This window comes from Mobula hypostoma, chromosome 9, assembly GCF_963921235.1.
Source record: "Mobula hypostoma chromosome 9, sMobHyp1.1, whole genome shotgun sequence".
Classification (NCBI taxonomy): Eukaryota; Metazoa; Chordata; class Chondrichthyes; order Myliobatiformes; family Myliobatidae; genus Mobula; species Mobula hypostoma.
This window is the reverse complement of record NC_086105.1, coordinates 126,412,460-126,700,817: the sequence shown is the minus strand read 5'-3', so window position 1 is coordinate 126,700,817 and position 288,358 is coordinate 126,412,460. Positions and strand designations below refer to the sequence as shown.

Below are 288,358 nucleotides of genomic sequence, written 5' to 3'. Positions count from 1 at the left end.
AATCTGAAGTAAAACAGAAAATACCGGTCAGGCAGGAAGAACTAAGTTAACATTTTTGGTCAATAATCTTACACAATCTCACAGCTGACTCTTCTGTGCCCTTTCTGCATTATGGATTATTTGAAATGAAATGACATTCCTACCCTTTCTAAAGCAGTTTAATACAATTGTAGCTTAGTTTTCAAATTTGAGTATATAGTCCCAAATGATTCCTTGCAACTGCAGGTCATTCAGCATGGTGCACATGCTCCTGTCTACATCAACACTATTGAGGTTGAGAGCTTTGACAAATTCAGTTTCCTAGGTTATGTTTCAAGAATACAATTGAACATTGATAATAGTCTTTCTTGGTCCAACAATGTTGATGCCATGGCCGTAACAGTTCACCAACACCTCTACTTCCTCAGGAGGCTAAAGGAATTTGTCATGTCCCCATCAACACTTAAAAATTTTTATCGATGCACCATAGAAAGCATTCTGTCTGGATGAATCAATCTATTATAATGCTATCAATGACTATTGTCCAGTAGCACTTACACCCACCGTGAAGAAGTGCTTTGAGAGGCTGGTCATGAAGCACATCAACTCCTGCCTGAGGAATCACCTGGATCTGCACCAATGTGCCTACTGTCACAACAGATCAATAGCGGATTCCATTTCAATGCTCTTCACTCAGCTCTGGAACACCTGGGTGCATCCATCAGGATGCTCTTCATTGACTACTGCTCAGCATTCAACATTGTCATCCCCTAGCTCCAGGTCCTCTATACCTCCCTGTGCAACTGGATCCTCAATTTCCTCACTTACATACCCTCGTCATTACAGATTGGCAACATCTTTTCCACAATCGCCATCACAGGTACACCACAATACTCTGTGATTAGCTCACTTTATACTTATGATTGTTTGGCTAAGTGCAATTCCATTGCCATATACCAGTTTGTTGATGATACCACCGTTGTTAGCCAAATCAAAGGTGGTGATGAATTGGCTTATAGAAGGGAGATTGAAAAATCTGGTTGAATGGTGCCAAAACAACAACTTCTCACTCAACATCAGCAAAACCAAAGAGCTGATTACAAACAAGAGAAAATCTGCAGATGCTGGAAATCCAAGCAACACACACAAAATGCTGGAGGAACTCAACAGGCCAGGCAGCATCTATGGAAAAGAGTACAGACAACGTTTCAGGCCGAGACCCTTCATCAGGACTGAGCTAATTATTGACTAAGGAAAGAAGAAGCCAGAAATCCATGAACCAGTCCTCATTAGGGGATCAGAGGTGCAGAATTTTAAATTCCTTGGCATCATCATATCAAGAGGATCTGTCCTGGGAACAGCACATCAATGCCATCACAAAGAAAGCATGATAGCACCTCTACTCTCTTCAAAGTTTGGATATATCACCAAAAACTTTGACAAACTTCCATAGATGCATAATGGATTGTATCCCAATTGGTTGCATCATGGCCTGGTATGGAAACACCAATGCCCAGGACTGGAACGGGCTGCAGAAAACAGTGGATACAGCCCAGTCCATCACAGCTAAAGTCCTTCCCACCAATGAGCACATATACATGGATCACTGCCACAAAAAAGCAGAACCCCTGCTTTTCGTCAAGAACCCCTACCATCCAAGCCATGCTCTTCTCTCACTATTACCTCCTAAGGGGTAGGATGTACAGAAGTCTTGGGTCTCACACCACCTGATTCAAAAACAACTGTTACCCTACAATCATCAGGTTCTTGAACCAGTGTGGATAACTTCATTCTTAGCACAACTCTGATTTGATTCTGCAACCTACAGACTCACTTTCAAAGACACTACAACTCATGTTCTGAGTATTATTATTATTGTTTTATTTGCACAATTTATCTTCTTTTGCACATTGCTTGTCAGTCTTTTTTATGTGCAGCGTTTCGTAGATTCTATTCTATTTCTTTTTTGTGTGTAAATGTCTGCAAGAAAATGAATGCCAAGGTAGTATGTAGTAACATATACATACTTTGAAAATAAGTTTTACTTTGACCACCTTGACTTTGGCAGAATGATTTAGTAAAGGAATGCTCTGCGTGTGATTGCAAGAAACTGCGGAGAGTTGTGGACACAGCTCAGCACATCACGGAAACCAGGCTCCCTCTCTATGGACTGTGTATGTATTGCACTTCCTTCAGCTACATTTGCTATTCCCTCTCCCATTGGGCATTAGATACAGAAGCCTGAAGGCACGTAACACGAGGCTCAATGACAGTTTCCATCCCTCTGTTAGCAGACTCTTGAATTAACTTCTTGTATGATAAGAAGGACTCTTGATTTCACAAGCTACCATGTTATGATCTTGCATTTTATTGTTTATCTGCACTGCACTTTCTCTTATAGCTTTTACACATTATTCTGCATTGTTATTGTTTTAACTTGTTCTACCTCAATGTACTGTGTGTGAACACTTTGTAAGACTGAATTTTTCAATGTATTTTGGTATGTGTGACAGTAGTAAACTGACACCAATACATCATGCAAACATCCCAAAGTCCCAAAGTCCAAAATTTGACTCTCCAGCAAAGATTGTTCTTTTTTTGTTTTTGCAGCTTTCACCAGATTCAAGGAAAATTCACTATATTTTCAAGAACATAGTGGAAGTTATATATGTTTCCATTTTGAACAAAAAGTACTAATTCTGCAAGTTCAAAGTGCATTTATTATCAAAGTATGTATACTATATACAACTTTGAGATTTGTCTCCAGACAAGCAGCCACAAAACAAAGAAACCCGATAGAACCCAATAAAAAAAGACCATTAAACACCCAATGTGCAGAAAAACAAAACAAATCATGCAAACAATAAAAGTAAGCAAATAACATTCAGAAATGAAGTTCACGAAAGTGAGTGACAGCCATGAGCCAGTCGTCACTGCAGCTGATTCAGGATCCTGTTAGTTGCAGGCCACAGCCTCAGCTCATCACAGAAACGAGTAAACCTCGCGGAACAGCGAGCTGAACTAGCCCGTCCCTCACCTCCAGCCCCAGCCCCAACCCCAACACCCCGACATTTCCAATTCAGCCCGGTGCTTAAGACGATCAAACCTTGGGTCTTTCATCACTCTTGGGTTGAGGCCCCTCCAACTATAGTCTGCCTCGCCGCAGTTTTGTCAGATCAATTCACCCCCAAGTCTGCTCCAGCAATGGCCACACATTGACTCATTCCCTGCTCTCAGGCCTGGGGCCCGCTGCCTCCATTCAGCCCGTACACTGCACACTGCAAATGTCCTTCAGCTTCAAGGCTTCAGTTTTGAAAATGCCAGGTCATACGGGTGGTTCCAAAAGGGAAATTAGAGGCTATTGATTGCAGTAATCATATCTGAGTAAAAGTGTGATTAATACAGTAAATTATAGTTTTGCTTGATTTGTTTGCTACTGTTATGTACCCCTAGGGGTCATATTTTTTATGAACTGTGCTTTTAAAAAGATAGAGAGAGAGGTGTCCAACACAGACACCTTGTTATTAAGAGAGAGAGAGGCGAAGACTGCTTTGAGATGGTGTTATGGTTTCTCTGCAGCATGTTTACACTTCTGCAAGGACACTGGCAGCTCCTAAGTTCTTACAGAGAGAGAAGGGAGGAGCTACTTGATGGATACCTGGTGTTCAGCATGGTGAGATAAATAGAAGGTCAGATGATAGACAGACACATGGTTTTGGACACTGGACGAGCTTTGTTGTGCCCACAGAAAGGTGGATCAGGAGAATCAATCAGTGGCTCTCGCAGTGTAGAAAAGGTGTGACCGGTGGGGAGTTATTAGTGTGTCCAACCTTCGCCTGGGTTGATAACTCCAGCACAGAAGACGATTGCCCTTTGTTGTGGTCACATTTGGTGACTTTAAAGGAAGAGAAGAGGGGAGAGGAAGGTTTGAAACAGAAGAAACCGAATGACAAAGAGGTTACTGTTTGGACTCTCTCTCTCTCAGTATCCCATAAGGGTGAGTTTGAGTTCCATTTGAATACGATGGTGTGACTGTCACGTAGTTAATCCACAAGAGTGGGTTCTCTGGTGGGGGGAAAACCTATGGCCACCACTTTGGAATGAACCGTAGCTGAATTCAGGTGTGGTACCACTTGTGTTGAAAGGATATTCATTGAAGATCACTGTCGGTGATACTTCGTGTGTGGAGTGGAACAACTTCAGAGATAAAACCTACTACTATAGTTATTTTGTATTGCTGTCGTGGAATCTGTGGAATATCAATGTAATTGCCTTCTCTCGACGTTTACCCTAGATTACAAATATCTCTCTCTCCATCACTACTCAACTCAATACCATGAACTGAACTGAACTTTACTCATCACCGTAAGACTGTATCCATTCACCCCTAGGCTTGAAGAAACTTGGTTTCTATGTTTCCACACTTATATACATGTTATCATTGCTAACCTGTTCGATATATCTGCATTTATATTACTGTATTGCGTAGTTACTAATAAATAATATTAGTGAATAGCAATACCTGACTCCAAACTGTTTTCCATTTCTGTAGGTTCTTTAACCCATCACGGGTACGTGACACTACCAGCAAGTCATCATTATTCTTCAACAGCACCCTTAAACCAGAATATACTTCTATTTTAGATGTTTTTACCTTTATTGTCATCTCCACCAGGATCCCACCACCAAGCGCATCTTTCCCTCCCCCCCACCACTTTCTGTTTTCTGCAGGGATCCCCTTGTCCATTCGTCCCTCCCCACTGATTTCCCTCCTGGCAATTACCCTTGCAAATGTAATAAGTGTAACACCTGCCCCTACACCTCCTCCCTCACTACTATTCAGAGCCCTAAAAAGTCTGTCCAGGTGAGGCAACACTTCACCTGAGGGTCTGTTGGGGTTATCTACTGTATCCGATGCTCCCAGTGTGGCCTCTTGTATATTGGTGAGACCCAACGTAGATTGAGAGACCGCTTTGCTAAGCACCTATGCTCCGTCTGCCAGAAAAAGTCCGGATCTCCCAGTGGCTACCCATTTTAATTTCACTTCCCATTCCTATTCTGACATGACTGTCCATGGCCTCCTCTACTGTCGCGATGAGCCACATTCAGGTTGGAGGAGCAACAACCTTATATTCCGTTTGGATAGACTCCAACCTGATGGCATTGACATCAATTTCTCAAACTTCTGGTAATGCTCCCTCCCCCTCACCATTCCCCATCCCCTTTTCCCTCTTTCACCTTATCTCCTTACCTGTCCATCACCTCCTGCTGGTGCTCCTCCCTCTTTTCTTTCTTCCATGGTCTTCAGTTCTCTCCTATTAGATCCCCCTTCTCCAGCCCTGTATCTCTTTCACCTATCAACATCCCAACCCTTTACTTCATCCGTCCCCCCTCCCAGTTTCACACACCATCTTGTGTTTCTCCCCTCCCCACCTTCTAACTCTGACTCCTCATCTTTTTTTCTCCAGTCCTGATGAAGGGTCTCGGCCTGAAACGTCAACTGTTTACTCTTTTCCATTGATGCTGCCTGACCTGCTGAGTTCCTCCTGTATTTTGTGTGTGTTGCTTGGATTTCCAGCATCTGCAGATTTTCTCCTGTTTGAGATTTTTTTTCTTGCTTGCCCTTTTGGGACTATTTTGTGATTAACTGTTCAGTCAACTTAATTATGTCATGTTGTCTACATGTCATGGTTACTAGATATCATGGGTCCACTGAGATCAGAGATGGAGAAGTTCCTGGCATAGAGATTTTTGTGGGCAGAGAGTGACAGTGCAGAACACAAATTCTGGAAATAATATATCTTATTTCAAAGAGTCTTACTTTGGAGGGCATACAGTAAACCTTCACAGTAAATATGTTAAATAGATTTGGAAAGTTACTAATGCTCAATATTACATGCAATTTTCAAGTTATTGAACACTGTGAATACAAGCCTCAGATAACTGTATATGTGTGAAACTGCACATATTAGCTGGTTGATACTTAGGTTACCATACAGCTCTGTACAAGTTTGCAAATGCTGTTCAGTGGGTATGACCTCATGCTGATTTCTGCCAAAGACTTTGCTGGAGATCTGTTAATTTTAATCAAATATCAGGTAAGAAGCTTTTTGTAACAAATGCTATTTGTCACAGGCCAAGCAACTACTCACCAATGTGGTTTCCTCGGTGAAAGAGAACTAGTTATGGATCCTTCTTATTAAAAGAATTACTGTATCTTTGGATACCTCAGAATGCATATATCTTTCATAAGAACTTTCCATTGTCTTTTGGCAATGGAAGGTTCCTACAAATGATACTTACATCCCTTACATTTTGGCAATTTTGCAAAATTATGTCAATTTGTGTTTAATTATGCATTGGTTTGGGCCTCTAATCTTCAAATTGAACAAGACACTACTGGCGGGAGTGGAGTTACGTCTCCAACAAAGGAGGTGTAAGGCGCTCCTTTCCTCCGCTAGCCCTCAAGTCAACCTTGGGCAAGGTGTAGCACCTGCTTAGCCACTGCCTCCACCCATCAGGGACACATGAAGCCATAGGATCAGCATGTGGATGGTCATCTGAGCAGCTGGTGCATATCACAAGTCTCAGTTATGCGACCACTGCTGCCAGGCAGAGAATCTCTGAAGAGTATTGATAATGGCTGGGGTCACCTGTCTTGTAAAGATACTGCAAAAAAAGGTGGCAATGGCAAACCACTTCTGTAGAAAAATTTGCCAAGGACAATTCCAGTCATTGACCATGATCGCCCACATCTAATGACATGGCACATGATGATGACAGCTAGCTGAATAGTTGCTCACACTCATTTGTCTTTAATAGTTATTCCCCTGCCATTAATGGAAATCAACCTGCATGAAGTAATGATAGAACAGCTTTGCACATTGTTTTTCATGCCCAGAATATTAGATTTTTCATGCAGATATTTCACTACACAGTTAACTATCTCTTGCAACAATAAGGCTGTTCAAACAAGCACTGAATTAAGAAGAATAAGCAATTGCCTGTTGGAACCTTGCAGCATTTTTGCTGATTATAATTTTATCCCCAGAATGTCATGTTTTTAATTCCCTACAATGATGCCTTGTTGTCATGTATTGTTATGCAAAAAAAAAGTAAAGTTAGACCAGAGATTGTGTAGTAATGCCCCCCCCCCCCACTTTACATCAGCAGGCACAGCTTCAAACTCCTGGGAGTGCACATCACACACAACCTCTCATGGTCCCAGAACACATCCTACACAATCAAGAAAGCTCACCAACTCCTCAACTTTATGAGGAGGTTGAAGAGAGCTGGACTTTGCCCATCCATACTCACATCATTCTGCAGATGCACAATAGAGAACATCCTAACATGCTGCATCACTGCAGGGTATGGGAACTGCACTGCGGTGGACAGGAAGGCTCGACAATACGTCGTCAAAATTGGCCAATGCATCACTGGCACCAGCCTACCCAGCTGGTAAAGGTGTACAAGATGATAAGAGGCATAGACAAAGTCAGAGACTCCTTAAGCAATGTGGAAATGAATAATACAAGGCAGCATAATTTTAAGGTGATTTGAGGAAAGTATAGGGGGAATGTCAAAGTTGTTTACACAAAAGAGGGCTATGTAGGAGGGAAGATTTAGATTGATCTTAGAGTAGATTAAAAGGTCAGCACAACATTGCGGGCCAAAGAGCTTGTACTGTGCTGTATGTTCTATGCTATATGAATATATATATACCATCATTCCAAATAAACTGATTCCTAAGCTCCGGAACCTGGGCCTTAGCACTCAGATCTGCAGCTGGATCTTCAACTTTCTCACAGACAGGACCCAGGCTGTAAAACTAGGGGACAAGCTCTCCTCTACAATCACTCTGAGCACCGGTGCCCCACAAGGCTGTGTACTCAGCCCCCTGCTGTACTCATCGTACACCCATGATTGTGTAGCAAAGTTTCCATCAAACTCAATATATAAGTTTGCTGATTACACAACAATTGTAGGCCGTATCTCGGGTAATGATGAGTTTGAGTACAGAGAGGAAATTAAGAACCTGGTGGCATGGTGCAAAGACAATAACCTATCCCTCAACGTCAGCAAGATGAAGGAATTGGTTGTTGACTTCAGAAGGAGTAGCGGACTGCACGACTCAATTTAGATCGGTGGTGCGCAAGTGAAACAGGTCAAAAGCTTTAAGTTCCTCAGGGTCAGTATCACAAATGACCTGACTTGGTCCAACCAAGCAGAGTTCACTGCCAAGAAGGCCCACCAGTGCCTTTACTTCCTGAGAAAACTAAAGAAATTTGGCCTGTCCCCTAAAACCCTCACTAATTTTTATGGATGCACCGTAGAAAGCATTCTTCTAGGGTGCATCACAACCTGGTATGGAAGTTGTTCTGTCCAAGACCAAAAGAAGCTGCAGAAGATCGTGAACACGACGCAGCACATCACACAAACCAATCTTCCATCCGTGGACTCACTTTACACCGCACGCTGTCGGAGCAGTGCTGCCAGGATAATGAAGGACACGACCCACCCAGCCAACACACTTTTCGTCCCTCTTCCCTCCGGGAGAAGGCTCAGGAGCTTGAAGACTCGTACGGCCAGATTTGGGAACAGCTTCTTTCCAACTGTGATAACTGTGACTAATTTTTTACTATTTTTAATATTTAATATTTGTAATCCAGGGAGTGGGAAGCGCAGAATCAAATATCGCTGTGATGATTGTATGTTCTAGTACCAATTGTTTGGCGACAATAAAGTATGTATAAAGTATATGCTGATTTCAAAAAGAATTTTCTCAGTTATAGCTTCATGCAGTAAGTACTGATAGTGCAATTTAAATTAGTAAAAGAACTAATCAAAAAGCTCCAAAACCTGGGCCTCTGTACCTCCCTCTGAAACTGGATCCTTGACTTCCTCACCAGGAGAACACAGACTGTGCAGATCAGAAAAAACAACTCCTCCTTAGTATTTCAGGATTGTTTCTCAGTGGTTTTCTTTGTGGTACTAAGTATGCACTGATAAATTATTGTTTTCAGAAACTGTTTCATAATGAGTATCATGAAAGTAATCTCACAAGTTTTCCTCATGATTCCAAGAAGGAGCCTTTTACTACTTAGATACCATGGGGAAGGGAATAACTTGGGATATTTTTCACAAATCCTTTAGTTTGTGACAGAAGTGATACATACATCTATAGTTTTTACATTAACAAAATAATTCTATACAGAATATGATACAGTAAAAACATGGATTCAGACAGATATCTGATTTAAACAGATTTGCACAAACTTATCAAGAAGATTACTAAATTAATTAATCTATAGGCACTCACTTTCTCTTCTTTGTAAGAAATTCACACCGGATCTCCACTTGGCCTTGGATCACCTGGACAATAGTACTACCTACGTCAAGCTGCTGTTTTATTGACTACAGTTCAGTGTTCAGTACAATCATATCCTCAGTTCTAATCAAAAAACTCCAAAACCTGGGGGTCTGTAGCTCCCTCTAAAACTAGATCCTTGACTTTCTCACCAGGAGAGCACAGTCTGTATGGATCGGAAATAACATCTCCTCCTTGCTGACAATCAACACTGGTGCGCCTCAAGGACACGTGCGTAGCCCACTGCTATACTCTCTCTGCATCTATGACTGTGTGGCTAGGCACAGCTTAAACACCATCTATAAATTTGCCAACAACACAACTATTGTTGGCGGAACTTCAGATGGTGACAAGGAGGCATACAGAAGCAAGATAGATCAGTTGGATGAGTGCTTTCACAGCCACAACCTTTTTCTTGTACTCAACGTCAGTGAGACCAAGGAATTGATTGTGGACTTCAGCTAGGGTAAGTCAAGGGAACACACACCAGTTCTCATCAACGGATCAGAAGTGGAAAGGGTGAGCAGTTCAAGTTCCTGGCTGTCAACGCCGCTAAAGATCTATCCTGGGCCAAGCATATTGATGCAATGACAAAGAAGGCACAACAACAGCTATATTTCATGAGGAGTTTGACGGTAATTGGTAAGTCACCTAAGACATTTTCAAATTTCTACAGTTGTACCGTGGAGAGAATTCTAAGTGGTTGCATCACCGTCTGGTTCAAAGTTCAAAGTAAATTTATTATCAAAGCATATATATGTCACCATACACAACTCTGAAATTTGTTTTCTTGTGGGTATTCATAGTAAGTCCAAGAAACACAATAGAATCAATGAAAGGCCACACCCAACAGGATAGACAAACAACCAATCTTCAAAAGACAACAAACTGCAAATAAAAATAAGAAAACTTAATAAACAAACAATACATCTCAAGAACATGAGATTAAGTGTCCTTGAAAGTGAGTCCATAGGTTGTGGAAACAGTTCAGTGATGGGGCTAATGAAGTTATCTCCACTGGTTCAGGAAACTGATGGCTGAGGGGTAATAACTGTTCTGGAACATGGTGGTGTGAGTGCTGAGGCTCCTATACCTTCTTCCTGATGGCAGCAGCAAGAAGACAGCATGACCTGGGTGGTGGGAGTCCCTGATGATGGATGCTGCTTTCCTGCCACAGCACTCCATGCAGATGTGCTCAATAGTAGGGAAGGCTTTACCTGTGATAGACTGGGCCATATCCACTACTTTTTGTAGGACTTTTCATTCACGGGCCTTACTGTTTCTATATCAGCCAATGATGCAGCCAGTCAATATACTCCCCACCACACATCTATAGAGGCTTGTCAACATTTTAGGTATCATGCCAAATGAAATGATAACACTGATGAATTTAGTTTCTCCACCTCATAGGTCATGTACCTCTGATTTCCTCCTGCTGAAGTTAATAATCAGCTCCACGGTAACAGAGGGGCCACTGCATGGGACCAGAAAAAGCTGTAGAAAGTTGTAAACTCAGCCAGCTCATTGTGAGCACTAGCCTCTCCAACATCAAAGACACCTTCAAAATGCAATGTTCAAAAAAGTGGCATCCATCTTTTAGGACCCCCCCCCCCATCATCCAGGACATGCTCTCTTCTCATTGCCACCATCAAGGAAGCAGTACAGATCTTGAAGACACATACTCAATGTTTCAGGAACAGCTTCTTCCCCATAAGCCATCAGATATCTGAATGGACAATGGCGCCTCCATGAACATTTCCTCAGTATTTTTTGCATTTTTTCTTGCATTACTTATTTAATTGATTTTTAACATATTCTTCTTATTGTATTTATTATGTATTTTATTGTACTGCTGCCACAAAACCACAGATTTCATAACAACACACATCAAAGTTGCTGGTGAACACAGCAGGCCAAGCAGCATCTATAGGAAGAGGCGCAGTCGACGTTTCAGGCCGAGACCCTTCGTCAGGACTAACTGAAGGAAGAGTGAGTAAGGGATTTGAAAGCTGGAGGGGGAGGGATAGAGCCAAGAGCTGGACAGGTGATAGGCAAAAGGGGATACGAGAGGATCATGTCACCCCCCCCCCGTCTTTCTTCCCGGACCTCCTGTCCCATGATCCTCTCGTATCCCCTTTTGCCTATCACCTGTCCAGCTCTCGGCTCTATCCCTCCCCCTCCTGTCTTCTCCTATCATTTTGCATCTCCCCCTCCCCCTCCCCCTCCAGCTTTCAAATCCCTTACTCACTCTTCCTTCAGTTAGTCCTGACGAAGGGTCTCGGCCTGAAACGTCGACTGCGCCTCTTCCTATAGATGCTGCTTGGCCTGCTGCGTTCACCAGCAAATTTGATGTGTGTTGCTTGAATTTCCAGCATCTGCAGAATTCCTGTTGTTTGATTTCATAACATATGCCGGTGACATTAAACCTGCTTCTGATTTCTTGGTTGCCTTATTTTATACTTCAGAAAAATAATACCCTCCTAAAAATCATTGGTAATGAAGCTTTTTGGGACACTCTGAAAATTCTTCACTAATACAGGTCCTTTTTGTTCTGAAATATAGCAGTCTGCAATTAATATATCATTCTGTTAGTTTATTTTTAGATAAATGGCAACACCTATCTCATTCTGTGAAACAAAATATGAAACATTCATAATCAAAAGACATTGAACAATATTAAATTTGTTTCTTCAAGGGGGTGGAATTTTTTCACTTGTTCATTTGGGAAACTAGTGGGAAGTTTTGCACACCTGTCAATTGGGAAAGAATGGTGACCTGGACCCATTCATTCACCAGTAACACTCTGAGGCAACTAACACAATTTTAAAAACAATGTTACTTTACTTCTGTGAAAAGTACATTACAGTTAGGTTGAAATATTAAAAGCAACATTCAGAACTTAGAATAATTTCTGAAATTACATTTTCATCTAAAAATAGATCTCAATTACAATTTTCTTCAGTTGAGCCAGTTTCCTTTGTTGAAGGAGTTGGCTCCTTGAAAGTGTTCTATGGGGAACCACTTTACAGCATAACTTCTGCAATTTATTATTCACATACAAATTTATAAATCATTGCAATAAATTTATTCACGGAAAGGTATCATGTCTAAGCATGAAACTGTTCCCACACAAGTACTTCCCTCATGAAAGATGGATGTCAGCAATTAGTTCAAACTCTTCCAATTCTTTCATAGATCTCTAAGAAATGATTTTGTCCATAATTTTAGACTTCCTTTTGTATTTTAGGTGAGATAGTAACCTCTCTACAGAATGGAGTATATTTCTCTTAATTTGACTGCAATTTAGTTTATTTTTTCTAAATAGTTTGCTTGCTATGGAATGGGAAAATGGGGTGCAAGCCTATACCATTGACTAAATAGGATAGGGCACAATGGGTCCAATTATCTTTTGTGATGCTACTTTTCATTCTCCCACTCATAATGGATCTTTTTCCTGTTATCCTTTTCTCTCAGGGCTAGATAGTTTCATGTTCAACAGAAGCATAGGTTTTTCATCTTCACACACCTGCATGGTCCCATCTCTGACTTCGTTCTACATTTCAAAAGTTGAAATCTCAAAAGTTTAAAGTGATTTTATTATCAGAGTACATATATGTCACTATATACCACCCTAAGATTCGATTTCTTATGGGCATACTCTATAAATCCAATAATCATCATAAACTAAATGAAAAACCACACCCAACAGGGTGGACAACAATTTGTGCAAATACAAAAGAATTCATAATAATAATAATAAAATATCCAGACAAGTCTGTAAGCAGATTGGGCGATGCTCCGGCCAGTGTCTGTTCTCCACGTTAGGGGCAGCTGAACCTAAAACCTGGCTGTAGGTATTAAAAGCAATACCTTTTCACTTTAGAAATGGAGAGAAGTCTTTGGAATAGTGATACAGCCGCTGCCTGGAGCTAGCGCTGGGCATAACAGTAAGTGATCTGCAAGTGGTGCACTGCTGAATGGGCAGGCAGGCACTGGGAAGCACGAAAAAAGATACTGCCAGCACTCATAGTAGCCCCCAATCCCACAGGCTACAACTGCTGCAAGAGTTTCTCAGGGGAGAAGTGCACTTACAACTGAGACCACTCAAGCAGTTAAGAGAAAAATGACATGCATGGAGTGGTTATTAGAAGTAAACACATTCACAATGCAGGTATACTACAGAGTAATGGAACCTGAGACTGACATGACATGATACAGGGACAAACTTCATCAACAGTTACATAGTGATATCAATGCAATTCTTCACCATACTAAACACCACTAGAATAGTCTGAAAGTTCTTGGCAATTGACAAATGAGTGTGCTTGGCTATGCTTATACCTCAAGTTTTACCAGTTTGAGCTGAGAAAATAAATAAATAAATAATAATAAAATCAATAAACAATAATTATTGAGAACATGTAGGTGAACAATCCTTGAAAGTGAGTTCATAGGTTGTGGGAACAGTTTAGATATGGGGCAAGTGAAATTGAGTGAAGTTATGAAGTTATCCACTCTGATTGAAGAGATTGATGGTTGAAGGGTAATAACTGTTCCTGAATCTGGTGGTGTGAAGGTTGAGGCTGCTGTACCTTTTTCCTGATGGCAGCACCGAGAAGAGAGCTTGACTTGGTTGGTGGTGGTTCCAGATGATAGATGCCGCTTTCCTGCAATAACGCTCTGTGTAGATGTGCTCAATGGTGCGGAGAACTTTACCACTGATGGACTGGGCAGAATCCACTACTTTTTGTAGGATTTTCCGTTCAAGGGCATTAATGTTTCCATAATAGGCTGTAACACGGCCAGTCAATATACTCTCCACTACATATCTATAAAATTTTTTCGAAGTTTTAGATGTCATGCCGAATTTTCTTACTGTGGAAGTAGAAGCGCTGCCATGCTTTCTTTGTAATTGCCCAGGACAGGTCCTCTGAAATAATAACACTGAGGAATTTAATGTTGTTGACCCTCTCCACCTCTGATCCTCTGATGAAGATTGGCTGAAGGACCTCTGGTTTCCTCGTCTCAAATAACCAGCTCCTTTGTCTTGCTGACAGAGTGAGAGGTTGTTGTCGTGGCACCACTCAGCTAGATTTTCAATCTCCCTCTTATATACTGATTCGTCACCACCTTTGATTCGGTCAATGATAGTGTTGTCATCAGCAAATATATATGGCATTGGAGCTGTGCTTAGCCACACAGTCATAAGTGTAAAACAAGTAGAGCAGGGCACTCAGTACACAGCCTTGTGGTGCAGCTGTGCTGATGGAGCCCATGGGGGAGATGTTGTTACGAATCCAAACTGACTGGGGTCTGCAAGTGAGGAAATCAAAGATCCAGTTGCACAAGGAGGTACTTGGGCCAAGGACTTGAAGCTCATTGATTAGTTTTGAGGGGATGATAGTATTGAATGCAAAGCTGTGGTCATTAAAGAGCATCCTGATTGTAGACTTCAGGAAAGAGAAACCAGAGGACCATGAGTCAGTCCTCATCGGAGGATCAGGGGTGGAGAGGGTCAACAACTTTAAATTCCTCAGTGTCATCAGCTGTCCTGGGCCCAGCATTTACGTGCAATTGCTTAGAAAACACAGCAATGCCTCTACTTCCTTAGGAGTCTGCAGAGGTTCGGCATAACATCTAAAACTTTGACAAACTTCTATAGATTTGTAGTAGAGAGTGTATTGACTGGCTACATCACATTCTGGTATGGAAACACCAATGCCCCTGAATAGAAAATCCTACAAAAGGTGGTGGATTTGGTCCAGTACATCACAGGCAAAATTTTAGCTCAAATGAGAACTATTATAGAATATCTTCTCACTTCTTGGCCCACATGATCCCTTGAGCTTACTTGTCCACAATTTCCATTTGCACATGGCCCCACTTCCAAATTTCTTATTTTCACACTTAGAAAACAGTTGAGATAAATCACAATAAGAACTAAAGACATAGCTGTTACCATGATCATCTCATCCAAGCGTACGAGGAGTTTCATGAAAGATTCAAGTGGCAATGCTTTATTTGTGTTAAAGAAAATGAATTTTAGTTTTCACAGACAAAACTCGTTAAAACTGTAGGTTATAAGAAATATATTTACAAAATTCTGTCAATGGTGTTGCATATCCAACCAGTGAACATTACATCAAATACTTAGTTTTCTAACAGTTTAAGAGGGCCGACAGAAAAACCAGGAAGCCTAACAATGAGGAGCAGCCCACCGATGCCACTTGTCTTCCCTATATTTCCACAGTTTCTGGAAGGATTGCCAGGATCCTGAATTCAGATTAATACCACCTGCAAACCTGTAAGGAACCTCAAATCTCAGATTATGTGGGTGAAAGATGAACTGGGATTCAGGACGGCTAGCATTTACAGGATTACTTGTGAATGCAGAGCAACGTATATCAGCCACGTAAGAAAACTGCATCAAGGAGCATAGGAGGTGTATCCGTTTGGGATACCCAGATAAATCGGTGTTAGAGGAACACTGCATATGCAATAACCACAGGATTGACTTCAACGGCACAAAACTACAGTGCCACATCAATGGCTTTTGGGAGAGCCTAGTGAAGGAGGCCACTGAAATAAGATGAGAGAATAAGAATTTTAAGAAAGACAAAGATCCCGTTCTAAGAAAGAACCGGAATACAATTTTTAGCAAGGTGGGATAGTGGAAACCTGATTGGTTGAGGACTAATCTATCAGGAGGGATGGATGATGGGAGTTGAGTATATACACCACTGGGCGAGACGTGCCTAGGCATCATCCCTGATGAAGATGGTTGAATTTGTCATCAAAACATCGGTTAAGATCAACACCTGTACCCAGCCGGAACCCGAGAACAGTTTATGCATCGTATATGCCAGGAAAGAACTAAATCCTTTCTCTAATAGCTAGTTTGAAATTAAATCTGCTGTCCCTTGATGAATCATCACTGGAATCATTTCCTATGTGAATATGAAGCTAATATAAAAAGTCAAAAATTGCTTCAATTTGTAATTTACAAATTATCTTTCAATGAAGTTAGCGGTTAAACCAATCCCCAGAGAATACCTTGATCTGAATTATACCTGTTTCTTTGTAACCTTGGCTTAACTGTAGTCCAACTCAAACACGAGGAATTCTGCAGATGCTAGAAATTCAAGCAACACACATCAAAGTTGCTGGTGAACGCAGCAGGCCAGGCAGCATCTCTAGGAAGAGGTACAGTCGACGTTTCAGGGTGAGACCCTTCATCAGGACTAACTGAAGGAAGAACTAGTAAGAGATTTTAAAGTGGGAGGGGGAGGGGGAGATCCAAAATGATAGGAAAAGACAGGAGGGGGAGGGATGGCTCCAACCTGATGGCATGAACATTGACTTCTCCAACTTCCGCTAATGCCCCACCTCCCCCTTGTACCCCATCCGTTATTTATATACACACTTTCTTTCTCTCACTCTCCTTTTTCTCCCTCTGTCCCTCTGACTATACCCCTTGCCCATCCTCTGGGTTTACCCCCCCCCTTTTCCTTCTCCCTGGGCCTCCTGTCCCATGATCCTCTCATATCCCTTTTGCCAATCACCTGTCCAGCTCTTGCCTCCATCCCTCCCCCTCCTGTCTTTTCCTATCATTTTGGATCTCCCCCTCCCCCTCCCACTTTCAAATCTCTTATTAGTTCTTCCTTCAGTTAGTCCTGACGAAGGGTCTCGGCCTGAAACGTTGACTGTACCTCTTCCTAGAGATGCTGCCTGGCCTGCTGCGTTCACCAGCAACTTTGATGTGTGTTGCTTGTAGTCCAACTTTTGCCTTGGTTGAAATTATAGCTTGGATATTGGTGACACCCAGGTTTAGTTCACATCTTCAACCCTGAACTACCTCTAAATTGTTAGATTGTTTGCTAGAATATAGCACTGGATGGCTTACAGTTTTCTCCAACATAACTTTAGAAAGAGCATCACCTTCAATTCCCATCACAATCTCCGATCCCTAGCCTCTGATTCTATCATTCACCCTCATGTATGACTGAAACTAAACCAGACAAAACGATACTTGACTCTAAGATGAGCTCCAGACCACATATCCATATTGTCACGAAAATCACCTATTCTACTTCCAAACTCCGCCCTATCCTTATTTCACCTCATTCTGAAACTCCCATGCTGCCTTTATTCCCTCTTGATTCTGACTGTTTCAAAGTCTTCCTGCCAACCTTCCTCATTCCACCCACTAATCAAAACTTTGTGTGCCTATCTGAATGTCTTGTTCATGTGTCACTCCTGTGCTTGCTGACTTAAACTGGGATACCATTTAAATATTACCTCAATTTTGATAAGGGACCATTGACTATGTTCTCTGCTGGCTGGAATCCAAATTCAACATAAGTACACTCTCCACTATAACTTCGGATTTAGTTGGCAAAACAACATTAATATGACACACATTAGTGAAATATACTTTTACATGCTCATTCTGAAAATATGACCATTCACCTCAAATATAAGGTTTCTGTTTGGCATTTGATCAAAATAAATTAGTTCTAAATTGAAATGCATATTATATTATTAATAAATGAGAAAGTAAAACAGCCTGCATTTAACAGATAATGGTCTGGAGTAACTAAGAGAACTGAAACATGGATCAATGCCGCTTTTTTGAGGCTACTGAGTAACAAAATAGATTAGTACACTATCTATTCCCCTCTCAAAATTGGAATTTAATACAGCGCCTAAGATTTTGTTTTCCTAATTTTGAAGGACCTAAATTAAATAAAGTTGTAATATGCAAGTTGAATTTCCCATAAATATATATCCATTAATTTCAAGTTTAACATATTTTAGCCTAAAAGCAGTAGCTTTCTTAGTTACAACAATAATTTAATGCACATAATTTTAGATATATTTATGTGTAATCATAAATGGTATTGTTCATCTGTTTACCATAACTATTACATTACAGAGAGAACTGAAAAAGTGCTTTGCCTGACTATTCAAATACTATAACCAAATTTAGTGAAACACTGCATAAAATACAATTATATCTAAATACTTCAGAATTTTGAAAATCAAGACATTTATGTTAATCATGCCTAGAAAAAAAAAACCTGTACTGATTTGGCAGTTTAAACTATGTGAAATATTCCAAGGCAATGAAATGAGGTTAAAGAAAATATTAGAATTGCTGATTAAAAGCTTAGACAAAGAGGATCTTTGAAGAAGAGAAGAACATTTATACTCACCAAGGGTAGCATAATTTGAAACAGTAACGTAGATAAGGAAAAACTGAGCTGTGTAATACATTCTCTGAAAAAATGTGATCTTATTTTCCCCATTGACTACAGCCATGTTAGCTTATGTAATTCATCAACTCGTTGTGAGTGAGGCAATATATCTACCCCACATAGGACAAGGGGATTACTCAAGACACATTGTTGCACCCATCAGTAGCAAACACAACTGATGTATTATTTAAAAATATTGTATCTTTAAATCTATTTGGATAGTGTAAGTCAAGTAATGTAATGACATTTTATCATAGCTACATTAAAAGTACTATATACATTACCTGCAAGTACCGCAGTGCTTCACCACTATCTCGGAGACAATTAAGCATTGGGTCAGCCTGTGAAACCACATCACTCGAATGAATAATAACAAATAATAAAAGAAATTATAATTTTGAATAATCTTGAAAGAAATTCAAGGCAGGTCACACAGACTATGAATAAGTTAATCTTAACATAGCAAGTTCTTACTTAAGAGCAAAATGCAAACGATCTGCTTCAGTGATGTTGATCTTGAGACCTTTGGCCCATATTTGTCTGTGCTGACCATGACGTATATTCAAGCTAATCCACTTACTCACTTGGCCCACCTCCCTCTGAACTCTTGTCATTGATACACTTGCCAACGTACTTCTTCAATAATCTATTGTACCTGGCGTAACAACTCTCTCTAGCAGTTGGTTCCATATACAGTAACAAAATTGCCCCTCAGGCTTCTGTTAACCCTGCCACCTCCAGCCTAAAAACCATGTCTTTCAAATCTCTTACTATCTCTTCTTTCAGTTAGTCCTGACGAAGGGTCTCGGCCCAAAACATCGACTGTACCTCTTCCTAGAGATGCTGCGTAGCCTGCTGCATTCACCGGCAATTTTTATGTGTGTTCCTATTTATTTTGATTCCCCAATCTTGGAAAATCTGCCCCTCATGATTTTATATATCTCCATGAGATCATTGCTTTGACTTCTGAACTCTAATGAACGAAGAGCCAGCCTGTCTAACCTCTCCCTATAACCCAGTCACCTAAATCCTGCTAACATCCTTGTAAATCTTTACTCTAAATACTTGTTAGGATTCTGGAGATAACCATTCTGCTCATCAGCAAAACAGTATTAAGATATTTTAATATCCACTTGTAAGGGATTCAGGACTTCAGTTTGACATCTCACCCAAACATTAGTTGTACTGTCAGCTTTGATTCAACTTTCAGCATCTGCAGTCTTTTGGTTTTCAATTACTGAAGCTGAATATCTGTGGTAGTGTTTTCTTGGCAGCTTGGCATGAAATTTAACAGTCTAGTACTTCTTGAAATGAAAAAGGTAACTTCAAGATATATGGCTGCTTGCACAGTAATTAATTCCAGTAAGGGAATAGAGCTGATCGGGTTGTTAAGAAAGCATATGGTATGTTGGCCTTCATTAATCAAAGGATTGAGTTCAACATCTACAAGCGAATGTTGCAGCTCTGTAGAACCTCAGTTAGACCACATTGAAATATTGTGTTCAGTTCTGGTCACCTTATAGGAATTATGTACAAGAATTAGACAGGGTGCAAAGGAAATTTACCAGGATACTGCCTTGATTAGAGAGCATGTCTTAGGTTAAGCGAGCTCGGGCCTTTCCCTTTGGAGCAAAGAAGGATGAGAGGCGACTTGATAGAAGTGCACAAGATAATAAGAGGCATAGATCAAGTGGATAGCCAGAGACTTTTTCCCAGACAGTAATGGATAATATGAGGGGACATAAATTTAAGTCGATTGGAGGAAAGTAAAGGGTCAGAGGTAAGTTTTGTTTTACACAAAGAGTGCTGGGTGCCAGGGTGTGGTGGAGACAGATACATTAGGGACATTTAGGAGACTCTTACATAGACACATGGAAGATAGAAAAATGGAAGGCTACATAGGTGGGAAGGGTTAGATTGAGCTTTGAATATGCTAAAAGGTTGGCACAACATAAGGGCCTGTACTGTGCTGTATATTTCTATGTTATTTGTTCTAAATGATCTCTGCAGGGATGGAAAAGAGGAATGGCAGCTTTGAGAGAAAGCATAATGAAGTCATTTTAATTTCAATATTTATTCAATTTAAAGAGAAATGCGAAGGATAAAAGCTGCATACAGAACTAATAGCCTACTTTCAAGTTGTCTTTGAGCCTAAGAATAGAATCAGAGGCAGTATAAAGCTATTTAAATAGTCTGAGGCAAATCTGTAATATGCAAAAGTTCAAAATATTTTGAATTAGATTTGGCTATGAGCTCCTCCTAATGGAATGTTATATAAGCTAAAACACTTAAATGGCATTTCTTAAGGTGCATTTAATTTGTTACATGTTGAGTCTTATGAATATTAAACAGTTGTAACACATGAACATATAGAGACCATAATTCTTTTCTGCTATTTTATCTAACATAAAGTGTAATTTAAACTTGTAAGGCTGCTTTTCCAATATCAAAAATTGGATGAAATAAAATTTTTTCCAGCCTAATAAACTTGAGATCATCCAAATTTCTGATGATTTTCTAACTTATTCCGCTCGCTTATCACTCCCATGCTTTCTGACCTACACAAAGGCTTTTGGTTAAATAATGCCACAATCTTAAAATTCCTGTCTTTACAAACTCTGTCACCCCTACATTCTTTAACAATCACCAGCCAATAACTGCCCATACATTTAGATATCAAAACCAGAATTTCTGAAATACCTTTTTCAAAATTTCTCTTTCTGCAAATATTAAAATCTATCATTTTTAACCAAACTTCTTGTTGGAATATCTACTTAGGAGGCTTGTCCACTTTCTAATGGAAAAACCCTCCCAAGTATTTTGGAGCAATATTTATCATAGCAAAGGCCTTTATAAATACAAGTTATTGATGTAATATCTCAGTAAGTGGATGAAGTACAGTAATTTCTATGTGAAATATCCACTGGATTCTTTATTAAAAGACACTGCATCAGGAAACAGAAAGTAACAGTCAACAGCAATTTATCAAAGAGACATCATTTCTGGCAATGAGAATGTATTAAGTACAGTGGATGAATGGGAATGAGTGCATGTGCTTTATATGGAATTTCAGAAGACTTTCAATCAAGCCTTATCTGAAAGCCTTATGAACAAAGTTAGAACATGTGGAATTGGGAAAATATGTTGGTGTGAATTTAGTGTTGGAAAACAAAGATTAGGATTAAATGTGTCCTTGTTAAATTGAAAGGCTGTGACTAGTGTGGGCTAAATGCAATATTTCCAGGCTTGTTGCTAATATGAAATGAAATGAGAATGTGACACATGATGAGGATATACTGACTTCAAGATGATGTAGAAAAGCTAATGGGCAACAACGTGGCAGGAGTACAAAGTGAAAAAGCACCAAGTTATCTATCCACTTGAATAGAAAAAAAAGTACAGGAACACTGAGTATTTTTAAATGGTGAGAAATTGTAAGATAGCTTGGTGTTCTTGCACAAAACTCATTGGAAGCCAGTGCATAGTTGTAGCAGGCAATTAGGAAGGTCTCTATTGCAAAAGGATTTCATTACGAGTGTAAAGGTATCTTACTATTAACCTTAAGCAATGCCAAGACTACTCTTGGAAAATATGTAAAATTTTTATCTCCTTACTTAGAAGATACTTCTTATAGGAGTGCAGCAAAGAGTCCCAAGACTAGTTCTGGGAATTACATCTGTCACACTAGAAGATGTCTAACGAGGTAATGTTGCTATGCTTTAGATCTCAGTAGAACGAGAAGTGACCTCCTGGAAACATGCAAACTTGACAAATTAGATGCAGAAAGAATACTTCCCCAGGCTAACAAGTCTTAAACTTAGGTCACGGTTACCAAGGGGTAGATCAACGAGAAATTTCTTTACCCAAAAGAGATCTTTGAACTCTTTTTTCCCTGAAGAATTGTGGAGATTGTGCATAAAACTGATATCAATAGATTTCTAGATATTAAATAAATCAAGAGAACCGGCGAGAGGGCAGAAAATGGTGTTTGAAGTCAAAGGTCATCCACGGTCCTATTGACTAGCAGAGTATGGTCAAAGAGGCGAATAGTTCCGATATTCTATTGTTTTAATGGGATATAACATTTTGTATTCCAATTCGTTTACCCGGTAACTCCTATAAGGCCGAAGAACTAGTGTTGAGAGTTTACGTGATTTACCCTTCAATTTTAGTAAATTGTTTCCTGTCTGAAGGACTGCAGTGTGTATAAAATGACATACTGTACATAAAACTCGCACTGAAACTGGGGAAGGTCCAGGCTTGCGCACACTTCTGCACACCGAGCCCTGAAACTCCAGCGGAAAAAAAAACTTAAGCTTTTAGATTGCGCCCGTAAGAGGCCAGATGCCCACGAAACAATAAAGTGACCACTAAAACCTCACTCCGTTTTAATTCTCTTCCATTTCTTGCACCCCCGCGACAATACCGCTGATTCTTCAAAATCTATCTAACGGGATAGGCACTCAACAGTTTTAGCGGCGAGGTCACGCATCCAGGGTGTTACCGCGGGCCTCTCTGGTTAATGTAGTTCCGAGTGCCGGAAGGGCGCGCAGAGTCGGTGATCGGTGAAACTACAGTTCCCACGGTGCTGTGCCTGCCGATCGCACAGGCGCAGAAGCCGCCGTTTATCTCCAGTCTATCACGTAAGCGTACGTCAGCCCTTTCGGGATACACACGAGGACCGAGCTGAGTTGAGGCGGCTCTCGGCTTGTTACCGGCGGAGCCATATCCCTGGTCTGAGGCCTCCTTCAGACGCGCGTCAACGGTGTCGGAGGGGGGAGAGAGAGTTGAAGGGAAGAGGGGAAAAGACACGTTATTTTTAAATCTAGCAACATTTCTCAGTACAGCCATGGATTCGAAAGACGTGGCGGATTACGCCCCTGATTCCTGGGAGCTGGCGGCCGACACGGATGTCGAGGCCCAGATGAACTCCTCTTTTTCTAAGCTCAACGTGAACGCCAAACCTTTCGTTCCCAATGTCCACGCAGCAGAATTCGTTCCCTCGTTCCTGAGGGGCTCGGATGAGGCCGCCGAGTCGCCAGAAGGTAATAAATTTTATTTTTTATCCGGGGGAGTGGGGGGGGGGAGAGAAGGGAGAGCACTGGGAGAAAAGTGAGTGCGGCAGCGGTAGGGCAACTTGGGGCCTTTGTTCATTTGTCCATAACAGCAGGGTTATGGCGGTAGGGTGGGTAAAGGTGGCTCCGAGGCGGAAAGAGGCTGATCGCTTGAGTTCCATCGTTTGTCCAAAATACCGCTGCATTTATCTTCGGCTAATCGTCTCGACCAAGAAAAGGTAAAAAGCTGTTTTGCAACCCATGTCAACTTTAGGCCTCATTACTTTAAACGTAGTTGGCTTTCAACGCCAGTTTTTTAAGCATAATTCTCTCAAGGTGTGTGTGTATATATTTTTTTATATTCTTGCGAAACGTTCCATATGTTGGTCGGGGAACTTGTTACAGAAAGGCTCGAGGCCCATATGTGGAAACCGACGTCAATCTGAATATGTCGTCAGTTTGCACTTCATCTAGATGTGAAGCTTCTGTTCTTTTTTTGAGATAATGACGGAATGATATATTTCTTCATAGAAAGGAGAGCTAAAGTACTGAATTACAGAATAAAACTTATGAATTTTCCTTTATTTTCTTATGTAAGTTCTTTACTCTTTGAAGATTCAAATCAGAATAAACTTTGTTCAGCTTTTGTCGAGTAATGGCTTAACTTCGTGGGTGCACATTTCAGAAACCTTTAGTTCAAATTCGCATGGGGTGAAATTATTAGCTGTTGAATCAGCACTTTAATATGCAACCACAGCTAAGATGCATGCTGGTATGCTGTTTAGGAGTACTGTACGGTAATTGTCATGTTGGCTACTTTCAGCACATTTTGAAGACATCATGCTACAAACAGCTTGCATTTAATGCACATGGATTTATTAGACGGTATGTATTTGTGCTACAGTTAATGACGATTCTAGTGGTTAGTCTGTTATAGTAATTAAAGTAGCAATGTAATAGCCAAAACTGAATCTAAAGGTTGGATTTTATTTCGCCAGAAACAATACTCCAACAGTATCCTGTGTTCGTATAGTAATACTCAGAAACTTGTTCACACAAATGAACTGCTAGTGAGTTTCAAAATGCTAAGGTAGTTAATAAAAAATGGTCAAAAGAGATGATTATAAGGAGGGACAGGCACAGAACAGTTTTAGAAAGGATTCCAGGACTTTGGCAGTTGAAGACATGCCACCAATACTGGAATGACATTTCATGATTACATGAAATTTCAGTGTCAGGGAAGTTTTAGAGCCAGGGAGCGGGGGGGGGGGGGGAGGCCAAGTGTGGATTTCATGATCATGGAATTTGAAATTGAGTAATTGATTAACCAGGAGTCAGTTTGTCAGCCAGTAGGGATCACGATGGTAAATGTAAGTTGATGCATTTTGAGAAATGGGTAGTAGTTTTAGATGAGTTGGGATTAAATAAGGGATCAAGAAAAATCAACCAGTGGAGTGCTGTGTTTCAGGACCAAATGTGCAAAAAAAAAAGAACATTTCTAGAATAGGAAATGGGTGTTCTTTATCGAGGCATAGATCTGAGACTCTACAGCGTGATTGCATATGGTCTGGGGGAGGGAGGCAGCACCTTGCTTGAGGTGGAGTTAAATAGAATTATTTGATCTACTGAATGTGGGCCAGTTAGATCATGTTCAGTGAAGTAGCAAATAGTGGGTATTGTCAGTGAACATTTAGAATGAAAGCTTAGTGATTGTTTTTGGACTAAGGCAAAACCTTGGACTCATGATCTGGATATCAGCGTTGAAATCTCACCATGACAACATGATTTAAAGCTAATTAAGGAAAATAGAAGAGGAAAAAAAAACATTGGTGATCATTAGACTGCCATATTAATTAAAAGGAATTCATTGGATCTTGGAGGTTCTTAACCTGGGGTCTGTAGATAGATTCCAGGAAGTCTGTGAACTTGGATGGGAAAATATTGACTTGAGGTTACGTTACCAACCTCTATCTGATATTTAGGATTTCCTTCAATTATGGACGTAGGCAACAAACCACAGTAATATTAGCAGTACCTTTGACTTTGTCACCAATAGAATTCCCAGATATTTTCATATCACATTACAGCTGTTACAAATATCTCAATGTTGTTTACAGCAGTCATCACTACTTGTTATTTAATGCGTTAATAAAGAGGCACATACATTACTACATCACAAATTTGTTTTTAAAATATTTTGAACTGTTATGTCAATGTAATTAGTTTCTTTTGTAACCCAATGTATTTTATTTTGTGTATTTAAATACATTATTCTGAGAAAAGGTCCATAAGCTTCACTGGACTGCCAAAGTGGTCCATGGCATTAAAAAAATTAAGGGCCCCTGTCTTAAAGGATGAATTCTTTGCCTAACCTGTCTTCAAGAGCTTAGTCCCACATCAACATAGTTAACTTGTAACAATTGCTGAAAGTGTCATTTGTTTGTTTCAAGACAACTATGACAATATATAGGAACTAGTAGACCATGTGACTGAGCTCTTGGCATCAAATTTAGACGTGTATGTGCCCTTAAATGATGTGAAGCCCTGCTTTTGGGTTTCCAGTGGTTTACATCTGATGGAGGTGTCCAACAAAGTTGTCTGGGAATTATTTGACAGATTTACAGAAACTTTTCTGTCACCTTGAATCCCAGACTACGTGATCAATGAACTGCACACACGCACACCCCGCGGGGGAACTTAGCAAATCAGGCAGCATCCATGGAGGGAAGCAAACAGTCAGTGTTTCAAACAAGAGAAAATCTGCAGATGTTGGAAACCCAGGGAACGTACACAAAATACTGGAGGAGCTCAGCAGGCCAGGCACCACCTATGGAAAAAGAGTACAGTTGATGTTTCAGGCCGAGACCCTTCATCGGGACATTTCATACTGAGGCCCTTCATCAGGACTGAAAAGGAAGGGACAGGGGCCAAAATGAGAGGTGGAAGGGAGGGGGAGGATTACAAGCTGGCAGGTGGTAGGTAAGATCAGCTGAGAGGGGAAGATGGGGGGAGAGTGAATGATATGAGAAGCTGACAGGACAGATGAGTGGAAATAGTAGTGAGCTAATGGAGGAGGAATCCAGTAATAGAGGACAGTGGAATAAAGGATATGCTTACCAACAAGGTGAATAAGAGAAATAGCAGCACAGTTCTTGAAATTTGCTAGATCACTTTGGATCTTGTACTGACTGATAATGTCTGGTCAGATACAGCATTGATATCTCCTGATTACCATCTTCTGAATTATTATTGTTCTATGTAAATGCCTTTTGAAGTAATGCTGGGAGATGCAAGCAACAAATGAGAATTCGTTGTCTATCAGGAGTTGGTGATGCAGTTCCCAAATGTTGTCAGGTGGATCTGCTGTAGAATTTGGAAGGGAGAACACTTCTCCCAAGCTCACTTCAATATTACCTTTTAAGTTGTATGTTTCAGTCTCTGGCACATTGGGCAAGAGCAATGCTAGCATAGTCCCTGCTGTGACAAAGTTATGAGCACATCTCATTGTGTTGTCTCAAGCTGTATTAATTCATGAAATCTTAAATAGCTTTAAACTGAAAAGCACATTTGTGGACAACCAGAACTATAAACCATGATGGATATATTTACCTGGTGAAGCTACAATGCAGAAACCCAAGGATCAAAACTTTTCTGTGACATATTGTCATGGGTACTCATTTTAAACAACCCTTGGGAGTAGGATGCTCATGAAGAATATTGCTGTCCTCTGTGGTGCTGGTATCCAGCATTAAGTGTAAAGCTAGTCTGGAGCATTTATTGTCTTCAGAGACATGTCCCCCGCTACTACAGAGGTAAGCATTTGGGTGCTTTGTCTTGAATTACCAAGAAATTGCCATCTCCAACTGGATAGTCTTGACTGTCTAACTTCAGAGCTCTTTGACGTACTGGAAAGGTTCATCTACATGGAAGAAGTCACAAATATAGTGAAATACTCTTCTCTTTAGAGTGATTGCATTTCCCACTACGGATGAATGTCATAACAATATTCAGTGTGATAGTTACTCAATCCTCTGGCTCTATATTCACTCTCTCTGCCGTATACCAAACTTTGGCAAGTTTGTTTGTGTGTGCATGTGCGCTCCCTTAACTCCTGGTGGAGATGTCGGGCGCTGTCGTGACAAGCTTTTTGCACCGATCTTTTTGGTATGCTTGTCATATGGCGTGTCTTGGCCATCTGAAACCTGGCGGAGGCTGTCCCTCTCCAGGTTTTTTTTTACGAGGTCAAGTTGTCAGCTTGACACTCAACCCAGGCATGGATGGAGAGTGCAAGGGAATTGGCCAGATTCGAACTCGGGACCTCTCGCCCCGAAGTCCAGCGCTGATGCCACTACGCCACCAGCCATAAAGTTTAGCATTTCACAATTGGACAACTCCCAACTCTTCACCACCATCGATAGAAAAAGATGGTGGAAGGAAGCACTTGCAAAATTTCAAGCATGTTAACACCTACATTTTCATAATTTCCTTCATTAACACAAGATCAAAGTTCAACACAAAGTTAAATATTCAAAGGTCCAAATTAATGTCAGAGAAATGTGTACAATATACATCCTGAAATGCTTTTTCTTCACAAACATCCATGAAAACAGAAGTGCCCCAAAGAATGAATGACAGTTAAATGTAAGAACCCCAAAGTCCTCCCAGCTCCCCTCCCTCCTGCACATAAGTGTCAGCAAGCAACAATCCCTCCTCCCTCCACTGACCAAAAAGAAGCAAGCATCGTTACCGCCACCGAGCACTCAAGCGTGAGCAAAGCAGTAGCAAAGACGCAGACTTACAGTTATCCCAAAGACTTCGCATTTCACCCAACATTTGACATACCACAGGTTCTTTCTCTCCCACGTAAAGGAGAAGGAGGTGTCCCTCTTTTCCCAGGGAGTGGGGAGACATAACAAACAACTCGCTGGTTTACGATGTTAAAATTTTTGTCATTACGTCGCTTTTTTTCGAGTTCTGTTCCCAAAGATTGCAAAGATCCCGGGTCTTTGGGCATATGGCAGTAGATTTTCTGACTCCCCTGACGACACACGGGTCTCCTGCCTTTACACCGATCCTCCCCAGAGCCCCGAGATCTTAGGCTTCCAGTTCCGAGCTGAGTTCTCAGGCTGAACAGTGGCCAGTCCTGAAACCCCGAGAATGGGTCCCGTTCCCGCAAAGAACCAAAGTCAGCGTGTAAATCCAGGTCAGGGTCTTCAAAAGAACCCTGAAAGGGGAAAATAAAGATATTAAAGATGGAAATAGAGCTGTTTCTGAAGATGCAAGCAAAGGAGGTGCTGTTAACTGCCATCTTAACTTCACTCCACCTCCACCTGTCATACCTTAAAATATTCTTGGGCAGAGGATTTCTGCATTGAACTTCGGTTATGATTCTTGGTAATTATACCAGAAAACATGGTATAAGGTAGCTTTATACTGGGAATAGCTTTATAGAACTCCTAGCCAACAAATACTTGTAAAACATTAATTGTCTTTTTCAACCTTAAAAGGTTGAATTAGAAAGGTAAGGGATCAACTAGCCCACTTTTGCCATTTAGTTTCACTATTCCCTTCACATCTCATATAAAATCTTTATAGGTGAAATGTGTATTGTGCAAATAATGTATCAAGCACAGAGACATGGGTATTTGCCAGACTTTTGTACCTCTGTTTGCTAAAATGCTAACTTTTGAGAACCACATCTGGAGTGTCAGTTCCCTGTCTACTTCAGCAATTGAAAGCTGCACTGGATGGTAGCAATCTTTCAAAAGTGATCTCCCTCTTCAAATAAGTGAACATATTGTAGTCAACCTATTTTACAATTTCGCTGTGATTCCATGTAAGTTCATGGTGAAAGCTAAATAATACAATAGTTTGTAAAGTTATTCAGTGATCTGAAGCCCAAATTGTTTAACTTCAGCTACCTTGTAACAAGTCTAAGAAGTGAGGTCACTTTAAACAGTTCTTCAAATTTGCATTTACAAAGGTTTTTGAACTTCTGAAGAGATGGTGAATTGAAATGAGGCTATCAGATTTCAGTGGAGATATTGCTGGTAGTGCAAATAATATGGTTACAATAGTCGCCATAAAGGTGAAACAGAAATTTGAAAATAGCCTGGCATAAGTAATAGGATTCCACCCCACACCCCCACTATCACCACTTTTATAGTTGTATTTCACTGGACATCACAGAATCCATTTATCTATTACATACTGCAAAATGTGCATTCCTGCCATGTTGTGTCGATCTGTGCTTGTTTATAGACAGATATGATAAACCCCATTTGAGATCAGTTCCTGGAAGGTGGCGCAAGCTCACAGTTGAGTTGTGCATGGTAAAGGGTAAATCACTGGTTTTTAGATGTTAAGTTGTGTGGTCTAACATACCCACTGCTTAGGGGGGTGCTCACTGCAAGCCCAGATTGGCATGTTTTTAAATAGGGATGTGAAATTGAGATGGAGGTAGGAAGCAGTTAAATTCTTGAGTTTATATCTTGGCTTCAAATAGTTTAAATAAAGGTAACATTGAAAGCTAATGGTGCCAACTTTATGATGGAAATGGCTGTTCCATTGTGGGGGGGGTGGGGATATCTGGCTCATTTATCGCAATGTCTTGGGCACAGCTAGAATAACAGTGGTCACCTCGCTTGAATTTTAGCCGTTGACACGGAATTTGTTGGTACGGAGTTTAAAACTATTTTGATTTTCAAACATGCTTAACATCAGGAAGGAGACTGGTTACTGATATCTTCCAGTATTAGCCTTGGCAGCCTTATTATCAAAAGACATACTGGAATGGAAGCAAAATTATATTTAAATCCCATTTAAATGTGTGGTCCCAGCCATGTTTGAAGCATTTTTTTTTTGGACAAGCTAAATTCAGGTTATGAGTAAAAATGTCTTTATTCCCTGGAATGATTTTTGCAATTTTGAGTGAGATATTTCTGATTTGAAGTTGTGGGTTGGAAGTGTAGGTAGCGCAAGATATAACTTCAATGAATTATGTGAAAATGGAATTTTTATAAAATAAGTTTGTTCTTTAAGGTTGTCATTGCCAGGGGAGGGGCTGTAGTGGGGATAAGCTCTCACTACTTATCAAATGCTCCCGATGGTGTGTGTCTCAAATAGCCTCTAACAGCCAAGTTCTGCTCTTGGCATTCATGTGTGCCTTAGCTGCTAAGTCCAGTAGAACTGTTTCGACTGACAGGAGAAGGGGCAAAGCCAGGTTACTGGCACCTGTAAAACCAGTCCCTTAGGGCAGATGGGGTTCATCAGCTGTGGTTGACAGCTCATCCAGAAGGAAAACTCTGATCTTAAACCTCGGCTGCCTTTCAACTGCACCCACTCAAGGGGAAGGCTTCTGGAGTAAACCCTGAGGAAAAATCCGGAGCTTGAGTCTCTGAGGCAGTCATATGTTGAGTTCATTGCTGACTGGCAACTCCTGTGACACCGCTGGTGCTAAACTGTATCAGTCTCTGTCATTCCTTTGGATTCATCAGCTGTGTAGAGAGGCGGAGCCTGCTGCATGGGCAACAGCTTGCTCTCCATATTGTAAGTGTCCTAGCTTGAGTATCGACTTCGACAGTTAGGATGCCATATCCGGGTCAGATCCATTTCCTGACCAACAAGAGGCCATCATTATGTGAAAGTGTTCTCAGAGTATCAACCGGTCTTTTCTATGACAGTGATGTCATGTTATCATATATGATGAGTCAGAAAATATAGTACAATAGTGTGGTGTCAGTAACACTATAGTGTAGTTAAATGTCTCTCAGTGCATCACAGGGAAGTTAGTGCAAATTTTTCCATCTCTTTAGATATAACTTGTGTTTTTCTTAGCAAAACTGATTTTTATTTTGAATACATTTAAGAGTTGAAGTGCATTACAAACATGTGCATGAATATTGGGACTTTGAAGAACAAGCTTGGAAAACAAGTTGAAGCACGTGTGCTTGTGCAACATTGAAATATGCCTGGGCTAGCATTGAGTCTCTTTTATACCATTGTCACTGGTCTTGATTATATGGTTTCAAGTCATATACATCCAGCTTGTAAGCTCTGGCACTTTTAATTTACTTTCAAAATGGGGTTACTGCCATGAATTTAGGCATTTTATTTGGCTGTTAATATATAATGTACTGGTGCTAAATCTTTTGATTTTAGCTTTAAATATCGGATTGGAAGCTAAACATTGATTTGCTGTATTTGTAGTTCTTGGAGTTGCTGTTGTTTGTTTTTGATCCATTACCTGCATAGTGAAGCTATTTTAGTTTCAGGATAGACTTCTAAGCTTAGCCAACTCTGTTCGTAAATTAAAAGCACAAAAATGCATTCAGCCCATTATGTCCTGTGGGAGACAAAAACGAAACTATCAGTGTTACTCCCACTTCACAGCTCTTTGCAGCCTTGTAGGTTAAGTCTCAAGTGTTCACTGGGTAGCTTTTAAATTTCAAGAGGGCTTTGCCTCCACTTGAGGCTTATTATGTACCAAGCCTGATGAGATCTGATTAGGTTGCTGATTCAGATCTTCAGTGATAAATTTAAATCAAACTGTCTTCCCATCTGGTCAGATTGTGCTGGGAAGGGTCCGTACATGTATGTAGAGCTGTGATGGTGGTCACATGGAGTTTTGTAAGACATCTGACAAGGTCCCACATAAGGGTCTTGTCCAAAAGCTTTATATGTATGGGATGCAAGGTGAGTTGGCTATTCAGATTTGGAATTGGCTTTCCATGGAAAGTGGTCGAAGGGACCTATTCTTGTTTGAGGTCTATGACTAGTGATATTCCACATGAATCCTTACTGGAACCTCTGCTCTTTGTAATGTATATAAATGACCTAGATCCTAGATGAAAACATAGATGGGTGGTTTAGTAAGTTTGCAGCTGAAATATGGATTGGTGGCGTTGTGGATAACGTAGAAGACTGGCAGGGGATACAGTAGGCTATATTGTAGATAAGTTACAGATGGCAGGGGGCGGGGTAGAGCTTAACCCAGCTAAGTGTATAGTGTTGCAATTCAAGACTTCAAATGTAAAGAGACAGAATACTGTTAATGGCAAGAACCTTAATAGTGATGAGCAGAGGGATCTTGAGGTCTCAACTCACAGCTCCCTGAAAAATGGTTACACGTGCTTGTTGAGAAATTGAATTCAAGATTCTGGAAGTTATGTTGTAGCTTTATGAAACTCTAGTTGGGTCACATCTGTAGTATTGCATTGAATTGAATTCTGGTGTACCCATTATAGGAATGACGATGAGGCTTTGGAGTGGATGCAAAGAGCTTTGCCAGGATGCTCCCTGGGTTGGAGGGCATGTTCTTTGAGGAGAGATTGGACAAACCAGAGTAGGTTTTTCTGAAGTGGCAGTGGTTATGGGGAGATGTGATGGAGTTTTATAATATGAGAGGTATTGGTAGAGTAAACAGCAAGTATATTTTACCCCAAGGTTGAAATATATAATCTCAGATGGCATGCACTTGAAGTGAGAGAGGGTAAGTTTAAAGAAGATGTGTGGGCAAGTTTTTTTTTAAAAGAGTTGTGGGTGCCTGGAGTGTGCTGCCTGGGGTGGTGCTAAAAGCAAATATGATAGAGGCATTTAAGAAGCTGTTAGTTGGGTTTATGAATGCACAGGTCTAAGGTCTATAGGCAAAAGGGATTAGCTGGGCATTTGTTTGCTAATTAGTTCAGCCCAACATTGTGTGCCAAATTGCCTGTGCTGTACAATTCTATGTTCTATAACAATAAAAGAAAACAAAAATTACGGCATTTGTCATCTTTTGCTGGATGGTGGTGTGTGTGTTGTACCCTGGCTTGGGAGTTCTGTTCATTGGCGAGTCAGGAAGGAACACAAAGGAACCGTGGTTAGTAGGTGGCTGCAAGTTGGGGGACACCATGATAAAATGTGTTGGGGTCACCTGTCCCAAGATAGTAGTGGCAGCCCAGAGAGAGCTGCTGAACTGGCAAGGTCACGAAGAGGACTGTAAAATGAAGGTCCCAAGGTTTTCTTGTGTTTGTAAAATTATAATACTTGGATCAATTTTAATTTTAATCTGGCCATATTTGGGTTTTGTTTTGAAATTTAGTTGGACTTCTAGTCTCCAACATATCAGTCAATGAATTTAGGCCCCAATTATTTGATGGAACAAAATTTTCATTCAGCTTTTTCCTTTTACCAATTTTAATCATTCTCTCTTAATCAACTTTTCTACCAAAGCAGCAATGTCCTTTTATAATTTTGTGTACACAGCCTCACTCATCTCAATATTTTATTTCTTCTGTCTTGGCAACATCCTTTATAAATCTCTTCTATGTCCTCTGATGCTACACTGCCTTCTTGTATTGTTCAAATAAAATTGTACATAGTTCTTTGGATGTGATTTTTACCATTTTTGTATAATTTTAGCATGATCCCCTGGCAAGAAAACCAAGTTTCATAAAGATCATCTTAGCCACTTTATCCACTTATCTTGCTGTATTCATTGATCTGTGGATATTAACTCCAAAAACTATTTTTTCTGCCATTCAAATAACATTGCACCTATGTGCTGCCTTTTCCACAATTCATGTGTTCAATTAAATATGACTTTAGTGCTTGGAAAAGGTGAGTGCTCAATGCAGATAGATTTATTTCATCAATAAATGCCAAGTTATGCATTAAAAATTGTTAATAGCATCAGCTTCTCTACTTTGCTGTTCCACAGATAACGTGCCCAAAATCATTTTAGGTAAAGTTATTTCCTCCCATTGAACTTAGAGTTTGGGTCCACCTCAGCAAACTTTGCACTTGCTGGCAAATACATTTCTTTTCGGAGGTTGCTGCTTCAGAATTCAATTCAGCTCTGAGCTGAGTTTATATTCTCTCCATGTTGTACTTTGTCAGTTGAATACATTTCCTGGTTGTTGGCTGAACATCTGCCCTCTGCATAGTTCTGCACATTAAATGTTTTATTCTATCCCACATTAAGATCTATTCAGCCCTGTTTTTGGTGAAGTACAATGGTTTCTGTTCTATGGTTGCTCATTTTAAAAACAAAATCATCCATTTGATTGTCTTGACAGCTCCTACATAAACTCTTTTAGTCCTTTAAACTATTGGCTCAATTCTGTCTTTATGTTCTACTCTGTTATACCCTTTGGTCTGCTATTAGATTCCATGTGTTAAACTGCCAAGGCCTGATTGTTTGACATTATCTCCCAAAACTGCATCTCCATTTTGAAGATTCATTTTGATCATGCTTTCTTAATCCCATCTTCTCCAGCTTTTTCTCCGCTTGGTGTGCACTCCGAATACCTCAAAGAACTTCACCAAATTTCTTCGGGAGATTTGTAAATTCATGTCATTTGTAGGATTGTACAGATGAATCAATTTTCATAACATTTTTCCTTTCACCTTTGTTACACTGATCTTGGTGGAATTAGCTCTGAATTTATCTCTAATGAAGGCATTAATTCTTTCTCTGTTTTAATCTCTTAGTATTATATTCCTAGTTTTTAGCTACATCTGCATTTATTACCTGTCAGATAATTGCTGGGTGGTCTTTCCCTTTAATTAGTCAGTTCAATACTACACAAGAATCGTAAACTGGTGTTTTCCACCTTCCTTTCCAGTCCTGAAGAAGGATCTTCTTTTACATTATGGAGCTAACTTCAAATCTAAATTTGAAGCAGGTTCTTCAGTGTTAATAGTTTAAAATGTTCCAATATCAGCAGTTCAAGCAATGAGTGGTTTTGATTATTGATTCATGGATGAACAAATGGAGTAGAAAGGAAAAGTTATTTTGGGATTAGTAAGGATATATAGACTGGAAGTGACACCAAATGAATTGAGAAGGTCATGCTGTTTCTTGTGGATTATGTTAGACATTGGACTGGAAGAGCTATAAAATTTAAGAAGCATGCAAAGCATACATCAGTGCGGCAGTGAAAATGGCAGGATTGGCTTCAGTGAGTATAGTGAATAGACCCATAAATGCTTAATAAATATAACTGGTCATACATGTCTATTTGTCAATGGGGAAAACTGAATAAAGAAAAATGACAGTCAAAGTTAAAATGCCATTTGGAGAAAGTTACAAAGCATATCTTTCCCTCCCGCTGCCCCCACACCTTCTGCTTTGCGCAGGGATCGCTCTCTACGTGACTCCCTTGTCCATTCATCGCTCCCCACTGATCTCCCTCCTGGCACTTATCCTTGCAAGTGGAACAAGTGCTACACCTGCATCTACAGCACCTCCCTCGCCACTATTCAGGGTCCAAACAGTTCTTCCAGGTGAGGTGACACTTCACCTGTGAGTCTGTGGGTCATCTATTGTATCGAGTGCTCCCAGTGTGGCCTCTTGTATATCGATAAGACCCGATGTAGGTTGGGAGACCGTTTTCCCCAAGCACCTACACTCCACCCACCAGAAAAAGAGGGATCTCCCAGTGGCCACCCATTTTAATTCCTCTTCCCATTCCCATTCTGATATGTCCATCCATGGCTTCCTCTACTCAGTGGAGTCTACTGTAACAATGAGGCCACACTCGGGTTGGAGGAACAACACCTTGTATTCCGTTTGGGTAGCCTCCAACCTGATGGCATGAACATCAATTTCTTGAACTTCTGGTATGGACCCTCCCCTACCCCCCCCCCACTCTATACTCCTCATTCCCCTTCCCTCTGTCAGCTACTGTCCTTGCCTGCCCATCGCTTCCCTCTGGTGCTTCTTCCCCTTTTTCTTTCTTCCATGGCCCTCTGTCCTCTCCTATTAGACTTCCTCTTCTCCAGCCCTGTATCTCTTTCACCTATCACCCTGTGTTTCTCTGTCCCCTCCCCCCACCTTCTGACTCCTCATCATTTTTTTTTTCTCCGGCTCTGCTGTGTTTCTCCAGCATTTTCTTGTGTGTTATTTGGATTTCCAGCATCTGTGGATTTTCTCTTGTTTGTAAATGTAATATTACTTTCAAGTAAAGACAAAGTAATAGATGGACAAATCTCAAGGAGCTAATGTTTTCTACCCATATCAAGCAATAGGTAAGAAGAGTGCAGGTAACTTTCCATTGTGTTCCAAATTCAGGAATTGCACTTTTATGGATGAGAAAATGTGAATTATTTCATTACTAGTTGGAAAGAATTGGTGTTTTCTATGATGAACTGTAAAAATTGGTTTTCCCTGGAAAACAACATCAGATTATGAGGACACTCAGTCCTCGTTTATTGTCATTTAGAAATGCATGCATTAAAAAATGATACAATGGTCCTCCAGAATGATATCACAAGAAACACAGGACAAACCTAAACTAAAACTGACAAAACCACATAATTATATCATACAACAGTGCAAAGCAATACCGTAATTTGATAAAGAGCAGACCATGGGCACGGTAAAAAATAGTCTCAAAGTCCCGATAGCCCCATCATCTCACGCAGACGGTAAAAGGGAGAAACTCTCCCTGCCACCAACCTCCAAGCGCCGCGAACTTGCCAATGCAGCACCATTGGAAGCACCCGACCGCAGCGGACTCTGAGTCCGTCTGAAAACTTCGAGCCTCTGACCAGCCCTTCGACAACAAGCACCATCCTCTGCCGAGCGCTTCGATCCCGCCCTGGCTGCTGAGCAACAAATAAAGCCAAGGACTCGGTGCCTTCTCCTCCGGAGATTTCGGACCACACAGTAGCAGCAGCAGTGAAGCAGGCATTTCAGAAGTTTCACCAGATGTTCCTCTGTACTCTCACATCCATCTCCATCAAATCAGGATTGTGCACAGCACCCTGCTTGACAAATAACAGACATCACCACCGGAGTGGCCGCTGCGAGCTGCATCGCGTCGCCATCTTCTCCTCTTTATGCTCAAGTTCTTCACAAATACTTAACTTGTATAAGGGAATAGCATTAAGTGACACTGTAATTTTTATGGTCATTTACAGAACAGCCTTTGAGGGCTTAGTGGACATCTTTTTTCTGTTCAGTTTGGCTTAAACTTTGACCCATATTTACCTCTTGTGTTTGGGTTTTCTTGAGTATTTGATTAAGCTAATTAGGGTTTGGGTTGAGCATTTCACATAATATCTTTATGTTCTTAAAATCTGCATTAGTGCTGTATTTCATTCTGTAAAAGTGTTATCTTTTGGGATGAGACAAGAAAATGCTGGAAATGGCAGATCAGGAGCGTGATGAGTTAATGTTTTAATCCACAACTTTTCAAGCTCAGAACTTCACTTCTGGTCATGAGGTTGAAAGATCAGCTGTTTCTCTTGACACAGTTGCTTACCTGAGTATTCCTGAGTATTTTCTATTTTGTTTTTATTTTCAGCATGCGGGGTATTTTTACATTTTTAAGGGGTCATTTAATGTTCTCGAAGTTATAAGTATATTGTCTCTCAAAAGGTAATGAGTCTCTGGAATTCTTTGTCCCTGGGGGTGATGGAGGCCAGATCATCAGATACATTTATCTCAACCTTAAATATTCAAAATATCGAGGAATTAAGGCATGTGGGGATCTGGCACAGAAGAGGAGTAGAGGCCATTGTAAATTGGCTGCCATACTGAATACTAGTGCAGGAATGAGGGACCAATAGTCTATTCCTGCTCCCAGATTATTGTTTTCTTGTGCAGGTTTGTATGGTGAAATCTGCTTTTAAAATCTGTCTTAATGGTCATTTGCATCTTAAAGGTGGTTTTCAAGTTGTAGAAGAATCACTGTTGTGTTATATTTCGAGGGAAATTTAAGCAGCATTGTGATTCAAATGGAAAGTATCTATCCAGGCGAGATCAGCTGACATGTAAGTGAGAGGAATAGGATTGAAGGTTGTAATCATTCATCTGAAAGACATTTGTAGAGTACCCTTTGGCTTCAAGTCTTTTCCAGCCAGTTAGTGCTTTGGAAATCACATTCAATTAAACTCTGTTGGGACTTTGTCAGGTTGCAGATTTTCCGGACTATTAGATGTCATTCTATTGATATTCCAACACAATCTTAATTCACTTTTTGTTTTAAGATTTGGAGTGGAATGAATGTTCCAATGTACTTGAAGTGTGCATAGGAAGCAAGAGCCCATGATTTCAGGAAAGCATGGCCAACAGAACTGGTTGCACTTCAAATGAATGCAGGAGTTGTGGCTCGACAATAGATGGGGAATGAAGGAGCCAAGGCTCCAGGGTGTTGATGGGGAGCTCAGCAAATATTTCCTGTTGAGCTCCTTGGCAAGCCATTTGGGATTTTTGAGCAATCAGATAACATTTCCTTTACTGTATTTATGCACATGCCTATTAAATTAGGCTATTAAGATTCTATAATTATATTAAACTTGCCCTTCAGTGAAAAGGTGGGCAATTTTTTTTAGGTTAGTACAGCAAAAATGTGATTGAGATAACATCTAAAATAATTGGAGTATTTCTGTGCCAAATTGCAGTTAGTTCATCTCAATGGGTTTTAGTTGCACATGGGTCAAGTGAAGAAACTTCACCTGACCAAAGGGGCATGCTTTCCTGGTTTTTGGCTGCAGCCAGAAAAGTATCTACAAAATGACTTCAGTTTGAGGAAATACTTAGATTGCTGGCATGTCTGCCAGAGTGAATTTTACTTCCATGCTTCATTGTACGTTATTGTCAAGAAAGGTTAACTTTGAGGCTGCACTAGATCAGCATCATATTAAACCAAAATCTTGAAACGTTGCTGCATGGATTTCTCCAGCATTCCTAAATCTATAGATTAGTAGAATAATTGGTCACATGGGTGTAATTGAGTAGTATGGGCTCATTGGGCTGAAAGGGCCTATTGCTGTGCTGTAAATTTATAAGACTTAAAACATCTAACAAGTTGAACAACAGTAGCCATGCAGATGAAATATTTTTGACTGTTGCACAAGCTATTGTACTGAGCATAATAGAGTTGTGCAGGTAGTTAGTATAGTATCAACATCCACCTGTGTTTGTATATAACAATCCATTAGAAATACATGAAGCTGAGACCTTTGGAAATGTAAATGTCAAATCCATCATTGGTTGCACATCTTGAAATATGCTTGCCTAGTACTCATCTCAGATCTTGTTAACTTTTATGAGGAAGAAAAAAACTCAAGCTGCTGACAAGAGAAATCAAGCAGACAATAGTAAAGAGGCCTGTGTGAAATGAAAAATTGATCACAAGTCAAAAACTCGGGGGTCAGACTTTGTGGTCAACCTCTTGTTTGTGAATGGAAGAGAGTGGAGAGCTAAAAATGGGATTTGGAAAGGAAGTACGCTTGGCTCATCATGTGAACAGTTGTCAGATCCAGTCTACTGCAGGAGTCGATGAACGATCACCTCAAACGATGCAAGTGAGATTGTTATCATAATTTAAAGTTAACTATAGGTATAAGTTATAGACTTTCTGTCATGGGGGTTTATAAGAATTTGGAATCAAAGGGAGAAATTAACTTGTCAAAGCAAGTAACAGCTGATTTTAACAATTTTCCCACAGTCATTGAATATCAAATTGACATTGATTAAGCTGAGGGGAATTGGCACCAAATAAATTTTAGTAAAGCAAAAGGATCTGCTGCTTTATACCTTTAGAGTCATGCATGTTGTACAGGCTACATTTGATGTGCTATTCCACTCGCATGGACAAATAGCTGTTTCCTATTCATCAGTCAGTAATAAATCAGAATATAGCAACCAGAGGTAGGACTGAAATTACTGAAGGTTATGAAGGGTGTCTGAAGCTGATGGCTTAGCAATACCGATAACAAAGCAAAAAAGATAAGGGCAAACAATAGAGTCAACAAATTTTTGGTCAATTCAATTTTCTTGTGGTAGTGATAGACTCTGTTTAAATTGTCCAAGGATATAAAAATGTCAGACATTCTCAGATGTATTCTCCATGACCCAGTACCTAAATTTTTCATTTCTCCCAGAGCTTTGCCAACTTTGAAGGACAAGTTATTGTATGTACAAAGACAGGTGCATTGTACCATGTGACATCATCATAGCTTGTCACACCAAACAGCCAGCCACTCGTGTTATTTGGTTGATGTTGAGCAGGTCAGTGTCAACTAAACCATGTGACGAACAATATTCTGTGCTGCGAGACAGCTGTGGATAAAGTGCTATTAAATACAAACTTTTCACTGCACTCTTTCTAACTTGTACTTTCAACTGGGTGATGTCTTGATTCTCTACTGGTTAATATTAAAAGTACCATGATTTTGTTGCTGTATACTCGGCTTCCATTTCTGCTATATGGTAGCCAGATATTTGCTCCTGATTTTATTACTTCAGAAGACTCTTACTTCTGGAGTTTGGCTTCATGCTCTCTTAAAGCAGAATCTGAATATTATGTGTTTTGAATATTGAACAATAGTTCAGGTCAGATTTGAAAGAATGCTAACAATGGTTAGGTTAGTTTAGTCATAGGAACCCAAGAAGCTTAATGTCATCCACACAAGAACAGTTTGCTTTGCCCTGTCTCCGTACTACAAAACTTGCTGTCATTTCTCGTATTAACCCAAAAATGGACAGAAGGAAGGGAGTGTCCTGATCAGGATACTGTGAATCTGCTATAGGGTATAGATTGGGTAAGTAGGCAAAAGACTAGCAGATGGAGTTTAATGTAGCAAAGTGTGAGGTCATTCACTTCAGTAAGAGGTATTAAAAAGCAGATTATAATCTAAATGGAGAGAGAGATATCAATTGAGTACAAAAAGCTAGCGGGCAGGTTTAACATTCTTGGCCCTTGTTGCAGAGATTGGGGTTTAAATATAAGGTGTTAGGCTTATCCTGAAATGTGTACAATATTGTTCCCCTTACAAAAGAAAATAATTTAGTAACATTAGAACCGGTTGAAAGAAGATTTACCAGGATAAATCCTTGGATGAGAGGATTTCCTACCAAGAGTTTGGTTTGTATTTCTTTAAGTTTAGAAGAAGGATAACCTTATTCAAACATACAAGATCATTAAGGAATTTGACAAGGAAGATGTTGGAAAGTTTTCACTAGTGGTAGACTCTAGTACAAGGAAACCTAACTATAAGTAAGAGGTCAGTTATTTAAAACTGAGATATATAGAAATTCTTCTCACGGAAAGTGAACCTCTGGAATTTTCTGCCTTGGCTGAAGGTGGGGCTGAATCAATAAAAATATTTAAATAAGACAAATGTTTGATTAGTACTCGGGTATGGAGAACTGTACAAAAGATATGTTGAGCCCAATTTAAATTGTATCATATTAAATGCTGGGGCAGGCTTGAAGAGCTTGATGGTCTGCTCTTATTTTCATATGTTGTTCTTTAGATGGCAGTATGTTAATAACATGGTGATCTATACGTTAAAGTCGAATCTGAATAAAACTCGGGAGACCAGCTTCTTATCATCACCACAGTTTATTGTGCACTCTTCTGCAGGAGTTTGAGACCCAGTTGTCAAAAAGGGAAGGCACGTAAGTACTGCCACCATCTGACAAGTGGACTCACTTAGTCAGGTTACAGCCGTATATTTATACATAGTAAGTCCCATACATTACTGTTGCAAGATGTCATTTGAACTGGTATGCCCACCAAGTCTGTTGGTGCAAGACTTAGTTACAGATAAGAGAGTCCACTAGATCAAGGTTTAATTACAGATGGATATTCATTTCTGTCCTTATTGGTGTGTCCCCATCTCCCCCCCCCACTTAAACGAGGGTACAATGTACAATTTATCAAATTCTCAATGTCTCTCTGCAAATTAAGTGAGAACTGATATAAGCTGGGGTTTTTTTTGCTAACTGCTGAAGACAGTTTACTTCAGTTCAAAAATTCCTGTTCAGTCCCAATTATTCTTTTAGCCAGAGGTTACATAGGTTCAAAATGATTTTTTTATATCCTCAATTGCTCATATATAATCTAAAGAGTTAATTACAAGTGTCTCCCTTCCCTGATATTCCAGTGGGTAAAATGGTGAACATCAGCTTTAGCATGTCCTCAGTTTATCATTGCAGCCACAAGAGACTGCAGATGTTGGAGTATGAAGCAACCAACAATCTGTAAAAAGAACTTGGTGGGTTGAGCAGCTTCTGTGGGGAAGGAGAAAGAATTCTAAATATCTGTTGCAGTCCTGCATCAACACTCAGTGGAGAAGCAGATGACTGGTGTCAAGTGGTGATGTGGGAAGTGGAGGGGGGGGGCGTGGAAATGGGTTGTTGATGGGAGAATATTGTTAAGGTTAGTCAGCAGGTGATTTTTGGTGGAGTAAGGACAGGATAAAGATGAAAAGTAGGTGGAGCAAGTAGGGGAGAGGCAGACTGGACTTGGGACACTTCCAAATTGGGGGAGTATTCCAAGTCTTTCCCCTCATCATTCATACACGTGCTCACAGACACCTGCCTGCCATCAGTCACCCTACCGTCTCATCTCAGTCCTTTCTTTCATTCTTTTACTGACCATCTTCCCTCTCCGTGCTCACACCTAATGCAAGGTTTTGGCCTGAAAAGCGTTATTTCCTTTCACCCCAATAGATGCTGCTCAACCTGTTGAATTGTTACAGCCAGTTGTTTTTTCTATCACTTTATTGGTGTTGAGTCAGATTGCAGCAGGTCCTGATTTCAAGAAGTCATCATATCATTATACATCAGGCATTGAACTACAGCAGATCAGGGAGACTGATCACCTCTCCTGTGAAGTTAAGGTTCAACAATAAACTTGGATTTTTCTCTTTTCTTCCAATACACTAGATGCTGCATCTGAAGTGACTATTTAAGAAGTCCCTAAAACTTGAGATTGATTGCTACACTTGCAGGTCTTAATACTTTTGTTTGTGAAGATGGGTATGAGGCCCACAAGATTTTATAGATCTGTTGAGCACCTACAGGAGTTGGAGCCAACCCTTCCTCCAATCTGCAATCAAAGGTGAAACCTCCATTAATATCCTGAACTTTTTGCAAAGGGTAGTACAGACGAATATTCTTTATCCAACATGTTTGCTATCATCTGGAAAACTGAATATTCACTGGTAACCATCACGATTTATTTGATAAATTAGTGATACTGGCATAGAGCAATGCTCACTCTGCAGGCAAGCTGGTAAATTGCATATATAAGATTTTTCTTTCCATCACTCGAGGGCATTATAAAAACCGATCCTGAAAGATTCCTTAGTTTTGATACTAATGTTGTAGCATTCACTCTGCAAAAGTGGCAGGTTAATATAGCTGATGTTTCTAGTCCACAAAATTGGCAGTAAACTCGTGAAACGTAAGTATAAGGTGGGGTTGCTCTTGTTGGGATTTCAGCTGGTCCCATCTGTGTTGTGTTTTTATTTGGCATTTGGTAGTATAAATGCACATATTCTCTGTATCTCCATGCATGTGATTCTGAGCTCTTTTGTCAAACTAAAAACAAAGTCAATTTTGCTGCAAAGCAAGCAGGACATGGAGCTTCCGTTTGTAAGTAATTTTAATTCTCTGCTCCTGGGTCCTTGGACTTCAGTTTCTTGCAGTATAGGGTGGGGCTCTATATCAGCTTCAATAGTGCCTCACTTTTTTAAGGTACATGGCAGCTTTGCAATCTCAACAAAGTCTAAATTTTCAGTTAATTCGGCTATTTCCATTTATGTGTGCTAGACCCATTATTACTTATCCATTTAGCACTCCCTTAGTGTTTTGCACAATTTCCCAAATGTCACTAGCTCCTTGCATTTCACGACTGGCACCTTCTTTTTGCTCTTTCTACCCTGTTTGCTTCTCTTTTTCCTCTTACCTCTCACCCACCTTCATTACTTCTGCCACTTTGAACTCATTTAAACTAATCAAAACTCAAAGTTCTTCAATAGGAAATGTCAGCACTTCCTCCTCTATCACTCTCTACTGAAGCTTTCTAACCCTAAATGCAATTTCCAATCTTATTGCATCATGGCTGTCTGTCTGAAAATTTGTGAGTGTGTGCATAACCTTGATGTTTATAAGCAGTGGACGAAGACTAGAAATTAATTGGTCTATTTGCAGATTTTAAAGGATCAGAAATGGTGGAGAGGTCTGAAGCACTGTTGGGCCTGTATATGCTACACAATTCAGAGAAATAATTGAACACATCATTAATAAGTTCGATGGGGCAAGGCAGATATTATGAGGTAGAGTCCAGGGTTGTCCAGAACCAGTTGTCATAGTTTCAACATAAGACATTTAGAACTCAAATGAGGAGAAATTTCTTTATGGAGTAATGAGCTGGTGGAATTTGGCACAACAGAAGGCAGAAGGGACAAAGTTTAATGTGATTTTAGAGAGATTTCTAAATGTACCACGAAGGGATACGAGGAGAAAGTGTGAATATGGTATTGCAATAGTGGCTGATATCAAATGGGAGAATGGCCTTGAAGCATGTTTCTTTTTTCAATATTTCTACATGGATTCTAATGTCTTGGCTGAATATCAATAGTTTCACATTGGGAAGTAGTGCATTAAAGCTCATGTTTTATTTTTAATTCTGAAACTGCCAGTTTGTGGTAATAAATTAAGCTTCAAATGAAGTAAATTTGGATATTTTTTGTCTTTATAAAACTTAAGAATATATAGTGAATTTCATATTTGTGCCAAGATTCAATGAGGCCTTGAATTTGAGCTATATATTGAGATATTGTTACACTATATCTGGATCTATGTGAGCAGTCTTGGGTATTGTGCTTTGTACATTTCTTGTGCTTGGATTAGAGTAGGTTGCTAACTCTGCCTCAGATTTAACTTATTCAGTAAGATTATACAAACTGCCTTTGTATTTCTGCGGTATTACGAGAAAGCCTTGGGAATAAAACCCTGAAAGGTCTGAAGGTAGATATGTCACTGGACCAGATGGAATACACTTCAGGGTTCTGAAAGAGGTAGATGACAAGATTGCAGAGGCATTAGTAATGATTTTTCAAGAAGCAATAGATGTGATTACTCCAGTATGGTTCTGGAGACTGGAAAATTGCAAATGTCTCTCCACTCTTCGAGAAGGGATGGGGGATGGAGGAAGGAAGAAAGGAAATTGCAGCCAGTTAGCCTGGCCTCAGTGGTTGGAAAGATGTTGGAGTCAATTGTTAAGAATGAAGTTTTGGAGTACTTGGAGGCACATGATAAAATAGGCCATAGTCAGCATAGCTTTCTGAAGGGAAGATCTTGCCTCACAAATCTGTTGCAGGAAATAGCAAGCAGGATGGACAAAGGTAAAATGGGTGCATGTTGTGTAGTTGGATTTTCAGAAGGCCTTTGACGAGTTGTGGCACATGAGGCTGCTGAACAAGCTAAGAGCCCATGGTATTACAGGGAAGATACTAGCATTGATTGGCAGAAAGCAAAGAGTGGGAATAAGGAGGCCTTTTTCTGATTGGCTGCCGGTGACCAGTGGTGTTTTATACAAGTCAGTGTTGGGACCGCTTCTTTTTACTTTGTACGTCAATGATTTGGGTGATGGAATTGATGGCTTTGTGGCCAAGTGTGCAGACTGTACAAAAATAGGTTGAGGGGCAGGTGATGTTGAGGAAGAAAGAAGGCTGCAGAAGGACTGAGACATTAGGAAAATGGGCAAAGAAGTAGCAGATGGGAAAGTGTGTGGTCATGTATTTTGTTAGAAGGAATAGAAGCATAGACCATTTGCTAAACGGGGGGGGGGATTCAAAAATCAGATTCCCTCAAGGTTAACTTTCAGATTGAGTCAGTAGTGCAGCAGGCAATTGCAATGTTTACATTTCTTTTTTTGAAGGACTAGATTATAAAAACAAGGATGTAATGCTGAGGCTTTATAGGGCATTGGTGAGGCCTCATTTGGAGTATTGTGAGCAGTTTTGGGTCCGTTATCGAAGAAAAGAAGTGCTGACATTGGAGAGAGTTCAAAGAAGGTTCAAGAAAATGATTCAGATAATGAAAGGCTTATCATATGAAGAATATTTGATGACTCTGGGCCTGTACTCATTGGAACTTAGAAGAATGGGAGAGCGATCTCTTAAACCTCATAAAAATATTGAAAGGCCTAGATAGAGTGGATGTGCAGAGGATGTTTTCTTTCGTGGGGGAATGTAGAACCAGAGAGCATGGCCTCAGAATAGAGGTGATGAGAAGGGATTTCTTTAGCCAGAGGTGAATCTGTGTGGGATTTGTTGCAACAGGTGACTGTGGAGGCCAGGTCATTGGGTGTATTTAAGATGGAGATTGATAGTTTCTTGATTAGTTAGTCCGATGGGAAGTCAGGAGAATGGGTTTGAGTAGGGAAACAGATCAGCCATGATCAAATGGTGGAGCAGACTCGATGGGCCAAATGGCCCAATTCTGTTCCAATGTCCCATGGTATGTTTTTGGACTGTTGGGGGGAATCTGGAGCACCTGGAGGAAACACATGCAGTCACGGGGAGAACATACTCCGTATGGGCAGCAGAGGGAATTGAACTCGAGTTGCTGGTACAGTAGAGTGTTGTGCTAACCACTACGCTACTGTACCACCCTAAATTATAGTCAAAGGTATTTGAGACTTAAGAGGAAAAGTCTAGGTCAGTTGCTTTCTCACAAATGCAGGCTGCAATATGAAGTGGTTCCTTTCCTCGATTGCCAAGTTCGTAAGTACAGGGAAGAAGTATTGATCTATGAATAATTTGAGAACTGGTAACGTTTTTCCTGGTTTTGCCCACTGACATATTTAACTTTTAAAAGAATATAATTTTGCTAAGAGTGCAAAATATTTAGTAGAATCTGCAGCTCAACTACCTGCTTTGAAATCACCGGGATATCAGATTGTGCCAGGTGTAGATTGAAATATGACCTGAGATGTGATTACTCCAGCTGTAAATGCTGATCAGCAAGTTGAGTTGCCCCCTGGACAACGTGTAAAGAGTGGTGAATTAATCTGTCAGTGTGTAAATCTGTCACTAAGTCTGGAATTCAAATGTTAGACTGATTTGGATTAACTTCTTCCCTACAGATTTGTCAGCAAAGCTGGTAGAGCGGCTGCCTTACAGCTCCAGCAAACTGGGTTTGGTCCCAATTTCTAGTGTTATATGTATGGAGATTTCACTTCTTCGTTGTCATTACATGGCATTACGCGTGCTCTGTTTTCTTCCACTTCCTAAAGGTGTGGGTTAGTAGATTATTTGAAGCAGAGGTTCAATCTGGGGAATGTTTATATTTATGTGAGGAAAAAGGTAATGAGATTAATCTTTGATTCACACAAATGGGTATTTGATAGTCAATAATATCTTGATGGATTGAAGGGCCCCTTTCCCATTATATATAACACTGACTGTATCTATGACTTGAAATGGACTGTTTACTATGATTTAAGTATAAAGAAGCTTCAGAAATGTCTGATGAATGCTTCATCAGATTTTGAGAATGTAACTTTAAATTATTTAGATCAGCAAAGTTCCCTCCAAGTTGAGTTTTTCTGTTGGATTTTGATATTCATTTATGAATCCGGTAAAACTCATTGCCCAAATAAATTAGCCAAGGTGCCATTGTGCGCCAAGAACTGTTGATTCTTAACAATTCTGCCCACGCCATGTGTGTAAAAATATTTTTTCAACAAAGACTAGAACCAAATACTTCAGGTGTTGGAGTTTTTTTTTAACCCTTTCTCAACTATATTTGCACAGTTGAAGAGCACAAGTAGCCACTTTAGCAAACGTTGAAAATAGTTCACTTTGGATTAAATTCAACTTGAAGGCTTAACTGTCAAGTGTTTTTCATTTTATTAAACTGACTTCTAATTTTTTAAAGAAGTTTCCTTGTGCCTTGTTTGAGATAATGTATTTCTCCTGCTCTTTTGGCAACTTTGCAACAATTAATTCTCCCATGGACCTTTGGACAGAATATTGTTTCATGATCTCCGATTTTCCATTTGTTAATGTCACAGGTACTATGGCACTGTAAACACAATTGGGTTATGTTTTTTCTTTTACTGTAATAATAAACTGGTGCATTAATTTGCTGAAAATTTGAGGCTATTACTTCACTATCATTTGAGTATTTTGTTAGTACTTCACCGGTAATGAAAGTAAGACGTGCAAAACTCCAGATTTTCCTTTAATATTCAAGTCATTATTTTGATGTATATTGTATAAGAATTTCATTAAATCAATGGTTTAGTTTACAGTACAAAGAATACTCCACTTTTGGAATCTGTGTTGGCTGTTTCAATGTACGTATTTTTAAATCTAACTAAAGCAGGCTGCTTCACTTTGTCTTATCCACACTCTTTAAAAGATTAATTATTTCAGCCTCAGCCAGATTGCAGAGGAGCTCAGTTAAATATACTTTGTCAAAATGCTTTTAAATCTTCCTCGAAATACTCTTTCCTACATTTCCCTATCATTCTTGAAGAATCCATTTTTAAAAAAAATTTTGAATCAGCTTCAGTGATTGGCAAATTTTGTTTTTTTTAACTTCCAAGTATGCTTCCAAAGTCTGCCATTTTGAACTTGTACCTTGTTAGAATGGCATCTGGAGATATGGTCCTCATTATCTTAACCATAGAATTAATACAGCATGGAAGTAGGCCCATTGTGCCCATGGTTACAAGACTATTGAACAATTCTTAGAACGCTAAGGGTGGATTCTTGTCCTTACAATCTACCTTGTCATGGTTTTCATCTTATTGTTTTCCCTATACTATCTCAATGCATGGCATCCATACGTATTTTCATTGTAGCTCTGTACCTATGACAAATATAAACACACACACATATCCCATCCTGCTAGTCATGAGGGTGTGGGTGAAAATGGGAGTGCCTAGAGGAATCTGGGAGAATGTGTGAATTCCACGCTTGACATTGTTGAAACAATGAGGCAGCAGCCTTTCTGCCTCTGCTAGTTAGCTACCTGCAGGTCTGTTTGGTCAACCCCCAACCTTAACATCAATATTCAGTCTCAAGTTCTCAGGTCTACTTTGATGATTTTAATTTTGTTTAAACTACCGTGTTTCATGATTTTTTAAAATACTTCTCTCCTGAAATAATTTCTTCAGAACTGCAAATTATCCTCCAAGTGCAAGCCCAATGTTTTGCAAGACTTCATCAGTGTATCAGTACCTCTTCAGTATTCTGTGTTGAGGCTCATATTTACCTTATTTAATGGTTTTAGATGCATGTCCAGCCTTCTAATGATGTATGGTGTAATTACAGTGCTTCTCCTCAACAGTATGTCATAAATGTTACCAGTAAGATTAATTTCTTTTCCAGTGTAACCTTCCAACAGTTGTATCGTCAGTATTCCAAGGCAGTTCAATAACTTTAGTTGCTATTTCAACCAAATAATTCTTTTGTCTTGCAGGGTCCGATGCTATTGACCCCAGCATGGAAGTTTCAGAACCTGCTGGTAAGAAACCTTTGGCTAGATTTTAGCCTTAAAAAGTTATGATTTGGCATAATTAACCAGGACTTAAATGGAAAATAAATCTTACAATTTTTATCTATTGTATCTTTCAAAAATTGAGCTTTCTCCATTTTCATTTCTGTTCTTGATTTGGATAAATATAGTGACCAATAGATGCTCACTCAAGTAACAGAATTTTATTATTTCTAAATTGAATGACTGCCATGACCTGACCATTTTGAATTTTGCAGCATTAGTAGAAAATGGAGATACAGAGGCAGGACCTGAAGAATCATGGGAACAGAAAGCAGAACCAAGTGAAGCAGAACCAGGAGGTGGTCCTGCTGGTGATGGAGGTCCACCTTTGGCTACTTCAGTGGAAATGGAAGAGGAGGAGGAGGTACCTTCACCAAAGGTTGCAGTGGTGGAGCCAGGTGCTCCAAGGAAGGAGCATGTGAATGTTGTATTTATAGGTCATGTAGGTAAGTTCATAAATAAAATACCATGATAGTATAATGCCAAATTTAAAAATTGATTTGGTAAACTAGTTTTCTCACAAAAAATAGTTGAGGGGGTTGTTAAGGCATATTGTATGTTGGCTTTCATTAATCGGGGGCCAAGTTCGAGGCGTGAGGTGCAACTCCACAAAACCCTGGTTAGACCATACTTGAAATATTGTGTGAGTTCTGGTAGCGTCATTATAGGAAGTTTGTGGAAGCTTTAGGGAGGGTGCAGAGGAGATTTATCCAGGATGCTGCCTGGACTAGAGACCATGTCTGTGAGGATAGGTTGAGCGAGCTGGGGCTTTTCCTCATGGAGTGAAGGAGGGTGAGAAGTGTACAAAATGATAAAAGCATAGACCCAAGTGGATAGCCAGAGAATTTTTTTCCCGGGATGTAAGTGGGTAACACATGGGGTATAATTTTAAGGTGATTGGAAGAAAGTAGAGGAATAATGTCAGATTTTTTTTTACACCGAGTGGTCGGTCCATGCAATACCCTGCTGGAGACTATGGTAGAGGCAGACAATTAGGGACATTTAAGGAACTCTTAGATCGGCATATGGATGATAGAAAAATGGAGGGCTATATAGGAGGAAAGGGTTAGATAGATCTGAGAGTAGGTTTTAAAAAGTTGGCACATGGGCTGAAAAGCCTGTACTATGCTGTACTGTTCTATGCTCTATGTAAAATGCTGTATTGACATTCAGTCATTGTTGCAGCCAGAAATTCATTGTTTATATATCAACAGATCTTTTGTTAATGGAAAATTCTTCTCTTGCCAATACACACAATATGAAATTTGTTCAGCCTTCTCTGCAATAACTGTTTTTATTTTTTCACAGATGCTGGAAAATCCACTATTGGTGGGCAAATAATGTAAGTTACTGTTTGTGTTCTAAAAAGTATAGACGTGGAGTAAGAAATCCTCTAATTGAACTTCTCCATTGATTGTCTTGTTACCAAATAGAATACAATATTAGGCTATTATTTCTTGTAACTTCTGTATGAAAGGGAGACTTTCACTCTGGTGATGTCCATTTTTCTTCAGTGTAATACAGTGTGTGGAATTTAGACTTGTATGTAGATTTGTATTGAAAACTTTTGATTTGACTATAGTTTGTAAAATGCAGAATTTTCTACTTGCTAAAAATGATTAGAGAAAGCCATCATATTCTCGTGTCCTGTGGAGAATTCTACTATCAACTGGCACTGCTTGAAAGCAAAAAGAAAATCAGCTGATTACTTATCCCATAGGACATCTGCTTTTTTTTTTAATGTCTGTGTAAGAATTGTTAGTTTGCATTGAGAGGGTATCTTGATGTAAATAACATACCTTAAAATTTTTTTCTCCCTCTGTCCCTCTGACTATACCCCTTGCCCATCCTCTGGTTCCCCCCCCCCTTGTCTTTTTCCCCGGACCTCCTGTCCCATGATCCTCTCATATCCCCTTTGCCAATCACCTGTCCAGCTCTTGGCTCCATCCCTCCCTCTCCTGTCTTCTCCTATCATTTTGGATCTCCCCTTCCCCCTCCCACTTTCAAATCTCTTACTAACTCTTCCTTCAGTTAGTCCTGACGAAGGGTCTCGGCCTGAAACGTCGACTGTACCTCTTCCTAGAGATGCTGCCTGGCCTGCTGCGTTCACCAGCAACTTTGATGTGTGTTGCTTGAATTTCCAGCATCTGCAGAATTCCTGTTGTTTACCTTAAAATCTAGAAGCTTTGTATTTCTTGCAGTTCATTCTATCATGGATACTAAGAAATTGTAACTAATTTTGAGTCTTGGAAGTCATTTCAGACTTGGAATAAAATAACATTTGAATTACACTCAAACCAGATGAAGCTCAAGTCTTTCAGCTTTTTAAACTGCTTGAGAGTTGTCTCTTCATCTGAATGAAAGTTGGTATCTCAGATCAGCCATTTTGTCAGTCTTGTGCAAGTTATGTTGGTGTGAGAGTTTTATATTTAAAGTCCTGTGCGCAAAAGTCTTGGATAGGGTGCCTAAGACTTTTGTACAGTACTGTATTTGTCAACATGGAATGGAGAGCAAGTTTGTAAATCTGGAATGAGGGGTGTGGGGCATGTGGCAGAGGAGGAGTGCCAGGGTTTGGTGGGGGGGTGGGGGCAAACACACCCAGCCCTGAAACAGCAGACAAGGTAATTTGTTTCCAAACAGTTGGATTATTGATCATTACAGAACATTTCTCTGGTGCTTCCCACTCCATCCCCTCTCACTGCCGCCTTCCCTCTCTCAGTCCACAACAGAGATCCATATTTGAATCAGGTTAATCATGAATTTCGTGGGTTTTTTGTGGTAGCAGTACAGTGCATTAAGTGAAATTACTACAGTACTATGCAAAAATCTTGGGCAGCCTAGCTATATATATGTGCCTAAGGCTCTTGCATAGTAGTACTGGCAACTTATCTCTTGGGTAAACTTATTCAAATAGAAATCCCAGTCATCATTTTTATAATTGAAAATGTGTTTAGGATGCCACTATTTTCTGGAATATTGATGTTTACAATACCTGAATTTATGTAGGAATATAAAAAAGCCAAGTAAAGAATAATTATGCATATCTTTTGTCATTTGACTTTACCTGCTTTTTATTGTGATTAACAATATAGAAATTGATGTAGAAAATGAAGTAAAATTGAAAGAGTGAAGAGGTGTTCAGTTTTCATGGGCAGTTTTTTTTATATATATATAAAGGTATCTTACTGGTATGGTGGACAAGCGAACACTGGAAAAGTATGAAAGGGAAGCCAAGGAGAAAAATAGAGAAACATGGTAAGATTATTTAGCAGTTTCAACCTGCAAGATGATTCCTGAATTGGAGTTTGGCATCCATTCCTATATTTATGTAATTGCTTTGTTTTGTTTTAAGTCTGTATTTGGACACTCCAGCTGTCAACACAATTCATCCATTGAGAATTAAGTAAATAAATAGGCCACCATTACGGTATCCACTTTCTATTTGATGTTACAGTTCATATGGTTGGCTTAAGCATGTCAGGAAAAGCTGTATTGGCATTGTCTGCTGAATGATCCTTGTTAGAGAGGTGTACTTATGCAATGTCTTCCTGTTGTCATAATGGTTTAAGTATTTTTTTGAAAATTATGCCTGCCTGCTCCAATGAAGTTGCAGATGGCAGCTGGGAACTTTGGATTATGTCCCCTGCACGATGGCGCTGGCAATTTACAGCAACATTTTCTGGACAGCTCACAAGCCGATTAGATATACATCTTCTGGGCTGCTATCACTGCAATCTGCAGCCCTGTAATTTACCTTTAAGAAATATACTTTCAACCCAGTCATATTTACTTTTAATTATGGCAAAATTAAAAATAAGGCTACTAGATGGAGGTTTAACTCTACCCTTCTAAAAAAAAAACGAATTTCTATCACAACTGAGAACAAAACGGACAGAATTTATAAATTTAAATAAAAATAGTGTCTTCAATGTGAAAGTGATTTGGGCCTCCATCAAGGGTTTCTTACAAAATAACGCTATATGGTTCAGTTCCCATCTACATAGAAGCCAGCTTCAAAAGATTTCCACCCTAGAAGAATGTAAGGTTTTGGAGAAATGATCTCAAAAGGAGATGCACCATAACAAAAGAAAACGAGCTCAAAACAAAACAAGCAGAATTAAATGATTTATTAAGAAGCAGGGCAGAATATATGATCCATATAACCAAACATAAGTAATTACGCAGAAGGCAGCAGACCGAGCCATCTTTTAGCTCTAACGCTCAAACAACAGGAAGCTGAAAGGTCTATACCACCGATTAGATGTGCTAAACATGGAGTAGTATCTTCAACAGAGGAAATAAACAAGACAATGAAGAATTACTTTAAAGAGCTGTATACAAGTGGTTCAGTTCCTTCTGAGAATGCTTCACAGATTATTTTAGTAGATTAGTCCTCTTTACGTTGTCATTAGAGGACACCAAACTCTAGACTCTCCTATTACACTGGATGAGCTACTTAAAGCAGTCAAAGCTACAAATAAGGGCAGTACGCCAGGTATAGATGGCATACCTGCAGAACTTTACCGAGCACTTTGGGATATTCTTGGACCAGTATGGTTGGAAACATTAAATTACGCTTTTGGAAATGGTGCTTTCATAGAGATCTAAACACAGACAGCCCTGATCACAGTTATACCTAAGCCCGGTAAGGACCCTTTGGAGTGTGCCAATTACCATCCAATCTCCTTGATCAATGCCGACCTGGAGATATTTTCCGAAGTCTTAGCCAGTAGACTTGAGACAGTAATTGGGAAAATAATTAGCCCAGATCAAACAGGCTTTATCAGGGGGCATCTGGCATCTGATAATATTCACCAGCTCTTACACATACTGAGTGCAACACATAAAATTCCGCCTGCCTGTGGCCTGCTATTTCTAGATGCTGAAAAAGCGTTCGATCGCCTTGAATGGCCATATTTTTGGAGGGTTCTAAAAGAATCTAAGTCCAGCGATAAATTTATCAATATTATTCAAACACTGTATGCTAATCCTTCAGCCCGGGTATGTGTGGGAGGAGGTTTCTCAGAGTTATTTGACATAGTACGGGGCACACGACAAGGGGTGTCTCCTTTAATCTCCTTTGTCTCCTTTAATTTTTACTATTTCTATTGAACCATCTTGCACATTTAATTAGAAACTCTCCTCAGATCTCCCCTATTACAATAGGTACAACATCACATTCAATATCACTTTACGCGGACGACACGCTAGTTTATATGGCAAATGTTCAACAAACTCTCCCCTATATTTTAAAAGCACTGGAGCAATTTGGATTTCTTTCAGGATACAAAGTTAATTTGTCAAAATCAGCACTGATGCTGGTTAATACGGATAAAAGTAAGGTGTCTCTTCCTCCCCAGATTAAAGTTACAAATGAGGTCCTCTACTTGGGTATTAAAGTTAATACTTCCCTATCATCTGTGGCTAAAACAAATTACTCTTTAATTCTTAAAAAAAAAATAGAGGAAGATATTAATAGATGGAGACACCTGCCAGCATCAGTCCCGGCCCATATTTTGGTCTTTAAAATGAACATCTTACGCCGCATTAATTTTATCAGCTCAGTGATCCCACTTGCACCTCCAGCAGGATATTGGCAAAAACTGGACTCCTTACTACGATGCTATGTTTGGAATGGTAAATGACCCAATATAAAATGGTCAGTTCTACAATTCAAAAAGTCGAATGGAGGATTGGCATGTCCAAATTTTAAATTATATCACTGGGCATTTGTATTAAAAAGTCTTAGCTATTGGATGGAAGAGGATAAAGTTTCGTCACGGAAAAATATAGAACAAGAGCTAATAGCACCAATAAGGTTGAAGGACTTTCTCCTTATAGGTACGTCTACCAAAAAATGTGATTTGTATTATGGTCCAGTTTTAACCCATATGCTACGTGTTTAGAGCAGCAAAAAATTCCTAAAATTTAAAAGCGTGTGGTGCAAATCATCTCCATGATGGAACAATAATCGTTTTCTATCTGGGGGGAAGCCATTCACTAACAGAACTTGGGAGGATAAAGGTATTACTACTCTTCAAGATATTAATGGGGCAAGTACTATCCTTAGCTTTCAAGAACTGGTATCTCAATATAATGATAAAAACAATCTTCTATTTTCGAGTAAGTTCAGCTTGTAAAGCCTATGGCGTTCCCTGGGGTTCAGATTTAAAGGACATTTTAAGTTGGATACAGAGTGCTCCAGGACAGATAGTGTCATATATCTATGATAAATTAAACTCCCAGAAATATATGCCCACATCGGAATGAAAGCCTGGAATAGGGACATATCTGAATTGGGACAAGACTTAGACTGGGATGCGATTTGGGATAATGCTGCCAGTGCTTCGAAAAACCCAAATCATCGTTAGATACACTTGAAATTTTGTCATAGAGCATATTTAACACTGAGAATTAGACATCAAATGGGACTGGTTCCTGACCCTTATTGCTCATTTTGTCCCCATGGAGCCATTGCTTCGTTTATACATGTTGTATGGGAATGTCCAGGGGTTTTTGGTTTGTGGGGGAAGGTATCAGTACTCTTACAGAACTAACAGGGGTACAATTACCAATGGACCCCGCTGTACATCTTCTAAATAATGACTCCCACCTTTCCCTTACGGAAAAAACACGCAAAATCTGGCAGGCAGGCCTGACTGCAGCTAAGAAGATTGTAGTCCAGCGTTGGAAACCTCCCCATATTTCAAATACTCACTGGCTCCGGAGCTTTTTGGACATTTCTTACCTGGAACTTTCATCAGCAAGAGTAAATGATGCACAACCAAACACAATCTTAGTGTGGACAAATTTGATATCTGACTTAAAAGATCTTTTGTTAAAATAGGAATGCTTTGTCTGTGTATGTACTACTATTCAGTTGATTGGTGGAGGGGAGAAGGATGGGGGGAGAGAGGGGTGGAGGGGGGATGGTGATGAAGGTTGGGGGGTGGCTGGGTTAAACAGTCAAAATGTAATTGGCAACTGGTTGTATCGAATGTAATTTGTTGGTGTTGCAATAAAAAATTAATAATAAATATTCCTTGAACCATTTAAATGCAAGGGGTGACTGTATTTCCAGAGAATAAAGTGAGGGAATTAAAGTTTCCAATATGCAGCCACAAGATTTAATTGTCAAGAACTAAAATCCATTATATAAAAAAAAACACAAATCATTCTAGTTTCTTCCCTTTTCATGTTGCTTGATTACATTGTTACGACTTGGAAATTTATTCGTATTGAGAGTACATAACCATTCAGTGTATGTGTTTAATGTTGAATAAAGCATTTTTGATTATAGTTGTACTTATCCTATCAGTTATGCGAAATTGTAGGCTTGATTTATCTTTGTACTTCTTTTAATGAAATGTCATTATATTTAGGTATTTGTCCTGGGCCTTGGACACAAACCAAGAGGAGAGGGACAAGGGGAAAACAGTTGAAGTAGGTCGTGCATATTTTGAGACTGAGAAAAAGCACTTCACCATTTTAGATGCACCAGGACACAAAAGCTTTGTACCAAATATGATTGGTGGAGCATCTCAAGCTGATCTTGCTGTCTTGGTAAGCTATAAAGTCTCTACTTGTTCTTTAGTGACAGATGATGCATTCAGTGATTTGACATAGGAAGAGTTGGAAACCATTTGTTCCACTTTTTTTGTAAATTCAATTTTTGTAAATAAGTTAAGAGCTAGGAAACCGGAGCAAAAATTTAATGTGCCAGATTTTAAAAAAAAATTAACAAATATTTCTATGAAGTGTGGTAGATCTTAATTGTTGGGAGTTCACAAGAAGGAATGAGTATTTGTTCTGTGGTAGAGAAGTTAATTTCAGTACAAGACTCAAGTCTGAGTCTCACTCATTTTATAATCTGATTTGGCCATTATCAATAATTGTGAATTTTCCTGTTTTGAGGTGGTGACGCGAGCCAGTTTAGATTTCTTGTGTTCAATTGTACCTGTTGGTAATTGAACAAATCCCTATTCTTAAAGAAATTTGTTTTTGTATTTAAAAGCAAATACATCACTGTCTTTTTCTTTAGGTTATCTCAGCCAGGAAAGGTGAATTTGAAACTGGCTTTGAGAAAGGAGGGCAAACACGCGAACATGCTATGTTAGCAAAAACAGCAGGAGTAAAACATCTGATAGTTCTCATCAATAAAATGGATGACCCAACAGTAAGCTGGAGCCAAGATAGGTATGACTGGTGCATTGTTTGTTCTTAGGTGTTTATTTTAACAGTACACAATTAATTACTTGTAATGCTTTGCAACATTGTAGATTTTGACAAAATGGTTGTCTGGCACAGGTATGCAATTGCATGCTGAATAATTGGTTGCTTGAAAATTATATTGAGGGGAACATTTTTCCAGGTGTATAAGCATTATTCGGTGTCGTTCCTTACATATTGTTACATTCTTTTCTGTTCTTTACAGTCCATTTATCTAAATTAAATGTTTGGAATTAGGTTGTCCATTTCTTTGGTACCTCTAAATCTGATTTGCATTTGATTAGTTTTCTACTGTCATTGCTTTTCTGTGGTTTTTGCTATTTGCCGCCACCACACTTCCAACACAGCTGTCCACATGAATAAGGACAGCAGTGATGGGTTTAAGTTCTGATTCCTGGGGCAGGTTCATGGCTCCACGCTGAAACAAGCTCATTATCAACATTCCTTTGCTCACACATTCCTAATTATGTGTACAAAATGGTTTTTAATTTTGTGCCTTGAAAAACATGATTCTTGCCAATTATCTCTTTCATTTCATAGGTGCAGTTAACGTACTAGTACAAAGTGCTAAAAGTGACCTTTCCAGTTATTTTGGAGAGTATGCATTCCTGTCTATTTTTGCACATTTCTCCATGGCAGAGAAAATTAGCTTGACTTGATCATATCTGATTTTTTAAAAAAATGATTAAAGTTCATGCAATGATAAAAATTTCTACGGTTTCTTATTAAACTGTAGATAGTACCCAAGTTAAAACAGGGTTCTGTTCCTGGGAACTGTCTGTAGAATGAACTCTTTCAGTTGGAGATGAATAAAAGCAGTATTTGGAAGAGGATGACAGAGACAGGAGATGACAAGTGCAGGGAGAGTGACCACCAGATGGCCTCACTGATTCAGCGAGTCTGCTCCAGCTCAGCTTGACTCAATCTATCCTTCAATTGCTGTGGGGAGAGAAGGCATGCAAAAATACAGTATTCCCACTCAAGAGGAGATGCCTGCAGCAGCAGATAAATCCATCCTCTTCCATCCTGCCAGTCCCCAAAAGGCTTATTTGTGTGTATGAAGTGACAAGAAGTTGGGCCTTTCTTCTTACTTACAAGCATGACCTGTATTAAATTTATCTGTTGCTCACTGTCTTTTTTTTTAAACCTAGTGAGAAAGGTTTGAAACTATCTGGAACAGTTTAACTGAGTGTGATGTACATGTTTTAATCAACACAGCTGAATGGAGTAGTTAAGATTTTGTATTTTAAGCACATTTGTGCAACAAATAGGAACAAGTGTAAGGCATCTAGGCTTCCTCTGACTTTCATCAGGATTGTCTAATAGACCATAATTTCCCAACTTTCTCAAAATACCTTTAATCTTTTAATGACCAGTGTGGTATCATTCTGTCAATATGCTATACCTTGTATTCAAGAAAATGGAAACTGGACAGTGAACTTGTTGAGGTACTTGATGAGCCTTCATACTCATTGGATAACGTCGACTGCAAAGGAAGCCCGAATAAATGGAAATGTTTATCTTAATTTTGCTTCATATTGATTTGGGTGATTGTTGAAGTTCAAACAGATGATTACAGAAGTTGAATGTAATACTGATTATATTTAGTTCTAATACATTTCTTGGCTTCAGAGCTACAGTGTGGTCCTCTGGACTGGTTAAAAGAGAAACCAAGAAGTGAGCCTGTTGTAATAATGCAGAACACTGTGTGAGATACTGAAATGTGATGTTTTCTAAAACAAAAACACCTAAAGGTGCAGTTTTATTTGCAACTTGGAGAAATTTTAGGTGATTAAATTTTAGAAATGAGCTCACATATTAATTCTACAGTATCACCTTTTAATTCCTAGTATTAAAAATTATTATTTTTTGTTACTAAACTTAATGGAATCAACAAGTCATTAACCTGACAAACCTTTTCTCAATAAATTTTTGATCATATATGGTTTAGACTGCATTTGAGAGTGTGTTAGAGAAGCTGTTTACTTGAGCACAGAACCCCTGCTGGAGCATAGGCCACTAACAGTAGCTTACCGGAGTTCTGTGTCTTGGGTCAGTCTTTCACATTGTCTCCAGGTGTAGCCCTTCTTTGCGTATCCTTCCTCTCCCAGGGATGAGGTCTTTGTAGCTTCTGTTGGTGTTTCTGTAATATGGGGTTGGTAGCTCCGTGCCCAACCCTCCTCCTCTTGCAGCCGGCCTTTGGACCATTCATGGCGAAGTTGAGAGAAGCTTTGCCCAATGGTTATCTTTGCTTTTTGAACCTTGATCTAAAATAAGACATTTTATCAATTCCAATTATCTTTGTCTTCGTGTAGATCCAATTATACTATTTTCTCTCCTACCATCTCCCCTCTTTCCCCTTCCAACCCACTCCCCACACACATACACACCCCACTTCAGATATGAGGAATGCAAAGAAAAACTGGTGCCATTTTTAAAGAAAGTTGGTTTCAATCCGAAGAAGGACATCTATTTTATGCCTTGCTCTGGACTGACTGGTGCAAACCTAAAAGAACGAGCTGAGAACTGCGCTTGGTACACGTAAGTCTTAACTGTCTCTTGCTTTATCTATCACAGGCCAAAGATCAGACCCAGAATAGAATGATGGTTAAAAAAGATGAAGATGGTAAATATTTGTTGGACTTGATATGGAAAGGAAAACACAAACAATTGCAGTGCTACTTGAGTTCAATGTTGTTGAAGGTTTGAGTACGGTTTGATTGGTAAGGATACCAATATTTTAGTTCCAATAATATTTAAATATTGGCCTACGATATGCTGGATGAAACTTCTTGCTAAGCTTCGTTTAGTCATGTCATCTATCAAACTGTTCATGATTCTGATCACTGCAAATGTTTCTGAATGCCCTGACAGAATAAAAAAAATTAAATAAACTCTTCATGTAAAGCACTTAACAATTGCAGGATAATAGCACAATCAATTCTAAAACTAATTTTTTAAAAACCATGCTGAAAATCTGTGAAACTAAATTGCTGCCAGGCAGCATCTATACAGCTATCTATCAAACATCTATCTCTACAACCTGAAGTGGCAGTCATTTCCTGTATTAGCAGAGAGAAAAAAGTTAATATTGCAATTGGGTATAACAGAATTACTGAGAATTACACAAAGAAAGAACGTAAATTCCCTGAAACTGACTTTAAAAAAAAAAGTTCCTAATGGCTTCAACATGCCCCAGCCTGTTCTGTGAGAATGTGGCTGGTGGAGATGGAAAACCAAACCAGGGAGCAGTGAAGGATGCAGGCCTTTTTGGTATCTGAAAGGGGCATACTAGACGTCTATGGTCATGACTCATTGACGTTGATGAAAATTATGAAGACGTCAGCACAGATACTAAGGAGATAAAGCAACTGGGAGAATGAAATAGTCCTCAGGAAAGTCCTTGAGGAAATGGAAAATGGCAATAGAACTAACAAAATCTTTGGATTCTATATGAGTGCAGGAAGCATTTTCCAGTACAATGGGAAATGAGTTGAGGGGAGAATTAGCAGAAGCCTATGCACATTTGGGAGATAGTTGAGGGATGGAAGAGCTCCCCAGGAAATGAGATCCATAATGGTCTGGGAGAGAATGGCCTGAAGGTAAGTGGTGGAGTTATGGTCCAGAGGGAGAAGTGAGGGGGGTCTCTGAGAGTTATGTTTGGCCTCCACAAAAGAGAGTTAAGTTTTGCAACAACACTCTTAATATGCTGGAAATTTTCTATAGTATGACCTGCATTTCACAGCTTTTCAAAATCCCTTTGTTTTCTGTCTTAACGCTAGAAGTATTTGCTTTGGCTTTAAGAACAAAATAGTACTACTATACTATTATTAAAACTCAGGCTATATCTACTGATCTGTAATAATTCTTACTTTTCTCTTTCACAGTTCATCCCTTTTCCCTACCCTCATCAGAGTTCGATGTGGAAAAATGTCACATCCATCTTTCCACGTCCAAGTCTGAAGATGGGAGTCAGAGGGATGAATATGAAGGAGCCTAAAATATTAATTAAAATAGGCATATTTTCCTAATATATTGGATGGGGAAGTAAACGATACTTAGAGGTTTTATGGTCAGTGTTTCAATTATTGTGCATATAATATTGAAGACTTATTTGATTTAACATCATTGTGTTTTGGAATTTTATTGATTACCATGGACACCAAGCTGGAGTTTTTTTTTAATTATCATGAAATGCTTTTTGAAAGTGTAATTACAAAGATGCTATAGTCCTGAACATTGCTAATTAACATGACTGATTAAAAATAGTTTTTTTCTTGTGTAAAAAGTCTGACTTTGTTGCGGTTTACATCTTACAGTGGTTTACCATTTATACCATATCTGGACAATTTGCCACATTTCAATAGGACAGCCAGTGGACCTGTGCGAGTACCAATAGTAGATAAATATAAGGTAAGATTAAGGTTATTAAATTCAAAAGTAGTCGTGATAATGTTTACTATTATCCATTAGTTCTGGCAACAGCAAGGACACATTTTAAACTAGAAGCAGTCTAAAAGGAAAACGAGCTGGCTAAGTGGACTGGAGAAGTAAAGTTGGGTGAAAATAAGCACTTTTTTTTTGCATATGAGATCAGAAACTGGCCCTAAGTGGCCACAATATTAAAGATCCTTGTTCGGAATTTTCTCTCATTAAGAAGTGTCGAAACTGATGTCCCAAAAAAAAGTTCATAGAAAGTAGATGATCTGATATAACCATGCTCAGAGTAATGGCAAACTGCATATATTTGATTTTTTTTTACTTGACTGGTGAAGATGTAAATAAGAAATTGCGTAAATCCACAATGTAATGATAAGTTCTATTCCAAAAGTGTCTGAGTATTAACCACCTCTCTCATGGAACAGTGATGTTGATGATAAACAAGTGGAAGGTGGTGATATTGTATTTAAATTATTTAAGAACAAATTTTTTTTTTAAATGTAGGACATGGGTACTGTGGTTCTGGGCAAACTAGAATCTGGATTAATTGGAAAGGGACACCAACTTGTAATGATGCCAAATAGAGTAAGTAAGCTTTCATGGATATCTATAAAATATACCAATTAAATATTAACATTCTACTTGTTATATGCATTATTTAGTATATGCCAGTATCGGTTCAATTCATCTCTCTAATACTGAAGTATTTTTGCATCAAGGTATTTCTCGAGGAACACCATGATCTTTTTAGCCAGTGCAACTTTTTTAATTGCTCAAGTTATTAATGGCATGAACATGATTGAATTTATTACCTGCCCCTGCTTTTGCTGAAAAACTGATAGCCTGCTGCATTTAATTGTCTTTGTGTAATGGCTCTTGTGAGAATGTCTTTTAAAACTGTGCTGATATGTTAAAAAAACAGACGCTTTTTAATGCTCATTTGCCTTTGTATCTGATGGTTAAAACTAATGTTTTGAGCATAATTTTCTTTTGGAATTTCATTGTTTCTCAATGTTTATGTTTTGAGTCAGAATGTCCATTTTTAGTTGATCAGCCAGTTCTGTAGCTGCTACGGTTTGATGTAACTTGAGTAAAGTCAGATAGCCAGTGGATGCGGGGAGGTCATAAATATTAAATACTCAATTTTATTTTGCAGCACAATGTTGAAGTTCTGGGACTTTTGTCTGATGATGTGGAGACTGATTCAGCAGACCCAGGTGAAAATCTGAAGATACGACTGAAAGGGATTGAAGAGGAAGAGATCCTGCCAGGATTCATTCTGTGTGATCATGGCAACCTTTGTCACTCAGGACGTACATTTGATGCACAGGTAACTTTTCACTTGGAGCGTAGTATTTGCCACTTTCCATGATCAGAAATTCATCATAATATTTGGTAGACCCTCAATTTGGAGAACTATATAAAAGAAAAAGTTACCTAGAATCATGTTACTTTATCTTAGCTTGGTTGTATTAAAACTGATCATAGTTATTGTACATTTGATTTACTTATGCTTGCTGGGTCTGCAGTACCCATCTTACACGTTTTCTCCTTATAAACACACACACACACACACACACACACACACACACACACAGTTTTGCATGTTACTGAGCTTAGAGTGCATTGGAGAAAAATGGTTCAGCTTTTTCAGTAGTACATTCCAAACCAGCCACTCTGTCAATAGCTTCACAACTGAGGATGCTGCTGCTGCCTGGAGCAGATAAAGGCCGAGAGAATAAACACTACATTTGACAGAACAGTCACATTTTGAAAAATTATGACGTTACTGTGTTCTGCAACTTAATGATATATTGTCTGAAATCTTGCGTTCAAAAGATTTATGTACATTCTGGATTTGAATCAGTACCATGTTAAACTCTGCATTTTCTAAAAGATCTGCTAAAACTAGTGATAAAAATCCTTTTTTAATTGCAGATAGTTATAATTGAGCACAAATCCATCATCTGCCCAGGTTACAATGCAGTGCTGCACATCCATACTTGCATTGAAGAAGTACAAATAGCGGTAAGTCACACATTATGAGTCTCTTAAAATTAAATGTTTCCATAATAGAGACAGATTTATAAAGTTCGTACTTAAAAAGTTACAAATAGTATAATAAATATCAGCCTTGTGCACAAAAAGTACAGAGCGTTGCCTGTTGTTCACCTTTCAGCAGAAACTGGATTTATTTCAGTTCATAGCACCAAGTTAAAAACTGTTTTGAAGGATAGAATTTATCTGAATTAAAGGATCATAAAACAGGAGCAATTTGCCTAGTGTTCCCATATTCCTTTTTTTTTTACATGTTTTGACGGAATTTAGTTATCATAACTCCAACAATACAAGTTCAATGTATCCCTTTATCATTCCTTCAATCATTTTCTAAATTCCACAAATAGAATTTGAGTTTATGTACTCCCTTGATTTAATGAATGTATTTAATCCCCGTGAAATCCATGATAAAGTCAGACTGGAAACTAGAGGGTTCAATAGAAATTGAATACTTTTTTTTATAGTTTTGCTGGTACTGCGTCCTCACCAAGATCTGTCATTTAGATACTGCTGAAAATGTTGGTGCGCTTCATATTATCCTCTTTTCAACAAAAGCTTGGTGGCAAGTTTTATTTTATATGTACTATATAGAACTTTAACCAGGAATATTTCTTTGAGACATCACAGCTTTAAATATGCATATATCTCTTGTTTGCCTGTCAGCGAAATGTGTGGCTTCAACTGAGCAACTTGCTGTAAGGTTCAATGTCAATAACAGTTTGCATTCTATGGTGTGAGTCTATCCTCTGGTCAGAGTTGACCATGGATATTGCTTCCTTGCTGTCCAGATACACAAGCCTGGGCAGTATGATATGGAGAGCAAACTGCTGCCTGTGTAACAAGCTCCCCTTCTCAATATATCTGATGAACCAACCCAAAGGAACATAAAAATCTACAGCCCATTACAGGCCCTTCAGCCCACAATGCTGTGCCGACCATGTAACCTACGCTAGAAACTGCCTAGAATTCCTCTAGTGCATAGCCCTCTATTTTTCTATTTTCTATTTCAAAGGAACAGCAGAGACCGATACAGTTTGGTACCAGATGCATTGCAGGAGTTGCCAGTCAACATTGAATTCAATGTAGGACTGCCTTGGGGACTCTAGCTCCAGATTTTTCTCTTGGGGTTTACTCCCGAAGCCTTCCCCTGAGTGGGTATAGTCACAGGGCAGTAGTGGTTTGAGATCAGAGTTTTCCTTCTCCTGGATGAACTGCCAACCACGGCTAACGAGTGCCAGTAACCTGCTTTTTCCCCAGTTCCGCCGGGCTTATAGCTAAGCCATAGATGAAGGCCATGAGCTGTACTTAGTTGTCAGAGGCTATTTGAGGCACACACCATTGGGAGCATTTAATAAGTAGTAGGAGCTTGTCCCCGTTACCACCTCCAGCTATAACAACCTTAAGGAATCTATCCTAGTACTCTAATATTGGAGTCCAAATTTTAGGCACCTTAAGTTGAATAGGAATTCAATCTTATGGAAGTGAAACATAATGTCAGTTGATTTTTGGAGGTTGCAAAATGTTGATACTAAATAATTCATGTGCAATAATCCTTTGCCTAGGCCTTACTCTGTCTGGTGGATAAGAGAACTGGAGAGAAAAGCAAGACGCGGCCTCGCTTTGTTAAACAAGATCAGGTTTGCATTGCTCGCTTAAGGACAGCAGGCACTATCTGCCTTGAGACCTTCAAAGATTTTCCTCAGATGGGACGTTTTACCTTGAGAGATGAAGGTTAGCTACTGAAACTTTGCAGATGTAAACTTGTTTAACTCCAGTCTTCCCATGATGGTTTTAGTCTTGAATTGTTCTGCTTTTCAAGTGCTTTGAATGTGTTTAAGCTTTTTGGGTCAAATATTAGACCGATGGTAATCTGATCATTGAAAGAAATAATTTTGTTGAGCTCACAAAGGAATAGGTTTTGTATGTCGTAAATAAGTTAAAATATACTCAGTGCAACTATTTCCCTTGCATTTTGCCTTGAACAAACTTATGTGACTTGTGCATTTACCTCTAGAAAAATGTCAATAAATTTGAAGTTGCCAAATCAGCTTTGTGAGCAAATTAGTTTTGTTCTCCTTGAATTTGGCATATTAAATCTATTTAATTATGAAACTTGAAATGAAATCAGCTTTATTTATATATTTTATGAGTACACAATGACATTTTAAGTGGTGTTTTCATGCCATTTTCATAGAACTCCAGGGAAGAATTGAGTTTTGTGTATTATCATTGGTTCTGGTGAAACTTGAATCGGCACTTTTTAAAATCATAGTTAAGCAAGTTTATTGCATCTCATGTTGTAGGTTTTTTAAAAAACCGAATTTCTTCTTTTTCCAAAAGGTAAAACTATTGCAATTGGAAAGGTCCTGAAGTTGATCCCTGAAAAGGATTGAAGATCCACTATCTAAAGCTGCACAATACTGTGATGAAAAAGGACTCAGCAACAGCCTACTTCACGCCTTCTTTTCTTGGTTCTCATAGTTCCTCTGCCCATCAATACTTTCATTTTCCCATGTACTGCAAATTGCTGTAAACATGTCCACATTTTACGTCAGCTTTCTCATATTGAGAGCTCTGCTATGCCATTGTTAAAAGTTCCTATTTTAAATCCTTCTTCTGAAATCTGCTTCCTTAGAATTGCGGCAGTAGCTATCTAACTGATGTGGACAGAATTGCCTGCAAAAATAAAATTAAACCAAAAAAGTTTATTTTATTCTGGCATCATTCTCTTTTGTGTGCATTCTGGCTCACCTGTGTTTTCCAACTGGATCAGATTATTCAACAGATCAGTGTGAGTGTTCCTGTGTTAGAAAGGAGTCTAGAGACAATAAAATCGATTTTGAAATATTTTTGGCATTTGAATTATTTTAGAACGGATTCTTATGAATGAACCTTGCATCCGCCTGTTAGCTAGTTTTCCAGCAAATTATCTCTTAATTTTATTTTTTCCTTCCATCTTGAATATATTTTATAAATTTTGTCATGTTATCCACTCAGTATGCCCTGTGTGGTGTTCCTCAGCATTCACGAAAGCATGATGCATTTTATTGTAAATGTTTGCTTGCTGGAAAACAAAACATCAATATTTCAGCTTTTAGGGTGCAAGCGCAGTAGTTAATTTTGAACCAATTGCTTCTGTTTAATTTATGCCATCTCTAAAAGAATCAAATCTTTTCTAAGCATGTAAAGGTACATAACAGCAATCTGATAAATGATGTGAATTGTTTGGGAAAACTTCGGGGTTAAAGAACAAATGATTGCTGCATGAGCTTATGGTGTTATGTTCCACTTTGAACATACAGAATATTAATTAGAGTATCTAGGTTTGATTCTTTTGACTTGAAATATTTAAAAAAACATTAGAATATCTACAGCTGCATTTGTTATTTTCTGGCTTATAAGTGCATTACATAAACCAGTTAACATGTGGATGCACATATAACAACATTACCACTTTGGGTGGGAATTCCAACACTTGCTACAACTTTCACATCAACTATTAATTTTATAAGGAGTGAATATTTCTTGGATTAATAATGAAGAGAAAAATTCTGAAATAAAGCCTGTGTGGTTGGTATACACAATGTGAGAAAATATAGTCCTTGTACATATTTGAAAACCATGTAATTGTGACAACTTATTTAATATAATACTAAATTTGCTACTGTTATAGGGTCAAAATGAGGATTTCTTAAAATAAGTCCCTAGCCTAGTTAAATTATGGTTCTATTTAAAAAAAGGGATTTACGAATAATGACAATTAGCTCTAAGATATGAAACAGATAGTGTGATGAATGGGATGAATTTAGGAATGGATACAATTAAGTGTTATTTTGCAGTAAGTCAACAAATTACATTCGGGCTTGGAACTAAGATGCACCTGAAATCTAAAACAGCAAATTCCCCTGGGCCACCACTTAAGGCAGCTCTGTCCTGCCAATGATTTGTATGCAATTCCCAAAATAATTTAATCTATTCTAATGATTCAAATGTTTAAGTAATAACAAGTTTTCTTTGTTTTATTTCAGCTATGCATGGAAATGAAAATCTCACTTATTTTGATTGTTTGAAAACCTATGGGAATTTGCTGTTCCGGGGGGGTGGGGGGGAGCGGCTTTGGGGAGTGGGGACAAAGAAGACAGCACTATATTAATAGTAAAATTTTCATGAGTTTCTATAGCAGTCATTATTTAATCAGTTAATTTAAGTGTAACAAAGATATAAATTGCTGCCATATGAAATACCCTTGTTTTTAATTGGAGAAATGTTGGCTTTCCCACTCGAAGTTGTCTGTTTTGTAATGAAATATTATTGGTAATACACAACTTGGTGTAAGTCAGCCCAGCTGTTAAATATGACCACAGTATTGTATAGTATACAGATTTATTGTATGTGTTCTTAATCTTGCCAAATAAAATTTGATTTCATTTCCCTTGGAATATAGTCTCTAACTGCAGAGATACAGCTGTTATTTTTATTCTCTTCCCCCCCCCCCCCGCCATGTAAATTTTTTAAGACTAGCAGAGGGACATAATGAAGCTTTCACAGGAAAGGCTTTGTGTGCTGTGACCCTCTCCCAAAAGGATATTGATATGCTGGTTTCATACAGGCTGCTGCTTTACCCAGGTTTTGGAAAGACACTCTGATCTCTAGCATAGGTTGTACAGATCATAAGTTGCTAATTAATACCTGGCAGAGCAAAACCTTTTTTCATAATCTGCCTTGATCTGTTTAGCCACTCTTGTTTTGAAAGTGTTTTCTATCCATATTGGGTATTGAAATCTGCACTGGTCAATGCATTGTTGAAGATAAGTGCAATGACAAGTTTCATTTCAGCTAGGTCTGTGGAAGGTTGGCACGTGTCAAAATCAATGCCCATCCTGTGATCAGAAAGTCAGCAGTCACCTGGTCTAAATATGTGTGAATGGTTGTGGCTACAGCTTGTATTTTGCTTCTGAAGTTTGGCTTGAACAAAGTCAGTGAAGCCAATTTTTGGAAGTGGATTATAACTCTCAGCTGCAATTACTTATGTGCATTCAGCACAAACAACGGACATATTTCCACTTGTCTTTTATATATTTGTATATACTTGGCTCTCATTTCTTATAGTGTTTATAGCCTTATGGCAACTGGACTAAACAGGTAACCAGATGACTGAGTTACCTTGGTGACATTCAAGATATTGTTCACTAAATTGCATGGTATTCAATATCTGTTGAAAGCTAGAAGCAGAAAGTTGTATCAACTTGCTGAATTTATCCATTTAACTGAACTATAAGTTGCTGAAATAACACTTTTTGTCCAAGTTGTACTTAGAATCTGCTTAGAATGCAATGTGTTGTATGATTCATTTAATTAATCAAGCAATGGAAAGGTAAAGTGATCATAAGACTGTTGTAATATGGGCAAATTTTCATTACAAATAAACTGTGCAATGGAATATCTTTACTTTGGTGAGTTCCTAGGGCAATAGTCTTGTGGCCAATGGGTGATTTAACTGCATCTGACTGTACAGACAAGTCTTTCATTTGTATTGAAATGCTGGCTCTTCGCAGATGAATGCACATTAATCCAGCCCAAATTTGCCTAATTGACCTTGATTCCCAAGATGAGGTTGTATGTTGTGAAATTGTACATCACATAGTGTGAAATTGCAATAAAGTTTTGTTGAAGGTGTTTATATGAAATCATTTATTCATACTCACAGGATCAGAACAGTGTTATAATTAAATACTGCATTCTCCCCAAAGGTTTTCGGGTTTGGATAGCAAAGAGCTACAGGTAACTCTTGGAAAATCCTAACAAATACATGTGGCTGTGCTAAATTCATTGACGTTAGCATTAAGCTGGATTCTGGCTGCATAGGAGGAAAGTTCGTTTTCACCATTAAAAACTTGACTTTTTCATAGGCTGTGGGAATGGAAGGAAATTGAATGCAGGAAAGAAAAATTCACATTGATCAGTGTATCATGAAATCTATGCAACTTTATACATCACCTGCTTTGGACATTGTTTTCCTTCAAAAGATCAAATTTGATTTGAAAATTTCCATTCTGTACTCCATGGTCCCTTCTAGTTTTTATTATTTGTGTGACAAGGGAAGGGTGCATCGCTGCTGTTGCACTGAAATGTTTTCAATTGACCTCTACTTATAGATTGTAGTTAATTGTACCAAAGAGATTCAATTGGATTTAATTGGAAATGTTTCAGCATGATTTAGGGCCTCTAGTTAGGAACTGAGGAAAAGCCCGTCCTAGTCTGAAGTCTTCAGCTCCAAGATCCTTATGCATTGACTCTAGGGGATGGATAATTTGAAGAATATCATACATAGTAATTAAAACACTGGTTTCTGATGGGTGAAGTCGGAGATTTTCTGTGCTGTTTCTCCATTTTATACGTGCAAACCAAAGTATTCTGAGATAGAGTAATATGGTAATATTCAGGGTAATATGGCAATGTGGCGAAAAGACCAAAACCAAGTGTTTTGTAACTGCACATGAATTATGCAGAATTATTTGCCTGAAATCTGTTGATGTCTGCCTGACTTGAAATTTGGCTTGTGTTTAATGCAAGGATAAAGGTGAAATGGCCAGAGTGACAGGATAATTTAAATGAGGAATTGTGTGTTTTAGATAAAACTCATTTCTCATTTGGCAAACGTCTAGCTATTCAATTGTCTTTCCATTTGTTTTTACAACAAAAACTCATATCTAGAACAGCAACCTGCTTAAGATAATTTTTTCTCCTAAATTAAAGTATAAATGTCAACATTTTGTGTATTTACCCGTTTTTAAAATGAAGTTTAATGTGTTCTTGAAGTTATAAAAAAGCTATCTCTGCCCTTAAAAGTAGTTAAATATTTCTAATTTCCACCGCTTCCATACAGATTCCATTATTTTGTCTTGAGATAATCTGACCCTGGCATAATTTTGATATTTTACAGCTTGAAGTTAGTAGATTTACTGAAGAAATATATGGAAAGAATGATCAATCATATTTCATGGTTTAGTTTACTTTCCAACCAGGATGCAGACAGTTTTGGTGACATTCCTGTAAGGCTTGGCCACGTGATTCACTTCCTGTATGCATTTCTATGGCAATCTGACGTCACACATAATCCTCCTTCCAGCATTTCATTACCACTATTTCCACTGTATTGTAAGCATCTAACCACCATTTCATTTCCCTCCCATCATACAACTTTAACCATAAATGGCTCATTTCAGGTCGTGTCCCAGATTCATCCATTCCCACTGTTCTCGGGATACACCTAATACTGTTCTAAGCATTGTGTGCCTTTGTTCTGTTTAAACCCTGGTCCTATCCCTGGCTGCACTCATAGCGAGCACCCACTGCTGAAAGTTCAGGAATTCCAGTAGGTGGACAGATGCGGCAGAACTAGGTGAGCGTGGCCAAGCCAAGGAACCTCTGTAAAAGGCAATAGTATCACCCTGAGGTTTCTATTTCTCCAAACTTTCTGCTAAACTGCACTATAGCCAGGTTGCTTCTGGCGTGGAGCTACTTCACAGGACTGATGAGAAGTATTTCATCCTGGAGTGACACCCTCCGGAATCCTTGCCATCCAAATCTCAATAATGGTATAGATACTATTTCTGTGTCTGCCCTCTGAGGCTGATGGCGAAACTGAGTCGCTGAGATGTATCAGAGGATGAATTTTGACTCAAATATTAGCAGAGATGCTCTGCCAATATGCTGTCACTGTGTAATGGTTTATAGTGAGATCCCAGAATCAGCTTTATAAGCACCGGCATGTGTCATGAAACTTATTCCCACCATGCCACTAGGATCCTCGTAAAGACAGATACCAATGATCAAAGTTTGCGGGTCACTATTGTCAGTTGCCTGAAGAAGTGTGGATCAAAACCTCAAATCTGTTTTAAAATTCGCGGCATATTGTCAGTATTGATTCTTGTCATCCTGTAAATTTCGAGTCTTAAATTAGTAATGATACATATCTCAGGGGTTTGCGAAGGTGAATGCTGCCTTCACAAAATCCTTTAAATCCAAAGGATAGGTGAACAAAAATGTCCGTTTTCTCCCAAGTCTAACTTCCAGCACTGAAACTTTTATTTCACTCAGTCAACTACGTACGCAGGACAGCTACATTCTCCGCAAGTCCTTCTACGGACCCCTGAAATAGGCCGAAACTCTATACGTGTGAAAAGGTTGAAGGACATGCTCAAAGCCTGCTTGTTTTTTTAAAAATTATCTACCCTCCCACCGATTCCTGCGAATCACCGACCGCTGAAAACAGAGAAACGGCAGCGGCGATGAGTCCATTTGAAGGGAGCGCACATGGAACCCGGAATTTACCGGAGGAAGGTGCGCCCAGGCTTCTTCCCACCTGCTCGACCTGTGAAAGAATGTATAGGTCCTACATTGGCTTCATCCATCAGCTCAGATTCCAGATGAAATAAATCATCGATTCCAGGACCCGCTTGAGTAGAAGTTGTAAAAAAAAGTGAAAATGGAAGTTTTAAACTTTTTTCACTATTAATTTTTTACACTGCTGAGTTCTTCCAGCACTCTGTTGTCTTGTTGAGAACGGTTAGAAATGTATAAAATAATCCAGCATCTGCAGAATTCCTCGTGTTTGCGTCGATAATTATTCAAATGAGTTTTCTACTGCGGAAGCCTTGGCTGCCCGCGACTCCCCCTGGTGGCCGCAGCGCTCGCCTGCCGTGCTGTCGATAAAGTTTGGTTGTTGAAGGTCGTGACGGCATTCAGTGGGGACGCCACACGTGGAGACGATGCAGGCGGTAGATACGGAGCAGGTACGGGAATGGACGGAGCTCGGACGCTTTCCTTTGGCTTTCAACTGGTGTGGGGCGGGGGGTATGAAAGGTAACGGTGCGAGGTGAAGCAGGCAGTTGGCTGTGGGTACAGTGGGAGATGGTTGGGTCTGGCAAGGCCTCCCTCTGCCGCCGAGTAGCGCACGTTGTTTGCCCCGCACGACTTGGGGTCGGGGCGGCTGAGTTCAGCGGGCCGTCGGCTTACAAACGGAGTTTCCGCAAAACGTTCAAAAATGAAATACAGATTTGGAAATCGAAAATTTAAAAAAAACACAACGGGGAATGCTGGAAATATCGGTCAGGAGGTATCGGTGAAGGGTCTCAACCTGAAAAGTCGACTGCTGTTCACATCCCACAGACCCAAACTAATCTCCAGCAGTTTATTTTTGCTGCAGTATCTGCAGTTTTTTTTCTGTCTCCTTTTAACATTTACTTGTTAACTCAGTTTCCCTTGAGAATTTTTCCTTGGATGATTTTTAGTTTCTGAGAAGTCCCATAGAAAACAATGGGCCAGCTTTCAAATCCCTTACTCACTCTTCCTTCAGTTAGTCCTGACGAAGGGTCTCGGCCTGAAACGTCGACTGCGCCTCTTCCTAGAGATGCTGCTTGGCCTGCTGCGTTCACCAGCAACTTTGATGTATGTTGCTTGAATTTCCAGCATCTGCAGAATTCCTGTTGTTGGCCGGTTTTCAACTTCACTGGTACTTCGAACTTGAAGCCAGTAGTGAGGATCCATGGTATATTATGGAAAAGAACGAGGGGCTACAGTAAACACGAGGAATTCTGCAGATGCTGGAAATTCAAGCATCACACATAAGAATTGCTGGTGAACGCAGCAGGCCAGGCAGCATCTATAGGAAGAGGTACAGTCGACATTTTGGGCCGAGACCCTTCGTCAGGACTAACTGAAGGCTACAGTTGCTAGATTAGAACTAAAACTCTTTCCTTTGGACAGCATATTTAAAAAACAATGATTCTGGTTAATTGGGACACATCGGGACCAGTGTATTTTGGCCCAATTAAGCGGCTACGCCAATTTGCCGAAACTTCATGGAAATAGTTTTAAAAAGACAAGCTACTCCTTTAACTGAGTAATAAATTATGTTTTTAAATGAAATACAGAAATTAGAACGCTACCAATATTGATACAGTAGTATTAAATTGACTTTATTTCTTACATCCTTCACATATATGAGTAAAAATTTTTACATTAGGTCTCTGTCTAAATGTGCAGTTAGAGTAATTTATAATAAATAGAACAGTCACTGTAACATAGAAATACACTCAAATCAGCGTGAGTTAATCAGTCTGATGGCCTGGTGGAAGAAGCTGTCCTGGAGCCTGTTGGTCCTGGCTTTTATACTGCGTTACCGTTTCCCAGATGGTATTAGCTGGAATAGATTGTGGTTGGGGTGACTTGGGTCTCCAGTGAACCTTCGGGCCTTTTCACACCTGTCTTTGTAAATGTTCTGAATCATGGGAAGTTCACAACTACAGATGCGCTGGGCTGTCCGCACCACTCTCTGCAGAGTCCTGTGATTAAGAGAGGTACAGTTTCCATACCAGGCAGTGATGCAGCCAGTCAGGCTGATCTCAGTTGTGCCCCTGTAGAAAGTTCTTAGGATTTGGGGGCCCCACACCAAACTTCCTCAACCGTCTGAGGTGAAAGAGGCACTGTTGTGCCTTTTTCACCACACAGCTGGTGTGTACAGACCACGTGAGGTCCTCGGCGGTGTGGATGCCAAGGAACTTATAACTGTTTACCCTCTCAACCCCAGATCCATTGATGTCAATAGGGGTTAGCCCGTCTCCATTCTTCCTGTAATCCACAACCAGCTCCTTTGTTCTTGCGACATTATAAGGGAGAGGTTGTTTTCTTGACACCACTGTGTCAGAGAGGTGACTTCTTCCCTGCAGGCCACCTCAATATTGTTTGAGATTAGGCCAATCAATACAGTGTCATTGGCAAATTTAATTAGCAGATTAGAGCTGTGGGTTGCAACACAGTCATGGGTATACAGGGAGTAAAGGAGGGGACAGTACACAGCCCTGAGGGGCTCCTGTGCTGAGAGTGAGGTTGGAGGTGAGGGAGCCCACTTTTACCACCTGCTGGTGATCTGACAGGAAGCCCAGGATCCAGCTGCACAAGGCAGGGTCTCTGAGCTTCCTGTCAAGCCTGGATGGAATTATGGTGTTGAATGCTGAACTGTAGTCCAAGAACAGTATTCTCACATAAGCATCCTTCTCCAGATGTGTAAGGAAGGTATGTAGAGCAGTGGCTATTGCATTGTCTGTTGATCGGTTGTGTCAGTAGGTGAATTGTAGGGGGTCCAGTTTGGGTGGTAGCAAGCTGCAGATGTCGTCCTTGACCAGCCTCTCAAAGCATTTGCTTATTATTGAGGTGAGTGCGATAGGACGCCAGTTGTTCAGGCATGTTACCTTGGTGTTTTTTGGTACAGGGGCAATGGTGGATAATTTGAAGCAGGAGGACACTCTACTCTGGGAGAGGGAGAGATTAAAAATGTCTGTAAACACACCTGCCAGTTGTGCTGCGCATATCCTGAGTATTTGCCCTGGGATGCCGTCCGGTCCCACAGCCTTGCGTCTGTCCACTCGCTGGAAACACCTGCGTACTTCAGGTGACCAGGTTGCAGGTTGTCTTTCCTCGGAGGGTCAGCGTTAGCGACATCGAACCGAGTGTAAAAGCGATTGAGCTCATCTGGGAGAGAGGCTGCAATGTTGGCAGCACCACTACCTTTGGCGTTGAAGTCTGCGATGGTATGCAACCCTCTCCACAAGTCATGTGTGATATTCATTGTGAATCTTGACTCCATCTTGTTCCTGTGTTGTTGTTTCACAGCCTTGATAGCTTTGCGCAGATTGTAGCTGCTTTTCTTGAGTTCCTGCTGATTGCCGGCAGTGTAATCTCTGTGTCGTGTGATAAGTGCTGCTCGCACGGAACTATTAATCCAGGGTTTCTAGTTCGGGAAGACCCTGACCGACTTCTGGGGGACAACATTGTTGTTGCATTTCCGGATGAAGCAGGTGAACTCAGAGACATCCTCATCATGAAAGACATTCCAATCGACGTCAGCAAAGCAGGATCGAAGAATGATCTGATTTTCCAAAAGCTGGGCGAAGGAGAGCTTTGTAAGCATTGCAAAAGAGAGTGTAGCAGTGGTCAAGTGTGTATCTCCACAAGTGCTCACCTGGATGTGCTAACAAAACTTTAGACACTTTCGTCAGCAATACTCAACTAAAGTCACTGGCGATGATGAAGGCAGCCTCCGGGTGTGCAGTCTCCAGCGTGTTGATGGTCTCGTACAGTTCCTTGAGAGCCAGGTCAGTATCAGCCTGCGCCGGAATGTACACTGCTGTGATGATAACAGCCGTGAAATCCCTAGGCAGCCAGTAAGGTCTGCACAGCAGCACCAAGTACTCCAGGTCTGGGGAGCAACTGGATTTGAGAGCATGCACATTCTGGGGTAGCACCAAGCATTGTTGACCATGAAGCATACCCCTCCTCCTTTACTCTTCCCAGAGAGGTTTTTTGACCTGTCCACCCGGAACAGGGAGAATCCAGAGGGCTTGATAGCGTGGTCCAGTATCTCCTCCATCAGCTAGGTCTCCACGAAGCATAAAATGTTACATTCCTTTGTTTCCCACTGGTAGGAGATTCTGGCTCTCAGTTCGCGCAGTTTGTTATCCAGGGACTGAATGTTAGCCAGCAGTATGCTAGGGAGCAGTGGCCGATTTGCATGCTGTCTCAGCTTCACCAGGACGCCAGCCCTTCTCCCTCGCCTCCGGCACTTCTTCCAAGGTAGTGGCGGTGTAAGTGATGAGACTCCCATGGATCGCGCAAGTATGAAACAATGTATTAGTTCCTAATAGTTATCAACGGAGAATTTCATCCTGTGTACCCTGCTATGTTCTTTTGATTGTAAATGAACAAAATCAGCACAAACATCTAGTGCTTAAAATGCACTGCTTTTATTGTCTTCCTGCGTAAAGTACTGCCAAAAATCACTTTTTTTAATCACAAACATATGCAACTAACACAATTTAAAAACTGTTTGCTCTACGTAGGGTGTAGAGTCCAACAGCCATTACAAGCGATGTTGCTAGTTAGAAACTTTTCAGTAAGTCTCCTGTCCCAATTAAGTGGTGTCGTGTCCCAAATAAATGACGGAAATCCCAGCTATTTTCTTGATTAGTTTTTGTTCTTTAAGAGTTGTCCCAATTAAGTAGCTGCACTGATTAACCGGAATTCCAGAGAACTCTCAGAGGTTACGACATTCTTCCACTCCTGTGAACCGTTCGTTCTCCAACAGTTTGCAAGTTGGAAATGGGCTGTTCTTTTGAAAGGTTGGTACTGTATGGATAAATAATGGAAAGAAAACCTACCATTGGTTTAGTTACTATTAAAAAATAAAATTGGGTAGTCAATGTGGTCACATAAGTAGATCTATTGGGGAGTTCTGTGATTAAAAAGTAGTAGATGGGATATATTATGCTGGAATTAATTGATCTGCAAGAAGATGCTGAAGTTTTGAAATTCTGAAAATCTATCCAGTTGTAATGGTTATTGCCAGGAAGTGCTACGGATAAAGTCACTTAATAGTATTTAAAAACATTGCCTTAATTTCCATTTAACTTGCTTGGTGGGGTGTCACAGATTTTTGGGTGGGAATGGAAGGGTTCTTGCATTGATTATAATTCTTTCTGTAAGTAAAGAGAGAAAACAGCCAATGATGAGCATCTGTAATCGAGGTCCTCCTCAGATTTGGGCATGGGGAACTGTTTGCAATCCCAGCACTTTGGAAATGTCATGAATTGTGTTCACACATGGTAAAAGATGCTTGCAGCCCTGAGCAGCTGTCAAATCTATTCCACCAGACTCCCAAATACTTGTTTATATCTACAGTACGTGCTTTGTGACTTGGCGATAGAAGAATGTGATTTTAAAAGTGATGCGCAAATCCCAATAGATTATTAAGGAATTTTAAAATGTGCATCACTGGGTGCACTTTATTTGAGTTTGTAATTGAAATGCCTGTTATCCTAAAATGGATTTGTTCTTTTGGACTGATCTCTGTTCCCTTCACTACCTCATTTTGCCAGGTACGCAAGGCTATTAATGCATTAAAGGAATATGTGAAGAAAAACAGAAGTGACACAAAGCTATTTCTGAATGAAGATGAGACTATACAGCTAAATGTCACAGTTTGGAAGATTCCAAAGCGGGAGCAAACAATAAAAATGTAAGTAAACCAAAGGAGATTAATTCCTTGTTTATATTTTACAGCCTCAAGCTGTGGTTTCTGTTAACAAGAGGTTAGAGAGCAGAATGGGTGAAGTACGAAGATGAAATTGAGCAGAACAAAACGTGATTCATTACTGGAGCCTTACAGCATGTTTGGAAGGAAATTGTGTAGGCTATTAAATCCTCTATAGATGTGTATACTATCTGAAGAATGAAGATCATTGTTTGACTAGAATGCTGTAAAGAAAGTAATCTACGTGGTATTTTATTCCATGAGTACTAAAATGTGATCTTAATCTCTGAAGTGTTTACCACACAACTCTAATGTAATGTTTTGAGCCAAGGCTGAAAAAGGGCTTGTGTAAAAGAGGTAACCAGCTAACTCCATAGTGACCTATCTCTAGTTATACCATTTTAACCCACTAGATGTAAAGCTACTTGTTGCAAAAAAAAATAGAATTTCTATTTGTTGTGAGTAGATTTTAATTGTGCAAGTAAATGGATCAAAATATATTAATGATTTTCAGGATCTGGATATGCTGGCAAGCCCAGAATTTATTGTCCATGTCTAAGTGCTCTTGAAAAGGTGTGGATGAGCCCCCTCTTGAGCTGCTACAGTGTATCTGGAGGGGAGTTGCAGGATTTGGACACATCAGCAAAACATTTCTAAGTCAGGGGGATGTATGTCCTGAGGGGAACCATCCTGTTGCAGTACTCATGGACATCTCCTGCCCCTATTCTATGGAGGAATTTAAGGTGGGGTGGTTATATGGGAGGCAGGGTTTGAGGGTCGGCACAACAATGTGGGCCGAAGGGCCTGTACTGTGCTGTACTATTCTATGTTCTGTTCTTCCTGCTGATAAAGATCAGATTCAGGAGTTGTTGCAGAAGCGTGGACAAGGAACTGCACTGTAGTTTGTACATGGTACACACTGCAGCCACTGTGTGTCAGTGGCAGAGGGAATGAACGTCTACAGACTTCAATGGAATGCCTGAATGGTGTTCAGTTTCTTGAGAATCATTAGTGCCACACTGATCTGGGCAAGTTGGGTGTATTCCAACACGATCCTGACTTGTGCTTTGTAGATGGTGGAAATGACTTGGACGTCCCTTTAGAACGGAGATGTTGGGGAATTTCTTCAGTCAGGGGTGATGAGTCTGTGGAGTTCATCGCCACAGGCAGCTGTGAGGTCTGCTTTAAATATACCCAAAACATTGACAGGCTCTTGATTAGTAAGAGTGTCCAGGGTTACAGGGAGAAAGTGGGATAATGGGGTTGAGAAGAAAATTTAAATCAGCCATGATCGAATGGTGGAGCAGACTTGATGGGCCGAATGACCAAAACCTGCTCCTGTGTTTTATGGTCTAGAAAGGAGTGTCATGAGGTTATTCTCTTACTGATGCAGCTGCTTCAGTTCAATGTCAAGGGTAGGTGGTTAGATTCTCTCATTCGAACTGGCCATTGCCATACACGTCTGTGTTTACATATCTGCTGTTACTGCATGTGAGCATAGGTTGCTTTGTTTGCTAAGATATTTGTGACCAGTACCCTTCCCTGAGGAATTTATGCATGGACTGATTTTTGCATTGTAAGAGGTAAGACTAACTTCTAACAAGCACAGCTATCTTCCTTTGTCCCAGATACAGCTGGACTGTATTCCCCGTGATGTCAAGGACAGTCTCGTTTGCCACCCTTTTGAAATCCTGCGCTGTGGTTTATGTTTGGACAGCATTAGTCATCCAAATAAATTAAGTTCAAGGCATTGTAATGTTGGCTCAGAATTTGCACTTAGCATTGAGCCAGCAGTAGTTACAGCTTTCCTTATTTGAAGATTGACCACTTAACTTGAGTGACTGCCCTGGTGTGCAGTTCACCAAGGGGTTTCTTCCAAAATTTGTGATAGGAATAATTCTTCCCTCTTCAAGTAACTCAATCAAATCAGCAAATTAGAATGTTTCAGCGGGTCACAGATTAATTTTAGAAGCAACTGCAGAAAGCTATTTTAGGAAATAAAACTTCCAGTTCTAATAAACAAATAGTTCCATAAGTGGAGTCTGTCTGCCTGTCTACCTTCACCCCATTTTTAACATGGCTGTAATATTAATGCTGGGAAGGCCAGCCCTCGACTCTGCAGACTTCCAGCGATGGGGTGGAGGGGGTGCAAGTGCAGGAGATAGACGTGACATGGTGCAGGTAGAGGTGTCGAACCACGAGGACCATGGGAGGAAGGATGTGAGGAGGCTCACAAAAGGAGGCCCTGAAGTACCAGTCATTTGTCCAGGAATGCGGGGACAAAGGATGGCAGGCATGGCTATTCCCGTGGAGATTGCCTGGAGGGTTCCTGGCAGGGTCTCCATGGAGATTGCTGTCTGCACTGGGCCTTGATGAAAAGAGCAAGAACCAAGCAGCTTGCAGGTTGGAAGAGGAGGCAGAAAGAGCCCCATGCTGGTTATGGAGCAGTAAAAAGGAGTTGAACATAGAACATAAAAAAGCTATAGCACATTACAGGCCCTTCGGCTCACAATGTTGCACTGACCATGTAACCTACTCTAGAAGCGATCTAGAAGTTCCCTACTGCATAACCTATTTTTCTAAGCTCCATATACCTATCTAAGAATCTCTTAAAAGACCCTATTTTATCTGCCTCTTCTACCTTCACTGGCAGTGCATTCCACGCACCCACCACTGAGTTGAGGTGAGGTGGAAGTCAGGAACAGATGCGCAGTGACTTAGCCACCACTGCTGACCCACCAACTGGAGTGTACCTGACAACATCTGCTCCTGACCAAAGGCTACAGTTACCTCATCAAGTACAGGTGTCCCCCGCTTTTCGAACGTTCGCTTTACGAAACCTCACTGTTACGAAAGACCTACAGTAATACCCGGTTTTCGCTACAGAAGGTGTTTTCACTGTTACGAAAAAAGCAGCGTGTGATAAAAGGCAGTGTGCGCCCCGAGTAGCCGCTCTCCCCCGGATTTGGAACGGCATTCTTGCCGGTATTGTTTAAACACGTGCCTGTGAGCAGCCGTTTGCAAGATGAGTTCTATGGTATCGGAAAAGCTCGAAAGAGCTCGTAAGGGTGGTACAATTAGTATAAAACTAGACATAATTAAGCCTTTTGATCATGGTGAATGAAGTAAGGACTAAGTGAGTTTGGCTTGTGGAAGCTGACAAAGATGATGTTGAAGAGGTTTTGGCATCCCATAACCAAGAACTGATAGATGAAGAGCTGATGCAATTGGAAGAGGAAAGGATAACAATCGAAACCGAATGAGTAATGATAAAGTACGACTTTAATTTTGAAAGGGTACGTCGGTTTAGGGGATATTTGCAGGATGGTTTGAGTGCTTACAAAGAACTGTATGGTAGAGAAATGCGCGAGGCTCAGCAGTCGAGCAAGCCTTGCACATCAACCACAGCAGACAACGAACCTCGACCTTCGACATTGAGGCGGGCAGTCATAGGAGAAGATGAGCTGCCTGCTCTAATGGAAACAGGCAACGAGATGACACCCCAGTGTCCCACCACCCCAAGACCCAGGCTGCGGACAGATACTGATTCACGGAGAATGCAGCAGTAGCTGGGAGGCACACAGCATATCTTTAAGAAAAAAGCGGAAATAAACATGCTAATTAATTAGGTGCCGCCCGACATGTAAATGTCGGCCCAGATCAGAGGTGACGCAATCAGCACTGATATGGGCCGACAATTACGTGCCGGGCGGCACCTAATTAATTAGCTTGTTTATTTCAGCTTTTTTCTTAAAGATGTGCTGTGTACCTCCAGACTACCGCTGCATTCTCCACGAATCGGTATCGGTTTGCTGCCCGGAAGGTGGGGGCCACTGCACCACCCCAACCTCCGACGACTCGGTCTAACACACCATCATCAGTGTGCTCGGCGCTGTCTTCCCGATTCCGGTAAGTGATACTACACTGTACATACATTATTTCTACTTGATATCAGTTGTGTATTTTTACGTGTTATTTGGTATGATTTGGCAGCTTCATAGCTTAAAGGTTACTGGAGAGCGCTTGCGCTGTGTTTTTGCCGATGGCGCTTGCGTGAGATTTTCGCTACGGAGAACAGTTCAGGCAATAATTGTGGAAAGGTATTTCTACTTTATATAAGCTGTGTGTCTATCATATCATTCCTGTTTTTACTATATGTTACTGTTAGGTTTTATGTGTTATTTGGCATGATTTGGTAGGTTATTTTTGGGTCTGCGAACGCTCACAAAATGTTCCCATATAAATAAATGCTCATTGCTTCTTCGCTTTACGACATTCTGGCTTATGAACCGCTTCATAGGAACGCTCTACCTTCGGATGGAGGCGGAAACCTGTAACTGAAGAGAACTGATGCAAGCTTGACATTTTCAAATTGAATTATATTTGATAGTGACAGCATGCATTAATAGGTAGCAGTATTCTAAGTTTACAAACGGGAGCACAATATATATGAAGGAAGTGAGGTAGGAAGCTGTAGTAAACTGTATGATTTAATTTTCAGTTTTATTACGTAGTACTATGTAACTCTGCACTTTGAAAATTCAACTCTTTTTAAAAAAAACATGGGTGGGAAGATTTTGTGGATAATTTTGAACTTCTTTATTTGCAGAATTTTGCCTCATAAAATTCGATCGGAAACAAAGGAAATTTGCCTCTTCACCAAAGATGAACCAAACATGAATGCTGATCAGACTCAAAAATTCTATAGAAAACTTCTTGATAAGCATGGATTTAAGAATGTTACACAGGTAGGCTTCAAATTTGGGCAACTAATAAATACTGTTTCAGTTTGCCTCTTAGAAGTGAAATTATCTGTGTGAAGACGTCTGAATCAGATTTATTATCACTGGCATTGACGTGAAGTTTGTTTTGTGGCAACAGTACAGTGCAAAGCCATAAAAGTCCCGATATTACAAACATAAATGGTGCAAACGAAAGAACGATGAGGTAGTATTCATAGACCATTGAGAAATCTGATTGGTGGCAGAGGGGAAGAAGCTGTTCCTAAATTGTTGAGTATGGGACTTCAGCAGGAAGAGGGCCTGTCCTGAAAGATGAGGGTGCTTAACAATAGGTGCCACCTTCTTGGGTACCACATCTTGAAGATATCCTCAATGGTGGTATAGGTTCTACAGCCTCTTGCGATCCTGTGCATTGAACGTTCCATACCAAGCTGTGATGCAGCCACTTAGAATACTTCCCACTGTACATCTATATAAATTTGTAAGTGTCTTTGGTGACATTCCAAATCTCCTCAAACTCCTAATGAAGTCGAGCCGCTGACATGCCTTCTTCATGATTGCATGGAATTGTTAGTCCCAGGATAGATAGTGATACCCTGAAACTTGAAGCTGCTCACCCTTGCCGACATTGGAGTGTGAGATTGTGGTTGCAACACCACCACTCAAACAGCCAGTCTACCTCACTCCCGGAAGCTTCCTCATCATCATCATCTTGAAATTCACGATGTGATGTCATTACTGAATTTGAGATGTGCTTAGCCACACAGTCGTGGGTTTTTGGAAGGAGTAGAGCAGTGGGCTAAGCACATATTATGGTTGATAGTCTTGATAGTCAGGAAGGAGCAGGTGTTATTACTAATCTGCACTGACTCGGTGAAGAAGGTGAGGATCCAGTTTCAGAGGAAGGACAGAGTCCTGGATTTGAAGCTTGGTTATTGGTACTGAAGGAATTATGGTGTTGAACACCGAGCTGTAATCGATAAATAGTAGCCTTAAATAGATCTTGCAGTTGTGTAAGTGCTCCAAGCAAAGTGGACAGCCATTGAGATTGTATCTGCTGCAGCCCTGTTGCAGTGATCAGTAAATTGCTACAGGTCCACATTATTGCTCAGGCAGGAGTTAATTCTAGTCATGGTCAACCTCTCAAAGCCTCTGTTTAAGCTCTTGTTTGTTGATGTACGTTTCCATGTGTATTACCCTTCAAAATCTTGTAACTCTTTAACTCAATTGCCTAATTGTCATAGTGGTCACTGATAGAACAGCTCATGAGCATCAAACTAGCAGGCCAATGCCTGCGTCACTTTTTATCCTTTGTATTGATTTTTAAAGTGTGGGGAAGGGAAATTAAATATTTTGGGTGCGAGAGGTCCCGGGTTCATATCCTGGGTGAGCCCCCAAATGTGTGACTGTTAACAAAGTCACTGGTGAGACACTGAAGCTGGTGGATATGGAAATCTTTATTCAGCAAAACAAGCAGGCATCATACTCGAGCACTTTTGGAAGAAGAGGCTCCCTGGCCCAACAGTACATCACATTTTTATATGTTAATGAACAAAGGTAACAACAGGACTTTTTCTAAAGTTACATAATACTTCCTTTGAGGGTACGTCCACACTACACCAGATAATTTTGAAATCGAAGCTTTTTCTCTTCGTTTTGCCCTCCCGTCCACACTGAGCCGGCGTTTTCAGCCCCCGAAAACGGAGATTTTCAAAAACACTCTCCAGAGTGAATAAATCTGAAAAAGCTTAATATCCGGCGTAGTGTGTACGGGGTAACCGCCGAGATTTTAAAATGTTGTCATGACAACACAACAACAATGCTTTTTTCTGCTTCTGCTTGGTACTGCACAAGCACTGCCGTACGGCTGTTATAACGCGCAGTCGGTGTGAACGACGTGAGAGTTAAATTGTAAAGTGAGCTTTTTTGACTATTTAAAAACGCTGTCATGACGTGCCGGAACAGATGTTCGTTGTTTTAACAACGAAGTCAAGAAGTGAATAAGTATATTCACTTCGCCCTGTCTTCTGTCCTTGCTTGTATGAAGGTGGTTTACCTATTTGTGCAAGTACTTCTCTGACAATAGATGTGTAACAGCCTAATGTAACATTGTATGGAAGTACAAGATAACGCTGATGCAGGCATGTTTTATACATTTAACAAGGTGCTTTATTAATGCAACAGAGTTAGTCAGTTTTTCAATGTTCGTCGTCAGCCGGGTCATACTGTCCGTGAACTCCCTGTTGGTTGCCTCCATACGCTCCAGTATTTGTTTTTTTTTAAGTTTTAAGTCCTCCTGCGCGACAGCCAAGAGCAATTCCTTTAAAGTTTTTCTACTCTGTAACTGGACAAACGTGCACCAAGTATACCGTTTCCTCTTCACTTGTTTTCTGTGCGTCCTGCGCATGCCCAGTAGGAGGAGATTCACCCAAATATCCGCCTAATGTGGACAGAGATATTTTGAAAAACGCTTAGTGTGGATGCCTGTCGTTTTTACTCGAAACCGGCGTTTTCAAAATTATCCGGTGTAGTGTGGACGTAGCCTGAGTTACATATAATTTTCAAATACCTAGGTCTTCAAACCAATGCATCCAAAGTGAGTGTTAATCACTGCTGTTTGAGAGCTACATTCGTGCATGTGGAGACATCTCAGGTCAATGGAATGTTTCCTGGTCTGCAATTAACCCCAACCTGTGCACCATGCATTCCTTTGGAGGCATGCTCAGGATTGAGAAAAGGACTAATTCTACACATTAACTGATGAGTAGAGAAACAGTTCAATAGGTAGTCTGATTTTTACTCTGTTCAAATTGACCTCAGATATAGTTTGTTGACTGCTTCTGAAATTTCCTACGGTTAGTGTACACCATTGGATACAAAAATGAAGCTGCAGCAATTAAAGCCATTAGAGGAATAAAATGTGTAAAATTAAAGAGGTAAATCATTTCCATAGTCAAGGATAATCAATGAAATGTTCTTGTTGGAGGTTCTAGCTGGTTCTTCCTGTATATCTCTTTCTATTTTCTTTGGAAATTGTATTCTGCTTTAATTGCTTATATTAATTTCAAGCATGTTATTATTGGTCTGAAGGTAAAATTTGTCAAATAACAAATGGTGCTCAATTTATCAAAGCTTGTGTTATTTTGTTGTTTAACTTTTCTGGCCCTTTTAGGACTTGTTAATTTTTTTTGCATTGAATCTTAATGTAAATGCACTCGTTCCTGATCATTTTCATTCACTTTGTAAGATTGTAAAGTTAAAGATTTATTGCAGTAATAAAGGATAGAGCAAAGACCTTAAAAGGTTTAATAAATTTCTACATTGCATGGGCCTAATCTTTCATTCCCAGGTTAAGTGTCCAGAAAAGCAATAAAAGTTGAGTTTCATCTCAAACATAATTGAGTGACACCATAAGTGGCAAATTAGTATAATGTTAACCTACGTTTTATTTTGTTAGATCATTCCATATAAGATTCTGAAGACTGAGTACAAATCATTTGAAGCAAAGCGTCGCTTACTGAGCAGATTTGATCTGTTCCTGGCTGATGATCGAATCAGACGACTTTTACCTTCTCATGTGGGGAAACATTTTTACAAGTCTAAGAAGTAAGTGATGTAAATTAGCCATGGTGTCTTATTACATTAAACATTGCCCAGGTATCGATCTCATTGAATTTTGAGCCTTCAGCAGTTCTTTGAATGCCATATAAAATAAATAAGTTTATTTATTTGTTTCTTGTGGTTGCTTTTCCTCATTCAAATAGTGGCTTTCTGTAAATGCACAATTTTTCAATAATGAAGTGGATGATTTGGGCGATGGTTTCATCACTGAGATACAGAAATAATTATTAAATTTGTATATTGCTATCCCAGCAGAGAGTACTTTCAAACTTATAATGATACAGGGCAGAATTCTGTTTGCTACATTCATACCAACAAGTTTAAGGTTTAGTTTCAGTTTTTTAAAAAAAGTTTTCATATGTATTGTGCCTTACACTAAGCTCTTCCCAACTATTGAGTTTCAATGTGTAATCGATGTTATAGTTTAGGGAAATGAGGTGGCCAATTCGTGTACACAAAAGCTTCACAACAACATTGAGGTAAATATTGACTGTGGGATAGATATTGACCCACTGGAAGAACTGCTTTGCATTTCTTGAATTACACTTTGAGATTTTTTTTGCATTAAGGGTGGGTAGGACAATAACTCCTCGCCAGAATGACAGGCCCTTGTAGTGTTTCCTCAATTGTAAACCTAGACTACTACACCCTGGGGCATCTAGAGTGAGAATCTACTCTCTTTTAGGCTCCATGTTGAACAAGCTATATGTAAAATAGGCTGCCCATTGTTACTTATGTTTGCCTTTCTTTGGATGGCTGATAGTTACAATTTTGGTTATGTTGTCAGCTGCAGTAAAAATCGTCTTGCTGAGGAATCTGTTAAGTGGCTCTGTCCCTAACTTCATGATCCACAAAGAAGTGTGTTTTATTGTAAATTTTAATATGGAAATCAGAAATAGAAACATAGAAACATAGAAAATAGGTGCAGGAGTAGGCCATTCGGCCCTTCGAGCCTGCACCGCCATTTATTATGATCATGGCTGATCATCCAACTCAGAACCCAGCCTTCCCTCCATACCCCCTGACCCCTGTAGCCACAAGGGCCATATCTAACTTCCTTTTAAACATAGCTAATGAACTGGCCTCAACAGTTTGCTGTGGCAGAGAATTCCACAGATTCACCACTCTCTGTGTGAAGAAGTTTTTCCTAACCTCGGTCCTAAAAGGCTTCCCCTCTATCCTCAAACTGTGACCCCTCGTTCTAGACCTCCCCAACATCGGGAACAATCTTCCCGCATCTAGCCTGTCCAATCCCTTTAGGATCTTATACGTTTCAATCAGATCCCCCCTCAATCTTCTAAATTCCAACGAGTACAAGCCCAGTTCATCCAGCCTTTCTTCATATGAAAGTCCTGCCATCCCAGGAATCAATCTGGTGAACCTTCTTTGTACTCCCTCTATGGCAAAGATGTCTTTCCTCAGATTAGGGGACCAAAACTGCACACAATACCCCAGGTGTGGTCTCACCAAGGCCTTGTACAACTGCAGTAGTACCTCCCTGCTCCTGTACTCGAATCCTCTCGCTATAAATGCCAGCATACCGTTTGCCTTTTTCACCGCCTGCTGTACCTGCATGCCCACTTTCAATGACTGGTGTATAATGACACCCAGGTCTCGTTGCACCTCCCCTTTTCCTAATCGGCCACCATTCAGATAATAATCTGTTTTCCTATTTTTGCCACCAAAGTGGATAACTTCACATTTATCCACATTAAATTGCATCTGCCATGAGTTTGCCCACTCACCCAACCTATCCAAGTCACCCTGCATCCTCTTAGCATCCTCCTCACTGCTAACACTGCCACCCAGCTTCGTGTCATCCGCAAACTTGGAGATGCTGCATTTAATTCCCTCATCCAAGTCATTAATATATATTGTAAACAACTGGGGTCCCAGCACTGAGCCTTGCAGTACCCCACTAGTCACCGCCTGCCATTCTGAAAAGGTCCCGTTTATTCCCACTCTTTGCTTCCTGTCTGCTAACCAATTCTCCACCCACACCAATACCTTACCCCCAATACCGTGTGCTTTAAGTTTGCACACTAATCTCCTATGTGGGACCTTGTCAAAAGCCTTTTGAAAATCCAAATATACCACATCCACTGCTTCTCCCCTATCCACTCTACTAGTTACATCCTCAAAAAATTCTATGAGATTCGTCAGACATGATTTTCCTTTCACAAATCCATGCTGACTTTGTCTGATCATTTCACCGCTTTCCAAATGTGCTGTTATCACATCCTTGATAACTGACTCCAGCAGTTTCCCCACCACCGACGTTAGGCTAACCGGCCTATAATTCCCCGGTTTCTCTCTCCCTCCTTTTTTAAAAAGTGGGGTTACATTAGCCACCCTCCAATCCTCAGGAACTAGTCCAGAATCTAACGAGTTTTGAAAAATTATCACTAATGCATCCACTATTTCTTGGGCCACTTCCTTAAGCACTCTGGGATGCAGACCATCTGGCCCTGGGGATTTATCTGCCTTCAATCCCTTCAATTTACCTAACACCACTTCCCTACTAACATGTATTTCGCTCAGTTCCTCCATCTCACTGGACCCTCTGTCCCTTACTATTTCTGGAAGATTATTTATGTCCTCCTTAGTGAAGACAGAGGATTCTCTGGCTAATTTGTATGCTACTTCTTTGGAATTGATACTATCCCTAATTTCTCTTGTCAGCCACGGGTGCACTACCTTCCTTGATTTATTCTTTTGCCAAACTGGGATGAACAATTGTTGTAGTTCATCCATGCAACCTTTAAATGCCTGCCATTGCATATCCACCGTCAATCCTTGAAGTGTCATTTGCCAGTCTATCTTAGCTAATTCATGTCTCATACCTTCAAAGTTACCCCTCTTTAAGTTCAGAACCTTTGTTTCTGAATTAACTACGTCACTCTCCATGTTAATGAAGAATTCCACCATATTATGGTCACTCTTACCCAAGGGGCCTCTCACGACAAGATCGCTAATTAACCCTTCCTCATTGCTCAAAACCCAGTCCAGAATAGCCTGCTCTCTAGTCGGTTCCTCGACATGTTGGTTCAAAAAACCATCCCGCATACATTCCAAGAAATCCTCTTCCTCAGCACCTCATACATATATTTTTGTTCAGTATAATTTTAATTGTAGTACATGGATCAAAATTCTGTAGGTAGTCCACACTACCGAGAAGCTCTCAGGTACAGTTGAACTGAACAATATATTGTCTGAAGCCAATGTAGTTAGCATGGACTTGATTTTGATTTTTGTTCTTTATTTTCAGAGTACCTCTGTCAGTAAAACTGTCTTCAAAGAATTTTGCAAAGGAACTGAATAAGAAAATCCAGGGTACAATCCTTCCAATCAACAACAAGGGCAGCTGTTAGTGAGTATTAGGGCTTTTAAAAAATACGTTTTTTAGTATTTGAGAGAATCTGTTTTCTGGCCTATGCTTGCAAGATTTTTGTTTGTTTTCAGTTACAAAACGGTTCTGAATGAGATTGGTAAATGAATGTGTTTGTAAAAATCCAAATTTTTGGATTTACAGATTGTCATGCACAGTTCAGTGTTTCCTGTGGACAGTTCCCATGTATCTAATGACTGACGGTCACATTTATTTTGCATTGGAATCCCATTCAACTCAGTATGGGAGGTACCTGCATCAATGCTTTGGTGTTGGGTGTTCCCTAGATTTAGAATCTTTTCTCACTATCACTTAAGACAATGCAAGAATCCCAATTCCTTTTTCCCCTAAATTTTGGTAAATAAAATAGCAATCCCAATCTTCGATTCAGTCTACTGTCCTGTCAGCAGTCAAAAATATTAAAAATTCTTAAATTGGAAAAAAATAAGGAGGAACTTCTAAGCGTATATTAATTTTGTCATTACTCTGTAGGCAAGAATGAATTTTAGGTGCTGAATAAGGTAATGCCTTGCTTCACAGACATTGGTACAATAATTAATTTTGGGAACTTCAAGAGTGGAAAATGCTGAGGATGTGTCAGACAGCTTTTGTGGCAAGTCAAGCAGTTAATATTTCAGCCCAAGGACTTTTGTCAGAACTAGGGAAAAAAGAAAACACTTTGATTTCAAGTTGCAGTGAATGTAGGTGTGGAAAGGACAAATGGAATACTTGGTGGGCCCAGGGTCATTATAGGGAAAAATTGTAGAGATTATTAGAGAACACAAAACAAAGGAGCATAGAAGGTTTGAAATGCTGAGTTGTGGAACGTGCCCAGCAGATCAGGCTGTGCACATGGAAAGAGAGAAAGAAATCATATCTTGTTGATTGTGTTCATTTAGAGTAATGGTCTTACTCTCTCTTCTTTCTTTCCTTCCTTCCTGTTTAGTGCCTCCTGATCTGTACCTGTCTCTTAGAACCATAGAAACTACAGCACAGAAACCGGCCCTTTGGCCCTTCTTGGCTGTGCCGAACCATTTTCTGCCTAGTCCCACTGACCTGCACACGGACCATATCCCTCCATACACCTCCCATCCATATATCTGTCCAATTTATTCTTAAATGTTAAAAAAGAACCCGCATTTACCAGCTCGTCTGGCAGCTCATTCCATACTCCCACCACTCTCTGTGTGAAGAAGCCCCCCCTAATGTTCCCTTTAAACTTTTCCCCCCTCACCCTTAACCCATGTCCTCTGGTTTTTTTCTCCCCTTGCCTCAGTGGAAAAAGCCTGCTTGCATTCACTCTATCTATACCCATCATAATTTTATATACCTCTATCAAATCTCCTCTCATTCTTCTACACTCCAGGGAATAAAGTCCTAACCTATTCAACCTTTCTCTGTAACTGAGTTTCTCAAGTCCCGGCAACATCCTTGTAAACCTTCTCTGCACTCTTTCAACCTTATTTATATCCTTCCTGTAATTTGGTGACCAAAACTGAACACAATACTCCAGATTCGGCCTCACCAATGCCTTATACAACCTCATCATAACATTCCAGCTCTTATACTCAATACTTCGATTAATAAAGGCCAATGTACCAAAAGCTCTCTTTACGACCCTATCTACCTGTGACGACACTTTTAGGGAATTTTGTATCTGTATTCCCAGATCCCTCTGTTCCACTGCACTCCTCAGTGCCTTACCATTAACCCTGTACGTTCTACGTTGGTTTGTCCTTCCAACGTGCAATACCTCACACTTGTCAGTATTAAACTCCATCTGCCATTTTTCAGCCCATTTTTCCAGCTGGTCCAAGTCCCTCTGCAGGCTCTGAAAACCTTCCTCACTGTCTACTACACCTCCAATCTTTGTATCATCAGCAAACTTGCTAATCCAATTTACCACATTATCATCCAGATCATTGATATAGATGACAAATAACAATGGACCCAGCACTGATCCCTGTGGCATACCTTTACAGGATAAGTGGAATAGTTCTTCTTTCAGTTCAGCTTGGATTACCTCCTCAGCTTTTCCATGTTGTTCAATGTACCCAGAGCTCCCTGTGCTGCCTCCTCTGCATCAGTGAGACACAATGCAGATTTGGGGGGGTTTCATTGGATGTCTTTGCTCAATCCATTACAGCAGCCAGAATCTCCCAGTGGCCAGCCAACCATTTTAATTCCATTTCCCATTCCTGCACTGATGTGCCTTTCCATGAACTCAGCTACCTTCAACGATGAGGCCAGAAACATATCGGAAGAACGCACCTCATATTCCGTCTTGGTAATCTCTAACCTAATGACACTAGCATCAATTTCTCAACTTCCATTAGCCTCAATTTCCAGCCCACCCTTATCTCAGTGGCTCTTTTACCCATTCTCTTTTCCCTCCCTGCACTCGAAGATATGCCCGTCGCCTTCTCCTCTGGTTCCTCACGTCCTTCCCTTTATTCCATGGTCTATTGTTCAGTCAGGTTCCTCTTTCCACCTACCAACTCCCAGCTTCTCATGTTATCCCCATTTTCAACCCTCGCTCCTGCCTTCCCTTCACCCAGATTCACCTGTCACCTACCAGCTCTTGCTCCTCCTCCTACCCTTTTATTGTGGCTTCTGCCTTTTTTCCAGTTCAGGTGAGGTACCTTGGGCTGAAGTGTCCTACAGGTGTTCAGTTGCATCAGTTGATGCTGCCTGACCTGCTCAGTTCCTCCTGCATTTGTAGATGTTGTTCCAGACTGATAGCACTTGCAGACTCAGTTTTATTTTCTCCATTAGCACAGCCTGACATAGACATGTCCTGTAGCTCTGTGCTTTGCAATATTAGTGTTCTCATTCTCTAATTATCCTCCGTTTAAAGATTTTATTAATTTTCTCTCTCTCATTACTCCTATCAGTTCATCAACCAAAAGGCCTCTGGAACTTATTTTCATAGAAACCATGGTTTTAGACTATTAAAGAGGTTCCACTTGTCTACCCCATCCCTCCCTGGCGTATTCTGCAACATGAAGCTACCTTATTTTCTGTCTTCCCATCTTTGGCAAGGGGCCATCAACCTGAGTTTATGTTTCTATAGGTATTACCAAGTCTGCTGAGTGTTTCCAGCATTTTTTATTTGATTTCTGATTTCCAGCACATGCAGTTCTCTGATGTTTTTGAGCAAAATGCATTAGTAGTTGTCCTTTATTGAGTATGTGGATTTGGCAAATTTCCTCTTTTCCTGGTAGTGCTTCTCAGGTAGCTCACACTGGGATGAAGCTGGAGGAAATAGTGGAAAATGTAACTGCTGCTGTCCAGACTATCGAAGCAAAGTTGCCCCAGGTATGTTTGAAATTACTTTTTATGAGCTTGTTTGGATAATTTTGTCGTCATACTTCAATTTTTGGTTTCTGGCCTACCATTCCTCCAACTCTTGTACTATATTTAGAGTTGTTATCTTTGAGTGCGGTGTGCTAAAATGTTGCAGGTGACATGGTTTAACGAGCATTTAAAACATTTTTATTTGGATGCTGTGAACATTGCTGAAACCTGTTTTAATGGTCAAACTGTAAATTTATTGTTATAGGAAGTTGGAATTAATAGATCAGGACAGAAGATTAAATGCAGAAACAGTCATATGTTTATTTTCATGACTGAGCAGTTTGGGGTGGATAAATTTTGGAATTCTGCAACTTTAATTTTGACAATCAAAATGGAAATTGAATTCTAATCCTTGGCCATTAGCCTTCTCATGCATTTTTGTACTCTGCACAAGGTGGCTTAGGGATCTTTGAACTCAGCGTTACTAGTCTTGTTTCAAGGTATAATGCACCTGATTATCTTAATATTATCATATCTGTAATTGTAATTACAAATAGCATTTTGAATTTTTTTAAATAAGCTCACAGAGAAGTTACACAGCATTGGTCTGGGGAAATTATTATTTTTTATTTATCTTCCGAAGATCATGAGGGTTGCTTAACCGTCTATCTATTTTCCTAACTTGCCTAACTAATTTTTTTCTGTGCCACAGCAATGGAAAAATGTGAAAGTTCTTCACCTGAAAACCTCCAATTCTCCTGCACTTCCTATATATACATCAAATATGTATAACCTTAAGGAACTTCAGAAGAAGAATCCCAAGAAGCAAAACAAAACAGTAAGTAAAAGTTTAAAAAGTATTTAAGTTGGTCATAGTGTACACTCATTTACTATACAGAAAAGGTGAGTTTTGCAATAACTATTTCTATTCATATAGCCGTCCGGGTCACTTGACAGAAATTTGGGGTGCTTGGCGAAGAGGCATGATGAGCCAATGAGTATATTATCCCTCAGAATGTTACTGTCCTTCAAGGTTAACCAGACAGTCAACTTCACTTTTTAATAAGGTCTTGCAAATAGTAATGAGTAATTTTGGAATCTCTCTTGTGATGGGAGGCGACAGATGAATGAAGAACCTTGCCTAATTCTTTTAGAGTGATGAAGTCTTGTCTCCACTTGAAAGAACAATTTGTCTTCAACCAAGTGATAGAAACTCAATGTGCAACATTGCCTTTGCAGTTTGAATATATTTTGCAGTCTGGTTTCTGGACTGGAACTTGAGCCCATGAACTTTTAAGATTAGAAGCTAGAATATTACAATTTGAATCTGTAACTGGAACTGTCTGGAAGAAATCTGAGGAATGACATGAGAATACATGTTAAAATCCCACTTGCTGACAACAATGAGGAACTTCTGGACAAATTTTGTCTGCTTTGTGATCATATGTTGCTTCCCTAACTACCTTAATGATCAATGCAAACTTCCTAGGACTCGATCTTCTTCACCACTCCTATTCCACCTTGTATTGTGAGCTCACAGCTTTTTCTCTGGTGTTATCATTGTCATCCTTCACACACACACACACACACACACACACACACACACACACACACACACACACACACGACCATTCTGACTTTGTAAGCTCTAACCTATTTTCTCTCTCAAGTCTTTGGAAGCATTATTGTGTTCCAGTGGCTGCAACTTCTTGTGAGTGTACGTACAGATCCTTGTCTCTGCGTTGAAGTAGCAATAAAAGGAGTGTACCATTTCTTCTGTGATAGTGACAATATCTACCAACGCCACTCATCCTCCAATGCTTTATAACTTTTGGCTAGGTTAATAGATTTCACTGATGTCATTTCTCATTTTAGTTTGTTGCATTTCCTCCATCCACATCCTCCACACTTCCTGGCCAACAGTATTGTCCCTGGTGTTCCTGACCTTTTTATTATCAGTAAACTTTCTTATCTCCAGTGCTGCTATCTAGTTTTATTTTCTTTGAATATACTGATAACACATGAGTGTAGTGGTCAACCATCCCCTATCATTGTCCGTTTACCTGGTTTCAGAAGAGCTGCAATTTCCAATAAGGAATCAGCCTTTTCGTCCTCTGAGGGCTGAGGATGTTTAGCTGTTGGGTATATGTCAGGCTAGTAGTCTCTGAATTCAAATGAAGTCAGAGAGGCTGGAAATTAGATGAGGAAGCTGGCGAGCTAGAAAATCAGTGTTTTTATGGTGCAGCAGTCTCAATGTGATTCTTCTAATTAACCAATTTCACAACATGTGCCGGTGATAATAAATATGTTTCTGATTCTTCTGGCTTGCTGCTGTTGCAGTTTTTTTCCTAGCTAAGTTTTAGGATGAGCGAAGCCATCACTATTTATTATGTTCACTATTCAGGGGTCATGAAGTGTGTGGAGTTACCATTACTAGAGAGAAGGTTGTTGGGAAACTGTAAAGTCTGAAGGTAGATAAGTCACCTGGATCAGATGGTGTACACATCAGAGTTCTGAAGGAGGTGGCTGAAGAGATTGCGGAGGCATTAGTAATGATCTTTCAAGAATCACTAGATTCTGGAATGGTTCTGGAAGACTGGAAAATTGCAAATGTCACTCCACTCTTCAAGAAGAGAGAGGCAGAAGAACAGAAATTATAGGCCAGTTAGTCTGACCTCAGTGGTTGGGAATACGTTGGAGTCGATTGTTAAGGATGTGGTTTCGGGGTACTTGGAGGCACGTGATAAAATAGGCCATAGTCAGCATGGTTTCCTCAAGGGAAAATCTTGCCTGATACATCTGTTGAAATTAATTGAAGAAATAACAATCAGAATAGACAAAAGAGAATCGATGGATGTTGTGTACTTGTATTTTCAGAAGGCCTATGACAAGGTGCCACATGAGGCCGCTTAACAAGCTATGAGCCCATGGTATTATAAGAGGTATTCAAGCATGGATAAAGCAGTGGCTGATTGGTAGGAGGCAAAGAGTGGGAATAAAGGGAGCCTTTTCTGGTCGGTAACTAGTGGTTAGGGCCGACTGTGTTAATATATCAATGATTTTGATGATGGAATTAGTGGCTTTTGATGGAGCATTTGATGGCTCTGGGCCTGTATTCACTAGAATTCAGAAGAATGAGGGTTGATCTCATTGAAACCTATCAAATAGTGAAGGGCCTTGATAGAGTGAATGTGGAGAGCATGGTGGGAGGACACAGCCTCAGAATAGAGAGGTGTCCTTCTGGAACAGAGAAAAGGAGGAATTTCTTTAGCCAGAGAGTGGTGAATCTGTGGAATTCATTGCAACAGGCAGCTGTGGAAGCTAAGTCTTAATGTATATTTAAGGCAGTGGTTGATAGATTCTTGATTAGTCAGGGCTTGAAGGGATACGGGGAGAAGGCAGGAATTTGGGGCTGAGGGGAAAATTGGATCAGCCATGATGAAATGGCGGAGCAGACTCGGCCAAGTGACCTAATTCTGCTCCTATATCTTATGGTCTGATTTCATTCTTTACCAACATTGTCTCAGGGTGCAACAACCAGTTCTTGCCAGCTTTGTTTTCATTTCCTCCTCCAGTCCATCTGCTACAGAAATGTTATCCATTTCTTTGAACCAAACATTGCTGTTATTTTCTGCCATGGTATGCTTTGGCTAATTTGGATTTTTGCTGCCTGTCTCTCTGTGTCTCAGCCTCATTCCTGTCACTATCTGTTTTGTAAATTTGTGTTCTATTCCCAATGCAACTTGAACATTAAATTGCCTCAACTGTTGACGTTCCAACTTCTCAAAAACTTCTCAATCTAAGTTTCCTTTCATCTGGCACTGATCTTCAGTGCATTTTCCCTCTCCATGTGGATCCCAAAGGTGATTATTCCTCCTGTTTTCTCCTTGTGTATCTTGGAATTCCTTCCCAAATGCCCTCTTCTCCTCCTACTTCTCATTAAACCCTGTGTCCCAGCTTTTGGTCACTCCTCCCAAAATTTGTCTTGGCATCCAATTTTGCCGGATTATATTCTTTCTGAAACGGTTGATTTTATCACATAGAATGTTACATATTGTCAATTTCTATCAAATTTTGTGAAAGAATGAGACGATCAAGTCTGTTCATTCCTTAAAAGTTACTCCCTCTGAAGTGAACAAATCTCAACAGTCACTTCAGAATTTGTTATTTTTCTGAGGCAATCAAAACAATCCAAAATCCATGGCCAGAATTGGATGAATTGTCTGCATTTCCTCGTCCTCCTTAAAGTGATCTGACCTTTTAAATCTTTCCTCAGCTTTGGCATAAAATGAAGCTTTAGATATAACAGAACATTCCAGGGTGTGCTGGCAAAGCCTTAACATGGATTGAATTGCATGCTTTGATCAGTGAATATCTGTTTCTGGTACAGAAGCAAATTAAAACTTGATGATACTCAGGATTGTTGTCATTTGAATTTCAGTCAATGTGCAAGACCCAATTATTGGTCTCCTGGCAAAGTAACCAATGTACTGAAGGATGATTAATGTAGTGATGAAAGTGCTCATATTTTCTTATAAATAAATTTTCTAATCAGAGTAAACAGAAGAAAACAACAAAAGCTGGGAATGTTGAAGTTCCAACTGACCTAGCATCATCTGAGGTTACCAGTGCCCTTGAAGCAGTGGACGAAACTGCAGAAAGCACAAAGCCTTCTGTTGCTCAGAAACATAGCGCGGATGAAGAAATACCGCAGCTGGTTCCTATTGAAGAGCAAACACCTGCAAAGAAAACAAAATTGCAAGTAAGTGCCTGAGTGCTATAGATTTTCTTTGTGCCTTCTCTGTTGGAGATAATCATGCCCTTGCATGATGTGCTGGTGTACTAATTTCACTGGCTTGAATATTTTAAGTTGAGTGTCTAATTATTTGGTCAGTTTGTCCAGGTAGTTGGTGCGAAATAGACAAAGCAAGAGAACTAAAAAAAAATTAAAAGATTAAATGAGACAACAGTAATGTGGTGGAAAGGCATTAGGGGAGCACAAAACAAATATTAGAGAAAGAGAAGGACGGGGAGAATATGACAGAGCATAAGTGAAATGATGCAGGCAGGCATACATGAGAATGAGGCTGTAAAACAATGGTCAGGGAATGAGAAAGGCATTGAAAAAGGAAGAGATTTAGCATGAGTAAGACATCTGGCAAGTAGACGAGAAACTGAAGATTGATAAATATTTTGTAATCGAGCTAAGCTACAGAAAGAAAGGATTAACTGAAGAGAGAGGAGATTTGGAGGTAAAAAAAATCACTGACCAGGCAAGATTTGTAGACCTAGCATAGACAGGACAGAAAACGAGCAGAACTAAAGAAAGCACAGTACACAGATTGAAAGAATGGTACAGATGGATGCTTTGCTGGGTGCTGATAGGACAAGTAGCCTCCTGTGTTATCAAAGGATAGAAATCGTGAGTAGAAGAAAAGGAAAATTTTAGCTGATTTGATTGTACTAACAGTGAAGAGTTGAAAACTGAAAGAATTTTTATTATTCTACTTTGAGTGTGTGCCACAAGGACACTTCACTGTGAGGCTTTATTAATTCAAAGCGAACTAGTGCCATTTATGGAAATTAGATGTCGTTGCAGTAATCAAAGAATATAATGCTTTTATAGTACGTTTTAGTTCTGTACTATTACACTGATTTTAATTCTCTTTCACATCACACATTTTTTGACTTGTATTTGTTCCTTCTTTCACTGAGCAGAAATTGCAAGGACAAAGCCACAGCACACCGAAAGCAGTTGATGAAAATGAGACCCCAGTTGGTAAGAAATCAACGCAAATGAAGGGCAAAAAAACGCAGAAAACACCTAACAAAAATCCAGAGAGTCTACAATTGCATACTCCGGGGAAAAAAGAGAAAGGCCTTGAGACACCAAAACGAGAAGTGAAGAAAAAAGATTCCTCTTTGGAGAAAAGTATTCATAAGAAAATCGCTAAAAAGCATGAGAGGAAGTCGGTAGGAATCCCAAAAACAATGAACACACCCAGACAGAAACAAAAGCAAAAGATTCCACAGTCTGTATGAATATTACCTATGTATTTTTGAGTAGGGGAATTCGTTTTTATTCAAAAACTGTCAATAAATTCTTTACTACAAGTGGGGGGCGGGGGGGAACATTGTTTATTATAATTGTATAAATGCACAAGTTTAATAATGTAAATGAAATCTTTCATTGATCACTTTGGTAACTGTATAAAAACATCTCTAGTCATCTGTGCATCTTTCATGGGAATAAAGAATTCAAAGTTTTACAGTAAATTGAAAGGGCACATGGTCATTACAGTAATCAGAAATATAATTTGAGGTTTATAGTACGTTTTAATTTCTCTACCATATGTATAACTGGTTATCCCTCTCCTCATCACACCATATTTTCTCTGCCATTTTCACGGCTGCGGCGAGGCGTGAGTGGGAGTTTGCGTTGAGTGTCAGTTGGGAGGCTGCAGAGGTATGGAGAGGAAGCAGATTATTAGTCAGAAAATGAAGTTGCTGGATACTTGAACCTGTTATAATTACTGTCCTTGCAGCAGCTGGATTCTGGACTATTTACGTACTTGCATATAGAAACAAAAAGATATGTAGACTTGATTTACTAGAAAGGAAACAGAAATACAATTTACGCCCTCCTTTTTTAAGTATTGCAGGTGATACCCCTCCTGAAAGCCAAGTAATGAATATGACAGCGTTTCTAGTGACTGCTGTTGCTGTCCTCCGTTATTCACAGCTTAAAGCAAAAGTGATGAAACCATGGCTCAATATCTTTGGGCTGATAACACTTTCTCTATCATCTTTTGGAATGACAATAGTAGCGAATTTTCAGGTGTCTAATGATAGAATAGTACATAACGTTGGTGCAGTCATCGCCATTGGCTTTGGAACAGCAGCCTGTTGGATTCAAGCAGTTCTGACTTTCCAAGGGGATATAAATAATCAAGGGTGAAAACTTGGAATCCTCCGTGTTATCCTCTCAGTGGTAATCACCTTGGGGTTCATCGCGTACTTTCTTCTGCTAGCTCAGCATAGCTCAGCATGGAGCAAGTGTTCAATGAACTTTAATAACATGTTTGCTCTTGTACGAAGGACATGAACTTGGTATGTTCTGGTGTTGATTGAATGTCTTTACTTTGACAGAGGCAAAATGGAGGGCTTTGTTGCTCCATAGAAGAGCAATACAGCAGTCTTGCCCTTGATTCAGTAAAGTCAGGTATCCATTACATAGGAATGACTGTGTAAACGGAACAGTTACGGAATTCGTGCATTGACAGGGGAGTGACCAGAATGGCCAATTGTTGCTTAAATTTTGATATGGACTAATGTATTTTGTTGAAACTGTGCAAAGATGTTTTTTAATTTTCTGTATGAGGTGTATCGGGCAAGGCAGATCGTTAACTTTTAATGACACTTCAGTGTAATGGGGGAATCCATTGCAAGAATTCTATTCAACTTCTAATGTATGGGAATTTAATTCAGTACTATTTAATATATGCCCATATTTGTGTTGAATTTGGCTCTTTTTCATTTGTTGTTACCCTCTGTGGAACATTTGCCATGAGAACTGTCAATTGAAATATAAACTCATGTCAGAATTTTGTGTATTAATAGTATATTAAACTTCCAGAAACCAAATAAAACCTTTCTTTTGAATTGTGCTTTGTACTTCAGGCCTTTGTTGTGTGTCTTGATTTTCTCAAGTAGATGTATGTAAAATGTCTTCTGACATTGCTTAGTTATGGAAGATTGAGTTGTGCATTTCACAGGCAAGTTCGATTTCAATCTTTCTTGGTTAAGTAGTACAGTGGATTCCAGTTAGTCGGGACAACCCTGGGAGACTTGCTGAACAGGTTCTGACTGGCGTCAGTCACGTGCACTTGTGTGGCCATTAGCCCCTACACTCTGCTCAGAGTCATTTTTAAATAGCCTTGGTTGCATGTATTGGGTTTATAAAGCAGCGATCTTTATCACTGATAGTTGCTGAGACATAAGCAGTAAGACAACTCATAACTGTTCTGCTCACTGCAGTTTCACATTGAGCCTTGGAGAGCCAGAGACAGCTAGGAGGAAAATTAAATGACTTCACTACTTCAACAAGTTGTGAACTACAAAAAAATTCAGGGTATCAGCAATCATCTTGAATGCTACCTTTGACAGTCGGGTTAAACTGGGTGGGGGGGTAGCTGGCGGGTCTCATACCCTTGGGGAGATAGGGACATTACCATCTTAGCACACAAAGTTGGCATTGGCAGACTGGGCAGGTGAGATCCAATGGTGAGGGAGGTTACTCTGCAATGTTCTGTGGAGAGCAAAGAGCTTGATGAAACACTGCAACCAGGAAAGATGCCAGTTGTGACGTCTACTTGTACCACTGGATGTGGACTTCCAAAGTCGAAAGAGCAGAACTGCCCCAGTGCAACAGCATTTCCACTTTAAATCCTCCCACATAGGTCTTCTGTTGTTTTTGGATACAATGGATAATCACCTGTAGTATTGGTGGTGGTCTCATTTGTTCTATATTTAACTGCATGGCTTATTACTCAGTTAAATGATAATTTGTCTCTCATACCCTAACTAATTCCATGAAACTTCAGCTAATGGGGCAACCATTTAATTGGACCAAAGTGTACTGGTCCTGATGTGTCTCAATTAACTGGAATCCACTGTATTTGCAAGTTTAAAAAATAATTAGAATATTTCAACAGTCTAAGTAACTGCTCTTGTGTATAATCTGAACCATAAAGAGCAAGGAGTCCCCAGTCTTTGGCTTTTTAGAGTCAAACCCGTGGACTTGACTTGAAGGATACGCAGTGCACTGTTCTGGTTTATTATTCCTGAATTGATCACAATCTAATGACGTCAGTAAAAAATGCAAATGAGCACCAGGTTATAGGGAAGTTAGCTGTTCAGATCCAGTGGGTCACTCAGAAAGTCGTAATATTAGTCAGCTCCATCTTGGGTACTAGCCTCTGTAGTATCCAAGACATCTACAAGGAGTGGTGTCTCAGAAAGGCAGCATCCATTATTAAGGCCCCCCCCCCCCCATTACCTAGGACATGCCCTTTTCTCACTGTTATCATCAGAAAGGAGGTACGGAAGCCTGAAGACACACGCACACTTATTTTTTTTTTCTCTATATTGTACTGCTGCCACTAAGTTAACAAATTTCACAACATATGCTGGTGATACTAAATCTGATTCTGATTTGCAGTGAAAAATACCATTTCTAGAAGCTGCTGAAATGAGACTATTGCTAATACGAGAAAATCTGCAAATGCTGGCAATCCGAGCAACGCACACAAAATGCTGGAGCAGCTCAACAGGCCAGACAGCATCTATGGAAAAGAGTAAACAGTCAAAGTTTCAGGCCCCAAAACATCGACAGTTTACTCTTTTCCACAGATGCTGCCTGGCCTGCTGAGTTCCTCCAGCATTTTGTGCATGTTGCTGAGATTATTACCACTCATTTGGCGGATGTATATAAAACTTGTCTTTGCCTGAAGCTCTGGTTACATGTGATTTAAGCAGTTGGTCAGCAAACAAATTTAAAAACTTCAAATACAAGGATTAGCACGGACCATGTTCTCCCAACAATAAATTCACTAACTGCAATATTTAAAATTGCTTTGTATTTTAAAATTAATTTTATTCATTCCTAGCAAGGGGTTGTTGTTTATAACAGAAACAAAACTTTTGAGGGTAGCTAGTTTATATCAGGTATTATGAATTGCTTTCCATTTATATTCGAGAAGCAAATGTTTGTGATATTTCCTTTTTTAATATGAGATGTTCATAACAGAACTATCATTTAGCTCACACTTTTCTACATTCCATGTAAGGTTAGTTATGTCTGACAGTACCATATGTAGCTGTTACTGGTGCTCCCTTACAACATAAACAATTATTCAAACACAAACATTTCCTTGTACTACTAGCTGTCACTAATGAATAATTCTTTGTATGCAGCAGCAACTAAGGACCTTACAAAGAAATCAATCTTCAGCACCTACTACATAAAATGCATTAAGAGAATTGTGCAGACTGATGGGTTGCCATGGAAATGGCAAATGACCTCTGAACTTTGAGACGCTCTATTTAGGCCATGTATTGTTTCTTGAACAGAAGGAAGATATAAAGTTGCTGCAGGCCCTCTTAGCGGCAAGTAAGAAATCAATCACTAGAAAATGGCTAAATCCAATACCACCTACATTAGAAGATTGGCACGAAATTATCTCGGAAATATTTAAAATGGAAAAGTTGACTTACTCCCTGAGAATTCAAAAAGAAAAATTTTATCAAATCTGGAATAAATGGATTGAATATATAACCCCAATGCGAGCAGACTTTAGATGACTCTCCTAATGATTTATACTGCTCTTCTCATCAACACAGTAATATTGCTAACGTAAGCACCCCTAGTCTAAATGTCTTTTTTTTTGTTTTCTTTTGGAAAATAGAGAATTAACACAAGTAAAGGGAAAGATTTGGGAAAGGGATAAAAAAATGAAAAAATTAAGTAAGTAAGTACATAGGGATTGGATAATTATGTCTGCGGGCAGAAGCAAGCATGAACGAATTAGGATATAAACACCTACAATGGTTGTTACATAGGCTTATATACAACATTTTGGACCAGTGGAAATGGTCCAGAAGGGTTATATGGAAACTATTATTACCATTTTTCTTAACAACTAATACCATTGCTTAGCCTAATAGGTTAGATTTACCACAGTACATAATTATCTATTTAAGTGTTTATTTTCCTTTTATATCATCTCAATGTGTACTTAAGAATGTATAAATAATTGTAGTTTTATACATATAAAAAAATGGAAAAGGTTATATGTGTGAAAAAAGTACATGATATTTGTGAATTCCTTATCCAAATAAAAATAAAATTTAAAAAAAAGAAAAGAAAAAAAAAGAAAGCCACATACTGGACACAGTCACATTGAAATAAACAGTTTTAATTATTAAAAAAAAAGGAAATGGCAAATGATACTCTCTTGATTTTTGACAACCCTTAGAAGTTATGTCTACATGTGGACGAAATAGCTCATCTTTCCACAGAGGATTCAAAACTTCTGGTGACTGAGCTGAGTAAAGGTGTTCTAAGTATTCCATGTGCCTGACGATAAATGATAGCATGACTTAGAAGCCAGCAAGATCAGATAAGAAATGGAAATAATGACATAAAGAACGGAAGGTAAATGCTAACGGTCTGATTCCCCCCAGGCCTGCCCCGCAGTTAAACAAAGTCATGCTGATCTTTTTCTTAAGCACCACATTGCTGTACTAACCCTATAAGTCTTGATTCTTTAATCTCCAAAGGTCTGTTTATCTCTGTTTGAAAAGAAGCTGAAAATAAGCCTTCTCAGCCTTGCTTAGTAGAGAATTCCAAAGATTTGCCACTGTCTGAGTGAAGAGCTCCCTCAGTCCCAAATGGCTGAATTTCTGAAGCTACCAGTCACGGGGATCCACTATCCCTCTACCTACTCTGCAGCCTTGTATGCGTTTTGTAAGTTTTGATAAGACCACCGCTCATTCTGCTATCTAGAGCATATACAGTAGACCCGGTCTGATTGATCTTTCCTCTCCCAGAAATCAGCCTGGTGAAACTTAGTGTGCACACCTCCATTGCAAGTTGCTTGCTTACAACCAGGGCTCTGCATAACTTCAGTGAGGCAGCCTCACACTCCTATTCACATTCCCTTATAATGAAGACCCTTGGACTTCCTAACTGTACCTACATATTAACTGTCAGTAATTTCTCTGCAAGGACCTCAAGTCCTTCTGAGTACCAACCTCCACAATCTTTCATAATTTAAAATTCACTATTCTAGTGGTTTGTTTATTTCCAAAGTGCACAAACTTGACTGCCCATTTTACTGCATAATGCCACCTGCCACACAGTGCCCACTCATTTTACCTGCCTACATCCTCCTGAAGATTTTCTTACAACTCTTGCTGCTGTCCACCAGCAAGCTCGGATATGTTGTTTTTAATTCCTTCTTTCAAGTCATTGATCTAGTTGGTGAATAGCTGGGATCCTAGCATCCCACAGATCACAATCTCCCATTCAATGGATTATTCTTGCTCTCAGTTTCTGCCTGTTAACCAGTCCTCAATCCATACCAGTATGGTGTGCTGTGATTTATTTTTTAAATAGCTTCTTATGGACGCTTGCTGTCCTCTTTCTGACATGCTTTAGATTCTGGAAGAGTTACAATGATATTGGAGGGTAGCTACTGTAATCTTACTATTTTAAAAAGAAAGTAGACAGAAAGCAAGGAATTACAGACTAGTTCATCTGGCTTTGGTGGTAATGGAGAAAATGCCAGTTTTCCTTATAGAAGATGAAATAGCAGAGTACTTGAAGTCGAGGGACAGACTCAGAGAAAGTTAAAAGAGAAATCATATTTGTAGTTATTTTTTCAGGCTGTAACCAGCGGAATTGATAAGAGAGAACCAGTAGATATGAGGTATCTACATTTCCAGAAGGCTTTGGATAAAGTTCTGCACAAGAAATTTATATACAAAATTAAAGCACGTGGGATTGGGGATAAAATACTGACTCGGACAGAGAACTAGTTGGCTAATAGGAAACAAAAGATTAGAAATATATTTGTCTCTGTGAAATGCAGGCAGTGATTACTGAGGTAAAAAGATTGAAATTCCAGCTATTCACAATACATATGCCAGTTAATTCCCTCATCTGAATCATTAATATCTCTAAGTTTGCAGATCACACAAACTAAAAAAAAGTTAACAGTTTTAATAAACATGAACTCTCTCTGATAAATCCATGCTGATTCTGTCAAATCCATTATAATCTCTAAATGTCCTGTTGCCACCGAATAGATTGCCCTTATGTCAGGTTAGATGGCCAGTTGATCCTGGTTTTTTCCTTCATCTTAAATAGTGGATATTACATTTGCTCCTATCCATTCTGTGGTGATTTATGTTAAGTGTAAGAGAGCAACCTACTATCCATTTCTATCCCTTTCAATATTTTAGAGTGCAAGCTTTATTGGATTTCGATCCTATTAACATCTTTGATTCACATCTATTGCCAATGATTTCAGCTCCTAGTTCATGCTAGACCATTTTTCCCGCAATTTCTAGGATTTTTTTTCATTGAAGACTAGCATGAAATATCTTGTTAATTTCCCTGCTGTCCCCTTTATTCCCAGTTTTACTTCTCCTGTTTCACTCTGAAGGCGACTTACATTAACTTTTAATCTGTATTATTTTCTGTATGCATGTTCACTTTCGCCAGCCTTTCCATGTTACATAGGTATAGATGCTTCTGCGGTTTGCTTTTATCCCAGAATCCTAGATTACTCTCCTGTTCTTCTTTATGACCTGTTGGAACTGAGTCTGGATCTATTGCGACACGTCTTTAAGATGTAGTTGTGAATTGTTGTGAAGTGCCCCTTATTACAGTAGGCTATCTATTTAGAATACTGCTTCACTGCACCAATTATGAAATCATATATATATAAAATGTTTAAACAGTTTTGAATGAGAGGGATCCTACAACCTTGTCATCTGCACCTGTTTAAACCGCCTGAAAAAGCATCTGGCGGATACGTATTGTCCTTTGTGATGCACGGAATCATAGCGAATAGTTTACCTTTCATCGTAACTCATTTCTCTGCGTTGAATGATCGTTTTCGGCTGAATTTGTGACAGGAACGTACAGTCAGCAGGCTGAATTTGTTCTAAGTTCATAGGCTACAGGTGGTAAGGTAGACTCTAGTCTCCCACCAAGTAAAAATATTCACGCCTCAGAATTCTCGCCAACGATGTATGTCTTTTAATTATTTTCTGGACCGTTGTGAGGAAGGGTTTTCTTAAGGCTTGTAGTTTATTAGTAAATTCTTCCGTTGGTGTAGAAAACTAAATCTCTCCAGAGCAGGATTTGCGCATGTTGTTATTTACCTGTGATTTTCAGTGTGTATAAACTACAGTATATCTTGCTATCCGGAAGAGCTCAACGTGAGCAGCCGTGATCGCCATGTCCTCGCAGATGACGCCGCAAGATTTAATCCGTGAATATTGAAAAGTACAATATTAACAAAGACACCTGACGACAGGTGCTAGCTGACAGATGACCAACTACCGCGTCAGGAAAGGTCTTTTTTAAATCGATGCAATAATTCAGCGCAAATTTACACGTCGCAACAACTTCAGAACCCAACCCACATGCGAGGAAATCTATGATTTGTTCCCAAGATTAAGACCCTCCGTGCTTGACTACTTCTGTACCTCCACTGTGCTGAAATAAATCAACTTTGTGCCCCAGCCCTGATCTTGCACCTCCATTTTAAAAAAAATTATATACACCTAGTTCTTCAAACGTACTTTGTCCGGGGAGTTTTCTGTTCCCCGATCCTCACACCATGAAGTTTCTAACCAACCAAGTTCTCTTTCTGGCCTACATCATACGTGTTCTCGCTCTTGAGAAAGTCTTCCCATCTCCTTTAAATTTACCATCATCATTTCTCCCTTCACACGGAAACCCTTTTACTGCTCGCCCCTTCCATATTATCTCCACCTGCCCTCAGGGGTATTTGAAGCTATTACCGCCCCCCGAATATCTGTCCAGACCTTACACAGAACATAGAACTCTACAGCACTGGACAAGCCAATCCGCCCTGACGCCAATTTGCACTAAATGTTTTCCTCCTGTTTATTATCCATACCCCTCCATTCCCTTCATATTCGCGTATGTATCTAAAAACCTCCCGAACTCCCCCCACCTCCCGCAACTGCCTGCTTCCGCTAGTACCCCCGGTAATCCCTTGCTTCCATAAATCTGCGATTACCACTGATCACGACTGTTATCACAATCACTCACGACGATTGTGAGAAAGAGACCGAACCCTTCTCTCCCTTCCTAAACCTCTTAGCTCTGACAAAACCATCTTCCTCTGTGGCCACTACATATTGACCAGCTGGCTATGGTTTCACCCACCTAGTTCCATTCTTACCCATTCAGTTGTAGCCAGAGAATCTCCCGAAGAAGATTCACAGTCCTTCAGTTCCATATATAACAACAATTCCTGCACCATCACTTTGGACCTTCTACGGTCTAACTTGTCTGAAATTCCTTTGCTACTGATTCCTCTGGCTGGGAACTATAAATGAGAACGTTTGCAAACTCGGTGTCCAATTTCACCTTGAGAAAATCTTCCGTGTTTGCATCATCGTTAAGGCCGCTGCATCGCCCAATTTGATCGCATTTATTTACCCCAGAGCTTGTCTGCTCAGCTTGACTCATTCTCCCTCTTTAAACTTGTCTACCCGTCTGCTATCTCACAACAAGGTTCCAATTAAAAATCCCCAGCAAGCACAACTTCTAACTATTATCATATTTTGAAATCTTTCCGCGGTCGCTGAAAGTTACTCTCTCAGATGCCTGGTTTCTTTTCATTCTGGACCCTCGCTCGTCCCACAGTATATTCTGGAGACCAGCAAGACCCCGTTCTGGAATGTCCTCCCTACACCGCTGGGTCTCTCTTCCCCCGTTTCCTCTGCTGATGCTTCACCATAACGAAACTTCTGGTTATCTGCCCTTTTACGTTGCGCAGCTGGAAAACTTTAGAGTGGTTTGCGTAATTATCTTTGCCTTTATATGAGTCCCGCAGTATTAGAACAGAACAATCCTCACAAACTGTCGTCTTTTGTCACGTGGAAGGAAAACCAATTTGCGATCAATAGTTATTGTATGCAAGAGAAAATAAATATTTTCTTGTGACTGGAGTATTCGATAATTAGGGGAAAATGTGACTTAATCATTTTAACGTCAGCTGAAAGGATTCGAAGAATTACTTTATCTTGCTGTAAAATGAAGTCTTTCTCTAACCGTGTCAATGGTAATTGTGACTAGCGCCGCGCATGATAGGTGAAGTGCTGGGCGACAGTAATAGCGCCTCCTTTGGGGGTTGGCTCTTTCCTGCCCTATGCACAGCCACTGGTGCTGCGGAAAACAGAATGGTGTTTTTATGCTCAGCATCAGTCCGACAATGAAACTTTTGCTGAATTGTTGCAATATCTCCCCGTCACCTGTTTCATCGCAAGTATAAAGTGTTTGCCGGGCGCAATCTCAAGTCGCAAAGTAAGTAAAGTATATAACTTCGATAAGAAATCGTGAACGTCAACTTCGCGCCTCCACCCCCCCCCCGCACCCCGCCTCTCTCTTCTTCTTTCCTCCCGTGGCTGCATGCAGAATGGGTCAGGGTCAGGGTCGGCTTCAGATGAAACGACTTCACAGTCGATTGTAAACGAGGTACCGAAATTTCAGACCGTACGGCGATATTCCATACAGATCATTCAGGTATCTGTGTAAATATCGACACATTGGTTACATAGTAGCAAATTAAATCCTTCCGTACAGACAGGAGACTGCAGATGCTGGAACCTGCTGGGGTCACTACAGAGCATCGAGCAGCATCTGTGAGTGTGTGTGTGCGTTTGTATGTGGCGGGGGGTGGAGGTGGGGACGTAGACCTTTCGGGTCGAAATCCTGACTCAGGGTCTAGATCCGAAACGTCGACCGTCCTTTCCCTCCGACGCTGTCCAACTCAGCAGTTTTTGTATTGCTTGAAATCCCCTAACTCCAATCGCCTGATCTTTTTGGAACTTTCGAACGCCAAGATGACCAGCTAGGTTGAAAACTTACCACAAAATATCGGCAAGAAAAACATGTTCGGTATATTGTATATACATTTTCTGTGTATACTTAAAGCGGAGGCTGATAGGTTCTAGATTAGTCAGGGTGTCCAATGTCACAGGGAGAAGGTGAGAGAATAGGGTTGAGAGGGATAATAAATCAGCCGTGATCGAATGGCGGGCAGGTTCGATGGGCCGAATGGCTTATGGTCTTATGGTTAAGCTATTCGTCGTAAGTAACTGTTTCGAACTGGCTATATTGTTATCCATTCTGAAAAAAGCATTTGTTTCAGTTAGCTTTATACCGCATTGAAACAAAAATCGTGATTGAAGCGTAAAATAAAATCGCATAAAAAGCGCAGGCGGATCAAATTAAAAAAGATGTGAAAACGATCAAAATATGTCAAGACCATAAGATATAGGAACAGAAACGGGAGAAAATCTGCAGATGCTGGAAATCCAAGCCGCACACACAAAACGCTGGAGGAACTCAGCAGGCCAGGCAGCATCTATGGAAATGAGTCAACAGTCCTGCACGAAATGTCGACTGCACACTTTTCCAAAGATGCTGCCCGACCTGCTGAGTTCCTCCGGCTTTTTGTGTGATATAGGAACAGAATTAGGCCATTCGGCCCATCGACTCTACTTCACCATTTCATCCTCTCAGCTAAAAGCAAGGGAAGGCTGAAGAGAGAGTCTTTCTGACTCCATGACATTGCACGACCAATTTTACCACAGGGATAATCAGACTAGTTAAGTTACACCTGGTTTCTATCTCATCCTCAATATTCTCAAGTTTTTTCACCGGCCCGCGTCTCTCTGGCGTCGTTGCGCGGCTCTCGCGCGTGTTGATTATTATTTAAATGCGTCCTTACTTCGCCAACCCATAGCCAGATATCTGCCGCAATGTTTCTCAATGTGCCGGTTTACACTTTGGTGTTATTGAATTTTGTATCCCAGGGCCGAAAGTGAGCTCAAAGCAAGCAGTCCAATCAAAGAAGCGGGAAAACCGGGTTGGAATCAAGTAATTAATAAGGTGAGAGACTGGAGTACTGTAATACACCACGGAAATACGGCCTTCGCGCCGACCAACACGAATCGCATTTCGTTCTTCCCACGTTCCCCTCAACTCTCCCTAGGTTCACTGAACCTAGTGGACAGAACTAGCTCATCCGTGTCAGCTCTGCAGCTAACGGCATCAGGTCAGTTAGAGAGTGCCGGTATCAGAGAGAGCGCCACTGAAGTTATTTCACCGCTGTTAGGTGAGAACACCTCTTAACGCAAAAAAAAGATATTTCAGGGAATGAAATGCACTATTTATATTCCAGATTATTACAAAATACACATCCTTAGTGCCATTTTTCAAATCCTTATAAAAATGTTTCTGTTCCACGAGGTTTAGGAAGATCAAGATAATTCTAATCCTTACTGAGGTATCACTGGATCATAATAGAATGTGGATCACGATCACATGAATGCTGACTGGATGAATCTGTGATGTCTCTTCCTGTTCAGAAGGTATCAGACTTATACAGTGAATGGAAGGGCACTGCCCAGAGTCGTGGAACAGAGTGACCTGGCAGTACAAGTGCACAGCACACTGAAAGTGACCATGCCCATAGACAGGGTGGTGAAGAAACTGTTTAGCATGCTGGCACTGTGTTTAGGAGGCCATACACCCATAAGATATAGGAGCAGGCAGGCCATTTGGCTGATCCAATTTTCCTCTCAGCCCCAGTCTCCTGCCTTCTCCCTGTATCCCTTCATGCCCTGACCAATCAAGAATCTATCAATGTTTCCTTTAAATATACATAAAGATTTGGTCTTTGGAGTAGAGATATTACACGGTATTGCAGTTATTTAAGTTGTTGGTGAGACCTCACACACGGAGTATTGTGTAGTTTCGGTCACCCTGTTGTAGAAAAGAGCTTACTGTATCAAGTTGGAGAGGGTGCAGAGGAGGTTTATGGAGATGGTGCCTGGACTGCTGGGCCTGAGTTACAGGGAGAGGTTGGCTGAACTCCGTCTTTATTCCCTGGAACGCAGGAGGATGAGAGGGGATCTCAGAGAAGTTTATAACATCAGGAGGGGTTGGATAATGTGGCCAGTTGTAATCTTTTCCCCATGGTTGGGGAATCCAAAATGAGAGGGTACAGATACAATTATAAGAAGGGAGAGATGTAAAGAGAGACCTGAGAGGAAACTTCTTTGCATTAAGAGTTGTGAGTGCCGGGAACGAGCAGCCAAATGAAGTGGCCAAGGTAGGTACTATTGCAATGTTTAAGAGCCATTTGGATAGGTACACGGAGGGGAAGGTCTTGGACGGTTATGGGCCAAACATGGGCAACCAGAATAGCAGGGACCAGGAACCACTTGGGCAAAGGGCCTGTTTGAATCTGTAACTCTAAGGTTCAGTTACTCATCTGATTGCAAATGGAAACTGACTGTGTAGTAAGTCGTCCACAGCAGACAGTGCACCTTGGTACTGCACTATATTGTTAGTACAGAAACTGCAGAGTAGTCAGGACATCCCAAGGTCATGAAATGCATCCTTCCTTTCAGACATTTGTTTGTCTGTAGCCATTGAAAAATGCCATATAGATGAAAATCTTGTTTTATCTTTCTCTTCTCAGTTTTCCCATACTCGAGATATATAGTCCAGGCAAGTACATTTAGATCCCTATGCAGGTTACCCATAGGAGAAGACTTCAGTATCATCAGTATCTTGTGTGGGCCATACAGCCTCAAAAAGCTGCTTCACAATTTAACTAGATCAGGGTTTCCCAACCTGGGGTCCACAGATCCATCCATTAATGGTTGGGGTCCATGGCATAAAAAAAGGTTACTAGATCATGTCAGCCTCGGCCTCATTTTCCTGCCATACTCTTGGTTCCCCTATAATCCCCTGCTGTATCCATCTCAGGCTAAGGGGAGCATGGAAGTTTTGATGGAAAACAATGGACTCTAAAGGTGATATTTGTAAATATGTTGATTAATTCAATAACTTACATTTATATGCAACTTTGACAAGACAAATATAAAGAGTATAAGAGTATTTGGAAGAACGGGGACAAGAATGAAATGGGGAAAACCAAGGCAGGGTTAGGAGATCCAGTTGAAAGTTTTGTGAAAGAAATAGGTCCAAACAGATTTTTCAATGGACAAGCAAAAGGGAATGTTAGAGAGTTTTTGAAGAGAACTTAAGAAAGTGGAATTCAGGTGACTGGAGCATTTGCTACCGATGTTGGAGAAAATGGAACAATAAATGAACATGTAATGGCCATTGTGGGAACAGAGTTCAATGGATTACAGAGCCAGTGGAAGCTCACGTATACAGTGGAAAAGGGCCACAAGTGAATTTAAGTATAAGGCTACAGCTAAAAAATTATGATTGTGGAGTCAACGAAGGGCATCAAACCCAGGGATGACAAAAATCAGAACATAATAGACAAAATTATTTGAATATATAGTATGCAAGGCTGAGACAGATCGAATTGGGAGCTACAGAGAATTCAAAGACTGTAGAGAATAGAGAGAGATTTAACAACAGAGCTGACTTGAAGGAATTGTGACTGCCTCAATCTATTTCATATATTCTATTGTTCCAAATATACATTTGTGGAGGGTAGCTAAAGGACTATCAGTGACATAATTGAAATAAATCTTATACATGTATTAGTTAATGATGGTGATAAACAATGGGGGCTTATTTTTCAGTGGTGGAGCCTCACTGGAACCAGCCCACTGGTCCAAAGGTTTAGAACCGGTCCCGTTGCTGTCTTGCATGTGGTGGCAGCAAATTGGTTTGTTCCTAATAGATCTCCCTTAAATCCCATGAGTCATGTTTCAGAAATGAAAAATCTGTACTATCAATAAAATAAGCTCGTCCCAAAAGGTAATATTTAAAGTCAAATCTTGAACATTAAAAATTAAATTTGAAGATTATAGTGGGTGATAAGGACACGTACCAGCTATAGTACATCTGTGCAATTTTTATCATCAAGACATGTGTTACTTACTTTTCCAACAAATTATTTTGATTTTGCAAGACAAACTCATAGTAAAATTAAGAATGTGCAATTCCTTAAATATTTGGTTGGCTGGTTAGCATTGCAGTGAGAGAAATGGAGTTAATGGTTCAGGTCAATGGCCTTCAGTCAGAACTGGGGAAGTTAGAAATCAAGAATGCAGTTGCAGGGAAGGGGGAAGCTGGAGAGTGTGAAGGTGGTGTCTGTAATAGGATGGAAATGAGGAGAAAATGGATGACATATGTTGATGAATGAAAACAAACCGAAAATGCTGAAAATCAGAAATAAAAAGAGAAACGAGAAAATCTGCAGGTGCTGGAAATCCAAAGCAACACACACAAAATGCTGGAGGGACTCAGCAGGCCAGGCTGCACCTATGGAAAAGAGTAAACAGTTGATGTTTCGGGGTGAGACCCTTCAGCAGGATTGAACCAGAAAGTCTGGAAGCACAGCAGTTATGTTGTGTGTTATCCTTCTGTAATATTTAGGTTTTTTTTCTTTGCACTGATATTACCTGAAGAGCAGGGCTTCTCTTAGAAATTCTGACCCTGACTTCACAGCTTATATGCGTCCCTTTGTTTGCTTCTCTCATTAATCTGTCAACCAGGTATCTTCATCGACAACTTGTCATCATAACAGCCCTGTTGGGTATATTTCCTTTGTCCTATCCGTCTCTGCACTGCTCTCAGTGAAACTTTATGTTATTTTTCTCCTTTTTTTTTAGAAGGCTCTTTGACTTGAGACATTCATTCTTTTTCTTTTCCCGGGGGGTGCCTGACAGGCAGAGCACGCCATTTTCTGTTGGCATAAACTGGTGGTGGCTGACAGAACGGTGTGAAGGCTTCATAATTGTATCTACTGTGTCAGCAGGAGGTCGCGAATAAGGGAGCGAGGAGGGGAATACTGGAACTGTAATATACAGTTGGTAGAAATCTGAAGTAATAAAAGATTGCTGAAAAATTCCAGGTCAGGCGGCAGCTGAGGAGAGAGAAACTGCTGCCCGGTGCTGGGCTACTGGATGATTTTTTGATGGGCACAGTAATGACAAGCCGAAATCCGAATGATCGTTCACATGGCATTACATATATGGGACAGATCAGACAGTACAGAAGACCAATCTTTTATCGTGATATGCCAACAATGTCTTTCGACTGATTGCACGTATTTTTACTTTCGCAGATTTCTAGGAAAATGCAACTCGTAGCCCTGAGCTCGACCGAGCAGTTTGGCTCAGATCAATTCTCCTTACAGACAAGCACGAGGACCTACTACTCTTCAGGAGGGTCACAATCCCGCCCAGAGCTTCGAGCTGAGCCCCGCGATGCGTCTGAACGCGAGGGGTACACCAACTGTGTCTACTATTACAAACCCGTCACCGTCTTCATCATTGGAGTTTTTGCCTTGTTGGCGGGAGTCACCCTCACTATCCTGTACTTCATTCGAGCGGTCGAGGTCCCGTACGTCCTCGGACCAGTTTGTCTCTCCATTGGATTGATGTTCATGGTCACCGGACTCGTGTGGATCCCGATCGTTAAGGAGAAGATCAGACAGAATGGATTAGTGAGGAAACTGTACGCCCGACAGCCCGCTGCTTGATGCTAGAGCCAACATGGGTTGATCGGACACACGCATAGTTCCAAGGGAACGTCGCTCTGCTGAGTTTCTGTCCCGTCCTCTCAGTGCATAAACCTCACTCTCTGGTGGCTTATCTGCGTCACTACACCCACATCTCGTCTGGCAATAAGCTGGGAGTTCCCAACTCGTTTATCAACGATCAGCTCAAAACCTTTAACTCTTCACTTTCGAGATCATAACTCGCTTTCACCTCGCACCCTAAGCGGAACAAGATTGTCTAATAATCACGATCCTCCCCCAACAATCCTCGACCCCTCTCCCAGTTCAGAAGTGGAATTCCTATAATGGACGGAAAATGGTGATTTCAAAGATGTACAATATGTTTTCTGGGTTCAGGAAACAAATGTGCACTTAGTGATTGCCACCAGCCCAGACTTGTTTTATTTGGTTTTATCTTTTTCCTTAAATTCGAGTTTTGCCTGTAGTTCTGGCCGCCTTACTAAGGGAAGCATGACATTTCGCAGGAGAGAGTGCAGAAAAGGTTCACCATCAAGTTACTGTAGGATTATAAAGAATGACTGGGTAGGCTGGAGCTTGTTTCCCTGGAGCACAGCAGCTGAGCAGTGACCTTATTTGGATTGATACAATCATAAGGGGCACTGTTAAGGTGACTGGTCACAGTCTTTTTCCAGGGGCAGTGGAATCCAAAACTAGAGGGCAAGGTTCAAGTTGAGGGGAAGGATTCAAAAAGGATGTGAGGGGCAATGTTTCCACGCAGAGTGTGGTACATAAGTACGTGGAATGAGCTGCCAGGGGAGGCTTCAGACGCAGGTATAAATGCAACATTTAAGAGACATTTAGACAGGTAAATGGAAAGGAACAGTTTAGATATTGGCCAACTGTGGGGAAATGAGACCAGCTGAAGTAGACAACTCGATCAGTGAGTTGGGACAAAGAGCTTGTTTCCATGCTGTGTAACTCAAATTCTGCCTGATCTCCTGGATATTTACTGTATTTTGTGCATTTATTGTATTGTTGGCGTGGATTTATGAAGCTGATTGAGGTGTTAACGAGCAAGGCAAACTCCCCTGGCCAATCCATGATCCTGTGCCCATTCCTCTACACTAATTGAGACTTGGGCGAAAGTGAGAGCTCCTAACATTGGTAGTTGTCCCTCACCAATCTGCACTTTTTGCCTTTGTCAGTCTCCCATTCCAATGAACTTCAGTCTATATTGCTCCTGTAGCCCAGCCTTTATTTTCCTAATATAGTAGTTTCTAAGTCTTGACAATTGAAATACAAGAGGAATAATGATTGGGGTACAAGAGAACAACTTCAAATGAAAATTAAAACCTGTATATTCAGGGTTATTTGATCATAGAGCTCAAAATGGACCCTTCTGCCCATCATATCCATGCTAACCATTATGTACCCATCTATACTCATTCCCATGTACTAGCACCTAGTACAATAGCCTTCTACACTTGGACAATTCAAGTGCTCATTTAAATATTTCTTAAATGCTGTCAAGGTATCTGCCCTTGCTAGCACTCAAGTAGAAACTGCTTAATCACGTGGTTCCAATGTCTTGTATGTCCTCTATCATAATTACACTATCCATCCCCCCCTTTACATTATGCAGTAAAGTTTTATTCACAATGGTACTTAATAGATATAATGTTTTAATTTTTTTGATTTAATCGACAGAGCAAACATTAAGTTCACATCATATTATAATATTCCATGTAATCGAAAATAAAGCTAAAATACTTTCTGTAATAATTGAAATATATTTTAAGAATTGCTATTTGACACATAAGGAAGACTTTGGTTGAGGGGTTTTCCTGAGATATTTTAGGAAATAAAAAGTTGTAAGATAATAACCTAAATTTGAGTCTATTCAAACATCTAACGTACAGTGCGTGTAATGAAAGTTAACTAGGAACACTTAACCAGTTTGCCCTTTTGAACGTTTTGGATGTGTAATCCTTTATTAAGGAGCTAAATTTAACAGATTATCTGCTAGCAAAAGTATAAGAAACACAAAAGAACACTTAAGAGTGAAATCAAGAGGGCTGGAAGAGGATATGAGGTTGCTCTCACAGACAAAGTGAAAAAGAATCCCAAGGGTTACTATGGCTATATTAAAAGCATAAGTTTAGCAAGGGACAAAATTCATCCCCTTGTCGTCATCTTTGCATGGAGCCAAAGGAGATGGGGAAGATCTCAAATGAATTTTTTTGCATCTGCGTTTACTTGGGACACAGGCACAGAGATTATATAACTGCAGCAAAACAATCGTCAGGTCATGGACCCTATCCTAATTATGGGAGAGGAGGTTCTCACCGTCGTGTAATGAATTAAGGTGGATAAATGCCCAGGAACTGACAAGGTGTCCTTTCGGATCTTGTGAAAGGCTAGTGCAGAAATTGCAGGGGCTTTGGCAGACATATTTAAAATGTCCTTAGCCACAGGTGAGGTGCTGAAGGACTGGAGGATAGCTAATGCTGTTCTGTTGTTCAAGAATGGTTCTAAGAATAAGTTGGGAAGTTACAGGACAGTGAGCCTGACATCAGTCATGGGTAAATTATTAGAAAATATTCTAAGAGACAGGCTACATAAGTTTTTGAAGAGAAGGGATCTAATTAGGGATTTGTGCTTGATCAATCATGTCTAATCTTACCGAGTTTTTTGAGGAGGTTATCAAAAAGATTGAGGAAGGGAAGGCAAAGGATATTGTTGACCTAGATTTTAGCAAGCTTCTTTGACAGAGCCCTGCATGGGGGACTAATTCTGAAGGTCATGTCACTTGGCATTCAGGATCCAACACTGACCTAGTGGGAGAAGCCTGAGAGTGTTATGAGAGGACCGTCTCTCTGACTGGAGGTCTGTGAGTAGTGCTGTGCTGCCGGGTGTGAAGTTGATGTCATCCCTGTTAATGATTTCGATGATAATGGGCAAACTGGACCAGTAAATCTGCAGACAATGCCAATACTGGCGGCATAGAAGACAACGGTGAAGGCTATCAAGCATTGCAGCATGATCTGGGCCAGTTGGAAAATGGGCTGAAAAATGGCAAATGGAATTTCATGCAAAAAAAAGTATGTAGTGTTGCACTTTTGGAGGACAACCAGCATAGAACTTACACAGTGAATGATAAGGCTCAGAGATATGCTGTAGGATGAGGGGACTTGAGAATACAGACCCTTAATTCCTTGAAAGTGATATCACAGGTAGACAGGGTCATAAAGAGAGCTTCTAGCACATTGGCCTTCATTAATCAGAGCACGGAGTACAGGAATTAGGATATTATGTTGAAATTCTATAAGATGTTGGTGAGGCTGAAGTTAGAATATGCAGAACTTGTGTATAGTTCTGCCATCTACTCACAGGAAAAATATCAACAGGCTTTAAGGAGTGCAGAGAAAATTTACAAGGATGTTCTCCCAGGACCTGAGGACCTGAGTTATCGTGAAGGGTTGAATAGGTTAGGACTTTTTCCATGTAGCACAGGAGAATGAGAGGAATTCGTTTAGAGGTATACAAAATTATGTGGGGTATAGGTTGGGGGAACAAATGCAGGCTTTCCCTTTAGACTGGACGCTACTACAACCAGAGGTCAAAGGCTTAGGGTGAAAGGTGAAATATTTCAGAGGAATCTGAGGAAAAACATCTTCACTCAGAGGATGGTGTGAGGGTGGAACAAGCTGCCAGCAGAATTGGTAGTTGCGGGTTCAATTGTAACATTTAAGAGAAGTTTGGATAGGTACATGGACAGGAGGGATTTGGAGAGATACGGTCCTGGTGAAGGTAGATGGGATGAAGGTCAGGTCGGCCTGAAGGGCTTGTTTCTGTGCTGCAGTACGCTATACTCTAATCCTATCTGGGATCAGACCCAAAAACTCCTGATAGAGCCTTTAGTTAGAGCCTTCAGCATTTTGGGCATCGAGGGAGAGAGGAAGAGGAGAGCCATCCGCAGTACCACCGATGCGTTAGAAAGGGCCTCAAGATGGCTGTGGCTCAAAAGAGGGGAGCCATGGAGTCATAAGTAGCTAGCCATCTGGACACAAGCTGGGGTCTGATCAGCCCCGGCTGGGTCACCTGGAGGAGGTTGTATGATGTTGAAAGACCCGAAACACCCGATGATTCCAGGAACATCACTGAAGATATGTCCAGAAGCATCAATAGATGTATATACACAGCTTTAAAATCTCTTTTGCAAATAGTTTACTTGTTACTTTTACATGGAGAGCACAGTGAGAGTCGGTGCTTTACCAAAAAGAGGTCACAATGTTAAACCATAATCCACAAATAAAGAAGGTTCAGTTGCCAACCGTTCAATTTTACCATAAAGCACCGAATTTGGCTGCAATTCCAATAAGTGTATGTGAAACCTTTGCTTAATGGCCACAACAGCTTGAGTGTGTCATTAGATGTTACACTACAAGATAAAAGAAATACAATTCTGATGCTGATAGTTAGTGTGTTCATCCACATCATATTTATTATTTCAATATTTAATTCCTATTATTTTAATAGATATCCATTGATCAGCAGAGCCCCAGTGGCAGAAAAGGAGACTCATGTTGCTTATAGGACAAGTGGGACTATTCTGTGAAATTATTGCTCACACATCCTTACAAATGGCAATTTTTAATGTTAGAGTCGAGAAGTAACTTTTCTTGGCTAAGTCTGAGAAATGATTCACAGTGTGAGAAATGACCCTCCAGGAACCTACAGCTTTGAAAGTTCATGCAGTTGCCATCAAGTGCAAACTTGAGGCGACCTGGTAATCGGAGTCGCAGATGTGATTTATCTGCTCTTTACACTGCAATGCAAATTCCAATGAGTAACACACAGAAAATGTTGGGGGAACTCAGCAGGACAGCCAACATCGATGGAAAAGAGTAACCAGTCGACATTTCAGGATTGGAAAGGGTTAAGAAGCCAGGACAAGAGGTGGGGGAGGGGAGGGAATACAATCTGGCAGGTGACAGGTAAAGTAACTCGCACAAAATGTTGAATGAACTCAGCAGGACAGGCAGCATCGATGGAAACGGGTAAACGTTTTGGGCTGAAACCCTTGATCAGAACTCTGGCTGAAACACTGACTGTTTACTCTTTTCTATAGATGCCATCTGGCCGGCTGAGCTCCTCCAGCATTTTGTGTGTGTTGCTTTGGATTTCCAGCATCCGCAGATTTTCTCATATTTGTGATAAGTGAACCAGGGGCGGGGTTGCTTGGTGTAAAAGTTCCGTTGTGGAAGCACAATATTAATTTAAAAATAAAGCAGCCCACCATCTGCTGTCTGTCAGCTTTGATGTCACACTTACCTTTATAATTTGCACAGGGAACTTACAGGACACATCGTACATCGTTTGAGAACAGCAAGGAGTTTCAACCTTATGGAAAATATCCTATATAACGGGGGTGACTATGAAGCAGGCAAGGCCTGTGTCGTTTTATTGCCCTTCACCGAGAGGGGAGAATGCCTTTTTTTTAATCGCAAGTGAGATTGCTCTGATATGGAGAGGAGGAAATGCTGCGTGTTTTGGACTATGGACTGTTTTAGTCTTACGGATTTTTTGTAATCAGTGTTTTTTGCGCTAGCCTTTTCTCGTTTTTTTGCGTGTGCGGGAGGGGGAATTTTGGGATCGTTGTGCCCATTCCGTTTCTGTTTGTTTTTTTTTGTACCGGGAGAAGGTATTTGGGGTTGATGATCGTGCTGCCTTTCTTTTCTTGGTTTCATGGGTTTCTGGAGAAGAAGAATTTCAGAGCTGTATACTTTGATAATAAATGAATCTTAGAACCTTTGTTTTATCCAGAAACCAGTGAATTCCTAACTTCCATAAGCGAAGGCACGCAAATATTTAAATGGGTATGATAAAGAATTGGAGAATTTCCCAAATGTGTCTTTATTGCAAGAAAATTAATACGTCGGCTTGGAAATTTAAGGAGCATCAAACAATTTGCTGGAGGAGCTCAGCCGAACGGGTCGAGGAGAGTCTGTGGGAGGAGGGGAATGAAGGAACTATTAACATTTCTGAAAGAAAACTTGCATCGGGACCGACGACAATCCTCACATACGCTGCTCGACCCACAGAGTTCCTCCTGCAGACTGTCCCTCCAAATTCCAGCTTCCGCAGTCTCCCGCGTCTCTTTGGAAAAAGAAAGGCTGTGGCGAGGGTGGTTTGGAAAATGGGGGAAAAAAAACAACTGTAAATGGTCTTGGGTCTGCGTTCCGACACCCTCTCTGCTCGAGTGGAGTCCAAGTCAACGTGCACAACTTGTACCGCAAGTGGAGCCACAGTCACGGCTTCCTCCTTCTGGACGCACTCGCTCCGCCCACAGGTGACGCGCAGCCAGGTGCTGCGCCCAGGTGAATGGGCTGACGGTGTTGGCTGCGACCTTTCCCCCGCCATTACCTGTGAGAGGACGGCAGGCAGGCGAAACGCTATGGCGTTCCTGCAGGCTGGCCTGGGTCGCTGTGTCTGCGCCTTTTGGCTGGCGATCGTCTTCGACGCGGTGGGGCTGACCGTGCTACTCATCGGCGTGTTCTGTAACATTTTCTTCTACGACTTCCTGATCTACGCCGGCTCCATCGTGATCTTCATGAGCTTGATCTGGTGGATCTTCTGGTACACGGGCAACATCGAGGTGCCGCTCGAAGAGTTGGAAGACGACGTGGGTCTCAAGAAGGAGACTAAGTTGACAGGATTCTTCAGGAGTGTCTCCATGAGAATCTCGCGAAGTTTTAGGAGCAAGGAGGGCAGGATGCCGCCCGGCACAGTGACCAACCGGACCAGGGAGCCGGTCCGCTCGATGGGTCCCAGGAAGAAAGAGAGTCCAGTTAATCTCTGCGCCAGTGATACGCCTCTGAAGACCCTCTCTGCTTCTGTCAGCTCCGAGGTAAATTTCAGCCCGATGGACAAAGCGACAGACGCAGGAAACCTAGCCATCTGAACCTGGTGGGTAATGGTGTTGATTAATCCACTTTAGCGAAATAAATCGCTTTAAAGTTATATTTTTACTTTGCATGGAGAGTTTGCCCCCGTAGTTAATAATTAACCGTTCCTATCACTGGGCCATTGGGAAATCGACGGGTGAGAACTGAGCTGTTTACAGTGCAGAGTGTTACTGGGTGGGGACTTCAATCCCAACTTCGTTTTCGAAAATCTGTTCTGCAGGCGGGCAAGGCCCTCGAAGGGTTTCGCATGTTTTAAAGACTTTAGACAGGGACGATTTGTGTGAAAGTTGAACACTATCATCCTTGCATTCCTCTGTGCTGTTTCGTGACACCATAATTGAAACTGATTACCCTCAGTGAACAGCAACTTTCTCTTATCCTGTTTGTGCCTCACTGTTGTCCAATTGAAAGTGCTGATAAGCCCGAAACGCGCTGTACCAATAGTCACATGATCTTATATCTTTATTTTCTTTTTCAATATTTTTATTAATTACTTGCATAGACGAATACAAAATACATTATGGTATTATGGAAACAGAAACAAGATTGAATTTCCCCATAACTATGTATTGTAAATTAACCATAATATTGAACAGGTATATTTTATTCTAATCTAAAGCAAAAACAAAACCCCATAATAAAATAGGAAAAACGAGAGAGGGTAAAACAGAAAACAGCTGTTTGGTTAAAAGAAAAGAAAAAAAATCTCTGACATATAGTCGTAAGTTCAAACATATAATAGCCATCTTCATTGCTGAACGAATCGAAAATTGTGAAAGTAGTTCCAAAATCTTGTCTAGGTATAGAAATAGAACACCTAATCTTCTCTAGATTTAAACATGACATAACATCAATCAACCAGTGGGCACGAGTAGCCGGAGCGGCATCTTTCCAGTTAAGCAACAAGACTCTTCTGGCTAAAAGAGAAATAAGAGCCAAAATATGCAAATCATTCTGCTTAAGAGTAAAATGATTGTACACTTATATCTTTTATTACTACGTAATCCGCAAAATACATATATATTTCACCAATTTTACTTACATTCAAAGTAAAATGTCCAACATCAATTTCCTTTGACTTTCAAATAAATTCTATTTTAAATAGCAAAAATATCTAAAATCTATGTTATAGTAGTAAAGCATAACTTCAGTTTAATAATGGAACAAAATCAAATCAAAAATATATATAGCACAATAACTGAATGAAAAGAACTTTTAATGTAGCAAGGTTTTTGTTACAGATATGGAGGATTACAGAGACAGGTACCTATAATGTTGGTGTGCTCTTTTATTACTGAACAGAAGTAATTGCTACACTAACACTACAAGTGGAAATGCAGAGGCTCCATAATGAAGATAGAGTTTCCACAATGAAAGCAGTGAGAGATGACCAAGTTCTCTCAATCTTCAGTTAGATAGGATCCAGTATTATCACCCCCAGGAACTGATGTTTATGTTTTTCTTGTCATAAAGGGGAACTTAGCCATACGGCATAATGGACATGCTAGTGGAGACCAGCAGTTTAAAAGACTGCTATTCAAGACAGAAGCTCTGGATTTTCTTAGTTGTACTCCACAGAACATTTATTATTCTTCTGAGGCCAGGTTTTGCCTTCAGTTCTGATCTCAGGAACACTGTCAAGTAATGGACAGAAGTGATTCAAATAGAAGGGTCAGAGCTACCTTCTCAAAGGAACCTCAGAAGAATAAGAAATGTTTCCTGGAGTAGAATGAGGGATACTTGTAAATCTGTTAGAATTCTTGGATTTACTGAGAAGATGATCATGATCTGGACGATGGAATTGATGGCTTTGTGGCCAGTTTGTGGATTATGATAAAAATAAGTAGGAGAGTGAGTCATGTTAAGGAAGCAGGGGATTTGCAGAAGGATTTGGACAATTTAAGGAAATGGTAGATGGAATACAGCATAGGGAAGTGCATGGTCATGCACTTTGGTTTAAGGAATAAAGGCATAGACTATTTTCTAAATGGGCAGCAAATTCAGAAATCAAAGGTGCAATGGGACTTGGGAGTCCTAGTACAGAATTCCCCAAAGGTTAACTTGCAGGCTGGGTCAGTAGTAAGGAAGGGAAATGCAATGTTAGAATTCTTTTTGAGTGGACTAGAATATAAAAGCAAGGATGTAATGCTGAGAGTTCATACGGCACTGGTCAGACTACATTTGGAGTATTGTGAGCAATTTTGAGGCTCCTCTCCAAGGAAGAATGTGCTGGCTTTGGAGAGGGTCCAGAAGAGTTCTACAGGATTGAAAAGGCTAACGCGTGAGGGGTGTTTGATGACTTAGGGTCTGTACTTGCTGAAGTTAGAAGAATAATTGAAGCATACCAAATATTGAAAGGCACAACCTCACTATAGAAGGAACAGAGATTGGGTGGAATTTCTTTAGCCAGAGGGTGGTGAATCTATGGAATTCATTGCCACAAATGGCTCTAGAGGCTAAGTCATTTGGCACATTTAAAACTGAGGTTAATAGTTTTTTCATTAGTAAGGGCATCAAAGGTTATAGGGAGAAGACAAGAGAATGGGGTTGAGAGGGAAAATAAATCAGCCGTGATTGAATGGCCTAATTCTGTTCTCATACCTCATGGATGTTAGGGTATTCCTACCTTTTCTGTTTCTCTTTCCTGCCTCATGTGATCTCTCTCATCATCTCCTGTTGGATGTGATGGAAGTTGCTGTCTCCTTCTCTCTTTATTTCGGCTGCATGGCTCTCCCAGCTCAGAGATTTCATTGTGATGACAAGATGGACATCTGTTACCTTCCAAGAGGAGGTGATGCAACCCAGGCTATATATCAACACATGAAACAACTGCTGTCTGTCCCCTGCACCAGGCCAGAGTTTCTAGGGTAGCCAGAATGCAGTCCTGAGCCCAGAGTTTCAGCATTTGGTTTTTGTACCACTTGTCCTAGCCTGATCGACACCAGGCCTTACAGGTAGACATTATACATTGCCGAGGTGGCTCAAATCAGATTGATCCATGCATTGATGAGATCACTTTAACTAGTTCATTGTCGCACCATGGTAGCAGAGGGCTGAGCCCTCAAGTGTGCTGCTGGCACAGCACAGAATAGCTTTGGGGAGAGCAGGGTCTTGTGCCAGGTTCCTGGCACTGTAGGGCTATCAGTAATGCATGCCTGTATGGATAATGCTGCAAGATCCCTTTTGTATTGATTCCACTCACAGTCTCACTACTTGGTACCCATTCTCAGTGCTAAACAAACAAGAAAGGAAATGTCTCAGGTGAAAGGTGATATATAGTATTACTCAGCCAATGTGTACTGTGGTCTCAGCATATTTGTGAATTGAATGAAGTAAGATTGAGTTGTGTATCCAAGTTTGCAGTAAATTAGAAGTAAAAATAAGTTGTAAGAAACTACAAAGGGGAGATGGAAGAGAGACTGCAGATATTGGAAAATGAGATCAACACACACAAAATTCAGTGGGTCAGGCAGCATCTATGGAAGGATGGAGACAGGTGGCAGGAGGCAGGTCGAGACCTTTCTTAAGGACTGTAAAGCAGAGACACAAGCAGATTGAGTGTTTAAGGCTATGATAGATGTACTATACATACCTTTTTTGATTCCAGAAACAAGTTAGAAGTTTGGTGCCCATGATAGAGCTTAATAAAAACTATTGCATAAAAAAATGTTGAATGATACACTGGCATTCATCTAAATAGGATGCAAACAATAGGGGGTCAGGGTGTGTCAGACTCCAGGTGGAAGATTGCTTCAGATTTTGGGTATAAAGCTTTGGAAGCCTTTTGAGGGCTTTTGTCACAGAAGTACTAGTTCAAAAATAGAGATTATGAAAATGATATTCATAAACTGTTTTCTGACTGTGTTAAACCAAAAATGATATCTTTATTGTTCATTAATTAAAGGGGGTCATGGAAATTTTCAAATTAAGGTATGATCCTCGACCATAAGTTATCGCTCCTGATATTGCATTGGAATTTTAATCTAGAGCCAGGGTTCCCAACCTGGGATCCATGGACCCCTCGGTTAATGGTAGGGATCCGGGGCATAGAAAAGGTTGTGAACCCTTGATCTTGAGTGCACTGCATAAATCCTCACATGGAGCTAATATCCAAAAAGGAGACATTGAGAGACTGCAGATTTAATAACAGAACCAACTTGGTATGGAGGGAGATGATATATCATTAATGGGTGGAATATAGGGAAAATGTAGATTGATAGAACAAGATAGTGTGGTAGGTAATTCATACTACACCTTATTTTGTATTCTGTTTATATCCCCACAATTAGGATGAATTTAAAACTGAAATGAAGGAAGGGTTTCAACTTGTTTTCCCTGAGCCTGTACATTGAATAACATGAATGTGTTGAACATTGGAGGATAAAGACTACATACTTTTAATCAATATTACACAATTTTATGTTTACCAGTTTAAACAAAAATAAAATTAGATTTTGAATAGAAGTACTTACAGATATTTGCTCTGGCAATTGATTTTCTTGTATTTCCAAATTCAAGCAATACAAGGTAATCATAACTTCACTTCGTGTCCATAACAAACATTCGTACTTGTACACCATTAGCTGTGGTCACAAGTGAAAATCTTGGTTACACTTTTGTATTTGCTCCTGGGATACCAGTTGTTGTATCCTTGTTGGGACTGAGATCAGCACAGCCAAATGATTGGACTCGCATTTTACCAGGTCTCTGCAAATGATCTATGTTACCGGAAAAAAAAGTCAAGATTTAATGATTTATGGATTGGGAAGAAATTCTGTGAATACACTGATATCTTCCTCAGTGCTCTGATTCCCCTTGTGAAGATCATTAATGGCTCAGAATGATTTTTGAATTCATTCATCGGATGTGGGTGTGATCGCAAGCTGTTACTGTACATCCTTGAGATCCAACTGAAAGGGGGGGGGGATTTTAGGGTTTTGACCCAGTAATAATGAGCCCATGGAAATGTATTTGTAAAATAGTTAGGGGTTTGATGCTTAAGCTCACCAGGTTTCTGCAATGCCTTTTGTTGATGGCAGACACAAATTATTGTGATTGAGGGATTACCTTTACAGTATCCTATATGGTCAATCACATGGAGTGGATCAAATTGGCCGGAGGCTCCCTCCTGTGATTGTGAGCACCTCAGGATAAAGCTGAAATTGATGATGAACTTGACCCTACTGAATGAGGAATATTGCAAAGGCCTTCAGCTTCATCCTGTGCACCCACTTACTGGGCTTTGCAAAAATTGAAAACTGTGATGTTCATGGAACACACTGTTTCTACTATTTGGCATATAAAAAATGTCCAGTGTGTTATCATTACCAGACTGGCATTTCATTCTTATCCATTTCCTGTGATGCCTTCTACACTCCTCAATCAACCAGGGTTAATTCCTGGTTTGATGATAATCCTGTGGAATGAAATATGTTGAACCATGAGATTTCAGAAAATACTGGTGTAATGCCCTAGTTAAGACTTTTACTGTTATGCTTATATGTATTTCATTTTATTAGTTCTGCAAGAGCAATCTGTTCTGCTTTCAGCTTGTTTGGGTTTGAGCTGAGATACAGGGCTTTGTTGTTCAACTTAGGAATCTGGTGTCAGCCATTCAGGATGGTGGAATCAGAGAATACTAGGTGGAGAGGAGAGGCTTTATGAGGAACACTGGTCGAGGTTTTTTTGGCGGATCTGGGAGAAGACAGGAGGGAAGATGGCTGAGGATGCTGTCCCTGTTGCACGAGGTGCTTTGTGCAGATGAACAGATTCAGTGAGGAAGGACCGATACTCCTGTGGGAGAGCCTGTTTGTTCCAGATGGATTTTGAGCAACATTCGGAAGGTGGTGTGTGCTTTCACACAGACCAAGGGTCCAGTGTGTGAGTTGCAGATAGGTTCAAGATGAGCTCCAACTTATGTGCACATTTAACTGTTTAATTATAATGGTCTCTTTTTTGTTTTTTTTTCTTTAATAACTCTTTTTGTTAATGTTCATAAGTATACTTTCTTTATAATTGTATGCAGTGTACAATCTGTTACTTCTTCCTGACAGACGATTTCAGGGGGGCAGTAAATCACACGGGGTTTGGGTGGGCCAGACATCCCAACCTCACAGGTTTGGCAGGACCAAGGTCATATACACCTCAGATATACGGAGTCTGAGAAGGGTGGGTTTCTCGCCGCAGAATCCAGTGGCTGTTAGCGAGGGACTAACGAGCTGCATTTCCAGAGATGCCCAGTAGAAGGGGGTTTCACTGGAATCTAATAGTGGTGTTACTAATGGACAGCAGAACTTCACAGCTGTACAGTTTTGAGTTGGTAGTTTGATCTGAATTATTTGCATGTTGTAGCTCCACACATTAAAAAGCATATAATCCTTGAAAGGTACTTGTCTCCAGAAGTGGCAACCAGTCCTACAAATAATACCATGGACAAACCATCTGCAAGTGATTTGGTTTTGATGAGTTTTTTTTTCTTCCCACTTGTTGTTTCTCTCACGAGATACCATAAAGTCAGAGGCATGTCTTTTTGCAGTCATACTGGTTCAGTTAGTCATCTTGCTTTTGAACCACTAATAATGAAGCTGGGCATTGATACTGTGTACCTTTGTTGCCCTTCATGAACGTATTTGTGTTTCTTTCATGTTAGTATCTGTAAATCCAGAATAACTGATTCTGATTTATATTTTTACAGAACCCATTACCAGCATGAAAAGAAGAATTGCAGAAGTCTGAATGTTGGCTGTCAGTTTACATTTATTTAATATTGTTATATATCTTTAGGAAGGGGATTTAGCTGTTCTGACATTATACACTATATTACTTGCTATTGTTGCCGTTTCTTTTCTAGAGAATGAAAACTACTGATCAATGAATGTTAATTGAAGATCATTTCGCTGATCTGAATTGACTGTTTTAATTGGTGCTTTAATAACTATGTTGCATTTATATGTATTAGTTCACTTTGCGGAATTAGGTAAAAATTCATTTTGTAGGTTAAAATATAATTATAATTTTTGTTATGTTATTATAAATTATCACAGTTTCTTACATGCCACCATATAGGATTTGATGAGGGTGCCAGAAAGAAGCTTTCCCCAAAAAATTATGGCAAGAGCATCCTCTCTTTCAGAGTCAATTAGCAACAGGCATCAGTTCAAGGAGACCACTGAGATATATCAGATGAAAATGTAATCAGTTTGACTGAGCAAACAATCACATTAAAGGCTTCTCACAAGCAGCGTACAAGGAAGCAAAAATCACAATTTAAGCACTGTGCCCTCTAAGCTGCGAGGGTATGTGGGCTGCATGTAACAGAAATGCTCCTGTGCACATAGCCTTTGTTGCTGTGCAGGCAAAATTTTCTTCTATATAATGTTTTATTAAAGCGCCACACAGTTTTAAGGCTGTGTAAAAATTCCCTGAACAGAGCAATGGTTTAGCCAAGCAGCTGTAGAAGAAATTAGAGGGAACATTGATTTAAAGTTTATTTTTAGTATAATATACCGGGAACTAAATACAGATTAAAACACAGAATTATGATTTAGATAGAAATGCAATCAGAATCAGGTTTATTATCACCAGCATGTGATGTGAAATTTGTTAACTTAGCAGCAGCAGTTCAATACAATACATAATCTAGCAGAGAAAAAAAAACAAGTAAATCAATTATGTATATTGAATAGATTTTAAAAAATGTGCAAAAATGGAAATACTGTATATTTTTTTAAAAAGTGAGGTAGTGTCCAAAGAATCAGATGGCAGAGGGGAATACACTACTTTTCTAAACTATGTTTACTTTTTTATTTAAAGTACCTTATATTTTGAAATACTTACAGTATACGGTACATTCGTAAAAGTAGTTGATTAGGTTCAGAGTGTTCACTAAGTACAAAATTTTCACCATCCTTGGAAAGCATAATTGCCTTTTGAATTCATTAAATTCACATCAGTATAAGTGATTTTTGATTAGACAAGAGTACTGGAGCACCAGCATGATCCTTGGGATTTGTACAATAAACCATTCACAATTATATTTCAAATCTAATGTGTGTTGTATGGAATAATGCTGATGAATGCTGGTGTTTTGATATTATTGCTACCTCATAACTCAGGCTATCATAATTTAAACTCATCAGAATTTGCATCTTGTAACATATCATAACTATTCATTTATATGTGTCTCATAAATATTCTAATAGAAATTAATACTTCCATAATCACTGCATTGGTAATTTAAAAGAAATGAAGAAGCTACTAAATTAATTATAATTAGAGAGCTTTAGATTACACTGCTTTATGTTCTATAACTTATTAAATGTAAAACATTTATTACAATTATGATTTCAGTTTCATTATATTTGTCTTTAAAGTGAGAAAAAAGTTGTCCCTGCTAATATAATTGTAGTGCTTAGATTTCTGTTGGCTGACTGTATGCCCTTTTGTGAGCATTTTTATTCATCATTGTTAACTCTTCTTGCTTTATGCATATTTTAAAATGGTAAGTTCAAATCTTGTAGACTCTTAAATATACTGTAAATAACAAAGGTGGAATGTGTCCATCATTGAAAGGAAGTTACAATTAAAGTTTCATCTGCTAATTTTTTAATAGTTGGCAGCAGCTTTTTATTATTTCTCTATTTATTATTTCTCCATGCATGAAAATTACTTGGTCACAAAAGTATGATCGAAGTTTGTTTTTGTGATCAATTACATCCTGCAACACCAGCTCCAGTTTAAACACTAACAACCAGACATGACTTCAAAAAAATTAATTAAGCTAGTGTGTTATTTGTAAGTAAAGATATAATAGAGTTACAGAATCATATAGCAAAATTGGCCCTTTAGTCCAACATGGCCATCAAGTACCATTCTACAGCAATGACATTTTCCAGCTCTCACACTGTAACCTTCCCCATGCCAAGACTTTTTAAGTGCTAAATAAAAAACTTAACTGTTGGGGGAGTCTTTATTTCCAGCAGCCCCTCAGGCAATATGTTCAAGTTTCAAAAACCCTCTGGATGACATTAGTTCTTTCTCATGTTCCCTCTAAAACTATCCTTACTCTAAACCCATGTGTTTTATTTTAGGCAGCTCTGCAATAGGAAAATGTTTCCCACCATCTGGTCTGCTTAGGCCTCTTATAATGTGGCACATCTCTATCAGGCCCCCCCCCTCCCCCGCTTCAGTTTCCTCTGGTCCGAAGCACATCCAGCCTGTCCTGTCTCTCCTCATTTCTGAGACACAAACCAAGCACTCTGGTGGTGACTTTCCTCTGCACTATCTCCAGTGCAATCAGTTCCTTTCTGTCAAGGAAGGAAAATGTACACAGTCCTCCAACTGTGGTCTAAATTATGCTTTATATAGCTGTGTGATAACCTTCCTACTCCTACATTCGAAACCCTGGCTAAAGCATGCATCTTCTTAGGCTACATATACCAATCTTCTCAACACAGTTACCTCTTTAAAAAAATGGTATCGAATTAATTACACCAGATCTCCCCTTCACTATATTTTTGCATAGTAGGGGAATTAAGGGCTGTGGGGAAACGGCAGGTAGCTGGAGATGAGTCCATGGTCAGATCAGCCATGATCTTATTGAATGGTGAAGCTTGCTTGATGGGCCAGATGGCCTACTCCTGCTCTTATTTCTAATGTTCTTATGTAAAGCTCTTTAATTAATCCTGTCTCTCCAATATCTCCGGAAACACAAGTAAAATGACCCTAAAAGGATGTTGGATCTGTATAATGGGAAATGTAATAAAGGTTGTTGCTCAGTTAAATTAATCATTAATTCAAAGTAGATCTCAATTCATCACCAGGAAGTGTATATTACTTTTATTCATGGCTTATATATTCTAAAATGGGACATTTGACACATTGTGCGGAGTGATAACCATTATCAGCTCAGACAAGACATGGAGGGAACAGCTAGGATTAAAAAAATCAAGGAACTTGAGATCCCATTAACTCACCTCGTAGGTATCTGACCTCTATTTTGATAGTGACTGATTAATTAATTGAGTTAATTGGATCCCCTAACAATGAGATTGAGTGCCATAGCTTTTCTTTTAATCCTGCATGCCAGGTTTTCAAGAGGCTGGGAAACCCAGCAGATGATGGAGGGTGATCAAGTAGGTGATTACATTTCTAGCTCTAATGCGTCCTGCAAGGAATGGGGTAGTGTTGAAGGAAGCACTCCTTTTTCTGACCTACCATTCATATTGGATTCCCCTCTAATCAATCCTCCTGCACTGCCCACTCAGCCCCAAGTCATGCCTATGATTGGTCGTGTCCTCTGCTTTATCAGACCCCATGATGAGGTCACTTTGCGGTTTGAGCCTCCCTTCAGCTATATTGTTCTTCCTCTGTAAATGATCACCACCACTCTACCTGAGTCCATGATCTCTCTCTCCCTCTCCCTCCACTACTAGGTAGCAAGAGATCTCCGACCTTGCTGCTTACACTCAGCCATCCTCTCAACCTGTTGGGTTTATTGGCCAGGAAGTGGAGACATAAATGAGCCTGGCTGCTATCCACACTTGCTACATTCCACCATTTATCCCAATCACTGAGTAACACAATTACTGTATTATACCTTTATTTCACTCTTTTTAACAAATCAAATGCATGTGACTTGTTTTATGGCTGAATTTACTTGTTGCAAACCTTTTAGAGAGCTCAATGTCTTTCAATTTTGTTTGTGAAAAGTCTTACTTATTTTTAAGCATGCACAGGAGGCACTGCCTCACAGCACCAGGGGCTAGGATTCATCTCTGGCCTCAGATGCTGTCTGTGTGGACTTTGCATGTTGTCCCTGTGACTGTCTGCTGGGTTTTCTCCTACATCTCAAAGGTATATGAAGTGGTAGGTTCATTGGCCACCGTGAGTATTCCCTAGTGTATAAATGAGTGGCAGAAACTGGGAGGGTGTTCATGAGGATATTAGGAAAATAAAAAGTGGAATTAGTGTAAATGGTGGCTGATGGCTGAAAGGTCTGTTTCCATGCTGTATCTCTCTATGACTCTATGAACAGATTACGTAATGAACCTCTCTGAAGAAATTGTCCTTGGAAATTACTTAACCCAACATCTTCCAGAATTTCACATTCCACAAATGCCTTGTGGAACACTACTGGTAACTAGTCATCAAGTCAGCCATAAACCATTACCCTCTACGTATTGCAACTGAGCCAATCTTGGATAAAATTTATCACTCTCCCTTGGATGCTTTGACTTTTCTTGATCTTTTGCCACGTGAAGCAGTGTCAAGAGCTTTGCTTAAAATATTAATTTTTCATCTGTGCTCTACCTAGTTAGACTTGGCAACTGTCGAACTGTCTATAGTTGAACCTATTCCTTCTAGTGGTCCTTAGGTCTGATTAGAAACTGGATTCTAAGACCGTTTTTATTTTTGAGACCCCATGCCAAACCCCTGCTAAACCCCAACTAAAAGTATGCCTGAACTTATATAAATAGCAGTAATATAGATCTACCATATAGCTGATTATTTCATGTAGAGGTTTATGGTTGTTTAGTTCATAGTAGCTCAGCTACTAGGAAATCACAGAATATTTCCCTAATAATATAAATGCACACAGCACAGTATGAAAGGCCTACACAGAGTGGGCATGGAGAGGATGTTTTTAATAGTCTAGGAACAGGGGACATCACTTTAGCACAGATTCACCGCCCATCTTTAGCCAGAAGGTAGTGAATCTCTGGAATTCATTGCCACAAATGGTTGTAGAGGTCAAGTCATTGGGTATATTTAAAGCGGAGGTTGCTAGGTTCTTTATTATGAATGGCATCAAGGGGTATAGGGAGAATTAACAGGCAAATGGGGTTGAGAGGAAAAATAAATCAGCCGTGATTGAATGGTGAAGACCTGACAGGCTGAATGGTCTAATTCTGCTTCAAATGATCTTATGGTCTAACATGTTGTAAATGTTCTCATCTCATGTTCTATGCAAAACATATCTGCAAAAGGGATTTAGACAGCCAGTGCAATAGTAAGAGTGAGTTGGTTGTTTTAGATGATTTTTTTTTCTGCTGAAAATGAAGTCAATAGCTTGTAAAACATTCCATGGCATTATATGAAGAACAGGCCATAGTCCTCCCAAAATACTTTTTCAACAAACACCAAAAAATTACTGCTAAGTCACTTCACCGACACCTGAGGAATCTAGATTTGAGCAAAAGGTCTGTACTTCATTGAATGTGTAGGTGCATATTTCCGAGAAATGTTGTAATGTGCTCTATACTGATTTTCTAATGGAGTGTTTAGTTAGACTTAAAAACATTATATCATCAGATATGGTATTAATAAGATATAATGTAGCTGAGTACAAATAATAATGTTTACCTGATATGGGAGAATGAAGCAAGTGTGGATCATGTGAGTGGTGTTGCTAAGCTTCATCTCCTACACTCAGTAACTATGATGCTCAAGTTACACTCTCCCAGGTGCTTTTACTGGTCTATTTTACTCCCAGCTCTTGCCTGACATGGCCTCTGGGGCAATCAACATAGACATTTCCAGAAACTGCACAGGATTCTGTTATCTTCTATAGAACAGAGATATTAATTACATCCCTTATGATGATTCAATTAATAGACACATTGTCTGAATCAAGTACTTACCTCCAAAACTGCAGTATAAAGAATTCAAGCAACCTTTAACATTACTTACGGACTGGTTTAATATATCCCCTTCGGACACAACATATCTGGGATAAGTTCCATGCACAACTCAATGCATACATGTATGGAAATACTGTATTTCTGAGCCAACATATTCATTCCTTTTGACGATATCATATAAATTGGATAGGGCATCTTTTAAGCATGGCTCCATCCAAATAGCTGAATGCCTTGCCTTCCAATGAGTCTAATAAGCTGATCTGAAGCTCTGAATAATGTAGTTTTAGATATATTGAATGTAGATGTTGTAGCTCTGTGAATGACTTGAAGCATTTTGGTGGTGTAATCAATAGCAACACACACAAAGTGCTGGTGGAACTCAGCAGGTCAGCCAGCATCTCTGGAAATACCATTGACTGTTTATTCATTTCCACAGATGCTGCCTGACCCGCTGAGTTCCTCCAGCATTTTGTGTGTGTTGCCTTGGATTTCAAGCATCTGCAGACTTTCTCGTATTAGTGTCATCAATAGTTAACTTTCCACTTAATACAATTACCTCTGTCAGCATCAAGGTCATTGCAACAATTCTTTTGATATTTATCATTAGCACTGGAAAAGTACATTTAAAAGTCAATATTTTCCATTTAATAGAAACAGAGATAATGAAATTTGGAGAGTTAATTAAAAGCCCTTTGTCACAATTCTAACTTCCAGTTCAAATACAGAAGAACAGTATGAACATTTAAAAATAAAATTTTCTTAAAATAATGTTCACAATTAATTATCCAGCAGATAGGTATCCAGGTAAAATTAAAACAGAATTAAGTTCTAAGTAAGTGTTTTCATTCTATGAGTTAGTACTTAGGTCAGACACTGGATACTGCATCGAGATTTTGTTACACGACATGACAAGTGATAATGGAAGTCAAGTTTCACTGAATGCTTCAGGCACCAGACAAGTAGTAAGGTGCATCTTTAAACTCTAGTGCTGAATTAATCTGTTATTTGACCAACATGGCACCTTGGTAAAAAAGTTGCAGATTCTACTTGTTTAGAAATTAGTTCAAAAACTAAAGTAAATTGCTAACAGTTATTAAAGAAGTTACACAGAATTTTGGAAGCTAATCTTTTTAACAAGTTCCAATGCACAACACACTGACCTGGTTTTGGACAACTGTCTATTTCAAAGTCTTTCATGCTCTTCTGTTTAAAATAGTAATGGTTCATGGTCATTATTACTGAAGATCTGAAAGAACACTTCTGAAATACTTAGGAGATCTCATGGGACACTGCCAAAATTCCAACAATATTTGTCTGGAGAACTTTCTGAGAACTTTGCCTAAGTATTTGATACTTATAATAGTCTTATATTGATCACCAGAGGAAAGGAAGATTTCATCATGGGCATTTTTCTGGGATTTGCTTAGTCAGAGTTAGGAATATAAGGAAGGCTAAAATCCACTCAGAGTAACACAGAATGCTATAGAAGAAACAAATTAGAAGATTACTCTCCAGTAGGTGCAAGATATCCCTCCTTTTCTAGGCATAGTCATAGTCATAGTCATACTTTATTGATCCTGGGAGAAATTGGTTTTCATTACAGTTGCACCATAAATAATTAAATAGTAATAAACCATAAATAATTAAATAGTAATATGTAAATTATGCCAGGAAATAAGTCCAGGACCAGCCTATTGGCTCAGGGTGTCTGACCCTCCAAGGGAGGAGTTGTAAAGTTTGATGGCCACAGGCAGGAATGGCTTCCTATGACGCTCTGTGTTGTATCTTGGTGGAATGAGTCTCTGGCTGAATGTACTCCTGTGCCCACCAGTACATTATGTAGTGGATGGGTGACATTGTCCAAGATGGCGTGCGACTTGGACAGCATCCTCTTTTCAGACACCACCGTAAGAGAGTCCAGTTCCATCCCCACAATATCACTGGCCTTATGAATGAGTTTGTTGATTCTGTTGGTGTCTGCTACCCTCAGCCTGCTGCCCCAGCACACGACAGCAAACATGATAGCACTGGCCACCACAGACTCGTAGAACATCCTCAGCATCGTCCGACAGATGTTAAAGGATCTCAGTCTCCTCAGAAAATAGAGACGGCTCTGACCCTTCTTGTACACAGCGTCAGTGTTCCTTGACCAGTCCAGTTTATTGTCAATTCGTATCCCCAGGTATTTGTAATCATCCACCATGCCCACACTGACTCCCTGGATGGAAACAGAGGTCACCTGTGCCTTAGCTCTCCTCAGGTCTACCACCAGCTCCTTAGTCTTTTTCACATTAAGCTGCAGATAATTCTGCTCACACCATGTTTCCTACCGTAGCCCTGTACTCAGCCTCATCTCCCTTGCTGATGCATCCAACTATGTCAGAGTCATCAGAAAACTTTTGAAGATGACAAGGCTCTGTGCAGTAGTTGAAGTCCGAGGTGTAAATGGTGAAGAGAAAGGGAGACAAGACAGTCCCCTGTGGAGCCCCAGGGCTGCTGATCACTCTGTCGGACACACAGTGTTGCAAGCACACGTACTGTGGTCTGCCAGTCAGGTAATCAAGAATCCATGACACCAGGAAAGCATCCACCTGCATCGCTGTCAGCTTCTCCCCCAGCAGAGCAGGGCGGATGGTGTTGAATGCACTGGAGAAGTCAAAAAACATGACGCTCACAGTGCTCGCTGGCTTGTCCAGGTGGGCATAGACAATATTCAGCAGGTAGACGATGGCATCCTCAACTCCTAGTCGGGGCTGGTAGGCGAACTGGAGGGGATCTAAGTGTGGCCTAACCATAGACCGGAGCAGCTCCAGAACAAGTCTCTCCAGAGCCTTCATGAGAGGTCAATGCCACTGGTCTGTAGTCATTGAGGCCGCTGGGGCGCGGCGTCTTCGGCACAGGGACGAGGCAGGACGTCTTCCACAGCACAGGAACCCTCTGGAGCCTCAGGCTCAGGTTGAATACATGGTGAAGTACTCCACATAGCTGAGGGGCACAGACTTTGAGCACCCTGGTACTGACACCATCCGGTCCTGCAGCCTTGCTTGGGTTGAGACGTTTCAGCTGTCTTCTCACCTGTTCAGCTGTGAAGCCCACCATGGTGGTTTCGTGTGGGGAAGGGGTATAGTCATGAGAGCAGGGTGGGGGACTGTGAGGAGGGGTAGGAGGGGAGAGTAGAATATGTGTTGGTTGAAGGCTGACAACAGGTGACTCATGTGGGGGATGGGCAGGGGACACAATGTCAAATCTGTTAAAGAACAGGTTAAGTTCGTTGGCCCTGTCCACACTGACTTCAGCTCCTCTGTTGCTAGTTTGCCGGAACCCAGTGATGGTCCTCATCCCACTCCAGACCTCTCTCATGTTGTTCTGCTGAAGTTTCCACTCAAGCTTCCTCCTATACCTGTCTTTAGCCTCCCTGATCCTGGCTTTCAGGTCCCCTCTGTATTGCCCTCAGCTCCTCCCTATTTCCATCTCTAAACGCCCTTTTTTTAGCGTTCAGGATGTCCTTAATGTCCTTTGTTACCCATGGCTTGTTATTTGAATCTTGTCGGAACATTGCAGCCCACACAGAAGTTGATGTAATCAGTGATCACTCTGTGAGCCCATCAATATCCTCTCCATGTGGCTCACATAGTGCCTGCCAGTCTGTCACCTCAAAACAACCCTGGAGCACCTCATAAGCCTCCTCCGACCATTTCCTTACTGTCCTCGAGGTTGCAGGTTTACTCTTCACCAGAGGCACGTAGCACGTTTTAGATGCACCAGGTTGTGATCTGACCTTCCCAATGGGGGGAGGGGAGAGGAGCTGTATGCACCCTTAACGTTAACGTACATCAAATCCAGAGTCCTCTCCTGCTTCAACAGAACCCTCATTGGTCCTGAACCACTGTGTGCCAGCCAAAGGAGCCACATGTTCCTCCAAAAACATTACACCTTATCAGCACTTCAGTTTCAATAGACAATAGACAATAAGTGCAGGAGTAGGCCATTCGGCCCTTCGAGCCAGCACCGCCATTCACTGTGATCATGGCTGATCATCCACAATCAGTACCCCTTTCCTGCCTTCTCCCCATAACCCCTGACTCTGCTATCATTAAGAGCTCTATCTAACTCTTTCTTGAAAGCATCCAGAGAATTGGCCTCCACTGCCTTCTGAGGCAGAGCATTCCACAGGTCCACAACTCTCTGGGTGAAAAAGTTTTTCTTCAACTCCGTTCTAAATGGCCTACCCCTTATTCTTAAATTGTGGCCTCTGGTTCTGGACTCCCCCAACATCGGGAACATGATTCCTGCCTCTAGTGTGTCCAATCCCTTAATAATCTTATATGTTTCAATCAGATCCCATCTCATCCTTCTAAATTCCAGTGTATACAAGCCCAGTCACTCCAATCTTTCAGCATATGACAGTCCTGCCATCCCGAGAATTAACCTCGTGAACCTCCGCTGCACTCCCTCAATAGCAAGAATGTCCTTCCTCAAATTTGGAGACCAAAACTGTACACAATACTCCAGGTGTGGTCTCACCAGGGACCTGTACAACTGCAGAAGGACCTCTTTGCTCCTATACTCAACTCCCCTTGTTATGAAGGCCAACATGCCATTGGCTTTCTTCACTGCCTGCTGTACCTGCATGCTTATTTTCAGTGACTGATGAACAAGGACATCAAGATCTCATTGCACTTTCCCTTTTCCAAACTTGACACCATTCAAATAGTAATCTGCATTCCTGCTCCTGTCACTAGAGTGGATAACCTCACACTTATCCACATTAAACAGCATCTGCCATACATCTGCCCACTCACCCAACCTGTGCAAGTCATCCTGCACTATCTCAACATCCTCCGCACATTTCACACTGCCACCCAGCTTTGTGTTATCTGCAAATCTGCTAATGTTACTTTTAATCCCTTCATCTAAATCATTAATGTATATTGTAAATAGCTGCGGTCCCAGCACCGAGCCTTGCGGTAGCCCACTAGTCACCGCCTGCCATTCTGAAAGGGACCCGTTAATCCCTACTCTTTGTTTCCTGTCTGCCAACCAATTTACGATCCATGTCAGTACCCTACTCCCAATACCATGTGCTCTAATTTTGCCCACTAATCTCCTATGTGGGACCTTATCAAAGGCTTCCTTAAAGTCCAGGTACACTACATCCACTGGCTCTCTCTTGTCCATTTTCATTGTTACATCCTCAAGAAATTCCAGAAGATTAGTCAAGCATGATTTCCCCTTCGTAAATCCATGCTGACTCGGACCGATCCTGTTACTGCTATCCAGATGTGTCATAATTTCATCTTTTATAATTGACTCCAGCATCTTCCCCACCATTGATGTCAGGCTAACTGGTCTATAATTCCCTGTTTCCTCTCTCCCTCCTTTCTTAAAAAGTGGGATAACACTAGCTACCCTCCAGTCCTCAGGAACTGATCCAGAATCTATAGAATATTGGAAAATAATTACCAATGTGTCCGTGATTTCTAGAGGGCCACCTCCTTAAGTACCCTAGGGTGCAGACCATCAGACCTTGGGGATTTATCAGTCTTCTGTCCCATCAGTCTATCCAACACTATTTTCTGTCTAATGTGAATCTCCTTCAGTTCCTCTGTTACCCTTGGTCCTCTGGCCACTATTACATCTGGGAGATTGTTTGTGTCTTCCCTAGTGAAGACAGATCCAAAGTACCTGTTCAACTCGTCTGCCATTTCCTTGTTCCCCATAATAAATTCACCCGTTTCTGTCTTCCTGACCCAATACCTGTCTCTGGAGTATCTGGACAGTAAAGACATCTATATCAGACTATTTTTTATTGACTATAGTTCCATCTTCAGTAATACAATTCTAAGAAAACTTGTCACTATAATCTGGACCCTGGGATTCAGTGCCTCCCTCTGCAACTAAATTCATGACTTCCTGACCAACGGACTGCAATTAGCAAGTAACACCTCCACCATGATTATTCTTAATAATGGTGCTCCACAATTTTGACCCCAACTCAGCTCTGTTTAATTTAAATAAATTAAACACAATTTTTACATGGAAGAACACAATTAGAATGAAAATAAAAACAAAGACTTATTTTGTGCAGAGATTAAAATGGTCATAGTGTTGCTAAATTCTAGTGCTTAGGGTTGTGTTGGTTAGTTCAAGAACCAAAAGATTGAAGGGAATTAGCCATTATTGAACCAGGAGGTTTAGATCCTCAGGTTTCTGTATCTCCTGTTCAATTTTAGTTGCAAGAAGATGGCATGGCCTGGATGGTGGAAATCCTTCATGATAGATTTTGCTTTTTTGATGCAGTGCCACACAAAGGTACTATTAATGGTGGAGAGGAATATGCCTGTGATATATGAGGCAGTGTCTACAACTGCCCAGCAACTTCTTACGTGCCTGTGTGTTTGAATTATTGTACCAGATCATGATACAACCAGTCAGGATACTTTCAACAATACATCTGTAGAAGTTTGTTAGACTTTTTGGTTACTTTAAGAAAGTAAAGACACAGGTAGGTTTTCCCTGGGATTGCATCTCTTGTTTTTTTTTAAAATGTTAAGTGAGAGTTTGCTGTTGAGGCACTACTCAACCAGGTTACCTACCTTCCTCCAGAAAGCTGACTCGTCGTCATCTGTGATTCATCCAAAAACAGTGGTGGTGTTGGTGAATTTGTAAATGGCATTGGAGGTGTACTTAGTCACATAGTCATGTGTGTATGGGGAGTAGAGCAGGGAGCGAAGCATGCAGCCTTGAGGTGCACCTGTGTTGATGGTTAGTGAGCAGAGTTGTTAACAATCCACGCCAACTGAGATCTACTAATGAGGAAGTCAAGTATCCACTTGCAGAGGAAGATACATCTAAGATATGCTCATACACATTTTTGTAACTTGCTTTCATGTCTGTTCTTCTAATTCCAACTGACTATTGGGCGGCCTATGATATACCCCAGTAAAGTGATCATCCTTCCAAATTCTACCCATATGGAACCTGTGCAAGAACAGAGAAGAACACAAGAGCATAGGAGCATTAGGAGGCTACTAGGCCTTTCAAACCTCAAAGTACAGCTGGAATTTATCATATTGTCATCAGGGATATTTAACCACAACATCTCTTTTCAGTCATTCTTCATCACTCACGAAAAAAAAATCAAGAGTAGATTTTACAACATAAGAAGCAATCCTTGTTGCACTTCTTAAATTCTTCTTTTGCAATACCCTTACCAGTTTGGTTCATCCAATCAAATTATAGATAAGAATCTGCAGTCCACTTCAAAAACACCTTTTCTGTTCTCCAGGAAAGAAGATCTGTTCTTACCTTGTTTGACTTGTATGTAAATTCAAACCCACATTACCTGCTTAGACATAGAAATGTACAGGAACAGGTCTTTCAGCCGACAATATCTGCACTGAACATGAAGCCAAATTAAATTAAATATTTTCTGCCTGTAAACAATTCATATCCTTCTATTCCCTGCATCTTCATGTGTCTATCTAAAAAGCCTCTTAAAACTGCTATTGTTTTGACCTGCTAAGCACTTCCTATTTTGGTTGGGTTGAGTTGTTCTCTGATCTCGGCAAATTACTTGCAAATGTTTCGTCATCATATGAGGAGACATCTTCGGTGTGTCTGCTGAGCTACACATTTTCTGGATTATTTCCACTCCCTATTTTCCTTTTTTACATCTGCTTTTAATTCTCTGTTTTGGTATAAATATCCTGCATGCTATCTCACACGGTCTGTTGGGCTGCTGAGTCCACCCCTAGAGTTGTGCCAGAGCTAAGCAGCATTCCTCTTGAGGTGGTTAGACATTTTCCTATTCCACTTAGCATTTGCTTAAGTGCAGGTAAATGCATATTCACGCAGCTTCAATTATTTAATGGACTGAAGCCAGAAGATCACAGCTATGAAGATCTTTCAAAATCTTCTCGCCATCCCAATTATGTTCTTAAGAAATAAAGACCAGTCATCAAGATTTGCAATGGTCATTGTCAAAGTGGGACAGTGTCGGATTGGGGAGCTGAGGCACTGGCTTGAGGGGCATGGGTGATGAGGCACAGATGAAGAGAGGGTAAGAATCTGGTAAGGTTTTTACTTCCCTGTTAATCTATGATCTTTGACAGTGTAGATTAATTGGCAGTCAGGGCAGTAAAATGCGCCTCCTACAAGATGTGGAAAGTCACCCTGACGATGTCTGGCAGACTGGATGAAGGAACTAGAGCTGGAGTTAGATGTACTCAGGATCATGAAGGATATCATAGATGAGAGCTTTGGTGAGGTGGTTATACGTCAGGTGCAAGCTACATGATAGATGGGTGACCACCAGAAGAAGCAAGGATAGTAGGCAGACAGAGCAGAGATCTTCCATGGATGTTTCCCTCACTAATAGGTCTGTACCCTTTTGGATACTGTTGGGAGAGGTGACCAGGTCAGAGGCCATGCCTGACTCTGAATCAAAGGAGGGAAAGATGAAATAGTAATAGGGAGCTCAATAGTAAGGGGTGCAGATAGGCACTTCTGTGGCCTTAATCGGGACTCCAGAATGGTCTGTTGCCTCCCTGATGTCAGGATCAAGGATGTCTTGCAGTGGGTACAGGATATTCTGAGAGGTGAGGTCGAACAGCCAAAGGTTGAGTTTTAAATACTGATGATGTAGCAATGATGCAAAGGGATTTTAAGGAGCTAGGTATGTTAAAAATCATGACTTGCAGGATTGTAATCTCAGCATTACTACAGTATCATGTGCTAGCGAGGGGAGAAATAGAAACTATAGTGCTGCTCGATCTGTGACTAATGGTGCAGGATAGAAAGTTTCAGATTTACGGATTGTTATGTTCTCTTTCAGGACGGGTGGGATCTGTATAAACAAGACCATCTGCATTTGAACTAGAGGGGAACCAATATCTTCACCAAGTGCTTTGCTAGTGCTACTTGGGAGGGTTTAAAGTAGCAGGGGAATGGGACAACAGCAGCAGGTCAACTGCTGGTAGGACTGAGGGCAATTTAAAGCTACTCACCCTCTTCACCACCGATCCTCCAATGAGGACTGGCGCATGGACCTCTGGTTTCCTCTCCTGAAGTCTACCATCAGTTCCTTAGTTTTGCTGACATTGAGTGAGAGGTTGTTGTTGTGACACATTTTCAGTCCCTCTCCTGTATGTTGATTCATCACATCTTTGATATGGTGTCATCAGCAAACTTGAACAGCAGGTGATTCAAAACAATTTTAATCATTATAATGACATTGGTTACTTCAATACTTTGGGTTGATAAATGGTTCCTTTGAGATACATAGTGGAAACACATTTTAAATGATAAGACACCTTTGAAAACCCAGACACCTTTGGGGGAGACTAATTAACACAAATATTCTAAAACCTTTTGATAACAGACAGCCGGATACACAAAATTAATGTTGTTAGAGCTTCTCTTGAGTACAGAAAAACTATTAATTGTCCATACCTGTGACCATGTTTGGTGCGCTAAGTGACAATATCCGTTTGGTCTGCTAGCTTGAACTCAAGTCACCATGGCACAAATAACTTAGCCACATTGCCTTATAACGTTTTGGCTCTTGAATATGTAATTTCATAATCTATGAAGCAGCCTGTGCTTCTAATTTCAATTCCCTACTTACAAAAAAAAAATGAAGGCTAATTCAAAGCTTCCTGAATTTATTTACAGTAAGAACTGAAGTCTAATTCTTGTTTGAATTAATATCTTATTCACATAACGCTAGAAAACTCCCCAACAGCACCATCTACCATTATCGGCACTCAATTGCCCACCATTGAGAACATCTACCATAAACGCTGCCTAGGCAGGGCGAAAAGCATTATCAGGGATGCATCTCACCGTAACCATGAACTCTTTACTCTCCTCCCATCTGGTAGGCGCTACAGGAGCCTCTGCTTCTGCACCAACAGGCACAGGAAGAGCTTCTTCCTTGAGGCTGTGATACTGCTGAACCTCTCATCACAGCGCTAAGCAGTATTGCATCCGTATCGTACTGTCTCAGTACTTTTATATTTGTGTACTGTAGCAATTTTTTTATTCGCAGTTATTTTGTAAATAACACTATTCTTTGCATTTCTGGTCAGATGCTAAACGCATTTCATTGGCTTTGTATCTGTACTCGGCATAATGACAATAAAGTTTAATCTAATCTAATTCCACGGTCAAAGTCATTTCAATCACATTTCTTCCCCTTTCTGATGTTTGAACTGAACCTCTTGACCATGTCTTCATGCTTTTATGCATTGAGTTGCTGCCACGATTGGCTGATTAGATATTTGCATTAATGAGCAGGTGTACAGGTGTACCTAATAAAGTATCCACTGAGTGTGAAGTGCCCAGCTCTTGTATTGTCCAGCTGAATGTGATCACTTCTACTTATTAGTCAAAGTATTTCCTGCAATTCTTCCCACTGTTTCCTCATTTTATTTGGCTCTCCCTTGGGATTATTCTTATGTATCTGACCAGCATTATTTCCATATCATCTCAGTCTACGCTGACTCACAAAGCATTTCCATTACCCAGCTAATTTTCCCTCTAACCTATTCTCCCCACATTCCCATCAGATTCTGCCACTCATCCACACTATGTTTAATTTACAATGGCCAAATGTACATCTTTGGGGTATGGAAGGAAAACCATGCAGTCAGAGGAAGAATGTGTGCATTTCTTGTGCTATCATTCAAACCTTTCCATTAGTGGAAACATCTTGACATTTACCCAGTCACGATTTCATATTTATCAATTATATCATCCATTCTTCCAAACGCCAAAGAAAATGGATTTATACTATTTAGCTGCTCATGATAGGATCACCGTTTCAAGTCAGAAATTAGTCTAGTGAATCTCTTTTCAAACGGATATTGTACTGAAGCTCTAGTAAAGTAATCATTGACTTCAAAGTTAGTACAGTACTTTCTCTCTTCGCTGACACGGCACGACCTGCTGAATATTGACAGCTACCTCGGTTTTACACATGACAGACGATGCGCTGAGGGAGGAGTTTCTGGCTGTGCTGTGGGTGATGTTCTTCCGGAAGAAGTGTTAGTGTTTCCGGGCAGGAGCATGGCGCGAAGGCCGGTCGCCTGTGTTGGCAGCAGATAAACCGAGCACACGGTCCCGGATTAGCCCGTCACAGGTACGTGTCGTAACAGTACCCGCTCACCCGATGGTACCGGGCGTCTCTTGGCTCTGGGGACGAAGGGGAAGCCCTGGGAATCCGAGACGGAGTCTGAAGCCGGTGGAGAGAGGGTTGCAGGCCTGGTTCATGGGCAAAGCAGAAATGAGTGCCCGGCAAGCATGCAACCCCCGACCACCGTCCGCCGTCCCGTCCCCCACCCCCGGGCGAGAGCGCGACTGCGCCCCCCCCCGATCACTGTCCGCCGTCCCGTCCCCCACCCCCGGGCGAGAGCGCGACTGCGCCCCCCCCCCGATCACTGTCCGCCGTCCCCCCCCACCCCCGGGCGAGAGCGCGACTGCGCCCCCCCCGATCACTGTCCGCCGTCCCGTCCCCCACCCCCGGGCGAGAGCGCGACTGCGCCCCCTCCCCGCCCGATCACTGTCCGCCGTCCCGTCCCCCAGCCCCGGGCGAGAGCGCGACTGCGCCCCCCCCCCGCCATCTCCGCCGAGAACGCGATTCCTGGCCGCCCTCTCCTGCGGTGAGTGGGCGACCCCCGACCCCCGACCCCCGTCTCAACTCTGGCACGGTTAGCCTTCCATCCGTGATTACAGCCATTCGGGCAACTTGGTCGTATATCTAGAGAAAGGGAAGCAAGGACATAAACGGTCCTGGCGTTTCTTCTCTAAAGATAAGGCTGTAGAGTTGAGGGTTGGTTTTAAGTCGATTTGACTGGATGTTAAATACGGACTCGCTGGGGACATAACCATAGTTACTATACAAGTGCAGCACGTAACTAGGAAAGTGAATATTTTGATGGCTTCTCTTGTGAAAAGATAGGTAGAAGAGTAAATGTATTTGTGCAAATGTCGATCTTCTTGCCAAGGGTAGATCAAAGAGGTTTAATAAACTTTTGACAGATTGTTCCTTGCTATGATCAGGCTCTTAACACCAGTTGCTGGCAAGTAGAATCATACAGTGTTGTCACAGGCTGGTTGTTGCTTTTGATCTATACCAACCAAGATATCTATCTAAGTTAGTCCTATTATCCTGCATTTGGCCCATATTTGCAAACCTTTCCTATCCATACCTACACAAGTACCTTTTAAATGTCATTAATGTATCTGCTTCAACCACTTCCTATGAATCAGAATCAGGTTTAGTATCACCGGCATGTCGTGAAATTTGTTGTCCAGGTGGCAGCAGTACATAGCAATATGTAACAATAGAGAAAAATAAACTGTAAATTACAGTGGTATATATATTTAAGAGCTTACAGTAGTGTATATATATTAAAGAGCTAGATTAAATAGTGCAAAAAAAGTAGTGAGGTGCTTTTCATGTGTGTAATGTGCATTCAGAAATCAAATGGCAGAGGGGAAGAAGAACAAAAACAGCTCAGAAGACTCTTCTTGGCTTCAAGCCGGGTACAGGTATCAATTTTGATGACAGACTCTGCCATCTTCAGGGATGATGCCTGGGCAAGTTTAGTCCGGTGGTATTACTAGACTTGCCCGGACATGATTCTGTTGGTTATAATCAATACCTGTACCCGGCTTGAAGCCAAGAAAGAGGTCGCTTGTCGTATATGCCGGGAAAGAACTAGACCCTTTATCAAAAAACCTCTCATTCCATATACTGGTCATCCTCTGGTCCCTCTGTTCTACAATATTCTCCAATTTGTACCGTTTACTATGAATATCCTACCTTGATTTGTCTTTCCAATTGCAACACATTGTTCTTAGCCTATTTGCCATTCCTCGGCTCACTAATCCAGCTGATCAAGATCCCTCAGTAAACCCTGATGTCCACCTTCACTGTTAAGAGCACTTGATCCTACAAATCACTGATATAGGTGACAAATAGTACTGGAACTAATATCAACCCCTGGGAAATACCAATAGCACTGAAGAACAAAGACTTTGCTTCCTGAATACTTTTGGATGTATTATGGATTTTGGGCTGATGATTATGAAAGCCACCATGAAACTTCCCTATCATGCACCATTCTTTGGAAATAGCCTATATTTTTTATTTCATTTCATAATTCAAGTCACACACACACACACACTCACTCACTCATACACACTTCTATGCATTGCATTTACATGTACAGTGGCATGCAATAGTTTGGGCGCCCCGATCAAAATTTCTGTTACTGTGAATAGCTGAGCGAGTAAAATATGACTTGATTTCCAAAAGGCATAAAGTTAAAGATGACACATTTCTTTAATATTTTAAGCAAGATTACTTTTTTAAAATTGGTGAAACAAATGAAAATCATCAACAAAACATTTTTAGCTTAGCTGAGCTATTGCAAAGTGTCAGCAGCGTTGTGCAACTAAATATATATTGTTTGCTTGTTACATACACCTGTTAGGGTGCATTCTCCAGATACCTTATTAGGTACCGTAGCCTTCAGCCAGGAGCAGATATCATCAGGTGGTTCCCAACCTTCACAGAGTGTTTCAACCCTTAACCACGACACTCTCCAGTTGATGGGCCGCAGTGGTGGCCAAATCACTGCCCATCTGCTCCTGGCTTCCAGCTCCCCTCCTCTCACCTACTCCAAATCCAACAAGAGGCTCATTCTGCCTCTTCCCCCATCCTATGAGCTACTTGTTTTTCGCTTCTTTCATCCAGACCCAAATCTGACAACAACCGCCATGCTGATTTGGCTGGGAAACCTCTGCAGCCAATCTCCACAGGGAACAAACATGCCTGCCATCCCTTGTCTTTATACTCCTGCACTAAGGGTTGGTACTTCAAGACCTTTCTCTCATGGGCCTCTTCCCATCCCTCCTCCCATGGCACAGTCAGCTCAACCAGAATTATTTTCTTGTCTTCGGTTGACCACAGTACAATGTCCGGGCGTAGGGTTGTGTGCACCACATCCGGGAACTACATCCTCCTTCCCACATCGACCCTCATTTCCCAGGACTTGGCCGTTAGCAGCAGATTGGGCTTTGGTTGTTTGGTTACGAAAGGCCTAGCTCCCTCTTTGATGAAGGTGATGGCCTTCCTCAAGTCTGTGCCAGCCGTCCTCTTCTTGCATCTCTCCCGCTCTAGTGTGTCAGCAAGAGCCAGAAGCACCTTATCATGGCGCTACCTATACCGTCCTTGAGTTAGAGCTGTTTTACACCCGGACAGTATATGAGCCAGTGTCCCCTTTTGACCACAGAGCTTACAGTTCGGGTCCTCTCTCATCCCCCATGTGTACAGATGTAATGGTGAAGGAAGGGTGTCATACACGGATCGCAAGAGGAAGGAAATACGGAAGGGCTCCAGTCTCCGTCACTCTGCCCATGAGATCTTGCGCATGGGCAGATCCCATTTTGTCCAGGCACCCTGGGACCCTTGTTCCACTGCCTTTGACATCCGCTTCTCTTCCTCACAGATCTGTGCTTCAGTCTGTACCATGTCTCGCCTGTTCCTTATGCTTGCGTTTCCTCACTGCTGGAAGTCAACTGAGCCAAGGCCTTGCCGCCCGATGCAGGGATTGCCAATGATCTCGCGCAGCTTCAGAGAACACACTGCCTCCACAGCTACATTGGCTGCCCACTTGCGTCCAGATCTGGTTGTAACGCCTGGTTGCTTTACCAAGACGTCATTGGAATCTCTCAAGCTTAATAAGGCTCTGCATTTTGCCACCTTGAATTCCTCCACAACAGATGACGGGGGAAGCTGCAGTTGCCCAGATCGAATATAGAGGCCCACTGAAGAGAAGCTTGGGGGAACTCCCAACCATCTCCGCAGGTGCTTGTTGGTTTTACGCTCAGTGCCCTCTACGGCAGTCATGGGGAACTCATAAAGTGTGAAGAGCCAGAGAAACCTGGGCAGAATGCCATGTTGGTACAGCCAGGTCTTGAATTTACCGGGAAGTCTGGATTTGTCGATCTTCTTCAGCCATTCGTCTGTCTGCTTCACAGCATTGGTGACATTGACCCCATCTGTCAGTGACACATTAAACCACTTCCCCAAGCACTTTATTGGGTTATCTTCAATGGAAGGGATGACCTCACCCTGAACTTGGAGGCTAAACTTGCTATAACTTTGCCCTTTTTGATCACCATACACCTGGACTTCTTGGCCTTGAGGGACATCCTCACCCAAGTGGCTACATTACCCGGGGTTTCCAATACTCGTCTTGCTTGGACATGTGACACAGTTATTATAGTGATGTCGTCCATTAACCCTCGTAGAGCTGGCTGAACAATGCCCGACTCCAGTGTTGGGCCTCGGGTTACATCTGCTGATATTAGGAGGTTCATTCCCGTAATAAATAGGATGGGGGAGATGGTGCACCCTGTTGGAATCCCCTTCTGGAGGTCCTGCCAACTAGTTGTGAAATGGGCTGATGTAAATCTGAGTTTGAATCCTCCTAGGTAGCTGGTGATCATGTCTCGTATAGCCACTGGGATATAGTAGTGGTCAAGTGCTTCTAGGATGAGGTCATGTGGAAAAGACCCGCAGGCGTTCACAAGGTCTAACCAGACAACTGTTAGGTCGCCTTTTTTCTGCTTGCCCTCATGGATCAAATGGCTAATCATTGAGGTGTGTTCCAGACACCCCGAAAAGCCTGGAATACCGCCTTACTGGATGGATGTGTTGATATAGCGGTTTTGCGTCATGTAAGAAGTCAGCCTTCTTATGAGCACAGAAAAGAAATTCTTACATTCCACATCAAGGGGAGAAATTGTCCTAAACTGGGCAATTGTGGAAGAATCCTCTTCCTTTGGAATAAAGCATCCCTGTGCCAGTTTCCAACTTGATGGAATAGTACCTTTGGCCTAGGTCTTTCTCATGACCTTCCACAGCCTCCAAAGAAGTTTTGGGCATTTCTTACACACCTTATAAGGTATGCCGCTTGGGCCTGGGGCAGCTGATGCTTTAGCTTTCCAGATGATGTCCTGGATTTCCTGCCACGTAGGCTCCTTCACGTTCAGCTCAATTGATGGTTTTTCCGGTCTACGCACAGCCCGATTGGTTCCTAGTCCCTGACCCCTCCGTGGGTCGCTGTGTGCCTCCCACAGGAACTCCTCTACCTCTGGCTTCAAGCTGGATAGTGTACCGGACTTTTGTTGGCCGAGAAGAGTCCTGGTGAAGCTGAATGGATCTCTCACAAACTGCGCTCGCCTTTTCTCTTTCTTCTTTTTTTGCTGTCGTAGACCCTCCAGAATTTGCACTGCTTTTCCCGCAGCATACTGGTTAAGTCCTTGATACCTTCTTTTTCGGCCGGTAAGCTGGTTTTAAACCTCTTGTTGAGCGTCTTTAATTCGTCTCTCAAGCGACGAATCTCCCTTTCCCTCCTATTTCGATGCCGCGATAACTTGGGCAGGCTTTTCCGCTCCATTGGGCCGAATCATTCCTTAGCTAGATTGTACGCTATGGCTGTGAGTGATTCGATCTTTCTGTGTCCTGGACCTGCTAGGGCAACTTCCAGGATGCCGTCTAAATCATCATCGAACTGCATCCAGGTGATGTTGTCTGACAATCTAGGCCATTTGATCCTGTCTTTCCTTGACGAATGGATTGCAGTAGCGGAAGAGGAACTCACTTGGTCCGTTATTTGGTGCTGAGGCGACTCGAGTATGGAGAGATCTTCAGCTCTGTGCGGTGCTTTCTGGCTGGGATTCTCCTTCGTCTCACTGGATACTAAGTCTGTGCGCTGCACTTGGGTCACAATTGATCCACATCTAGACCTGCTCTGGTTTATCTTGAGCCCGCTGATGTTTTTACAGACTTTCCCACAATGACACCTTACCGTGAATTCCTCTTTGGTCAGTGTTGTTTGCTTTAGCTTCCTCATAGTCGTGTTTCCTGTCCTGGCCGTTGCTGGTTGACCGTCCCGTTGAGTCTCTCATCCTGCCCCCCTCTCGGGAGACTCTGTGGGTATTGCTCTTTGTGTTGAATCGTAGCTTGAGTGGTGCCCTCTTGCGAGTGCTGCCCACATAGTTGCTAATTTCTTGTTTCTCCAAATTCCTACATGATATAAGTAACCGGAAATTGTATTTGTGTTCAGCTTCAAGTGGTCTATCGTAAACACAAATAATTTCTGAGGAAGCAACACTTTCAAAAAAAAAATTGCTGTCCAGTATAGTTAGAGATCTCCAGTCTGATAAACAATCTCCCATTATCACCAACCCACATCAAAGTTGCTGGTGAACGCAGCACTCCAGGCAGCATCTCTAGGAAGAGGTACAGTCGACGTTTCGGGCCGAGACCCTTCGTCAGGACTAACTGAAAGAAGAGCTAGTAAGAGATTTGAAAGTGGGAGGGGGAGATTCAAAATGATAGGAGAAGAGAGGAGGGGGAGAGATGGAGCCAAGAGCTGGACAGTTGATTGGCAAAAGGGATATGGGAGGATCATGGGACAGGAGGCTTAGGGAGAAAGAAAAGGGGGAGGGGGGAAACCCAGAGGATGGGCAAGGGGTATAGTGAGAGGGACAGAGGGAGAAAAAGGAGAGAGAGAAAAACAATGTGTGTATATAAATAAATAACGGATGGGGTACGAGGGGGAGGTGGGGCATTAGCGGAAGTTTGAAAGTCAATGTTCATGCCATCAGGTTGGAGGCTACCCAGATGGAATTTAAGGTGTTGTTCCTCCAACCTGAATGTAGCTTCATCTTGACAGTCACCCTCTGCTTTCACCTTTGAGCCAGTTCTGTATCCAATTAGCTAGCTCTCCCTCGATCCCATGTGACCTAACTTTCCATAGCAGCCTACCATGTGGAACCTTATCAAAGGCCTTACTGAAGTCCATGTAAACCATGTGTAACACCCTGCCTTCATCAAACTTGGTTACTTTTTCAGAAGAACTCAAATTTGTGACACATGATCTCCCATGCACAAAGCCATTCTGACTATCCCTTATCAACCCCAGTCTTTTCAAGGGCTGGCATATCTTAAACCTCAGAATCTCCTTCAGTAGCTTACCCTCCACAGATGTCAGTGTTACTAGTTCGTGGTTTCCATGTTCTTTGCAGTCCTTAAGTAAAGACACAACATTAGCCCTCCAGTCTTCCAGCACTTCACCCATTGCTAATGCTGATGCATATATCTCAGCCTGGGCTCCCAGAATTTCTTCTGTAGCTTCCCACAGTATACTTGGATGTACCTAGTGACTTGCCTACCTTCATATGTTTTAAACATCCAGTACCTCCTATGCCGTAATGTGGACTATCCCCGAGACATCCCTATAAACTATCGCAAGTTCCAAGGTTGTCATATCCTTCTCCACATAAAAACTAGAGACATAATCATTGAGGACCTCACCCATCTCCTGAGGTTCCACACAAAGAGAGGTCCTACTCTGTCTTTGGTTACTCTTTTTCTCCCTTGATATACTTATAAAATCATGTTTGATGGGTTATTCGCCAAGCCTGCTGGTTAGGTTGCAAATGTTCCATCGCCTTGTCGAGGTGACATCGTCAGTGCGCAATTGAGTGTTATTGCTGGGGGTGCTTGGGTTTATATTGGTCCAACTCATTGTTCTGTTTGGTTGGCTTCTGGGTCCCAGACAATCAGATAGCTGAATGGTTTACGCTGGCCTGTTTCCCTGGTTATCAGTCGTTGTGAGCGATGGTGCCTTGGGTGTCTGCAGCTCATCCCTCAGTCCCGATCCTGCAGGTGCAAAGGTTCGTAAATTGCGTCTAGTTCAATATGCTTGTTACTAGAGTCTTCCATTGAGAACCAAGTTTCTAAGAAGTCTCTTGATTTCTTGTTTTGTGCTTCTGCTAGGGTTTTTGTAGTTACCCAGATGAACTTCTGTCTTTCTTGGTCTTCATGTTCTGAGATGGGTGACAGAGGATTGTGTCTTCTTATGGCTAGCAGATGTTCATGTAGCCTTGTGGGTAGTTTTCTCCCCACCTGCCCTACAGAGTGTTTGGGGCAGTCTCCACATTGGATTTGGTATTTTACGTTTGTTCTCTCCATGTGGGCTGTTGGACCTTTGGGTCTTGAGACAAGAGTTTTGATGGTTGTGCTGAGTTTATGTGCTACTATTATTCTGTCTACTTGGAGTATTCTTGCTGTCATTTGGGAAATATTTATGACGTACGGTTGGGTTAGCTTTCTTGTCTGTTCAGTAGGAGTTAAATGGCTGTTTCTCTGGACGAGACGCCTTCTGATGAAGTATTTTGGATAGCCATTGAACGTGAGTACTTTGAAAAGGTGATTTTCTTCTTTTTTCTTGAGGTCTGCGCTGCTGCAGTTTGTTTCCACTTGGTTGAATAGCATTCGAGTGCAACTTTGTTTGTGGCAGTTGAAGTGATTGCTGTGATAATCGAGGATTTGATCCATATTCGTCCTCTTTTGGTAAACCAATGTTTCCAGTGGCATAGACCTCAAGAAGAAAATCACCTTTTCAAAGTATTCACACACAATGGCTACAAGCAAGCAGCCAACCAGAGCTGTCAATCTTCTCTTTCACTTTGTGACTGGATCCTGAATTATCCCTTATGGACCGTGCCTTTAAAAATAGAGAGAGAGAGTGTACAGCTGTACAGCACAAACAGCTTGGTACCGAGAGAGAGAGAGGGGTGAAGACTGCTCACAGTTTGTTTGGGATTTCTGCAAGGACACTGCCAGCTTCTGAGTTCCTACAGAGAGAGAAGGAAGGAGCTACTTGATGGACAGCTGGTGTTCAGCATGCAGAGATAAATACAAGGTCAGCTGGTTGTTAGACACACATGGTTTTGGACACTGGATGAGCTTTGTTGTATACCCGCAGAAAGGTGGGTTTCTGGAGGATCGATCAGGAGAATTGATCAGTGGCTCTCGCAGTGAGGAAAAGGGGTGACCGGTGGGAAGTTATTAGTGTGTCCAACCCTCGCCTGGGTTGATAACTCCACCACAGAAGACGGTCCCCTTATTGTAGTCACATTCGGTGACTTTTAAAGGATTTTGGAGGACAACGAAGAATCGACGGCATCAACTTAGCTGAAGAACTAAACATATCTCTCTCTCTCTTTCTCTCTCTCTCTCACTCTCTCTCTCACTCTTACTCACTCTCTCTCCCCCCCCCAACACTACCCAACTCAATAATCCAAACTGAACTTTAGCCATCATCGTAAGACGTATCCATTTACCTCCTAAGCTTGAAGAAGCTTGGCTTTTATATACTTCCACACTTATATATGCATGAATTTTGCTAACCTGTTTGATTTATCTGATTTTATATTACTGTATTGCGTAGTTACTGATAAAGTAGCGTTAGTTAACAGCAATACCGGACTCCAAGATGTTTTCCAATTCTGCTACTACTTTAACCCGTTACTGGGTACGTAACAACTTATAAAATCTTTTTGAAGAGTACTTTGTCAACCCTGTCTCATGCCCTCTTTTTGCCCTTCTGAGTGTACTCCTGTATCCCCAAAAGTCCTCCATGATCCAAACTACCTATAATACCTGACCTATGCCCAACTTTTCCTGACAAGAGCATCAATATTCCTCGTTGTCCAGGGTTCCTGACAGCCTTGTCCTTCACTCTACCAGGAAGATGCGGATCATGAGTTTCTGACACCTCCCACTTACTTCCCAATTCCCATTGCTTGGAAGCAACCTATTCCAATAAACTTTTTGCAAGGGTCTTTTTAATACTGGCAAAATTTTGCCCAATTTGGAACTTGTAGACCAGTCCAAAGACGTACTTGTTAGTAGGTTAATTTGTCATTGTAAATTGACCTGTGATTAAGTTAGGGTAAAATCAGAGGTTGTTGGTGGTTGCTGGACAACACGGCTGCAAGGGCCTATTCTGCACTGTATCTCTTAATAAATAAATATTTTGACACTAATAGGACTATGATCTATGGTCCCAAAGTGCTCTTCCGTTGACACCTCAGTAACTTGTCCTGCCTTATTTCCCAAGAGTAAATCAAGCTGTGCCTTCTCCTTAGTAGGGCCTTCTGTATATCGTCTAAGAGAATTTTCCTGAACACACTTAACAAATTCCATACCATCTAAGCCCTTACCACTATGTTTTTCATAGTCTATATAAGGAAAGTTAACATCTTCTACTCTGAAAACTCGATTATTCTTGCAATCTCCCTGCAGATTTGTTCCTTTAATTTCCATTGCCTATTAGTGAGCCTATAGTACAACAAAGTGACCACCCCCTTTTAATTTCACCCATAAAGTCTCACTGGATGATCTTTAAGTAATTTCATCTTAGACTATTACTTTGACAATCTTCTTAATCAGAAATGAAACTGCCCTTCCTTTCTCCCCCACCTCCATCCCACCATAACACCCATACCCTGGAACATCTAGCTGCCAGCTTTGCCCCTTCCTTAGCCTTGTTTCTGTAACGATAATATCCAATGCAGCTATTCATGTCCTCAGTTCGTTTGCTTTACCTGTCAGGCCTCTTGTGTTGAAATAAATGCAACTTAATTCAACGTTCTTTCTTCACTCCCTGTCATGCTGCTGCCTGTCTCATCTGCAGACATTGAATTTTGTCTCATCTGCCTCACTTCTGATTTGCATTCTCCCCCCTCCCACCAGTTAAACCCTCCTGTGGAGGTCCAGCAGATGCTCTCGTTACTAATCAAGCAAGAAAAAGCTAGTCATTTGGAAAGTTTTAATGAAATCAAACCAATCAACATGGTTTTACAAAGATAAATCATTTGACAAATTTGCTAGAAATCTTTTGAGGCTGTAACAACTAGTGTTCATAGAAAAGAACATATAGGTGCAGTTTATTTAGATGTCTGGAAGGCATTTGACAGGTTGCCACATAATAGACTGGTGCTTAAGAGTTCCTGACAAGGAGATATGTTGAATTGAGGAAAGGAGGTTGACAATTGGGCTACGGTTTGCAGGAATTGAATGGCAGATCTTTGAGGAAATAAATGTGTTGTAGATTCAGAAAGAGGAAAGAGGAAGCTGGATACAATTTACAAATAATTGTTTCTAATTTTCTGAAGGTTTTCATTGACAATGTTGGGTGAGAGTGAATTCCTTAATTCCCCACCAAGGAAAACTGTTCGATTTGGTGGAACTGTTTCTGAAACTCTAAAGAAGTATAAGCAGGTAAACAAATTAAAATACTTCTATCTGCATATAGGAAATTTCATTGCCTATTTGGATGTTTGATTTGTATTCTGCTTTTCTCTTAAGGGGGATGCTGCAGATTATAATTTGCTGATGACTCAGCTAGTTGATCCCGAAATAAAGGTAGTGTTTTTAAACTTGTGTTTTTTTATCAGCTAGCATTTTGTTTATTTGTCCTTGAACCCTTGCAATTACTAACCAATCATTATTTGATTCATATATCATTATTATGACAAATCTAATACCACATTTGCATCACGTCAATCAGTCTAGTGTAAATCTGGAGCCATTGTCTGATTTGACTTCTTAATGAGGTACATTGAGACCTTTTGAGCTGATTCAGTGATGCTCCTGTTACATCTTAACACCCTTAAAATCTTTTTGGGAATGATCTTTTCAGGCTCTGCTGTGTGATGCATGGTGCACTGTTAGGACCACTACGTTCAACATTCATTTTATTTGAGAATTGTGCAGCTTGGCTGGGGCATTGTCTTCATGACTGTGATAGCTCTTCAAAGTAACTGATTTGCTGTAATACATTCCCTGGGGCATTCAGAAGATATTTTTAGACACTATATAAATAGATTTTTAAAAAATACTTCAATCAGTGTCTTGGTGTACTGACAGAAGTTAGGTGAACTGATTAGCTGTCATTTCTGTCAAAGTTTGAAATTTCTGATTCTATGCACATCTCTTCTCAGGATGATCAAATAATCAACTGGCTTCAGGAATTCCGTGCCTCTGTAACACAACTGACAAAAGATTTTGAGTATCTCGTTAGCAAAATACTGGTTAGTTTTTTCACATTTTATTTCACAAATAGAATTTTTGCTTTGCTTCACTGTAGACTAGCATTTATTGATGGCTTTGTTCTGTAATTTTGCCATTTTGATATTCTGTCTTGACAAGATTTGTTTAAGATGTGTAAACTTTCATATTTTATTGAACTAAGTGCCTTATCTGATTACTTAAATGTATTTCAGAAGCTGCCATGGTTATGTCGAAGTGTGTTGGTGGTTGAGGAATACTTGGCCTTTTTAAGCAACTTAGTGTCAGCACAGACAGTCTACCTGAGGTCTTGCCTCAATATGATCATCTCCAAGTTTGTACCAGGTAAAAATATATTTGCTTTATTTTTAATATAATAGTCATAGTCATATTTTATTGATCCCTGGGGAAATTGGTTTTCATTACAGTTGCACCATAAATAATAGATAGTAATAGAACCTTAAATAGTTAAATAGTAGTATGTAAATTATGCTAGTAAATTATGAAATAAGTCGAGGACCAGCCTATTGTCTCAGGGTGTCTGACCCTCCAAGGGAGGAGTTGTAAAGTTTGATGGCCACAGGCAGGAATGACTTCCTATGACGCTCTGTGTTGCATCTCGGTGGAATGAGTCTCTGGCTGAATGTACTCCTGTGCCCACCCAGTACATTATGTAGTGGATGGGAGACGTTGACCAAGATGGCATGCAACTTGGACAGCATCCTCTTTTCAGACACCACCGTGAGAGAGTTCAGTTCCATCCCCGCAACATCACTGGCCTTACGGATGAGTTTGTTGATTCTGTTGGTGTCTGCTACCCTCAGCCTGCTGCCCCAGCACAGAACAGCAAACATGATAGCACTGGCCACCACAGACTCGTAGAACATCTTCAACATCGGCATCAATATATTTGACAGGGTAGCCTATATTTTAAAAAGTGTATTTGCTGGGTTATGTGTTTCAGTTGAAGTTGTTTATCACTTTTTCCTGATCATCTTTGAACCTCCAATTTTTGTTCTTGATTAATGAAAACATTTTTGGGAAATGTTTTTACTTTTGTCTGTCTTGTGCCAGTCTAAGAATTTCACCTCTAGCGGCACAATACAAATGTCTCCAGCCATCCCTCTTAATCATGGCCTCAGTTCTGAAAACCAACAAAATAGAACTGTGAGCTGCAGGTAGTGTAGGAGTTAGCATAATGCTATTACGGTGCGAGTGATCTGGGTTCAATTCCCATTGCTGTCTATAAGGAGTTTGTACATTCTCTCTGTGATTGCATGGGTTTCCTCTGGGTGCTCCGGTTTCCTCCCACATTCCAGAGACGTATGGATTAGTAGATTAATTGGTTACATGGGTGCAATTGGACAGTGTGGGCTCAGTGGTCTGGAAGGGCCTTTTACTGTGCTGTACCTCTAAATAAAAAATAAACTTAATTTTTTTCATGTACTTGTTTTTCAGTGCAGAATGATTTTGTTGGGTGTGTGTTGATAGATTTGCTTTTGTAAACAACTATAATCTACAAACTTTTTTACCCTTAAGTTTACTTCCTTATAGATCATTGCCTTTTGCTGAAAGTGCAGATGATTTGGTGGCATTTTCTGTAGCTGGCACTTTGAAAAGTTAGTGCTGATTTTGAACCCAGTAGCACAGAGACAAAATGGGACTGATATTCAACTAAAGTAGAACAGATTTTCTGAAGTGGGAACCAGTGATTATTTAATTTGGCTGACAATGGGCAAGGTCCTGACTTGCGATTTGCAGTTTTGGACACTATGGATTGGAAAGAGGTAGTAAGAGGGATCAACTCAAGTTCTGAATGTTGATGTCTAATGTTTGTGACCCCATGCTTTGCTGGAGTAGTGGAAGGCATGAAATTGTATGTTTTGAATCTACATAAACTATTGTCACTTGGTAGTGTGGGTTTGTTTCATTCACTAAGCAGATACATAGACAATTCAGAAAGTAAATGACAGGTGAGAGCAACATCTGGAAAATGGCTCGATGATATTTGCTTTGTGGGAAAGTTTGAAAAAGGGTGTTATGTGATAAATGGGAGAGACTGACGACTGTACTGGATTTACTGGAGTGTGACTTATTTTGAAAAGTAAACTAGACATCTGGTGAAAAGTAGAAAAACAATTGTATCATTTTGCAGTTGATGGTAAACTCTTCATTTTCATAGCCCAATATTTTAAATATAAATCCTTTTAAATCTGTGCTTTATAGCGAGAATCATTATCCAAGAAAATGGTGTGGATATCTCGGACTCTGAGGACGAAGATGATGGTAAGTTTTCTTAGACATGCTGCTTGAACAGTGAATACAAATCATTGTTTTAGTATCTGTAATGAGTAAACATATTTCCTGAAAATTTAAACTGATACCTAAATCAAAAAGCATAACCCAACTAATGAAGCACGTAGTCTAAATTTTATTAACAATATTCCCAGTGCAGTTCCAGTCTATGGTAACTTATGCTTCAATGTATTATTTTGACAGTTTCATTTGTTATTTTCTGTCCTTATAGATTTTGCATAATTGATTTTGTATTTACTGTTATGTCTCTGATTCAGCAGACTTGTCATTTTGAATCATCTGCGTTTTGGCCTTAATTGGTGATGAAAGTTATCATCTGTAGGGATTCCATGACTGATGCCCCATGCACTTAAAATTCCCCTTTTTCAATTGAACCTTTTTAAAAAAAAAGGTTTCTTTCATTATATTTTGGCCCTTATCCAAAAGCCATGAATCTCCAAGGCTTCAACCCTTGAAGCCATGAATCTCCAACCCTTTGTCCTGACGAAGGGTCTCGGCCTGAAACGTCGACTGCACCTCTTCCTAGAGATGCTGCCTGGCCTGCTGCGTTCACCAGCAACTTTTATGTGTGTTGCTTAAATTTCCAGCATCTGCTGAATTCCTGTTGTTTGGGAATCTCCAAGGCGTTACGCTTTGGGAAAAATCTTTAATGGACAGACTTGAAATTCCTCTGCAGCCCAAGTATAACGTTTTGTAAAGTATTCAACAGTCCATTTGGATTATGTTAGTCAGTAAGAATTTTACATTTCTCTCAGCTGCTTTTCACTTGGAAATTAATTTGCAGGAACTATGGATGTGTGATGCATATTTTGTTTTTTCTACAACCTTTGAAAATAGGAGTATTTTTAGTACAGGATACTTTCCATATGTAATTCATTCATAATGTTTGTGAGTGTATCACGAATCTCAGTAATGGTTCTTTGGTATTCAAGGACAACCATCTTGTATCTGTCATTCATTTCTAAATTAATTAGTTTCATTTATCTTTATTCAAGAGTGGATGCTTTAAATTTGATACTGTAATGCTTTATATTCATGCCTTTAAACTCAGTGTCATTTATGGTTCCTATCACTTCCATTGGATTTTTTTTTTGCTGCATTGTAGGTGACTGTATATTAGAATTGAGAGCAATAAAATTGGCAAAACAACAGAGATAGAGTTCCCCTAGACCTTGACTTTCATCTTAGTAGCCTCCACATCCAGCATTTCTGCCAGCTGCAATAGGATCCCATCAGAAGATACTTTTTCCCCTTCCCACCTCTTTTTGTCCTCTGCAAGGATTACTTTATCCTTGACTTCCTGGTCCACTTCTCCCTTCCTCTCTGTCTATCCTTTGTCTCATCATTTACCTTTCTACATTCCAAAACTGGCAGTGTTTGTGTTTCTGTTTTATATCTTCCAATTCCCCTACTTGGCTCCATCTGCCTTTTCCTCATTTGCTTCCACCTATCCCCCACCTGTCGCCATCTACCAACGTCCTTCACCCCTCCTTTGTCTACCTACTAGCCCCTGTCTCGTGCCTCTCCCTTTCCTCTTTCACCTTGTTATCTTTCTTCCACTCTTAGTCCTGATGCAGAGTCTGAATCCAAAACATTGACAATTCCTTCCCCCTCATGGATCCATTGAAATTCTCCAGCAGTTTGTTATTGCCAATGTAATTGTTACTCCGCAGAAGGAAGATATTAAGAACTTTTACCTCATAAATTGTACTGAATTATCAAAACCAGCAGACAGTGGATCCTATGTTGTTGTTGCTACGTTGCCTTGGGGAGAAAATCTGGATCTGTTTGATAATCTATAGTTCTGCTGAATCTAGATGTTCAGAATGGTGGGTTTGTCATTGTGGACCAGCCATTGAATGTTCTTCAACCAATGCTTATGCTAAATGTTTCCTATGTTTTGAACAAATGTAATGTATTGCATTGATTTTCAGAAGCATTGTGAGGTACCATTAATCATTTTCTTGTTCTGTTCATTTAAATTGGGAGTACCCTACCTGGGGTCCATGGATCCCTTGGTTAATGGTAAAGCTCCATGACGCAAAAAAAGGGTTGGGAAGCCCTGATTTAAAGGATATATCTGCCATGCCTTATTAGCAGTTAGAAATTCTTAACTTATTTTTACTTTATAGATCTTTCCCGAAATTTTGACATCTGTCATCGAGCTTTGCAGATGATAGCAAAATATGTACCCTCGTAAGTATCTTGTATTGCTATTTAGTTAATTTGTACTTTCAGTGAGTAAAGTGGAACAGTGTTTAAATGAGCGTACACAATGAAGGACAATGGAAAAACAGTTCTTTTTGCTGATTAATATATTTGCTTTATTTTCTAAGTTTAATGAAGTGATAGATAGATAGATATACTTTATTAATCCCGAGGGAAATTTGATTTCGTTACAGCCGCACCAACCAAGAATAGAGCGTAAATATAGCAATACAAAAAACCCCAACAATCAAACAACAAAATGCAAAACTATGCCAGATGGAAAATAAGTCCCGGACCAGTCTATTGGCTACATTGAAGATATAGATTCTCTGTATTTCTCTTTGACTGAGAATAGAATTCCTCATTAGCTCAAATTTTGATCTCATAGCTACTTTTAAATTTTTCTCGTAGCATTATCATTAACTATTTTAAAGTATATTTACAGGACAAAATAATTCATCGTTTTAAAACTTAACTATGTTTAGAACTGGCTGGTTTGTGCAAAAATTTTTTTTTGAAGATGAAAATCTCTTGGGAGAAGTTTGATTTTATAGCTCTAATTCTTTGCATTCTTTATCAGAGTTAAAGCCCAGTCCTGCTGAGTGTGCTATCTGAGTGAAGCAGATTAGTTTTCCTTTTAGTACTAATGAGGCAGTGAGAATGTAATTGCTGGTTAGGTATTAGCAACCTAGTGAGTCATTGAGGGTGAGATTGGGTAACAGGTCAGTGAACAAAATTGGATGCAGATAGTTGTAATATAGTTTGTTGTACACTTCTAAATTGAACAACAATTACTTTAGGACTCATTATGCAGATTGGTTTTTACTTAAACGTTTTGTGTGGAATCAGGACAGTATTCCGTTGTTGTGCTAATCGTACTTAATGACAATTTGGATTTTTACTTATTCTGAATATTTTCAACTCAAGATTTCGTATTTGGATTTATCTTGTTGGGGCTAACTCTCCGAACTGCATACTGTACTTCACAACACAGACAAACTGTTGGATCAACTGAATGATTTGACCCGATTTTATAGGTTGATGCTTAAGATAACTTAGTTTATAGTTACTGTAGTTCAGAATCAGAATGGTATCACCGGCATATGTAGTGAAATTTGTTAACTTTGCGGCAGCAGTACAATGAAACACATAATACACAAATGAAAAACTGAATTACATTAAATGTATATTCATTAAATACATATTTACAGTATGCATTAGGTATGCTAATCAAATAATTAGTGAAAGTGAGTGCAGTGACTCAATTTGAGATTTGTTTCTGCAATTTGAATTAATGTTGAAGGGTTTTCCAGTACACCACTAGTAGATGGCAGTGTTGCACTATGTTTTCTCTACCCATTAGTGTGTAAGTTTTGTATTGCTTAGATATGTTAATGTGTTAGCTGTAGTCTGGATATAATAATACACCATGTTTCTTAAAAAATTTGGATTATTCAGATTTCTCCATTGCTTAGACTTCTCAGGGATTGGCCATTATAATATAAAATGCATTTTCATAATTAAAATATTAAAATGCAGCATTATTAAGTTCATTTTTTTTAGTTTATCCTACGGAAGGCTGAAATGACACTAAGAGAATAGAGTATTATTTGGTAAAGCACATAAGTATGTACGATTTCAAATATTTAATGGGAAGATGGTTCTTTTGCAGGTTCATCAATGTTTCACTCCATTCTATAACTATTTTGTTGACTTCCAGTTTAAAATATACGAAATTCCCTTGGGGCAAGAGGATTTTCATGTGTATTTCTCCTCTTTATTCCTCTTTTGCAGTGTTTATTTGTTTCTCATTGTAATTTAATAGTAATTTTTTATGTCTTGCACTGTACTGCTACCACAAAACAACAAATTGTTCTTTTTTCGCTTGTTGGGTGTCCAATGTTTTCTTTGAATGGGTTCCACGGTGTTTCTTTCTTTCCTGGCTCTCTGTGGGAGGATGAACCTTGGGGTTGTATTCTGTATATGTATTTTGTTAACAAATGTACTTTGAGTCTTTGACATAACACAATTATCAGTGGTAACAAAACTGATTCATTCTCTGGTTGAGCAAGTTTGGATGCCATAACTGGAACAGAGTGGCTATAATTAAGCAACACACATCAAAGTTGCTGGTGAACGCAGCAGGCCAGGCATCATCTCTAGGAAGAGGTACAGTCGACGTTTCAGGCCGAGACCCTTCGTCAGGACTAACTGAAGGAAGAGTTAGTAAGAGATTTAATTGTGCACATAACATTCCTAAGAATCTCTTACTAACTCTTACATCTCTTACTAACTCTCCCTTCAGTTAGTCCTGACGAAGGGTCTCGGCCTGAAACGTCGACTGTACCTCTTCCTAGAGATGCTGCCTGGCCTGCTGCGTTCACCAGCAACTTTGATGTGTGTGGCTTGAATTTCCAGCATCTGCAGAATTCCTGTTGTTTGTGGCTATAATTAAAATGTTATGGTGTCTCATAGTGGAAGAACATTGGGAAAGTGATTGTGAAAATTTCTTACTGTTTATTTGTGCATTTTAAGTAAAAATTAACAAGTTGATTTGGAATTGTTCATTGTTTCAATTGACTGCTTTTAGGCCAGCATAGGAGAAAGCCTTTGGTCCCTATTGTTTAATCCTTCCTGTTTGTTCTTGCTTCAAAGAATGATGCTTTCAGGCATAAGAGTTTGAGTAATCCCTGATATAAATTAGTAATGAATAAACGGAACAAATCACTCTTTAGTATCCAATCTTTTTGAGTCTTGTGATGTCTCGTGATGTTTTTCCATATTAAAGGTGCTCAACAGATGCCTGTTGTTATTTGTGTGGGAGCTCTTCAGTTTTACAATTTCCATATTGAACCAAAGCTTCTTGTTTTCTCTTTTGGCAGAACACCACAATTTTTGATGCCGATACTAGCTGAAAAGTTTCCGTATGTTAACAAATCCGCCAGAACCCTGGTGCGTAAGTTTAATTTTATTATTTAATTCAAGAACATAGGACATAGAACTGTACAGCACAGTATAGACCCTTCAGCCTACGATGTTGTGCCAACTCTTTAACTTTAAGCTCAATGTAACCCTGGTCTCCCACATAGTCCTAAATTTTTCTGTCATCCATTTAAGAGTTTCTTAAATGTTCCTAATGTATCTGCCTGTACCATCACAGAGCATTCCACACACCTACCAGTCTCTCTAAAAACCTACCTTGTAACATCCGCCCTATACTTTCCTTAAAACACCTTAAAGTTATGCCTCCTCATATTTGTCATATCCGTGCTGGGAAAAAGTCTCTGGCTGTCCACTTGATCTATGCCTCTTGTCATCTTTTACACCTCTATCAAGTCACTTATCATCCATCTCTCCAAAGGGAAAAGCCCTAAAGTAGGTACATTTGTAAATGTGTGTTACTTAGTGAGCCTATCAAATTAATTATAACTAACTTAATGTGACTAATTGTTGCTAGTCAGTGATTAAAGTTGTTTTAATTACATCTTTCCAACCAAACCATCAATTTTCTGCCCAACTCATCTATGCAGAATAAGAGGCCCATCTGAGCTTGTTCAATTTGCTCATATTTGACCCATATCTCACTCAGACTTTGATATCCAAATGCCTATCTAAATACTTTTGAAGTTTTGTTATTGTACCTGCCTTACCCACTTGTTCTATATATGTATCACTCTTTGTGTGAAAAGTTGCCCTTCAGGTTAAATCTTTCCCCTCTCCCCTTAAACCTATGTATTCTGGTTCTTGATTTCTAACCCTATGAAAAGGATTGTGTGCATTCACATGATTTATGATGCCCCTCATGATTTTATAAGTCTCCATAAGATCACCCCTCAGACTCCAGCACTCCAAGGAATACAGTCCAAGCCTGGACAACTTTCCCTTTAACCTCATCCTTTGAGTCCTGGCAACATCCTTGTGCATTCTCCGCATTCTCTGCGGAAACTTTACGGCTTAGCGGCATCTTTCTTGTACCGGAGTGACCAAAATACTTACTGTGACCTTACCAACATCTTGTACAATTACAGTATAATATCCAACTTCCATCTTCAATGCCTTGACTGGTGAAGGCCAAGAATGCCAAAAGCTTTCTTTGCTACCTTGTCTACCTGTGATACCACTTTGGGAACAATGTGATAAATAAAGCTAGCCATTAAAGATTTTTGACAGATTTCAAATAAATTGGATTGATAAAGGGGTGCCAACAATATGGATCCTGAAATTGGGAAATGTGTTTTCTGTGTTTTGGATAATGTTAACAGTAGCAATAATGCTACAGAAATGGTTACAGTAATTATGACCAATGTGATTAAGTTGTATAATGACTTGATGGTCCTAACTTTGCAGAGAAATTTAACTTTGGTATTAACAACTATTTGTATTTGAATGTTTCAAGCAGGGATAGTTTAATAAATCCAGCAAATCTGTTGTGTTGTATTTTCTTCCATATGTCACAGCATTTTTTTTCTAGGCTATTAGCATTAGTTGGACTGCTTCCTTTTTGTCAGAAGATGAGAATTAACAAAGAATAACCTTCCTTTGTGTTAGCCAGATAGTTATCATCAAGTGTTTTAAACTGAAAAGTTATAGTTTTGTGAGAGGTTAATTCTTTTAATATGATATTAGGAAGCTAATATGGTATGAAGTTTAAAGGGGTATAAATACATGTTTCTTATCTTTTTTCTTAGGAATGTTATGTGCACAATTTACTAAGGATCACAATATATTTTCCAGTGTTGCGCCTGGAGATCTTGGAACTGGTCGTAGAAAAATTATTAAAGCTGGATGTAAGGAGCTGAAAGTAAAATTTTTAACTAGTGCTTGTTGATGTTTCTATGGAACTTCAGGCTTTAAAGTAACACTTTTCAAAATTTTAAATGCTATTTTGGAAAAAATTGTAGTTTAAATAGATGCTTGTCTAAGAACTGTCATTGTCTGTCACTCGGAAAAGGACACTTTTTTATTCCTACTCTACTTCCTCTCTCCCAATTAGTTCTCTATCCATATCAGTACTTGGTACTCAATCCCATGTTCTTTAATTTTGCACATCAGTTTCTTTGTGAAACTGCGAAAACCCCACGTTCTCAGAATTTCTTTAATCAACTCTACGATACACAATAGTTACAGAGAATTTGTTGGGCAGAATTCCCCTTTCAGAAATCCATGGTGACTTGGCCACTCCCATCACTATATTCCAAATGTTCTGCCATTGCATCTTTAGTGTCATTTTCCTCAGTATCAATATCAGTCTTCAACTTGTCTATAAATTCCCTATTTTTATCACCCTTTTTATAAAAAAAATGCTTGCGAGACATTAGCTAACTGTCTCTATTATTAAGAAATGATCCAGAGTCTGAAGAATGCTGGAAAATGACCCAATGTATCCATGATGGTCATGAGAGAATGAGGCATTTGGAAGCAATATTAAACTGTGGCGACAGCTGAAGAAAGATATGTTGGCATTAATTTAGAGGGGACTTGCACCATATCCTGACTAATATTATCTCTCAATCAATATTTAAGAAAAAAGCTGATTAAATTACCAATGACATGGGAGCCAGCTGTGTGAAAATTGACTCCCATGTTTAACAAATTTCAGTGGTGGCCAAACTGAAATAATTATATTTGACTGCAAAGCAGTTTTGGATGTCTGAAAGAAGGAAACCATTAAGCAAAACCAAATATATATTTTTTTTACTTTGCTTTGGAGAAAGGAAAACTACAACCAAAAGAAATTTGTGTTATCGATACACTGGGGAAGCTCTAATGGAAATGGTGTTTATTATTAATGAGGCCCCAACTTTTCTTTAGTTTAAAATCAATTAGGTTTCAGCTTTTGGGATGTGTAATACTGGTCCTTTGACTTTCTTAGGTGAATGCCTCACGCAATGATATTGAAGATGCAGAAGAAACTGCCGCTGATAATGGGCCCTCTTCGTGCATAGAGGAAGGCCTCTTTGATATGGTAAGTATTTTGGCTCTTAAGATTTTCTTTCAACTTGATAATTGAATGCAAGCAAATGAGCTATTGCTCAAGACCTCTCACTATTGCCACAAATTTACATACACCTATAATGCTAAGTCCTTTAATGAACTTCTCCCACTTTTATTAGTCAGGGTGGGTCATAAGTACCTTTCCTTATTTGCATTGATACTGCCGTCCTGTGCATTTTAGGTAAATGCTGGAGGTGGTGCTGATTAGTTTTTAATTATTAATTTGATAGCACAGAATAGTACCTGATAAGCCTTTTAAGTATGAGTTGGTAAATGGTATAGATGAGAATAATGATGGAGTTACCACTGCTCAGGTTCTAAATGAGAAATTCAGACGGCTGCCTTTGGAAATGTAGGTTAAACATGAACATCTGGGAGTCATTATCATTGATACAAAGATTTTTAATAGGATGTGCTGTTGTGGATTTCTCTGATGTTATCAGTGAATTGACTAATTCATCAATTCCTATCTGGTTATCCGTAAAAATTGTGCTATCTGCTTTATGGTGGAAACAAGGTCTTCTACAATAAAGGAGTAATGATAGTTGATGGTTAAAGGGAAATTTATGTGAAAGAGAATGCTAGAAATCAGTGGACAGTGTTCTTCGAGGTCTGTGGCCTGGCTACCAAATTGAAAAGCCTATCCTTTATCTTGTATTTTGTCAATAAGGTGGATTTAAAGATCGCGCGTGCATGACACCACAATTTGAACAGTCCTTTAACGTTGCTGGTGAACGCAGCAGGCCAGGCAGCATCTCTAGGAAGAGGTACAGTCGACGTTTCAGGCCGAGACCCTTCATCAGGGAAGACCCTGTTCAGGAATTCTGTTGTTAGTGCTTTCCTTTGTTCATATTATGTAGTTTTTCCACAATAGTACAGTTAATATATATTAAATGGGAACGGTGTAGTTGCACTGCATAGAGTGCAGAGGAGATTCATCAGGATGTTGTCTAGATTGAAGAATTTAAGTTACAGAGAAAGATTAGATAAACTGGGCCTTAGGGCCTTTTTTCCCTGGAGCAGACAAAGCTGATAGGTGACCTGATAAAATAAAATTATAAGAACTCTTCCCGTGGTAGGATTATAAAAAACAATGAGGGCATGCATAAGAGGAAGGAGTTTTAATGGGAATTTGTGGGGAATATTCTTTAACACAAGAGATTGAATGCTGCTAGAGCATATGGTGAAATTGGATGCAATCACTATTTTTGAGAGACATTTAGACATGTATTTAAAAAGGCAGGGCCTAGAAAGATATGGACCTATTGAGAAAAAAATTGGGATTAGTATAGACAGGCAAAAAGGTCCTGGTGGATCAAATGGCTGTTTCAGTACAGTACATTTTTGACTGAGTTTTAAAAATTACCTATTACTTGAATCCAGAAAGTAAATTTAAGGCATGCCATTTTGAATAATTAATGCATAAACTATGTCTGGATCTTGGAAAGTGTATTGCACTAGTAATCAATTTGACTCTCTAACTCCTTGAACTCCATCTCTACATTTGATTGACAAAACAAATTTGGAACAAAAGTAATGAAAATGATTGCTGAATGTCAGTTTCCTCTTGACATCATTTGAAAATCAATGCAATGTAGGATTTTCAGCCTGCAATGTTGTCTATTTCTCTTTCTACTTAGCAAGAGGCGGAGTACTTCTAGCATTTTTTTCTGTTTTTTATATATATATATAGTGTTCAAAGAATGTTTCCTGGGAAGAATGTCATTTTGGAGGGTACAGTGTAAAATTACATACCATCTACTTGTGCTTTCCTACTTGCTGACTTTGGAAATTTTCCTCAACAGGATGAAGATGAGAAAACTAATTTGATCTTACCGAATAGTGATGTGATGGCTCACCCAGTGGCTGAACGATTGGACATTCTGATGTGTGTTTTGCTGGCCTACATAAAGGATGTTTGCTATGTCAATGGTACTAATTGTAACTTGCTGTTCTATGAAGTCTTTTTAGTCACAGAAGATCCAAATGTTTCACAGAAGAGAGCATGTAATGTGCAGCACGTGTAAAAAAAAACAGATTGTCAAAAAGATTTAGTCAGGAAATTCTAGTAGGCAAGTCCAAAACTGGTCCCAAGAAGTTAGAAATGTTACTGCAAGGGCTTGTAGGGGCACACAAAGGGTCCAGAAGTTTCGAGGTTTCAGGGATAAGATTAGCCAAAGTCAGAAAAAAAATTGTAAACATGCACCAGGGTTTTTCCATTCCTTGCAACTGGGAATTGGTGATGATGGTCCTACTTTCATTGCAAGTGAAAATAGGTAGGTTTGATTATGAGTTTAAGTTGAGCTTCAGAGGTGGTTTGGAAAAGACAATGGGGACACAGGAGACTGCAGTTGCTGGAAGCTGGAGCAACACAAAAGGCTGGAAGAACTCAACAGGTCAGGTCAGGTAGCGTCTATGGAGGAAAATGGACAGTCAACATCTTGGGTCTTTATCTGGACTCGAGATGAAGGGTCTCAACTGGGAATGTTGATTGTCCATGTCCATCTTCCTCCACAGATGCTGCCTGCTCCAGCTTTTCGTGTGCTGTAAAAATTAATGCTTGGGTTAACGAAAGCTTTGCTGGTTTTAGATCCTGAATAGCAGTAGTTAAACACTGATTCCTGTGTTGCCCCACTAGTTGCAGCTTATCAACCTGAGAAAGACATTTATTCCTCCTCTTAACATTCTATCCAACAACCAGTTCTCAGTCTTGTTCGTATATTATCCCCAACTTTGTAAAATCCTGTCTACAAGGTTGGAGCACATGAAGTCCAAAAGGAAAAAAATCCACTAGTTTTCTCATCCATTCCATTAGTTTAGCCAAATGTAACTTTCTTTTCATAACTCGTACTGATTCTGCTCAATCCATTTACCTTTGTTTCTTTAGAGAAATTGCCTGATTTCTTATGCATTTCCAGCATTTTTTCGGTTAGGATTTCAGATTTCTTATTCATGCTTTTATAATGCAATTTTTTACACTCTTATTCATTAGACACAAGTGATTCATTACAATTCAATACAGGATTGAAGACAATGAATAGCATCAAATACTAGGATATTATGAGATGTGTTTCTTTCGTTATTATTTAATTTGCTATGTTTACCTTTTCTTTTTATGCAGGTGAGTTGATGATAACCAGGACAAAAGACTTGTATCGTGACTTGTTAGTGGTGTTTGATAAACTGGTTCTACCCACTCATGCTTCTTGTCATGTTCAGTTTTTCATGTTCTACATCTGCAGTTTCAAGCTGGTGAGTGCCAAATAATTCATGAATTGATTTTAGGGTTTGAAAATCAAGAGTAAATGAAGAGATATTGCAGAATTTTACATAGACCCCATCCCTCATTGTTTTTTAATGACTAATGGATAAATACAGATATCGGAGTCATACTTATTGTCATTCCTATATAACATGAAATTTGTTTTCTGGCAGCAGTACAGTAATGAAAGCATCAAAATTTTAAAAAAAAACAAAATAAATGGTGCAAAAAATGAAAAGCCAAGTAGTGTTCATGGACCATACTAAAATCTGATGGCAGAGGAAGAGAAGTTGCTTCTTAATCATTGATTGTGCACCTTCAGGCTCCTGTATCTTTTCCCTGCTGGCAGTAACGAGTGGAGGGCAGGTCCCAGATGGTGACAGTCCTTAGCAACAGATACTATCTTCTTGAGAGTGTACAGTTATATAACGATCACCCATACTGCTTGCATCATCCTGAAATGTAGTCAATTATTATACTGGGAATGCAATTTAAAAAAGTAGTCTCTCCATGGTGGGTATGCAGAATATACTGACTATTTTAAACTCGCTCTTGGAAGCTGCTGTGTGTATAAACTCTGTTAAAGGGATGTTCAAAGAATCATTCATCCCACTCTAACCCAGCTACATTTATCATTCCAGATGATTGTTCCAAGATGCTAGTCTTGTTGGGTTTTGGAATTTAATTAAATATCTTCCTTGATACTTTGGATCTGTTAGTTGCAGTGTTAACTATCTTACAGTCAGAACTAATATATCTGCATTGCCCAGACTTATAGAACCAATGTCTTTCCCTTGGATTCTGATACCGATATTAACTAGTCTGTAATGTAAATGTACTACCACTAACTATTGAGAAATCATAATAAAATGGATCAATCTGGGCAAAAGTGCTTTTCACTGCAAATGAAAAGACATCATTGGAGATATCTACTATGGAAAGAAATTTTTGTGGCACATTCAAGTGGGTACTTAAAGTGAAATCTTTACAGTCAGAAACAAGAGAAAATCTGCAGATGCTGGAAATCCAAGCAACACACACAAAATGCTGGAGGAACTCAGCAGGCCAGGCAGCATCTATCAAAAAAGAGTACAGTCAACATTTTGATGTTTCAGCAGGACCAGTTAACAGAAAAATGAGTCAGTTAGAAGGTTGGGGCAAGGGAGGAAGAAACACAAGGTGATAGGTGAAACTGGGGGGGGGGGGAGATTGTGAAGTAAAGAGCTGGGAAGTTCATTGGTCTCGAAATTCCAGTCATGATATTGATTTCTTGAACCCCCCCCCTTCTCTATTTCCATCCCCTTTTCCTTCTCTCACCTTATCTCAGTGCATTCCTCTGATGCTCCTCCCTCTTTTTCTTTCTTTCATGGCCTTCTGTCCTCTTTTATTAGATTCCTTCTTCTCCAGCCCTGTATCTGTTTCACCAATCAACTTCCCAGCTTTTTACTTCACCCCTCCCAGTTTCACCTATCACCTTGTATTTTCTCCCCACTCTTTAAATCTACTACTAATCTTTTTTCTCCAATCCTGCTGAAGGGTTTTGGTCCGAAACGTTGACTGTACTCTTTTTCCATAGATGCTGCCAGCATTTTGTGTGTGTTGCTTTACAGTTTGTACTGTTTTGAATGATTCCTATTTTTCCCAGGGGAAAGATTTGCAAATGTACTGCTTCTATATACCAGAAGTTCAGAAGACCAGCTAAACTTTAAAGTTTTGATTTGTCAACATTTTTTACACTTAACAGTTAATTGTAGCTTATTGCAGGAGGCCTACAAATAACAATATTATAGTAGGAAATGGTTTTAAATGCTTTAAATTAGATCATAACATTAGGAATAAGGTGCTGATTGTTACCTTGTTGCAATTTTTCAGGGACTGGCAGAGGCTTTCCTGGAACATCTTTGGAAGATGCTTCAGAATCCAAATAATCCTGCAGTAATGAGACAAACAGCTGCAAGTTATATTGGAAGTTTTCTGGCCAGAGCATCGTATATTCCTCTAGCGTAAGTGAACTGTTTCACTGTATGGTGTGTTATGATAAATTATAATGCAATCAGATGCCAAACTCATCATGTGGGCAGCTCAGTTCATGATTGTGATTCAGCTGTAAGTTTTAATTTTGCATGTGAAGACTGGCACATTAACAATGAGCAATATTGTCGGATGATGTCTTTATGTCCGAGAATGCCCTTTCAGGTGTGTAGAATCAGCACTGATTGTTCAACTTGCCACAGTTAGCCATAGACTGTCCTGAGCCTAATATTTCCCCTCCCAGCATCTTTTCCAGCACTGTTGTCTCTACAGGGGATTTTTAGCATGGAAAAAGGACAAAGGCTACCTCGTCATGACCTTGCACCTTATTGCCTGCCTACGCTGCACCTTCTCTGTAACTATAACACTATATTCTGCATTCTGTTATTGCTTTTCCCTAATGTACCGATCTGGTGAAATGATCTGTATGGATAGCATGCAAAACCATATTTTCCACTGTATCTCAGTACATGTAACAATAATGAACCAACTACAAAGAGCAGTGAAGCTTTTTGAACCATCAGGTTGAAGTATCTTTACTGAACAACGTTAATTATTAAGTAATTAAAATAATAGATTTGCATAAGTAAAATAATGTGTAGGGGGAAAAAGATGGACTAAGGTTGTAAAAGAAACCAATTTAGCGTGCAGGTAAATAAATAGGAAAGCAAGTGAGAAATTTTGCCTCTGTAACAAGGATGGAGGTTTAAAAAAAAAGCAAGAGTTGCTACATAGATACTCGTTGAGACTGCGGATGAGCGTTGCTCAGTTCTGAGTGCTTTGTTCATTCTCTGAAGGTAATGTAGAGGAGTTCAGGGTAGTGTAGTTATGATTTTATCTTTAATTAATTAGCGATACAGTGTGGAGTAGGCCCTTCTGGCCCTTCAAGCCAGGCAGCCCCAGCAACCCCCAACAAATCCGATTAACCCTACCCTAATCATGACACAATTTACAATGACCAATTAATCTACCCGATACGTCTTTGGACTGTGGGAGGAAACTGGAGCACCTGGGAAAACCCATGCCTTATTGGGTTGCCTTAAATATTGAATAGATTGATCAGTACATTCAAAGCATTGAGAGGAGATCTTTTGGAAAGCTTCAGGATCCTATGGGAATTAACAGAGTATATGCTGAGGGATGTTTGCTGTTGAGAGAATAATCTTAGGGTAAGGAAGGCCAAAGAGAAGCCTCTTCTGTCATGGAGATGTGGATCTTTGGGTTTCCTTGTCCAGAGAGCTATGATTTTTGAGTTTCTGTGTTCCAAAATGTCATTATGTGCAGTCAGTTTAGCATTGAGGTCAATACTTTTGCTGTCCAGAAATATCTGGTCATGGGGACTTTGGTGAAGGAGATATTGGGAGAGCAGGTTTCAGCTGCTTTATTTTCTACTCATGCTAATCCTACTGAAGTTCTTGAGGTCCATGGAAGGGAGTTGAAAGATAAAGGACGATATATTTTTTGCTTAGATCTTGATTGGTCACTGTCTTCCATAATTTTAGAGCCGGATTGGTTGTCGTGCGGTAATTATCACATTGCAGTATAAATACTTGCCATTGATTGAACTACTCTAATTCCAAAATAAAGATGCAAGTGATGGAATAAGTTTTTTTAAAAATTATGAAATAATGTAATTGGTAGCTAGAGCATTTGAATTAATTGGAAGTAAATACACGATAATTAAATTCTTATTGTCTTTTATGCACCAATAAAGAACTAATTTATTGAGTAAGATTTCATTTTCTTGATTAGCACTGTGAAGGCTTGTTTGGATCTGCTGGTCCCCTGGTTACACCACTATATTGACAGCCAAGATGCCGGAACAAAGGGTTATTGTGATGTGGCTCTCCATGGGTCATTCTACTCTGCTTGCCAAGCTGTGTTTTACATCTTCATATTCCATTGCAAACAGTTACTGGATGGAAATCTGAAGAAAGGTAACTGATTAGTTTGGTATTAAATTTGATAATCATTTAAAAGAGTGCAGGTTATTATCTAAAATACATAGTCAAAATGGAAAATACAGCACGAATGAAGTGGCAGGAATAATGAACATTGCACGCCACAGCGGTATAAAACAGATTTACACTTGCATGTTTCCAGAGCGTTAGTTTGTCCCAGTAATGTTGCTGTATGGATAATGTTACTCTTTGAATGTCAAACATTCTATTTCCTTTGCTGTCTCATATTAAGGGAGGGGAAATCAGAATCATCATTTATTGCTGTTTTTTGTTTGAATAGAACAAGTGAAACCTTGTAAGGGTCCACAGCCAATTGATCCACTCACTTGAGAATGATAGAAAATACAGTGAAATGTATTTACAGTGGTGTCAGATATTGACAATGTAGTTTGGCTTGGGCTGCTGTTATAAATAAATGGTATACTGCTTTGAGCACAGCAGAAAGGCAGAGAGATCCAGTCAGTACTGACTTTATATACACAACCATCAGTGGACAGCTGTTGCATAACATTGGTACAGTCAATAAAAAGATTGAGAACTTAAAGTATTATGCATGTTTTCTTTCATTTCTGTTGAAGCCCTTTTAAGGATGTCATTAATTTTGCATTGTAAAATGAATGCTAAAGTAGCTTTGAAATTAAATATTTGCATATTTATTTGCCTTTCTGTGCAGGTTTGACATACTTACAAAATCTAAATTTTGAACGTATAGTAATGTGCCAACTGAACCCACTGAAAGTTTGTTTACCTTCTGTTGTCAACTTGTTCGCTGCTATTACTAGGTGAGTAGTATTGGATATTGGTAATATAATATCTTGGAGCCAAGTACAAAGACTGCTTGACATTGCATTCCATATCTGAATTGTGTAATGTATTTAAGTATTTATAGATAGGGACCCCTGATACTCAAACAGCTTGTATAAAAATAACATCAAAAGCAAAAGCCTTGGAAAAAGTGATTAATATAACACATTGTAAAGTTAAAGCAACACACACACAAAATGCTGGTGAACGCAGCAGGCCAGGCAGCATCTCCAGGAAGAGGTACAGTCGACGTTTCGGGCCGAGTCTCTTCGTCAGGACTAACTGGAAGAAGAGATAGTAAGAGATTTGGAAGTGGGAGGGGGAGGGGGAGATCCAAAATGATAGGAGAAGACAGGAGGGGGAGGGATGGAGCCAAGAGCTGGATAGGTGATTGGCAAAAGGGATATGAGAGGATCATGGGACAGGAGGCCCAGGGAGAAAGGAAGGAGGAGGGGGAAGCCCAGAGGAAGGGCAAAGAGTATAGTGAGAGAGACAGAGGGAGAAAAAGAGAGAGAGAAAAAAAATTAATAATAATAATAATAAAATAAATAAGGGATGGGGTACGAGGGGGAGGTGGGGCATTAGCGGAAGTTTGAGAAGTCAATGTTCATACCATCAGGTTGGAGGCTACCCAGACGGAATATAAGGTGTTGTTCCTCTAACCTGAGTGTGGCTTCATCTTGACACTAGAGGAGGCCATGGATAGACATATCAGAATAGGAATGGGATGTGGAATTAAAATGTGTGGCCACTGGGAGATCCTGCTTTCTCTGGCAGACAGAGCGTAGGTGTTCAGGGAAACAGTCTCCCAGCCTGCGCCGGGTCTCGCCAATATATAGAAGGCTGCATCAGGAGCACCAGACGCAGTATATCACCCCAGCCGACTCACAGGTGAAGTGTTGCCTCACCTGGAAGGACTGTCTGGGGCCCTGAATGGTGGTGAGGGAGTGTAAGGGTATGTGTAGCACTTGTTCCGCTTACAGGGATAAGTGCCGGGAGGGAAATTGGTGGGAAGGGATGGGGGGGACGAATGGACAAGGGAGTAGCGTAGGGAGCGATCCCTGCGGGAAGTGGGGGGTGGGGGGAGGGAAAGATGTGCTTAATGGTGGGATCCCGTTGGAGGTGGCAGATGTTACGGAGAATTATATGTTGGACCCGGAGGCTGGTGGGGTGGTAGGTGAGGACAAGAGGAACCCTATCCCTAGTGGGATGGCGGGAGTATGGGGTGAGAGTGGATGTGCGTGAAATGGGAGAGATGCGTTTAAGAGCAGAGTTGATAGTGGAGGAAGGGAAGCCCCTTTCTTTAAAAAAGGAGGACATCTCCTTCGTCCTGGAATGAAAAGCCTCATTCTGAGAGCAGATGCGGCGGAGACGGAGGAATCGCGAGAAGGGGATGGCGTTTTTGCAAGAGACAGGATGAGAAGAGGAATAGACAAGATAGCTGTGAGAGTCAGTAGGCTTATAGTAGACATCAGTAGATAAACTGTCTCCAGAGATAGACAGAAAGATCAGGAAAGGGGAGGGAGGTATTGGAAATGGACCAGGTAAACTTGAGGGCAGGTTGAAAGTTGGAGGCAAAGTTAATGAAGTCAACGAGCTCAGCATGTGTGCATGAAGCAGCGCCAATGCAGTCGTTGATGTAGCGAAGGAAAAGTGGGGGACAGATACCAGTATAGGCTTGGAACATGGATTGTTCCACAAAGCCAACAAAAAGTTCAGGCATAGCTGGGACCCATATGGGTGCCCATGGCTGCACCTTTAGTTTGGAGGAAGTGGGAGGAGCCAAAGGAGAAATTATTAAGAGTAAGGACTAATTCCGCTAGACGGAGCAGAGTGGTGCTAGAGTCCCCTCTACTGTCAAGATGAAGCCACACTCAGGTTGGAGGAACAACACCTCATATTCCGTCTGGGTAGCCTCCAACCTGTTGGCATGAACATTGACTTCTCTAACTTCCGTTAATGCCCCTCCTCCCCTTCGTACCCCAACTGTTATTTATTTATTATTAATTTTTTTTTTCTCTCTCTCTCCTTTTTCTTCCTCTGTCCCTCTCACTATACTCCTTGCCCATCCTCTGGGCTTCCCCCCTCCTCCTTTCTTTCTCCCTAGGCCTCCCGTCCCATGATCCTCTCCCTTCTCCAGCCTCATATCCCTTTTGTCAATCAACTTTCCAGCTCTTAGCTCCATCCCTCCCCCTCCTGTCTTTTCCTATCATTTCGGATCTCCCCCTCCCCCTCCCACTTTCAAATATCTTACTATCTCTTCTTTCAGTTAGTCCTGACGAAGGGTCTCGGCCCGAAACATCGACTGTACCTCTTCCTATAGATGCTGCCTGGCCTGCTGCGTTCACCAGCATTTTTTGTGTGTGTTGCTTGAAATTCCAGCATCTGCAGATTTCCTCGTGTTTGCGGTTGTAAAGTTAACCCTAAAGCAATATCTGAAATCTCTTTGTTTATCACTAAATAAACATATGGTATGTATAATGTGAATGCCTCAAAAATAATTACGATTTCAACATTACAGATCTACATAAACAGCATCAGCACCATTGAGAGTGTGTTGTAACGTCATCTTTGGTTGGGATTAGAGAATTCCAAATACACTGGTGCTGGTGATATTTTGGCAGGTGGTCTCATGAGAAAATTGGATATAATGTCATAATTTATCTTCTATTAATCAAGTAATTGAAAGTTTCAGAGAACACCATCAAGATTTTTCCAATAAACTTTCCATTTAGTGTGAAGTCATGATAATTTACATAATTACAATAGTCAGTGTATGTTTTGCCACCATTGAGCCCAGAGAATACTGAAAATGTCCATACAACAAAATCTCTGTTACTGCTTAAGTGGAAAAACAGGTAAAAGAAATTCATCCAACCTCTGTTTTTTGTTGTAATTGATGAACGAGGTTAAATCATGTCTTGGACTACTATGAGCAATTTAGACCAGAGACAGCCAGAATTAACTGCAGTGGCAAGTCAGACCATATGCTTTTTGCTGATCCATGTCCTGATGTTTCTTTGGATCTGCCAATGTTTATGGTTGGTAATTATCATTTTGATCCTAAATGTTGAGGTCCTACCTGGCAGGATGTAGTGACCCAGAATGAACATTGCCCACAGAGCTGCAGAAAGAAGATTCGACAGCAAACAAAACATGTTTTTGTACTCTCCAGCTTTTTAGGAGATTTGGCCTTTTTGACAGCAGCATTCAAGAAATATTAACATTCAATTAAAAACGAAGTTAAATTATTTAATATAATTAGGAAAAATGAAAAAGATATTTGACATGGATTTGACTTTTATTGTTGGAAATGTGCATTGGCTACACGAATCTCTGAAAGCAATAATTGGTCTGTCACAGTCTGGTTCAACCCCCCCACCCTCCCTCCGGCCTTGAACATCTAATGATTTAAGTGCTGACTGTTGTACTTACCAGGAGAGTTCTCTTCCATGATCCTGACCATATTTGAGGTACTGAGAGTCAAATCAGCAAACAAGAAACAGCCTATCCTGACACCTTTCAATTCATTGCCAGAATCTTCACTCAGGCTTGTTTGAAGAAATCTCTGCCCAATTATCATCAACAAGTCATCTACAGCACAAAGGATCCCAACACACTTAACCACTGTTAACTATGATTTGCAATGCCTACCGTTCCATCCCTAGACCGCGTTGTGGGAGATCTGATCATCTGGCTGTCCTTCTGTCTGCATCTCCGCTTGCTCTTTAGGCAGAGAAGCAGCAGTGGAATTGCTTCGAGTTGGTGGAGTGGGCTGTGTTCAAGGACTCAGAGGGCTTGAACCAATGCACAACAGTTGTCATGGTCTTTATAAAAACAGTTGTAGATGAGTGTGTCCCCACAACATCATTCAGAGTCTCCCCTAACCAGAAGCCCCAGATAAGCCATGAGATCAGCAATCTGCTGAGGGCCAGATCGGTGACATTCATGCCTGGTGACCAAGTAAAGTACAAGAGGTCCATGTACAACCTCCAGAAATTCCAGACCAAACCTGAATCACTAAAGGATGCTTGATGGCTTGAATGCTATCACCTCCTACAAAGTGAAACCAAGTGACATAGACGACAACAAGGTTTTGGTCCCGGATGAGTTCAATGCCTTTTATGCTAGCTTGACTGTCAAAATGTGGAGGCACCTTCACGAACTCCCACAGCCCTCAATGACCCTTTGATTTCAGCCTCTGGGGCTGACGTGAAAGGAGGGTGAACCCACAGAAAGCATTCAGCCCAGGTGGGGTACCTGGCTGAGTACTAAAGACCCATGCTGATCAACTGGCTGGAGTGTTCACTGATATCTTTAACCTCTTACTTCAGTATTCTAAAGTACCTACCTGCTTCAGAGGATAGATAATACTATATTCTGCCATCATATTTGACCTACCAAGATGAACCACGTCACACTTATCTGGGTTGAACTCCATCTGCCACTTCTCAGACCAGTTTACTGTGAATGCCCACAAGAAAATGAATCTCAGTGTTGTATATGGTGACATTAACGCACTTTGATAACAAATTTACTTAAAACATTTTATACAGTCCATTACCGGCCACTGAAAGCACTTCATAATTTTTGAGGTCAGTGCCACAGGACAGTGATCATTTCGACCAGTCCTGTCGCTGTCTTGAGCACCGAATGATGGTGGCTGCCTTAAAGTCTGCAGGGACAGTGGACTATTGCAAAGAGTTATTAAAGATGTCCGTTAAGTCTTCTGTTAGTTAGGTTACATAATCCCTCAGTATCTGACCAGGTACGTTGTTCAGCCCCGCAGTTTTGCATGGATTTACCCTGGCTAGGATCCTCCTCACCTTGGCTGTGGCTGGATGGTGCCTGTTCCTCAGGGGAGTGGGGGCTTTCCTCGATGTCACATCATTCATTGGGTCAAGTTGTGTTAAAATATTTTAAGGCCAATTGATATATGCTTAAATTAAGCGAGAGCAATATCTAACCAAGGTAATCCAATATTTTTGTTGCAGGAAGTATCAGTTAGTCTTCTGCTACACAATTATTGAACGAAACAATCGACAGCTCATACCAATTGTCAGGAGTGGTGTTGGAGGTGACTTGGTGCAGGTTTGCACTAATCCGCTGGATTGCTTCTTTCCCTTTGATCCTTATATTCTTAAAAGGTTTGTGAACATCAGTATTTGATGTTAAATCTGAAATGAAATAAGGGTGAATTGCTTTAGTAAAAATAGAAAATGGAATTTGTTCACATTTGTTGAGGCTGATATGGATACATGAAAAAGGAAACTAGGTAATAATAGTAGGAGAAAATGGAATAGAAAGAGACTGAAAGTTGAAGAAATGTAGGGCAGATGGGAGGAATGTCATGGAGCTTAACAGCAGGTATGATACAGACTACTGGAGGAGAACAATGTGTTTCCCTGCTTTCTATGTTTTTGAATCCATGTGATTTCACTTTGAAAACGCCCTTTTCAGCTGTTTAATATTTCACATCTTTGTTTCTGAGTGCCACAGGTTTCTTCCCATTTCCTTCCCCTTGAATTAGTATCAACAATTTGTGCTTTATTAAAACAATATTAGCAACTTATGCACTGCCAAAGTGTATCTGTTATCTTTTACTTGAAATATACAGAAGTCATAATGATTCAACATGTGTATGATTTGTTTCATTGTTACTTGAGTACAGATGACAGTTTTTTTTATCTGACAGATCTAAGAAAACCTTTGAAGGTATTTATCAGGTCTGGGAGGATTTAAGCTTTCAGGATATTCAGGTTTCACAGAAAATCACAAAGCAGGTGGGTAGATCCGATACCAACAGAATATATTTTTACTGCAATGCAATAGCATTTAGTGGGAGAATATTTTACTGTATTGGCTTGTTTTTCATGAGTGCGTATTCATAGACTTTTATTCTGTATGTAAATAGCAATCCATTATTTCTCTTTTTGCAAAGAAAAATTCGCCCATGAGAGACTTATCCAGCAGATAGCAGCCATTTGAACAGTTGTGATGATGAAAAGACCACTGTTCTGGTGGTTATTAAACAAAAGGCTCAGAGCTCAGCTGATAAGTTTCCACTGAACTCTGTATCACCAGAAAGTATGAGCAAAGAAACACCAGATAACAATTTCCCTTTAGTACTAAATGTACTAGATTGAAAGATGCTATAGTATTGTTCAATAACTATAGGAGTTAAACTCTAACTCATATTGATATTCTTTGAACCATTACTTTATTAAATTTAAGTAAGAATTAATCAGGAGTTTAAAAGTAAGGAGATTATATAATTTTATTAAACACTGGTGAAAACTTAGCTGCATACAATTTCTTGTTGTGTGAATGAAGAAAATTACTGGTAGATACAAAGCTTCTTCCTTATTCGACAAAACAAGGTATAGCAGGCATCATACGGAGACGTTTTCGGTCAAAAGGTCTGGCTGTCCCAACATGGGGCTGGATATTTTATGTGCCAAACATCAAAGGACAATTTTAATCAGCATTGTCTGGTCTGGGTTTCACTGCCTTTAGGAACCTAGTGTTCAGAGCTGTACTCCAAATTAAATCCACAATACATATTCAGATGTGAAGCCTGGTAGCCAAAGTCAATTGCTAAATGTATCTGTCCAAACCCAAAAATCACTCTAACATAATTCAGATCATCACGCTGGGAAGATGTGATAGTACTGGAGAGGGTGCAGAGGAGATTGACCAGAATGTGGCCTGGGATGGTGTGTTACACAGTTATGAAGAGAGACTAGGGAATCTAGATCGGTTTTCCCCAGAATGGAAGAGATTAAAAGGGGATATAATTGAGGAAAAAGGTGTAGATAGGATAAACTGCAGTAAATTTATCACTATGTCAGAGGTAGAGAAATCTAGAAAATATAAATTTGGGGTAAGAGATTTAGAAGGGATATTTTTTGCCAGAGAATGGTGGTAATGTGGAATGTACTACCTGAGTGAGTGGTGGAAGCAGACTCACTAACAGCATTTAAGAATTGTCCAGATAAGCCTTAGGCATAGAACGTTACTGGCCAAGTGCTGGAAGATGGTATACAGATGTGTGTCTATTTGTTGACGTTATGGGCCAGATGGCCTGTTTACAAGTGGTGATTGTATGTTAAGTAAAATAACATTCCCTACCTGCCATTACTTTGGTTTTGTTTTCTTCGAACACCATATGCATCCTAGGAACTGTTAAAGAAAATATTTAACAAAATCCCTTTTTTCCCAAGTTATTGCTAAGGGCTGACATGCTTAAATGTCAACAGGTGCAACTGCTAGGCAGTCAGAATATGTTCAAGAAATGTTGCTATTTATATTTCAGGGCACATCAATATTGAATCTCATAAGATAAGGACTAAGGTGGTTACACTTAAAGAAAATGATAGTTGTTATCTTTCACTTCAACTAGGAGCTGCTTTTAACCTAAAGACGGGCAACCTATTTACTTGACTGGAGATTATAATGCTCAAGATGGTTGTTCTAGAGATGAAGAACTTTGGAAAAGCTAAATTGAACAAAGGATAATTTATTGTTTTGATTTAAAAACTAATGTAAAATGTGAATCTGTTTTGTATTGGTCTGATTTTCAAGTATTTAATAGTTTTTCCCTGACTATCAATTTATAGGATTCTGCTGAAGATGAAGAGGATGATTTCTTAAAAGGAGAGTCGTTGCACAGTGAGACTTTTGGGATCATACCAAATTCTTTTGAGTCCAATGTGCAAAGTCCTAACAGCATGGGTTCTCCTGTTACTTTCCACTGCATCAGCTCTGAACAACTATAAATGAGATAAATATACAAATTTTCAGATATGGCTTCATAGAAATAAAATGGAGGAGTATCCATATAGGAACTTGTTTATAATTTTCATAAATAGAAGTTGGCTTTTGTCTAGACTATTTTTATTTTGTTTTACTATGCAAATATTCATTAATTCATCAATTGTGTAAATTTTGTATATTTGTGTACATAGTAATTTGTACATGTTTACTATATTTTAAAACAATTTGTCTTTTTTTAAAAATTATCTTTGGTTTGGAAGTTGTTTGATTCTCAAGTTGGGGGTTCAAATTTATTTTCTTTCCGGATTAGGAAAGTCCAGGAATATATGTAGAACCAATGATGGCAGTTTCCAAATAGTAGTGGTTAAACTGCAATCCCTGTGGCTGATTTACTCTAATTATGACAGGATTGTTAATGTTTGAAATACTTTTCTCTTTGCGATTTTGGGAAGAGTGGGAGAGATTGGATGCAGGGAAGCAAAACCAATCTCCATTTTATTACCCTTTGTTTTCTCGTAGCTATTCATCTACTCGATTTGGCTATTTTAAACTAAGCAGCTGATTAGAAGTACAATTCGTTCATAGAAGTAAAAAGGAAAAATTTGAATGCTGGAAATCTAATTAAGAACAATAGTTGTTTTGAAAATTAACAAATTCATCAACTTTAGATGAAACTTAACCAAAGCCCAATATTCAGAAGTTGCTCTTTCCAGAATTCTCAATTTTAAAGTTGGAATCTTTGCAAAATGCATTGAGAATTGTTTTCCTGTCTGAATTGTAGCAAAAACTGGAAGTAGATTAATATGTTCTACCAACTGTAAAATGTAGTGATCTTTTTTATTTGTCTGGCTTTAAATTATTGCTGTCTTAGTTAACTGCTGCTAAACTAATGTCTGGTATTCAGTTTGGGTTACACTTTAGTCATGATGTGATGACAGTGAATGGAGATCTTACTCATGTTTCAGAACATCCAAGAATGGCAAAACTTGTTATTTCTTTGTGTATTTTGATGCCAGAATAATTTAACCTTTATGGTTTGCACCACCTCAGTAAAGTGTATCCTGTTCATTTTGTTGTCATTCATTTATACCAGGCAGATACTTGTTTTGTAAAAAAAAATCTTCAGTTTTCAAAGGTTCAAATTGTAGATATCTGATTAAATTTTGCATTCTCTTGGATTTGAGTGACTAATTCATTATTCAATTGTTTATAGCATCTATAATAGTTTTCCTGCATTTTCTACTTTTGTTCAGATGTTTGAATCAATTTTAGAATTTAATGTATGCCTGTGATATTGCATCCAATCTACCCATTCATCTGTTATTTTATACTTGGCCTTCTAATATCTAATACTTTGAAAGGTACCAGTTAAAAGCAATAAGGTGTCTTGTTTACTGAGTTTGGTGTAAAGTGACCATATTATCCACAGTGCCAACTTGCTTTTTAAAACAGCCTGCTGTAAGGAAAGAGTTAAATGTGATTCCTCCTTGGTATATGCTAAAATAAAATGGAATTCTGTAAGACAAAATAGAAAAAAGTACAGTCGACATTTCGGGCCGAGAAAGACTGTACTTTTTCCCATAGATGCTGCCTGGCCTGCTGAGTTCCTCCAGCGTTGTGTGTGTGTGTGTTTTGCTTGGATTTCCAGCATCTGCAGATTTTCTCTTGTTTGTGATTGGCTTAGAATGGGATTGTTTTGAGAGAACCAGTCTACAGTAATGTTTTGAGAAAGGAGTACGTCTACAGCCATAATAGTGAAAACATTGCGCTGTGAGATCATTGTGCTGGTGCAGGTAGCAAATACATGGGAAATGTACTAATGCAAGTAGTCTTTAAGGGTGTGTGCGAGAGAGAGAGAAAAAAAGAATCCACTCTTAGGACTAGCGTTAGTGCTAGAGTTAAAGATACAGACAAGCTGGCGGAGCAGAGTCGATGGGCCAAATGGTCTACTTCTCCTATATCTTATGGTATGTCGAGAAGGTGCAGCTTTATTGAGAGGGGAGGGAAAAGGCCGCATGAAGGTTTGTTGGCATTCTGCAGATCAGCTCTTAGTGGATGATAGTATTAGTAATCAGGCCGCAGCTGAAGGATAGCGGTTGATTATCACCAGCTAAATAAATATGAACCTCCATTAACTGCTGCTGCCCTGGACATAGTGCCTTTGGAAATGATATCACAGGAAGACAAGAAATGGTATGCTCTAATAGATCTGGCCAACACATTCTTCTCCATTCCCCTGTCATCAGAGTCACAAGATCAGTTGGATTTTCAAAGGGTCTTTGACAAAGGTCACACGTGAAGCTGCTTAGCAAGATAAAGAGTCCATGGTGTTACAGGAAAGATACTAGCATGGATGGAACATTCAACACACACAAAATGCTGGTAGAATGCAGTAAGCCAGGCAGCATCTATAGGAAGAAGTACAGTCGACATTTTGGGCCGAGACCCTTCATCAGGACTGGGAGCATTGGCTGATTGGCAGGAGGCAAAGATTGGGAATAAAGCCCAATCTTTGCCTCCTGCCAATCTCTCCTGGTTGGCTGCCAGAGACTAGTGGTGTTTCACAGGGACGTGTGTTGGGACTGTTTATTTTGTATGTCAATGATTTGGATGACGGAATTGATGGCTTTGTGGCCAAGCTTGTGAACAGTACGAAGATACGTGGAGGGGCATGTTGTGTTGAGGAAGCAGGGAGTCTGCAGAAGGACTTAGACAGATTAGGAGAATGGGCATAGAAGTGGCAGATGGAATAGTGTCAGGAAGTGTGTGGTCATGCACCTTGGTAGAAGGAATAAAAGTGGAGACTTTTTTAAACAGAGAAAATTCAAAAACCCAAAGTGCAAAGAGACTTGGGAGACCTTGAGCAGGATTCCCTGAAGGTTAACTTGCAAGTTGAGTCGATGGTGAGGAAGGCAAATGCAATTTTAGAATTCATTTTGAGAGGACTAGAATATAAAAGCAAGGCTGGGGCTTTATAATGCATTGGTGAGGTCTTACTTGGAATATTGTGGGCACTCTTGGACCTGGTATCTAAGAGGATGTGGTGACATTGGAGAGGGTTCAGAGGAGGTTCACAGAAATGATTGAAAGACATCATATGAGGAGCGTTTGATGGCTCTGGCCTGTACTTGGTGGAATTTAGAAGAATAAGGAGGGAATCTCATTGAAACCTATCGAATGTTGAAAGGCCTGGATAGAGCGGATATGGAGAAGCTGTTTTCTTTGGTGGCAGAGTCTAAGACCAGAGGACATTGCCTCAGAATAGAAAGGCATCCATTTAGAACAGAGAAGAGGAATATTGTTATCCAGAGGGTGGTGAATCTGTGGAATTCATTGCCACAGGCGGCTCTAGAGGCCAAGTCATTGAGTGTACTTAAAGTGGAGTTTTATAGATTTTTGGGAAGTCAGGGTGTGAAAGGTTATGGGGAGAAGGCAGGAAAATGCGGTTTAGAAGGTAATAGAACGGCAGAGCAGACTCGATGGGCCGAATGGCCCAATCTGTTACGGTTTTACCAGTTTGCGTTTACATGGGAAAGCAGACAACACACTTTTACCAGATTGCCTGATAGGAATGGGCACAGCCCTACCTTGTGCCATGGTCTGAAAGCTCGAGATCTCGATGCATCCCCAGTAAGCTGTCACCTGATTATACAGACAGCCCTCCTGCTCCGAGAACCCACTGAGGAGGGAATAGCTGGAGTCCTGGACGTGCTGGTAAGCCGCATAAGGAATGGATCCATAGAAAATACAGGGGACCGAGTCAGGAAGTCCTGGGCATGCAGTGTGTCTCGGGACCTTAAGTGATCCGGGAAAAAAGAACCGAAATAAAATGGCTGAAATGGCTACCTCCACAAATAAGCAAGAGACCCAAAGGTTTGCGGGGCAATTAGGCTACTGGAGGCGGCACATACCACACCTAACGGTCCTGCTGCCTGCGACCCCTACACAAAGTAACTGGGGGTGGGGAAGCAACTTTTCCGTGGTATCCAGAACAACAGGCGTTCGAGGCTGCCAAGGAAACAATGGCTCAGTCCCTGCCCCCTGTCCCTTGTTTACCCCGATTGCCATTTGAGCTACAGGTACCCGTACATCAGAACAACGCTGTATAAAGTTTATGGAGGGGGGTGGGAGAAGACAAAACGGGGTGAACATTCCACGATTTGCTCCTACACTACGATACACGCCTATTGGACGTTAGTGGAGACGGCAGATCCCCGAGAAGGAAGTGGAGTAATCATGAGACGCATTATAACGTAGGCGCTCCCGGAGAGACCTACTAACAGGGTGAGAAAGCAGAGCAAACCTCCGTTGTGAAGTGAAAGTGGTACATCGCAGAGCGAGCAAGTAAGGGTCCAGAGAGGGTTGGCAAATTACACACAGGTGTAGCCCACACGCCTGTGGATAGACACACAGAGACTGTCGAATCCCCTATCCCAACGCCTCCCCTTCATGGGGAGTGTCCAACCGACAGCTCTCTGAAGCGGATAAACATCATGCCTGGTTTATGGACGGCCCCAGACCCCGGAAAGCCGGTGTCCAGGGGTAGACATCAGCTGCGCTGAACGAAGAGGGTTTTGCGGCGCAGGGAGAGGGCGGTTTCGGCCAGCTAGCTGAACTGAACCGGTGGCAGTCACCTTGCCACGGCAGCGCGAAGCAGATCGGCTGCCTATATACACAGACTCTTGGGCAGCGGCAAATGGCAGGGCGGCAGAAAAGGAAATTGTAGATACTGTACAGGGAAAGCCCCTGTGGGGGCAGGCACTCTGGGAACAGATCTGGAAAACAGTCCATCGAATGAAGACCACTGCTTTCCATGTAGACGCCCACCAGAAAGATTCCTCTCTGTCTACCACCTTTATTAATAAAGTGGACCAGTTAGTACGAGTACACCCTTGAATCCCGTGTGTTGGGACAATAGACAAGTAACATGGCTGGTCATCTGGGCGTGTATGGTTACAACTGAATGGGCTAAGCAACGAGGTTTACAATTATCAGTGTACTTGACTACGGAAGTTGGGATATTAGACGATTTAAAAAAAACTTCATGAGAAGCCGACTGACCACAATAAAAAGTCCAGTCCAGCTGCGGTAGATTGATTACATCGGACCCCTGGTAGACGGCACTATGCTGTTGACATCTGCTCAGGTTTTTTAATAACAATTCCTTGACAAGCTGATCAAGACCGTACTCTATAGGGTTTGCAGGAGTCAATTAGTTATGATGGGGACCCTCAGGCGATGCAATTGGATAACACGTTTCATTTCTCTGGACAAGCTGAGAGAGACTGGGCTGCCAGTAAGGCCATTCATTAGGCATACCAGGTACTCTTATTACCGCCAAGCTGATTGAAAGAGTGAATGGACTTTTAAAACGAGAGTTTCGTTTATTGACACCAACTTACACCTCACAGGGGTGGCTGATTGTAGTATCCCAGGCCTTGTACAACCCGAGTAACAGACATTTACTCCAAGGATCACCACTAACCAGGATGATCAAGTGCACCCCAGGACCAGAGGAGGAAGCACTGAAGAAAAGGCTCTACAGTGGGAGGGAAAGTATCGGTGCTACATTCCAAATTCTCTGGTTTGCAAAGGGGAAGACTGTGGCAAATGGAGACACAGCCACTCACTGGGTATCAGTACAAGAGAAAAACAACTGGTGTGCTTGAGCAGGGGGAAATTGGCCAAACGAGAATTATTTAAACCTTTGTAAGGCTGATAATAACGGACACTTTGTTTCCTCCCAGGTGAAAATGACAGTCCTGGAATTAATCCTTTCAATGGCATGGGCCCTCCCTGAGTAGAGGTCACAGTCCAGACATGCAGAAAAAACAAGACACAAAAACTCACTGTAGAACAAGGTGCCACAGCATGAATTTTAAAATATTTTTTGTAAAATGCATGAATGCACTCAAAATACAAAAACAAACTCCCTGCTTTCTGTCTCTATGTGCATAAAAAGTTCATATTAGCTGTGCTTTCAAAGTTATCTTTTATTTCCTGCCACAGAATAGTTTTATTTATATTGAGTAATTATATGGATTATAATACAAAGTACAACAGCCTTCTTGGCTTAATAGGTCCATTTTAGCATAACGCTGGAGTTACTGAGCCTCAACATCTCTTTCTGGGAGTGTTAACTTCCCTATAAACATCTCCCTCCTGTTAAAAGAGCTTTCTGCTGGATTCTCTTGTTGCTTTGACTTACTATTTTGATACTGCACTCTCAAGGTTATATTATTTATATATTCTTTGATAACAAATAAACTTTGATTAATGAATCTTGAAATTTTATCCCACAGTTGAAAATGCTGCTTATTTTTTTAAAATCTTCTCATTACTTTGATATATTGGAGAGCTAAAATGGAGTTTGTGAAGCCCACAAATACCAGGAACTTCTTGTAATTAAATACAAAACTGAATGCTAGAATAGTATTTTTTTGACTAATCAACTTTTCACATCTGACACAATTGAATCTTAATAATTTAATATCAATGTTTTTAATTGTACTCTAAGAAATAATATCCACTTCCCCTTCGCAAATATCGTTGCAGATTTTGGTTTGCGACAACTGAGGCCTCCGTTGATCGGGGTCGTCTATGCTATCTACATGATGGGTAAGCCAGGGCAGTACGACATGCAGAGCAAGCTGTTGCCTATGAAGCAGCCCCCCCCCCTCCACGCAGCCGATTACTCCACCAGCAGAGCACCCCTCCCCCTACCCCCACAATCCTTTCCGGTCCTGAAGAAGTGTCTCGGCCCGAAACATCGACTATTTTTATGTTTCCGTAGATGCTGCCTGACCTGTTAAGGTCCTCCAGCATTTTGTGAGTTGGATTTCCCGCATCTGCAGATTTTCTCGTATTTATGATGTTTTTTACCCCCCCCCCAAGTGTTTGCTCGATCATTTATTTTTACAGTTTGTCAGATCATTTTAAGTAAACAGATCTGGTAAAATCACAGTCCATTCTGGCCATCTCCCCTTGTTCTTTCCAGTCCGGATGAAGGGTCTCGACGTAAAACGTGGAATATTCATTTCCCATCACCGAGTTGCCTGACTCGCTGGGTTCCTTAAGCTCCTTTGTGTCGTGCTCCATCTGCTTTGTCTTGTGTCTCTGCCCTGGGCTCTCTTTGCAATTTATTGCAATAGCGTAACTAGCTCAATGTAGCCAGTTGGCGAGCATATTCATATGAATTCGGGAATTAGGAGTGTAGAAGGATTATTTGGATATTATACTAATTACAATCTCAAAAAATCACATTAGCTATTAAGTCTATACAAATATTGGTATGTTATTCAACCAAAATACTGGAAGTGGCCCGTCGAGCGAAACAACTCTTAACATTTCAGGTCGAAAACTTCTGAGAGGAATTTCCACAGATTTTAAAGGCAGCCAATATTAGAATGTGCAGCAAAAACTATATGTACAGTTAATGCATTTTCTCTACAGCGTAAATTATTAGACACGGTTAAAAAAACATTCTCAAAACTATTACCATATTTTTGCAAAGAAATGCGTGATGTACCACATTAGTGTGTTGTCAAAGTACTTTAGTCATCTCCTGCGTTAGTAATGTATATTTCCACAGGAGGAAACTTAGCTATAAAACTAAGGAAGAACACACGTAGCGAACTTCTGAACTAGCACTGCAACACACGAACGGTAGGGAGAGCTGGGGTGCTGCCGTATATCGTGGGAGTTAGCGTTTGTCACCGACGCCTTCCCTGCCCATTAGTACGTCTGAGCGGGGAGGCGCCTACAATTCCCATAAAGCAATGCAGCTGGAGCGACGTAGCTGACTGGTGGCGGCGGGGCAGGGGACTACGGAGCTGCAAGATGCCGCTTCTTCTCAACGACCAACCCATAAGCTTACCTTCGTCCACTGGGGAGTTCATTGAGCGTTATTCCAAGTTAAAGGTGAGTGAGTGCTTTCCGTCTAGGTGCCGTGCGCTGCGGCTCACTTACCTGCCCGTTCAGCTGAGCGGGGAAGAAGGCGAGAGAGCCGGCAACTGAAGGGAGAAGCTCTCAGTCGGCGGCTTGGGCGAATGCACTCGCTGTCTTCTTGCTGTTTAATGGCAACGTTTAACCTTCAGCCTCACAAAATGAAACATCTTCCTGTTACTTATTTTTTTGTCAGCTTGTTTGTGTACAAACCAGCTGATTTACCTATTTCGAAAGGGTAACTTTTCCCGGTTAGCTTTTTTTCCCGGAGTGCTTTGGGATGCCTTGTGTTAATAATAATGCTTTAAGGAAGTGCAAGATCGGACCCGAGGACCTGGAGGATGTTGCTGCTGACCGTACCACGTGTCGATAGCCGTGTAGGAGATGGAAAGAACAACCAGAAGACAGCAGAAGAGAGCCAGGAGAGATGCGGCCATGGTTGCCACCACTACCACATACATTGTCCCACCTGCAATAGAGCTTGTGGGTCCAGGATAGGACTGTACAGTCATCAAAGATCTCGCCGTCAAAGGAGTGGACGTCGTCATCGGATTTCGATGGACAACCGAAGAGAGAGAGAGTGTGTTAATAAGCGACATCCGCATCGGATTGCCCTATTTTCTTGTGGCATTAGAAAGAGGAGCTTTGGCTCAATGAGTTTATGCTGACTGGAGGCAACACCATTAGTCCTATTTGTCACTTACTTTCCCTGTAACTTGTTCTTTCTTACCTGCCTATTTTGATTCTCTTTCTTCCCCCTTCCCCCCCAACTGCCTTACAATATGGATAATTTACAGGGATATTATGACCTGAACTATTAAGAAAGAACGGGGGAATTGGGGGTAGGAGAATCTGAGTTCTGAAAATGGGAGATACAAGACTGGAATGGCTGGGTATCTGAAATTGTTCAATTTGATGGGGACATCTAATAAGCAATTCAGAAGATGTTTCTTGAGCTTGTTCAAAGGTTAATTGGAACAGAATAAAAGACCAAAGCTGGTGGGACTAGAGTGTTGAGAGGTGGTTACCAGAAGTTCGAAGACATTCTTGCTGACCCAGTGGTGATGTACAATATCAACCCTTTGCTTTACATTGAATGGGTACTTTGGACCTTGGGTGAAGGGAAAGGAAGGACAAGAAAGGTATATAGAACATAGAATAGTGCAGCAGATTACAGGCCATTCAGCCCACAATGTTGTGCCAACCCTCAAACCCTGCCTCCTTTATAACCCCCCACCTTAAACTCCTCCGTATACCTATCTAGTAGTCTCCTAAACTTCACTAGTGTATCTGCCTCCACCACTGACTCAGGCAGTGCATTCCACTCACCAACCACTCTCTGAGTAAAAAAACCTTCCTCTAATATCCCCCTTGAACTTCCCACCCCTTACCTTAAAGCCATGTCCTCTTGTATTGAGCAGTGGTGTCCTGGGGAAGAGGCGCTGGCTATCCACTCTATCTATTCCTCTTATTATCTTGTACACCTCTATCATATCTCCTTTCATCCTCCTTCTCTCCGAAGAGTAAAGCCCTACCTCCCTTAATCTCTGATCATAATGCATACACTCTAAACCAGGCAGCATCCTGGTAACTCTCCTCTGTACCCTTTCCAATGCTTCCACATCCTTCCTATAGTGAGGTGACCAGAACTGGACAAAGTACTCCAATTGTGGCCTAACCAGAGTTTTATAGAGCTGCATCATTACATTGCGACTCTTAAACTCTATCCTTCGACTTATGAAAGCTAACACCCCATAAGCTTTCTTAACTACCCTATCCACCTGTGAGGCAACTTTCAGGGATCTGTGGACATGTACCCCCAGATCCCTCTGCTCCTCCACACTACCAAGTATCCTGCCATTTACTTTGTACTCTGCCTTGGAGTTTGTCCTTCCAAAGGTATGTTTTAGCTCTTTGGATGTCACTGATTGGGTTTTATTGTACTTGGCTGTGATATACTCTGTTTCATAAATCAGAATTTGGAAATTGCTGATTCTAACAGTGGTGTGAAGGTTTTTTCTAAATGGTTCGTAATTCTGAATGTCTGCTATTAACACACATTTTGCTGTTTTTGTAATATTTTCAGTTATCTTAAACATGTGACTATTTCAGTGGGCAGCACCAGACTGTAAGCAAGATTGAAAATGCTGACCGTTCCTTTCTTGGCACTTGCAGTTTTGATAACCATCAGCAACTTGGAACAGAACAGGCATTGAGCCTCAGAGGTCCGGGCAATCACGCATTGAACTTGGTGTGTTTATTCCAAATTGTCTAAAGCTGTGACAACTTTTATCGATGGACACTGTTCTGACTGGTTACATCACAGCCTGATATGGAAACAACAATGACCAAGAAAAGAAGGGCCTACAGAAATAGTGGATGCAGCCCAGTCCATTATAGGAAACACCTTCCCCGCCATTGAGCACATCTACAAGGAGCCCTGCCACAGTGAAGCTACTGTTCTTGCTGCTGCCATTAGGAAGGAGGTGCAGGATCCTCAGGTTCAAAGTTCACAGTAAATTTATGATCAAAGATTCATTTTCTTTTGGGCATACTCAGTAAATCCATAATAGATTAATTGAATCGATGAAAGACTGCACCAGCAGTGTGCAAAAGACAGCAAACTCTACAAATGCTAAAAGGAAGAAAGAAACTGTTCTTGAACCTGGTGGTGAGTTAGACCATAAGACAAAGGAGCAGAAGTCGGCCATTCGGCCCATCGAGTCTGCTGCGCCATTTTATCATGAGCTGATCCATTCTCCCATTTAGTCCCACTCCCCTGCCTTCTCACCATAACCTTCGATGCCCTGGTGGTGGGGAAACTGCTGGAGTCAGTTATCAAAGATGTGATAACAGCACATTTGGAAAGCGGTGAAATCATCGGACAAAATCAGCATGGATTTGTGAAAGGAAAATCATGTCTGACGAATCTCATAGAATTTTTTGAGGATGTAACTAGTAGAGTGGATAGGGGAGAACCAGTGGATGTGGTATATTTGGATCTTCATAAGGCTTTTGACAAGGTCCCACACAGGAGATTAGTGTGCAAACTTAAAGCACACGGTATTGGGGGTAAGGTATTGATGGTGGATAGAGAATTAGTTAGCAGACAGGAAGCAAAGAGTGGGAATAAACGGGACCTTTTCAGAATGGCAGGCAGTAACTAGTGGGGTACCGCAAGGCTCAGTGCTGGGACCCCAGTTGTTTACAATATATATTAATGACTTGGATGAGGGAATTAAATGCAGCATCTCCAAGTTTGCGGATGACACGAAGCTGGGCGGCAGTGTTAGCAGTGAGGAGGATGCTAAGAGGATGCAGAGTGACTTGGATAGGTTGGGTGAGTGGGCAAATTCATGGCAGATGCAATTTAATGTGGATAAATGTGAAGTTATCCACTTTGGTGGCAAAAATAGGAAAACGGATTATTATCTGAATGGTGGCCGATTAGGAAAAGGGGAGGTGCAACGAGACCTGGGTGTTATTATACACCAGTCATTGAAAGTGGGCATGCAGGTACAGCAGGCGGTGAAAAAGGCGAATGGTATGCTGGCATTTATAGCGAGAGGATTAGAGTACAGGAGCAGGGAGGTACTACTGCAGTTGTACAAGGCCTTGGTGAGACAACACCTAGAGTATTGTGTGCAGTTTTGGTCCCCTAATCTGAGGAAAGACATCCTTGCCATAGAGGGAGTACAAAGAAGGTTCACCAGATTGATTCCTGGGATGGCAGGACTTTCATATGAAGAAAGACTGGATGAACTGGGCTTGTACTCGTTGGAATTTAGAAGATTGAGGGGGGGATCTGATTGAAACGTATAAAATCCTAAAGGGATTGGACAGGCTAGATGCAGGAAGATTGTTCCCGATGTTGGGGAAGTCCAGAACGAGGAGTCACAGTTTGAGGATAAAGGGGAAGCCTTTTAGGACCGAGATTAGGAAAAACTTCTTCACACAGGGAGTGGTGAATCTGTGGAATTCTCTGCCACAGGAAACAGTTGAGGCCAGTTCATTGGCTATATTTAAGAGGGAGTTAGATATGGCCCTTGTGGCTATGGGGATCAGGGGGTATGGAGGGAAGGCTGGGGCAGGGTTCTGAGTTGGATGATCAGCCATGATCATAATAAATGGTGGTGCAGGCTCGAAGGGCCGAATGGCCTACTCCTGCACCTATTTTCTATGTTTCTATGTTTACTCAGATACCTATCAGTTTCTGCCTTAAATACACCCACTGAATTGACCTCCACTGCCACTCGTGGCAACAAATTCCATAGATTCACCACCCTCTGGCTAAAAAAATTTGTTCGCATCTCTGTTCTGAACGGGCACCCTTCAATCCTTAAGTCATGCCCTCTCGTACTAGACTCCCCCATCATGGGAAACAACTTTGCCACATCCACTCTGTCCATGCCTTTCAACATTCAAAATGTTTCTGAGGTCTCCCCTCATTCTTCTAAACTCCAAGGAATACGGTCCAAGAGCGGACAAACGTTGCTCATATGTTAACCCTCTCATTCCTGGAATCATTCTAGTGAATCTTCTCTGTACCTTCTCCAATGTTAGCACATCCTTTCTTAAATAAGGAGACCAAAACTGCCCACAGTAGTCCAAGTGAGGTCTCACCAGCGCCTTATAGAGTCTCAACATCATATTCCTGCTCCTATACTCTATTCCTCTAGAAATGAATGCCAACATTGCATTCGACTTCTTCACCACTGACTCAGCCTGGAGGTTAACTTTAAGGGTATCCTGTACGAGGACTCCCAAGTCTTGTTGCATCTCGGAACTTTGAATTCTCTCTCCATTTAAATAATAGTCTGCCTGTTTATTTCTTCTGCCAAAGTGCATAACCATACACTTTCCAACATTGTATTTCATTTGCCACTTCTTTGCCCATTCTTCCAATCTATCCAAGTCTCTCTGCAGACTCTCCGGTTCCTCAGCACTACCGGCCCCTCCACCTATCTTCGTATCGTCAGCAAACTTAGCCACAAAGCCATCTATTCCATAATCCAAATCGTTGATGTACAATGTAAAAAGAAGCGGCCCCAACACAGACCCCTGTGGAACACCACTGGTAACTGGCAGCCAATCAGAATAGGATCCCTTTATTCCCACTCTGTTTCCTGCCAATCTATCCACGTATGTAACTTTCCCGTAATTCCATGGGCTCTTATCTTGTTAAGTAGCCTGGTTTGGCACCTTGTCAAAGGCCTTCTGAAAATGTCCTCAGGAGTCCTGAGGCTCCTGTGCCACATTCCTGATGGCAGCAACAAGAAGAGTGCATGACTGGGTAGTCAGGGTCCCTGATGATAAATGCTACTTTTCTGCGACAATGCTTCTTGTAGATGTACTCAGTGGTGGGGAGGGCTTTGATGTGATGGACGGGGCCATATCCACTACTTCCCGTAGGTTCAGGAACAGTTATTATTTTTAAACCAGCATGGATCACTGACCTGAACTAATCCCACAACCTCTGGACTTGCTTTCAAGGACTCTACAACTTTTGGTTCTTGGTATTATTTATTTATATTATTATTACTATTTTTATATTTGCACAGATTGTCTCTTGCAAGTTGTTTGTCAGTCTTTGTGTGTAGTTCTTCATTGATTCTATTGCATTTCTTTCTTAATCTTGGTGTAGTATGTGGTGACATATACATTGATATTAACTTTACTTTGAACTTTGATATCTAGTGGGATAATTACATATGGAACTTGCATTATGGCAGATTTCTGATATCAGGAATAAGAGGTTCAGTCATGATTACCAAGCATAGCATGCATCCTTAGTGTGAGCTCCTCTCCGAACAAGCATGACTTTGAATAAACTCTGCTCTGTGTTGAGAGCAATCTAAATACTAACAGACTTTAAAGGGTCAAAATCTTATTATCTCAAGGTGTTGTATTTATCCACTCTTCTGGTATTAATTTGGTTAAATCATTATTAAAGAAAGTGGATCAATAGGTTAGTGAAATATTTCATTGCTGATTGGAAAATAACATTCATACCTTGAAACTACCCTATAATCTGGTCATTCAGGGCTTTCCTGCCCTAACTGTGGAGTGAATTTTATAAAGTTGTGGCAGACTTACAAACTAGACCAGCAAAATTGAAGGAAAATACTTTTACTGAATTATAATAATGTATTAAATAAAACTCGCTCTGCTTGCTGGAGGGGGTGGAGGGTAGGTATCAGGTTGAATTACATTTTATGACTTATTTTAGAACATTTAAATCTTGCCATTGCATCATAGCTTTGGCGTGTGTTACCTTAGTAACTTCTGAGTTTTAATTTCATTACATATCGCTTGGTGCACCACCGTTCATTACTCCAGGCAAGGGTGTAATTGTTCAGTTTGTGGAGTCTACTGTAGAGTTTGGGGTTTAGGACCGGTTGAGAGGTAGATCCGAGATCCCGGGAAAAGCTGAGACGGAAACCAGAGACCCCAACAACAGCAATAACTCAGATAGTCTAACCAATTGTGGTGGAACCTGCAGTTTCCACAGTATTGCAATTAAAGTAAGAGTTGTTGTAATTTATGAAGAAATGGACATCTTGATAAGAAGTGCAGTTATTTTGTGCAACTTAAGGTAAATTTATGTTTCAAAAAAATCTGATGCTTTTATCTTGTGCAGGAAGGTGCAGAAACTTTGAAATCAAAACCAGCTGTCAAGGTGGACTCTAAAGGTCTTCTATATATTCAGCAAAGGGAATTTGCAGCAACAACTCCTCAGGATGGTAAGCATCAACATTTCACTTTCTAAAGATGGTTACAAGAATCTACTTGACCATCCGCATTCTCTTATTGCTGCGAATTACTTTAAGAATCAGATCTAATTGATTTAAGTTTTTTTTATCCATCCCAAGCATATGACTCCTTACTAGCTAAGCAATGCTATCTCGGAACAATTGCTCTTTAAGCTTGCTATACAATTAATTCGGCTAATAGTCACATCCATCACTATGATTATTCACTCTTATTCTCCTTTTCGGTTCACTTCACAATGTCAGGTTCTGTCGGGAAAGATTTGTAATTTTTGTTTGAAGAGTAAAGAACAATCCTGGTTTCATATGGTCCATAACTTCAGAATTGTCCGACAGACCATCACACTGGTGATATAGATGTGTGTGTATATTAGTATTCTATGGCCCAAGTTTTTGCAGCAGAGACTGATCTCCAAACATCTTGGAACTTCTTTGCTCTTGTCCCTATACCTTTGCTCTGTCAATACTGTTTGGTGCTGGTGTAAAGTGGCTTTCTGATGTGAATCGTATACACACAAGGACATCTTCCACTTCTCAAAATGAAGTTTAAGACCTGGAAATTCATTACTATTCTAGGGCTGCTAAATCTTCTTCCTAATGACTTCCCATTCGTACATGCTTTTTTTTAAATATTAGAATATTTTTTTAGTTACCGGTATGTAATTATGTTGCTCTGCAGTCCGAGTGCATCATTTTAATGTAGCATTGTGTCAGGTGCGGAACAATGGACTTTGAGCAGTGGAGATCTTTGTTCTGTTGTGTATAAAAGCTAAGTTCTAACCCACTGTCCCAAAATGTTTAAGAAAAGAAATAGAAACTCTTAGCTGCTTAGGAGGGCCAATTAAGAGCTGCTTAAAAGTATTCTTATTCTCTAGTATGAAGCAAAGGTTTTGACATGTTCTTGTAATTTATAATTCTATTATGTACTGCTGCCGCAAAACAACAAATTTCTTGACGTATGCCAGTGATATTAAACCTGATTCTGATATTTTGACCACAGGCTCTGTATCTATACTTGGAACAGAAGATGCAACTACTTGCCATATGGTGGCTCTGCGGCACACAGGTAATGAGGGAAGTTGTACAGGAGTTTAAATGAGCTCTGTGAACATACAGCGTTGTGCCTGTTTGGGTTGTCCAGAGAGATCGAGAAGGCAGTGTATGGGGTTGAGTGGGATCTGGGATCAGCCCTGATGGAATGGTGGAGCAGACTCAATGGGCTGAATGGCCTAATTCTGCTCCTGTGTCTTATGGTCGTGGTCTGAATCGGTGGTCACTGAACACTGCAACGACCATAGAATTGACTTGAAAGGCACAAAACTACTGTGCTGCACCAGTGGTTTTTGGAACTGCCTGGTAAAGGAAGCCAGTGAAAATAAAACTAGAGGAAAAGAATTTTGATAAAGACGAAGGTCTCACTCTAAGTAAGAACTGGAATTCGATTGTCAACAATGTGGGAGAGCAGAAACCTGTTCTTTCTGAACAGGAGGTGGACCCATTGGATACATGAAGAGGAATTTAAATATCTGTCGGGTAGTTTGTGGAGTTTTCTATTGCTGTAGGCTGAGGAGGCTGAATCATGGGATGTATTTGAGACTGAGATGGTTAGGTTTTTGGATTAATGGGAAGCTGAGGGTGACTGGTGTGTTAAAGTTGACGAGTTATCTGGTCTATTTCTTTCTTACTTATGTTTTTTTTTAGGGTGTGGAGCTACAGCTTTGGGACACTGTGATGGAATGGATACAGCAGTCTGTGTGTCCAAAATGCTAAATGCTGTCAAGTCCTTGTCAGATGGATTCAGCCATGGGAGGTATGGTCTCAGTACATGAAAAATGAAAATAATGGCAAATTTTATATTTTTATTTACAGGATCTCAAAACAGTAAGTACAGGTTGACCTTCACTAATCCGGCACTATTGGGACCTGAGGAGTGCTGGATTAGTGAAATCATTCTGGGAAAACATTTCTTAATGCATGCATTACTAAATGACAATAAAAGAGGACTGTGTGTCCTCATAATCTAAAAAAATGCCGAATTACAGAAGGATCACATTAAGCATAATGAGTGCCGGATTATCGAAGGAGCTGAATTACAGGTAGTCGGATTAGTGAAGGTCAACCTGTAATTGTTAATTGAAGAGCAAAAACAAAACCTGCAGATGCTGAAAATCTGAAATTAAAACAAGTGCTGGGGTCGTTCAGCAGAGTAGATGGCATCCACTGGGAGAGAAATAATTCCGGGTCAATGACATTTCCACAGCAATGAGTGTGACGTGTAGGCTTGGGGGGAGAAGAGATGTCCATATAGTATAAATGTGGTTGGCTCCAGATGGGTTTTCATAATACCCAATTCTTGATCTATCCACTCACACCATATGGTTTTGGAGCAGGAGCGAATTGTCATGTTCAGAAATAGAAATGTTGCAATTTGGCATGAAGGTTAAGTCTGTGTCTCTGGTTGTAGCAGCTCCTGGTCTGCTAAATGTTCCTTTCCACTAATGATGAAAGGTGTCGGTCCAGAACATCAATTGTTTATTCCCCTCCATAGCTGACTACAATTCAGATTTAATTATTATTATTCAGATTTTCAGCACTTGCATTATTTTTCCTTTGACCTGTTGTTCTGGAGAGGTTTTGGTACATTTTGACAAGGGAAGGTGTAGGAATGCTTGGAACACCCTCAGTTAAAGACAGTGGCCACTCATCGCCAGGACTGGCAGGTATCCAAATGTTTTGCACATGTATTTATGTTTCTGTAATTATCTGTTATTCTGATATATTTCCCGGTTTTCTTCTTTCCTCTTTAGAATTTAGTCAGGGAATATGGTGTGATTTTAAAGATCTGAAGGCTTTTCAGGAGCTAGACTGAACAGCAAATTGTCTTATCTTTTGATATTAAAGAGTCAAAGTCATTTAAGATTTTTATCCTTGCTTTATGTTTCACTGTTTTGTTTAAACTTGTCTTTGCAAATTTAGCATTAATTTGGTACTAAAATGCAAACATTTGACAGACTGCTTTTGGACGGTCACATAGCCATTAACATAAAGCTTTACGATCTTAGCTGTAAAATCAGGGTTCAGTTCCTGTGCTGTCTGTAAGAAGTTTGTACGTTCTGCCCTTGACTGAGTGAGTTTCTGGGGTGCCCTGGTTTCCTCCCATATGCCAAAGACGTATGGGTTAGGTTTAGTAAATTGAGAGCATACTATGTTGGTGCCAGAAGCATAGGAACATTTGCAGGCTGCCTCCTGCCTGAGCATTTCTGGTTTTAAACTTGTCATTGCAAATGCAGCAGTAATTCAGTGTAACACTAAATGTATACACTTCCCAGACTGCATTAGAGAACAGACTGTGTTAGTCAGTGACGTAAATGACACATTTCACTGTATGTTTTGATGTACATGCGACAAAAATAATCTCCCAATGGGTACAAAAAGCAACGCATATACAAACAGTTGGGTAACGGGGTGTAGCTATGGCTCTACCAAAGCAGGTATAAAGCGCTCCTTCCATTGGCTAGCCTGCAGGTCACCATTGGGCAAGGTGTACCACCTGCCTAGCCCCCCAGTAAGGTCATGTCAAGCCATGGGGGGTGTGGATGGTGGTGTGAGCAGCTGGTGCCATCACGAGCCCTGGTTATGTGACTGCTGATGCCAGGCAGACAATCCCTGAAGAGTACTGATCAAGGATAGGGTCACCCCTCTTGTAAAGACACTTCCCAGAAGGCAATGGCAAACTACTGTAGAAAAATTTGCCAAGAACAACCATGGCCACGGAAAAGCCATGATTGCCCATGTCATAGGCCATAGCGCATAATGAACAAACAATACTAATGGTGTTCATTGGTGTGGGACATGCACATGCTATAGAAGTGCTTTACCCTTATTGTTAAGATAGTCTTGGGAAAATGTGTCAGATGATTTTGAAGGCCTTGTTTCTCCCTAAGGAAAGGAGACCACTGCCTTCTCTTTTGCCTGGCTGAACGTCTTTTTTTTTTCTCACATTGAATCAACTCTCCGTTAATCCCTCTTGCTTCCTTCAAGTAACACCATATCTGTGGCAGCACATAGAATTTTTCAATGTGAGATATGTGGAACAAACCTTATTTTGATTCCACATGGTGATTGTGGGGGGTGGTCTCCCTATTTTTATGTTACATTGATATAACAATGTGGTAAATCCGTGGAATTTGTTGCCATGAATGGCTGTGGAGGCCAAGTCATTGGGTGCATTTAAGGTGGAGATAGATGGGTTCTTGATTAGCCAAGAAGGCAGGGGAGTGGGGATGACTGGGAGAATTGGATCAGCCCATGATTGAATGGTGGAGCAGACTCGATGGGCCGATTGGCCTACTTCTGCTCCTATATCTTATGGTCTTGTAATAGTGAATTGTGATTTCAAGTTGAAATTGAATAATTTATGAACTTTGCTGTTAATTTCCAATTTTGTCATATGCAATGTCCAATATTTTTCAACGTCTGTGTCTGTTTCAGGAGAGGGGTTAGCACAAGAACGTTGGCTGTGAGCCAGTGGGCTTGCACAATTATCTTGACTGCATTTTATCTAACCTTGTTTCCTGCAAGATCTATCTTCCATTCTCCTTTTTTCTCCACCTCCATCACATCTATTATTTAAAAAATGTCTTTTGACCCTGTATCTGCCTCCAAGATTCTCAAATATGTTTACAATTCCCCCCCCCCCACCCCCCACTCTGCTCAGAACAATGAGGTTCTAAAAAATAAGAGGGAAAATCAGAAGACACTGGAAATACTAAATAAATTGGGCAGCATTGTGGAACAAGAAATAACTAGTGTTTCAGGTCTGGAACTTTTATCAGGATATGATTCCTCTTTCATAATGGGCACAGAGTTTCTGTTTACTGATAATAAAGTTCCCCTTTTTCTCATCTTCCACCCCACTTGTTTCTTTGTTCAACATATTTCTTGAATCGTCAAGATGGTGCCTCCTTCCCTTCACTATCAGCATTCCAAAGGGACCACTCCCTCCAGGACGCCTTGGTTCACTCCTTCATCTCCAGCTCCCTAGCTCGTGTCTTCCTCTTGTGCAGTGGCAGGGCTTACCCTTTTACTTTCCATTTTCCTGCCAGCTGGGGAGCCAAACATGCTTTCTAGGTAATTTGCGGTGACCTCATTTGTATTATTTGGAATGCAAAAAGAATAATTGCAGATGTTGTAAATCTGAAATGAAAGCAGAAAATGTTGGAAGGACTGAGTGGGTCAGGCTGAGTTTGCTGTCCTTTCATTTCATTGTCATGGGAACTCATTGGTCTGGCATTCTCACTGTTTCACATTTAAATGCTAGACTTAGTGATCCCTGTATGCCTTTGTCAGGTCCTGTCTTACGATATTGAAGGTGGCTCCATCCCTATCTCCCACCCTCCTGCCGCTTCCCAATCCACGAGCTTAATTTCCGGACCATTCTTGGCCCTTTTCCATAACAACCCTGAAACTTGCAGAGTTATGATCACTGTATCTGAAATGCTCCCCACTCACTCAGCTGCATTTCCTAAAATTGTGTCTAGTACTGCAACTTTCTCTAGTTGGATTGGCCAGAATAAAAATGCTCGTGGATGTATTTGAAAAATACCACAACCCAGCCCCCAAGCCTGCACATTGAAGTTTTAGTTGATATTTGGGAAGTTGCAATCATCTACTTGAACTTAAAATTTTTGTATCCCTGAATTATTTACATGTTCTCTTGTCTCCTGACTGTTGAGAGGGCCCATAGTGAAGCCCCAGCAAAATGATTGCCTCCTTCAGATTCCTGTTCCACCCATATGACTTCATTTGAAGAGCCTTCTAAGACATCCTCCCTTGGAACTTGATCATACAGTAATGCCACATCCTCTTTTACACACGCCATTGTCACCTGTGAAAATTCTATACCCTGGAATGTTGAATTACTAGCCCATCATCTTGGCTTGACAGCAATGTATTCCTGTGAGTTGATCAGAACTCTTGCATTCATCTGCCTCAATACCAGAGCCTTTATTATAACAAATGTAATCTAGTCTTGCATTTCTCCCATTTAACTTATTCCACCCCGTTTGCTTCACCTAATGATTGACTTGGTTTTCTTTCAACATTTCACTGCATCACACCCTGTTCTGTAGTCTGTGCTCCATTCCTTTGTCTAATTGGTATAATCCTTTCCCAATCACGTGAACAAACCTTCCTACAGCTCTGGTACAATTTGTTCAGTTTACACAAGCCCAACCTTCCACGAGCAGTCTTATTGACGCAGAAATCTAAAGCCTCCATCCGTCACTAATCCTTCAGCCACTCATTCACTGTTTCTCCCAATCTTTTTCTCAATGTATAATCTTGTTTTACACTTCCAACATTACATCTCCCCCTTCCTTTCTGATAATTTAAAGTTAATTAATCTCCTTTTGATCTAAACCAGCAAAACTTCTCTTTTGTTCTCCCTGTATGTTTTCTGTGACTTGTCTTCTTTCTAACTTTTCACAGCTCTGAGGATGGTCTTTTAACTTGAAACATTAAACATTTCTCCATGGATGCACCTTGGCCAACTGAGCATTTTTCTATTTTTTTTTAGATTATCAGAGTCTGCCAAGTTTTAGATTGCTGTTGAGGGGATTGCAACTAGAGTAGTAGGATGGATTGTTTGGGGTCTCCCAGATGCCACCAGGACTAGCCAACATTCCCAAATGTGTATTCTGAGATAAAAACTTCCCAGTTTCCTCTTCTCCTCTTGTGCTTTTGTCTAGGAACTGGTATGACTGGGGGAAAAACTGTAAAACTTCCATTAATCCACTAATTTCTAAATTAGTTAATTCCTTCCAGAAGTTCTCATTGAAATGGTGTAATTTTGTGTTTTTAGATATGAAGTTCACCTTGTAGGAGGTTTCATGGATGAAGGGTACCTATCTCAGAAGCTCACCCTAGAACTGCTTGGTAGGTATTAATCTGTTAGTTTACTACCGGCATTTTAGTTTCACATGCACATATGTACAATGCTAGAACATCTGTCGTGGAAAATGAGAAAGGGCAACCAATACATGATCAAAATTGTTGTTTTAAAAATGCTGATAGTTTAGTATCTTTTGTCTTTGGTCTTGTATTTGTTATCTTTGTTTCAAATGGACCACCATTACTAAGAAAGTAAATTTTCCAGGAGGGGTGTGTGTAATGTGAGTGATTTTTAAATTCTCTCCATTTCGTAATCTCTGAGATGCATTCCTCCAGTTCTAGTCTCTTGTACAGTCCCAATTTCCTAGTTCAGTTTGTCACTGTATCTTCTGACTGACCTCAAACTTCTGGAATTCTCCATTCCTTGAGCAGCTTCTGTAAGTACTTTCTTGATCAAGCTTTTTGCATTCAAAAGCAACTTTGAATTTATTTTTGAATGTAGATGTTGTTGTATGATGTTTCTTTTGTTAATGGTGTTATATAACGACTTGTACTGGTACAACAAGATCTTGTTATTTTGTTCACTGTGTCTACTTTCAATGAGTCAGCTGGATGAAATTTCTTGTTTCCCTTGAGGACGAGATGCAGCTAATTGTTAAACAGTTTACTAAATTCAAATGAAGAACAGTGCAAGATCCATTGTTTTCAAGGGGTGATCAGTTCTGCAGTTGGTGGATATATTATGTTTATTTTACTTGATTCAGAAGATTTGCTAGAATCCCAGTGTAGGGAGCATATACACCACTGACTGGCAGGGTTGGACTCATTAATGATTGGAGGGCACGGGGTGCTCTTGCTGCAAGGTGTTGGAGGAGCTTCAATACAATAAGAATTTTGAAATCGAGGTTTTGGGCCAATGAAGGCCAATAAACAGTTGATGGCTTAATGGGAAGTTCAGATACATGCAGTAGTGTTCTTGTACGGGGTTTCTTCTTTGTATGTTAAATTTAAAATGGCTTCTTTGTTATGTTAATCTTTTAAACTGCTCTGTATGTGGGTTAAAATGGCTTCTATGTTATGTTAGATGCTGAGAAAGTCTCTAGCCAGACATTTGCTTGGGTTAGTACAGACAGCAGGGTGCTATTAGCCAGTGGGTGTTCATGTTATCATTTCTTGGGGTGATAATGCTGTATCATATGACTGTGGACGGGGATTTTGGCGGGGCGTCGGACGAGAGACAGGGAGGACGACGGACATGCGGGAAGGCACCGATCGATCACTCTGGGTGGTCCCGAGCTGCGAGTCGACGGGGTCCGGGTGGTTCCGAAGAACTTTCTGAGCTCCAACTTGTGCACGAAGACCTTGAACTTTGATAAGTCTGGCACCTTTTTCCATTACTTCCTTTTCTGTATCGAACTGATATTAATTTCATAGACTGAGTAATATCTATAAAGTGTACTTGGTACAACGTACTGTGTGTGCTGGCTGATGATTGATGTTTGGGACCGATTTGTGTGGCAGTGGTACAGCAACCAACCCAGCGGGGAGCGTCCAGGCGGGCGCCGGGCGGGATTTCCCCTAGATATATACGAGCCAATATAGCGGAGCTTTACATTTTTAATAAACAAGAGTTTACTGAGGGTGGGAAATTTGTTGTGGAATATGAATCTGGCAAATGTATAAATCTCTCATTGCCCACATTAATCACTTTGCCTTTCTGAACTCTTATTTCTTTTGGCTCTCCTCAATAACTCTTTTATTTTCCTCTTATTCATAATATTTTATATGCTATGACATTTATTTTATGGTTCAAAAATATCTCATGACAATGAATGGCTTGAAAGTACATTTGCATAAACCACTTTTCTACCACTCATTTTTCCTTGTTACAATAAACAAGTTGTCCCACCTCCCATTCTGGGTTAAACTTTAACTTGAATTGATACTGTAGTTTAGATAAAAGCAGAATGTTTTCACTATTCAATTTTGGAGTGTCTGTCCTTGACTAAATAGAGGGAGATAGTTAATTTGTGTCTTGCTATGTGAGTAAAGATTGCTTTCTGGTTTAAGAAACTTGGAATGGGCTTTCCACTAACATTGATTCAGAAGTTGTATCTGCATCAATATCCTTTGGGGTATTACCATTTGAGCTTTTGGAAGTTTCAGCAACACAAGATAACGTGATTACTGGTGGTTTCTTTATCATTAGGAAGCGCATTAATATCTCCTGTGGCTTTGTATTTTGCTTGTATATCATTGAAGATGTGCAAATTAATTTAATCCTACCTATGGTGAGCAGTAAGGAACTAATGAAGCACTTTGAAGTCTGTTCAAGTTATCGATGCCTGAGGGTTGTGCCAATATAGTTCTGTGAGGGGAAGAACAGGAAAACAGACGAGAATGTTCTGATAGAAACATCCTGTGACATTGTGGAATTTATAGACAGTTTGGTAAACTGTAGAGATGCAAACCTGGATGCCACAGAAATGGTGATTAAAATCATTATGGAATGGTGCCAACAGGAATTTGAAGTTTAAAAATGTACATGCATATAAAGGAGCTGACTTTTATAATAATTGTAATTGATATCTGAGAGAGAGAAAAATGGATAAAAAGAAGCATTACAGATAACTGACAGCAATACCTTTGGAGACATTGCAGAAGACCCGAGTCAACTTGCTGCACTTAACAGGTAGACAGAGTCGTAAAAAGAGCTTTTTGGCATATCTGCCTTCGTAAATCAAAGTATTGAGTACAGGAGTTGGAATGTTATGTTGAAGTTGTATAAGATGTTGGTGAGGCTTAATTTGGAGTATTATGTGCAGTTCTTGTCACCTACCTATAGGGAAGATGTCAATAAAATTGAAAGTGCTGAGGAAAATTTACAAGGATGTTGCCAGGTCTTGAGTACCTGAGTTACAGGGAAAGGTTGAATAGGTTAGGACTTTGCCAGAAAATAATGAGGGGAGATTTGATAGAGGTATACAAAAAATGAGGGGTATAAATGGACTAGAGGGGTTGAAAGGCCTGTTTTTGTGCTGTAGTTCTCTTTGATTCCATGACTCCAATCAGGCCAGGTTCTTCTACGGCAGGTATTATCTGAATTCAAGCAGCAGCTTAGGGAATTGTTTGTAACTAATGAGATGATCGCGATTTGGGTAAAGTCTTTGTGCATGGTATTTTATCATGTGCGAAATATTGCACTGGTGCTAATACTTGAGGGGAGCCGCCAGTGAGCAGGGGTGGGGAAGCAGAAATGGCATGCCTTTGAGGTGGTTATAAAGTGATTGAATGAAAGAAGGTGGGAATTATTGGAGCAAATGGAAGTAACTGGTACATAAAATAGGAAGGAATTTGATCAACACACATCAAAGTTGCTGGTGAACGCAGCAGGCCAGGCAGCATCTCTAGGAAGAGGTACAGTCGACGTTTCAGGCCGAGACCCTTCGTCAGGACTAACTGAAGGAAGAGTGAGTAAGGGATTTGAAAGTTGGAGGGGGAGGGGGAGATCCAAAATGATAGGAGAAGACAGGAGGGGGAGGGATAGAGCCGAGAGCTGGACAGGTGATAGGCAAAAGGGATATGAGAGGATCATGGGACAGGAGGTCCGGGAAGAAAGACAAGGCGGGGGGGAACCAGAGGATGGGCAAGGGGTATATTCAGAGGGACAGACAGAGAGAAAGAATGTGTGTATAAAAATAAGTAAGAGATGGGGTACGAGGGGGAGGTGGGGCATTAGCGGAAGTTAGAGAAGTCGACGTTCATGCCATCAGGTTGGAGGCTACCCAGATGGAATATAAGATGTTGTTCCTCCAACCTGAGTGTAGCTTCATCTTTACAGTAGAGGAGGCCGTGGATAGACATGTTGGAATGGGATGTGGAATGGTATGGGTAGCCTCCAACCTGATGGCATGAATATCGACTTCTCTAACTTCCACTAATGCCCCACCTCCCCCTCGTACCCCGTCTGTTATTTATTTTTATACACACATTCTTTCTCTCACTCTCCTTTTTCTCCCTCTGTCTCTCTGAATATACCCCTTGCCCATCCTCTGGTTCCCCCCCTCTTTGTCTTTCTTCCCCGACCTCCTGTCCCATGATCCTCTCATATCCCTTTTGCCAATCACCTGTCCAGCTCTTGGCTCCATCCCTCCCCCTCCTGTCTTCTCCTATCATTTTGGATCTCCCCCTCCCCCTCCCACTTTCAAATCTCTTACTCTTCCTTCAGTTAGTCCTGACGAAGGGTCTCTGCCTGAAACATCGACTGTACCTCTTCCTAGAGATGCTGCCTGGCCTGCTGCGTTCACCAGTAACTTTGATGTGTGTTGCTTGAATTTCCAGCATCTGCAGAATTCCTGTTGTTTAAGGAATTTGATGCTCAGTGAGAAAAGAATATAGTCCCGTGGTAAAGAAATAAAATTAAATGGAAAGAAGGAGTAAGACCAGTTTTGCAAGTTGTAAAACTTATTGATGTTTGACCTTTGTTGTTATACCTGTTAAATTTTTACGTTCTGTCTGATCAGTTGCTCCATTTTCCTCCCATATACCAACGACGTATTGATATGTTAACTAGCTAATATAAACACTAGAGATTCTGGAAATCCAGAGCAGTACACACATTGCTGGAGGAACTCTGCAGGTTGGTGGGTATCCTTAGCCCTTGTGTCGTTGGGTAGTAGTAGAATCTGGGTAAATTAATGGGCACGAGGGAGATGTTCTCATTTGATCCTGACCTCCAGATGCTGCTTATTTGGGGGGTTTGAATGCTCTCCCAATCATAATGTGCTCTGATCTTTCTCTCATACATGCTGACATGTTAATCAGCTACTGTAAATTGTACTCTGGTGTAGGTAAATGGCAAAGGAACCAAAAATGGGAATAAGGTGACTTGCAAGAGGGGGGAAAATGGCAGGAGTTACCAACTTGGAGTTCCCAAACCCTTCGGTTAATAGTAGGGGTCCGTGGTGTAAAAAAAAGGTTGGGAACCCCTGGATGGGATTGCTATGGTGGGGACTAGCATTCACCCTATGGGCTGAATGGTTCCATTTTGTGGCAAAAGTTAGCTCCTGGTCTGTAAGATTCAGCTATGCCAGAGAAAATCTTGTTCTAAAACTAATGAACAGACTTTCCATTTAAAAAAAAGAAGAAAAAAAATTGTCACTGTGCTATGCAATACAGTCTGGTAACTATTTTGTCAGAATTTATTAATTATGCTGGCCAAGTACTTTTAAGAATTATATATCCTAAGCTTTTAGAAAATGCTCATCAGCATCAGTAGCAAGTCTAATCTTGTAAACTCTCTAGAATTATTGATAGAAATGCCTATTCTATACCCAGCTGATGTTTGTCCTATCACTAATTTGACAGTGAAGTTTGGCACCTGGTTATCCTGACTTGTATCAAAATCTGTTAGCAGTAAATTGGGTATCTGCAAACCAAAAAGTCAGCATTTTGTTTAATGTCATATACCTTGTATCCGTTTGTAGAAGCTTTGAACAGTCAGTCAGAGAAGATTCATTTAGAAACCTACTGTGTAACAGGTAAAAGTTGTTTTCCTTAAGTTATTTGCATTAAGGATGGGGGAATTAGAATTTGACCGTTTTATGTGGATTCCTTTTAAACAAAATTGCCTAAGCAATGTTTTTTATATTTTCTACATTTAATGTCAACAGAAACCCACTGACTTTTGCAAAAAGGTACTCTGCCTCCCGCATGTTAATCAAACTGCATTGTCATGTTTTGAAACCCCTTTAGGCTCTGCAGGATCATTGAATTCCATTACTAGCTCTACCTTACTGCATCTCAACTGTTTCGAGTCTATTTGTGCTGGAGCAGAGATACAATTTTTTCTTTCCTTTGCCACATGCTAGTTCTTGCCCTTCATGAATAATTGAGCCTCATCACCATTTCATGATAGCTGATCCATTTCCCTCTTAATCCCATTCTTCTGCCTTCTCCCCATAACCTTTTACACCCTGACTAATCTCCGCCTTAAACACACCTAGTGACCTGGCCTCCACAACCACCTGTGGCAACTAATTATGGCAGATTGCAACCAGTTGGACCTAGTAATGTGCAGCTTGTCAGCTCTACATTTGTAAATTGACTATATTTTAGGGCACAGTATTTGCATTTGTTGTGAAGTTCATTCATAATGCATGAAATGTACATTGTATGCAAATTGTTTCAATTTCTGATCCCTGTACCTCACTTCTAAACTAACCGAAGAGCAAGTGACAATGGCATAAATTAACCTTCTTGAAACATTTTCTTTTGTAGAGCTTAATGATGTGAAGCAGCAAAATACTCACTGGCCTGTGATATATGGAATAGGTGAGTATTTTGTTGCATTTTTCTGTTTTACCATAATTTCATGTTTACAATTTGAAATATCCAAATCACTCCTGCATCTGGAGTACTATTTTTGTCAATCCACTGGAGCAGCCAATTTCTGCTGTGAAATGGTTCTGAGTCACGGAAGCCCTTATCCAAGTGAATGTTCTCTCAACTCCATCCTGAGTATTGCCAGGTTGTTTGTCCATAGCAGGCAAAACCTATTTGCTTTGCATTTGAATAAATATAATCAAATATTGGTTTGGAAGTGTTCCAAGTTGATCATCTTTTATTCCTATAATACAGAATACAAACCACAATTTTGAGAATATTCACGTGGCCGGACAGCCTCGTTAAAGGGAAGTACAATGGATTCTGGTTAATTGGGACACATTGGGACCAGGACATTTAGGCCCAATTAAGTGGCTGCTCCAATTAGCCAAAGTTTCATGAAAAGTTAAAAAGGTATTTTTTAAAAAAAAGACAAAGTACTATTTAACTGAGTAACAGTTGTGTATTTAAATGAATTACAGTATAAATTAGAACATTAGGAACTAACAGTTTGATAGCACTGTAGTTTTGGTAATGTTTTTCATCAGCGGAGTTCACTGAATGCTGATGTGTTCTTTTGACTGTAAATGAACAAAATCAATGCAGATAGAGGATTGCCTTCAAACGGTACTTTTGACAATTGCATTTTCCAAATCTTCATTTTAGTAACATTCAAGATGATTGTCAACATCTTAATTCTTTGTAATTCCTAGCTTAAAGTAGTGAAATCATTTCATTTTCACTTCCAGCCATTTCTGGCATCTCAAGGCCGTATCTGGCATCTCTGCAGCTGAAACAGCAGAGAGCAAAACAGTTTGGAATTGTCTGTTTATTACTTATTATCTGTGACAAAAATCTTTGTTTCTGAACACACACTCACAGTCTTAAACTGTTCCCTCTAGGTATGATGTAGTTTCTAACGGCTAATGCCATGCACGTGACTGATGTTGGTTAGAAAAATGTTTGTCTGAATTAAGCAGATGGCCCAATTAATTGGAATCCACTATTTGATCCGTTGTTTTTTCACTTGATCAAAGCAATTGGTGAAAACCTAACTTGGAGTAATTCACAGTGCAGCGTGGCAATGAGCTATTTATATTGTTGGTTCCACTAATATCATACAAGTATGTAAAGTGACTGATTATGGGCTCTTTAGATTAGGGGAAGGGGGAAAACAAAAGTTTTTAAAGAATCCATGCAGAATGTGTTTTAAATATTCAAGTCTGGTGTAAGGCTTGTGCCCCATCAGGCGGTTTCCGTGGCGTGAAGCAACTGAGAGTATGAGACTCCTCTTCTCTCCCCCCCACCCCCAATAGGACGCCCCTCTATCATGAGGTTAACCCCCAGCATTTTTGCCAGTATCCATTCTCAGCTGGGTAGACCAGAGCATTGTGTGGTTAAGTGCCTTGCTGAAGGACACACACGCTGCCTCGGCCAAGGCTCGAACCCACGACCTTCAGATTGCTAGTCCAATGCCCTAACCATTTGGCCACGCGCCACACATTCAGAATGTGTATCGGTATGAAATGCTGTCTTGCTGTATTAATTGCCTAGGGCTGCTTAAATCAATGAAATTAATTTTGTTACTGTATATTTAATTATTCATCAGCTGTAGATGTGAAAACTGGTGATATCTTTCAAGCAACCTTCCCAGAGAGGGGTCCAGACGAGGATATTCGTTCTGCTCGGACTTTTCTGGCAGGTCCGGTAAGCTTCAAAGTTGCCTCAAAAGCTGTCATTTTCATGTTACTTTAAGCCACAGAGATGATGTGGCAATGTAGAAATGACCTTGTGTTTGTTTCATCCTTGCAGATGATGTCAATTTATGATTCAAAAGTGGAAGAGTTGCAGATTGAACCATATGAGTGGAAGCCATTTCCACATGCCAAATTCTGGTTGCAGCAGCCTGATCATGTGCTATTAGAGGTAAAGTAAGTTACTCATCAGAAAGTAGTAAATCGTATCAAGTATTTCTTTTTATCTCTAATCACTTAATTTTGAATATTTCTTTAAGTATTTTTCAACATCCCCTCTGGTTGAACCACCACACTTCGTAAAGCACTGGAAGAATGTTTTAAAATTCCTAAGCGCTGTTCCAGAAGAGGCACCATTTCCAAACAGCAAGCCCAGGAACTACAAAAAAACTGCAGATGGGGTTTGGCGGAGGCTCCATTACGCCAGCTGAAGTTTGTACCGTTTACCCCTAAATGTTGTTATTCCTTCTAATCATTAAAAGTGTTGAACTTGAAGGCTTGACCATTCAAACTGATATTTCCATTCAATTAACATGTTAGGCTGTAGTAATTTTGTCAATGACAATATCACAAAACACTCTGCTGCGATTCTTTGAAGTTGTGACAGATTGGAAGAGGGTCCGTGTGAAAATACTGCAATCATTTTATTGATGCCATCTATAATAAGTTTGATTTTGTGAAGTATAGCCTTTTGAATTATTCCTGAACTCTTACCCCCCCCCCGCCATCAGTCTCCTTAAACACCTAAATTATTTGAACCTTTCCACAGAATATTGTGGTGACAGAAATCTTCACATTCAATGTGCAGAGGGACAGAATAGCAGATATCAATACCTTTAAAACCATATACACTGGATTTTTCCCCAAATAAACCTCAATTTCATTCAAATAATTTAATTGATTTTTGTGAACTAAAAATCCAAACACCAATATTTGCTTGAAGCTTAAATTACATTCAAGCATAGGCTTTATTTTTAAATTAAGATGTACAGAGAGAATGTACAGTTAAAGGACAAAAATCACCCATGTGCAAAATTAACAGCAATAGTTTTAATTTTAAAAATAATTACAATTTAACCTATTCATAAGGAAATTAGCATACTTCATTCTACTGCAATGTAGGAAGGAAAGTATCAGTTTCTTAGCACTTTACAGAAAACAGAACAATTGCACTTAAGATTCACCCCACTTCCCTGCCTCCACTAGAGTTAAAATCAAACTTCCAATGGGGAAACATGAAATTCCCAGTCATGTGCAAATCCTAATTAAAGGCATTTAACAGTAGTGTCATACTGTATTATATGGCACAGTTCACTTAGAATCCATTTTTCCCAATTTGAGGTCTTACTGCTAAAAAAAAAGGTGTTTTTAGTTGTTTTATCTAAGACTTTCTTCCTCCACACCTTCATCAGCTTCTGTTGGTACAGAGCTTGGGTGAACCACTGGTATGTTGTTACCACTTGTATCAGTTTTTTCTGGGTCACAGTCTGAAGGAAGGTCCAAGTTAACATTCAGCTGAGCAGAAGATTCAGAGGCTTTGTGAATGTCATTTTCAAAGTCAAGTCTAGTTTCTTCATGCTTGACTTTGGATTCCCCCACTTCCTCTGTGTGACTCACTGAAGAAGTTTCACTGATCATATCTGAAGCAGAAGTCTTGGATGACCTTCTAAACATTTTCTGTCCTAAAGGCACAAGTTGCATAACATGTCTGTCATTGATACTAGTAACTTAATCAGTTTAAAGATTTGAATAGGTACTGACTAATAACAATACATCAACTTTTGAGCAATTGCAGTTCCTCTCCCCCCCTCCCCAATTTCTATATTTTTGTTTTATGTTGGCTTCATTGTTCCATTGATTTTACTTTAAAAAAAAACTTTCAGAATCACACTTATTTTTCAAGTCATCATAGTGGGGTATTGAGAAAAGTTTTCAATAAGCAATAATCACGCCTCAGGTAAACCTCATCGGCTACGATACTGCCACTGCGCAAAGCTGAAGAATCACACTTATTTAAGATGAAGAAATGATCCGTAGAGCTAACAAACTCGTTAAGAATATGAAAACCAAAAACACACCTGGTAATTTATGTTTAGTGTGAACAACTGTGGGTGTTGCAGGTGGGGTTCCTTGAGAAGTCTGGGCTTTTGTTGCAAGCACATTCTCTGTTGACTCCAGTAAACCTGCAAAACCAAGAAAAAGAAAAAAAATGTTACTATACAAGTTCAAAGATAACTTTCTAGCTAGATTATTAAAAATTGGATATCCATTTATTGAGGTGAAATGCACCAATCAGCAGTGGTTAACACCTATTAAAAAATTGATGATGCTTTAGAAGGGAAAATGAACTAAAATATCAAAGAGCAGAAATTGTAAAACCTGAGGTTTTACAAATAGCATGGAAAATTAACAAACACCACACTGATTTTACAACATTTCAATCAAACTTGTGCTCAACTAAAAGTAAGAATGATTTTTAGCATTTAAATAGAGATGTGCTAAAATAAGTATTTTTTAGTAAATGATGCATATTCAGCAATATATATTTGTACTCATTTAACATATTTTAATCTGTACTGAGGATTCTGTCCTGTTATTAAAATAAAGTGCCATCTTGTACCGATGAAAAAATGCTCTATGTTGTATTTGCCTCATGTTGAAATAATGCTTAAAGGTGGATGGCATCAATTTGCTAGTGGAGATCCCCTACACCAGTCAGATTGCAAAATGGTGGAACTGATGGTTGGATTGCACTTTATCTTAAATTGGTACAGTTGGTGAAAACTTGTCCTGTAACATACACTGAAGTTCAACTTCAGGAACTTCACCTGATTAATTTTCCACTTCCCTTCCAAATGTAACAACAAACCAAATGCAGGGGTGGAGAAAAATTAGCCAGAGCCCCTACAATTAATTCTCTTGGTTAACTCTGGAATAGAATCTCCTTATTTGATGGCAAGGATGGCACCCACCAATACTGAGTATAAAACACAGGCAAAATGGAATCTATCATCTCCCAAGCACATGACGACCACCACCATTTAGATTGACAAGGACATTACATCTGCAAGTTATACTCTACCATATTATCTGTACTTGGAAAAATAACCATTATCATCACCCAGTCAAAATCCCTGAACTTCCTCAGAAGTAAAATTATATTGGATCAGAACCATTATTCACTTTAAATGAACTTGCTTAGAACCATTGTTAAAATATTTAATTCATTGAGAGAAAGTTTTGAATGAATTATGAAACCTAAAACCTAGAGTATAATTAAGAAAAAACATTAACAACTGATATCTCACCTCCTGCAAGATTAAATGATCTTCCTTTAATTGAGCTCTGTATTGGAGACAGCCAATTCAGCACTGAGCCAACTACAGGAATCTGTCGCAGAACTCCCTTCAAAAAGGTAGAAAATGACAATAAATAAGCAAATATAAATAGTTATATTCTTGCCTTTATTTAAAATTGGCCTGTGCTATTAAACTTGAAGCTGATGGATGATACTGTTATCACCAGCTACAAGGTGTAAATTAATTTGCAATTATTAAGTCTCTTGGTATATTTGAAATGTCAGCTCACATTAAAATCAAATTACTGGTATTAAAACAAAACATTTTACATTAAAATAAAAAACCATGCTCATTCTTCTCAGACTGACATATGAGAATTTGCCTGTAGAATTACTTTTGCTCCCTAAGGGCAAATATTCTAACAAAATTCAGCTGAAATAATTTCAAATAACAATTATTTTTAATAACATCCTTCAAAGCTCACTGAATGTCAATTCCCACTGTGGATATGCCTAGCAGTTCTTGAACATTTTCACACATTCCAAAGCAGCATAAATGAGATGATGCATTGGTTAACATTAAGACATGACATGATATCAAGACAACAACCTCTGCCTCAAAGTCAGCAGAACAAATGAGCTGATCACTGACATAGGGAAGCAAGATGGAGTACACACCCCAATCTCTATTAATTGTTCTAAGGTGCAGATAGTTGTGAGCTTCATGTTCCTAGGTGTAAATATCATCAATTTATTCCAGCTCAGTCAGCCATGTAGGTGCTATGGCTAAAAAAGCACACTGCTACTTCACTTCCACAGAAGGCTAAGGAAATTTGGCCTGATAATAATGTCCTCACTATTGTAGAGATGCATCAAAGAAAGCATTCTTTCTGGATCCATCACAGCTTGGCATGGCAACTGTTCTGCCCAAGATCATGAGAACTTGCAGAAAGTTGTGAACACAGGCAAGTCCAGCAAAAAAAAACTCCCCTCCACTGACTCGTCCACACTTCCTGCTGCCTTGGGAAATCAACCAACATAACTAAAGACTCCTCACATCCTGCTTGCTCTCTTCTCCCATCTTCCATCGGGCAGTAGATCCAAAAGCCTGAGAGCACACACCAGCAGCAGAGTCAAGGACAGCTTTCCTCTGGCTGTTATACCAACACACACCAGCAGAGTCAAAGACAGCTTTCCTCTGGCTGTTATAAAACTCATATGATAAAGATCTGCCAATCTTGATCTCTCATTCTACTTCGTAATTTTTGCTGTTTTTTAAAAACATGCACAAACTTTGTTATGGAAGTTGGAGTGATATAATGAGTACTAGTTGGGACCAGTAAAAATAAGTTATAGTGACACCTGAATTACGTTGTCTGCTCCTCTGGCACTGGAAGAGAGCAGCAATAATTTGCACAATTCTTATTTTCAAATTTGAAGAGAGCCAAGAAACATGATTGGAAAGACCGTCAAAAATCAAGTTTGAATTGTAATGTTCTACTTCTACACATAGCTCTAGCACTACATTTTATATTAATATAACTAGGTTGTGATTTTTTAAAGAGCTAATTTGAAGATTTTTAACTGAATGATACAACTATCAACATTTCATTGGGTAAAAATACACACTACTCATTAAAGGTGCAATCTACATCGTTACCAATTATGTTTAGAACCCAAAAAAAAAATGCAGGAAAAACTCAGCAGTTTAGGAAATATCCATGGAAAAAGATATCACAATAATACTCTCCTTCCTTATAAATGGTGCCTAATCTACTATTTTACGCAATATTTGCTTTAATTTCAGAATACCAGCATGTGCAAAATTTTGCTTTTGCATTCAAAACAATAAAATCCAGTATACTGAAACATTAGCTGGAAGTATTTGTACCTACTTCTTCAAGGAGTTTATCCTCACTGGCCTTTTGGAGCTGTTGCTCTGCTTCAACAATTCCTTTTCGCACTATCTCAGTCATGTTCTCCAACAACTTCAAAACAAATACAAAGTTTAGATAATATTGTTGGTGCTCGAACTGAACATTAAAAGTCCAAGTATTTCTGTAACTATGCCACAGTTTACCAGAGACTTGAATTTGTGCGTCTCTGCTCAACCCATGGACTAATTCAACTAAACAAGGAAAAAGCTCATGGTCCAACCCATTCAAAGAGTGAAAAATAGGAAAAAAATCTTACTTCAGTATCTTTCAAAAAAAGCCAACATTTAAATTTCTGCAACACACATCAAAGTTGCTGGTGAACGCAGCAGGCCAGGCAGCATCTGTAGGAAGAGGTGCAGTCGACGTTTCAGGCTGAGACCCTTCGTCAGGACTAACTGAAGGAAGAGTGAGTAAGGAATTTGAAAGTTGGAGGGGGAGGGGGAAGATCCAAAATGATAGGAGAAGACAGGAGGGGGAGGGATGGAGCCAAGAGCTGGACAGGTGATAGGCAAAAGGGGATACGAGAGGATCATGGGACAGGAGGTCCGGGAAGAAAGACAAGGGGGGGGACCCAGAGGATAGGCAAGAGGTATATTCAGAGGGACAGAGGGAGAAAAAGGAGAGTGAGAGAAAGAATGTGTGCATAAAAATAAGTAACAGATGGGGTACGAGGGGGAGGTGGGGCCTTAGCGGAAGTTAGAGAAGTCGATGTTCATGCCATCAGGTTGGAGGCTACCCAGTCGGAATATAAGGTGTTGTTCCTCCAACCTGAGTGTGGCTTCATCTTTACAGTAGAGGAGGCCGTGGATAGACAAGTCAGAATGGGAATGGGATGTGGAATTAAAATGTGTGGCCACTGGGAGATCCTGCTTTCTCTGGCGGACAGAGCGTAGATGTTCAGCAAAGCGGTCTCCCAGTCTGCGTCGGGGCTCGCCAATATATAAAAGGCTACATCGGGAGCACCGGACGCAGTATATCACCCCAGTTGACTCACAGGTGGCCACACATTTTAATTCCACATCCCATTCCCATTCTGACATGTCTATCCACCACCTCCTCTACCGTAAAGATGAAGCCACACTCAGGTTGGAGGAACAACACCTTATATTCCGTCTGGGTAGCCTCCAACCTGATGGCATGAACATCGACTTCTCTAACTTCCGCTAAGGCCCCACCTCCCCCACGTACCCCATCTGTTACTTATTTTTATGCACACATTCTTTCTCTCACTCTCCTTTTTCTCCCTCTGTCCCTCTGAATATACCTCTTGCCCATCCTCTGGGTTCCCCCCCCCTTGTCTTTCTTCCCGGACCTCCTGTCCCATGATCCTCTCGTATCCCCTTTTGCCTATCACCTGTCCAGATCTTGGCTCCATCCCTCCCCCTCCTGTCTTCTCCTATCATTTTGGATCTCTCCCTCCCCCTCCAACTTCCAAATCCCTTACTCACTCTTCCTTCAGTTAGTCCTGACGAAGGGTCTCGGCCTGAAACGTTGACTGCACCTCTTCCTACAGATGCTGCCTGGCCTGCTGCGTTCACCAGCAACTTTAATGTGTGTTATTTAAATTTCTGATCATTTTTCACTGTAGGACTACTTTGCAGAAATAAAGCACATGAAAACTTTAATTTCCCAGTTATACTGTTGCTTCCCTCTAGGTCGCACTTTATTCATTTATCATCACCCTCAATTGTCACTGGCTTAATCTCATATCGCACTCTGAGTGCAATGTTGGTCACCAAGTGTTACTAATCAATGTGTTGCAATGCTAAAGAACTGGTTGTTTGTTCCTCATGGATGACAATTTAGCAGTCTTCCAGGAAGGTTAAGCTGCATTGACAGGGATAATGGGAAACTGGCTAATGCCTCAGTCACTGACTGAAATTGATCTAGTACCAAAATTCAACAATTCCTCATTAATTACACTTCAGAGTGTGCGCAGTGTGTGCGTATATATAAATATAAAAATGCACTGAGTTACAACAGTGGGGGGACAATGGAATAAGCGTTTAAGATAGATATGCAGAAAAAAAAATTCTCCCAGAGTATGGCAATTCCTTCCAACTCTCTCCAAAGGATGGAGGAAGTAATCAATGTTCAAGTACTTAGCTTGAGACATGCCATCTGTTCCAAGGAACTCCTGATACAAATCCAATGTAGAAGTGTTAAGACAGGTATAGTTTGATGATAAATAGAAAAGGTGGAGGAGCTGAGCAATCTTCTCAAGGTTCTAATTCAGATGTGTGTAATTACTATTTCGAAGTGCAATTGATGAGAAACATATTGTTTTGTCCAAGCCACTTAAAAATACAAGTATTATTTTCTATATATACACATGGTGAGCTGTTCACACTTTCAAGGGCAAACATTTTCCACAACCTCGATATTTCAAGTTGTGCATACTTCAGTCTTTAATAACAATTACAAATGAAGGAACTTCACGCAACTCATTGTGCCTTAAGGGCTCACTGTAATTGTGGCTAGTACCAGGAAAGAACCTGGACAGCAGTACTCAGGACTGCAGAAGGACCTCGATCTGGACTTAGGCTCATAATCCTAGAGCAGACTGATCCACAAGACTTGTTGGATGGGAATTAGGAAGGGTGGTGTCTCACCTCTATAACATCATTCCTGGTTTTACACACTTCTGCTACACTGGAGGTATATCAGGGATTCCTTAGAACAGATGGTATGCCTAAAGGAAAGACTGTTAATGGCTGAATGGGACAGAAGAAAGCTTCTGTACCCCTAAGATGACAAGTACTGATGACAACTAAGATGACAGCAGCTCGGGCTGTCAGTTGGTGCATACTTGAGTGTTGTGCACTGCACCTTCTGGATAATACAACACAACTTCTTGAAGAACAGTGCTGTTAATTTTAAATGCATTTTTGAACAATTATAAAGAATGTTATAGCTATTAATACATAAATTAAGTTTTGAAAAAGTAAATCTTTTTACTATCTGGGAGGGAAGACTTAGATCGACCTTGGAGTGGGTTAAAAGGTTGGCAGAGTCTTCTGGGACAAAGGGCCTGTTCTGTATTGTGCTGTACTGCTCTATATCAAACAAATTAAATTGGCTGACAAAGGACAACTGAAACTGTTGTACAGACCTTTGAACTTTCCTCTATTTCTTTCCCTGTTGCTGCAATGGTCTCCACAAGTTCTGGCACATCTAAATTATCAGTTACCATACCAATATAAATGGCATTCTTCTCCCCTCCAAACTCAGGCCCTACAAATTCAAAATATCAAAGTGAGTATTAACTGTTGTATATGGGATAAGAAATTAGCCAAAATTGTAATTATAATATCCCTCAAATAAGTACATTTCCATTTTCAATATTAAGTACAACATTCAACATTCCTTTTCTACAAATCTATGCAGATATTATAAAATGTCTTCATTTCCATTTTAATACATCAAATACTTTTCTTCTGGACAGTTTTGTACAACCATAAAGTGAGTGCCTGAAGTGACTAGCAAGTGCACAGGAGTTTTGCTACAAGGATATAATATCCAAAGCTTCTATCCTTGTTCCATCCCATAATGTCATTTATTATGTCGACTAACTTGCAATGAAGCACTCATTGCTTCAAACAGAATTGTATCCAAGTCAGATGTACTGGATTCAACCCTGAAAAGTTGTTAGAAGAAACAAACTTCTGAATTGGAAACACTGCCTGCAAGCCAAAATAATTACTTGCTGTGACTTTAACCAATGATATGACATCAATGAATTCTGATGAAGGGTTTTAAACCTAAAATAATAACTGCCTTTCTATCTGCTGGGGCTGCCTGACCTGTTGAGGTCTACAGCATTATTTTTTTTTACTTCAGACTAAAAAAAAATTTGCAAAAATAAGTTTCTTTCTCAAAGCTTAGTAATTTTTAATGGAAATTAGAATGAAAATGTGGTAGTTTCATTCTCCTGCTAACTAGGATTTCACCCAACACCCTTCTACTGTAGAATAATCTCACCCTCTATTTCCTCTCCTTTACAACAAGTTTTTGCTCTCCTATGTACTCTTCCCATATCAGAAATGGATAATTTTTTTTAATTGCTCACAGGATCTGAGTTTTGAGACCATTTAATACCCATCCCTAACAGTTCTGGACAGAGTGACTTATGAAGCCATTTTGCAGTATTGTGCTCTAAACCACACATTAGGAGGTCTGGGTCCACATATATAGTTAGACGTTTATGAACTAGGTGGGTTTTAAAACAGTAGTTTCAGGGTCACTATTACTGATCCCAATTTCAATTCACCACCTGCCACAATGGGATTTGAATTAATGTTCCATCCTGGTCTCTGGATATTAGGGCAGTTAAGTAACTATGCTGCATATTTTCTACCCAATTTGCTTTACACATTTAATTCTACAGATGGAAGAATATTCAAACCCGTTGAGAACAGCACATCGGAGTCAAGTTCCTTCAATTTCTTTAGCGATCCTATAGCAATTTTTTCCATCTCCATTGAATGTTTCGCAGGGTCAGGGTCTTCATTGTTAATTTCATACCTGCAGGTAATTTGCATAGTTCAGTATTATTATTTGAACTCTGTACAACTCATTGGTTGTCTCCTGACTAAGCTCGCATTTCACATTTGTGTTTACGTTTTGGGAGGATTCAAAAGTAGTCCATTCCAATGGAGAGGACTACAATGGGAGAGAAGAATAGAAATTATTGTTTTGAAATAGGGATTTCCAATCTGGGCTCCAGAGACACCTTATTTAATGGTACTGGTCCATGGCACAAAAAAGATTTGGAACCCGTTTTGGTGCGAGAATTTTTCAAATAAGTGGAGAAAAATACAGAAAATAAACATGGTTAAGATATCTTAATATGAGAATTTATCAATAAATAAAAGAAATCTTGGGAACTATAACTGCAGTGATATCAGACACCATATTTAAGCAGACCAGAGGAAGGACATATTTATTAATGTGGAAACAAAAACATTTTCTAATACTCCAAGTAACTAATGGTATTGGGCAAGGAAATCTTGGACAATTCTGTACTTCAGACTGATCAGAAGAATTTTACTTTATGCTAATTTCATGGTCCAATTTATTAGTTAATATTATTGGCTTGCAGAGTCTGGATTTAGAAGCACACAACATGGGTCTCTCTACATTCTTATTCTTATCTCTATAACTGACTACAGTGCACATCTTGTAGGTATAACCAGGAAAAATATCTTTGATTAGACACATTTTGCCAGGCTTACCGTATAGCACCTAATCCAGGCCAACTCAGATCTTCAACATATGAAAGGCCAGTTGTCCTGTAAACCTCCTGTTTAAATTCTTCTCGAAGTTGCAAGGTGCTAATAAGCATGGGAATTTTTGCTTTCAGATGTTCAGTCAATTGGTCCACATGTTCTGGCTTGGTGTTTAAAACTGGAAAAATATGTGAATCTCTTTAGAGTAAATGGCAAAAAAATACAAAATACCAAATAAATGTTCATTGAACATCACACTATACAGATTTTTTATAGATCTAAGATTAAATAAAATAAATTCTTTCATAAACATGCAACATTGTTAAACAAGAGTCTATCAATTCATTGAATAACTGAAACCTGCAAATACATTAAAATGTTCAAATAACATTTTAACATGAAACAAAGATTACAAGATAAACAAATTGATAAGGAGTATAAAATGAGTATAAACACAAAATATTAATGAAATCAGACCAGTACAGATCTAAATTTATGCATATAGATTTGTAAGAAAACTGGTGAAACCTTTTCATGAAAGTGTGAAAGATTTCATCCTGCCTAATATTCCTATAGACCCCACTGATTGCAGCAGACCACTGGAATCAGCACCAGAAATTGCACTGAAATATGGCTCAGGTAAAATATCCATCCAGCCAAGATAAAACTCTGATATACATTTAGTAGTTCAATACTGTGTACAGCTCTAGCTACAGACTGGGTGAAGTAGTGGTAGCATGGCTAATATCCTAATTCTGTCCTTACTGTCATCTAAAATTGAATTCAGAAAAAGTTGTTACTTGGAAAGTTCTTTCCCTAATTCCGTCTGGAATCCTTTACAACCAGAGGAAAGATAAATATCCAATATCACAGAGCAACAGCCCAAAAGTTATGTTAACTCAAGATGACTAAAAAAACTAAGAAAAAAAATAGTTACACTAGATGCCAAACCTAAGATATTCTTCACTCACCTGCTGCTGTCATCAATGGACTAAATCGGATGCAGACTCCCTCATCTTCAAGTTCAACAACATTTATACCACTTGTTGGAACCAACTGCCCGAGCTGTTCTCCTAACTGTTAACGGAAATACAAAGTACAAAATATTTTAAAAAATGTATTTACTATTAACTTATTTTGAATTTCTTAAGTTGTAATTGATCCAAAAAGATACTAAATTTTATGATAATCTGTGATAAGATGAATTCATTTAATAAAACACCAATTTTATATTAAATTCTTACCCAACGATTCAGTGCATCCCCAATCTCACTTTCACAGTCTTTCATGGATTCTGGAGCTGCAGTGGTTTGATATTGAGCCCCATTTACAACTGAAATTGTTCATAAAAAGATTAGGAGTTACAAAGAATTTCTGCAGATCTGTTTGGATTTATTATTTTTCTCAAAATTCACTGACATTTAGGAAGCTAATGGGGTTGGGGGAGGGCAGAAATACCAATAAAGGTATGCAAAATTATGAGTCGTATTGACAGGAAACCATTCTCTTTTGCATAGCTGCCTAGCTAGAGGGCACAGGTTTAGGGTAAGAGGCAGCAGGTTTAGAAGAAATCCTAGGAAGAACTTTCCCCACCCAGGGGGGCCTGGAATACAATGGCTGTGTGGGTAGTGAAGATGAATGTTCCAAGTTGTGAAGGTATCGAAAGCTATGAATCAAATACTGGTAAATGAAATTAGGCATTTGATACCTGGCATAGGCAGTGAGATGGAAGAGGCCATTGCTGTGTACAACACCATGTAAACAGCTGTGACATTTCCCAAATTCTACTCTACGTGCCATGGAAGGGAAAAGTACAGTACAAAAACAATGTGTGCACAATTTCATTGCGATCAATGTTCCACACAATTTTCCTGCAATGCAATGTCCACCATCTTACTTCCTCTCTCAACATCCACTTTCCAGATAAAGCAGTAATTTACCTACAGTTTGTTCAATTTCGTACACTACATTCACTGTCCTAACACTGGCTCCTCTACCATAGTGGAGGCTTTGCACTTTGGATGACTGCTCTGCAGAACACCTACTTGACTGAGGGAGGAATCAATGTGCTCTGTGGAACTGAAGTCAAGGGGCATCAAAAGGAAGAACACTCCAGTTGTTGGAGTCATACTTTGTATAGAGAAAGGTTGTTGTTGCTGTCAATCTCCCTTAGACCCAAACCATACTTGCCAGAGTTCAGAGTATTGGCATACACTTAGCCATCTTCAATGATCTCCTCTCCATCATTAGGTCAGAAATGCCAATGTTCTGCAGGCTCCCCTTTAAATCAAACATCTTCAACACCACTGGATCTAAATCATAGAACTCCCTACCTAACAGCATCGTTGGCTTGAACTGCTGTAGTCCTTCTGGTACTCTCACAATGCTGGTTTTGGCAGCAATACCTAGATCCTAAATATACAGTGCCTATAACAAGTATCCCCCCCCCCTTAAGTTTTCATGTTTTATTGTTTTACAACATTGAATCACATTGGATTTAATTTGGCTTCTTTTTTTAAAACACAAATCAACAGAAAAAGACTCTTTTTTGCCAAAGTAAAAACAGATCTTTACAAAGTGATACAAATTAATTACAAATATAAAACACAAAATAATTGACCCCTTTTAATTCGGCACACCAAATCATCACTGGTGCAGCCAACTGGTTTTTAAGAGTCACATAATTAGTTAAATGGACATCTCCTGTATGCAGTCTAGGTGCTTCAATTGATTGTAGTAAAAATACACATTTATCTGGAAGGTCCAACTGCAGTGTCCTGGCAAGAACTACACCATGAAGACATAAAAGCACTCCAAGCAACTCTGTAAAAAGGTTATTGAAAAGCACAATTCAGGAGATGGATGTGAAAAAATTTCCAAGTCACTGAATATCACTTGGAGTGTAGTTAAGTCAATCATTAAGAAGTGGAAAGAATGTGGCACAGCTGTAAATCTGCCTAGAGCAGATGGTCCACAAAAACTGAGTGACTGGGTAAGAAGGGGACTAGTGAGGGAATCCACCAAGAGACCTATGACAATTCTAGAGGAGTTACAAGCTTCAGTGGGAGAGACTGCACATATAATTGTTGCCCAGGTGCTTCATGGGAGAGTTGCAAAGAGAAAGCCACTGTTGAAAAAAAACCTCACATGAAATCTCGGCTAGAGTTTGCCAGAAGGCATGTGGGAGACTCTGAAGTCAGTTGGAAGAAGGTTCTATGGTCTGATGAAACCAAAATTGAGTTTTTTGGCCATCAGACTAAACGCTGTTTGGCATAAGCCAAACACCACACATCACCAAAAACACACCATCCCTACCATGAAGAAAATAGTGCCTGCATCATGCTGTGAGGACGCTTCACTGCAGCAGGCCCTGGAAGACTTGTGAATGCAGCAAAATACAGAAAAATCCTGGAGGAAAACCTGATGCAGTCTGCAAGAGAACTGCAACTTGAGAGAAGATTTTGTTTTCCAGCAAGACAATGACCCCAAGCATAAAGCCAAAGCCTCACAGGAATAGCTAAAAAACAACAAAATTAATGTCCTGGAGTGGTCAAGTCAGAGTCCAGACCTCAAACCAACTGAGAATTTGTGGCTGGGCTTAAAGGGCTGTTCACTCACGATCCCCATGCATCTGTCAGAGCTTGAACAGTTTTGTAAGGAAGAATGGGGGAAAATTGTTGAGTCCAGATGTGCAAAGCTCATAGAGACCTATCCACACAGACTTAAGGCTGTAATTGCTGCCAAGGGTGCATCTACTAAACACTGACTTGAAAGGGGTGAGTAATTATATAATCAATTATTTTGTATTTAATAATTGTACTAAATTTAGACCAAATTGTAGAAATTTGTTTTCACTTTGACACAGAACAGTCTTCACTGTGATCAGTACCAAAAAGCCAAATTAAATCCACTGTAATTCAGTGTTGTAAAACAATAAAACATGAAAACCTTGGGGAGTGGGGGTGGAAATACTTTTTACCAGCACTGTATACATTAAAAAAAGATCTGCAAGGGCAATTCCGAGCTTACAGTTGCTTGTCACTTGATTTCTTTTTGTCTTTGCCCTTGTACATTGTTCTAAGAAAAATCAATGTAAGCTTGCAGAAAAACATATCAACACCTGATTGGGCACATTATTGAATTGAGCCCTGACAGCAATATTTTCCAGAGGACCAGCATTTCCAAGATCCACAGTACTTTCCTTACATGTACGCTTGTATTCCATACCATCACATACCATTTCTTTTGTTCTTTCTTGCCCTCAAAGTCTGTTTCCTATTCCTAATGAAAAGGCTTTAACTCCAGCAGTTACTCTCTTTCACTCTCTCCTTGAATGGTGCCAGATCCACTGATCACCTTCAGCACTTTTTGATGACCATTAGCAATTTCAACGAGAAATTTGATTTCAGAATGAATTATAGTGATATTGAATCTACTCCCTTTAAAGGCAATGGAAAGAGATTCATTGGTAATTTTCAAGTGAGTTGATAGGTCATGGAAAGCAAGGAGTTTAAGGAATGAGCACCACAAAGGCAGCTTTTCAGGCATTCTTTTCCAATACTCAGAAAAATGCTTTTAACTTGCCCACAGAAGATAAAAGATTTGTAAGAAGATAAAATTCAACTACAAATTAAAAAAAGCACTGCAAGTGCTGAAAATCTGAATTAAAACTGAAAATGATTAAAGATTCCTTAACAGGTCAGACAGCATCTGTGGAAACAGAACCAAGGTCAATGTTTCAGGTGCAAGAAGAGTTTGATGTAGTGCCTTTGACCTGAGGTGTTAATTCTCTTTGTTTCTACAGTATTTGTTATAGCTTTTCTACAAACCCTACCGCTGCTTTCAACTATTAAACTGAAGCCAATGTAAGTATCGATCCTGACACCACCTCTTGCTCTTGGGAGCAAGGTGATGGCCACTTCAAAATGTTAATTTTGTGATTTTCTTTGTTATGAATAGTGACATTCATAGTGAGAAAAATACAAGAATATGGACATTGTTTAGGCAGAGGGCATTAGTTGGCCATTTGATGACTAATTTATTTGGTTCAGTACAACAATGTGGACTGAAGGGTCTGTTCCTGTGCTGTACTGTTCTGTGTTCGATTACAACTGGTTTATTTTCAAATTGTGGAAAAGCTACTGCTGATATTTGGAATAAATATAACAGTGCATGTAAGGACTGACTAGTCCAAGGAATTCTATTTTATTACTGGAAATGATGCCCATCTTTCAATTCGTTGGATTAAATTGCACGCAACCATAAATAGGCTGGATTTACTCATATCAATCATCGACACAATAAACACCACCCCCCCTTGTCAGAATCAAATCACCTGAAGTGAAGTGCTGATTTTCTTAGCTGCTCTCTGTTCCAGCAGGCGTGGTATTTGTGACAACTAATGTACTGCAGATGAACTTAGCAAGGAATAGGTACAATTCAGTGGAGTCATGCACCTACCAGAAAGGGGGACCTCACGACATGACACAGCAGCAACCAAAAAAGATTGAACAGTTGAGTTTGAGCTTGTATTCCTTAGAGTTTAGAAGAATGAGTAGTGACCTTATCAAACAGACAAGATCCTAAAAGGGCTTAACAGGGTAAATGTCAATAAGTTTTCACTACTGGGTAAGTCTTGAACAAGGGGCATGAATGAAAGATAAGATACTGATCACTTAAAACTGAGATATCTAGGAATTCCTTCTTGCGGAGGACGGTGAATCTCTAGAATTCTTTGCAGGTGGTGTAAACTAGATCATTAGAAATATTTACAGTGGAGGTGGACAAATATTTGCTAGATTGAGAAGGAGAGAGGTATGAAGAATTGACACAGAACAGGAGCTGAGGTCAGCACAGAACAGCCACAATCACATTAAATGGTGGGGTCTGGTGGCCTCTTTCTACTCTGATTTTCTTGTATTCTTGTGTCCTGAAGATCTGGTAGAAGCTGAAACTTAATTATTTCTATCTACACTTGAATTAGTATTCTGTCTGGTACTATCACCCTACCAACCCAATGCTCACAGGTCATCATTATCCAAGATTCTCATTTCTGAGACTATGCACGCAATCTCATTTTTTCTTGGACTATCCATGGCATTACAATCTGAATAGATAGTCACATTTCCCCCAAAGCAGTACAATCCCTAAAAATGCACAGCTCTCAACAATCAGAAGCTGACTCCCACTCTTGTCATAGAATAGACAAATTTACCCATGTAAGCAATGGAGATTCAATGATATAATAACTTATCCTGTGGAAAGTGAAGAGGCAGAGAGATTTAATACTTCACCCAAAAGACAGAAATTGATCACCATCCCTCACTACTAAATTATGTGCTGAAGTTCTAAAGAGAGGTTTTGAAACTTGATACAGAAATAAGTGAGTTAACTGACACATAAGTATTTCATTTTAAGCATGAAATGCTACATTTTAGTGACTGATGGTAATAGAGATTTAATGAACTAAACAATAGTTGCCAAGCATGAATTGTTCAGGCTTCTTACCGGATTTCAGCTGTTCTTGGACAAATCTGAAAACTACCACTGGAGAATTCAGTTCATCTTCAACCTTGTAATTAAAAAGAAAAGAAACATTAAGTCCCCCATCAATATCAAGAAGAAATAATATTTGAATATTTGGTTTATGGACATAATTATTGGACTCAGTTTTAAAACCAAAATCATTTATCAATTAGTTGCAATGATCTTTATGGTAAAATCTAACCACTAATATTGAAAGAGAACCGGTACTTAAGGTTGTTCTCGCAGTCTGATTCTAAAAACACTGAACTCCACTTTGATCACAACGCAACAGGTGAACAGAGCCCATAAACCAATTTCTAACCATAAATGCTCTTTTGGTTCCAATTCAATCCTTACTTCAAACACAAAACTGCAAAATGTGGTCTAAAAGTAGTAATAAAAAGCCTTTGACATTTTCTAATTTTAGGAGTTATTTTTCTTAAGGTTAAAAGACTAAAAATATAAAGACTGATGCAGTCGGATCCACATACACATGCTCCATCCTAAGAGTTTAAAAATACTGCAATCAATATTATTTTGTACTTCCTTATTACAGACAGAACATCCATGCATGATCCCTGATATCCAAAATGTTCTGCCATTTTACTGAACAGAATTAATCTTGCAGCATTAACTACATAACTGAATGTCAACAATTAAATAAGCACATTCAGAGTGTTCTTTCACTGAGCAAATGCAACACTTAAGAAACTCACTTGTCTGATGTGTAGGTTCATTGCTAATAACCTAACACATGACTCTTGAAAGAACCGCATTAAAAGCAACTTTCAGCCAGTCAAGGGAGGAATGTGGGTGTCAGTTCTGGAATTGTGGTTAGGTCAGTTCAGCATTGGAAAACAGACAAATCAGAACATTAAAATAATTTTTTTTTTAAGTCAACAAAATGATAAAGACAATAATGCATAGCAAAACACTGGATTTCCCAATACATTAGGAAAGGGATTATGAAGTTAGATCTTTGATGCTGAGCCAAATTAGATTTCATACGGGGAGATTCAATGCTTTCAATTTTCAGAGGGTTAGCCAAAATGTTCGTCTCCTTACAGTTATCCAGCAGCCTTTGCTGGATGCTGCTATATGGACCTCAGGCGAAGACAATATCAAACCGATGTTTCCAACAACTGATTATCCTGCTGGCACTCACCGTCATGGCTGACATGAAAGGCCAACTGAACGAAGTACTAATAGGTGAGCGGCATCCAGCAAGGAATTAACGTCTTCAGAAGAGAAGGGAACAGAAAGGAATTTGACAAGGAAAGAAAAATATATAGCAAGAATTAGGACTTGACTCTTGGATGGAAAGAGGAAACTATGAGGCAGTGAAAAATGTGTTGTTGATTAAAAAAATTGTTTCACTAACATAAAATTAACTATATTAAAATAAAGTTCAAAGTAATTATTTTATCCTCTGCCATTATTTTCACTTCCAAACTTCACCTTTGCTATCTTATTACCTATTTCAATTCCTTTTCTATACACCCAATCAGGCTAAATCAGAAGATTACAAAACCTTAGAATTCTAAATAGCCCAGAAACAAATTATCAACAAAATCACTCATTTCCAACTCCTTACTTCAATCATTCTGATTATGACTAGATTTGATTCATCTCTACCTTTTCTGTTTTCCAGAAGCAAGGTACTTACAACAAAATCATCTTATTTTCATCTTGTGTAAAGGCAAACCCTTGTCTCACACTAACTTCCAAGTTTTCCCAGTGTATATATCACAACCACATCCTCATTTGGATCTCTGTACCTTCCTCTATTCTTCCTTTTCTACTCACCCACCTGCCTGCATTAGACCAAGTTCCAAAACTTGTCCTTGTAAGCTCCCACTCCAATTACTTTGTTCTCCACGCTTTCCCTTGCAAGCACATCAAAATACGTATTTTCTCATCCATCCTTCAATAATTTCTGACAGTCCACATTTATAAATGATCCTTTAGTCATCGGTCCTAATTTCTACCTGAGATGCAACTTTGCAAGTAGTTAATGCAGTGTAAAGCAGTGTCTAAATTTGAATTAGCTGGGACAAACTTCAGAAGTCTACAATTTTTTTTGTTTAAATAAACTTGAATAAACAGGCGATAATACACAAAATTCCAGCTTTGCTTCTTGCGGCTACAGGAGGAACACCTGTTGTTCCTACAGTACAATTGCCAAACCAAACAGAAGTATGGAAGGCAAACATGAATATTAGTATTTTGGTTCTTGTCAAAACTAACCCTGCCTTACTTTAGCTCAGTTCTTGGAACTCAACATGTTAGTGGTTCAAGTTCAAGTGTCCATTCTTGTCTGATAATTACAGTATATGTTTGATTATTTGTTTGGGAAATTAACAACAAATCTTGTCCAGTAATTTCTTTTTACCTACTGGAATAATGTTTTATTATTAACACAATATCACTGCTGTCATGATCCCATTTAACATTAAAGTTACCAAATTACAAGGCCTTGCAGTGTACTGTTTCCAGATGATATATACTGGGATTGAATGAACAACAACATATTTACCTAACTGATACATAATTAAAAAAAATAAAGCCAAACATGAGCATCAGCAGCTTTAGAATCATCAACAGACAACACAGAAGTAAAATTGTGATGATCAAGCAACTTCAATTCTGAGAACAATTTCAGGATTCCGTAAGTTTCCCTACCTTAACTGTAGCTACTCTTAATTGGGATGGAGTCTGAATCTACTGCCGCAAAGATCTGATGAATGGTGCAATAGACTGTTTAAAACTTTGCCATCAGACAAAACATCTATAAGTTTTGATTATAATATTAGCTTTTCGTGTAAAAAAAAGTATGCCTTAAAAATCAATGTTTACATTAATTTTAAAAAGCTAAAAAGTGAACAACTTTAATAAGTTTCTGACAAGATATGAAACTTTATGCTTAAATATATGATAGGACTCTGAAGGCAAAGGATTAACACAGGCTTTAAATACATTTTGATCTTTTATCTATCCTGTCACTGTAGTTGTTTACATTATTGTATAAATTATTTAATAGCATGCTTTCATTATGTTCTTTGATATGTCAAAGGCCTTTCATTGCCATGCAATTAGTAAACATTTTTTCACCATTTTCTCTAACAAAATAAAGTGAACATTTCATTACATGCATAACTTGCCATGCATATACAGCAACTTGTAAAAAGTCTGACAGTGAGCATTCGAAGTACTATTAGTATACAAAAGAACAGCCAATAGGAATTATTTGCACATGATCCATTTACAATCCACATTTTCAAATAGAATTTACAGAATATAAATTTCATGTATGCTTGCAATGACAAACACTTGGATCTATATGCCTCAATGGGGATATTTTTGTAGTACTGATAGAAGGCTATACAGCATAGATCACAAATAACCATTTGGTGTGATTGGATGAAGCATCATAATCAATCACCATTTAAATTGTGAAAGAATTAATGTTATGAAACCTTAAAACAATTTTTCCCAAAACAGATTCACAGTCAACTTTAAATTTGGTTCATCTGCCTTCATTTTTTCGGTTAAGCTAGGAAATATTTCATCTAATCATCTAGACTATTTCAATTTAGGAAATATTTTTAGAGTAAACATTTTGAAAAGCTATCTGCAACAGCAGCTGGAGATATTCCTTTTGCTGGAAAACTTCACATTATTACTCCAATCAGCAGCCATTTTGAAAAGCAACCTACAGCAAAGTGACTTACATTGCATGCAGCTCGCAACAAGTACAATGAACCAATCCCTGCCACCTACACATAATTACATTTGTATTTATTAATACTGTAGATAGTAATATTCTAAAAAGCTGAAGTTAGAAAGTTGGAATTTGAATGGATCATGTCACTTTACATCTTTTAACAGCATATAATTAATAGTTCAAAAAGAATTAGATGCAAGTCAAAACAGTTTAGCTAGTGATATTTTAATCCCACCTACTATTGCCAAAATAATCTCCCCCAAGATATTCCCTACAGATTTTCCAGTAAATACCATTTCCTTGGGTTTGGTGATTATTTCCTGAAATGATTTAGTGAGACCAGCTTTATTACTAAACATTAAACATTATAAATAGAAGATAATTCACAGACTACTACAATAATTACATCTGAATGCACAATCAGTTGCCAAATAATCAAACAGTTTTGACGTCAGTGCATGTGCTTTAACCAAAATACGTATACACCAAAATTCTAGATTTTCTTTTGATAAAGCAGCTAATTCTCTTCACCAGGGACCACCCAGCAGAGCAGGACAGGCAGAGGTGCACCGAGAGAGATGAGCAGGGAGAGATGGAATGAAAAGCCCTTTCCAATATACAAGAGAGAAAACTTTGAAAATGAATAAATTAAGCACAAGCAAAGAAGTAAATAGCACACCATGTTTCACCTTTAGTTTCTCCCACTAACTTCATAACCTTGCTCAAATTACATTGTCTACTTAAAGCTGAAGTCACCTTCTGCAATCCCTTTTACCAATTTGATCTTGGGCTGAAACTCTACTCCTATATTCTTTCTATCACTTGCATGTATTATTCTTTGCAACATTAACAATTCCCGATCCTGCCTCACCATGGTAGTGATGTATTTGTACTTCTTGTCATTAGCAGTTGTTCTAATATGCACGTGGTGATCCTCAAACTTCAACCCATTTACACCTAGCTACTTAAGCAACTCTCTTCATCTATATTCCCGACAAGCAAGTTCTTAACCCACAACATCTCCTGATACAGCAACACTCCTAACTTCAGGAGCTAATTTTCTGGTGATACTATTTCTACACAGCCTTGCAACTTCCATGTGCTATGTGTTCCCATCTAAAGGCTTAAACAGAAGATTAAAATCACATCCATAAATGTCAAGGTATACAACACAAAAAGCAGAACATTCATGCACTTTCTTTGCAAAGCATTCAGAAAAATAATTATGGTGTTTACACACTATGCATAAGTTTTTCTTGGCTATATTGTAGAAATAGAGTTGACAGACTTGCTCAATATATTCTGAATTTTAAAAAATAGGTATTACAAATACAAGACCATTCAATTTGCATTAATTTATTACTCAGCAAAATGGAGGATTTATTATTAGCTGTTTGTTACCGAAATTTTAAATGCAAGTAAATGTCAACTAACTCAATACTTTAAAGTGGAATCAAATCAAATCAGGTGCAGGGAAATATTGGTTTGCAAAGCTGAATGCACTGATATAGAGAACCTTTTTTCTGCTTGATATTAAATGAGTGGCAAGAAGTTGAAAAAATTGCATTGACATAACATCCTGCAAAAGTGTTTGCTTAAAATAAATGTAATTTCTAGAGTACAGGTAGCAAGCAATTACATTTATCTACTGTATCAACAGGGACTAATAATTAACCAAAGAAACCCTTGAACTATTACTTGTCTGGAAGTTTGTTTCTAATAATGACACAGCACTTTGACTGAATCAATCATATATGGTGCCAAAAACAAAAACACAATACATACCGAGGTTCTGATAGAACTTAATTTTTTTAAGTTTTCCAGCAGTCTTTGACTCTGAAAAAGATAAATGTAATGGTTATTGCATTTATTTTTTCCCAATTTCACCAACAAATTTTGCTCCTTTATACAAAGGGAAAATCCTTCAATGCCTCATTCAAACAACACCGTTTTAATCTTGGGTGTTGATAAATTATTTAAACACTTTAACCAGAGTGGGTCCAATCCAATTGGTATTAATAAGATACATTCTGAAGGCAGTACAAGATAAACAAAAGAGTTCTTTACTTGCACTTCAGGAGTGCTAATTTAGTACAGCCAAAAAAAACACAAAATGGTTCTGAATGAAATAGAAAGCATATTCCTTACTATACACAAATGCTCAGCAAAATTCCTATCACAAGGTAATCATTTCTACCACAGTTTATCTACAAGAACAGAAAATAATTACATCAATGGATTTAAATATTTCCAACCCCTCTATTCTGAATTCCACTGTGCTCCAAGGAAGAGGAAAATCCTGATATAGGAACTAAGTTTGTCAATCACTTATTTAAGTCTGTTTCTTTCTTTATTTAGGTAAATATACAGTGTGGAATAGGCCATTCCAGCCCTTAACCGCCCTGCCAGCAACCCACTGATTTAATGCTAGTCTAATTACAGGAAAATTAACAATGACCAATTAAACTGCAAACTAGTACGTCTTTGGACTGTGAGAAGAAACTGGAGCACCAGAGGAAACCCACATGTTCATACAAGGATATACAAACTCCTTACACTTGATATCAGAATTGAACTCCAACGCCTCAAAGATGTAACAGCATTGTGCTAATCGCCACGCTACTGTGGTGCCCTACTTCATCTAATTTAGTGTTCCACAATTACCATGTCCAACTTTCCTTGAAACTGCAAAGAGCAAGTTTGTAATTTTCCTCATAACCACAGTACATGAAGTACCCTGGACCAGCTCAGTGATCCCTCTACCTGGTCAAGGCCTATAAGTTTGCTTGAGATTCAGTGACTAAAAACTGAACATAATACTCAAGAATTTACCTGATCACTGTGCAATTTGGCTCAAGGTAGCGTAACGAGTAGCACTGTGCTATTACAGCTTGGGGCATTGGAGTTCAGAGTTCAATTCAAACATCAGACTAGACTTCAGGGGTTGGAAAGATTTTGGAGTCTATTATTAAGGATGAGGTTTTGGGGTACTTGGAGGCACATGATAAAATAGGTCAAAGAGTATAGTTTTCTTAAGGGGAACCTTTGCTGGCAAATCTATTGGAATTCTTTGAAGAAATAACAGGCAGGACAGACAAAGAACAGCCAGTGGATGTTGCTTGAGGAAGCCTTTAACAAGGTGCTGCACATGAGGTTGCTTAACAAGAGCCCATGGCATTATAGGAAAGGTACTAGAATGAATGGAAGATTGGAAGATTGGCTGATTGGGAAGAGGCAAAAGGAGGAATACAGGGGGCTTTTTCTGGTTGGCTGCCAGTGGCAAGTGGTGTGCCATAGGGGTCGGTGTTGGGATAGCTTCTTTTTATGTTATATCTCAATGATCTGGATGATGGAATTTTATCCAAATGATGGCTTTCTGGCCAAGTCTGCAGATGAAGATAGGGGTGGTTAAAGGACTAGAAGGGCCCACTCCACATTGTCTCTCTCTCAAATAAATAAATTTCCTATAATTTAGGGCATTATTTTGTCTACTAATAATTTGCTTTGGTTGCTATTTCATTAATACGTGTATACATTAAAACTAATGCTCATTACTCCAAATCATCTCCCAATTTCACCATTCACTAACTCAAATTTCCATCTTTCCTTTTGATCTGCAACGCCATCAAATTTTATCCATTTTCACTCAATTATATATATTTTTCCAAATAAGTTGCACTATTTTAGTATTCTCTTCAGATTCAATTCCCTCTTTCCAAGATTGGTATCCATGTTTAAAAATTTTGCTTTGAGCTTTTGATTCCAAGGCATTATTTTAAATTAGAAGAGTACGACTCCCATAACTGATCTTCGAGGCTCCAAATATCACTCCTCACACCCATTCAGTATGGTTACATCTAGAAGGTGAATTAGAACTTCGAATGATCCATACAACTACTTTTAATTATTTCCCACGGAGTATTTGGTTAAAATGTCAGTGCAATACAACAAGAGTAAGTTACAATAAAGATGGTGAGATATTCTTCACCCCTCCACAAATACAAAGGAGTTAGAATTCCTAACAGAAAAGATGTGGTTTTAAAGGAATCATATTTCTGTAAAATGGAATGTGATTCTTCCGTCTGACCCAATGAACAGCCAACTGTGCAACCCATACAATGTGGCTGAATCACTGTTTACTAAAAAAGGAGTTTAGAAAGGATGCCTAAAACTGAGTCTGTTCTGTCCACTAGCTAGTATTGGTGCTGAGTCAACTATATTTTACAGGGGGAAAAAAAGCAGCTAATCTTTTTTTGATGCAAGTATTAATAAAAATTACTATTAACTGCTTTTTTGAAGTATGGTTCAAAACATGGACACTTCTATACATATTGTAAAGGGAACAAGTTATCTACTAGAGTACAAGTTGTCATTCAACCATGCACACATACACTGCCAAACAAGACAACATTCCTCCAGACCAAGGTGCACAACAATACATATAACTCACACATATAACTAAGTAAGATGACCGCAAATAAATTAACAAATAAGGTGCATATACAAGTTAAAAAGTAAACAATATAACACTAAAGGGGCTTCATATGTGATGAAACGTGGGTGGTGGCAGGGAGTTCAAAAGACTTGCAGCCTGGGGGGGAGAAGCTGTTTCTTATCCTAACAGCTCTTGTCCCAATGCCATGGTACCTCCTGCCTGATGGTAGGGGGTCAAGGTAATTGTTCGACAAATGGAAGGGATCATTGACAATGCTAAGGGCCCTGCATGCCCAGCACTCCTGATAATTATCTATAATGGCTGAAAGAGAGACCCTAATGGTCCTCAGCAGTCCTCACTATCCTTTACCAACATGTGAACCGAAGCCCATTAAAAACTTAAGAGACAGATTTACTGGGTAGAAACAAGAGTAGACATAAATTGATATTTTACCGGCTGCCAAGATGGAACAAGAGGTGTGCCGTAGGCATAGGTGCTGGGGCTCAACTTGGATGGAAAGACTCAAGGAAATGTTATTCAATTTGTTGATGACACACGGAAAAGAGAACATAAGGTAGCTGCAGAGTGGCATAGACAGATTAAATTGATGGGCAAAGATCTTATAGAATGAAACAAAATGTGTAAAATTCACCATTTTTGTTAGGAAAAATAAAGCTACTTAGCTAAATGTTGAGAGACCACAGGGCTCTGATGCAAAGGGATACAGGTGCCCTTGTTGGATGAATGTTAGCATGAAGAAACAGAAAATACTTTGTTTCCCCTTTGTTCTTTAATCCATCTAACTTCACATTCAACACATTGAGATGACTGTGGAAGAGGTCAGTGGTTGCTCTCCACAGAGGCCATGGGGTTAATAGTGGTTGGTAGCCGGGTTGGTGGCATTCAGACTTGGCATGGTGATTACTCTTCACAGAAGGTCCAAATTCATGCAGCTCCTCTCCTCCATGCTAACAGGAGGTTGTTTTCAAAATTCTGAGATTTATGTGATTATTGGACTGTACTTTGCATAGGTCTCTTTCAGTTTTTGATGTTTTCTTTCTTGTTGCTGATTGGCGGGTGGGTGACATAGAACTTCTTTTGCGCGGAAGGAGTTGGGGACTTGGGGTTGATGCTCTTGTTGGTGTTTTCCCTGTGTGGGCAATCTGTTAATTCTGTGTGTGTGAGAGGAGGAGTTAGGGGTTCTGATGCTATTGTTGCTGTTATTTTGTGCAAGGGAGGGAGGAGGTTGGGGGCTTTGATGTTATTGTTGCTGTTCTTTTGTGAATGAGGGTTGGGGGCTTGAGGTTTTTTTTAATGTTCCAGCTGCTGTTTTCCATGTGGACGATCTGTTAAGTTTTTTGTATGAGGGAGCAGGGGTGGAGGGGTGGTTTGGAGTTTGCAAATTTTGTTTCTTTTTCCTTTTCGTGCGGGGGGGGGAATGGATCTCTTTTTTTCTCAACAACTCCCATGGTTTTTCTGTATTTCATGGCTATCTGGAGAAGTTGAATATCAGAGTTTCATTGAACACGCATACTTTGACAATAAAATGAACGTTAATCTCAATACTTCTGATTGGATTTCACCAATGGACACATCAACCTTTCTTCAAAACAACAATCCAAATAGACTGCTCTCTCCGAGATGCTCTGCTTCACTCTTCCTTTTCCCTGCCCACTGTTTTATCCCTTCACTGTTCAGCATCCCAAATACTTTGTTCATATGAAGAAGGGGCTTGCTTGTTCTGCTTTCAACTTAGCGTGACATACTCACTTCTCACCATGATTTCTTTTTTATTGCGGAGCAAAAGCAAATTATGTGATTTTTGCAGAACATCACTATTCATTTGCCAGGCAAAACCAAAAGTTTCTACTCACAGACACTTTAACTGTCTCACTTCATCAGTAATCTTTCTACTCTACCACCTACTGCTCCCATACTGCCAATGAAGCTCAAGGAGAACATCTCATCTTCAAGCAAGTCCAATTAGAGCTTTCTAGACTCAGTAAGTTCAAACTGCAGTTAGGAAGTATTTACAACATTTTTATTTCAGATTTCCACTTTTCCTTCAGAGATTTTAAGTAATAATTTTGCATTTACACATCTTGCACAAAAATATAAAAGCTAAAGAAAGACAAAGGTATATAAAATGTCAAGTATAGCATAATACCTAGGTTCAATATCTCATTACTAGTTAGGTTGTCAACATTTTGATCTGTGTTGACAGATAAGCCTCAGCTAATGATTAGACTGTTTCACATCATGTCTTTCTATGTTCCACATAAGTCAAACTCTGCTTTTCCATTTACACATCCTCTTAAAACACTACTTAATATTCTCATTTGTCCTCAAGTTCTGAGATAGGCTTACAAATTACAGGAAGAAAATAAATTATAAACAGTGCAATACCAATACAGTGATTGGGTGAATTCTATTTAAGGATAGATCACCATAATTTTTACCCACCCTCAGCAAGTAAACTTCATGCATTCGGATTTTCAAGTTTTCAATAAAGTGCCAAGGGATTACGATGCAAAAATAGACTTCATGGGTTCGGGGGGCAATATAATATCATGTACAGAGAGAATGCTAACATACACAGAAGGAATAAACTCAATCTTTTCTGCATGGCAAGCTGCGACTACAGAGGCATTCAATAAGCAGTGTTTAGGTCTTGTCCTTTCTATTGAAAATAAATTTAGATGAGGGTACTGAATGTGTAATTCAAGCTTACTGACAATATGAAACTCAACGGGAATGCAAGATGGCTTCAGGAAGAGTCGGAGGGCAGCAGAGATCACAGATGGAAGGCAGTGGACATGGTTGAGAGTTGGAGGGTAGCAGAGATCACAGAGGGGTCAAGCTTGTTGGGCAATTAAGTCACCATCATCGAGTAGGGCTGTAGGGCCTGTTTTCATACTGTATGATTCTACAACTATGATTCAAGCACTAATTCTTATCATCCAAAAGACGATGCACAGATTTATAACAATTATTAGTTTTCATTTTAGCAGATCTGAAATACCACTCTTCGGATAAACAGCACAGATAAAATCAATAGGAATAAAATAACAGAAAGCAAAGTTAACACTCACCAACTGAGAAGCAAACTTGATTCTGTCAACTATTCCATCGTGTCCCAAGTATTGCAGAGACAGCCAGAGAGGCAAAGCTCGAAGTTTCTCAACTGGTTGACTTGTGGTGAGGCCTGCAGCTAAAGACTAAAATAAAAAGTACAGGACATATTCTAAAATTCAAAAACTTTGAATAATCTTTTAAATTTGGACTGTACTAGCTTCTTCTAGAAATTTTTACTTATAATAGCTTGGAATTCTTTTACTGGATTTTAAGTCGAAAACTTGATGCAAATATTTATGACTATAAATATTAAGTTACTACTTATTTCAGAATATGAATTAGATTCCATGCATAAATTCTTAACTCTCTCCCCCTCCCCCCTGCCTATTGGTCAATATAGCAACCACTCACCAGTGAGGGATCCTCATGTCTATATAATGTCACTGCAGGCACAGCAGGGAGACCCAACCAGGGTCCTAAAGTCAAGGTCACGCTGTCACACTTAGTTGCAGCCTACAAAAAGAGAGAGTCAAAACCGGCACTGAACACAGTCTAATGCAATATTCAATTAATTTAATTAATAAACCCTAACAAAGTCATGTAAAAAGGTAAAGTCATACATTGAGGACTCATTTCATAATTTAAAACAATACTTGGTCTCAAAGCTTTCTAAAAGTAATACACTATTTGCCTTACCCCCCCCCAACCTATCACCTGCTAGTTTCTACTACTTTCCCTCCTCCCACATTCTGTCTTCTGCTCCCTTCCTTTCCAGACCCGATGAAGGGTCTCAGTCAGAAACATCAACTGTTTATTCTCCTCCATAGATTGCTGCCTGGCTTGCCAAGTTCCTCAAACATTTTGTGTGATTTGTATAGTATTTGTCTTCCACATTGTTTTGGAATGAATACTAGTACATAACAGAATAATTCAAGTTCTAAGAGCCTTTAAAGATCATATGAATTTCAAAAATGCATTAACTTAGATGTACATCACAACTGAAAATGATACTAACCAGTACAGATGAAGAAACATAACCAAGTGTCAATGTGGCCAAATTAACACTGCAATACAAAAACAAAAAAATAAAAATGATTTCAGCTATACACCAGAGATTAGTGAAAGCTTTTGGGGAGACTTGAGAAAGGCTAAGTGTTACTTAACCAGCTCAATTTAAAATTTTTGATCAGTAACAGAAGGTGATGAAGCAACTTGACTGATGTGCTGTTTGTGAATTTCCAAAAGGAGTTGTATAAGATACATTGTACTTTTGCTAACAAGACAAACAAATTGAATAAAAGGGAGATTAACATGATAGGTAAGGAATTGTTTCAAAAACAGAAAGCGAAGCCAAAGGGACAAGTTTATGGTAATGTTCCTTGGGTTAGTGTGGCGAGTCCATTTGAGTATTACAAAACTTTCAAACAATGCTTGAACCTATAGGTATAGTAAGGAGGATAATGAAAAGGCTAGATTATGGTGAAAGATAATATGGTACTTGTTAGACTGGAAATGTTGAGAAACTATTTGTTACAGATATTGGGGGGTGGGGGGAAATAAAGGGGCCTAGAGAAGGTAGAAAGAGAGAAACAGTTCCCATTGGTAAAAGGATCGGGAGCTAAAGCATGCAGATTTATAGTGGGTGGCAAAAAAAGTGGTATCATTAAAAGTGGTAGGTATCTGGAATGCAATGCTAGATAGCATGACTGGAGGTGGATTCAATTGTGGCTTTCAAAAAGAGTGTTGGATCAGTACTTGCAGCAATATTATACAAACAGGATCAGACATGTAATGAGACTAACTTTTGGGAAGAAAAGATTACCATACAAACTTGTGAAAAGTTAAAAATGCTATTTAACCAGCCGGATTTGATTTTTTAAAAGATCAGATAACAGAGGGTGACAAAGGCAATCAGAATGATGTGGTGACTTCCAAAAAACTTTATGGCTTCCTCCTGTGCCTTATTTGCCTTATTTTGTTCTACAATCATATTAGTTACAAATGTGCACTTAATAGAGTACTATCATTCTATCTGCCTCTAGTGCAGATTAATATATTCTTCCTATTTGATGCCATTGTGACACATCAACTTGATTAAGGACAGTAAACCTCCAATCATTTAAGTACTTTCCTACCTGTATGTAATAACAATATAGTATGTGTTTTCATGGAACAAGAACATTATTTAGTTAAGGAGTCACATTAAATTCAGCAGGGACTTTCTAGAGGTACTTATTCTTACCCTTCTACATGCAGCCACATCTTGTACTGACTGCAGAGCTCCTTCAATCGCACAAGTTTATCTGTATGTCCTGCACCTGGTGTGCCTAAAATAAAAAGTTTTTAAAAACTGCATGTTATTAAAAATAACAGTTCAAATAGATCTCCAATAGCTGTGCCTGCAGTGGATCTCAGTGGAGGTACTAACTTTAAAATAAGTACAAAACCTTCCTGTTTAATAGGCTTTTGTGTTAGTGGGAATAAATTGAAATAAAGGCTCTCTGTTTTTAAATTCTAGATCTTAGAGCTGATAATCGTATCAGTGTTGCATACGCTGCCTACAGGATTCCAGCAGTGAATAAGCATCAACTAACGCACTCACGTCATGTGCAACATCATGTGCCAGCAGATCAATAATTCAGTACTCTTGAGGATGGAAGAGAAATTGCAGAGGTATACCGTGGCCAAAGAGTTAACCAAACACTATGTCATGGAGATGGCCTGCAAAGAAGCTCTTTAAACAGAGGGCATGAAAAGAAACATGGTCTAGTGACTAACTAGCACAGCACAAGGTGACCAAGTTAAAGAAAAACTGCTTCCAGGGGATTTGTTAAACAAAATTAAAGAAACAGATAAAACTAACTACGAGGTGTTTTCAAACCAAGGATGTAAATTTACAGCAGGTGGTTTTGGGAAAGCTGGAGCCAAGGTAAATAAACATCAGAAAGATATATGGATAAGCAATATTTGAAGCACAAGTAACATAGGAAATAGCTTTGGATGTGCTAACTCAGGTGTAAGGGTATGGAATATATGCCTGGAGATGACAAAGGCATGCACAAGTATTTCAACAGCAAGCAACTCAAAGCAAGAATGATGATATGTGAAAGTATGGTGAGATGGGGCGGAGGGTGGGTGAAAAAATGGAGCTGTTATAGGCTCAAGCAGGTTGCCATAATTGCAAACACTGGAACAAAGGCAAGCTACGTGGTTTGTGAAGACAAGGATACTGAGATTATGATTAGGTTGCAGACAAAAGATGGGTGCTGCAGGGATTAATCTTAAGACCAAAAGCATCTGTGCACTCATGATTTAGACATACGAATAAAGACGACATCATTCCCCCTTAACCCACGAATGCTGCATGGATAACTTCTGGAAGCACTGGTAATTAAGGTGGTAATCTTTTTTTTAAAGCAAAGTGTGTTCTTACAGCATACCTGCATTGGCAACAAGTAAAAGAGGAAACTTTCCACAATCAATATCATCTTTAATGAGCCTTTCCAGTAAGGCTACATCCTGTCAAAACAATGAATGATAAATTACTAAGATAGCACAAATTGAGTTTCCATAACAATATCATACATAATAATGCTAGGGAAAAGGGATTGGAATTTGCAATTCTGCTGCAGTCAGTACAAGTACATAATCTGTTTGGGCTCGGTGGTATTGTAATGGAGTTACCCAAAACAGGTGAACATTAAAAGCACAAATTCCCTGTCATTCTCCACTTGCCATTTATTACAAACTTACCATTTGATGCTGAGATCCAAACATAGTGTTACAAGGAACACTACACATACAAGAAATAGGGAGACCAAGCTGAAATACAAAGAGAAAAAGCATACAATTTAATTATTAATGTCTACTGCAGTTCCCCATCTTCTCATAACTCAGTATTAGCAATTTAGAAGGAATTGTCAGCTGTGGTCGGCTGCTTCCAAGGCATCGGCAAGTTGACGGTGCCGGGAGGTTTATGGCAGGGAGTTTCTCCCTTTTGCCGCCTGCTATCGGGGACTCGGGGACTTTTGAGACCTTATTTACCGTGCTCATGGTTTGTTCTCCATCAAATTATGGTATTACTTTGCACTGCTGTAACTATATGTTATAATTATGTGGTTCTGTCAGTGTTAGACTTTGGTTTGTCCTGTTTTCTGTGATATCACTCCGGAGAAACATTGTATCATTTCTTAATGCATGTATGCATTTCTAAATGACAATAAAAGAGGACTGAGTGTTCTCATAATCTAATCTAATAATCTTGGGCCAGTTCATTAAACTATTGCTGTTTCATAAGTGCTGTCAAACTTAGAAGTTCAAGACTTATTGAGAGCTTGCAGCATTACAATTATAAAAGCCCAAGTTTCTGTATTTAGTTAAACTTGTAAAATTTGTAGGAGTATTATGGGTTTCAGGAATTAACCAGGTGGCAATAATTAAATTGATCTTAAGGATTTGCATAGACTACAGATCACTTCATCATTGTGCACAGCATAGATACTAAACTGAGATTCCCTATTTCAGGGTTTTAAATTGGAAGAGTGGTCTGAGTGAGTATTGATACAAAGAGAACAGTAGAATTCATGTTTTAAGTTGTTGTCCTGGGGTTAACATAGTTACGTTGTTGTTTGTGAAGACACAATAAAGTATGAGCTTTGATTAATTAAGAGCTGTGCAGTTAAGTTTCCTAACTTAGTTCCATTGACGAATGCTCAACAAAAAAAAATTGTAAAATGACGCAGTTTTAAGAAGCTTATGCTCATGAAGTTGTATTGCTCAATTACCCACTAACCTTAAATAGTTACCCCTTAATCTTAAAATACAAGGTTGCAGATTAATGCAAGGAGAATGCAAATTACTTTCTAAACATTATTTCTCTTTTGCAGTAGTGCTTTTAATGACAAGTTTTAGGTGTATTTATTTCTTATTTTTGAACTAATTTATGGATGTGACTGCACTAGAGTCAATGCAGAGGAGATTTACCAGGAATTTGCACTAATGGAGTATTTTAGCTATGAAGAAAGACCAGATAAACCAGTTTTCTTTCCTTTGTCAAGTGGCAGGGCAAGGTAGACCTGGCTGAATTTTGCAAAAATAGGAGGGTAATGAGAATATTTTCCTCTTCAAAGGTGATGTCTACCAAGAGAGGGCCGCTATAAGGTCAGGGGTAGGGGATTTAGAAAAGATCCAAGGAAGTATTTTTTGCCCAGGAGGTAGCTGAAACCTGAATCTCACTACCCAAGGATGTGGTGGATGCAGTTACCCAGACAACATTTAAGTATTTGTGTGGAAACCACAGAATAAAGGGCAACAGGCCAATTGCTGGGAAATGGGATTAGTATAGATAAACATCTGTTACCTAGCATGGATGGAATGGGTTATCAGGATTGTATGATGTCCTGAGGCAGAGCTCCATAATATTTCTATAAACTTAAGAATCATGCTCAGATGGTATACTAATAAAGCTGCCACTGGGGCTCTGCTACTTAACAATTGTCCACATGATGTCACCATGGGATTTGTTGCTGCTCAGATCACATCACCAGATTCTGGAATAAGTAGGGCGAGGCACAACTTTTCTTCCATATATGTTTTACAAGGGCCACTTACACAAATTTGTAAAATTTATGAGGCAAATTCACCTCGAGTCACAAATAAACTACATTTATAAAAAGCTACAATGATTCTGAATGACAAATTAATATTCATCAATTGGTTTTTCTAGTGACACGTTTCAGTCTGGTCTAAAGTAAATAATGCGAATTTCTTTTATATGGTTCATTATCCAAACTAAGACCACAAGACAAAGGAGCAGAAGTCGGCCATTCAGCCCATCTAGTCTGCTCCACCATTCAATCATGGGCTGATCCAATTCTGCCAGTCATCCCCACTCCTCTGCCTTCTCCCAGTACCCTTTGATGCCCTGGCTACTCGGGAACCTATCTATGTCTACCTTAATTGCACCCAATGACTTGGCCTCCACAGCTGCTCGTGGCAACAGATTCCACAGATTTACCATCCTCTGACTAAGGTAATTTCTCCGCATCTCTGTTCCAAATGGACGTCCTTCAATCTTGAAGTTGTGTCCTTCCTGTCCTAGACACCCCTACCATAGGAAATAACTTGGCCATATCTAATCTGTTCAGACCTATTAACATTCGGAATGTTTCTATGAGATACCCTCTCCTTCTCCTGAACTCCAGGGAATACAGCCCAAGAGCTGCCAGACATTCCTCATACGATAACCCTTTCATTCCTGGAATCATTCTCGTGAATCTTCTCTGAACCCTTTCCAATGTCAGTATATTCTTTCTAGAATAAGGAGCCCAAAACTGTACACAATACTCCAAGTGTGGTCTCACGAGTGCCTTATAGAGCCTCAACATCACATCCCTGCTCCTATATTCTATACCTCTAGAAATGAATGCCAACATTGCATTCGCCTTCTTCTCCACCTACTGAACCTGGAGGTTAACCTTCAGGTTACCCTGCACAAGGACTCCCAAGTCCCTTTGCATCTTTGGATTTTGAATTCTCTCCCCATCTAAATAATAGTCTGCCCGTTTATTTCTTCCACCAAGGTGCATGACAATACACTTTCCAACATTGTATTTCATTTGCCACTCTGCCCATTCCCCTAAACCATCTAAGTCTCTCTTCAGGCTCTGTTTCTCAAAACTACCTGTTCCTCCACCTACCTTTGTATCAAAGGCAAATTTAGCCACAAATCCATTAATCCCATAATCCACACATCGTAAAAAGCAGTGGTCCCAACACCGACCCCTGTGGAACTCCACTGGTAGCCGGCAGCCAGCCAGAATAGGATCTTTTTATTTCCAACTCTCTGTTTTCTGCCGATCAGCCAATGCTCCACCCATGCTAGTAACTTCCCTATAATTCCATGGGCTCTTATCTTGTTAAGCAGCCTGATGTGCGGCACCTTGTCAAAGGCCTTCTGAAAATCCAAGTAGACCACATCTACTGCCAATGAAGTACCAATGGGTTGTTAATATTGTGCAAGAACAAAAGCAATTTCTTTCTTGCAATTTTCCAGTTAAACACTCCCTACTGCTAATAACTACTGTCTAACACTCCAGTTAAACAGTAGTTATTACCGATCCTGCACTTGCATTGGGCATAGTGTTCCAGACACAAATGCAAACATCAGAGCTGTTTGAGCCAGTGAAGATAATCATGGATATTTGGTATCAGTGCCCAGTGACTTGAAGTTCACTTCTGTGCACACTAATCATAGTGTTATAAAAACCAATAAAAATACTAAGCCTTGATGAAACAATTATTTAAACACGAGGAATTCTGCAAACGCTGGAAATTCAAGCAACACACATCAAAGTTGCTGGTGAACGCAGCAGGGCAGGCACCATCTCTAGGAAGAAGTAAGTCGACATTTCGGGCCGAGACCCTTCATCAGAACTAACTGAAGGAAGAGCTAGTAAGAGATTTGAAAGTGGGAGGGGGAGGGGGAGATCCAAAATGATAGGAGAAGACAGAAGGGGGAGGGATGGAATCAAGAGCTGGACAGGTGATTGGCAAAAGGGATATGAGAGGATCATGGGACAGGAGGCCCAGGGAGAAGGAAAAGGGGGAGGGGGGAAAAACCCAGAGGATGGGCAGGGGGTATAGTCAGAGGGACAGAGGGAGAAAAAGGAGAGAGGAGAAAAAGGAAGGAGAGAGGAGAAAAAGGAAAGAGAGAGAGAGAAAGAATGTGTGTATATAAATAAATAACGGATGGGGTACAAGGGGGAGGTGGGGCATTAGCGGAAGTTCATGCCATCAGGTTGGAAGCTACCCAGACGGAATATAAGGTGTTGTTCCTCCAACCTGAGTGTGGCTTCATCTTCACAGTAGAGGAGTCCTTCCAGGTGAGGCAACACTTCACCTGTGAGTAGGCGGGGGTGATATACTGCGTCCAGTGCTCCCGATGTGGCCTTCCATATATTGGCGAGACCCAACGCAGACTGGGAGATCATTTTGCTGAACACCTACGCTCTGTCCGCCAGAGAAAGCAGGATCTCCCAGTGGCCACACATTTTAATTCCACATCCTATTCCCATTCTGATATGTCTATCCACGGCCTCCTCTACTGTAAAGATGAAGCCACACTCAGGTTGGAGGAACAACACCTTATATTCCGTCTGGGTAGCCTCCAATCTGATGGCATGAACACTGACTTCTCTAACTTCCGCTAATGCCCCACCTCCCCTTGTACCCCATCTGTTATTTATTTATATACACACATTCTTTCTCTCTCTCTCCTTTTTCTCCCTCTGTCCCTCTGACTATAGCCCTTGCCCATCCTCTGTGTTTTTTCCCCCTCTCCCCCTTTTCTTTCTCCCTGAGCCTCCTGTCCCATAACCCTCTCATATCCTTTTGCCAATCACCTGTCCAGCTCTTGGCTCCATCCCTCCCCCTCCTGTCTTCTCCTATCATTTTGGATCTCCCCCTCCCTCTCCCACTTTCAAATCTCTTACTAGCTCTTCTTTCAGTTAGTCCTGACGAAGGGTTTCGGCCCGAAACGTCAACTGTACCTCTTCCTGGAGATGCTGCCTGGCCTGCTGCGTTCACCAGCAACTTTGATGTGTGTTGCATGAAACAATTATCGCTCAGTTAACTTTAACTTTTGTACTTTTTTCACACAAGTATGGAATTCCAATTTCATAACCAGGATATTTCAAAAAGCAACATTTTAAAACATGATTTCTGGAATAAAAAGTTTAAGCTTGCTCGTTATATTTTTATTTTTCATTTGATCACGTGTCTATGCACCAACTTTTACTTTAAATGCAATAATTAAAATGTGAATTTTAGATTTTGCTCTACTACCTGTGCAGACTCATCAATGGAATGGGCTGTTAATTGTCTATTTTCATCAGCTCAGTTCTTGGAAAGCACAATTTTCCTACAAATGCCACTGTCATTTAATTGCTTTGTTTGAAGTTATTTTTAAGGCCACAAAATTAATATAGGCAGTTTTTGGAGATCAGTCATACCTTCACCAGACGGTTACCCTAACTCAGGGTATATTTACTGGAAGCTATTTCTTTGTTCAGTATTGTCACAATTATTTTGTTCCCTTGTGCTTTTAAGTTTACAGAAAATGGTAGAAAATTTTCAGAAACATAAATGCAAGTATATTTCCAAAAGCTGAACAGAAAGAATACACTGGATGGCATTCCTCAGATCTGACTATCTATTCATGTCTAATCCTTTCAATACATAATAAATCAAAATTAATTAATTCCATTTAATCTGCCATCTTGCATGTAATGTAGTAACGTATTTTACCTGATTGCAGATATACTGGCCCAGACCCGTTCTGCTTGCAGCACTGATATACAGTACAGGTAATTTCCTGTGCAAGACATTAAAACCTTCTGTTGCATAGTCCTCATAGTTTGAGTGAATGGCGAGTTTGCAGACTTTCAACACACCTTCTCGATCATCTTCATGATAATAGGCAGACCCATTTTCATACCTGAACAAATTAGATGTTTAAATTCATTATCATGCATTTTAAATATAATGCTCATCTATAAAATCTGGAATAAATTCCCACCCATTGAGCAAGTTTAAACTATCCCTTCTCATAAAAGTGAGAAGACAGATGGTAAATTTGGAACCACCTGAAGCTACAGCCTTGAATGAGACTTCAACAGAATTCTAAACCTGAGAATGTAATAAAATTAGTTTATTGAACAGAAGAAAACCACGTGGCACACCACACCTACCTAGATTCTTTCTAAGATCTGTACGGTTAAATTGTAAACACCATCTCTTCCCTTGCATCTTTCCAAATTCATCACGAGTTACATGATTAGTTACTTCTTAAGACCATAAGACAGAGGAGCAGAAGTCGACCATTCGGCCCATCGAGTCTGCCCCACCATTTTATCATGAGCTGATCCATTCTCCCATTTAGTCCCACTCCCCCGCCTTTCAATGCCCTGGCTACTCAGATACCCATTAATCTCTGCCTTAAATCCACCCAATGACTTGGCCTCCACTGCTGCCCATGGCAACAAATTTCATAAATTCACCACCCTCTGACTAAAAAAAATTTCTTCGCATTTCTGTTCTGAATATGCGCCCTTCAATCCTCAAGTCATGCCCTCTCGTACTAGACTCCCCCATCATGGGAAACAACTTTGCCACATCCACTCTGTCCATGCCTTTCAACATTCGAAATGTTTCTATGAGGTCTCCCCTCATTCTTCTAAACTCCAAGGAATACAGTCCAAGAGTAGACAAACGTTCCTCATATGTTAACCCTCTCATTCCCAGAATCATTCTAGTGAATCTTCTCTGTACCCTCTCCAGCGTCAGTACATCCTTTCTTAAATAAGGAGACCAAAACTGCCCACTGTACTCCAAGTGAGGTCTCACAAGCGCCTTATACAGCCTCAACATCACATCCCTGCTCCTATACTCTATTCCTCAAGAAATGAATGCCAACATTGCATTCGCCTTCTTCACTACTGACTCAACCTGGAGGTTAACTTTAAGGGTATCCTGTACGAGGACTCCCAAGATCCGTTGCATCTCAGAACTTTGAATTCTTTCCCCATTTAAATAATAGTCTGCCCGTCTATTTCTTTTGCCAAAGTGCATAACCATACACTTTCCAACATTGTACTTCATTTGCCACTTCTCTGCCCATTCTTCCAATCTATCCAAGTCTCTCTGCAGACTCTCCGGTTCCTCAGCACTACCGGCCCCTCCACCTATCTTCGTATCGTCAGCAAACTTAGCCACAAAGCCATCTATTCCATAATCCAAATCGTTGATGTACAATGTAAAAAGAAGCGGCCCCAACACGGACCCCTGTGGAACACCACTGGTAACCGGCAGCCAACCAGAATAGGATCCCTTTATTCCCTCTCTGTTTCCTGCCAATCAGCCAACGCTCTATCCACGTATGTAACTTTCCCGTAATTCCATGGGCTCTTATCTTGTTAAGTAGCCTCATGTGTGGCACCTTGTCAAAGGCCTTCTGAAAATCCAAATATACAATATCCACTGCATCTCCCTTGTCTACCCTACTGGTAATTTCCTCAAAAAATTGTAATAGGTTTGTCAGGCAGGATTTTCCTTTAAGGAATCCATGCTGAGTTCTGCCTATCTTGTCATAGGCCTCCAGGTACTCTGTAACCTTATATACTTGAAAAAGCTTTTAGTATCCTCTTTGATATTATTTGCTAGCTTCCTTTCATAGTTAATGTTTTCCCTCTTAATGACCTTCTTGGTTTCCTTTTGTAAGCTTTTAAAAACCTCCCAATCATCTGTCTTCCCACTAATTTTTGCTTCCCTGTATGCCCTCTCCTTTGCTTTAATTTTGGCTTTGACTTCTCTTGTCAACCACGGTTGCATCCTTTTCCCACTCGAAAATTTCTTCTTTTTTGGAATATACCTGTCTTACACCTTCCTCATTTCTCGCATAAACTCCAGCCACTGCTGCTCTGCTGTCTTTCCCGCCAGTGTCCCTTTCCGGTCAACTTTGGCCAGTTCCTCTCTTATGCCACTGTAATTTCCTTTACTCCACTGAAATACCGACACATCAGATTTCGGCTTCTCTTTTTCAAATTTCACAGTGAACTCAATCATGTTATGATCACTGCCTCCTAAGGGTTCCTTCACCTCAATCTGTCTAATCACCTCCGGTTCATTACACAATACCCAACCCAGTACAGCCGATCCCTTAGTGGGCTCAACAACAAGCTGTTCTAAAAAGCCATCTCGCAGACATTCTACAAATTCTCTCTTGAGATCCAGTGCCGACCTGATTTTCCCAATCCACTTGCATGTTAAAATGCCCCACAATTATCATAACACTGCTCTTCTGACAAGCCTTTTCTATTTCCAGTTGTAATTTGTAGTCCACATCCCTGCAGCTGTTTGGAGGCCTGTAAATAACTGCCATCAGGGTCCTTTTACCCCTGCTATTTCTTAGCTCAACCCATAAAGATTCTGCACCTTCCGATCCTATATCACCTCTTTCTAATGATTTAATATTATTTCTTACCAATAAAGCCACGCCTCCCCCTCTGCCTACCTTCCTATCCTTCCGATACACCGTGTATCCTTGGACGTGTATCGTGTATCCTTTTTAAAAAAATGGTCCAATCGTATCTTGTTTTGATTAAATACTATTTTTGGTTTACCTTCCAGATCTCAACAGCCCTTAGTTTGAAATAATTGTAGTATTATCCTTGATCTATTTATTTTCCACTATCCCCCTGCCCCCCCCGTCCTTATACCCTCACCACCTTCTCTAACAATCCTGAATACTTCACTTACAATCCTATATCAAATTTCCATTACAGATTTTTTAATCTTCCCTGCTGTTGCTTTTTGCTCCCGCCATCTGCAAATTTAACTTCCCCTTTTCACAAGGATATGATTTCCAATTTGTCTTTGCACTCTTCAACATAATTTATGCTTTAACCAACTCTTGTTTTTCACATCTTAAATGGAAAACAGGCTTTGTTATTTAAGTATAAAATATCACAAAATCTAAGTATTATAAAAATAATGACAGACTACCTTAGTTTAGTGATGTAGGCCATATTAATGAATGCTAGTCTCATTCATCTGTGCTCTTGAAATTTTCTTCCTTCATACACTATGATCACCCTTGGCTTCTGCACCATTAGTTAGTATGAAATGACAAGTGGGATCTATTACAAGGCTGTAATATAATAAGTGTTTGGGTCCTGTACAGTATTCACTAAGTGATTTATCATTCTGAAAGTGTGAATGAGATCATCTGCTTTTGGTGTTTCCAGGCCGACTCTGTAACAGACTGCAGTCAAAACTGGAAAGAAGATAGCCACCAAATGTGATACATACTCTTGATTTCATTTTACGTCTCAACATTTCTCTAACCCTTTAAGAATAACAGTAATCTTTCATCACTACCTTCCCCATTAATATTATGTTGCCTGCTTTATAGAAGTCATCCATAATTTTAAAAGCCTCTGAAATTGATCAACTCTTTATTTTGAGGGTCCCTCTGATAGTATATTTTAGCATTCAGATTCCTTTCTTTCTATAGAAACAAAACTAAACAGTTATCCTACCAGAAAAACAGGCAATAATGAAACAAATTATTTTCCTTTTTTTTTAAAAAAGAAAATATAGGAAGAACTCATAGAACAAAATGATTCCACTTATTCTTGCAAATGATACCTAGAACTATTTTGTACAGAAGGCCAGATTTATATTAGGACATCTTAATACAGCATTAAAATACAACAGAACTGTGAAATACCTAATAGTTAATGCATGTATTCCATGAGGGTTAGGTTTACAACTAAATAAAATTAAGAATTTTTTCTTTAAATTATCAAAGAGATGATATATTTGTTTTGTGTTGTACTCAAATAAATTAATTCTCAGTTTTAATGTACATCAAATAAATCAATGGAAGAAAGCACACCATTTTATGAAAGAACTTACCAATCTGAGAATTGTTTTTGTAATCTTTCCAAACAAAGCACGCAGGTATAAAATTAACTGCTTTGGAATATTTTGATTTCAAATAATTTAACATTCAATTTGCTTTAAGTTGATTTTATTTTACTTTAAATAAAATCTTTTATTACAAAGAAGAAAATTCTCTGAAGAGAATTATACAGAGAAAATTATAGAGTCTGAACAATGTTGTTCCAGTAGAACACATGCAATTATGCAGATTTCACAAAGGTAAAATGATTTTTAAAAAATTACAGTATAATTAACTGCTAGTAAAAAAATTGACAGCTATCACCTTTTGGGAGAATGTTAGAATATTTAGTTACCTTAAATAAGTAGAGTACATAATCACTTGAGCTTTGCATTGCCAAGAAGTTACCTGAAAAGTCTGCAGAGCCAGAGTGTAGTATCTGACAAAATCCTTGTGGTTAATTTTCGCAATCTTTCTTTGTCCAGCACAGAAATATACGCTGCCAAACTATGACCCAATAAGGAAATGTGACCTTGTTCACCGACATTCTGTAATCTGCTAAATAGAGATCTGTAGTTTAAGAAGTCTCTTCCATTCAAAATATGTTAAAATAAAACATTTGAACAATTAATTAATAACATCTAGACTACCAACACATTATGTCTCCAACATAATAATATCAAATGTAATAGTCATGGGAATGTCATAGAAGGGTTTTCAGATGAACATTTTCCCTTCCTTCAATCTTCCCCATTGAAGATGCCTTACAGGTAACGCCAAGTGTTTGTGGCCCAGTGTTAAATCACTCCACTGATCAGCGATTTGAGAATTATTATGCATGTCACTCATTGCATTGTTCAGTAGAAATACACATCTCAATTGAAGACAGATCCCCTATATACTGGTTTTGGAAATATACTTGCATCTTATTGCAGTGGTCCCCAACCACTGGGCTGCAGACCGGTACCAGGCCGCAAAGCATGTGCTACCGGGCCGCGAGGAAACAATACGAGTCAGCTGCACCTTTCTTCATTCCCTGTCACGCACTGTTGAACTTGAACATAGGGTTGCCAACTGTCCCGTATTTGCCGGGACATCCCGTATATTGGGCTAAATTGGTTTGTCCCATACAGGACCGCCCTTATTTCCCCCGCTAAGGTAGAGCATTCCTATGACACCTTTTGTGCTGAAATGGCGTAAAGCGAAGAAGCAATTACCATTAATTTATATGGGAAAAATTTTTTGAGCATTCCCAGATCCAAAAAGTAACCTACCAAATTACACATAAAACCGAAAATAACACTAACATACAGTAAAAGCAGTAATGATATGATAAATACACAGCCTATATAAAGTAGAAATAATGTATATACAGTATAGTCGGGAAGATGAAGGCAAAACCGATTTGTTGGGGGGGGGGAAATCGGCACGTACGCGTATGCACACATCACATGTGCACGTCACACATGTGCACAGATGCCCACGCAAGGCTTCATGGTCATGGTAGTCTTTCCTGGGGTAAAGTGTCCTGGGATTTGACTGCTACTTTTGTCCCTTATTTTGGAGTGAGAAAGTTGGCAACCATAACTGTAAAAGACATGTCCAGGTGAGTTTAACCCTACTTGAACACCCCCCTGCCACACACACACACACACAGGTCGGCTGGTCCGTAAGAATATTGTCAATATTAAACCAGTCCGCGGTGCAAAAAAGGAATGGGGACCCCTGTCTTATTGGACCTGTTTTTTTGGCTCAGCAGAGCTCTGTTGATACTTTTCAGAAATTTTCTTAAGAAGTTCTCAAACACTGGACAGAATTTAAGGAAATGTAAACTTGATTGAAATAGTTCTTTAATTGTACTACCTCATATCTTCATTTACCTTTTAATGGTGTTGTATCTTGCAAGACTGTATCTTCTTATGTGCCCTGGCTAACCTTTCCACAAATGCATTTCTAGCACTCAAGTGTGTGCAAACAACTTGAATACAAGGACTACGTGAAATAGGAGGCCATTCAGGTTCTCAAATCGCCCTCAATGTCATAATTTATGTTCTTATCCCACATTTCTCAGTATAATAATTAAAAATCCACTAATGTCTACCTTTAATATAGTAGATTCCATTTGACGTTATGGTGTTTGCCAAGCTTGGAAATTAGCCTACAGGTGTTTCATCAGTCGAGGTGACATCCTCAGTGAGCAGGTTTTGGTGTTTCACTCTGGGAATGCTCACATTTATACAAGCCCTCATTTGCTTGCCTCGGTCCTGATTGGTTACCCCTTCAGTTGACCCTTGAATTCTATTGGCTTGCATTTCTTTGGCTCTTAGGAGTTTGTAGATGGCATCTATTTCGATATGTTTATGGAGTTATCAGAAGAGAACCACGCTTCAAAAAATTTTCATGTCAACTTCATTTTTGCCTGCACTAGAACCTCCATGGTGTCCCCATTCAAGTGGTGTCACTACCATCCTAAACAGTGGATTCTAGTTAACTAGGACACATCTGGGCCAGTACATTTAAGCAGCAGCCCAATTAGCCAAAGTTTCATGGAAATAGTTAAAAAGGTACAAAAAGACACACTATCTAATCAACTGAGTAAAACAATTACATATTTAAATGAAATACAGAACAAATTAGAACACTACTAATACAGTACTATAAAACTGTATTAGTTCCTAATATTTACCAGAGGAATTCAACCAGTGTACACTGCAGTATTTTTCCCCCACTGACTGCAAACAAAAATCAGTACAGACACCTAGCGCAGATAATGGACCGCATTCATAAAATGCTTTCGACGACTACACCCTCCAAATCTTCATTTTCATTCTAACATTCAAGATGACTGTCGATATCTTCAAATTCTTTGAAATTCCTAACATACTACACACTCCTCACAAATCACATCATACAATAGAAACTGTTCCTTCAGCTCAAGGTCATAATGTCAAAGTAATACAGCACGGAAAGAGGCCTTAGGCCCAACAGGTCCATTCTGACCAGAGTATCCTTGTTGCTAGTCCCAGCTGGCACATTTGGCCCTCCAAATGTCTCTTAAATGTCGCAATTGTACCCATCTCAATCACTTCATCTGGCAGCTCATAGCAGGTGCTTACTAACTTCTGTGTAAAGTTATCTCTCAGATCTTGTTTAAATCTCTCCTCTCTTATATCTATGCTCTCCAGTTTTGAACTCCCCTACCCTGGGAAACTCTGGGAACCATCCGCCTTATCCATATCCATTAATTTTATAAAATTCCTGTGAGGTCACCCCTCATTCTCCAACCTTTCAATGTCCAGTGTAGCCAGCCTCTCGCTATAACTCAGGCCCTTTAGTCATGGAAGAATCCTTGCAATTTGTTTCTGCACCTTCTCCAGTTTGACACTGTCTTTTCTAGAACAGGGTGACCAAAACTGTCCAAGTGAGGTTTCACCAACAACTTGTATAGTTACAACATAATGCCCACACTACTAAAAGCAATGACCTGAATAAAGGGCAGCATGCCACGTGCCTATATCACTTACTGGTGTACTTCCATGGCCACTTTCAGCAAATTGTGCAATTGTACTCCCTGGTTCCTCCGTTCCACAGCACTCGGCAGTGCCCTTCCATTCACTGTATAGGTCCTATCCTAGTGTTACTGTTCAAAATGCATCAACTTACATTTACCTAAAATTAAAATCCATTTATAGAAACATAGAAAACCTACAGCACAATACAGGCCCTTCGGCCCACAAAGTTGTGCCAAACATGTCCCTATCTTAGAAATTACGAGGGTAACCCATAGCCCTCTATAAGACCCTATCTTATCCACCTCCACCACCATTGCCAGCAACCCATTCCACGCACTCACCACTCTCTGCGTAATAAACTTACCCCTGACATCTCCTCTGTACCTACACCAAAGCACCTTAATCCCGTGCCCTCTTGCAGCAGCCATTTCAGCCCTGGGGAAAAGCCTCTGACTATCCACATGATCAACACATTTCATCATCTTATACACCTCTATCAGGTCGCCTCTCATCCTCCATCACTCCAAGGAGAAAAGGCTGAGTTCACTCAACCTGTTTTCATAAGGCATGCTCCCCAATCCAGGCAACATCCTTGTAAACCTTCTCTGCACACTTTCTATGGCTTCCACATCCTTCCTGTAGTGAGGTGACCAGAACTGAACGCAGTACTCCAAGTGGGGTCTGATCAGGGTCCTATATAGCTGCAACATTACCTCTCGGCTCCTAAATTTAATTCCACGATTGATGAAGGCCAATATACCATATGCCTTCTTAACCACAGAGTCAACCTGCACAGCAGCTTTGAGTATCCTATGGACTCAGACCCCAAGATCCCTCTGATCTTCCACACTGCCAAGAGTCTTACCATTAATACTATATTCTGACATCATATTTGACCTACCAAAATGAACCACTTCACACTTATTTGGGTTGAACTCCATCTGCCACTTCTCAGCCCAGTTTTGCATCCTATCAATGTCCCGCTGTAACCTCTGACAGCCCTCCACACTATCCACAACACCTCCAACCTTTGTGTCATCAGCAAACTTACTAACCCATCCCTCCACTTCCTCATCCAGGTCATTTATAAAAATCACAGAGTAAGGGTCCCAGAACAGATCCCTGAGGGACACCACTGGTCACTGACCTCCATGCAGAATATGACTCCTCTACAACCACTCTTTACCTTCTGTGGGCAAGCCAGTTCTGGATCCACAAAGCAATGTCCCCTCGGATCCAATGCCTCCTTACTTTCTCAGTAAGCCTTGCATGGAGTACCTTATCAAATGCCTTGCTGAAATCCATATATACTACATCTACTGCTCTTCCTTCATCAATGTGTTTAGTCACATCCTCAAAAAATTCAATCAGGCTCGTAATGTATGACCTGCCCTTGACAAAGCCATGCTGATTATTCCTAATCATATTATACCTCTCCAAATGTTCATAAATCCTGCCTCTCAGGATCTTCTTCATCAACTTACCAACCACTGAAGTAAGACTCACTGGTCTATAAATTCCTGGGCTATCTCTACTCCCTTTCTTGAATAAGAGAACAACATCCGCAACCCTCCAATCCTCCGGAACTTCTCCCGTCCCCACTGATGATTCAAAGATCATTGCCAGAGGCTCAGCAATCTCCTCCCTCGCCTCCCACAGTAGCCTGGGGTACATCTCATCCGGTCCCGGTGACTTTTCCAACTTGATGCTTTCCAAAAGCTCCAGCACATCCTGTTTCTTAATATCTACATGCTCAAGCTTTTCAGTCTAGTGCAAATCATCACAACAATCACCAAGATCCTTTTCTATAGTGAGTACTGAATTAAAAGTATTAAGTACCTCTGCTATTTCCTCCGGTTCCATACACACTTTCCCACTGTCACACTTGATAGGTCCTATTCTTTCATGTCTTATCCTCTTGCTCTTCACATTCTTGTAGAATGCCTTGGGGTTTTCCTTAATCCTGCCCGCCAAGGCCTTCTCATGGCCCCTTCTGGTTCTCCCAATTTCCTTCTTAAGCTCCTTCCTGTTAGCCTTATAACCTTCTAGATCTCTAACATTACCTAGCTCTCTGAACCTTTCGTAAGCTCTTCTTTTCTTCTTGACTAGATTTACCACAGCCTTTGTACACCACAGTTCCTGTACCCTACCGTAACTTTCCTGTCTCATTAGAATGTACCTATGCAGAACTCCACACAAATATCTCCTGAACATTTGCCATATTTCTTCCATATCTTTCCCTGAGAACATCTGCTCCCAATTTAAGCTTTCAAGTTCCTGCTTGATAGCCTCATAATTCTCCTTACTCTAATTAAACACTTTTCTAACTTGTCTGTTCCTATCTCTCTCCAATGCTATTGTAAAGGATTTAGAATTATGATCACCATCTCCAAAATACTCTTCCACTGAGAGATCTGACACCTAACCAGGTTCATTTCCCAATACCAAATCAAGTACAGTCTCTCCTCTTGCAGGTTTAATTGTAGACCTATTGTGTCAAGAAACCTTCCTGAACACACCTAGCAAACTCCACCCCACCTAAACCCCTTGCTCTAGGGAGGTGCCAATCGATATTTGGGAAACTAAAATCTCCCACCACAACAACTCTGTTATTGTGGAAGTCGAATCCGGATAAAGTCACTCAGAGACCGTATAAGTACAAACTCTTTATTCCAAGCACTCGGGGCTTACTCAGTTAGTCGCTCAAACAGGAACAGTCTATGACTGTTCCTGCCCAATCCACTAACTAACTAACAATTCCCCTCACAACACAGATATATTCATCCAGATACCCCCACCCCTCCACACAAGACAGGCTGGAGGCACTTGAAGTTATTTACTACATGACAGCCCCGAAAGACAAATTACAAAATAGTCATAATGGCTTATACACACAGAACAGACTGAAGCTGTCCTATCTCTACGCATGACTACACAAGGAGATAAGCATCTTAAAACCCTAGCTGACTATCTTAAAGAGGAAATAGTGCTCTAACAAAAGTCACACATCTGTTGGTCATCAAGGTTTCTCGCAGAGACAAAAAACAGGCTGCTATGTTTAATGACCGTGTTAACCTTTTACATACTTTATCATTATTATTACACCTTTCCAGGATCTGTTTTCCTATCTGCTCCTTGCTATCCCTGTTACTATCGGGCAGGCTGTAAAAAAACACCCAGTAGGGCTATTGACCCCTTCCTGTTCCTAACCTCCACCCACAGAGACTCCTTAGACAATCCCTCCATGACGTCCACCTTTTCTGCAGCCATGACACTATCTCTGATCAACAGTGCCACGCCTGCACCTCTTTCGCCTCCCTCTCTATCCTTTCTGAAACATTTAAAACCCAGCACTTGAAGTAACCATTCCGGTCCCTGAGCCATACAAGTCTCTGTAATGGCCACCACATCATAGCTCCAAGTACTGATCCACACTCTAAGCTCATCCGATTTGTTCACAATACTCCTTGCATTAAAATAGACACATCTCAAACCGTCCATCTGAGCGCATCCCTTGTCTATCACCTGCCTATCCTCCCTCACACACTGTCTCCAAGCTTTCTCTATTTGTGAACCAACTGCCTCTTCCCCAGTCTCTTCAGTTCGGTCCCCACCCCCCCAACAATTCTAGTTTAAACTCTTCCCGGTAGCCTTAGCAAACCTCCCCGCCAGGATATTGGTCCCCCGGGATTCAAATGCAACCTGTCCTTTTTGTACAGGTCACACCTGCCCCAAAAGAGGTCTCAATGATCCAGAAATCTGAATTCCTGTCCCCTGCTCCAATTCCTCAGCCACCCATTTATCCTCCACCTCATTCTATTCCTATACTCACTATCACATGGCACAGGCAGTAATCCTGAGATTACTACCTTTGCGGTCCTGCTCTCAACTTCCCTCCCAACTCCGTGGTCTGTTTTCAGGACCTCTTCCCTTTTCCTATCTATGTCATTGGTACCAATATGTACCACGACTTCTGGCTGTTCTCCCTCCCACTGCAGGATATCGTGGACGCGATCTGAAACATCCCGGACCATGACACCTGGGAGGCAAACTACCATCCGAGTTTCTTTCCTGCGTCCACAGAATCACCTGTCTGACCCCCTAACTATAGAGTCCCCTATCACTACTGCCTTTCTCTTCCTTTCCCTACCCTTCTGAGCAACAGGGCCGGATTCTGTGCCAGAGCCATGGCCACTGTTATTTCCCCTAGGTAGGCTGTCTCCCCCCCCCCCACCCCCAAACAGTACTCAAAACAGGACTTATTGTTCAGGGGGAGAGTCACAGGGGTACACTCTAGCACCTGCTTCTTGCCCTTCCCTATCCAGACTGTTACCCACTTGTCTGTGTCCCATGGTCCCAGTGTGACCACCTGCCTATAACTCCTATCACCTCCTCGCTCTCCCTGACCAGACGAAGGTCATCAAGCTGCATCTCCAGTTCCCTAACTCGGTCCCTTAGGAGCTGCAGCTCCACACACCGGGTGCAGATATAGCCGTATGGGAGGCTGGGAGACTCCAGGACTTCCCACATCTGACACCGAGCACAGAACAGCAGCCTCACACACATACTTCCTTTCCGCAATTAACACAGGTAAACCTACCTCACCCTGTTACCGCTTAAACCTGTTTGAGCCAAAGCCCTATCACTCTGCTACGCTTTCACTCTGCACGTTGCCTGCTGGATATGGCGGTCTTCTTTTAAAATTTTCCCACTCTAATGTCTGACGTCACGCGCCTGCGCATTCTTGCCTCTCTTTAATCTGTGGAATTCTCTGCCACAGGAAACAGTTGAGGCCAGTTCATTGGCTATATTTAAGGAGTTAGATATGGCTCTTGTGGCTAAAGAGATCAGGGGGTATGGAGGGAAGGCTGGTACAGGGTTCTGAGTTGGATGATCAGCCATGATCATACTGAATGGTGGTACAGGCTCGAAGGGCTGAATGGCATACTCCTGCACCTATTTTCTATGTTTCTATGTTTACCCTGAGTAGTAAAATGCCTTCACTCCGAAAATCCTTAGCCATTCCACTTGCAGCCTTCTTGGTTCGAATCCTTTTGCAATCCTTCAGCATATTTCTCTCACTGACCAATAGCTCTTTGAAATTCATTGTCCCCCTAACTTAGTATCATCAGCAAACTTTCTAATCATGCTATGTTAATTCAAATCCAAACCTTTTATAGAAATAATGAATAACAGAAGTTCCAACACCCACCCTTGGGCATCCCACTAGTTACAGGTCTCCAGTCAAAGAATCAACCTTCAGCCATCACCCTCTGCTTTCTATCATCAACCAAATTCTGAATCCCCCTCACCAGCTCCCCTTGAATACCGTACAATATGGCCCTTGTGGCTACGGGGGTCAGGGGGTATGGAGGGAAGGCTGGGGCGGGGTTCTGAGTTGGATGATCAGCCATGATCATAATAAATGGCGGTGCAGGCTCGAAGGGCCGAATGGCCTACTCCTGCACCTATTTTCTATGTTTCTATGTTTCTATAACCTTCCAAGTCAGCCTGCCACGCAGGACCTTGTCAAAGGCCTTAATGAAGTCCATGAAGACAACATCCATTTCCTTAGGTGCCTCTTTTAAAAACTCAGAAAGATTTGTCACACGTAACCTCCTACCATCTTGAGATTTATTTTCTTACAGGCATTGCATTTACAAGAAAAAAGAAATACAACACAATTTTATGAAAAACTTTACATAAACAGACAAAGACTGACAAACACCAATGTGCAAAATCATGCTGACTATTTCCATTCAGGTCTTTACTGTAGATCTTGTCCTACCGAATTTCTCTCCAGTAACTTCCCTTGAAATGAATTCAGCCTTCCAGGCCTGTTAGCCACCCTCTAAATCTTCAGGAACATTGCCAGTGGTTAACAAAGGAAACAACAAGGGCCTCCACTATTTCTTCCCTAGCCTCTCATTAGGGCAACCATCAAGCATCCATTATACTATTTCAACAGTAACCTCATTTTATTCTTCCCACACACTAGGAGCAACTTACAGTGCTGAATTTACAGCTTCCATGTCTGTGGGATACAGGTGTCCCCCGCTTTTCGAACGTTCGCTTTACAAAACCTCACTGTTACGAAAGACCTACATTAGTACCCTGTTTTCGCTAATAGAAGGCGTTTTCACTGTTACGGAAAAAGCAGTGTGTGCCCCGAGCAGCCGCTCTCCCCTGGATTCGGAACTGCATTCTCGCCAGCATTGCTTAAACACGTGCCTCTGAGCAGCCGTTTGCAAGATGAGTTCTATGATATCGGAAAAACCTGAAAGAGCTCGTAAGGGTGTTACACTTAGTGTAAAACTAGACATAATTAAGTATTTTCATCATGGTGAATGAAGTAAGGACTAAGTGAGTTTGGCTTGTGGAAGCTGACGAAGATGATGCTGAAGAGGTTTTGGCATCCCATGACCAAGAACTGATAGATGAAGAGGTGATGCAATTGGAAGAAGAAAGGATAACAATCGAAACCGAATGAGTAATGATAAAGTACGACTTTAATTTTGAAAGGGTACATCGGTTTAGGGGATATTTGCAGGATGGTTTGAGTGCTTACAAAGAACTGTATGACAGAAAAATGTGCAACGCTCAGCAGTCAAGCAAGCCTTCCACATCAGCCACAGCAGACGACGAACCTCGACCTTCAACATTGAGGTGGGCAGTCATAGGAGAAGATGAGCTGCCTGCTCTAATGGAAACAGACGACGAGATGACACCCCAGTGTCCCACCACCCCAACACCCAGGCCGTGGACAGATACCGATTCGCGTAGAATGCAGCAGCAGCCGGGAGACACACAGCACATCTTTAAGAAAAAAGCCAAAATAGACATGCTAATTAATTAGGTGCCGCCCGGCACGTAATTGTCGGCCCAGAACAGAGGCGATGCAATCGGTAATTGGCACTGATCTGAGCTGACAATTACATGCCGGGTGGCACCTAATTAATTAGCATGTTTATTACGGCTTTTTTCTTAAAGATGTGCTGTGTGCCTCCCGGCTACCGCTGCATGCTTCGCGGATCGGTATCGGTTCGCTGCTCGGAGGGTGGGGGCCACTGCACCACCCAAACTCTGACGACTCAGCCTAACACACCACCATCAGTGCGCTCCGCACTTTCCCAATTCCAGTAAGTGATACTACACTGTACATGCATTATTTCTACTTTATATCGGCTGTGTATTTTTACGTGTTATTTGGTATGATTTGGCAGCTTCATAGCTTAAAGGTTACTGGAGAGAGAGTTTCTGCCAACAGCGCTTGTGTGAGATTTTCTGCCGAGAGCGTTTGCACCGTGTTTTTGCCAACGGCATTTGCGTGAGATTTTCGCTACAGAGAACAGTTCAGGCAATGATTATGGAAAAGTACTTCTACTTTATATAAGCTGTGTATTTATCATATCATTCCTGCTTTTACTATTTGTTACTGTTATTTTAGGTTTTATGCGTTATTTGGCATGATGTGGTAGGTTATTTTTGGGTCTGCGAACGCTCACAAAATTTTCTCATATAAATAAATGGTAATTGCTTCTTCACTTTACGACATTCCGGCTTACGAACCATTTCATAGGAACGCTGTACCTTCGGATGGCGGGGGAAACCTGTATAGGAGGAAATTGGAGCCTGCCCCCCACCCCAAAGGCAACCAATATGGGTCACAAGAGGAATATGCAAACTCCATGTAGGCAGCACTGGAAATCAAGTTTGAACCCAGACGACTGGACCTGTGAGACAGCAGCACCACTACACTGCCACAAGTTGGGGTAAATGACGTGTTGCCATGCTGTATGATTCTATGATCAACTAAAATTTAAGTTGCTACCTATTGAGCTGGTAGTTATTCGCACAAACTAGGGGCCTAGATAAGCTGGTCAAATAAAATCACAACATTCATTCATCCCAACTTACTTTCTTCAAAAGATATTTAACTCAGAAAAGGCATTTTCCTTCACTTCATGTCAAACACAGATGAAGCTCCAATTTCTTTACATCTACTCTCTGCGACACTATGTAGGTGACTAAATAAGCTCTGGGAGTTCTGTAGATGCCTGCCTGTAAATGATTGTTTCATACACTCTGCCACTGAGTAGTAATAGTTACAAATAATTTGCTGAACGAGCCAAACTTCTCTCCATTTCCAAGCAGAAGACAATACCAAGTTTTATCTGCACAACTCAGATACATAAAAACATTGGTTTACTTTGCCCCTTGGAGACTATAATAGCTTACCGAATTGACTGTGATTCCTCCTCATCCTCTCCATGCATAAGGTTCTGTACTAGTTGAAGAATAGTTGCCATGTCCTGTCCACTGTGAATAAAAAAATGTTTAAAATAAAACAAATATCACTTAATTAAAATCAATTTGTCGATTGAAACTGGAAGGCAGAACTATTCGTTTTCTCAATGGAAATGCCATTTTTGGAGGATGGGTTTTAGTCTATGCAGTATTTAAGATTTTGTTTCCAATAGAGCCATCATCTAAAATGTTAAATTTTAAAATGTAGTTCACCTTTAAAAGTTAAAAAAAAAAGTTCCTCCCTGGATAACAAACCTTCAACTAATAAACATCCTGTACATAGGAATACATTTGGGAGACAAGTGAGATTGATTTGCAGGATGCTGCGGAGCTCCAGGTATCTTCTGCCAGGTGGAAACAGGCACTTCCACATGCTTCCTTTCCTCACTTTCAACCTCATTCCCATTCCCTCCCAAACTACAACAGAGCTGGGAGCACCAAGCAGACCCACTTGCTCACTCAATCAGTAAGGCAAGCTGGCAATTATTCTTCCTGTGTCTACTCACTCTCCCATCACATCTGCTTCTGTGATCATCTCCCACACACAAGTCATTGCTCATTTCTGACTTACGAACAGTTCCCAGGACAGAACCCTGACATAATCTGACGACTGCTTGTATTGTATCTACACATTTTGCAGTGGCACTTTTTAGTGAATCCATGGAAACACGTTATTTAAAAAAACTAAGATTTTTTCAAAACTAATGAGAATGAGTTTCCACTGTAAACTCTAGTATTAGTTTAACAAGACAAAAATTCTCAGAAAACTAGCTCACTGTCAAATTCCCTGCATTAATACAGCATATTTATTACCATTAGCTTTAAAGTATTTCCATAAAAGAGATTTTCACAATGAAATACACTTACTGTATCTCTGGGTATTAATCTAGAAGCAGTGCAGACTGAAAGATTATTGGAGAACTAAGACTTAAACATTGGTTTCTTAATATACAGATCATTTAAAAAATTAATTAGTTCAACATCCTAACTTAAATGCATATACATTTAGCGCCCACTTTATTTGTTTCAGGAGTGGAACCCTGTGTGGTCTTCTGTTGCTGTGTCCTATCCAATTCAAGATTCAACATTTGTCCGTTCAGAGATGCACTTCTGCACACCACTGTTATAATGTGTGGTTACTTGTGTCACTGTTACCACACTGGGTTATTTGTGTTATTGTTGCCATCCTGTCAGCTTGAACCAGTCTGGTCATTCCCCTCTGACCTCTCTCATTAACAAGGTGTTTTCACCCACAGAACTGCTGCTCGCTGGATTTTTTTTTTGTTTTTTTTGCCTCATTTTCTGAAAACTCTAGAGACTGTTGTGCATAAAAATTCCAGGAGATCAACAGCTTGAGATAATCAGGCCACCAACTATCATTCCACAAAGTCACCCTGATCACATTTCTTCCCCATTCTGATGTTTGCTCTGAACAACAGAACCTCTTGACCGAGTCTGCATGCTTTTCTGCATTGAGTTGTTGCTACAAAATTTGACTGGATATTTGCATTAACAAGCAGGTATAATGGTGTAACTAATAAATTGGCCACTGAGTGTATTTGCCATGTGAAAACATTTTTAATTTTCAAGTTCTGTGATTAAAACTAATTGAAAAAATAATATTCCCATAAATGTTTGCTTAAGTGGCATAATTCAAGCAAATCACATTTCATAAGTAAAATTCAAATGCTTAAAATGCAAGTCCCATAAAATTCATCTGGCAGTTTAATCTGAGAAACACACTAAGACCTTGTTATTGGTTGATATGCTATTGTAAGATTTGCATGCTTGCAATTTATGCTGTGTATTACAGGAAGTGTTGGTCAATATGGCATGTTCCTCCAGAGCACACCCACTCCTGTGGGTCTGGTGATCCTCATTTGCCATGAGCTGGATTACATTTTATATCTTATGATGGCAAATGTTAGATTGTATGTGACTGGAGCTGGCGTGGACAAGCTGGTGTGGACTCAGGAATGTGTTCAAGATTCAAAATTGTTTAATGTCATTTCCAGAATATGTACAATGGAGAACAAAATAATTGTTACTCCGGATCCAATGCAGCACAAAACAAAAACAAGATTAAGAACACAATAATAAAAAGACAATAAATATAAATTCATAAGCTAGTTTATATACATCAATTGTATTTCCATATAGTGATGCTAGGCACAGGAGTGTACGTACATAAGGTGACTGACAGGAAGTGATAAAGAGTGGAGGTTGGGGGCATGGAGGGGTGGGTTAGTGGGTGGAGGTGTTGATCAGCCTTACTGCTTGGGGAAAGTAACTGTTTTTGAGTCTGGTGTTCCTACTGTGAATTCCACATAGCCTCCTCACTGATGGGAGTGGGGCAAACAGTCCATGAGCAGGATGGGTGAGATCCTTCATGATGTTACTAGCCCTTTTCCGACACCTTTCTGTGTACGTGCCCTTCATGGTGGGTAGGCTGCTGCCAGTGATGCATTCTAGTTTACAGTCAAAGCTTATATACGAGCTATCACATACACGGAGGGGTTGATAACTTCAAGTTATATTCAGTCATTCAACCGTACGTGCGTATAGCACCAAGCAAAACATTCCTCTGAACTATGGTGCACAACACAGTTCATGTAACTCAAACACATAACACAAAGTAATATTATCACAATTAATAAATAAGGTGCATTTACAACTCAAGTTAAAAAGCAAAAAAGTATAACACTCTGGTGCTTCATGTGAGGTGAGACCTGGGTGGTGGCAGAGAGTTCAGTCGTCTTATGGACTGGGAGAAGATGCAGTTCCTGTCCTAATGCCCCCTTGATGGTGGGGAATCAAAGAGATTGCTGAATAGATGGGAGGGACAGCTAAAGAAGTTTGGTACGGGTCCCCAAATCCTAAGGACTTTCTACGGGGGTATAATTGAGAGCATCCTGACTGGCTGCATCACTGCCTGGCATGGGAACTGTACTTCCCTCAATCACAGGACTCTGCAGACAGTGGTGCGGACAGCCCAGTGCATCTATAGATGTGAACTGCCCACTATTCAAGACATTTACAAAGACAGGTATGTAAAAAGAGCCTGAAGAATCATTGGGGACCTGAGTCACCCCAACCACAAACTGTTCCAGCTGCTACCATCCAGGAAACGGTACCACAGTATAAAAGCCAGGACCAATAGTCTCTGCGCAGCTTCTTCTACCAGGCCATCAGAACAAGTAATTCAAGCTGACACAACTGTACTTCTATGTTTTATTGACTGTCCTGTTGTACATACTATTTATTATAAACTACTACAAATTGCACATTGCGCATTTTGGTGGAGACGTAATGTAAAGATTTTTACTCCTCATGTATGTGAAGGGTGTAAGTAATAAAGTCGATTCAATTCAAATCAATGCAAGGGCCCTGGGTACATGGCACTCCTGATAAGTACCTCTAATAGCCAGAAGATGGGAACCCAATGATTCTCTCAGTAGTCCTCGCAATCCTTTATAGGGACTTGAGGTCAGATGCCTTGTAATTCCTGTACTAGATGGTAATGCAGCCCGTTAGGACACTCTCGATGGTGTTTCAGTAAAAATTGGTTAGAATGTTTGGGGGGAGGGGGGCTGCTCACTTCAATCTCCTCAGGAAGTGGAGATGCTACCGTGGTTTCTTGGTCTAAAAGGTGGTACTGAGGGACCAGGTGAGATTGTTATTACAGTCTTAGTGTCAATGCTAGTAGGTATACTGGTATCCACATTTTTTTTGCTGTTATAGACTAGAGTCAGAGTCATACCATCAGGCAGCATGGAAATAGGTCCTTAGCCCACTGAGTCCATGCCTACTATTAAACTTAGCCCAATGATGGGTCTCAGCCTGAAACATAGACTGTTTACTCTTTTCCATAGATGCTGTCTAGCCTGCTGAGTTCCTCCAACATTTTGTGTGCATTGGTTAAACTTAGCCTGGCTGATCAAATTAGATCTGGTGATGAAGACTCAAAGAACTTCTAAGGACTTCTAAACAGTAAATGTCTATGCTCCACTCATCTGTGAGTCATGTGTTAAGTGAAACATGAAACTGGAGTTCCTGGACTTGACAGCATATGCTAGGGAGCAAACTGCTTTACTTTCACTGATTACTCTACAGTGCCTAATGTAAACATTTACTTCACAGCAACTCCCTGCAGTTTTATCTCAATTGTAGTATCTTGTACTGATAAGAACTAAACATGACAGTGCTTCATCCATAATGATTGTTTGTCACTGACAGATGGTCCAAAGGGCAATTAATAACAGCAATACCAGAAATATCCACATGTGTGAATGATATACAAATAATTCTTGCCCAAAGTTTCAATTTGCTTTTCATTTCCCTTGTTACCGGTAATATGTAACCAATTCTAGATGTACTACAGCCACTCCACTTCTAATCTTTTGCCAATATCCTCAGTGATCATGGTCCCTTCTAACTGACTAGCTGAAAACTAGTCTTGAACAAATGAGAATCTCAGTCACACCAAGTGGAGATGCAATTGTGAATAATTCAACTATCACACAGTTTTCCACATCAACCTCACTGCAGAATTAGATCTGAATGCTATACTTACCAATAGCACTTTATTCCACAGATTCTTGTACACACACAAGCCTATTTCTCTATCAGCCCTATGGCTGCCAATTTCATTGAGTCCAACATTATTTGCAAATCAACTTCAAAATTCTATTTTTAATTGATAAATGTTTGCTACCCTCACAACAGCCTTCTAATCTTGTCTTTCTTCTAACTCTAGCCTTTTAATTTACTTCAGTCATTTACTTCCCCCACACTCAGAAATAGTTCTGTCAAATCTAGACTGACTGCCATCTTTCCCTTTTTAAGATCTCCTCAGACTTAAATCTTTTACCAACACTAATCCTCTTTTTATTTCTATCTCATTATTCTTATTCCCTACATGCATTGGGATGCTTTACTAAGTAGTATGAATTAAATTGCCAATCAGGTGTAGCAAAATATAAATAGCTCTGTAAATATTAATGCAAGGAATTCAATAAATGTGGTATAGACAAAATTGCTTTTTGGGAGAACTGTAGCATCTAAACTACACCGAAAAAAAAATCTTTTAAAAGAACTTTTAGTCAGGTCATGTTTCCATGAACAGTGCCAATGTACGAAAACCTCAATGTGAAATAGCAAAAGAAGAAAATTAAAGTCATTTACAAATAACATTACTCACCTTCCCTGCAAAGGACCAGGAATATCTTTTCTAGAAAATCGCTTTTTCTCTCTTTCTTCATCCACCTCCCTAATTTGATCAGTAAAGATGAAGTAGTTCTTAATTTGAAAATTTTACAAACATGCAATGGCTCCCTTATTTTTTTTGGTATAATATTAAATTGAACATTCACACATATAAATAAAAGGAAATTTACTGAAACACGATTTAATAGCCAACTGAATAAATTCAATTGCATTAGCATGTGGATCTTACTTCATATATCTTAGTAATTTTTAAAGAAATAGCCCTTATAAAATGTACAACAATGAATCCAAAATATTTTTTGCAGTCCTGATTGAACCACTGATCAAAGAAATAAATTTGATGCTTTCATTTTTCCCCACAGTTACTTAATCCAGTATACAATTGCCTCAATGCTGAATATAATGGTTTAAACGATAAACTATTGGGAGAATAAACATTGATAAGAGGAAATGGAGTTTAGACAAAATTGATGATATTATTGAGGTAATTTGTCCAAATGTGGTAAGTGGGGCAAATAAATACAGGACGAGTACTGAATATCTAAGAGACAATCAAGTTTATCAGAAGAAAAATTATATCTTGCAAGTAAATAACAGGGGCGCTGAATAGAACAACAAATGTTTACCTGTTTAAATGTCTTAAGATCAAAGTTACTTATGTGTACATAGTTGGATCTGTGTATGTCAAGGTGTTCTACTGCTTGATTTCCCATGATCTCAAACATTTGGATTTGCCACATATTTGACCTTCCACAGGATCTGCAGCACCATTAATTTCAATGGAGACTGAGGAACCACAAGAAAAAGGTAAAAGCAAGCTCCTTTTGCCAAAACATAAATCACTGTGGCTTTATTTATTGGTAAAAAATTTGATCACAATTAGCTATTTTATTAAAGTGGTAGTTTATATTTTAGTTATTTTATTTTCAATTGATTTAATTTTTTTTAATGTTAGGGGCACAATCATCGAACTGTGATAACCAGCCACCAGAAATATATTTAGGGAATTACAATGCATTATTGGAGATCTCATTACCTTTCACGCTGTACCAAGTTTATTAATTTCATTTTGGGATCAGAATGCCACGGGCAAGGTCAGCACTCATTGTCCTAATTATTCTTGAAGTTCTGGTAGTGAGCTGCCAGTTTGAATAGCTACAATCTTCCAAGTGGAGGTACTCCCACAGTGTTATTTGGTTAGTAAGTTTTAGATTTAAACATGACGATGATTACTGTCAGAATGGTGCGCATCAGGTAGTGGTGTACCTGCTGCCCCATCCTTCCTAATAGTAGTAGAAACTGTACATTTGTGAGGTAGTGTTGCAGAGAGTAATTACCATTTACAAAATGCACTGTAAACAATGCACCTATTGTATGTTGATGGAGGAGGAAGTAGTAACTGTTAGTGTGGTTGATGAGTGCCAATCAAGCTGGCAAGCTGCTTTGTTCTGGATACTATCAAACATCTTTTGAATTGTTGGTGCTGTACTCATCCTGGAATGGACAATAATCTACCACATTCCCAATTTATGCTTTATGGATTACTTGGAGTGTCAGAGTATAGTCACTTGCCGCAGGATACTCAGTCTCTGAAGTGGTCTTGCAGCCACATTTATAGAGGGCCCAAGTGAATGTCGGCTCGATGGATACACTAAGGATGTTGATGGCGGGGGACTAAGTGATGGTAATAACATCAAATTCCAAGTGGTTAGCCTCCCTTTTGTTCAGAATGTTCACTGTCTAGCACTCATGTGGTCCAACTGTTATTTGCCACTCATTAGACCATGCCTGAATGTTCTCCTGTTGCATGTGTGCACGCACTGCTTCACTGCTCAGGAGTTGTGAGTGGAAGTGAATGTGGCACTATTATCAATGAACATTTCTACCTCTGAACTTCATTGATGAGGCAGCTTATGGTAGCTTGGCCAAAGGCATTACTCGGAAGGAACACCACTATTGGAAATGAAATGACTAACCTTCAACAACCACATCCAGTGTACGGAGGTACATCCAGTGAAAATTTTTTTCCTCCCTTTTGACTTCCATTGACTTCAGTTTTAACACAATACCATGTCACCAAGCTCAATTAAGTGCTGCCATGATATCAAGGGTTGTCACCATCACCTCACTTCTGGAGTTCAGTTGCTTCATCTACAGATCAGGGCAATGGCAAGATTTCGAGCCATGGTGCTGGTAAAACCCAAAATAGGCTTTGGAGAATAGTTCATTGTTGAGTAAGTGCTGCTTGATGACATTGTCAATAACATGCATCACTTTGCTGATAATTGAAAGTAGTCTGATAGTACAAATCTAATCTGGTTTTAACTACTGTCATCTATTATTGGCTTTTCACATCTATAGTAGGTAAATTCAGATGAGTTGGAATTAACTTGCAAGTTTGTCCCAACATATTTAAATGTGCCATGTGGTTGTGCAGCATCCTTAGAAGCACAGAAAAGATCATTTTAACTTTAAGTTATTTTTTTACTTCCTACGTTTAAGAAAATCTTAAAGCTGGCCCAAACCTTTCAAGAAAAACAAATTATTTACAGTATGTCATAAAAGTTCCAAACTAACCTTTGAGTCTCCTCCAGCATCTTCATGGCCTCATTAAGATTTTTGCCCATCTCAGCTAATGTAGGGTCCACCATCTGTCAAGAAAATGTGCAAATATTTGCCTTTTATTAAATATGCAAGATAGTGGTCCTAAAATAGGTGTAGGTGTGTTGCACTCCCATTGAGAGGGCATGAGAAATAACTGCCTTTCCTGATCAGACCTTACTTCCTGATAGTAAAGCATAAGATAGTGGAACATTGAAATGTATGGCAAAAGCCAACTTACATGACCATTGTATAGACAATGGTCGAACAATTGACCTTTGTTTAGTCAACTATTCTGACTAAAACTGGAGGCTGAGTCAAACAAATAACATTTGGACACTGCCACTTCAGTCTTTAAATCAAATGGATTTAAAAATGCATTATGCAGAGAATCATGAATATTACAGCAAGCTACGACAATATGAATGGGATTTCACAAAATTTTCATACTGTGTTCCTGCAGTCAGAAAAAATATTCCAATACAATTCAAAGCCTGAAGCTTGCAAAATGAATTGTGCTTCAAAAGTGCCTATTTATTGTTATGTCAAAGTACTTATGATGGTGATCAGATAATTTGAGACAAAGCATGAAGACATAAATGATGTATCGAGCACATGAGGTTACAATGACTCAGCTTGGAACGTTTTATCTTCTTGGATGAGTTGTGCCAGCGTGCTAAATAATCCAAATAACGTAGATGTTAATGCAATATTATTGTGGCTTATCAACTCCCTAAAATACCGCAATTTTCTGCCAAATAGCCTGTAATAGCCATTAGCAGTCCTTCATAAGTAGAAAAATAAATAGTGTAACTTGAATGACAGTAAATTTCACTAAATACATGGTTACCATTTAATTTCTCATTTGCTTGACATATTCAGGTCAGCATCCTATGGCTCCTTATTTAACTGTTTATCTTAAAAAGATGAATGGAGTTAAACACCATGTGGTATTGAAATGAAATTACAGCGACTACCTCAAGGATGCCGCACTATTCCAATATTACATCAGATAGCTATAACACCACTTGTGATCCTGCAAAACAGAAATCAGCTTGGAATGAAAAGAGTGCAACTGGTAATAACTACTTCATAGTTATTCCAATTTCTGAAATCTCTTTCTCCTTTCTTGATCTCTGTCTCCAACTCTAGAGACAAACTGTCCAGCAACATCTTTTATAAATCTACCGATTCCCATAGCTATGTTGTCTTTACCTCTTCCCACCGTCTCCTGTAAAAATGCTATTCCCTTTTCTCAGTTCTTTCGTCTCTGTTACATCTGTTCCTAGGATAAAGCTTCCCTTTCCAGGACATCAGAGATGTCCTCATTTTTCAAAGAATGGGGTTTCCCTTCCTCCACAACTGAGGCTGTCTTCACCTGCATCCCCTCCCTTTCCTGGACACTCATGCTCACCCCTTCTTCCCGCCACCTTAACAGGGATAGAGTTCCTCGTCCTCACCTACCATCCCACTAGCTTCCGCATCCAACATATCTATCGCTACATCTTCCGCCATCTTTAACAGGATCCTACCCCTAAACACATCTTTACCTCCAAACCCCTCCCCACTCTTCACTTTCTACAGGGTTTACTCCCGCTGCGATTCACTTGTCCATCCATTCATCTCCATTAATCTTCCCTCTGGCACATATTCCTGCAAGTGACAGAAACGATGTATCTGCTCATTCATTTCCACCTTTATCTCCATTCAGGGCCCCAAACAGTCCTTCTAGGGGAGGCAACACTTCACCTGTGAATCTGATGGGCTCATCTATTGTATCCAGTGCTCTCAATGTGGCCTCCTGTACTTTAGTGAGACTTGATCTGAATTGGGGGACCGCTCTGTCAAGCATCTCTGCTCCATCCACCAAAAGCGGAATTTCCCTGTGGCCAACTATTTTAATTCCTATCTCCATTTCTGTTCCCATTCCAACAAATTGGTCTATGGTATCCTCTTTTGCCACAATTAGGCCACTTTCAGGGTGGAGGAGCAACACTTCATATTCCCATAGAGATGAATGAAAAAGGATCCAGTGCTTTCCCAGTGTATATTAGATTAGATTATGACATTCAGTCCTCGTTTATTGTCATTTAGAAATGCATGCACTAAATGACAATAAATCCTTCATCGAGGATGACGTCCAGACATGTCTATTCCAGTGGTATATATACCTCCATTGTTCGCTCATCCTCCTGATTGGCTAGTCCTCATCCAATCAGATTTCTGCTGCCCCACCTTGTTTACAATTGAGTACATTTGGGTTACCTGGAGAAATTGGCACATAGCAGAACATTGCATTCACAATAGCCATAGGATTAACTTCGAAGGCACAAAACTACGGTGCTGCGCCAATAGCCTGGTGAAGGAAGCCATTGAAATAAAATTAAAGAATTTTTTTAAAAACAAAGATGAAGCTCTCGCTCTAAGAACTGGAATTTGATTGTAAACAAGGTGGGTCAGCAGGAACCTGATTGGTTAATCCTCATCCAATCAGGAGGAACAGATGATGGGTGTACATATACCACTGGACTAGGCATCATTCCTGATGAAGATGGCAGAGTTTGACATCGAAACTCCAGTTAAAATTGATACCTGTACCCAGCTGGAAGCCTGAGAAGAGTGAATTCAACTTCATATTTCCATCTAGGTCACCTCCAACCTGATGGCGTAAACATCGATTTCTCCTTCTAGTAATTTCCCCCCCTCCCCCTCCCCTCTTGTTTTATTCCCCACACTGGCCTCTTGCCTCTTTTCCTCACATGCCTACCAGTACCACCTCCCTCTGGTGCCCCTCCTTCTTCCCCGGCCCTTCACCATTTCCACCCACCTGACTTTACCCATCACCTTACAGCTAGTCCTCCTTCCCCTCATCCACCTTTTCATTCTGGGATCTTTCTCCTTCCTTTCCAGACCTGCAGACGAGTCTCAGCCCATAACATAGACGGTTTATTCATTTCTGTAGATGCTGCCTGATTTGCCAGTTCCTCTAGCATTTTGTGCGTTGCCCTTAATTGCCAACACTGTTAGTAAATATCTTAAGTTTTCAAGCACCATAGTTTCATAGAATATTTACAATGTTTCAGTGGGATATGATTAATACTTACAGTTAGCATCATTATAAAAAAGGTTTTAATTATCATTTAATTTTATTAATGTTTGCATACAACCCACCTTCCTCGCTATGCTTTACATGCAAATATGAAGTGATAGTTGCCACTACATAGGTTCTACTTGTCTAAAATTTCTCATCCTAAATCTCTACTAACAATGTTTTGAGATCATGAATAAATCTTTTGTACAGCAACCAAAGCTTAATATGCACTTAAAGTTAAAAACTTTGAAAACAATGTTTTTTAAAAAAAATTCCTTAGTTCAAATAGAATGCTCACTACTGAATATCCTCCACGTAAGTATTCTAAATTTTCTATGAATTAAACAATAGTCTCTCAGTATTTCCTTGCGGGACTGAAAATGGTGAAGAGATAAACGATTAACGTAGATTTTAACTTTGCAGTTTCCCCATTATTAAATACATAAAATTTCCTTTAAAATGTTCTATACCGGCTATCAGAGCTAAACATGAGCTGAGAAGTGCGAAATGTATGCATTGTTCACTGTTGTGGACAGATGAAAGATGTGAACAATGACAGTGACTAAACAACCAGTAAAGCAACCTACAAGTGCTCTTCATTAGAATTTCATCTTAAGCAAACTGGAGTCTTAAAGTTACAAGTTTAAATATTGTAATGTGAAGGAAAAGACCAAAAAGGTTATTCTTTGTGACTTTAAATCTTTTTATTTAAATCATTGGCAGCACTCCTCAATTACCTACTGGACATTTTTATCCACTGTGAACTTCAGTTATGTCACATACAGCAAAGATTCAATTTTTAAAAAGATTTTAATCTTTTTAAAAACATTTAATTTAAAACTGTACAGTACATCCACCAATTTATTGTGTTAAAGGTTGCATAATCAGAGACAAGAAAATTGTTGTAGAAAGTACACTTATTCAGTGTGTTTCACAGGTTTTAACATTTTATAAAGAGCTGCTGATTAAACATGAATATAAAATCAAGCCAACTCTTCAGAAATTTACATGATTGTTGATTTTAGGCAGATAAAAACTTGAAATACCGCACCCAGTTTCTCAAAATTAAAACAATTGTGTAATTTGTAATGACCTTTTTTTCAATACCTTTTAAAACATCTCTTACGTGTACCCATCCACATAGAAAAACAGCCAACATTAGTGCAGACAGAAAGGAATAAGCATTCTGCAATGTGATGTCTTCTGATTTATAACTGTAAATCATCTTCATTGTTTCAAAACTTTTTACACAATCATGTCAGTACCAGAAGTTCAATAGTGAATTTCAAAACAATTCTTTAGTTCATTTTGCCCTCAGCCATTAACACTTTCATAACTACAAAGCTTGCATTGGAAAATTCAAGATTGTTTAATGCCATTTCCAGCACACAAGTGTAAAGAAGAATGAAGTAATTGTTACTCTGGATCCAAAGAAATAGCACAATAAGATAAACAACACAATAATTAAAAAAAAACAATAAATGTAAGTACATAAGACAGCTTATATACATAAAATGACCCTAGGCACAGGGAAGTCTGGACACAAGATGACTCCGACAGGGAATAATAAAGTAGTAGTGGTGGGAAGGGTGGGTTAGTGGTTAGTGGCTGGAGGTGTTGATCAACTTTACTAGTTGGGGAAAGTAACTGTTTTTGAATCTGGTGGTCCTGATGTGGATGCTATGGAGCCTCTTTCCTGATGGGAGTGGGACAAACAATCAATGAGCAGGGTTGGTGGTATCATTCATGATGCTACTGGCTCTTTTCTAGTACCTTTTTGGAAACATGTCCTTGATGGTGGGTAGGCTAGTGCCAGTGATGCATTGGGCAGTTTTGACTACCCATCATAGAACCTTCCTGTCTGCAGCAGTGCAGTTTCCATACCCTGCAGTGATGCAGCATGTTAAGATGCTTTCTATTGAGCATCTATAGGGGACATGAGTATAGATGTGTATGGTCCAGTTCTCTTCAGCCTCCTCAGGAATTAGAGGTGTTGGTGAGCTTCCCAGATTGTGTAGGTGAGATGTACTCCCAGGCATTTGAAACTGTTTGCAGATTCCACAGCTGTGCCACCGAGGTAAGGAAGGGTATAAGTGGTGCGAGCTCTCAAAAGTCGATAACCAAGGCTTTTGTCTTGTTGACATTGAGGAAGAAGTTATTTGCTTGGCAGCAGATCTCAAGTTCTTCCATCTCCTCTCCGAAGGCCATTTCAACATTGTTGGTAATCGCAAACATAGGATAATGGCAGCCATATTTACAAAGTCCAGATAATTTTCAAAACTGCTGGGTGGGGGGGGGGGAAATACCATTTCTCTAACATAACTCAAATGAACACAGAGAAATCTTTATGCCAAAAATGCAACATGTTGCAATGACACAAGACGTATTGAACTTACTAACTTCACAATTTCATTTCACTACGTCAAAGAAAAATAACCTTCAAATTCAGTGACCATTGTAGAAGGATACAAGCTGCACTCCTTTTTTAAAATGACTGGCTCCTGGAACATATGTGAAATGTTAGTATTGCTTCTAATCTCTTGTTCTGCAGAATATTAAAAGTAGAGTTGCATAAAAGTTTCTGGATAGGGAAGCAGGATGCCTTAGCACAAAATTTAGTAAACAATAAATCCAGTTTGGCAATTTGCCATGGAGAGAACTGGATTCATTGTTAAAAGATTACCACAAATACCAGGACAGCTTATCTATATACCTGTATAGTTAAAGTAGCAAGTTTGGCTTTTACTGCTTTGTAGCAACAAATTCCATGTTTTAACATATATGACGCGTAATTAACATTAAGCCAAGCTATAAATAACTTGAATGAAAAGCAAATAAAAAATATAGATATTGGAAACTTAAATAAAAGTTCTGGAAATACTCAAGTCAGACAATAAAGTTGAAATAAAAGTAAAGTTCTTCAAAACAGGGAAAAATTAGGAAAAAAATTGTATCTTTAGTTGTCAGCAATGGTGCAAGGCAGAGAGACACGCAATGCTTACAACAGGGCAGAGACAAGAGGCTTATACAAATAGTGGTGAAGACTGCAAGAAAATGTGAAAGCTTGTTAACTGCAGCAGGTCTGTGGGGGGGGGGGGGTAGATGAATGAGAAGAGGAATGAGAGAAGAAAAGAATGGCATTGGACCAGTGAAATACAAGTGCTGTTGTTTGAAAAATTCAGTAGGTCAGGAATTTTCTATGGAAAGAGGATACAGAGTAGGTTTTGCAAACCTATAATTGCATGGGACGAAAGTGACACAAGAAGATTGATTGCTAGTGCAGATAAAAGAGTAAATCAAGAAATAGCAGAGGGAACAAGCTCTTTGAAGTGCTGAAAGTAGAGGGGGAAGGGAAGAAAAGGGGATGTCTGATGGTGGTATCATATTAAATTTGGTGGAAGTAATACAGGATGGTCATTTAACTGGAGAGGGGTCAGTTCTTGAACCAACCCACACAACCCTAATACTACAGCAATACTATGACCACTTTGCACACCAATGGACTTTGTGTTCAAACTGTATTCTTTCTTGCATACCTTTGTATAATAATCATTAATTTGTTTTTCTTGTGAATGTTGTGTACCTAATATTATGCACCTGTGATGCTGCTGCAAGTTTTAATTGCACCCATTCTTGTCCAAATTACAATAAACTTGACTTTGATTCCTACTGTTAAGATCAAAAGTAAGAGAGGAGGAACTCTGGTGGGAGGAAAGGAGGTTAAGGGCAGGAATGCAGAAAAAGGAACAGACAGCTTGTTAACTGTGGTGGTGGTGGAGTGGAAGGAAATAGGGTGGCTGGTGTGCAAATACTGCAGCCATTCGGTGCTGAGCTGTGGTGCTCAGAGCTGCACCATAACTGACATAGTGACTGTGGATCCTTATTGGTAACCAGTCACTCAACACTCAATATTTTAGGAACAGCTTCTTCCTCTCTGTCTCAAATTTCTGAATGATCAATGAATCCATGAACACTGCACTAGAATTTTGCTCTCTTTTTGCGCAACTTATTTTTTAATAAATATTTTAGTGTAATTTATATGTACTGCTATTGCAAAACAAATTTCACAATATTTGTCAATGAAAATAAACCTGATCCTGGTTCTTATCTGTTGATATTGGTGCCTGGATCCTATGGGATCTCCAAACACATGTTGTAAGATTTACCAATCACCAGTAATGGCCCATCATGGTGCAGCACTAAACTATGAGCCATTGCACTGTTCACCCACCCACACTTCTCCACACTGAGCTTTCGGTAATTCACTGATCCATGAATGCCAGCTAAGTGCAGGGAGTCATGTCAAGCTCCAGACACAACAGCAGCCTGGCGGGGATTCACAATGGATTCCTGGTCCTCAGTTTCCCAGCAAGGCAGGAGTTCACACTTATTTCTCTGTATAGGAGCAGGGAGGGCAGCAGTTCATACCAGCCCCTAGCAAAAGTGAGGTCAGTGATACCAATTCAATAATGGCCCCCATTAGTGCTCTTGTTCACGGGAACACATATTCTGAAGACTATTCAAAGTTCAGTCATCAATGTACCGGTAAAGAGGTAAAGAAAGGGATCCAAGTAGGACTGAGACAAAGGCTCTTCTGCATATCCTGGAGACTAAACAAGGTGATGAAGGACAGAGTCAAGGTAGGAAGAAATAAGTAAGAATAGTCAGAAGTAGTTCTGCTGGGATGGCCCTACTTGTGAATCTTGAGAAGGAGGAGAGGGCTACTCTCTATGGTTTGGGAACTATGGAGACTGTGGAGGGAAACAAAGTCAGTGATTGTATAGGAAATAATGGTCAAAGTAGAAGGAGGTATCAAGGAACTAGTATTCAGGCTCTGAGTTAGAGGGTGCTTCACCAAACAACACTGCAGTTGTCAGCAGGTCTGAGAGCTGAAACTGACTACTCTATTTTCCCCTCTACAAATACTCTCTGATCTGCTAAGATACCTCAGACATAAACAATTACTGTAGAATTCCAACAACCAGTGCTCTGCATTTCAATTCCAACATCTCTACCACTGTTTCCACAAAACACTCCCACTGCATTCCAAACATTTTCCAGGCAGATCCAGCCTATCACAGACATTACCCTTGTTCTCTCTCCTGTGGAGACCACAGTCTGTGTAGATTGGAAATAACATCCCTTCCTTGCTGTTAATCAACATCAGTACACCTCTCGGATGTGTGTTTAACCCACTGCTCTACTCTCTACATCCACAAGTGTTGGTGATGAGGTAGTGGTTCAGGAGTGAGATAGATCAGCTGGTTGAGTGGTGTCACAACAACAATCTTGCACTCATCACCAAAGAATTGACTGTGGAGTGCAGGAAGGGGAAGTTGAGGGAACAAACACCAGTCCTTATCAAGGGATCAGCAGTGGAAAAGATAAGCCGTTTCAAGTTCCTGGGTGTCGACATCTCTGAAGGTCCTCAGACATAAACAATTACTGTAGATTTGCCCAACATACTGATGCAATACACACACAACAGCAGCTATATTTCATTAGGAGTTTGAGGAGACTTGGTATGTCACCAAAGACTCTCGCAGATGTCTACAGATGTACCGTGGAAAGCATCCTAACTGGCTGCGTTGCTGTCTGATATGGAGGGGCCACTTCACAGGATTGGAAAAAGCTGCAGGAAGTTATAAACTCATCCAGCTCCATCAGGGGCACTGGCCTCCCCAGCAGAGGATACCTTCAAAAGGTGATGCCTCAAGAAGGTGGCATCCATCATTAAGGACCCCCATCACCCAGGACATGCCCTCTTCTCATTACTACCATCAGGGAGCCTGAAGACACACACTCAATGTTTCAGGAACAGCTTCTTCTCCTCCATCAGATCGCTGAATGGACAATGAACCCATGAACACCTCACTATTTCCCCCTCTTTTTACACTACTTATTTAATATATATACTTCCTGTAATTTATAGATTTTTAAAATTATGTATTGCAATGTACTGCCGTCTAAAAACAACAAATTTCATGACACACACCAGCAATAAGATACTCGATTCTGATACCTCTCGGCAGCTAAAAAGATTTACTTTCTAATTTTTCCCAAGTAATGAAAAGTCATCATCCTGAAACTTTAATTCCATTTCTCCCTCTGCAGTTCCAGCCTTAGCTGTTAATATCCACAACACTTTGTTATAATTTAAGTTTTTTTGTCAGGATCATCTATTCTTTTCTAGATGTTCTCTTCTTAATATCTCAAAAAATTCATTTCTCTCCAAAAAGATTTGTGCTCCTTAAATGTGTCCACCACACAAGATAAGCAATAACAAGGTTATACTTACCAATTCACTACATAATTTTAAAATCCTTGCGGACAGAAAATAACCCAAATAATTATTTCTTTTATCAACTGAGCATGCAAAATCAGATAGTTCGTGGACATATACAGTGTCTGCGCGTGACAGCTTCTCTCTCCTTTTTGCCCACTGCTCCTGGAGGAAGGTGCTTGCATATGAACTGTTTCTCTCTCCCTCCTGCTCCATGCTTAGGTCTCGGGCAAGGTTGATTCAACATGATATGTGGATTGGACTCTGTGGTTCAAGTTGTGATGTGTTTCTGGTTGCTCCTTTTTTGTTGCTATTTTATGCAATTTTGATCAAGGTGGACCTCAAATAATGAACAACACAGTGCTAGGTTGAACTGAGCTGTACTGAATATGTCTGGACTCTTTCGATGACTTTGTGCGTCAGTGGTTTATGTTCTGTGCTTTTCATTTGCTTTTTTTGCCGTTTGCGCTATTAGTTTTTTTGCGTGTTGGGGGTTTGACGTTTTTCTTTGAATGGGTTCCATGGTTTCCTTGTTTTAGATTATGAGGACACTCAGTCCTCGATTATTGTCATTTAGAAATGCATGCATTAAAAATGATACAACGTTTCATTCCGTGGCTGTCTGTGGGAAGATGAATCTCAGGATTGTATCCTGCATGCATACTTTGATAATAAATGTACTTTGAATCTTGAAGAGTTAATATAAACTACTGAAACAAATACCAAACTTCTATAAGATTCATTAAAATAAGCAGTGCAAGAGCACCACTCTCCCACTGACCACCCTCTCCGCACCCTGCTGCTCAGAAAGTCAGCTCACACATTGGAGATTTGAGAACTTTAAAGAGTATAAACCAGATGTAACAAGTTCTCTAGACCTTTTTTCACTACAATCCATCGGATACAACAAAATTACATAAATATGATTTAATGCAACAAGGTGCTCTAATTCTATGCATGCTTAAAAATTTTCAAAAAGTAAACAGACTTATAATTATGTAAATAAATGTTTTCATTCCTAAATTCTGCTTACACACAATCCTAAACTAATTCTCTAATTACTGAATGAATAACCAGTCACCAATACAAAACTCCAAATAGTATTGCTCTCCAGTCCAATCCAGAACTCATCTTTTTTTAAAATACAAGGTCTATTATTCATAGATGCTTAGCATACCACATAGTAGGAGCCTCCTACTCTGATAATGAATGTATTCCATTCAACTTGAATAAAAGTGATGTAGCGTCCTACACAATCTAATGTCTTTATCAGTCACACCAAAATGGTAATAGTGTTTCTCCATTTCAAACAGAGCAAAACCAAAATATTTCGACATGCCACACTTTATAGTTCGACAGTTTATAATTATAGTAAAAGTACAGAATATCCCTTGAAGTTTACCATTCCCGTATCTTAATACTGCCTTTACACAATTCAGTGTACGTGCATAGGGGTTAATTATAAAACATGCTCAGTTTTGACCAAAACACTAAGTCTACAACATAGCAAATTTTTAAGGTTAAGTTTTTTTTTTATAAATTCGATCTCTGCAGCGTTTGTAGTTTTATTCCTGAAATCCACAAAGTTCGTGACTTTGGACAACGGGGATGCGAAGAACTTCAATCCCATCGCAGCAGGAAGTTTCTTTAACCATCAGATCTCGCCGAACCTCTCCTAGGCCCTAGAGTTCGCCACCCGGAAATAAAGGTCTGGAAAATTAAATGGCATCCCAAAGCACAGGCTGCTATTTAATGTTTTATAAAGAAGCGAGGTGAAAACCGAGTAATTCCAAGAGCCGAGGCACTGATGGGATGCGTTCGTCCTCTGGCCTTGAACCACTGACACCAGGGCCCTTCATCCCTGTTTACCTCCGCAACGCCTCCCTCCTACCTCAAACCCTCCGTACCTTCTCCAAGGAACGGTCCATGGTGATTTTTTTCTCTGTTGGGTGGAGAGATTTCTTTTGAATATCAGAGGACGGATTGTCCCGGGCTGACGGCCTGTTGACCAGCGTTCGCCGCTACTCCCACGGCCAGAAGCCAGCTCCAGTCTCCGCCATCAGCTCCGTTTCCACGCTGGCAGCTGACGTTACCAGGCGCCCGTCCCTCCCGGGGGGGCGGTGGGAAGGCAGCTGCGCGCGCATCCCGGGCTCCCCCCACCCGTCAATCACCGACTCTGCTCCGGAGTTCGATACCCGTTCCTGGAATTCGTGCCTTGAACAAGTTACCCTTTTGCTAGTCGCCTTTTACTCTGCTAACCCATAATTGCTTTTGTTGTACCATTAAATCACTACGCCTCTAAAAAGGAAAGGTTGCCCTTACTGGAATGTATCACAATCCCAGCAGGTGAATAGGTATGGATGCCAGAAATCTGAAATAAAAACAGGAAACTCAATGGAAAGAGAAACATGCCTAAGTGTCTTTGACCTAAAGTTTAAACTATTTCCTCTTCCATTAATGCTCCCTGACTGTTGAAAGTTTCCATGTTCTACCAGTCTGTTGTCACCAACACAGAGGCTGTGTCCAAGAAGGGCCAGAGTCCCCTTTAATTCCTGAGGAGACTGAGGTCCTTTGGAGTATGCAGGCCTCTCCCTCACATGCTCTACCAGTCTGCTGATGCCAGTACAATCTTCTACGCGGTGGTGTGCTGCAGCAATGACATCTACATGGGAGATGCCAACAGGATCAATAAACTGATAAGAAAGGCTGACTCTGTTAAAGGAGTCAAACTGGACACACTGCAGACTGTGGTAGAACAAAGTTGCCTTCAGAAAATGCTGGCAATTCTGGACAATGTTTCTCACTCTCTGCATGTCACCTTGGCTGAACATAGGAGCACTTTTAGTAATAGACTATATGAGGCCATTCTTACCCTCAGCCATTAGGATCTATAATG

The 288,358-nt window shown here is 40.1% G+C and overlaps 6 protein-coding genes, 1 long non-coding RNA gene and 1 other non-coding gene across 11 annotated transcripts; 5 read left to right on the top strand and 3 right to left on the bottom strand.

Moving 5' to 3' along the window:
- The first annotated feature begins 23,267 nt into the window (after positions 1-23,267).
- On the top strand, positions 23,268-70,356 carry LOC134352034 (eukaryotic peptide chain release factor GTP-binding subunit ERF3A). Its single transcript, XM_063059094.1, has 14 exons — positions 23,268-23,651; positions 49,882-49,926; positions 50,175-50,405; positions 51,268-51,301; positions 53,137-53,214; positions 57,342-57,522; positions 58,001-58,155; positions 60,589-60,729; positions 62,508-62,601; positions 63,133-63,213; positions 63,785-63,958; positions 64,567-64,656; positions 66,249-66,417; positions 67,027-70,356. Exons 1-14 carry the CDS (start codon positions 23,456-23,458, stop codon positions 67,077-67,079), a joined length of 1,722 nt encoding a protein of 573 aa, XP_062915164.1. The 5' UTR covers positions 23,268-23,455; the 3' UTR covers positions 67,080-70,356.
- Positions 70,357-73,402: 3,046 nt separating this feature from the next.
- Positions 73,403-100,764, top strand: rsl1d1 (ribosomal L1 domain containing 1). Of its 2 annotated transcripts, none has more exons than XM_063057462.1 (9): positions 73,403-73,481; positions 78,621-78,760; positions 83,385-83,523; positions 86,975-87,123; positions 90,407-90,508; positions 93,751-93,844; positions 94,536-94,661; positions 98,379-98,585; positions 99,542-100,764. In XM_063057462.1, exons 1-9 carry the CDS (start codon positions 73,458-73,460, stop codon positions 99,863-99,865), a joined length of 1,305 nt encoding a protein of 434 aa, XP_062913532.1. In that variant the 5' UTR covers positions 73,403-73,457; the 3' UTR covers positions 99,866-100,764. The 2 variants fall into 2 exon arrangements, with proteins under 2 accessions (XP_062913532.1, XP_062913533.1); XM_063057463.1 differs by lacking the exon at positions 73,403-73,481 and adding an exon at positions 73,503-73,551.
- Positions 100,765-122,473: 21,709 nt separating this feature from the next.
- On the top strand, positions 122,474-131,681 carry si:dkeyp-72e1.6 (transmembrane protein 238-like). Its single transcript, XM_063057461.1, has 2 exons — positions 122,474-123,081; positions 129,775-131,681. Exon 1 carries the CDS (start codon positions 122,570-122,572, stop codon positions 123,074-123,076), a length of 507 nt encoding a protein of 168 aa, XP_062913531.1. The 5' UTR covers positions 122,474-122,569; the 3' UTR covers positions 123,077-123,081; positions 129,775-131,681.
- Positions 131,682-146,766: 15,085 nt separating this feature from the next.
- On the top strand, positions 146,767-186,211 carry rrn3 (RRN3 homolog, RNA polymerase I transcription factor). The gene is made up of 18 exons (XM_063059091.1): positions 146,767-146,864; positions 157,769-157,874; positions 157,962-158,018; positions 158,597-158,686; positions 158,879-159,008; positions 160,890-160,949; positions 163,112-163,175; positions 166,070-166,139; positions 167,876-167,974; positions 169,060-169,152; positions 170,987-171,113; positions 172,303-172,433; positions 174,316-174,446; positions 176,227-176,411; positions 177,109-177,217; positions 182,234-182,386; positions 182,935-183,022; positions 184,859-186,211. The coding sequence occupies exons 2-18, from the start codon at positions 157,782-157,784 to the stop codon at positions 185,015-185,017; spliced, it is 1,839 nt and encodes a 612-aa protein (XP_062915161.1). The 5' UTR covers positions 146,767-146,864; positions 157,769-157,781; the 3' UTR covers positions 185,018-186,211.
- On the bottom strand, positions 172,440-189,162 carry LOC134352033 (uncharacterized). Its single transcript, XR_010019331.1, has 4 exons — positions 188,603-189,162; positions 182,293-182,416; positions 174,298-174,373; positions 172,440-172,898 (listed from the first exon to the last, which is right to left on the bottom strand). It is a non-coding gene; the product is annotated as an uncharacterized LOC134352033 (long non-coding RNA).
- A 3,643-nt stretch (positions 189,163-192,805) lies between these two features.
- Positions 192,806-215,484, top strand: ntan1 (N-terminal asparagine amidase). Of its 2 annotated transcripts, XM_063059092.1 has the most exons (10): positions 192,806-192,935; positions 199,600-199,702; positions 200,730-200,795; positions 201,431-201,539; positions 206,592-206,665; positions 212,107-212,160; positions 212,900-212,953; positions 214,614-214,711; positions 214,817-214,930; positions 215,019-215,484. In XM_063059092.1, the coding sequence occupies exons 1-10, from the start codon at positions 192,855-192,857 to the stop codon at positions 215,187-215,189; spliced, it is 924 nt and encodes a 307-aa protein (XP_062915162.1). In that variant the 5' UTR covers positions 192,806-192,854; the 3' UTR covers positions 215,190-215,484. The 2 variants fall into 2 exon arrangements, with proteins under 2 accessions (XP_062915162.1, XP_062915163.1); XM_063059093.1 differs by lacking the exon at positions 212,107-212,160.
- Positions 215,485-215,700: 216 nt separating this feature from the next.
- pdxdc1 (pyridoxal-dependent decarboxylase domain containing 1) lies at positions 215,701-287,576 on the bottom strand. 2 transcript variants are annotated; one of them, XM_063059090.1, is made up of 23 exons: positions 287,370-287,576; positions 276,065-276,138; positions 273,462-273,530; positions 268,193-268,273; positions 256,851-256,997; positions 252,287-252,476; positions 246,734-246,802; positions 246,421-246,499; positions 245,223-245,307; positions 243,996-244,044; positions 243,392-243,493; positions 242,998-243,123; positions 237,256-237,306; positions 231,729-231,792; positions 226,466-226,554; positions 226,193-226,298; positions 225,228-225,399; positions 224,399-224,517; positions 223,106-223,227; positions 219,952-220,044; positions 218,067-218,163; positions 216,837-216,941; positions 215,701-216,440 (listed from the first exon to the last, which is right to left on the bottom strand). In XM_063059090.1, the coding sequence occupies exons 1-23, from the start codon at positions 287,388-287,390 to the stop codon at positions 216,136-216,138; spliced, it is 2,415 nt and encodes an 804-aa protein (XP_062915160.1). In that variant the 5' UTR covers positions 287,391-287,576; the 3' UTR covers positions 215,701-216,135. The 2 variants fall into 2 exon arrangements, with proteins under 2 accessions (XP_062915160.1, XP_062915159.1); XM_063059089.1 differs by having other exon boundaries at positions 215,709-216,440; positions 256,851-257,000.
- Positions 216,623-216,755, bottom strand: LOC134352398 (U4 spliceosomal RNA). The gene has a single exon (XR_010019395.1). It is a non-coding gene; the product is annotated as a U4 spliceosomal RNA (small nuclear RNA).
- Positions 287,577-288,358: the final 782 nt, after the last annotated feature.

Bases quoted from the DNA above. Each gene is read 5' to 3' on its own strand.
- LOC134352034 (XM_063059094.1), top strand. From the start codon at position 23,456: ATGGATTCGAAAGACGTGGCGGATTACGCCCCTGATTCCTGGGAGCTG. The intron at 57,523-58,000 runs GTAAGCTATAAA...CTTTTTCTTTAG, and splicing joins AAGCTGATCTTGCTGTCTTG to GTTATCTCAGCCAGGAAAGG. The intron at 60,730-62,507 runs GTAAGTCTTAAC...TACATCTTACAG, and splicing joins GAGAACTGCGCTTGGTACAC to TGGTTTACCATTTATACCAT.
- rsl1d1 (XM_063057462.1), top strand. From the start codon at position 73,458: ATGCAGGCGGTAGATACGGAGCAG. The intron at 93,845-94,535 runs GTATGTTTGAAA...TCTGTGCCACAG, and splicing joins TCGAAGCAAAGTTGCCCCAG to CAATGGAAAAATGTGAAAGT. The intron at 98,586-99,541 runs GTAAGTGCCTGA...TTCACTGAGCAG, and splicing joins CAAAGAAAACAAAATTGCAA to AAATTGCAAGGACAAAGCCA.
- si:dkeyp-72e1.6 (XM_063057461.1), top strand. From the start codon at position 122,570: ATGGCGTTCCTGCAGGCTGGCCTGGGTCGCTGTGTCTGCGCCTTTTGG.
- rrn3 (XM_063059091.1), top strand. From the start codon at position 157,782: ATGTTGGGTGAGAGTGAATTCCTTAATTCCCCACCAAGGAAAACTGTT. The intron at 169,153-170,986 runs GTAAGTATTTTG...TTTCCTCAACAG, and splicing joins AGGAAGGCCTCTTTGATATG to GATGAAGATGAGAAAACTAA. The intron at 176,412-177,108 runs GTAACTGATTAG...CTTTCTGTGCAG, and splicing joins GGATGGAAATCTGAAGAAAG to GTTTGACATACTTACAAAAT.
- ntan1 (XM_063059092.1), top strand. From the start codon at position 192,855: ATGCCGCTTCTTCTCAACGACCAACCCATAAGCTTACCTTCGTCCACT. The intron at 212,954-214,613 runs GTGAGTATTTTG...ATTATTCATCAG, and splicing joins GCCTGTGATATATGGAATAG to CTGTAGATGTGAAAACTGGT. The intron at 214,712-214,816 runs GTAAGCTTCAAA...TCATCCTTGCAG, and splicing joins GGACTTTTCTGGCAGGTCCG to ATGATGTCAATTTATGATTC.
- pdxdc1 (XM_063059089.1), bottom strand. From the start codon at position 287,390: ATGGACCGTTCCTTGGAGAAG. The intron at 226,299-226,465 runs GTAAGAATTTAA...TTCCGTTAACAG, and splicing joins GGGATGCACTGAATCGTTGG to TTAGGAGAACAGCTCGGGCA. The intron at 223,228-224,398 runs GTTTGAATATTC...TTGAATTTGTAG, and splicing joins CGATGTGCTGTTCTCAACGG to GGCCTGAGTTTGGAGGGGAG.